Source organism: Orussus abietinus, unplaced genomic scaffold (genome assembly GCF_000612105.2).
Source record: "Orussus abietinus isolate OABI.00-Male unplaced genomic scaffold, Oabi_2.0 scaffold67, whole genome shotgun sequence".
Taxonomy (NCBI): domain Eukaryota; kingdom Metazoa; phylum Arthropoda; class Insecta; order Hymenoptera; family Orussidae; genus Orussus; species Orussus abietinus.
In genome coordinates this window covers 1,700-290,057 of record NW_019394243.1, presented here as the reverse complement: position 1 = coordinate 290,057, position 288,358 = coordinate 1,700, and the positions used below count along the sequence as shown (strand labels likewise).

The 288,358-nt window shown below is 40.4% G+C and overlaps 11 protein-coding genes across 26 annotated transcripts in view; 4 read left to right on the top strand and 7 right to left on the bottom strand.

The window, feature by feature from the left end:
* The window catches only part of LOC105695933 (probable G-protein coupled receptor CG31760), a 140,523-nt gene extending 39,009 nt beyond the window's left edge, over positions 1-101,514 (bottom strand). Inside the window, exons 1-5 of one of the 2 annotated variants that reach the window (XM_023432538.1) lie at positions 101,309-101,514; positions 67,549-67,732; positions 32,106-32,229; positions 26,266-26,409; positions 16,545-16,745 (exon numbers count right to left, since the gene is read on the bottom strand). In XM_023432538.1, coding sequence (XP_023288306.1) covers positions 16,545-16,745; positions 26,266-26,409; positions 32,106-32,229; positions 67,549-67,604 — 525 coding nt within the window. In that variant the 5' untranslated portion in view covers positions 67,605-67,732; positions 101,309-101,514. The remainder of the gene's footprint in view (positions 1-16,544; positions 16,746-26,265; positions 26,410-32,105; positions 32,230-67,548; positions 67,733-101,308) is intronic. The other variant, XM_012418006.2, reaches the window with a different exon arrangement.
* Positions 101,515-153,989: 52,475 nt separating this feature from the next.
* Positions 153,990-156,766, bottom strand: LOC105695894 (unconventional prefoldin RPB5 interactor-like protein). Its single transcript, XM_012417900.1, has 6 exons — positions 156,503-156,766; positions 155,862-156,111; positions 155,626-155,775; positions 155,402-155,549; positions 154,426-155,248; positions 153,990-154,185 (listed from the first exon to the last, which is right to left on the bottom strand). Exons 1-6 carry the CDS (start codon positions 156,560-156,562, stop codon positions 154,054-154,056), a joined length of 1,563 nt encoding a protein of 520 aa, XP_012273323.1. The 5' UTR covers positions 156,563-156,766; the 3' UTR covers positions 153,990-154,053.
* An 805-nt stretch (positions 156,767-157,571) lies between these two features.
* Positions 157,572-175,296, top strand: LOC105695888. Its single transcript, XM_012417895.2, has 21 exons — positions 157,572-157,745; positions 164,961-165,047; positions 165,155-165,393; positions 166,152-166,261; positions 166,390-166,495; positions 166,563-166,795; positions 166,864-167,248; positions 168,222-168,801; positions 170,250-170,263; positions 170,373-170,515; positions 170,604-170,974; positions 171,081-171,348; positions 171,621-171,807; positions 171,894-172,055; positions 172,513-172,990; positions 173,206-173,458; positions 174,131-174,188; positions 174,295-174,493; positions 174,555-174,702; positions 174,997-175,105; positions 175,170-175,296. Exons 2-21 carry the CDS (start codon positions 164,972-164,974, stop codon positions 175,209-175,211), a joined length of 4,161 nt encoding a protein of 1,386 aa, XP_012273318.2. The 5' UTR covers positions 157,572-157,745; positions 164,961-164,971; the 3' UTR covers positions 175,212-175,296.
* On the bottom strand, positions 158,466-161,728 carry LOC105695932 (F-actin-capping protein subunit alpha). Its single transcript, XM_012418005.2, has 3 exons — positions 161,425-161,728; positions 160,506-160,755; positions 158,466-160,425 (listed from the first exon to the last, which is right to left on the bottom strand). Exons 1-3 carry the CDS (start codon positions 161,623-161,625, stop codon positions 160,007-160,009), a joined length of 870 nt encoding a protein of 289 aa, XP_012273428.1. The 5' UTR covers positions 161,626-161,728; the 3' UTR covers positions 158,466-160,006.
* Positions 175,297-176,491: 1,195 nt separating the features above from the next.
* On the bottom strand, positions 176,492-179,806 carry LOC105695915. Of its 2 annotated transcripts, XM_023432533.1 has the most exons (3): positions 179,757-179,806; positions 178,849-179,410; positions 176,492-178,519 (listed from the first exon to the last, which is right to left on the bottom strand). In XM_023432533.1, the coding sequence occupies exons 1-3, from the start codon at positions 179,774-179,776 to the stop codon at positions 176,600-176,602; spliced, it is 2,502 nt and encodes an 833-aa protein (XP_023288301.1). In that variant the 5' UTR covers positions 179,777-179,806; the 3' UTR covers positions 176,492-176,599. The 2 variants fall into 2 exon arrangements, with proteins under 2 accessions (XP_023288301.1, XP_023288300.1); XM_023432532.1 differs by lacking the exon at positions 179,757-179,806 and having other exon boundaries at positions 178,849-179,555.
* Positions 179,807-187,246: 7,440 nt separating this feature from the next.
* LOC105695912 (obscurin) lies at positions 187,247-265,754 on the top strand. Of its 11 annotated transcripts, XM_012417954.2 has the most exons (37): positions 187,247-187,450; positions 191,702-191,775; positions 191,884-191,972; positions 208,416-208,528; positions 213,350-213,508; positions 216,542-216,676; positions 217,778-217,948; positions 221,056-221,137; positions 221,228-221,323; positions 228,224-228,316; positions 234,256-234,420; positions 235,333-235,470; positions 236,365-236,944; positions 238,731-238,982; positions 240,510-240,548; positions 241,409-241,654; positions 241,724-241,865; positions 242,001-243,883; positions 244,732-244,884; positions 245,783-245,890; positions 246,304-247,041; positions 249,887-250,289; positions 250,402-250,585; positions 252,457-252,757; positions 253,834-254,412; positions 255,563-255,987; positions 256,139-256,902; positions 256,997-257,298; positions 257,486-258,405; positions 258,475-258,914; positions 259,002-259,140; positions 259,298-259,767; positions 260,563-260,796; positions 260,922-261,066; positions 261,498-262,001; positions 262,510-263,657; positions 265,076-265,754. In XM_012417954.2, the coding sequence occupies exons 2-37, from the start codon at positions 191,730-191,732 to the stop codon at positions 265,314-265,316; spliced, it is 12,627 nt and encodes a 4,208-aa protein (XP_012273377.1). In that variant the 5' UTR covers positions 187,247-187,450; positions 191,702-191,729; the 3' UTR covers positions 265,317-265,754. The 11 variants fall into 11 exon arrangements, with proteins under 11 accessions (XP_012273377.1, XP_012273378.1, XP_012273367.1 ...); XM_012417955.2 differs by lacking the exon at positions 213,350-213,508; XM_012417944.2 differs by lacking the exons at positions 187,247-187,450; positions 191,702-191,775; positions 191,884-191,972 and adding exons at positions 200,771-201,250; positions 201,327-207,491.
* Positions 265,755-266,000: 246 nt separating this feature from the next.
* On the bottom strand, positions 266,001-267,793 carry LOC105695914 (NEDD8-conjugating enzyme UBE2F). 2 transcript variants are annotated; one of them, XM_012417957.1, is made up of 5 exons: positions 267,495-267,793; positions 267,182-267,415; positions 266,917-267,078; positions 266,675-266,836; positions 266,001-266,584 (listed from the first exon to the last, which is right to left on the bottom strand). In XM_012417957.1, exons 2-5 carry the CDS (start codon positions 267,287-267,289, stop codon positions 266,468-266,470), a joined length of 549 nt encoding a protein of 182 aa, XP_012273380.1. In that variant the 5' UTR covers positions 267,290-267,415; positions 267,495-267,793; the 3' UTR covers positions 266,001-266,467. The 2 variants fall into 2 exon arrangements, with proteins under 2 accessions (XP_012273380.1, XP_012273379.1); XM_012417956.1 differs by having other exon boundaries at positions 267,182-267,328.
* Positions 267,794-269,175: 1,382 nt separating this feature from the next.
* Positions 269,176-272,736, top strand: LOC105695936. Its single transcript, XM_012418010.1, has 5 exons — positions 269,176-269,373; positions 269,810-269,935; positions 270,005-271,050; positions 271,125-271,296; positions 271,404-272,736. The coding sequence occupies exons 1-5, from the start codon at positions 269,212-269,214 to the stop codon at positions 271,518-271,520; spliced, it is 1,623 nt and encodes a 540-aa protein (XP_012273433.1). The 5' UTR covers positions 269,176-269,211; the 3' UTR covers positions 271,521-272,736.
* Positions 272,737-275,496: 2,760 nt separating this feature from the next.
* Positions 275,497-276,792, top strand: LOC105697475 (translin-associated protein X). The gene is made up of 2 exons (XM_012420831.1): positions 275,497-275,633; positions 275,778-276,792. Exons 1-2 carry the CDS (start codon positions 275,603-275,605, stop codon positions 276,659-276,661), a joined length of 915 nt encoding a protein of 304 aa, XP_012276254.1. The 5' UTR covers positions 275,497-275,602; the 3' UTR covers positions 276,662-276,792.
* On the bottom strand, positions 276,719-278,533 carry LOC105697474 (aprataxin and PNK-like factor). Of its 3 annotated transcripts, none has more exons than XM_012420828.1 (6): positions 278,386-278,533; positions 278,210-278,284; positions 277,960-278,130; positions 277,671-277,882; positions 277,222-277,554; positions 276,719-277,144 (listed from the first exon to the last, which is right to left on the bottom strand). In XM_012420828.1, exons 2-6 carry the CDS (start codon positions 278,222-278,224, stop codon positions 276,841-276,843), a joined length of 1,035 nt encoding a protein of 344 aa, XP_012276251.1. In that variant the 5' UTR covers positions 278,225-278,284; positions 278,386-278,533; the 3' UTR covers positions 276,719-276,840. The 3 variants fall into 3 exon arrangements, with proteins under 3 accessions (XP_012276251.1, XP_012276252.1, XP_012276253.1); XM_012420829.1 differs by having other exon boundaries at positions 277,987-278,130; XM_012420830.2 differs by having other exon boundaries at positions 278,194-278,284; positions 278,386-278,404.
* Positions 278,534-280,721: 2,188 nt separating this feature from the next.
* Positions 280,722-282,256, bottom strand: LOC105697385 (lysophospholipase-like protein 1). The gene is made up of 4 exons (XM_012420655.2): positions 282,059-282,256; positions 281,752-281,876; positions 281,419-281,679; positions 280,722-281,216 (listed from the first exon to the last, which is right to left on the bottom strand). Exons 1-4 carry the CDS (start codon positions 282,144-282,146, stop codon positions 280,986-280,988), a joined length of 705 nt encoding a protein of 234 aa, XP_012276078.1. The 5' UTR covers positions 282,147-282,256; the 3' UTR covers positions 280,722-280,985.
* Between the last annotated feature and the right edge of the window lie 6,102 nt (positions 282,257-288,358).

Here is a 288,358-nt window from a genome sequence, read left to right as displayed (position 1 = left end):
TGGGAGGATCCGCCGAGGGAACGTTACGGCGACTCCATGTTGAGGTGGAAAACAAAAACGATACTACGCACGTCTCCCTTTTATAATTATATTTTAATAGAGGACAAACTTAAAGATATTTAATTAGCGTTTATTTTATGCAAACTTAATATCCTTTATATATCATTTCTTCAAAATAATGTATTGCGGATCAAGGGTGTAAAGAAGTTGGACGAAGAAGCAGAGACGGCAACGTTCATTCATATTGTTTTCAAAACGATCTTTCGTCCATTACACCCGCGATACTTTTTGTCCAACTCTCTTCGAAAAGAAGTTCATATCATACTTGAGATTTGACCTGGAACTTAAATTGAAACTGATACCTAATTTCAGATCGGGTTCCCGATTAAAATATTCTTAGAACAATTTAAAATTGTATTTCCCTTCCGTGGTTCGTAGGAAGCATTTCCTAGCGAATTCCCTAGCGAATAGTTGATCGTTCATTTTTTAAACATATTTGTGCAAACGATTCTTACGAGTCCCTGGGAATTTCGAGCAAACCGTGCGTGAATCGGGACATGAATTATGCGGGGAAATTTCAGGAGCCCGGCTTCCTCGTTTTTTATTATGTATCAAGGAAAACCGACGCCTTTAACGAGAGTGTCCGGGCCAGGATTGACGCGGAAGCCCGTAAACGCAGGAAAATGCCGTGAAAACGAGACCTCAACTCGGGTACCTTGTCGCGAAACTTCGGGACAAGGTAGTTTTCGCGTGTTTCGCAACGGCGATTTCCCACCGCAAAGTATCCGACCACTATCCCTGTCCGGCGGAAGTTTAACGATGCAAATGCAGTTAATGCAGGTGTGCCTACCTAATTCAGAAACCTACAGAGAACGCGAACATCACAGGCCAGGGATATTCCCCGGCTCATCTCTACCGGAGGGTTACAACGCTCGGTAAACACAAACTTGGAAAACTGTTTCGATGCTCCGCCGAATCGTCTGTATCTCTCTTGACGCAAAAATCTTCTCCGTCACAGTGAATCTCAGCGATGTACTATTTTTTTTTTTTCCATAAAATCGAGAGTTTACAATTTTGAGTAAATAACGCGTTCGAAACTATGTTTTATTCTTGTGCGACGCCTCTCCTTCCACCCCTTATCCGTTTAAGGTGAAGTGAAACACGTCGAGGAACTTGATCGACGTCGGTGAAGAAGATTTTTCTAAATACCTACGTTGCCGACGTTCGATTTTATATTGACAGCTGTGTCCGATTATATTGGATATTGAACCAAATGGCATATTCCACTTGTCGTTTTTGTACAATAATTATAAAGAAATCAAAATAAAACTCTGCGCCTTCTGTGGCTTCCGTGTCAATTAAGTTTTCACGGTTTCGGTTATTCGATGACAGATTTATTCAGAATCCCAGTCTCAACAATTCACAAGTGATCTACTTGATTAATTTTTTTTTCCTTATTCTTCTAACCATCGCAAAGGTCTTTTCTCTTTTTCCATTAATTTCAACTCTCCTTCTGCGCCAATCTCCAGCATCCTCCCCACCATCCACCAAGGGAAGAAGAATCCTCCCAAGTCTTCGAAACATAACGTATGTGTTGTAATTTCTTTTCATTTGTGATATATATATATATATTGATAGATCCTGCAGCTCGTTCGTTGTATGTTACAAATGTATGATAACTTATTTTTTTGCTGAAGTATTCGAATGATAAAGACTTTAACCGATTCGGGAACAGAAACGATAATTGCGGGATGTACTTTGACATCGTTTCGCTAGAAGCGTTCCGTCGGGCTGTTAAAACATTTTCTTCCCCCCGAACGAGCAGGGAACGATATATTTCAATCGATGTCGAGATTATGGTGAATTTGATGCAGCACTTTCGTTTTGTATTGTTGGATAAAAGGTCATTGTCCGCATCGGTTCTGATACAGAGCTCTTTTCATACATTCCTGCCACTTTCATCCCTCGCTTTATCTGGCCTAACGGCGATGCGAATGGTTTAATAGGTACAAAAATCAGTAACCGATGATTTAATGCTTCCACCAGGACCTCGAACTTTTACGGTATATACCGCAGCCCAATAAATTCCGAATGCATTTGGACGATCGCGATGAATTTTTCCGAAGGGAAAGATCTCGTCTAATGGTAGTCATTCCGCAGAATTTTTTAATACGGAGAAATATTTTGCAAGATATCATAAAAGTTGCTCCCATGGCTTGATTCCGCGAGGAAGGATCCCTAATTCCTCTACCGTTCCTTGGCGGAATACAATTGCGCCATTGTGTTCCCCTCTTACATGAGCATGGTGGTGGGGAAGAAAAGTAAAAAGTTGACTTCGTTTTCGTGAGACGATTCTCCGAGATGAAAGTCATTTTTCCTCGACACCAGGAACGAGCTTCTGGAAAAGCCGGTTCAGAGCATCGCGGCTTTCCCGCTGTTTCAAATGGCAAAAAGGGACGTCAGAGCTAGGATTTCGCTTTCGTATTACTGGCCAACTTTAACAGGTGATGCAAATCGTTCCTCTCGTTCGCCCTGCCAAGCATGATAGCAATTTGCTAATTACTCGGCATGGCTTACAAACTTTTGCCCAGATATTATTCAATCTTCAGGTCTAATCAAGAAACTTAGTACGGTATCGCGCCAAATGCAGAGAAACGGTGAAATAGCGGCAACTATGTATGGCCGGTAAACTGGATCTTAATATAGCCATACTAAACTGATTAAATAGGCTTCGAACTTGTATACAACCTCAAGATTGAAACGAGTCGGAACAGTACTCGAAATTTCTCGCGACATTTAAATTAAAGGGGGAAACAGAAATTACTTTCACAAAACGTACTCGGCAGTCAGGGGCCTTACGCTTCCTTAATTCTCCAGACCGGGTTTAGGCAAATATCGTTACAGACTTTCAGTCAATTACGGATCACTTAAAGTTAAGGGAAACTACGAGAGTCTCCCGGAAGAGGTGAACGATCCGCGAACGTGGCCGAACGCGCGTTTCTTCGCCTCCGATTACGAGGAAGAGACACTAAATCAAATAACCCTTTTCGGTTCCGTGGGCGATTCGAAAATTGTTGCAATATGACGGAATATAAAATGATGCAAAATTTTCGGAATGAAACAGACGAGTCGAATATTGGATGGCGAAGGTGACAATTGGCTAAAAAGTAGACGTCGAAACAAATAACTGACCGGATCTTATTGCTAGGCAATCGAATAGTGAATCGACCGAATTTTAGGGTTCAATTGTAGGTTCGCTATCGGTCAACGAGGTTCGGCTGAAGGAAAACAGACGATAGATGATTTAGGGCAAGGAAGGCAACACCCATAGCCATCTGATTGGAATCACGTAGATTCGATAAATCGGTACGATAAATCGACGCCTTCTCGTGGGGAGGCAACCTACGATGGATCCAGTTTCGGGATCGCGATAACCGAAGCGACCTAACCTAACCTAACGTCGCGTCGCTACCCGCCCGTTCATCAGCACCGCGCTAATTGTTACTCCCTGGCTTCAACCAATCACCAATAAAACCACAAAGTTGGGAGCAAATGGAGCCCGGAAGGGCATGTCACGGCATATTAACTCGAAATTGAACTCCATAATTACTATGGTGCACCCTTCACGCGGTAAAGTCGAAAATTAGTGAGGAGTGGAATTAATAGCAATATTGCTGGCTCCAAGCACCATCAAAGCAGTTCGACCCGAACTGCACTTTATTATATCATCACAAGTATGCCTAAAGTACCAATGCAATATTCAAACCTATGGTATTCAAATTTATAAGGTTCGATGTTTATTATTAATTTGGTTCGATTGGGAGAACGAGAGGCGCGGGATAAACGCTGATAATTAGAGCATCCAAGCATGCATGCCCTCGCATTATACAGGGATAAAAGGATGGCCTTTTTTGAAAAGTGAGAGGACCTATTTCCTTTGAAGAAACCCGTCCGCTCATGAAAAGACTCGCGTTCAAGTTTCTGTCTCTTTCTCTCTCCCTCTCCTGCTTTCGGAAAAAGAGGAGACACAAAGGTCAGCCTCAGGAGTTTAAATGAAAAGTGGAGTCTCTGTATAATTACCGAGCTACTCTTAAACCCAGCAACTGTCACGTGAAACGTTGTTTAAAAATTAAAAAGGAGTTTCATTTCTACACACACAGAAAACATGCGGAACGCGGAATAAGCTGTACCGTTAAAAAAATTCATTTTATTTGAAAATATGTTATAAAATTTGTGTACCATGTCAGAATAAGACTTTCAATAGAAATGTTATAAAATTATCATATTTTTTATAACAGGGTGTCTCAGACATTCCGCATGCATGGAAATGAGGCATCATCCGAGTGAGAAACATTCTGGTTACTTTCTACTGAATTCAATACTAATACTATATATCGGTTGAAGTCATTGCTTTTGCTTTGGTGGTAAGCACCGTTAAGTAGAAATGTTAAATTTTCGATATGCAGGATGTTTGATGTTTTCTACAATACTTGCAATAAATTGAAAGAGCTGAATTGCTATCGTGAACATTGCAGGCGCAGCAAAACGGCTGACACAGATTTCGACTGGGATTGTGTGTTCGAGCGAAAAATGAAATTTTCCGAATTTGGCTGCGTTGTAGGCACTATGGCAGGATATTCAAATAAATAATTTCCTCGGGAGAAATCTCGAGCTTGCGCCGCGAATTTACATCTGAATTAGCAGAGCTGATTTTGCGAAAACGCGGAGATTCTGGTATTCTGCTGAACGGAGCCGGCATGGACCTGCCAAAACTCATTTCGACCTTCTCTTTTCGATAATACTTACGGAAATTTTCTCCGTACAATTCTAATTCTCATCCGACATTTTCTCTTTCGGCATTGACGTTGTTTGTTGACGTGTCCGCTCACAGTCGCGTACGCCGCTGTACCTCTTCAGCTGCCAAAACCGTAATTTTGTGATTTTTGCATTTGGCAAGCAACATTTTACTCGGGAAAGATCAATTTTCAAAAAATATAATGATAAAGATCATTATTACCTAATCCTCTTAACCGAAGAACCCGAAGAGGGTCTCTCGGTAACCCCGGTTGAAACCGAGGTTCAATCTCAGCTGGTGATTCCACTTCTACTTCTTGGTTAAATCGCCGTACAACCACCGGGGTAAATCCGAAGTACCTGAAGCGAGTTGCCGCTTACGAAGGTTACAGATCGCTTCTTACGTTAATGGGAAAAGTTAGTGCGCAAGGATTTCGAGATTTAACGTTTATATTAGTACCTTGGCTCATATCCAATGGCCTATTTGGATCGGTTTACAACGGACAGATGCCCGCTCAATTTTCTGACCATGAAAAATAATTAAAAGGTATAAAAGAGAAAATGTAAACCCTCGGTGAAGACAATTTTTAGTAAATGAGTACGACTTTTCATTTAGCATTATTTTCTCACGGCTTTGGCCTTGATCGTCGTCCTTCAAATCTGAAAAAAGAGCCGTCCAAATGGTAGGATTATATACTTTTGTTATAGCTTTGCTGGTTGATTACGACAACGAGGTACGTTGAGAGAATGATAATAAAGATTCTATTTCATGGAGGGATAATATTGTTCGCTAGGATAGCTGCGACTCGGATATTATCTCAGGCGACAAGAACAATATGGAAGACACGTAATCGGCCTAAAATGCTAAATAAATAATTTCAGAACGGCTTCTCGTAACCCCGGATTTCTTTGCGCCGTGAATCTCGTCGTTTCTTTCCGTGCCTTAAATACGTATACATCAGAATTTAAACCGAAGGAACGGAGAATACTCGCGGTTGCCTTGCGAAATCCCCTTTCTACTTCTGTACGATAAATCTCCACTGCAGATTAAAAATTACGTCTCATGTAGTGTAATGCAATTCATATATTCACAGCGATGCGCATACATAATGTACTTATTCTAATAAATGTAGATCATTTTTATCCCGCCCGACAGGCACCTTCTTACCGCAGATATCAGCTTCCAGAGTCTAATAATTGAATTCGTAATTTCGTCCTTAATCATGGCATGATAAAAGAAAATATATAAAGCAAGCACGGTTATACATTCGATATAAAATTAAATTCAGTCATCGATGCAACTCAAAATGAAAGTAAATTCCTTTCCAAGAAATTCATTTTCGCCTTCGAAAGTTGATTCATTTTATCAAGAAAAAGGGCCGTCCGTTGCCCCGCGTTCTTTTCTCGCCTCAGCGAGCGGCTGTGATTTTTTTCATGGGAGATACAGGGGTTCGAAGCGATTTTCGAGGGGATCCATGACGTTTTCAGCCCGTTTTCGGGTTGTCCCACGTTCTTTTCTCGCCCCCTTTTCCAAATTTTAGCTTCACCTCCCCTCGATGTATCCAAGGTCTAACGAGGGTTAAGGATAATTTTTTTTAAATATGCCCGCTTAATATACATTTTTCTGAGAATATTCTCAGTCCGACGAGGTCTGCACCAGTTCGTTAAGTCGACCTCGAAGTCCAAGGAGAAGCACAATGGGGAGAGCTGCATTCCCGCCCTTTATGAGATCCGCCGCCGACCCTCAAGAGGCCCGGCACTTAACTCCGAGGGCGATCGGCCATTCGTCGAATAATTTAGGTCGGGCCCTCGGAATTCCGGAACGGCTACGTCTCCACCCTGGCAAATTCAATTGCGGAGTGGCCGGATCGCAAGACCGGGGACCAAGTCCCGGGAACTTGTTCAAAGCATCCGATCCAGGGTCGCGCCTTTGCGTCTTCCTCGCGGCATTAATTCGATCGAGGTTGCCCCCCATTTCGACCGAAGATGGAACTCGTTCCCTTTCCGGGCTCGTTTCAAGACGGAATCGAGCAAAGACTTACTCGGTTCCGACCCGGGTTCCGGTCTTTCTCGGATGGATCCTCCTTGTCGGCATAGAGCCACCCTTGATTGAAGCATTTCCCCATGACGGGGTAAGGAGCTATACGCTCCTTCAAGGATTTACTCCACTAAGGGGGTTTCGAGTAGTTGTTTTTGGGAGCCATTTCGTATCCTGGAAACCAGATAGCGGATCAAAGCTATGGATGTATATGGATGAACGCCAGATGAGAAATATCGGTTGACTTCCATCGATGTATCATGGCATTAAATTGAGATACGTGATTGAAACGAAAGCGTTTTTACCAGCTGGGTTCGCGAGGGTCCTTCAGAGGACAGGTACGTCGTCGGGGAGCAGAGCTTCCAATAGAATCAGCGTCTATACATTACGGTTAACTTTGGGGATGTTCAACGGATGAATGAAGAGGTTTCGGAAAAATACATTACCTCCCACGCAATGATCTCCGAGGTTCCGTCAAGACAGCCTATGGCGCCGGAGGTTTTACCCTTTTAAGTTGTTCCAAGATGTCGAATTTACAGAAAACTTGTCATTCATCGGCAGACTTGGTCTAACCATGGTTCTACCGACGGCATAATCGTCTATGGTCCGAGCTTGGGCATCGATGTGGCCCAATTATGGCAAATAAGTCCGCCCTTACTAAAATCATTGTTATCATTCCATGTCTGGGCCAAACATGGTTGGCTAATTGTGGCCAATGATGTACAACATGCAACCAAAGTTGCGCCGTGATTTAATTGTTGCTTGAGCTAGAACGCGTCAAAATATCCGCTCTAAAGGCACTTAGCTGCTTTAAATTTGCCGTAGCAAATTTGTTGCTCCTAAATCCGTAAATCCGATTCCTCTCGCCTGAACAGCCACCGGTAATTCACTTAAGAAATTTCGCTTCCAGGAACTGCCGCAATCATCGCGATCGTAAAAGTCATAGTCGAGCCATCGACCAAGTTGCCACCGTGAACTAGAATTATTGTCGCAGGTGGTGTAAAAGAAAAGAAGGCTCGAGAGAGGATATCCCGGTTCTCCGAGAGAAGTTCTCGCGACCAGACACTCCGGAGGTGCCGGCCCAACAATTAATCACAAAGCCGTGCCGGCAAGCTTTTGCAACCTACGTGACTCCCATAACGAACGCCGGGATTCGCGTGTTATTCTCCTACAAGACCGCTGTTTTTCTGCCGTCCGGAAGTCGAGGGAAGAATAGCGATTTTTTCACACTTTAAAAGCACGTCTTACATTCGCTTCGTGCTTTCGCTACAGAGGTTAGGTATATTCTGACTTTTCCCTCGTCACGGCAAAAGTACCCCAAACCTGACGATGAAGAATGTTCTCTTTTCTCTTCTCTTCTCTTCTCTTTTCCGACGTTTCCACGTGAAAACTGCAGCCGTGGAAAATTTTGAGACTTTGTTTTATCTAGAGGACATGTGGATTTTTTACGCCAAGGTTGAACATCTGTATTATCTAAACGGGGATGAATGTAAGACTTCAAAAAGAACTGACTTTAATTGTGTTTGAATTGATGAGACCTTTTAACTCGACCAATAAATGATCATTCGAAACGAGCAATTCATTGTTTTGAGCATGTTGAGAGAGTAATTCGTTTTTTTTTTCAAAAACAATAATAGGAGATTCTTCTTTTTTTTTTGGTAGCTCATTTCGGACGATTTCGAGGGTGACAATGTAGCGTCGCTTAGCAGAGGTGCTTTTTTCCCCTAATATTCGGTGAAAACGCGGATTTCCTGACATCCAGCCATGTTTCGTGCTCGGGTGAAATATCGACTGAAATGTCCCACAAAGGTTACAAGAACTTGAAATCCGAATAGGAAACTTGTAAGGAATGGAAAAGACGTTCCATTTGTAGGGTAACGTAGGGAACGCCGTCCCGTCGGAGCTGTGTGAACCTGGAATCCAATTTGAAGCACAAACGAAATTAACAGGCTTATTGAAATGTTTCTGCGATGTAGACGTTTGTACAATTTTTTACAAAAACCAGAGCTGTTAAAAAAAATTAACAAATTCCGAAAATGACCATTTTAACGTTTTTGGGGTTCCAGGAGGCTCTAAGTTTTCTTAGCTGTCAAGGCCAACCCCTATCGATTTAAACCAAATTTTGAGTTCAAGTACTATCCCCAGTGTACACCCACAAATTAACTCAAGCTCCTGCCGGAACCTTGAGCCACAGAAAAAAAAATCACAATAATAGTGAAAAAGTAAAAGTAAAATTTTAACGTTTTTAAGGATTTTAATTTTGTTCACTGCCAAAAACTACTATCGGTCCCAAGAAATTCGAAGCATAAGTACTCCCCGCGATTTACTTGCGCAAATTAATGCAAGCCACTGCGAGAAGCCTAAGCTATGGAAAAAGATCTTGAAAATGGCCATTTTAACGTTTTCGAGGTTGTGCGCGGCTCTGGGAGGCTCTAGTAAAATCTCCTCCCTCGAATCACTTGACGCGAATGTACATGCATCAAAAGGCGAAAAATAATCTCAATTCTCAAATTAATTACCGGCTGAAAATAAGCTCCAAGAAAGTTCGCGCGACGTTTCGCGATATGTCGCGGCATGAAATCGCGATGATCACGCAACGGGCACTTCGTGACATAAAGGGGGAAAGAGAAAGGGGTGAACGAAGAGAGGGCGGAAATGGGACCTGTAAAAGCAACCATATGTGTCACGCGACACGCGAGCTTAATTAATTAATTAATTAATCGAATCACTTGCGGGAACATGTATACGTACCTTACTTATCGACGAGGAGATATGTCGTGACCTTCTTCAACAAGTTGGGCTCGGAAAAAATGGAAGTTACTAAGCTTGTTCCCGCGACATCATGTACACGTGCTTGGGTTGAAAACGGATCACCAAAGATACTGGGATTACTTCCGATAATTTGGCGATAAGCCGCAAAAGCTTTCGGAGAAATGCGTTTCGCGGTTTGCGAGCTGTTTTGTCTTCGGAGTCATTGAAATAAAACCTACAAACGTAAATGTAACAACAAGAATCCGTCTAGTCTTTCGTCGTGAAAAATGCGTTTGTCTAATAAATTACCAGAAGCGACTCTAGTGAATAAAAATTAATTTCCCGTACATCGTGAAAATAATAACAGTTTCAATTTAACTCCACTCTTCTTATCGGTTTACCAGTCTGGGTATATTAGACTTCTTTATGGGCAACTCCAAAAAAATGAACGCAAGTACTCACTCCAAGCCCGCACTCTTCGATCATTCCGTCGTGCGCCCACCTTGTTCTTCATTCTTCTCGCTTTTATTTAAATTTATTATCAATTGTTATATCTAGCGTGTTCATATTCTTTTTATCAAGTCTTAACACCGGTCGTGCATTATTTCAATATCGAGCTTTCATCTGGAAGGGTGAGTAACTTAATTCGACGCTTAACATCGCGCTATCGCGATCCGCTTAACGGCGACGTATCGCCGCAAAGGGTGTAGCAACCTAAGGGTAACGAGTCCGCTAATCTCGAGGACGATCAAACGAGTCAAGGCCGATCCGTTAACCTTGTCCCCCGAGATCCCCCCGAATGATACCCAACGATTGTTCTAAAAGTGCTTACCCCTAACGCGAGGCCGCCAGCGAGGAGACGGGCCTCCCTTTAACTCGACATTGTTACTTCGTCGCGAAATCGAGATTATGGACCGATCTCGATGATTCAATAAATCATTCGCCCCGATGCTCTGTACTCTTCTGAGCGAGAAACTGAGGGTACTCCAACCTCGAAAAATGGGGATGAGACGTTCATTTTAAGCGCTTCTGGGGAGAGAGACGTCAACGAGTTTTCATAGGCTTGAGATGATATGAAAGGCGCTGAGAAATTTAATCGAGGTCGAAAAATTAAAATTTATCTATCCCCTTTTTGGTGGGAACGTCATTTTGTATACCCGAGTGGTAACATAAGTTGGCGCGTTCCGTTACCGAGATTTATATTTATGTTGGTATTTTACAGTCCACGTTGAGAATTATTTAATTATATAAGGAGGTCGACGTAAAACTGTCGAAATCCCTTGAACTCAATATTCTAACGATTGTGTAGAACCAACGTCGCCATCTGTGACGTGCTACAACTAAATTTTCGTTCTAAAAGCATGTGTTTATCACGAGACAAGCCAGCATTCTCTCGCAATCGTTGGTGAAAGTGTTTTCCATATTTTCCTATTTGACTTTGTAATATTCCATTTCTACGGTATTCTAAATTGCTGGAGCTAGGTCCTGAGACTCTTCATTTTTGATTCTAAGCCTCCAAAAAAGGTAAAACATCGAAAACGTGCACGGGCCTCGTCATGTTGGTTCAAGTCCATGATAAATAAATACATTTTTGATGGTAAATGAAGTTTCATGAGTTCCAGGACCTACTTTAGGGCCTCTATATTCCCGTGGTAAAATTTGAAACGAATCGGCACACCCAATTCGGAGAATATTTTCCCCAACGATTTGACTTCGCAGATATGTATGCTGACTCTTTCATATCACCTTAAGTCGGTTTTAAATCGCAGCAGCTGACGAGATATGCAGCTGATCGATACGCCGGAGCATTTGCAGGCAGATATAAATTCAATTTCTTACATTATTTAGCCTTGACTAAAAGATACCAAAAGAAGACTTTTCATAAAATTCGTCATGTTTTAGATATCTTTTAATCGTTGTTGTCTTGCCTGAAACTGTACATCGAGAAGCAAAAAAGTAAGCCACGGCCTTTATTATAATAACGCAAATGGCCGCCTTCTTGGGTCTCCATCTCGGTATAATATAAATTACACCAACGACCCGGAAAGCCGAGTACTTTGAAAATCATGACCGTTTCTCAACCTCTGGCGGAGGCATATCGACGTTTGTCGTATCACCCGGAAATAACTTCTCGGAGAACACCCTGAAGTAATGCATCGCACGTCAGAAAGGGCATTTCTCACGAAACAAAGAAAAGACATCCATTTCAGGCGGCGATGCTATGAAAAAACGATGAAAAAGCCTTGGATACATGCCCAATGATTTTAGGGCGGTAGTTTTTAAATTTGTCAATGTCGGTACTTTAATTCATCAACTATTTTTCTACCGCTCTTCGAGGTTTTGGGATGCACCGCGATAAGTTGATTAAGCTAGACTTCCTTGGCGTTACCTTGTAGAAGGCTTGGAGAAATCGCTTTTCAAGGAACTCAATTATCGCCTGATTAGGTTTGGAGTAGATGGGGATACCGAGTGGATATGTTGGGTGGAAAAGCCACAGCTAATTTCAAAGAGAGTCTCCGGTCTCCTCAAGTTTGCCGCAGAAAGACCGCTGGAAAGGCCTGTTGTTGGCAAATACGAGTTTCTAAGTTTTACTAACAATTTACCAAAGAAGATCTACGTACTTAATGTAATAATAACAGTAATTTTTATTTAGTATCTTTTCAGGGTATTTTTTAGAATCAAAAAGTTGTAGATAATCCTGTATATGTCAGGGGTACATGGGGGGGCATGTACTTATACCGTTTATTTTTAGGACTTCCCAGGGCTGAGATCAGAAATTCGGGTAGGTATGTACAGGAGTTTATTTCGCACGACGGTTCCATGCAAGTGCTCGTTACATACGACATATTACATCGCGGGGCAGAGTGTTCGACGAACATCAAAGTTACGCATAGAATATGCGATTGAATCGTCCGAATTTGCGGATGTAGCGGGTAGAGCCATCGACGTCGCGTTGCAAATTCTGCTTCGATTGATTCCTCGTGCACTTTGCAGCGAGGAATTCCTAAATCCTGCTTCCAGCCAGAATCTACCCTGGTTCGAATTCGTAGATAGACGATAGGAATTGGGGAATATGTAACGGTATTTCTGTATAACGGTTACACAATAATTGCACGAAGAAAAATGAGCGAGGAAGTGAGACTTCTGCCGAGGACTGTAGGAAAGGAAATAGTACTTTGATTCAACGTGTTGAGGTAAAATGAAACGAATGATTCGCTTCGTATAATAGATTATAAGAATTTAAAAATATAATTTAATGCAATTTAAACGAACCTTTGTAATTGCTACGATCTTTTCTTCCATCCGCTCATCATTGAACTATTTCCCTTCCTACCCAGTCATCGGCGGAAAATTCGCTTCCAGCGTATGCAAAACCAATCATTCGGCATCGTGAATTAAAATTAATTTTATTATTCAGAATATTGCAATGGCTAGAGCGTTAGACAAAATTCATTGGCGCTCGAGAGTATCGGTGGAATAAAAATGCGAGAATCAAATTGGGATGCTACCGTGAACGCTACTCTAGGAAACGAGGAGAGCGCATCGAAGCAATTTGCTGGCAATATGGTGGACGCGAGGGTCTTGCCATCGGGGCTGACGGTGCGGTGATGTGCTCGAGGACAAAAACGGTCCCTGCTTCTCGTGGGTGGGATTGGGAAGTTGATGATTTCCTGTCCTCGGTCCCGTTCTTGGTCCTCGGTGGAGTTGGGAAAGTCGGCAGGTACCCTCGGCAACTCCCTTGGCTCATATTATGGTTCTCGGCGAATCGGATAGCGGTCGGGCTTCTCGTGACCGAGGCGAGGATCTCGTTTCTGAATCTTTAATGGCGCTCCAATTTCCTGATTTCGTCCAAATTCCGAATTCTCGGCTTCCCTCTACCTCGACCCTCCCACTCGTGTATAGTCCAGGCACGTATTCCGCGGACTCTAATATCTCGCAGGACATGCGATCGTTACAATTTGTTACGAAGCATATACAAAATGTATACACAAAATTGTAACGAGAGGAGCAATTATTTATAATAGTTGGATATGAAATGTAGAAAGTTTCAAATGAGATTACGTTATTATTTCTATTTTTTTCGCATGAATGTATAATTTCACCCGCAAAATGCGACGTATGTGTTGTGACGCGGCAGAACTTTACCCGTCACAAGTAGAGGCGGGACGGTGGTGGCGAGTATAAATTTGACTTATTTTCCGACATTTCTGCAAGTAACTTGCGACGTTTCTTGCTACAGCTGTTTGGATTTGCGGGTACACTTCCAATAAATTAGCGTAAATTCGCTTCCAAAATCGTGTACACTATGGAAAGAACTGTCTGAGAGCAGCTCTCGCAATTTTACTTCCACGTGGATACGAGCCATAAAGCAAGTCACTCTCGCAAGTCGTCTTGCAAGAACTTGCTACAGCGACTTGCGGCAAGAAATGTACTGCAAGTTTATCGGTAGTGTATCCACAAACGCAAGTTGCTCTAGCAAGAAATGGCGCAAGTTACTAGCACGTGGACACGAGCCACTATGTTTGTTCCTTAGGTTTTGTTATTGGTAAATTCACGTGACGAGGATAATTTTCGTATCGGTGCTCCCATCCATTGGTTGCATTTCGGCAAAATTGTCTCGCGAAGGAATTAGATGGTATTCCAAAGTATCGACGAAACTGGCAAAGGAGAGCCGGGATGGGCCCGGGAGGATTTTCTTCGTTTCGACGGATCGCCCAAGGATCGGTTCCTCATTGTCGAGGGGACCTCGAGTGCCGTCAGATTTGCCTCTCTAAGGTTCTAAGGGCCAAGCAGCTCTTGAACATCAAGATGGAGGACCGCCACCACTTTGCCGCTCTACCGAGGAGACCATTTCGTTCGGACCCAACCGGGAAGCCGTAGGATGAACGAACCCGCGTAGGAATTCCGTCGTTTTCGCTCCTTTTCTAATTTTTCGTCTCTTATGGCGCAATAATTTTTTCGTGTGTTCCGATACCCTCATCTCTGGCCGCTCTAGCTTGATCTTTTCCGAAAAACTTTCATTTCGCCCACTCCTTCTACGGTTTAATACCATTTTTTTTTCATCGTATCTGTCCCCATGCCGAGTTTTCACGTTTCTACTTGTCTGGCCAATTGCAGAATGCCTATCTCCGTGGCAATAAAAACTGTAAAAACGCGGATAATTTAGTGGTACACGGTCAGCTTGTAATTTCTCGGAGCAAAGGAACGGAACACTTTCGCCGACCCTCGTGGTCTGCGCAATTGCATTACGGTAATTCTCTTCCTGTCATTGCATCCAGTCGTGGGCTGCAATTCGATCGCGTTACCCTTTGAAAATTACAGCCGCGAAAATGTCGAGCGTGGGAGTAACTATTTCGCAGATGAAACGATACGGGGCATGCAGTTTCGCGATTCGCGGCTCGGTACCTCTACGAAGAAAGCGAGAATTGCGTGATTTTGCAATATTGCGGATTTCGTGGAAGGACGAGATGAGTTCCGCGGAATTATTTTCCGGCTTCTAGCTTCAATTTACGGAAAATGTAAAAGGTGCGGATTTTAGTCTCACGACAGGAACATTTTCTTTAATAAGGAACTGTCTTTAGCATATCCATTGGCATCTCGCAAATGTCAGGTGCACCTCCGGAGAGCAAGCCAGGCATTATGTTAACCCCGATGTTCGCCAGAAATTTGTATGAAACGGATTTTGCCTTGAAATTATTTCGACACGCAACATCGGAGTAGTGGTTGAAGCTCACTGTGGAGTTCCAGCGAGATGTATAAAAATTTAAGCAAATAGGCTCGAGCGCGTTTATATTCTTTCTCTTTGCCCAGACCGTACACTACGGGGCTAAATTAAAAATATGTATTGTAACTGGAGAAAAAGCGGTCTTGAAGATGAAAAATTCCCTACGAGGGGATTTGAGTTTTGAATTCAACATGAACATGACGTTGGAAAATTCTCAACCCAAAATTGGTTGTAATCTAGTATAGACTGTTAAAAAAAAAAGTATAAAATTCATACACTTATAGTACATAAGGTTGCGGTAAATTATAAATTTGATGCCACTATTGACTCATACTTGTGCTGTAGACTGAGCTTTTGCGGAACCTCGGTGATTATTGCTCGGGTAGGAATGATATATTTTCTGTGTTTGGTACGTAATGGCTTCAGTGGTTTTGTGACCAGAAGCGTATTCGGTCAATGTGTCTTATATCTATTATCTCAGATTTATTCACAATACGTTCGGTTAAAATTTTATTAATTCTCCTCCTCTGTTGTACGTAAAATTGCATATAGCAATTTGCATGCATTTATCGTGGATAATCGAGGCACGCACCGTGGACTAAAACCCAAGAACGGTCTTTCGAGAAATCCTTTCCATCGGAAAGTCGACGAAACTGGAACACACGACACGAAATCACCCCTTCACGAACGAACCCCTAGATCACGCATGTGCGGGGTAGTTTGCCCTGCAACTACGATTACAGTCATCATTGTGTGACATGTCTAAATTGTGCATAATAAACTACGTATACCGCATGTTTGAACGACAGCGCCGTGACATCCGGGCTCCTCATCTCCTGTACGCTATCTGATATCATTAACCTTTTCCCGGGTTCATCAATTGCATATTAACCTGGACAAATTGCTCTACCACTGCTAGAGAAAAGATAATGGCAACATTATCTTCACTTTCAATTACTGAGAGCAATCAACTTCTTTCCAGAATTTTTAAACCATTAGACGTGCGAATTTTCCTTTCTAATGCTACGCGTCACGGGAAAGTGACCCTCGAAGGTGACTCTCGAGCTTTTTCTTTAAACAGGGTTTCTAATTTATTCTTTATTCCATGTGAGTTTTCTCACATGGACATCCGTTAAGGAAAAAAGAAACACAAGCATGTCGTAAAAAATAAAACGACCGAAGAAGTCCAAAGTTTCAACAAAGGTCGCATTTTTGAGGAAGGAAAGACGTACTCACCTTGACGTTCCCGTACTTCCACGTGAAGATGACGACCACGGGGAGGCAGGCAATTATGCAGCATTCGAGAATGAGGATGGCGGTCCTCATGAGCCAGTTTAAGGACACGATGCAGGGTGAGCCATCCTCGCAGGACTCGCAACCCTCGGCGCAGGGCAGACACTCGAAGACCCCCTGGACCGCGTACTGAGACTCTTCACCCTGCAACGGGAAAGCGATGCAATCGGGGACCGAGTTAGGTACGATTGCGGGTCACGGTTGGCACAACCAGGGAACAACCAAGGAACAACCAGGGAACAACCCGATTTTCCGGAGTTTCGTTATTTCCTTCTTTCCGAGTTTCCGGCGACCCTAGGGGCCAACCCTTGGAATTCGCCGATGGGGATGATTCGCGCACACGAAGTTACTACGAAACGTCGACCGAGCAAACACTCGATTACACGAGGGACGTATGAGTGACACGAAGTCGGTATGACATGTCAACTGGGTATCTACTTCTTCTACTATTTCTTCCTACTACTTTAATCTCTTTTTCTCGATGGAGAATCCATAACCCTCCTGCGGCGGGTAACCTCGGGATCGCATTCTATTTACATGGAACATAAAAACCGCCCGTGGCTGGAGGGTTAAGTATTGACTTTAAGGGGATGTGAAAGTGACGCCAAAGAGGTCTCCTTAAGGAAACTTTTCTCCGAATCGAATGTGCCGAATCATTTCAAACTTTACAACATGAATATAAAGGCTATAAAAAAGGTCCTGACACCCATGAAATTTCAATTTTAAGAAAATTTGTTTATAGACGTTTTCAACATTTTTGATAAAATATGAAATTTGGCGAGTTTTAGGACCTACCTTAGGGTCTCCAAATTCACGATGTAAAGACCGAAATCACTTTACACGTATAGAAATTAAAAATTAAATTTCTTCCAATCGGTAATGATGCAGCGTTAAATAAACGCATTAAATAAAAAAGGCGTTTCAGATCTGAACATTGTTATTGGCCGAAACGACAAATAAAGGGTGGTCTATCCGGACCGTTCTTTGGTTTGTCAAGAAACTATTTCTTTGAAGCCTTATTCATCTGTCTTTTGCACATTTTTCAAGAATGAGGCGAATAGACTGAAAGGATGTTTTTATACGAGAGCAACGCCGGGCATTGAAGGGTTAATTCGATTTTGTGCATCGGGGTGAAATGGTTTTGAAAGAGAGAATATTTACGGCTAAAGAATGCACCTTTTCGCGTCTCCTTTCGGGCATTGCCGAAAGGAGGAAGCAGAAAAGACGGGTGTCAATAGAAATCGCGATCCGGCGAATGGGAAAGGAGCACCTGTCACCGAGGGTAGTTCAAAGGGGCGAAGAAGGCAGAATAAAGGGTTGACGAGAAGTGTTTGCTCGTGGCCGGTATTTTCGCTGTAGGGTAATTATGAGCATAATTTCCTTTTGGACACGTATAAAGGCTTTCGCTCGATGCCAAAGTAGATTGGCATCTTTGAGAAATTTCAGGCGGGTGCTCTTTATACGTGAGGTAAATTAGCGCGGGAATGAATTTACCTGCAGCTCGTAAATACACTTGAGTCCACCTGCATAAGGTCGTTTTTATTAAAAGTATTCTTACATAATTTTTAATTTCCCAATGTTGTCAACTACATTTCGTGAGACATTCGAGTTGGCATTATTTGAAACGTAAATTCGAATTTTTAAAAAATGCGATATATTTGGGGCCCACTTTATCTCTACGAGAGTTTACCAATTTTAACTCTTGAAAAAGTTCTACATATCGAGACTCAATTGGAACTTAATCCGATTTTTTCATGGATAAGCCGCGTATTGCTCGTTCACCGAATGCTTTTATGCCCACGGAGACTCCATTTCTATTTATTCCGGGAAATTTTATTATATCCGCTAAAAACACTATAGTGTAAAAAAACCATGCTAAGTACAAGCCTGTCCTTTAAATTCTATATTATGTTTCTGAATGCATCAACGGGGAAAAATGACTGATGAGTCTAGGAAGAGAAATCACGTTCTGATTTACATCTTTTTTAATCTTTGGAGCAGAAATAATGGATTTCTTTCCGGTCCCCCTAATATATATATACACACAGGGGATAGGTTTTATGATGGACCGTGGGGAGCGCTCGTGTCGCGGGTGTGAAGAAAGAACAGGACACCGCCGGTTTTCACGCGATAAGGACACGAGGTCCAATTTTATGTATATCTCCCGTCTCGATGATAACACATAACCTGCGTTTCTTACGACTGCTTTCCATTCCGCCCTTATGCTCTGCCGATTATCCGAGCGGTGTTGTATCTTGCACCTTGTAATAATTGAAATGAATTCTCATCACTGTAACTTAATTTTATGAATGACGATAGAGGTAATAAATGAATTACTTTATTCCCGAATTCCGTTATCAATTGAATTCATCGAGTGGATTCTACGCGGTGAAACGGATAACGAAATGGCAACGCAATCTCTTAAAATCGAAAAATTGCATTTGAAGATAATGCAATATTTTTCGCGTGGAGGTATCTTTTCCGTGCGAAGATTAATCGATTTTCGGCTCCATTCGAACGGTACACCGAGCCCCAATTGTACGATAATCCAACTTTCGCGTTATCGAGTTGCGGATTGCTCGCGATTGGAATGCGTCGACGTTAAATGAAAGGCTCGCAGAAACGCGATATGTCATATGAATCGATATCCCGAAAAGGTGGGCCGAGCTTTTTATTTTTATCGAGAGTCCGGTCCCTCTGAACGCGGGGAAAGAGATCCGGAAATCACTTTGATACTCGTTTCCTGCGAGCAAGGGTGGATCGAATGGACAATGGCGGGATCGTGGTCCTCGTTCGACCGGACCGTGTCTGACAACGGACCCGTGTAATTCCTTCGGAATCCCTCGATGACCATCGAATTCCCGAGTCTTCTCGAAAATTATAACGTCGCCGATGGACTCGCCTTTCCCGTCCTCGGCTTTTCTCCATTTTTTCGTTTTCATGCGGAACGCCTACTTTACTCGCATTACGAGATTCTTTAACAAGGATTTCGTTTTATCATTCCTTTTGTTCGTTATGCATTATATTAATTTTTCAATTTTATTTTTCATAAAGAGTTGTCGTTAAGTAATCAAAATAGTAATTGCGGTAAGGGTCTAACTGTCGTATCTCATCCTTGCCATTTTTATACCTATAAAAGCAGTACCGAATAAAAAATCTCGTCAGGTACGGGATCGCTGCAAATTTCCCTTAAAAAAAATAAGAACTATTTAGATTTCACGTTACGCTTCTTTATGCACAAAGTATTGAAATCGTATAACATTTTTTGTGAATTCGTAAATTGTCTTTTAGCCGGTAATAGGAGGAAAGTTCTGCATCCTGTTAAAAAAGATGACGAATCTATCAGTTTGGTCTAGCTAATGAAAAGGTTCCATTGCAGGGAGCAACAATATTTGCGAGATTAAATGTATTTACAGTACTAGTTTGCATCCGACAGCATTTTGTTAAATGTTATCAAGAACGCTTTTCAAGCATCGACCTCCTAAAGAAACACTCGTCTATTTTTGGCCAAGTTCGCGCGGATGAAATTTTTAGTCCATTATCTTAGGAGTCGAGCGTTCCGCAACTTGGAGTAAAAGTTCCCCGGACGAAAGTCTCGAGCGTGGCATGCGCTGTACCCCTGTTAACTTCCGTGACACATTAAAAATGAAAGAAATTGTACCCTAGAACCCAAGGAATTTTTCATGTGGCAAAAGATTCCCGGTTCTCTCTTCCCATCCACTTCCGCTCGCCAAACATACCAAAGACCACGAATTAAAGATGATATCCACATTTGTCTCATAACGAAATGCCACTAAAAGCTCGTAATATAAGATTTAACGTTAGCGAGACTTTGCTGCCGACATGCCGTGAAATGGATCTTATCGTAGATTTTTGGAAACATTTCTGCCAAGATGCCGATCCACGTCGGGCATGTTAAGGAAATAAACGAAGAAAATATACATAATGCATTGCATCGTTCTTGCGGTTACGCAAAAAGAGCCGAGCAAGTTCCTCTGCATCGTACCTCGGTTGCCGAAGGCGTGGTCAAGTGTACGATTCAGAAGGGGCAGGGGGTGATAAAGGAGAGATAAATAAACCGGGTGGACAGCCGCTAAACCGCAAGACGGATAGCAGGACCAACGGAGATGTTTACAGAAGCACCTCGCGAAATCTCGGTATTCCGTGCCCCGTATCCTTCGGGATCTTCGGGACCGTTTAAACCCGGGGTTTGCCCTCCCTCCCGATTTCCGATATCGGTCGAAGGCATCGCACCCCGACGACCTACAACTTTCCTTGAAGATTCCATCGACTTGAAAATCCTTGGGTCGGTATTCTTGGTGCACCTGTAGTGAACAACCAAAGCATACGAATACCGAGTTTTCTGCCAATCCCGGGGCTCTTCAAGGATCCCTTCATCCCCACCTCGTGTTCCTTGCGTTTGCGAGAAGACGTATCCAAATGGCATTTACGGTGGAAACGGATCTCGGGGATATTCTTTCCATCGACCCTTTCCTTGCAAAATCCTCAAATCGAGGGCTTGGGTGCTCTGGAATATCTGTGGTCGTTAAAATTAACAATTTCCACGTTGAACAAAGGAGATCGCGTGTTCGCCAGATATAACTGGGGTGAATGCTGCAAAATTAATGCGGTTTCGCTTCTGAATTGGAAATACGATGCCGAATGCCACAGCAGGGCGAACCTCGTGGATAACGAGGACGTGTCATGTCGCGTGATTTTGTAGAAAAATGAAAAATATGGTATTTTTATTTCCCATTTCTGGTGCACGTGTGGATGGATTTTTGTATATAGGTAACTACTTGATAAAACCGATTAAAGAACCGAAAGAATTACTTTTCTTGTTAATATGTGAGGCCTCGGGGCCGGAAATATTATTCACAACTTTCTGCATCACTCGATGTAGCACATTTGGAATAAAACTTATTTATTCATTCATTTGGTACATTTATAATTTTTTTTGTCTTAAATACAGTAAAGCTCCTTTCATTTTAATGTCCTTCGAAAATTTGGAGTTTGGGCATTCTAAAGATTGAAAATTTGAAAACCGTGCACATGAAATATCAAGCCCAATAGCGTTTCGTTCAGGGATGAGTTTTTCGTTGTATAAAAAATCAATTTCCCAGAAAACAAAGAGTGTTCCTGACAACGAAAACATGTTATGGAAATATATTTGTTTTGTCGGGATCCAGAAAAAAATAAAATCGGGACGTAGCAGCTTTTCGCATCGTTTGCTTCCAAAGCTGGCGAAACGAAGGTGCTTCCTTTTGTTCGCGAGTTGTGTTTAAAAATATTCCAGCGATAGGTGTAGGAAAAATAAATTTTGAGGTGAAAAGTGTCCGCATCCACATACATCGCAAACTCTATTTATCGTATATCTGGAATTTATCTTTGTCCTCGAGTTGACCAGCCGTATCTCTGGAATTCTGGGATTACGTGTTCAGCTCATGTTTTCTCTCCCTGTCGTCGGTACGAGGATTTTTATTCTTGACGAGCCGTAATCGCAGAGAAATTTGTGAACCGTGTAGTATCACCACAGCTAAACAAAGAGAACGAGTCTACGTGTTTCACTATTTGTTTTACTAACAATTCAATCCACCCAGGGACAACTTTCTTACCAATTAAAATTTCGCTTTGGCGAGAAACTGAACTAAATGATGTTGCTTTGGACAAATGTAAAATACTATGTTTTGTGCAAATTAATTCAGGGTACTATACGCGAACGAATCAATTGTTATAAAAGAACGGGACGGCGATAAAAACCGTAACTTAACAGGTACAAGTCACCATAACTGTTGACATTTTCATAAATATGTAGAAATAAATATTTTGCGTCTTTTCACTTTTTTCTCCCCTTAAAACAGGGAGTGATACTTGGGACAGAATTGATCAATGACTACCTTGATATATGTAGCTCAGGACGTCGATAACGAAAGTGAAAAATGATACCGAGGTCGTTGGGTGATCCCTCGATCAACGAGTCGTCGAGAGGGACGAGTCGATGGAACTGAGGGCACTTTTTAATTTGCATCGCTGCCTTGTATGACATCAAACAGTACTTAATCCGTGATTCTGCATTTCGAATATAATTTACCTCTCATTGACAAACTCTTCTTCTTCGATTGGATTGAACGACGAATTCAATTGCGCTTCCCTCGTCATCTCGACACGTTACATCGAATGCGATGAAAAGGGATCGCTCAATCAATTCCGTACATTTCATATATCCTCGCCCTTCTTTTTGGTTCGTTTAACGGCTAAGTGCAGGATTATTTGCGAGAGTTCACGTCAGAAGCTAATGTAAGAGATGATTCCAGGCAGATTCGGTTCATTAATCACCGTAATGGAAAAGTCCGATAAAATCCGAGTTCCAGAGTGAATAAAACGACGTCGCCCTTGGAGCCTGTTCAATGCGCGATTCGACGAGCTGTCAGATGGAGGACGAAGGGCTGAAAAATTAATATTTATAGTCCGCGGTTACTTGGATCCCGGCTCTTGACGTATTAACACTAGAACTACCAAGATCAGTCAAAATGACTGGTTTTAAATGTCCCATCTTATACAAAAAAAATCCGCCGGTAGTTCAGCGTTAATCCGTACTCCGAGTATCTGGCCTGAAACATTTATAATTGAATTTCTATAAATTTCTCGCGTAGACCGATTTCCCGAGCGTCGTCTCGTCCACCCATATAGGTACAAAATGCCGCTCTTAATTTCGGAATTTATTAGGGACCAGGCGAAAGTTGCATCGAAAGTTTCAACTCCCAGTTTCGTGTCTGCGCGGTGAATTACTGGGAATATTAATCATCGCTTTTCACCGAGGCTCTCTTTACGATGGAAAAGCATCATGAAACCCACCCGTCGAGATCAAAGTTGAAGAGAAGGGAGAAGGCAACTTCGGCAAGAGCAGACGCTCTCTCGTAATCTCATTTTGGTTAAAATGGGAAGAAAGGCTCCTTTAGCTCGGGCACGTACGTAGCTTTATAGAGAGCGACCCAAGCCCTTTTCGCGCGACTCGCCAAGGAGTCGGAAACTTTTTTAATTTACCCGTGACCGAGGGGGGAAGATGCACAAAAACGTCCGATCTTCGCGAACGGCGCGGTAACTTTGGCAGATCGGATTCGGATTGCCGGATAAACGGAGAAAAGAACGATCCCGCGGTTGGGGTCATTTGCATTTAATCCGTAAATGGCAGAAATCGACCTCGAACTCTCTCGGGCTTCCTCGAAGCGATCAATTGCCATTTAAGGCATATTTTAACTTATTTAAGATAAAAGTGATTTTAATGGATTTGTTTCGACAATTTGGAAGGTATTCTCGTTCATTTTCGTCTATTAATTGCCGTGATTTATGAACGATATATTTCATTTAGGTGGGTTAGAAAGGAACTCGTTTCTTTGACGAATTTAAGCTGACAATAATCTAAAGGAATAGGATATTTTCTTTTATATTATATTTCAAGTTAATTGTTAAGATTTAGGATCGGCGTTATAAAGGGACCCATTATTTAATCAATTCGAGATGATAATAGCATAAACGGAATTTTCGATAAATCGAGAGACATTTTCACTAACTTATCATTTTTTATTACGTTTCTTCTTTCGAGGAATAACCAAGAGAACTCGGGGCGTTCCCAAAAGGTCCGAAGAGGATATTCTCGCCGGAGGTGTCGCAAAGGTGTGGCGAATCACCTATTCTTTCTGTGAATACCTTAACAAGCGGCACAGGAGGTGTAGCGTTAACTTGACGAACTTTATAGGCCAGTCAAGCAAGCGCTCGTCGCGCTGACGTCAGTCATTTATTTCGGGTAATTACAAAGAGGTAAAGGTACCGATACCTATGCTATCTATCAATTCGACCGATTAATTCGATGTCGGGCGGGAAAGGGTGACATTACTTGACAACTTGATGGGCACTTCGAGCGAGTTTTCATTCGCGTTTGCGACATTTCGTCGTTATCGAAGAACTTTACGGAGCTACGACGAGTGTTTGGAATAATGGCGTTAACGAGGTGCTCGCACGCGACAGCGGTCATTTATGGAGGTCCGTCCATTGGTCAACGGGTTAGACGCAGGCTCGAGAGAATGTCCGACGCTTGCGCGAGAATTACGCCGGGGATGGGTGCAAGTGACGGGACACTCGGTACTCTTCCTACCTAAAAATGCACTCTCGGTACGGCAGATTTTCGCCCACGAAGCCTCGAGATCCGACTTCTCCTTAGGCGAGTCCCTCGGGATCCGGCCTAATCGTTTTCTATGGCCGACAGAAATCTACCGCGAAATTGTGGAATAGTTCCATTTGCCTCCGAACTGCACGACATATGGACGGTTTGCGGACCTCGCGACGCCGAGGAATCGTATCCTTCTGTAAAAAGATTGTAAAATTAACGTAGAGCTCTCGAGTTCTTTCCAAGATATCATGTCTACACGTTAAGTTGTCATTCAGGAAGGTAAATCCCTCGGGGTAATTTCTGAATTTCAAATGCCGTAGATAACTTGTTACGTCTCAAACTGCTCACTCGTGTATTGCACGTTATCAGAGATTTACCTCGTAACGGGCAGCGAAGTCTCGACATCTCGAAATCGAAAGTCAGATTATTTATGCAAACGCCCGTGGCGAGAGGATGCAGTTGAAGCGAGGGGGGCCGATACCGACAAATAATTAATAAAACGTCATCGGCATAGGGATATCGATGTAATATCGGCTCGTAGATAATATCGATACCGCTTCATCGCCGTGGAACTCCTGCCACTCGAAGGCATTAATCGTGGAATTCGGCTTTACGGCAGACAATTTCTTGATTTTGTCCTCATTTTCTGACGTACGATTCGAATCACCCCGACCGAGTATCGACGTAACTCGAGCTCAACGTAGCTTGCATCGATACGAGCTTGCAAATGCACCTAGAGAGCCATCGAAGCTCCTCGATCGCAAGTGCATTCCGTTGCTAGGTAACCGAAAAGTGCGGAGTTCATTTTAACCGAGAGTATATGAGATCAAACGTTCCTCGGGGTTGTTATTAATAATTTTAATGTGCGATGATCGTATAAATATTGGTAAAAACTAGTTTTTATAAGTACTTCGAAGGAAGGAAAATGCTGGGTATCAAATGACAAGATATTAAGAGTAATGATCGATAGATTCCGCTAGGACTTAAGGTGATATGAAAGGGTGATATATATTTAACGAAAAGTCAAAATATTTATAACACTTTTCTCCGAACTGGGTGTACCGAATCGTTTGAAACTTTACAATGTGAATGTGGAAGCTGTTAGGAAGGCCCCGACTCCCACAAAATTTCATTTTTTATAAAAGTGTTGAAAAATATCTATAAAAATATTTTTAAACGACTCACCTTTCATGGGGGTCAAGACCTTCCGTATAGCCTCCATATTCACTTTGTAAACTTTGAGTCGATTCGATACACCCTGTTCAGAGAAAAGTTACATAAACGAAACCTCTGTGTCGCCACTTTCACTCCATCTTAAGGTGACATGAAAGGGTCAGTCCATATATGTCGAGAAGATCGAGAAACTATTTCCACAAAATGTATCGCCAGGTTCTTAAACGTTAGATACGTTTTGGTCACGATGTTGGGTCACATGGGCACGAACCTAATCTCTATTTTGCTCTTTAGTAGTGCTTGGTGACATTTATCCGGACTCACCAGCATGAGCTTCTCGTACTCCTCTTCGATGACGGTGCCATTGTAGTACCGCTTGGTGGACTTGGTGTCAGGATAGAAGAAGCCGCGCTTGCAAACGCATCTATAGCTGCCACGGCGGAAGCCCAATCCGGGAATGGCGACACACTGCGGACAGAAATGACCGAATGGAGTTCGCTTTAAGGGAAAATGGACCGAGTGTTTCCCCGTGGACGTGGAAAAGTCGGAGGAAGCCCCCGGCCGTGGCGGGTCGTAAACTTAACAGCGCGCGACTGCGCCCGGTCGTTGGGCCATTTTGCTCCGGGATTGACTTCTAGGGCTGGAATCGCGGATCAGGATTTATTCCCCGTCGTCGTTGGGGGTAAAATGCACCCCCGACCCGTGGGGCTCCGATTGCCGAGCCCCGAACGATTCTTCCGAGCCCAATTCTTCCAGGTGCGAACCTCTTGTTCGTCTCTCTTTGAAGAACTCTCCCGTGAGCACGATGTTCCATCACGCAAACTTTATCAATTGGTCGGATTAATCAAGAGGGTGAAACTCCTTTGCTCATGGTGAGATGCAATTGAAGGACTTGAAATCGTAATAGTATGCTCTGATCGTTAAGAGCTCGTGTAGTTCCATGTAATAGAATTGCAGGAATTTTAATTCCTGTTAATTCTTTGTGTAGTTTTTTTATATTTATGTATTTGTATTTTGAAAGAAACGAAGTTGGATCGAGTAAGAGTCCAGCCTTAATTGCAGTTCTTATTTATCGTTTACTTTTTTAACGTTGAACCGAATACCATGGTAGAGCATGCCTTTAAAGGTACATTTTTCTTGATTATTGTTAAACGTTTGCCAACTCCGTTATTTTTCTATTTGACCCAAAAACATGGGTTCCTGGAGACGACGTCGCGGATTCTTGATGGAAGTGTCTGAAACCGAAACCGAAATGTGAAACCCTTTCTGGTGACAAAGTTACGCGAACTTCAGAGACCGAAATAATACGAGTCGAGTTCCGGTTCAGGGAGTTTCCGCTTGCGAGGATATTAGATGAGTCGGTAATGTCTCGGTGACGTGAGACATGTCATGTATCTCTGCTCTAACAAGATGCATAAATTTGCAAGTAACACCCCAAACCCCTCCAGCTTACGAGGAAGAGGAGAACAAGCATTATTAAAACAAGCAGGATTACGCTCCAGCCGATATTCCTTTTGCCCCTCTAAAACACCATCGGCAAGTAAACAAGATTATACCTTAAAGAGAAATTAGCTTTTCCAAAATCGCGGAACTTTCTAAAAGTCTCTCGATTTACTCTCTATGTCGGTTTTCGGAAGAGAAGTACCCCATATTTGAAATACGGTTGGTAATTTAAAATACAGAAATATTAAAAAAATTACTAGCGCTATTTAGTTTGCAGCACCGGAAATAGTAAGAACAAATGGCTGACTAACCAATGACATTTGTGGCCGAACCACAATTTTTACATTTCCGACTCAACTCCAGAAGCGTAAAACGTCAATATCCGCAAGTTTTTTTAGTGTATATTAAATCCGTTACAATCATATACAAGATATGTCAAAACATTACAGTAGATCGTTGAAATTATTGAACTGCATATTAATTTAAAGGTTTTGCGTTGATTTGTAGTACTGCAGTTAACTTGCTTCAGATAGTTTCCTGGTTAGAGGGTCTGACTGATAATCCACGGTTCCTGGTTCAAATCGACAGAAAAGAGATTCCATGACTATACCATCGTATAAGGGAAGATTGTAAAGTAAGATCAATTCAAAATCATTTTAAACATTTATCTTATTTTGTGACATTAAATTCGTATTGAATCCAGTCCTGGCACAATTCATTGGCCCCGCTCAGAACGCGTTAACATTTCAAAGCTGGGTCGAGATTGATAAAAAACTAAGGACTAAGCTCGGCAGCCAATATTTGTCCAGGGTCCATAGCCAATTCCGGCTCGAACTCGATTGATAACAAAGGCTCAACGGTGGCAAAAGATACCGACACTATTAGGTACACCGTTAACATTTTAAGGTTGATATGGAATCGATTGCCGTGCATTAGCCAAAGTTTTGCCAATGTTTGGCCAAGGTTGGCCCGTTTCTTAATTCTTGCCCGGGTATGTTCATTTTCGTCGAATCGTTTAAAGCGCTTTAACCGCACTTGTCGCGTTTCCTATGATAAATCGAGGGTGATGGTAGTTTTGTGCTTTAACGCCCTGCACGTGATGGCTCGGGGGTGTCTTCCTGCCAGGCGGGTGGTCGAGGGTAACACCCCATTTTCCCGGGCGCGTGATCGCAAAGTTTGCGTCCAATTAGGGATCTCGAAATCTCTCGTGGCGATGATAAATGGCTCGTAAAAATCCTAGTAATGCTTGCGACCTACTTTTTCCCTCCCGACAACAAGTCCAACCTGTTAAATACCTGCATATAAATTCCGGTAAACCAACTAACGATCTACAAGTCCAAACAACGGGCTTCCGTTTAATTTCTGCTTTCCCCTCGTCACGCGATCACATTGTTTCCCCATATGGGAACTCTCTACATTTTGTTTACTATGAAATTCACCGTAAAAATCCCAGTAATTCTTTGGTACTTTCGGTTTTATTGCACTTGAGGTAGCAACTGATATAACAATACCGTAATTAAAAAATGACCACCTACCCATCTACCCATCGAATCGGCGACAACGTTTGCTTCCGAAGGAATGAATTCCCATAACGTAAAATAACATTTGATAAATCATTAACAATATAGGGTAGGGTGGTGTAGGTGTGTGCGGTCGGTAAGAGGGCGCATAGGCTTTTCATAGCAAACCACGTGAGTAGTTAACTTAGGTCGTGTTTTGATCGCTACCCGATTCTGTACTTAGTTCCGAAAAATTGTTGAAATACAAATGAAAACGAAGCGTTCAGGTAAGTTTAAAAGTATCTGTGTACTTTATTAAAATTTTTAATTTATTTGCAAGTCGTATTATGAAATAACAACTGGATTGTGGCAAAACAGCAAGGATTTTAGTTAACCTCAACAATTGTCATTTTATTAATGTTATCATAGTTTCGCTACTCTCTGGAAAATGGTGGCACTGGTAGGTTTTGTTCCAACAATATCTAGTTTGTAAGTGTGCTTACCTTGAGGGGGTGTAACAATGCGCGCGCACTCTTACACGACATTTATTTGTTTCTAATGCCTTTTGTTGTTATAAAAGTTTAGACAAATGAGGAAGGCAGAGCGAAAAATTGATCCATCTTCATTAATTGATGAAGCATCAGGTGCAGGCTTCGACACTTGAAATACCAGAACTATTGAGTCGTTCACCGTTTACAAGACAACTGGTTAAGAAAAATAAAACCTGTTTGAAGAAAATAGCATCACAAGAAAAAGGAAAATCTAAGACTTTCCGAAAACCCAAATAAACGCCAAGAAGGAAAGTTTGAAAATGTGGGCTCTATGACGAAGTGTACAGAAAACCTTTTAAAGAAAATTGGATAAGCCTTGCTACATGGAAAGAGTGGTCACATGAAAAGTTTACTGGCTATTTCAGTATTGGCGCGTTTCTTCGTGATTTTTGCATGAAACAATACCTACGCACACTTATCTACCCCAGTGCGCGCGTTTACTTCTAGGTTGGATAAAATTGCGCATTTGACCCTTTTATTTTAAACCAAACTCGTTCCAAAGATGATTAAAATTTACATTAGAAAACCGTGGCAATTCGTTAAATGATAAACAGCGTCTAAAAATAAATAAAGTTTGCATTCCTAAACGTTACATTCTCCAAAATATTACTCATTTTTTCATAAACGCGCACAGTTACCCCACCACCCTCTATAAGATTTAAACGAAGCCGTCGCTAAGCTCCCCTTCTTTCGGTACACCACTTTTGCATTTAATTTCACGTCGGAGCTTGCCTAACGAAAGTCGAAGCACGAAGTGGGAGCAAGCTGTCGATCAAAATCCAAATCGCCATCGAATCGCGTTTATCTCCGGCGTTCGATTCGACGTTTCCCGTCGACCATGGGATCCCCTCGATCCTTTTCGGCAGAGGGTGGCTGGAAAGATGGATCGCTCTCGTCATCCGAGGGTAAAGGGGTTCTAGCCGCCACCGAGACCGACCGGGCCATTCATCAAATCCCTGGCCCGGCAATGCTCGACGCGAGCTTGACCCTCTTTGGATCAATTCTCAGGGACTTCTCTGAAATCTACGAGAAAAGTCGAAAACGCCCCCGGAGCTCAAAGAGCCTCGACTGGCTAACTTTTCATTGACGCTTTCCGCTTTCCGCGTTTTATGCTCTCCTGGACGCCAAATGTCTTTTCATTCCCCGGGAAGTCGCAGCTGATCTGTCCGATCGGGGAATCAATTTGAAAACCGGAGATCTAGACCTCTCGGGTGAACCTGCTGAAAGATTTCCGGGAATCGGGAGGACGTCTTGGAGACTCATTCTCTCGGAATTTCATGCTATCATTTACGGGGTTAGCGGGATTGTGGTGGGATTGAAAGTAGCGGACCACTGGTTTGAAAGGGAGCACAATTTGGGGGAATAACGAGAAAAATTGAATGCCTGTGACTTTTGTGCGAGCTGAAATTCTGCGACCACAATTTTGATGAAGAAATTTGTGAGTTGGAGCGGCGGTCATTTAATTTTAAGTCAAAAGTAAAGGATTTGAGGGATCGGTCGAAAACTCGACTTCTTAGGAAATAATACGTTGTTTCGTACGTCGTTGTCATAGCTCGCAAGAAAAATGGTTCCCTAAGCGAGAACTGCATTTCTCCTCGTGCAGTCGAGTGCACGGTAATCTGTCACAGGTAACATTAAGAAAAAAGAAGAGATCGACGATACGATTTCTCACGTTTCGTACGTAGATATAATCGTATGAGTTATTGCCTTACAGTTCGGAATTAAAACGACGTTATGCGGCGATAGTCTAATGATTGCAGGCGTTAGATAGATTACGAAACCGATCAATTCCATCTGAAACGGAATATCCTTTAAAACAATAACTAAATAATTGTTACATCGTGTTAAGCAGAATCCGCTTTACATTTATTTTTGTGCTAGAAGATGGGAAACTTTCAACACGAAATTTATGTGGGCTTATTTACGTTGAACGGAGATTCTTAAATGGCCTATTATTTAACTCGAAGTGATTAAGTGGGTACTTTCTGGTTATGGGTAAGCAGTTTACTTAAGTCAGACCCTAAACGATTGAAAATCCAAAGCCCCATGAATCACCGGCCAAAGTTCCGACGATAGACCCTAAACCAAAGCTTGATCCCGTTAAACCTCCCCATCGGTTTAGGTGTTTGCATACTTAATCCCTTCTTACGTGACTGGAATAGTAATCAATAGGCATGGGCCCAGTTTGCGAATTCGCATCTAGGAAGTCCTACGTAGGACTACGTTACGTGTACAGCCTTCTCGGATGGTACTGAAAAGTTTTGAGTCATAGATGATACATATATTGATGCGTCAGAAAATTCTTACCTCAAGGAATTCCCTTATAATTCGTTAAAACCCTCGTCTGGATATGAATATTTCTTAGTCCAATTTAAAAATTCTTTCAGCCGTAGGGAAAGAAATCTCCGAGACGAAGCACGAAGAATTTACTTTTCACCCTCATCGAGTTAAAGCGAATAAGTAAAAGTTGTGTAATCATTTTATTACGGTCCGCATCCTCCGTCGAACAAAGTAAATGCTTGTACTTTTACGTTCTTTTCATTCGATTTACCTATGAGGGGCTTTCGTCGTCCCGCTCGTAGTTTTCTGAATTAAGCATTTCCCACCGCGCGGCTCGGTTCTCTGCATTTTCATATCTCGCTTTGCAATTTAAAATCTTCTTTCCATTTACCTCGGTTGTTCTTTTCTTGCACTTGTCGCTGGCGGCGAAGATGTTCAATTGAGTAGAGCCAGGAGGCAAGGGGCACTGATCGATGTCCACCCTCCTGAGGTCGATATCGATTCCACTGGTGCCCCTGAAATCAAACTCACTTCATGAAAGACTCGACCTACTTGCTTCTCCTTTTTAATACTTAATATGTAATTATCCAATTTAATGATAATTTCTTAGGCTTAAGGGGATGTGAAAGTGGCATCCAAAGAGTCAAGCGTTCATGAAACTTTCCTCCAAACTGGGTGCGTTGAATAGTTCCTAACTTTACAAAGTGAATGTGGAGACTATGAGGTCCTGACCCTCGTAAAATTTCATTTCTTATAAAAAATGTTAAAAATATCTATACACAAATAAAAATAAAATTGAAATTTCATGAGTTTCAGGACCTTTCTTACACCTTCCATATTTATATTATAAAGTTTGAATCGATTTGGTACACCCAGTTCGGAGAAAAGGTTCATAAGCAAGACCTCTTTGACACCACATTCACATCACCTTAACTCTCCTATCATGACAAGTCCATTTAATGAAAGACTTCATAAGAGTGTACGAATTCAATGAAAATACGAAGAAACAAGAAAAATGTGCACTGTAGAAAAATAAAAAAATGTATTAATTGGTTCACGGAAAATTATACCGCGATACGGCGTAAAACGAGCGTGCATTGTTCAGACGTTTCTGAAAAAAAAAAAATGTTGAAAGCTTCTCCCTTACGAAGCGATGGGCCACGTTCTTTGTTGGAAAAATTCGGACTGCCGGGACGGAGATCCTGCTTTGAGCTGGCAGAATTTTAATAAGCTGTGTTGTGCCGTCAACGGCAAATATAAAATTCACCCACGGAAAGTTTGGAATTGTCCCTACACCCGGTAAAATAGGGAAGGTTGGATTGGGGCGACTTCGGCAGGCCGTAATACGGCGTCGCGGTGGCTGTTATTGGAGCACCGGTGCGGCTGAAAGTTAAAACTTCTTAACTCTCGAGAAACGTCTCTTTTCCTTTACTTTCGGGAGTTTCATTTCGCCCGTTAGGTGGGATATTTTCTCCAGTTCGGTAAGTGTTTCTGTAGTCGATTAAACGGGATTTCTGCGCGACCACTTAAGGTGGTACGAAAGTGGCATCTAAGAGGTCAATCGTTCGTGAAAGTATTCTTCGAACTGGGTGTACCGATTTCTTTCAAATTTTAGCACACGAATAAGGAGACTCTAAAGTAGGTCCTGAAACTCGCGAGATTTTATTTTTTATACAAAATGTTGAAAATACCTATAAACAAATTTTCTTTAAATTTAAAGTTCACGAGGGTCAGGACCATCCTTATAGCCTCCGTATTAACGTTGTAAAGTTTGAAACGATTCGCTATATCCAGTTCGGAGAAAAGTTTCACCAACGGAAATTCTTTGACGCCACTTTCATATCACCTTAAGGTAACAGAGTCATTCTATATATCGAAAAGTCAAAATATTTATACAATTTTTCTCCAAACTAGGTGCAACGAATCATTTGAAACGTCAGCACGTGATTGTGAAGGCTCTAAGGAAGAACGCGATGCTCGTGAAATTTTATTTTTCAAACAAAATTTTCTTATTTATCCTAGACTCGAACCAAGATCACATTTTTTTGAGAAATATGAAATTTCACGAGCATCTCGTTCTTCCTTAGGGTCTCTATAATCACGTGCTGACGTTTCAAATGATTCGGTGCACCTAGTTTGAAAAAAAGCTTTATAAACATGTTTACGATTTATATATATATATAAAAGGTCCCTTTCATATCAGTTTAATTCCTAATAATCAACAAAATACCCGGGATGTTTCATTTATGTCGACATAGCAAAATATTTTGGGAATCATGCGTTTATGAAAAAGTTCCAATTTAAAATTTGTATACTTCCGAAGGAAAAAAGCGACGATGATAGTTACTATAATTTCGTTGAGTTTTTTGAGATCGTTCCAAGGTCAACTTCAGTTTTTTTAAGTAGGAGTAAATGTTTTTATACCACAATCATTTTCTGGGCAAAAAAGTATGGAACTTTTGTCTGGCAATTTTTTTGTCTACTTCAAGTTTTCAAGATGTACTAAAGTATGTGTAAATTTGGTACTCAAAACCCTAAACAAAAGATGATTATAAAAATTTATTTTAACAGATGGTCAAAATGGTGACAAGCAATGAAGGAAATAAAGCAGCGAACGCGGTAGAATCGCGCGCCGCGTTAGTGACGCGAAAGTGGAAAAGCTCGCATCGAGCATTCCGCTTCTTTTTCCAGAATCGATTCTCGACGAGCTTGTCTTCGATTCGTGGAATTATTCAGTGCCACGTTGAAAGCTTTTAACGACCTGCTTTTATCGCTATTCCTGGCGAAATCCGGTTGGACCTTTGTTAAATATTATGTGAAATCAATTAACCGGCCTTGCATTAATTCCAGAGCGTTCCCATTTTTTTCTGATACGGAGAATAATCTCCATCATCCAGTATACCTTCCCCATAGGATTTGTCTCTTAAGAGATTTTAATGAAATACGATTCGCAATCGCGTTCGATCCCGATTGATCGTGGAAGGGTCAAAATCGAGATACATTTTCTGGACTACTTCTCGGAGCGGATCCAACGGTGGGAAGTCCTCCCATTCCGAAGAGCTTAAATTTTTGTTGAAAAGTGGAATAATTCAGTGCCGTTGAGAGCTTTCAACGATATGCTTTTATCTCCCTTTCCTGTGAGATTCTTCGGAATCTCGGGTGCACTGCGCTTCCGCGCCTCGAAGCCTTTTTGTCAGGATAAATTGGAAAAAAGAGACGAAAAAGGAAATGACGCGGAGGCTCGAGATCCTGGAGATCTCAATTTTCACTTAATCGATAATATTGACGAATCGGCAGGCGCGTCCTTTTCTGAGAGCCGTATGCTTTTAGCGCGAATTTATACAAAGGTCTTTGTAAAGAATGCGTCGAACCACCCGATCGAGTCGGAACAATGCTTCAATTTAATTTTAACGAACCAGAAATATTTTTCATCGAACGTTGATCGTCCGCGTGCATTCAAACCAAAGAATAACCATGAAGTATCGTCGATATGTTCCGAGCGATACAAAATTATCGCCATTATGATATGCATTTTTCGACAAGTGGCAACAATTTCGTTTTATATGACGAATTGGCGAGCCCGCAGTTCGCAACGTCGTCATAAAGGACACACTTCATTCCGCCTAGGACACATCTCGATCCGCGATGTATCGAAATTTATTAGATTCAACTTCTGCAGGATGCGTTGTCCGGCCGTCCGGACCAGCGACATTTTGATCGACAGCCGTGGGAATTCGTCATCGAATTCAAAAGCGTGTTCGGTGGGCAGTTCGCGAGGGAATCCGAGAGAAAACAAATTCTGTCTCTCTTCATTTCGACGAGATGAAATCTCGACGAGTCATAAAGAATTGAACGTCGTATTGAAAACTACAGTTCTCTCGTCCCCTAGACGACGGCGTTAATAAATAATTGTGAAAAAAGTAACAAAAATCGGAACCGAGGTGGTTATCGATTGTCAATGGGAAACTACATCCTTGCTTCCGCGTGTTGTGACCTAAACGTATGTTGGTCAACGATCGAACGCAGGGTAATATTCTCGGTGATAACGCGATTCAAATTACATCTGAGACGGTTCGCAAAACTTACGTGGGCAGGTGAAATTCAATATCATGCCAATTATGTTGAACTGTTGATACATCTTAACCCTTTCATTACGAGCGTCGGCTGTAGTCGGTACCCACGCGACAACCTGTGTAGACGAGCACCAACTATAATCGATTACCTTTACGTACGAGCGCCGATTACAGTTGATAACGCATTCAATCATATCTGTAGAGTATCAATTGATTGTATTGATCCGTATTGGATTAATCATCCTAAAAGTACACTTTGAACATACGTCACACGTTTTGGCCATCGTGACGAGACGAGAAGGTCGGCTGAAAATACGGTGCATGCCCGGTGCCGGTTTCGTCGGTGCGGATGCAAACGGTCTTAGTCATGGATCAGGTGCGATGCGATGATCTCGTCGTCAGTGATATAAGCTCGGACCGATCTACGCCTGATACAATTCGTTGGCCCTCCGTCTCTGTTGGGACAAGCGAGGGTCGCCGCGGTGTAACTCGTATAAGGACGCGATACTCCAATGCCGAACCGTTTACGCTTCCTTATCGATACGTTATAGTGCACGAGGACCTTTAATCTTGCGAATGTACTTTGCGAGCTTTTAATAGCACTAGATTTGGTACGCTCGCAAATTCTCCGGGTGTTAACCAATGGGAGGGGTCATCGAGAAACTCGTAGGGTCGAATGATGAGCGAAATGCGCCATCCGGGTTTACGCTTCAGCGAGACGATACCGAGGACTCAATGTCCAGGAACCAAACTTCGGGAGTGGGAGGAATGACAATATGTTCTCTCCATTACTGTAGAAAAAGATATGAACGTTTGACCATGTCAAAAAATCAAGCAAAGTCAGGAATTTTTGTTAATTTACCCGGCTCTGATCGCTGGGATGTACGCGAAGATATGGCAGTTTCAATTTTTTACATAGCTCAGAATCGTTGTAGGTGATTTATAGTGGTCGTCGTCGTTGTCGTCAACTCTTAAACCGTAGGGTATATAAATTTTGCACATCTTGATAGGAAGACTTTCATACAGTTTTTTGATAGTCGACAATCGATACCGTCTCTCCCGGAACGTACATGAACTTTTTAGCCTTCTCATCTTTAAAATCATTGAATTTTTGTAGAAAAGGATTTCTTGAAGTTTTTGAGATCACCGGGCCTAATTCCGACAATAGAACTTCAAAATTAAAAATAGCCGACAAAACATTTCAAATGGTTAGACTTTTATTAGAAAAGATTAATCCTATCGCTATCGTACTTTTTAATACATATATAACGCGTGATATAATAAACATTTAAGTGCGTCCTATGGGGTGGATGCTGAAATTTGTTGACAGCGCATATTATTTTTAACCCGCTGCAATGCAGTTGTCACGTCATTGCTTCTACTGCGTCTACAAGCGCCAAGGTACATTGCAAGGATATTTTCAAAGCGCCTACAGGCGCCAATAGAAAATGAAAATGAAAAATGATAGGTTACATTGTTGCAACGAAGAAGGGTATTCTTAAGAATAGACCTACACGTACCCGACATTTGGCCATTAGCGCTGCAAAAAACCCGAGATATGAGGTGCTTTTATTTGAGAAACCTACCGCGTGTTTACCGTCTTCGCCGAGGTGTTGTATTGACTCGGAAAGAAGTAAATCCAGCGCAGTTACGACGGCACGGACAACACGATTCGGTTTTATGAAGGCAATAGACACTCAAGCTGCAATCGCCCAAGATGGCGCTGTTCCGACATCCGAAGGCTGACGTTAACTGTTATGTTTATTCTTTTTCCTCGATTCATAGTTGGTGCTACGAGTCTCTCCGATGTGGTTTTCAGGAAACCTTCCGTGCGCGTCTTGCACCTCGAGAAATCGTCCTTTTATTACTCTCGATGGGTCGTACACCTCGGCCCGGAAGAAACAGCGAGGAAGCTCTAAAAAGTGAGGATGGAGGTTGTCTCTTCTTTAAAAGCCATACCTGAAGGTGGAACCGATTCAGCAACCTTTCCACTTTAAGGCTTTTTCTTGAATCGGGCGAATTACTCCCTCAAAAAGTAACGAGAGAGGTTAATGATTTTCGAATTCGGGCTTTACTAATGATGTCATCGATGTCGCTCCGGGTCACTTATACGGAGAAAAAAACTTGTGGAAGTTCTAGAATTCATTACAGTACCATGTGGTGGTACCAGACAACAAAATTGCTAAATGCATCGTTCTTAACGCAAGTGCTCGCTAGTGCTTGAATCTTGCGCATTACTGTACGGAAGTGGAATTATTCCAATGGGCAGAATTATGAAAATGGATGCTAAACCGTATAGGAATCATGGCCTAAACATATGAATTCCATACAGCGATCTAGCATATTCGAGTAGTTAGGTATAGATATTTCATGAGTAGAAAAACTCGTTGAGGCATGTTCAAGTTTTTCAATGGTAGAAATGTGTAATTTAAAATCTAAACGGAAGACATTGCCAGACAATGTAATAATTTTAAATTAAAAGCGAATGACTAAACCGTAATTATTATACAGTTTGCGTTACTATTATAGGATTGGAATTCCTCCGTCGTGAGTAACAATAAATAGATATGGATATAAATTATGCAGATAAATATATTATACGATAAATTTTAGTCATCTGTGCTACCTGCTTTATGGTAGAATAGGGATTTTCTACAAATGTCTGCAAAACGTGGAAAAATAGAGTAGCCTTCTAAATCACCAGGTCTTTCTCCATTAAATTGTTTTATGAGGGTGCGTTAAAAAGCATTGTGTGCGCAACCAAACCTGTTAACTTGGCAGACCTCAGAGAACGTATACGGCTTATCTCACCAGAGATGAGACAAAATGTTTTCAATGAATATTACCTACAGCTAGGTTATCGTCAAGTAGTAGCCGGGAGACGATTTGAACATTTAATCAAGCGAAGCACATAACTATCCATGCAAACGTGCGCACACCCGCGCGCATGCGCACACGTGCACACACATAAGGGCGTTTAGTCCGACTATGCAACCTCCACGCAGTGCATCCTGGATAATGCTAATGCAGGCAGCACCGCAAATTCTAAAGCTCATAACTCAGGTTATACTCAATAAAGATATGTAATCAACCACCATTTTGTGAAGATCTCACTTTCAGTTTGAACACTGCCTGATAAAAAATGAGATAATTGATTTAAAAAAAAATTATCTTGACCATAATGGCACCTTAACTTCTCCATTCAAAGTCAAGCGAGGGTGTAGAATTGCAGACATTTGAATTCACGTTTTTATCTTTAAGAAAGGGTCTTCATGGAAAATGGTCGTCAGCGATAAAAATCACCTTTTATATCGCCTTAATATTCTTAAGATCAAAAATCCAAGCCAAGGTCGTTAAACGGTTCTTTTCTCTCATTTTTGATAACCATGGCAAGGAGTCAAGACCTCAAGTACCGCAGGGAATACTCAATTTGCGTCTTGAATATAATAAATTGTAAAACAGGACAGGGTCCTGCGATTGTCCTCAAGTTCCAGACCTTTATGGTATTCAGCGACTCAATTAGAACTTTCAATACAATTTCCTGACGTTCAATTACAACTTTCCGCGGGAATTCTTCGAGACTTCATAAGGCGTAATCGCAAAATGATGCTGATATTTCTAAGATTTCAACGTTTTGGCCAAAAATCTTGGACACTTTAAAAAAGACTCGACTTGTAAGCGACAACATGGGTAAATTAATAAATAAAACATTTTGTGGACTTAATTATCTACTCAATCTGTTAATAAACGGGACGTTACATATAATTGTTTGAGACAGAGATGTAAAACTAAAATAAATTACTGCCAAATTTCAGAATCTCCTGAGCATGCGTCCATAATTTTAATCGCTTTAGCGGGGCTCGATATTTATCGTCGCGTCATTAATTTGAGGGTCGGTGAACCAGCAGAATCCACTCTGACGACAATCTGCAGGCTTAATTACCGACCCCTAAAGTAATCATTCAGTTGAGGACAATGCGCTGTCCGTTACACTGTAGTGTACGCACATGGGCATTCAGAGGCAGCCAAAGGAGTATTCCAAACAATATTCCGCGCGGCATTTCATGTGCGATAAAGTACCATTTCAACAAACACTTCGTTTCCTATTTTTCGCGTTTATTCGACCCGATGCTCCTCGATCGATTTTTCCACTCTTGCTCCACCATTTTCCGCGACTCCTCGAGGCGATAACCTCTCGTTTCCTTGATCAATATTCGATAATCTACATCCAATAGATTCCAGATTAATATTAAATAACTTTTCGAAGAGCGATCGAGGAATATTGCGGCTACGCAATATTCGGCCAGAATTGCCAACTTTTTGGGAATGTTCGATGATACCTATCCCTTCGAACTTCGCAAGAAGTTCGATCAAAAATGCACGAAGAGGGTCCGGCATAATGCGAAAGGGCGGACGCGGGTAATACAATAACTCCCGATCGACGCCCCCGACGCTCCGAAAGAGGGTAGTTCACCCCCGAAGTGTCCCATCCCAGTCGAGCCCGAAGACATCGAAAATCGCCGGCGACTTCCGGCACTTCGTTTCGAGGAAAAAGTGTCGCTCCGTATTTTGCCCCCGAACTCACCCCTAACATCCGAGTCGTTGATGTATCGGGTGGTGAAGTCGGCGGATCGAAGTGCTAAGCTTCGCTTTCGCTTGCCACGCGTCGACGCATCGTTCCTCGGGGGTGCTTAAACTCCACGTCGGGGGTGGATCCTCCGGGAGTTGGGAAAGAACCTGCGAGAAGAACCGCCCTTGCGTGGTTTGCAGCTTCCCGACTACGGAACGACACTTCGAGGGGATTAAATCGAGGATGGAGAAGTGCGCTCAAAAGTCTATCGTGGGCAGATTTTTGGGTTCTTTCGGCTATGGACATCCGTTGTTCGAAAAAAATCTGGTCAAAGTATTAGAACGTTTTCGACTATTCGGGTACTTTCTTCCTGTATAAATATTGCACGTAGAGATGATTCGAGAGCGATCTGAAATAAAATACATTTCAAATGATATACATTTCCACCCCACAAACTCGCTAACATCGGAACGTTCGAATAGGAAATTTTAACATTCATTTGGGAGAATTAAATGACGAGTACCATAAGAAAACAAAACTGTATCCGAGCTTGAAAATAGTTTGGTTAAAGTAATATCGTTTAAAAATAACCAAGTTGTGACAGGAAATTTTGCCTCAACGTCTCGCGAACGGTTCCCCGGAAGCCTACGACGGGTTAGGTACTTTTAAGACATTAAAGTGGCGGGAAATGTCATCTACCGTCAGTTTTCAATTCGATGTCGGTTGTTGGATAAGATTCGAGGGTCGGTTACGGATTATCAGTACCCGAAGTTCCCCTTCTTATCACGCAACGAGCCGTTCGATTGTAGAGAAGCACTCGCGATCTAACTCGTGACCCGACCGATACTTCTGGCATTCGTGTGCCTTTTATTTTGTAAATTTGTTAAATAAGTTTCTGTAACGAAGAAGACACTATGGAACTATTTCCGACAAAGAGGGTAGGTTTCCCGGAGACTCTACTTAAATTCGTTTCATTTTCTTAGTACTTGTATGTTCTGCTCAGTTTCTGTCGTTCCATCCTCTTGGAAATTGGAATTCAGTTTCCGTTCTTCCGGATAGTATTTAAATAAGTTTGTTACCGTAACAAAGTGAATTGGTTACTGCAGTCGAATAAGATTAGTTACCGCAAACGAGTAGATTGGTAATTTTCTATTCACGAATCTGTAGACACGTTTACTCTGTTAATTTCAGCAATGAAATTTACAGGTGCTGTATTAGCAGGGTTGCTCGGCTGTTTTCGGCAGAAAATTAGTTACATTTAACGAGGACGTTTTCTCAGAGTAAGGGTTAACATCTACGCGTCCAAACGTTAAATTATCGATCGAAGCTTCTTCATCGAAGAATTTATCGACTCTCCGAGTTCAATTTTGATGAAACTTCATATACGCTCGCCATTCCGGAAGAACGTTCGCCATCGGCGCCGGAATCGAGGATCATAAGATCCGGGAGCTGTTTCCCCCAAAACTGTAAAAAACCGGGGGAATGAAATCTCTTTATTTTACCCAGTTTTAAGGGGACGTGAAAGATCGAGCCCGCTTTCCGAAAAAGGTAATGAAATTCGAATCATAGAAACCCCAAGTTTATCGGGAAAGGAAGTAAAATCACTGAATTAATTTACCCTCCATCCATGGCAAATCTCTCCAGCGACGACAAATATTTCTTTCAATTTTTGAAAAAAGTTAAAGAATCTTGGAGTATAATTATTGTGCTCGAATGCGCATTATCGGAAAATGTTGTCAATTTTCCCCAGTATCCTTTAGTAATTGTTACATGTTAAATTAAGAAATTGTATCTTTAAGTGTACATAACGAATGAATTCTGTAAATATTTAGTCCTTCGCTCGTTAAAGAAGTTAGCAAGTGGGAGCAAGAAAACACTTAAGTCGGTAGAACAATTAAACACGTACAATTTACTCCGTGTACTCTTCCGGGACGTTTCGGGCATGTCTAACACGAATTCGGGGACGATACGTCACGAGATCCCACCGACAGTGACCACGGCTTAATTATGCAAACGAACCTCAGCTGCCCACGATGTTGAGAATTCGTTTCGGGTAAGTGAACAAATTGCACCTACTCCGTGTCGCGAGTGCAGAACCTCCGTACGTACATGACTGCTCGAGCACTCGAGGTGCTAATTGCATACGCGTGAATATGCAGGAACACCGACAATTTCTCTACATCTCGAACTTTGACGACCGTTCTTGTAAATCCCGCTCTTTCCCTCTCAATTAAATATCGGTAATATATTTTGCATATCGCATTTTGAAAAACCCCTCTTCTGTGAAAAATGATATAAGGAATCGATTACATCGTGCTGCCAAAAACTAGAGCACCAAAGATCCTTCAGGGTTCGCGCACTTTAGAGATGTAAATTAATTTCAGATAGGTGTTATTATTCCGTTTCAAACTAAACCGAACGAAGTAAACCGTAGCGATGAATTTCCGGCGATTTACATAAGCCCGAACCGCAGTGCCTTGAGTTTAGTTTAACTTAATGTTAGTGCGGCATGACTGCAACGAGAACTCGATTTCGCTATGCCGGTCAGTGTAAGTTCAATTACTAAACACAGGTTCTGTGTGACTGTTTGTATTTGGAAATGCCCCGTTGATTTTGTATGGCGTTTTACGAGCATTTCCATTGCATTCGCGTTGGGCTCGAGGTACTGGTTACACGAACATGAAAATTTACATCATAAATCTTCACCAGCCTCGATACAAAAGACAGTAATAGGAAGGGTAGGGCATTGAACCAGAGTAGGGGACGATGGGGCAAAATGCTGGGAGGGGTAAAATAGGAGAACCGCTGTAAAACGCTAAACAATGTGGCATCGCACACCAACAGTTTTCATTTGTTTAGCGGTATTGTTTCATTAGCCGCATGGAAATTATAGAGAGTGGACGTGTCTCTGCATGCAAAAAAGTAACAGCCAACGAAATCTCTTTCTGCTTACATTTCTTACTCATTTCTGTGATACTACAGTACTTAAATCGAGGTAATTTTTCATTATAAGTACATTATTTTCATTTGTGACCTACGTCAATTTGTTAGTAGTATTTACTTTTTAAAGGGTGTTGAAGGTTTCATTTTGCATAGTATTTTAGAATTACAATGTTTTACGAATATGCTGTAGGGGCAAAATGGAACAGTCCACAGGGATGGACTGTGCCCCATTTTGTCCCACTAGTTTCTTTTTTAATTGTAAAAACGCTGGAAATAGCATTTAGGGCTCAAAGATCAAATGTTATTTATTATTCAGGTTTTCTCTGGATGGTTAGGGCTTACAAGAGAAACATGTAACCAGTATCTTCAGGAATAGGATGCAAGCGGTACAGATAGTCTTGCAAAGTAAAATAAGTTTTCGGCAAGCGTCTGATACTCGTACGGTCCCAAAATCAAAGTTGGAACGACGTTTTGTCCGGAGTAACCGGAGATTTTATTCGACAAAGAAAATATTGGGTCGATTTAAAACGGTATTTAATGCCGGACAAGAACAGAAATTAGTCGAATATGTGAAGTTCCTTATATAGGCGAGACTTTTCGAATTCATTTTGTTGAAGTTTTCCTGCTTGAAAACTAAAAAAAAAAATAATTTGGAACATAATTTTAGCGAAGAAAGTGGATTTGCAGGCAATTATACTCTTTATGATGATTCTTTTTTAGGTATTCCATTTTGTCTTACCGTCACCTGCATGTTCTTTGATATTTCAGGAGACGATGGAAACCGTATCCTTTCTCAAAAGTAGTAGAAAAAAGTCTCCCGTATTGAAATTAAAAAAGAACCAACATACATCTACGTTATACATATATATAAAAGTTTTGTGCGCGCCCGCGATGTAATATAACAGCTAATCTAATATTATAACGTTTGGCAATATTTCTCATGTTGGATTAAAATGTGATGTAATTTTCCGTGGAATTCAATTACTTTATACTAAAATAGATCATCACTCAATTCAGTTAATGGGTAGTCAGGCTTTTATGCTATGGGATATGTAGGTGTATACCCATTGTTGTTGTGTTTCGTCCCGGGTCTGCCTGCGGACTGGTCAGTAAGGCTATCAGGCAGATGCTGCCTTATACCCCGAAAAACCTCTCTTGAGCAGAATTCTAACCCGAGAGACTACGCGGTACGAGTTGTGAGCGGAATCGTTGGGCTATCAAAGGCCCGGATAGAAGTGCGAACTTCTGATATATACGAGTATATGCTCTGACCGCCACAATGTAATTACTTTACCGTAATTGTTATATTCCATCAAAACGAATCCTCGTTTCCAGGAAGTCTGCGATATTTCATATTTCCCGCGCCACTCGTTTTATTCGTTAAATTTACAAACAATGTACGCTTTAATATTTCCCCATTCGCCAGAGTGCGCTGAAGACTTTCTGCATTTTTTGTTGAAACTCGAGGGAACGGTCCCGCGATCTGTAGACATTGTTGAGCAATTCATTTCCGGAAGATAGCACGTTGCCCGTGTTTTTACCAGATACGCGAATTTTATGTGACGTTCCACGAAGCGGAGAACGCGACGCTTAAAATTCCACGACGAAATGCGGAGAGTCGGTTTACGTACGAAATGGTACGAGATTTATCGGAACGTACTTACAGACCCTGTACCGAGGGTAATTCAGGACCCGTACGAGATTTCCTCCCATTTCCGTCGGTCCTTAGAGATCTTAACCATCGGCGTCGGGACACGTTCCAGGCTTTAATTAGACAGCATGTATATCAATGAATGATAAGGATGTGTTCGAGCATCTTATCTGGGATGCGAACAGACGGTGATAATGAGATTCGACTCGCTTATGGGGTCTGACTCGGTTCATCTGTCTCATTTCTTATCCGTCGCAATGGAATAATCGTGCAGTGACGAGAATTAAGGGGACTAGGCAGCGAAAAAAAGCCGAAAATGGGATAAAATTCAAATGGCATTTGTGAAGAACCGAAAAAACGTACATACATTTTTTTGCAACGTTTTTATTGGAGTTTTGGCTATTAAATTCAGTGGTTGAGGTTTCAAAAAATATTAATATTTAAGGGAGATATGGGCGGATAAAGAAAACCACGCGTCTCATGCCCTGCTCCCTCATTGCTACGATTCCGAGTAGCCGGTTGAAGTTTTCGGCAATTCCCAAACGGCATTCTTTTCAAGGGATGTTCCTCTACAGACTAAAAGATTGTAGGAACAGAATCCAAAAAAAAAAACGAAAAAATTCGAGATTCTCCGATGCCTAGTCCCCTTAAGGTTTCTCACCCCTGCTCGTTAAAATTCTCATACTCCGTTTCTGGATGAAGGCACCACTTGAACCGAAGCATAAGCGTCGTTCATTGAGCTCCTGCTTAGCGGATCTTCAAATTAAAATGTATGAACTAATATTTGAATGGCAATTATTCCGAATTACTGCAAAATATTAAATTGTAAACTGAGCAAATGGACTATCCGAATGGACGGGACAAAGTGGTTAGAATATTTGGAAAAATAAGATAAAGCCTTCGTGCAACAATAAATGGAACAATTCAAGGGAACAATGTTTAATTAAAATGGAAAAGCAGCCATTATTTTCAATTCATTTCTTCCAGGGAAACGTCGAGCCAGTTGAACGTGTTCGAGGGGAAACGTAAAGGCAAGGGAAGATTCAATCTCGTTAAAACCATCTCGGGTGTTCCGGGTAAAATAATATTTTTCGGTGTAAGACGGCCCTGGATTAAAAGCTCCTCTCGAACGGGGGCTTTCGTCTCAGGGTCTTCGGTTTTTAATAGGAACCATCGCTCCCTTTGTGTGACAAACGCGGCTTACGGAGAGACTCGGTCGGTAAGGTGATCCCGCTCGGTCAAGACAATCTCGATGCCCGGCGAGACAGTTATTTTCGTAGTAACAAGACCCCAGGAGACCGCGATCGGAAGAGGGCGGATTACTTTTCAGGACAGCAATCAGGAAAGCTCAGGCCAAGTCCCAGCTTCGAGTCTACTCGTGGTCGTATTGTCGGTCGACGTCGCCATAACCCCGGATGCACCAGATCACCCTGATAATGAAGTACTCGGCAGCCCTCCACCTAGGGAAACAAAGAGAGAGAGAGAGAGGGGGGGTAGGAGGAGAGGGAGAAAATAATTCGCTCCAATTTCAGGGCTGCCAGGCCAGTTCTGGCCTACCTTCCGAGGGAAATGAGAGAAAAGTAAGAGACCGCAATAAGAAGAGGGAAACTCAATTTTTAAGGGGTTGCGCCTCGCGCCGTCTGGGAGAGGGAGTGTCGTTTAAGTGAAATTAATACTCCGGAGAAATGAAAAAATGTACATCCCTCCTCCTACAAGCATGCGGGTTTACAGCCCGTTATTCGGAGGGATATTCAGGGGTCCCTTTAAAAGGGAGCTCTCTCTTGACTTCCTTCAAGGAATTAAGGTGGTATGAAAGAGTCTGCCTATATACATCGGAGAAGTCAAATCGTTGGGAAAAGTATTCTCCTAATTGGATGTACCGATTCGTTTGAAATTTTACCACGCGAATAAGGAGGCCCTAAAGTAGGTCCTGAAATTCATGAAATTTCATTTTTCATTAAAAATCCTTCTTGGTGGCTTAGAGTCGAAAATGAAAAGTTTTAGGACCTATTCAGGCAACCCATGAAGTGGAATATACGTAAATTAATCGTCTATATTATGTTTTCAATCAGGATCAATAGTGGATATATAATTTTCATCTACAATAGACATAGATATTTATATATATCTTTTAGATATATTTTTAGGTGGATGATAGACGATATACATTTGCTATACCTATAGACTTAATTTAGACGATTAATTTACGTATATTCCACTTCATGGGTTGCCCGGGGAGGCACATAGGGTCGTGAATGAGGTTAGGAACGTAAAGACACGGGTTCGTACCCGATTTTGGTGTTCCACTTATAGACCGAAAGAAGGACCTCACCTCGTGGGTCGTTTTCCGTCCGGGTGACGTGCTGCCCTTGTCCCACACACCTCACCTGTGCTGAACTTATATACTGTAGTTATATTGTATATTGAATTATTTTACAACTATACCATCTGAAATGCGCACGAATTATAAACTCGACCGAGGATCTTCGATGATCCTTTGGAAAAAGTTGAAATTTGACGACGTCGGAGCTCAGAGCTCCGTTACCTCCCGACTGCCGACCAGCTCAAGCAATAATTGAGTCTCTACGCAACTTTGGCCCAATATTGTATACTATTGGCCAAAGTTAGTAAAGGTCTAGGCATGCAATAATAACAGAGATTTCAGGAAGAGCGGATTTATTTGCTATAATTGGGCTCGAACCGATACCCAAGGCTGGGCCATAGATGGTTGCCATCCTCGAATCCGAATCGTTTGTAGATTTTACGTCTGACTGTCCTCAATACATTTTCCTCTACGTAAAACGAATTTCGAGGCACGAATAAAATTGAAAATAGCAGGAATAATTCGGTGCACTTCGAAATTGTACTCAAGAGTTTAAGAAAATGTTGCATTATTGCGTGATAAGAGATTGTGCGCAATTTCTTTTAGCTAACCTCGGACCGAACATCCGCGGCGATACCTTCGGTTGACTTCGAGTAAAAAGGCGAAGATCCCTCTTAAAGGAAAATGGTGGAGGATTTCCATCGCTCGGCTTGTTACCAAGGCTTCCACCCGAAAGCGCATTAAATCTTGGTGGCTCAGGCTTTCGAGCCTCCCGACGAAAGTTGCCCCCTCCTCCTTGCCTTATTTTCTCCTTTTTCCTTTTTTCTTTACGTTAGTAGTCTCTTTTCCCCCGGTTACTTTATGGAGCACTTTGCCGACGTACCGCAAAGCGCAATGACGGACGTGTTCCGTTTATTATTTTCAGTCCCCACTCGCCTTAGAACCTTTTTATGTTCTGACCAAATCTCGATAAAGTGGAACGGAGGACATACACGAAAGCTCTCCGGAGTACCTTTCTCTGCTTCTCGAAGAGTGGCCTTCGTGTAGTATTTTCAAGAAATTCTGTCCCATTTGGACGTTTCGACGAAAAGTAACCGAATGGCGATGAAGCGAAGGTGAATAAATCTGGAAGACAATCGAGTATTTTCAGACAGCACATCTACCGTAAACGTGACCAAAAGATGTCTTTTTCAAGTAATCTTTTCGACATGACGAAGAGATATCTAAAAGATGCCGAACATTATATTTTGCTAAACAAATCAGACGTAATTAGACACACCCGTACAGGCATAATGTGCAATGACACGCAACGCATCGCATTGCTAACATCCGTGTGGGATCGATTTCATAGACTTTATATACAGCGTGTAGTAGAAATGGTGGTCAAGGTTTAGACAGCGCTATCCATGTTGAAACAGGAGTCGAACAGTTCTGTACTATTTTTTCCTACAGTGCATAATTTTCCTGTAATAATTAATTAAAGCACAGTCAACCAATCGCGTTCCCCGTCGTCGTTGTGCTACCTGGGTTTTTTCTTCCATTCTAGTCTCACGTCAAATACTCGAAACCAGAAAACAGAAAAAACCCTTCGAGAGAAAGATAAAGACTACGAAATCATCTTTAAATATTGAGCGGAGTTTTTAAATGTATTATCTACCAGGTAAGAAACGCGTACTTGTCCTATGAATTATGTAACGAGTCCATTTATTTATGTAGTTTGGTTAAATCCATTTTCGCTGCTCTTCGAAGCATTATCTCCGAGGAGTATTCTTGAGTAATTCTGCATCGTCTCAATTAAAGGTAAACCAGAGGCGATCGAACGGAATCGAATAAATTTGAAAGGTAACAAAATGTTCCTTCTTTCAGTATAGTCTCAATTCTATATATAAATAATCGAAATACAGAAATGCTTCCTCGAGGCAAACATTTACGAAATGGCGTGCGAGTATTAATTGGGACATTTATATTTTTCTCCCGTTTAATTGAAACGTACATTTATGAACGATGAATGATTTATCTTGTTTGTTTAAAATATTCGTAATATTTGTAAATCCGCGGCATTGTAAAAAAGTCGGAGCTGTCCAGTCGATTTCATAATATTTCGAAGTCGCTTGTACATTTACACGTGCGCGTCAATAATTTCTGCAATTGCGTGTCACTGCATCTGTGCTTTCCAAATAGGGGAAATTATTTATTAAGCTGCGTAATTATTTTCGACGAATCTGGTATAAATAATATGATAAACAGATTCAACCGTTGAAACCATAAACAATTTTCAAAGGTTTAGCTCATTACCTACTCATTACCTATATTACCTACTCCTACCCTCTTTAATGCTTCTTTCTGAGCGCTTTTAAAATAAAAGTGAACGTTTATTCTCTAAAATTGGGTAGGGGAACTTTTATACCGCTTACAGCTGTCAAAATCATACATCAAAGTTTGACAGTTTTTAGTTGATGAAATCGTATATGAAAAATGGAGGGAATTGACAACATTTTTGATAAAGCGAAAGCTCGTGAAATGATTACAGCGCATCAAATAAATACCAGGAACTTTTGAAATCGAACACGGAAAATAGGTATCTATCTTCGGTATAGCTAGTGTCAACGAATGATATAGATTTCCTATTGATGTATGGATATTCTATATATCTATAAAATCTGTTATACCTATTGTTCCGCGTGGGCACTCATTTACCATTAACCAAATCCTTTTCTACTAGCAAGACCCAAAACATTTGCGGAAAATGCGCGTTTATCGAGGTGGTCGACTCTTCGAGCGGTAACCAACTCTCGCAATTGGATGATTTCGACTGACCGTGGAACTTGATTGACGACAGAAAAAGCCGGCAATTAAATTACAGCCCGTCAGTCACAAGTCCCGCGCTGAAAAAGGCAGGTATCGCGCCGTCGCTTCCGGAATCCTCAATAATTTAATCATTTCGACTGAGCGACTTTCGGCGCGACGTTCAGTCGCAGCTGGGGCGGAAGATGGAATTACCGCGGTGGTGGAACTGGCACGCGATCGAACGGCCCGGAAAGCGACAGAATCGGGAAGAAAAGGGGAGAAGGGAGAGTTTAAAAAGGAGGCTCTCAAAAACTTGCGATGGAACACCAAACTTTATTGTCTGAACCTTGTACGCCTGAGCTCAGGCTTCGGCAAGAGCAGCTGATCGTGACGACTGCGAAAACCCTTTTCGATGACCCCAAAGAAGATGGTCATTTAAAAATAGTAATCATTTGTTATTTGTCGGCTTCCAATCCTTTGATTCCTAGCAGCAAATATATCTGGAATCTATTAAAGATATCCCGTAGATACAAGCGTCGAATGTGTGGCATCCATTCGAAGACTTGTAGATATGTGCGTCCAGTTCAGTGGCCAGGTCAACATGGTGTACCGAATTGTTTTACCACGAGAATATCGTGAGGGGATGCAGAGACACGAAGTGACTCCGCGAGGTTAACGATAAAAAATATCAATATTTATTGATATTTGAGAATGTAAAGATAGCGTCGGAACGTCAGGTCAGGACACGGTGCGTTCGCTTGAACGTTTCGTCCTTGACGCTCCATTCTCCGAGGTGAAAATTGGGTGGAAAGGAAAGACGGTACTTACCTAAAGTACCGTCGCGTTCTAAAAAGTAAAGTAAGGAAAATTTTTGGACGCGGAAAACCTTGGCTTTCGCCAATATCTGCATCCCTGGGCCTGCGACTTTGGGTGCTGGCAAAGAATGCAACATACAGGTAAAAGTGCTTGTGAAGAAAATGATTTTTAGAAATTGCCCGTGGTAGTGTTGGAGAAGCCGCCACAATAAAAGCCCTAAAGGTCCTAATACCCGTGAAACTTGTTTTTTTATAAAAAATTAAAAACACATTTAGAAACAAATTAAAAAAAAATAAAATTTCATGGTTATCAGAGTCTTCCTTAGGTTCTCCATATTCAGATATTAAAATTTCAAACGCGTCGATACGCCTAGTTCGGTGAATATTTCATAATCAAGACCTCTCGAGAGTATATCACCTTGAATCCGAACATTTAATTCGGGTCGTTTTAAAAAGTGGTCGGTCGTGTTAAAAGGCAACAAGCTTCGCATAGTTTGAAAAAGTTCTCGAGGCGTCCATGCAATTCTCGGGGAAAGTGGAGACCCGGAGGACGTCGAGCTCGGCATTTTGGAATTGGTTCTCGGGCATCTGGAAGGGAGAAGGGAGAAGGGAGAAAAGTTCCTTCACCCTCCTCTGGAAAAGCCGAAAGGTGGAAACTCCGGCGGAGCTTTCCTCGCCTTGTGTCAGCCAACTCGGTCCCGCTCGATTCCACGGGAGGCTAATTCGGAATTAAAACCGAAGAGTGGAAGGAGGAAGAAAAAAGGAGAAAGAAAGGGAGACGTTGGACATCGCGAGGAGAATTCTAAAGTCCGAGAAGAAGCGCCGGCGTCGTAACTTTGTGCCAGCCAAATCCGGGAAGGACTCGTTTCTCCTGGAAAAACGGGGTAACGAGTAAATCGCGAGACGTTCCTTGTACCTTCCTCTGCTTCCTCCATTCCTTCTTGGATAAATCACCCTTTCGTCCTTTTTCCCCGTGCATTTTTTCATATACACGGAGAGTAAAAATGTTTAGGTCAAAGACCCTGGGCTTTGTCCGAGACATATCACTGACTTTAAACCCGAAAGTTATAGTATTCTAAATGTTTTACTCACCCTCTTACAGAAAGAAACAGAGGGGGAGGATATGAATATACCTCACTTACATGTGAATACAAAATAGTGACATGTATAATACTGACCCCTTGCCAATTCGTCAAAAGAAAATTCAAACACGGAAGGTGGAGAAGACCGACATAAATTGTAACATTTCTTACGTTTTAAATGCTGTAATTTATTGTAACGGCTTTTTATGACAAACTTGGTGAACATATGAGAAATCTGTTTTGTCGTATTGTTCCATTATTAAATTTCCAAATAAAAGTCTAATCTTAAACTTTTAAGAAATTAAAAGTTATCCCAAAAGCTGGTCTTCTCGATAGCCAAACTGTGTTGCGTATGTTCAAAATGTACTTCTAGGATGATTAATCCAATACGGGTCAACACAGTCAGAAGATACTTTACAGATATGGCAGAATTTGATCCCGACTAAAGTTGGTGCTCGTACCCAAAGGTCGTCGCATGTGTGCCGATTATAGTCGACGCCTCTACACCCAGGTCGTCGCGCGGATGCCGACGATAGTCGGTGCTCGTAACAAAAGGGTCAAGTCACAACGCGACATTGGTTCGTGCAATATTTTTTGTAGATGTACGTAAACCGAAATGATATTCCGTTAGAAAGCAGTCGGGGGCGGAGTAATTCCCTTCTATTAAAAAGAAAAAGAAAGAAAAAAAACCAGGGGACGCCCCAAAACGCGAAAAAACTGCAAGCTTTCATTTCCGCTCAACTTCATATCCGAGTTATGTGCATTCCCGGGAAACCTTGCGCATTTTCGCCTCTCCGGAGAAGCCAGCGTCTCTTTTCTTGGATTTCTGTCCTCCCCGAGGTAGGATTCTCTCTGTCCTGGGGTTGTCGGAAGCGAAAGGCGCCCACGAGCCCAATTTTTCCGCTCCCGCAATCGGGGCCGCCGGCGGAAACCGGGAATCGTGGACGTCTCGAATTCGCTCCCTTCGAAATTCCCGGACGGTCAAGGTGACTCCGAGCTGGGATCCAGGAATCGATCGAGACCCGGTTTAACGAAACTGGAAACGACGAATTAAAGGTCCTGCCGTTAAGGACGGAAATTTCCTGCCTTTTGCAGGAGGAACGAACGTTTGCCGCGACGATTCGATCGACGGTCTCGTTTAAGGTCGAGAAGAATTTGTTCGACTATAAAACTGACTGAACACGTTTGGAGAAATTCTAAAGAAGGATTTCTCGGGGAAATGGGAGCCCGGAATTCGTGACATTTGGGATTTAAAGAGTCCCCCTGGTAGCTTCGCTTCCTTTCTCTTGGATTCTTCCGAATGGAATGGAGTATTGGATAAAAGTGCACCAATTCGGAAGAGGAGCTAACTCCCGAGTTATTTATTTGAAATTAGCAATTGCTTAGCCAATGAATTAGCCAATGTATTGACATTGTTTTGGGAAGAAATCTTGGTTTTCGTGAAAAGACGTCGTAAGACCGCATCAGGAAGTATTCCGTATCCGAAGGAATTCATTAGACGAAATTAATCTCCCTGATTATTCCGAGAAATCCTCGTGTGAACTGTTCTTTTTATTTCACGCCTCGTTAAAAAAGAGAATTGTATTCATTCGAAATTGCAGGGGCAGAAAAGTGTGTTAATGACCTGGTTTAACGCGGCGGAATAAATTCCACTTTAAGCAAATTTAATTGCGGTTATCATAAACCCCGAGTGGTTGAATGTTGCATGCCCCGATTTAATTAAGAACATGTGCCAACCGAAATTCACCGTGTTTGATCGGGTGGTTATTAAACTGGAGCTTTATTTGCGGAAACTGCGGAAGTAATGATGACATACTCTGGTCTCAATATATGCTTACTGAAGCACAGCTCCGGGTTAATACATTTATAGAATTACGTATGGTATAAATAATAAGTATTGTGATATCATAATTTACTATTAAAATGCATGGACAATGATTTCGAACGTGCAGCTGCTCATCTGGAATAATTTCCTCATGACCGTAAATTCAAATTACTTTAATTCAATATTTTACGGAATTTGGAGTCAATTCGAAGGTATCTCTCGTCGGATTTCTCCATAAACCGAGACTCGGTTAAAGTTCATGATAACCGTGATTATTCACGACTAAGAATAACTATTTCTGTTTAAATTTACTTTCAAACTAGTTCATCGATATTTTCCGTTACAATGACAACTAATTTTTATTCCGGCATTGCGTCGTGTAGAGTAGGTACTAGGGGAGACCGGGACAAGTTGACGAAAATGATGTTAACATTGGTAAATTGACCAATGATGAATTCATAAAATTGTTATCGTTTACTTAATATCATCCTTAATTTTATCGTCCATTCCTTCCGTCACAATTTAGGGCGTAAGTACCGAATTTTATATTAATTCAATTGTAGTATTCGTTGGCGACACTGGAAGCTATCGTGAACAATCACTAGCTGTAAGTATGTGTTGTAAATAAATGCGTTCTAGGGTAAGAATTGTGTTAGGAGAAATGGTGTCAGGTTGGTACTAATCGAGGAGGAAAATTCGGGAATTTAACAAGCGCGCCGCGGTACCGACCGGCGACCAAAAGAATAATAGTCAAAATTCGCCTGCCCGAAATTTACTTCACTGCATTTCGAGTACATTGCGTTTATTCCAGCTACGGGGGATCGGGGTACTTTTTATTTAACGATAGGGCTGGATGTTTCGCGAACAATGACCGAAAACAGCTACTAACCGAGCGTTTTCCCCGCGAAATGTTGCAGAATATGCGAGACACTCTCGATGCTTTATTTTGGCCCGTAACCGAATTGCATTACCTACAACGTTTGTGGGCATTTCGAGTTTTCCATAATGCGAAGTATCTCGTAAAAGGAGATTTATTTCTTCAGCTACGCATCAATTAAGATGAAATACTCTTACGACATCCATGCGAGACATTTACGATCCTCGGGGACGATTCTGCCGCGCTTGCTGCATTTTCAGTTGTTTATATAAACTATTATTTCGCACCTAGTACAATAAAATAACGTATCCGCTTCATTAAAGAGATCACGAGCTACGAACCCACCGACTGCAAACCGAAAACTCGTTTGATTTGTAAATGACAGATAGTTGGTAGCTTCCTCAAAGAACTACAAAATTGATCGGGGCTGCTGGCTTCAAACGCCGTGCAAAAATCACGGCCACGTACAAGCTTCGCCATTAAAAGCCGACCCCTGCTGCTCCATATAAAAAATTCGATAAAAGAACCCTCTCGGCCATCATTTTTTCCAGAAAAGGTGTAAAATCTTTGTAAAGTACGAGCATGCTTGCTCGTTCCTTTCGAAAGAACGATTTAAAGCGTACTAAAGTTCTCCTTGCGATTAGAACCCTTTATCTTATTCAATCCACAGTAAGATTCATAAAAAATGAACTAATTCATATATTTATTTATTATTCGAATATGAGATCAAAATAGTTATATGGAGGCAGAAGAAATACTTCCACCTCGGATACTATGTTTCGGTTCCCATCCAAGTCCCTGGATAATTCCCCAAGACCCTTGAGACCCGGGTAAAACGTACATTGTCTTACTTTCAGCGCGGACGAAGGACTGTTTTCTTAAACTTCGAATAAACTGACCCCCTACAAACTTCGCGTTCCGGATTCGACCAGAAACCATAGTAGCTCTCTTTTCATTCTCGTTTGCTAACTTCTCCACGATTTCACCCAGAACGACCTGCGAAGAACTTAAATCGGTATAGGGAATCAAGTTTTGTCAAGGGCAATCATTGACAAATAAACGGTACCCGATGAAAACCTTATTCTCTGAATAATTATCGTTATCAAGAACCTTTTCTTTAAGAGGGTATGACACTTTTGAAATTTAAAAGAATCGGTTTTAACATTTTTTTGCAAATCCCTATAACTACGTGTCTTCCGCGAATATAAGCTGTCTTCTATTTTGACATTTAAGTGCCCAAGATACAATTAAGCCACGGCGCAATTTTGGCCCAATATTGTTCATCACTGATTAAAGTTAGGCAATAGAATTTGGCTCAGACATGGAATGATAAAGATTTCGACAAGGGCGGACTTATTAGCCATAGTTGGACCACAACCAATGTTCCACTTTGGACCATAGACGGCAGCTATTCTCAAATTTGAATCGTTTACACAAGACATGACTGTGGAACCTAATAGGCTTGATGCGAAGTTGATCGGTTAATTAGTTTTTGAATTATCCAACCCGCCAGTTTGAAAAATATAGTTTCAAGAAAAACACGTTTAGTAGTCGCCTCGGGATCAGTTCAATCTTTTATCTATTTTTCTATATTTTATTTGTTCTGCAAAAATTGAGTCATTAGGTCAGAAAACGTTGCGATTACGGTAGCACTCACTTCATAACTTAGGATTTCTGACAATCATTGGTCGGATATCTTTACAGTTATTTGCGATATTTTTCAGATCAAGATTAAGCACATTGAGACTGATATGAGGTACAGATGACTTGAATCAACGTAAAAAACAGAATTTCTAGTTTGAAGAACACAAGCTATATATATGTAAATATTGAGTAATTTATTTATTTTTAGATTTTAGATTATGTAGATAGATATAGAAGATATTTATGCTGCGAAGACGATGGAAAAGTCGAATGTACCAGTGTTCGAACAGCCATTATTCATGGAACGCTTAATAAAAGTAAATATTTAAGGTGGTGTTCGACCACTGGTACACTTACCTTACGTCAAAGTTTTCTCGCGAATTTGTTTAAAACCATGTTGCACCCAGGCTTCCATCCCAGCAAACTTTCTGCCGTGAAGTCGTCGCCGGATGATAACGAGAGGCAATAGAAGTTTCCGATGGCACCCCCGGTCGACGCCGAAGCACTGCTCGCGAGCTCGCGCCGTCCTTTGTTCTCCGGGCGCACACGTCCTCGCGGACCCATCGAGATTAGACTGCACAGGGAACTGGGAAATTCGTAAAGAGGCTCGCAAAATTGCACCTCGTTACGACCAGCCGCGACGCCCTGGTACGCTCGCCGGGCTTTATGCTTCGGACAGAAATGCAACTTTTTACGACGCCGAGGACACTTTGCTCTTAATGCTGGTCTCGCTGAAGACACATCCGCGGATGTACCAACACTGCTCCCCTGGGAATAAATGTGCGGCTCCACGCCATATTTTACGGGTTGAAGTGACGCATTTTTTGCTGATACGACTCATTCGGGGAGCACATTATGTAGTTAAGGTGAAATGAAACCCCCCTTAACCCAGTCGATTCGAATAAGACTCTTTCTTTTTTAAGGCTGTTGGGTCGAACTGTCCGAAGCTTCGACACGTAACTCGTGAACACCTAGGAATTATCCTGATCCTTTTAAAATTTGAATCTTTCAAAACAAATTTTTAACTTAGCCCAGACCAGAACCAAATGGCGTCGAACTCTCATATTTCGATCGATATACAATTATTGAAGGCTTTAATATGAGAAACGAAAGGGTCAAGACAATTGTACGACAATTTAGAACACTCTGGTAATCGATAAACTCGCATTTGAACGGGATAGAGGCACAGAAAGTGTTTCATGCGCTTCTAAAGGAGTTTGTGGAGCAGGACGAAAGTGCGTTTCGTTTGTGGAGCAATACGTCGTCTTAATTCAAGCACGGCTAAATCCTTCCATTGAAAATCTGGTAGACCGCAAATTGCCCGAGAAAATCTCTATGGCTCCGAAAACCATCCCTCATTAAAAGAGAAACAGGTCGTCGTTTCTTCCGCGTTTCCGTTTTCTGTCTTATTTTCCTGCCGGAAATCTGGAGGAGTCTCCGTCTCGAATCCGTCGGTCGTCTTGGAACGAGGATTTGAAAAGCTTGGTTGCTCCTTTGCGGAGAAAATACGGGACAGTCTTAGCCTTCTCTCGTCGCCGTCTTTAGCCGCGAAATGATGAGTTTGGGGAAAGATAGTCCCGAGTAAAAGGTATTGCTTTTAACCCTTTCGTTACGAGCACCGACTATAGTCGGCATCCGCGGGATGACCTGGGTGTACGAGTGCAGACTATAATCGGTACGCATGCGATGACCCTTATGTACGAGCGCCGACTTTAGTAGGGAATGAATTCTGCCATTTCCGTAGAGTGTCTTTTAATTGTATTGATCCGTATTGGATTAATCATCCTAAAAGTACATTTTGAACGTACGTAACACAGCTTGGCTATCGAGACGAGACGAGAAGACCAGCTATTGGGATAACATTTAATTTCTTAAAAGTTCAAGGTTAGACTTTTATTCGAAAATTTAATAATGGAATAATACAACAAAACAGTTGGTATTTAATACTTAAAAAAGTGTACATACAAAAGGCAGTCATGGAGGTGTTGTTCAGGTGGAAGACGTAGGTTCGAACACCGAAGACTGACGAAGCGCAATGTGCACCATTTCGGCGCGGGGTCGCGTTCAATGCCGGTTATCTGGCGGAGTGGACTGCCGTAATGAAAGGGTTAAGGTGAAATGAAACCTCCCTCAACTCCGTCGACTCGAATAAGACACTTTTTTTAAAGCTATTGGATCGAACCGTCTGAAGCTTTGACACACGACTCCTGAGCACCTAAGAATTATCCTGACACATTCAAAATTTGGATTTTTCAAACAAATTCGTTAACTTAGTCCAGACCAGAACCAAAATGGTGTCGAGCTCTCGTATTTCGATCGATATATAATTACCGAAGGCTCTAATATGAGAAACGAAAGGGTCAGGACAATTGTACGACAATTTAGAACACTCTGGTAATCGATAAACTCGCATTTGAACGGAATAGAGGCAAAAATCGTGTCTTACGCGCTGCTATGCTAAAACGATGGGTATACTAGGTCTCGGAGTGAAAATTAAGTCGATACGGAAATCACAGATGTCGCAGGGGATCTCTAGAGTTTTACTTCAACTTCTTTATAATTATTCTACGAAAACGACTTGTGGAGTGTCATTTAGTACAATACCCAATATAATTCGACCCAGTTGTCAATATAAAAACGAACGTCGGCAACACGGGTATTTAGAAAAGTCTTTTTTTACCGATGTCGGTCAAGTTCCCCGAAGTGTTTCGCTTCACCTTAAATACGAGTTTTCGTTGGGTGACCCGTCGGAGCCCAAAAGCCGCCCCAACCCTTTTAGTCGACCCAAGCTTGCGGTGTATCTCCCTATAACGTAACGCAGGGGGCAAGTTCGTTGTGCATCTCGCAACGCAACGCGAGGTGGACAGTGGCGAGTCGTATGCACCTCCGTCCGAGTGGCCTCGCATGAATCCGACGTGTTCGCGAATAAACCCGGCATGTTACGGCCAACTTGCGGCACGGAGGGTCAGGGAGAAGGCGAAGCTCGAAAAAGCCGCGGACAATCCGGCGCAACGTTGTCCGTGCCACCGCCGGTCCAGCTGAGAGAGCAAGTCGAGATATCGCGTATCACCCTTGGAGTCCGACTGCTCCTCATGGTCCAAACCCCATGTTCCAGGAGCTTTTCAGTGGACGCCGAGGGAGGAAATAAGATATCCGCGGGTGCGACTCGATCTCTGACTAGTTCTTCCGGCCCTCTGGCGACTACTGAACTGGCGCCATATACGCCAGGAAGTGCGACAAAAGCTTCGCGGAAATGGGTTTATGCGCTGTCCAGTAATTGGGTATAAAGTCGATACAGACAGGAAATTTGGGGCAATTTCAAGTTGAACGGTAAAGGGGGAAATAAAGGATCTTCGAGACTCTTTTTAGATCTTTTAGAGTTGCTTCTATCCCTCCGTAATCTACCGAGGGATGATAACATTATGCTTCTGCCATCCTTTTGAAACGGTACGTATCCACGGAGAACTTTAGTTGTTAATAAATTATGGAATACAAAAGAATAGCGCTAGATTACAGGAAAGGTTCAAGGGCTGAAGATAGACTCGGTGGCGAATCGATTCCTTTACGTTCTGAAGATTTTATTCCAAACATTTCCTTTTCCTAAAGTTGACAGATCGAGATGGTAAACAAGCATTGTTGGCAAATGACGAGAGGTCGGCTTCGGGAAAAGGCGCCTTATTTGAAAGAATAAATCTTCGCGAGAGGTATTTACGTCGCGGCTAGCGCTTTACCAACACCCGGCTGGCATCTTCGTCGTTCTTTAGGATTTCCCTGTCGCAATCCTTGCCTTCGATATCGCCGGCTGGAGATTGTCCGTTACGCGGTATCGAGCAAACAAATTACAAGCTGCCCCGGCTCCTTCGATCTTGGGAGCTTTTCTCCGCCAAGATGAAAACCTTTGCGCGAAGAAACGTCAAATCTGGATAACCGGTGGCACGTCCACTCTTTGGGGTTTCAAAGATACTTTCCACCTCATGAAACTATTTCTTTTTCATTCTCGTCGACTTCGCGAGTCCCTTCACGAAGTTTTCGGCAATTCGAGTAGCCTGCAAATCTTTAGAGGAGAACGGGGTATAGAGGACTTCGTATTTATTCTTGCTATGGGTGTTGCCACCTGTTTTCCGTTATTATGCATTAAACGTCATACCATTTAATAAGTCTTCGCTGAGAATTCCTCGTTTCGTCGGCAGGTCTGGTTGCAGGTTCAAAAAAGATGATTTCTAAGTTAAGTCTTGCAATATCTTTTCATTTAATTTTCATTACCTCTGAAACGATTGATGATAATCCGTATTGATTTACTGCAGACATTTAAAAGGGCCATTAGTAAGACTTTAAAAGATCATGTTAGTTTATTATCATCAAACATCCGAATACCATGATCTAAATTTTTTGTCCAAAGGGTGCGCTTGAGGCAGAGAGACTTAGCACGATGTCCTTTGTGCCCCTTTGTCAATCCCATGTACCCAGTGACCCTATGAAATCCTAAACTTCCGGAATGGACATTTTAGAGAATAATACGAAGAACACCGCCTATATCAGAGGATTCCCCAAAAAGGAATTCTTTAGATTTGGTCCCCGAATTTTGAAGCATAGTGCCGATCTTGGGTAAAAGAGGGAGCTTTTTCCACGGCAATGCCGTACTCGAAAAATAGGATCCTTCGAGAATGGCGCAATCCCACTTGGTCGACGATCGGGGAAGTTCCTTCCGGCCCTAAACCAATTCTATCGTTGATTTTACGACTCGCGATCGGAAGCTCGGGGCGATTAGCAAGGGTCGATTCGGGTCAGCGATCGGATGATCGAATGATCCCTCGCGGCACGAGAGCAGACCCTCTGCAGAGGGTTCTAACTCCTTATCGAGCCACCCCCGCACGCCAGAATTGAGATTTTCGATAAAACAATTGTCGGGCTAATTACTACACGGGTGTGCTCTCACGGGTGGCAAAACTCTGCTTCATGGCTGCAAATTAGATCCGGTTCGCTCTGCTCCTCGGCGAGTAATTCGTTCGAGGGCGTAGCTTTGGAATAAAGGGAAACTACTCCGAGCCCTAAATGAATCCTTCGGCCTAAACGCAGGGGCATAAACCCCCGGACGGAAACGAACAAAAAGTATATATAGAAAAAGGAACCTTCGCGTAGTACCCAATCAAGGAGTCGATCGATACTGGAAGTAATTACAGCTACACTCCTCGGAACGAATCATATTACCTCTCAATTTGAATAAAAAAGGGGAAACAGAGTCAGTTCATGACCTTAACGACCGACGTCGCAAGGAGGAAGGAAAAAGAAGGGAGAATACCTATTGATACTGAATACCGAGACCGGGGACAATTATTCCGTTTTCACGCGAGTGAACTGCAACTGGACGAGAATTTAAAAAATGTAATAAATATAATGCAATGCGAGATGATAATGGCTCCGAGAGGTACAGGCACGGTAACAATTTGTATATTAGGTCCGCGTTGATATTTTCAATGCACAACGATACAAATAAAAATCAAATAAAATCCCTAACGAACAAGAATTTTTTAATCGGACTTAAAGAATCACATGAATTTACTGAGATTTAACGTGAGCGTAATTTAGTGATATGACTTGGAATCTCTCTCCGGCACGTACAGGGTAACCGGCAATGCCAGATTTGCGGGACAGGAATGAGAGATTGTCGGGAAGGAATTCCTCCGAAGACTTGCTGCTGGGTTTCTCTCAGGGGGTATTTCGGTATATCCAGACTCTACTCCGATCCTTTAAAGTCTTATACTTGGAAGGAATAAGGCAGGAGATCCTCGTAATGCAGCCGCTCTCTGTACACGCCAGGAAACGTCGGCGACCGCCCTGGATCGTAAGGTCGCACAAATGCACAGGCTTAATTCTGGGATACCCATTTTCTCGACAACCTTTATCGAACGGTTGCCTTCCGCCGTATTGGTCCTTTCTCATTGTGCGCGAAAATAGGATCGAAAAGACAATATACCTCCTGGAAAAACATAGAGACGTCTCAGAAAACACATTGGCTCTAAGACGTCCAGTTACTTCACGATGAAACGCAAAAAGTGCTAGGCACTCACACCGATAAGAGTAAAAATTCATCAACTTTTTTCAGTTCAAATCAATTTATCGACTTGAGTACAAATTTGGGAAATTTATTTTCCCTGCGAGAGGTAACTGTTGCGATAGAGATATCTCTTTTCGCATTACCGGTTAACCCTTTCGTTACGAGCGCAGACTATAATCGGCACCTTTGTGTACAAGCGCCGATTTTAGTCGGGAACAAATTCTGTCATATCCGCAGAGTATCTTATGACTGTATTGACCCGTATTGGATTAGTCATCCTAAAAGTACAGTTTGAACGTACGTAACACGGTTTGGCCATTGAGACGAGACGAGAAGACCAGCTACTGGGATAACTTTTAATTTCTTAAAAGATTAAGGTTAGACATTCATTTGGAAATTTAATGATGGAATAATACGACAAAACAGTTGGTATTTAATAATTTGAAAAGTGTACATACAAAAGGCAGTCATGGAGGTGTTGTTCAAGTGGAAGACGTAAGTTCGAACACCGAAGACTGCCGAAGCGCAATGTTGCACCCTTTCGGCGCGGGGTCGCGTTCAAAGGCGGTTGTCTGACGGAGCGGACTGCCGTAATGAAAGGGTTAAAGAAGGTTCGTTATGAATATTTTATACCTCCTGTCTCGATAATTTAAAAACTCTCGGTGGTAGCCAGATCGAAACCCCTCCATTGTCCATTACCCGGCAGGTTTCGCAAAATGTAGTAAAAGTACTCGCTTTAGATTCTAGCCATGAACCACTCCGAATATTTAAGGATCCCGATTTCGGAGCAAAAAGAAGTGACGATCCGATTGAAACTTTTCAGGCAATTCGTTATCGAAAGCTCAACACTTTTGCCAAAACTCCAAGATGCTTCGCTTGGCAGCTTGACCTAAATTTTAAATCGATACATGTAAAGGTACTTATTTTGTATTATTTGCACATTCGATCCCTTTTCCGAATCGAACACGATCTTTTCAAGTTCGCTAACAAACTTTTAAGAATAAATTAAATTTGAAATTAACTCTGCTTTTCCGGAAGAATACTTCTGGAAATCGTAGTCCCGAGATAGTCTCAAAACTCTCGTCTTTATTCGTTTCCTTATCGCCAAGTGAAATCGGATAAAAGCATTGCCATGGGACTAATATAGACTAACTTTCTGTACCTTCTCCAAAACCCCAATCTACAAAAAGTTACGAAAGCGATCATATCTAATAGCCTTGGCCATGTTGAAAGCATAAAAATAACACGATTTTTATTGCCAGATAAATACTTATTTCCTTAATTCCCTAGACTTCAATATACCTAACAAATAAATCCGAATTTCTATCTCACCTAAATAAATATAAGAACTTCTATTAAAAAGAGAAGGAACCGAGGGAAATATTCCAATAATATCTACAAAACTACAAGAAAAAGAGTGAAGAATTGAACTTGGCCTCTTTGCGCCTAGCTCCGAAAAATCTTTTCTTGACAGCAATCTTGACTTCTTCGTTAGCGAAAGCGGATAAGGATATCCGTTCTGCATTTCCGACGACAAAGATATCTTCGCGCCTCTGATTTTCAAGTTTGTATCTGTGGCTGGAAGTTTTTCTCGCGATAGAAAGCAACATCTGTCGACGGCGATAGAGTCAAGATTTCAGAAGAGATCGATGACGAGCATTGTCCACCAAAATCCGCTTAACGGACCGATCTTCTTCGACTCGGCCAAGTGCGATTTTCCTCGAGAGCCCTTCAACCGAGCGTCTTCATCTTCGACGTGCTTTAAGGTTCTTCACTGCCCTTAACGCAAGATTTCAAGTGCGGAAATCAAGTTCGAATTCGATCGCCTTGTTTCAGGGCCATTCGTAATCCTGCGTTTTCATATTGCATATGTCCTGTCTTCGAATATCTGAATCCAGCCTGTGAACGTAATATAAATATTTTTCTCAGGAGAAACTCAGAACACTTTTCCCATCATTTTACTTTCGTAACCCTGAAACATATTTCCTTAAAAAACACCTTACAATCGACGTCTATATGGTGAGTTATCCACTTGGGTGTAAGGCATTGAACCAAGTCCAAACGAGACCGTTTCAGATCTATCGGCGTTATTCCAATCGATCGTTTCTTCCAGTAAATGTAGTTTTTCTTTAGTCGTTTCTGGATTTCTTTGGAAATAACACGTTGAAATATATTGCGTTGAAAAATTAGCTTGAAACTAGGTACGGGGCCAGTTGGAGTTTCGCTCCCAATTGCCGATTGTCGCGATCGAGTCTCGTACTTACTTTCTGCGCCCACCTTCGGGTCCATCCATGGTCCATTCGAGTCTTCGCCTCGCGGAGTGTCTTTCATTTCCAGCACCCTCGTAATCGGTTTTCCGGGTCGAGCTTTGTCTCGCTTTTCAAGCTTGGACTCTTTGCTTGCCGTGGCCCTCCTAAGCCACTCCTGCAGCGGCTTGCAACTTCCGAGGGATTTCTTCTTTGTGCGGCCATATGTATGGACGTCTTATGTTCTCGTGTATATATGTGTGTGTGTTTATTTATTTATATACATTTATCGCTCGAGCTCACGGGTCCAAGATATGCTCCCAAGGTACCAATCTCTCGAATGCGCACCTTCACGGACGATTTCGAGATCGTAACTAGAGCCAAACTCGTTTTGAAATTGAAATCCCGAAGCAATACACCAACCGGGGAGTCAAAACTCGAGACCACCGGAGGAAAATCCAATTGGCTATCGACCGGTGGAATTCTGCGTCCAACGATAAAAATTGCAGGACCGCCTCTTCTGGTAACATCCCTCTTCAAAAACGCGCCATCCATCGCTTTTCTGCACTCATAACAAATGCACGCGCCATTACGTGGCACGTTTACAAACGCGTCATCCCGTGAAGGCTTCCATCCCGGATCGTTGTATAAGCTTGGCATTTATTTTGGAAAGCCTTGGACCGTCCTGGCGAGTTTGGGGTGACTCGGGGTCGATCTTGAATACCCCTAGGGGTTCCCTTGCAGTTGGGGAAGCGAGGTCGCTAAACCGCGTATCATGTAAATCTCAGCTCCCGGAACTCCCCGGCATCTTCCGGCTCCTCTCCAGCTTGCTATGTATGCTAAGTGCGTTTTGCAAGGACATTTTTGAGCTCCTATCGGCGATGTTACCGACTGTAGGGCCACTGAATCTAGGATAGCCGTTTCCGCGGGACCTGGGCCTTCCGGAAGGATAAGGCTTGCTCGTGGGTTCTCCCTCTTTTCTTGGGGCCGATTTTCCACTTTTCTCTCCTTTTCTTTGGCGTATCTCGGCAAATCCGCTGTCTCGGGGCGTGAAGCGATGGACGGGCCGCTCTTCTGGGCTACTTTGTCTTCTCTGCGCGAATCGATACGACGTCGTCGACACGCGCCCCAAGAATCTCGTCAACCCATCGATTCCGGATTCGGTGGTCGATTCTTGACTTATCGTTTTGCAGATTTGCAAGATGAGCAATCATATACAGAGGAACGGAACGACGGGGAACAGAGGGCTTAATTCATGGTAATTGGCGAAACCCAAAAGGCAAGAATCCCCGAAAACGTGGAAATCGTCCTTACTATGTCAATAGAATAAGAGTTTAAGGTGAAGTCAAACCCCTCTCAAATCAGTCGATTCGAATAAGACACTTTTTTCTTAAGGGTATTGGATCGAACCGTCTGAAAAGTTGACACATGACTCATGAGCACCGAGGAATTATCATGAGACTTACAAAATTTGCATTTTCCAAACAAACATTTTAACTTTGCTCAGGCCAGAACCAAAATGACGTCGAGCTCTCATATTTCGATTGATAACCAATTATCGAAGGCTCTAACATGAGAAACGAAAGTGTCAGAACTATTGTACGACAATTTAGAACACTCTGGTAATCGAGAAACTCACATTTCAACGAGATAGAGGCAAGAAAAAATGTCTTATGTGCTTCTATGCGAAAACGATGGGAATACGAGGTCTCGGAGTGAAAATTTAGTTAAGACGAAAATCACAGAGGGCGCAGGGGATCCTTCTGCAATGAATTAGGGCCTAAGAAACCATGAATTCAGAGGATTTCTGGAGTTTTACACATATGTTTTAATCATCATTGTACGAAAACGACAGGTGGAGTATGCTTCTTAGTACAATACTCAATATAATTTGACACAGCTGTTAATATAAAAATGAACGTCGGCAACGTAGGTATTTAAAAAAACCTTTTTTACGTCGATCAAGTTCCTCGACTTGTTTCACTTCGCCTTAATAAAGGAGGGAGGACCAACGTAGAGACTGGGAACGGTGGATCGAAAACGGTCTGTTAGAAATTACTGAGCAAGAGGAAAAAACAATTCCCTCGACGAATCTGACTGCAATCGCTTTGGTTTCGGGCGTACCTCTCGATTGACGATCGTTAGAGGGTAACCCCCGTCGGAGAGGGGAAAAACATTATTAAAAAATTTCCTTGCTCGTAGATGAATGAGAAAGCCAACAAGTTCCTTCATTGGAGCATTTTGCAGGCAGAGAAACGAATTCATATTCTTATCCGATTTGAATCAGCATATTTTTTTTATAACCTGTCTCTGGCTGATGAATGCGGAATCAATGCTGCAGATGCTTGCAAGTTCTTTAAAGCTCTTCTAAGCTTGTATGAAAATGACATTATGGCAATTGACGGGTTTAAAGGACCCGACCGCTTCTGTTCAAATTATGAGGGAGACTATCGATAATCACCGTATCGGAAGGGAATGCCGTGAAACAGGATTACCGCAGGTTTATTTAGGTACGTACATTCGCTAATTAAGCAACAATTATCAGGCACATATTTAAAAAAATATGTGTATCGATAATTACATAGCTAAGAGCAATCGAACGAGGAACGGAATTCAAAGGACACCTTCCTTGAGAACGTGCATACGTGCTTTTGGAAACTACAAACAGTAATTATAGAACGGTATTGAAAACTACGGCTAAACCGCTCGCGATATCGTTCAGACTTATGAATCAAAGGAAAATATTCTTACTCGAAAATGAAAATGAGAATATATTTTGTATTAAAACCGTGCTGGATCATTTAGGCCGTTTATGCCATCTTTTTCCTTACGTAACTTATTGTTAGCAGGGTTTTAACTTTCTTATTAGATACATAAATTCCCTAATTTAATTTGTCTCAAAATGAGATTTGCTTTTTTATGAGTAAGGTTTGATGTACTTACTTGAAGAAGTACGTGTCATTGACGTAGCCGAAAAAGGGAACAGTGTAGGTCAGCATCCAAATGTTGCCTCCTCCGCAGTCGTAGTACGGCTTCGACCATCGTCCGTCCTCGTACCTCACTGTCAAAATCTCGTCCTCCGAGCGCTCCGTGTGCGACGTCTCATTATGCCTGTACGTGTGGAAGCCTGAAAGCACGCAACGAAAGCGACACATTAAGGCGGTCGTATTGTGTGATAGGTCCAAAAAATTGAAAAATATTTTATTTTATAAATTGCTTCTATAATATGTCCTGAATACGAAGAATAAAGGATTTATCGATATTCAAAGTCGGTGGGTAGTTACAGGTGTAGAACGAAGTAGGTGTTCGGAGAGAGGGGTGGAGCACCGGAGCCTTCGTTATGATGAATTCAATGAATTCAATGAATTCAAAGAATTCTACCTGCTACCTAAGACCTTTCTATCTAATGCCCATGTAGAAGAGAACCTAAACTCATTTGAGATTTATTCCTGTGTTAAATGAGATGCTACAGGAATGATTAGTTTAGTTTCGGCTTGGCGTTTGTGCGGCGGGTATTTAAAAATTGCATTTTTTATATTGGCTGACACGATTTCTCAAAAACTCCTGAATCGATTTTGCTTAAAATTTATATGGGATGTTCAGTACATTTATGGTTCTCGCTCTAAGTAGGATAATTGCGATATCTGTCATAGTTTTTTTTGAACAAGCTTAAAAAGTTGAAAAGAAGACAAAAATCGGAACTAAATTTTCAGAACCGTGAGAAAAATTTAATTTTCAATATTTTCATTTGATCCTAGTTCCGACTATAGCCGCAGGTCTACGGATTAAAATTCCATTTCATTTTTTGATTTCCGATAAACGGAACAGCCGAGATCATGTCAGCCTTCAACCTACTTCTTTTTCACATGTACGTCTTTCGACCGCTGTGAAGTCGATTCCAATTTATAAGTTTGCTCGAAAAAATTCTGGGTGACTGCATAAATGTTAATAAATATATTGTAAAAATTCCAAGATGGGGTATTTTCCTGGTTCCTTAAAAAAAAAAAAAATGACAAAGGAAGCGAAAAAATACAGCCGTCACCCGGTACGACTGCCTTAAATCGATCCCCGATTTTCTGCAAGTGCGACATCCGTTAAAAAGCCTAAATTCGCTTCCGATAATCGAGGAAAGTACGCGTCCACGAACGAAATCCGATTCATCGGAAAACGCACGAAACGGGCCAAATTTAATCCTAAATGGGATCGGATCGCATCAATGGGATCCCAAGTATTACGGCGTAATCCCGCTTATTATTTGTTGTCACGAAACTGTATAAGTATCTAGATTATTTGCACAATTCTTTTAATTACGTTTTTTTAGAACTGTAATTTATATTTATAGTTTCTAACTGAAATAAACATTGTACAAGTGCATCCTCCGCGTTTCCCCCTTTTAAAATACTTTATATTTTACCATTTCTCAAGCCTTTGAAGTATGATGGGCTTCATTACCCAGAAATACCTTCCTTCAAATGGGGGAAAAGTATTTTTTTAAGTACCATTTGACGTACGTTTTTAAGGGAATAAATATATTTAATATCATTTTTCTGTATTTCGGAAGGGAAGAGGCTCACGGATAAGGAGAGACAAGTGACTGAAATTTCGTATATCGCTTTGACATTTCACTTTTCCACATCCCGACCATATAGGTACAAACTGCATTTCACTGGATGGACTTTCGAATAAACGACGTTTTACGCTATTGGATCCTTGCATCCAAAATCAAATCGATTCGGGCATTCAGGGGGTGCTTTCTCGTTCACGATTTCCCAACTTTCCGGTTTTGGGGCAAATCCCTAACTCTTTTGGGGTGAATCGCCTCCCGGATCCCGAATCTTCGTACTTCTCTCTTGTGCATCGGCGAGGGGGAATTTCCATCAGAGTAATTGAGGGATCTCAGGTAGTTTACTTTAACTAGATTCTGTGTAAACAATCTGGGGTCAGTCTGTAACTATTGATTTAAACAAATGGATTCGGTCAACGGATAGGGGAATTTAGGTTTGCGCAAAAAGGATTCAAACTTCATCAAGCTGTAAAGGAAGACTCAACCCAAACGGTACGACGACTAAAATATGTCTAAAATATGACGAATTTCCCGAAAAGTCATTTCGTCATTATAGAATATTGTCGACAAAAAGAAGACGAGAAGATGTTTTATGCATCTTTTAGACAAGACGAAATTCAAACATCTTTTCGTCAGCTTATATTTGGTGTTATTTTATTTTGAAATTTTGAAATTTGTTAGGCAAACCGATGTCAAATGGACGTCTATTTCAGAAGCTTGTGTGATGTATTTATATGATCCCTAGGAGAAATGCTTATAAATTGAATTCCTTCAAAGGGCGTGATATTGACAAGAAGAGGCACAAAAGGAGGGGGTGTTAGGTCCTGGGCGGAGCTGTTGAGCCAGCAGTGTTCCAATATCTGAAACAGTTGAATTTATGAACCTCATTCTACGTGTACCTCTATGGTTAATCATTTTCCCCACTCCCCATAAATACTTGCTGACCCGTTTCCATCCAAAAACCAAGACGTGTACCCTCAGTAATTCCAAGACAGTGAAAAATAATTGAATACTTCATTGGGTACGTTCTAAAAATGATTTCGTTACTAGAGACTGTCCAGATCTGAAATATTCTCAGATTCACGAAGGTCTGAGGAAAGAAGGGAAAAAATGGAAAATGTTTTATATCCTCGGTTACGAGCATATTTATTTCAACCCTTTCTGTCATCAAACCACTTCCACCTGGCATGAATGGCACTAAAACGTTCATTTCCCGTACTGATCGACATAAACGATGGACCTGACGAGTCCTGTCGGGCCCTGATGCCCTCCACCTATTATCCGGTTAATATTTCGACTGACAATGAAGCTCATTTACGGAGCACTGTAAAACCCCTGTTTTACGACCGTTACATCCTCGTTCGTTCTTTATACCCCGGTTTATTCATTTTCCTTTCTTCTCTCGGTCGCGTGGCTTAAAATCAAACAATACCGCCGACATGACGAGTATTTCCTCCTTTACCTAGGTAAAGGGGTCGATCGGTTCTCTTCCAAGAATAATCAGGGGAATTAAATCAGCCCTCGTACCCTTTCATTCCTCGGTACAATATTGAATAAAGTTTCCGGTTACCATTACTTCTTGGGAAGTATAAGCATCGATGAAAGAAAATGTTAAGTTTTATTTTTCTTTTCTTCAATCGTCTCGTTAGCTGATATACTTAAGGTGACATGAAAGGACCATTCTATATATATAAGTAGTACAAATATTTATAAAACTTTTCTTCAAACCGGGGGCACCGAGTCATTTGAAACTCCAGCACGTAATTATGAAGGCTCTATAAAATAACGCGATGCTCGTGAAATTTCGTTTGTCAACAAAAATTTTTTTATTTAGCCCAGATTAAAACCAAAATCACCTTTTTTTTATAAAAAATGAAATTTCACGAACATTGCGTTCTTCTTTGGAGCCTTCATAATCATGTGCTTAAGTTTCACATGACTTGATGCACCCAGTTTGGAGAAAAGTTTTATAAATATTTTGACGTTTTGTACATATAAAATGACCCTTTCATATCACCTTAACAAGAATAGGGAATCGTATCAGGAAATGAACCCCTCGATAGTGGTTATTAGTTTTACCATATGCACTTATAATAATAGGCCCAAAAATTCGATTCTCCGCGGGCCGCATATTCTGGTTTACCAGGAGCTCATATCTAATCATCGGTTTCAAGAGCTTCACGTGTGCGGTAAAACCAGTAATCAAGGGATGGAACCCTTCACGGTTGGTATACTCTCTAATCGCATCGCCCGTAATTCTCGGGGGAATCGATCGCAGCTCAAGAGTATCACCAAGCTTACAACTAAAGGAACTCTGCTACCTCCTCATTGCTAAGGCCGAAATTGCTCAAGGAACTTAAATTTTTACAAACTACGCGTATCTAAACTGAGAACAAATTTTATTTCTTTCGAAGAAATGATTTCTTTGAATGGAGTTAAACTGTAGCAACAAGTCAAAGAAATATGATCTTCGTTTAAAAATGTCGACTCTTTAAAGTGAAATGAAACCTCCCTCAAATCAGTTGTGACGATATACCCCGTGGGCGATCGTCCTAGGGGCAATATTTCGCTCTTTAATTGACTAAAATGAAATCATTTCTATCCAGCAAACACAGCGAACATATTTAAACTTTTTTACGAATTGAGTGTATAGAATCGTTTCAAATTTTACAACATAAATATGAAGGCTGCAAGGAAGGTTCTAACACCCATGTGATAAATATTCATAGAACACAAACGACATTTAGGAAAATTAAAAGACACCTCATGTAATCTAACAGTTTTAATACATACTTAATGTTCATATCTAAATCCGAACTTGATAAAACTGTCTATACCATGATTTTTTATTTATTGCTTCCTTGGCTGGGGATTATACGTGATTTTTACCCAGTATGTAAATTATGATGCATTACCAGATACCGTATGAAATATAATATACGTATAGTCGACAAACAAATTCGGATATAAGTATAGAAAACTTACATCTATGGGATGCATAACAAAAATACCCCATGAATATATGTGTACATGTTTTTCACGCCAATATCTTCGGTACATGTGTCACAGAAATCTAGGTAACGTATATGGAAGAAATTTTGTTCTCGATTTACAGAAAAGAAATACCCGCCGAGTTCGTTTTTGTCAACGATTTCACCACTGCTTAGGCTGAAAAAATTAAAGACTGCTTAGGCCGAGAAATCATAGCTTTTCCCGTATGTCTATACTTCGTGACTCCCACAGGACCCGTGTCCGCAATGAATGCGGAACTTGGCCAGTTACCGAACTTCAATGCTCGTATCCAGTCCATGAAATTCGAGATATTGAACTTTGATAAGTCATGTGCATACTAATAACCTCCCAGGCTCAAACTACCAGCAGCTGCGATCCCAGATGCCTCGTCAGTGGGCTATGACTATTCTTGTAGCGATATGTGTAATTCATTACAAATTTTAATAATTTTTATCTAATAAAGTACATCGGAGAAAGGTTTACAAAGTGTCATGTCTCGATTAAGTAATCTTTAGTATGAGGAAGGGGGGGAATAGAAGACTTGATTATGCAAGACCAAGACCAAAAGCAAGACTAAATAGCACAAAACCTGTAAAGTTCAGGGAAACGCATGATTTACGTGTAATGTCTTTGCAGTCGTGCTTCTCAGGTAATTGTTTTAAATTTGCTAAAAAATTGTCCGACACATTTGTCCTAAAATAACCATAATATCCGTAATTTTTATTACGTTGACCGCCACGGTGGTCACCAGGGAATAGCGGTTGCTGTCCGCTACGTGAATGCTGAGTTGGCTCTTTTTCTGGATCTTGGATTTCACTCGCGTTTTCTCAAACCCTAATTTCACCGAATTTCACCGACTTTGACTAGATTTTGACTAGATTTTGAATCTAAAAACATAATTTAGAATATAAAGGCGAGCTTGTACTCGACGAGGTTCTTTTATGCGAAGGCTTGTTTGAGGGAATTACAATATACTCCCAAAACAAAATTGACAAACAATTTTTGCCTCTTCGCTTCTTTATGCCTTTATGCCTTCCGTTATAATACGATACGTACGCATGATTAGAAGAAGTTCTTCTAATAAATAACACACGGTAATGTCCCGAGCACAGATGGTGCAACGAGCAGAGGATCAGAGAATACCCACGCTGTCTGTACATCGTCGACGATCCGGAGGTACATCCGTTTAATGCCGTAATATACGGTGATAGCGACCAACAAACGGCACGGGGACGTCCGAGTGGATTATCCGGAGTCTTTGGACCAGGAAAACGTTCCTCGCCGACATTCGACGGGGACGCGAGCGATAAAGAGCTTCAATTTCAGGAGGAGCCAGAGATGAAAGTATCACCATCGTTCCGAGACCAGCGCTCACCACCACCCTCTTGTTATACCCCTTTACAACCTGGCCATAAGCCTTTATGCGGACCTTCCGGTAGAGACGCTTTCTTTGGAACATGCCGTTAATCCTGGCATCGGGTTTGCCGCGGTGATTGCGGATTACGGTAACGTTAATTCTCTTTTCTTAGAAATCCCGCAGACTGAAAGGTTCCACAAAACTCGGTCGGATTAATCGGTGCTTTGATATCTAGAAGGTAAAAGTAAGGTGATACGACGGAAAGTACTTGCTAATTAACACAAACTATGATTTCAGAGCTACTTCTTCCTATCTTGGTTTTCCATTTGCTACATATAAATAATTAGAGATCGAATAGCAACGGAATCTTCGGTAATCGTTGCAGCGTCTTTAATTCATCGTTTTACGATTTACACTATCGGTTGCAAGTAATAGATTCGGAAACCGTGAAAAGCGTCTAGCGTGTTCTTTGAAATGCCGCCTTCGCTACAGAGCCCTAATCGAATTCTAGGAACCAGCAACGAAATTCCAAGGACACAAAAAGTAACCGCGCTGCAGTTACGTTGCTCCGGAATGGGAGTGAATGCGAATATTGGAAATATCGCGTGGGCCATGAAATATGGGAACGATAGTTTTAATTACGATGAAAATTTATAGCCCGGAAGCCAAATGGAAACTACTTTTCGTGCACCTTAAGGCCGGGCAAAACACGAATCAATGGGCCCCCTTCCGAAGTCGAAGCTAACGTTCTTTCTCGTTGCGAGTAAAATACTGCTGACCCAAATCGTCCTGTCGATGGAAGCAGACAATTGAAAGGCCGTCTTTAGAGTTTCTTCTTAAAAAATGAGTTTCGGCATTATAACCCGAGGTCGCCTTCCAACGATGGAACGTTCGGACCCCTTAAAAGGCTGGGATCACGAGTTCCTTCAATATCTCGTTTCTTTAGAAGCTTTTCCTCCTGCCCCTATATGTTCCTCCCACATCGCAAACCCATAATCCAGAAGTTGCCGTAAAAGTTTATTTAAGCGCCGTTAAAGCACGAGCTAAGGCACTCGAGAAGTGCGCCGTCGTATCCCAAGGTTTCGATAAACGGGTCCCTGTTGGCGAACGGTCACTTCCAGCGAACGAGGTCGTCTCGGAGTCGTCATCAGCGTATTTCACAAAGATATTCCTCAACCACCCACCCCTCGCGTAATCACCGAACCCCCTGCAAATCCAGCACTTTCCGCTTCCGTGACGTTTAAACTCATTTTTGGCCGACGCGGTTAGTTCGGAACTGACCTATTCAGTTATGGCCGAAGGTTATCGATTATCGATGAATTCAAACGTACCAACAAAATGTCACATCATTCAGGAGTTACATGGGTAATGAGTTCATATTTAAGAGGGTTCAATTTATTGCAACTTGTTCAAGTAGGTACATGCAATGCGATCAGGTTAGGGGCATTTACCTATCATTAACTAAAGGTGTGTCCATAATGTTTATATTCTTTAACCCTTAACAATAGATGTGCTATTTTATTTTGGTAATGAAACGGATGTTTCCCCAATGTGTGTAATTCACCCAAATGCATACAGTGAAAAGTGTATACATCCAGACGTTATTTTTGAGATTCTAAATTTCGGATAATTTATTAAATAATCTTTAATTTTTTCCCGATGTTTTGAATAGAGAATGCTAATGATCTTCTTGATAATGGAATAAAGCCCCACATTAAAAAAGGAAACTAAAACAATTCTATCCGCGTTGTCACCACCGCCGTGCTCGAATGTAATTTTCGTAATTTACCTTTGTAACGTTGGTTGATAGTATGACATACATGTGCAGGAGCTAGATTAATATGTCTTTCGATTTTTCACGAAAATTCACGGAAAAGTTAAATTCATAGACAGTACAGTCGACCACTCAAACGGTGGTTTCATAGTATGGAATTGTATTAGGTTTTCTAATGTTGGGGCGTTGTTTCAACCAAGAAACACTGAAACAGCTTCAATAACGACATAATATGGAAAGGGTCATGCTGGCACCCGCGAGACAAATAATACCGTGGGTATAGATTTTTTAGCAGAATATTGACTTTAAAAGTCCGGAAAAGGTAATGAAAACATGGTTTATGCGTCAACGGGTCCGTGTCATGGAATGGGCAGCGCAATAGCCAGTTCAGTAGTTCATTTATATATAATATAAGAGTCGTTGGCGTTTTTAGTGTTTAAGTCATAATGCCGTTCTAGTTTATTGTTTCAGTTTTTCGATACTCCAGATTACGTCAAGAAAAGACCCTGCCTCGATCCGAAGAGGAGGAGAAAGATGAGAGATAATCGAGAAACCACTGAATCGGAAATAATGATATTTCGCAAATTAAAGTAAAGATGTGAAAGAATATTGTCACAGTAATACCGGAACATAACATAAATCTAAAAACGTTAATAATCACAAAAATTGATTTTTTATGCATAAGCAGCCAGTAATGGCTCAATCCTTCTTAGTGGTTCAACATCGATGCGGACTTGAGCCAACATTATGTTTATTTTACTTCAACCTTTAAAAAGTATTGGCTCAATTAAAGAAAATTGTCCGTCGAACGGAATATCTATTAACGGATACTTCTTCTCTCTCATTTAATTCAATAAATAATTTTCTTGTCGCAATGCATATTTCTTCGAGTCGCGCCACTTTCTTTCTCTATTTATCTTCTCATCGTCATTTTTATTCGTAAACAATATTTCGCAGATGTTGCGGTAATTGTTCAACACTTAAAGAATACATCGAGTTTCTAAAACATAAAGTAGTTGGATGAAGTTAAAAGTTTTTATCGCGAGTAAAAGTGAGCATAAATGTTTGGAAAATGTCCATAATTCTGGCAACCTGCTCCCATAAATGACGATTCTCCCGAGCGATTACTTCCGGCAAACAAGATCATCCGGATATTTTCTCGTTGAATCGTCATTCCACCCTTGACACGGTCCCTCGAGATCCCCTTCCACCCGGGAAGGACGTTCAATTGCAAGGGGGCGTTAAACCAGGAATTCAAATCGCAGACTCCATTCCATTACCATGACCGATGCGGGAATACGACAGGGCAGGATCTTAATAAAATTCAGACGCCGGCAGGACGCGTTTCGGAGGAGGCCGAGCCATTCTGTCGGCATCGTAATCATAAAACGTTAGCGGGGTCTGAGGCGGCGTACGCTCTCTCCGGAGATGAAGAGATTTGTCGCCCTAGCGTTGGCGCAGACGTCTAGGGCTCGCCGATGCCGAATTTCTCGATTCGCCGGGAACGCGAGGGTGCTAGGATCGTTAAAGGAGCGGGATCATTACCGATAAACGAGGCGAAGTTGCCAACGTGGCTAAATGTTGGTCCAAAGTTTATCCCCCAGGAACGAGGGACGGGACTTTCTAGACGCGCTACGATGAATGCGTGATCCCATGTGTAATTAATATCCCATGAAGCACACAATGCATGTTCTCGTTAACCATACCATATGGATCCTATGTATAAAACAAAATTTTAATAACAAATTGTAATATACAGCAGGAAAGACAGGGACTTAAAAACTGCTGTCAGTAAATTCAGAGTTCCGGAGGGTAGTTCCCCTTTAGGGTCGTTTCCTGAAGGCAGTCGTACCGGGAGATGGCTGAATTTTTTGTCTATTTTTTCTAACGAACCATGAAAATACCTCATCTTAGAATGTTTACAATATATTTATTAACATTTATACAGTCATTCAGAATTTGTTCAAGCAAAAAATATAGATTGATATCGACTTTACAGCGGTCGAAAGACACACATATAAAAAATAAGTAAGTGACGGCTGATACGATCTCGGCTGTTCCGTTTATCGGAAATCAAAAAGTGAAATGGAATTTTAAGATGTTAGAGCGAGAACTATAAATGTACTGAACATCCCGTATAAATTTGAGCAAAATCGATTCAGGAATTTTTTAGAAATCGTGTCAGCCAATTTAAAAACTGCAGTTTTTAAATACCCGCCACTCAAACGCGAAGCAAAACCGAACTAACCATTCCTGTAGCATCTCATTTAACATAGGAAGGGATCTCAAATGAGTTTACTTTCTCTTCTACATGAGCATTAGTCAGAAAGGTCTTAGGTAGCAGCCGACTTCATTGAATTCACAGAATTCATCATAACAAAGGCTCCGTTATACGTCTGTAAATACCCACCGACTTCGAATATTGAAAAATCCTTTATTATACATATTCTAGACATACTATAGACGCAATTTGTCAAATAAAATATTTTTCAATTTTTTAGATCTATCAGACGGTACGATCGCCTTAATTTCATTCTCCCTATGAAGGAAACGAAAAAAGGATCGCTCTCGGTTTGCAAAAGAGCCGTGGAAATGTTCCATCTTTTTAATGAAATTTCTTGCGCCGATTTGGACAAAACGTGTAGGTCATCGTGCACATTACTTGTGAGTTTAAGGGATCCGTACCATCGGCGATTACCGCAGCGTCTCGAGAGGTCAGAGTCGACTCGTTCAATTCAGAGAGTACGGGGGGTGACAGCCGTTAAAGACCTCGGATCACGACCGGTGAACTAGGTGAAGCCACCAACGTGGCCCGAATCACTAAAGTTTCTCCTCACAATTAGTCGCGAACTTGGTCCTAATAGTCCCCGGCTCTTACGCGATGGAATGGCACGGTCATAAAACGCCTTTCAACGGGAAACGTATTATATCATCTTTTCGCGGGGAATTTACCTCAAGACTCATTTACCCTTCTTAGAGACTGGGAGAATCATTCGTTCGAGTTACGATAGGGCCATTCGGTCAAAACGACAATGCTTCCGTGGCATTAGGCGTTTTCATAGAAGTCGTAAAAGTATATACGTGACTTCCGAGGTATTTCAGAATATGAAGTATCCGATTTTGCCAGGGAACAATTTTTTCATTCAACAAAATAATCTTTTCAAATGTTTTCAAGAAACGAGTAACTTCGAGTGCTGTTTAAGTAAACACGTTTCTTGTAATTTCACTTAGCATAATCTTCGAAATACCAGTTATAAAGGTTCGAAAAGTATCGTACGAAGGGATGTTAAGTCGAAAATCAGTGAAAACGATTTCATTTTTTGATTTCGTATGATCAACAACAATCTGATTCGGGGACAAGGGACGTTCGGCCATAAAATTGTGACAATACCTTCAACGATTTCTGTTTGCGATTTCCAGTTGATTTCCACGTGATTTCGAGCATTATGATTAAAAGTTCCCTTAGTGAATAACCCCTCGATACCGAAGAAATTCGTCGTCTCGAATTTGTCGGAAATTTTATGGAGTCTTCTAAACGACTTTTCTGATTCGACGAGAAATGGTGTATCGATCGTTAAAGGTGTTTCGCTTCTCACCATTCTCGATTGATCATTTTCAACGATCGAAGTTGGCAGTGCCGCTCCAAATACCTTGCCAGCTTCTCCAAAATTGCGAACTTCATCCCCGCGAAGAGGAAATGGGACCCGCTCAGATATATTTGACGGCATAAAATAGAAGCACGTAAGTCCAGTTTCCTGTAAAGACCATATTCACGTCTCTTTCTCCCTCCTTCTCCCTCTATGGCCCCTCCCCCTCCACCCTCTCCCTCTCACTCTTTCTCTGTGTGTGCGACTATGTCTGTCTCTATCTGTACATCTGTGCATCTGTTCCTGTGTGTGTATGTGCGCGAACTATATACTTCTGGCAGTATAAAATAATACGGTTATAAGCGCAGCCGAACGCGTAAGCGGGTATTTCATGGAGGGAGAAATACCCTTAGTACGTCGTAAGAATTTTTTCGCATTTCATTTATTGAATGGCTGCACAAAGCTTTTTAATATACTACCAAATTGCGAAAACGATTTTCCTCTATGACTGAACCAATTGCAACCATTTAGGTGTCCAAAGTAATCCGGACTGGGGTTTAATAAAAACTTTTTCAAAAAATAATTGACACGAGGTAATAAAACACAGCCGTCGTTTAAGGATATGTGAAAGGGACGTCAAAGAGGTCTCCTTTACGAAACTTTTCTCCAAACTGAGTGTACCGAATCGTTTCAAACTTTACAACGTGAATATGGAGGCTATAAAGAAGGTCCTGACACTCATGAAATTTTATTTTTTATAACAAATTTTAAAATTATGTATAAACAAATTTGAAAGAAATTGAAGTTTCATGGGTGTCAGGACCTTTCTTATAGTCTTTATATTAACATTGAAATGTTGGAAACGATACGGAAAAACGTTTCATAAAGGAGACATCTTTGACGCCACTTTCACATCACCTTAATAAGCTATAGTAAAATAAAAAAGACGATTCCACAAAGTAGAAAGATTTACGAGTAAATGCCAGGACAGAATTTCCGAATTCGGTCGGCGAGGAACACCGCGATGTCCAGACAAACGTCGAATCATTATGTCGGGAAATGGGGTGCAGTTTCTCCCGCGTCTGAAAGTACCAAAGTTTCTTTCCACTTCGTCGCGCGGCTAGAAGTTTCTCTAAGCAGGCGAGGGAGAAATGGGGTAAACTTGGGGAAAATAAATGCAACAAGAGCTTCGCACGGGAGAGAAAGCACTAATCGGTTTTGTTCGGGTACTTCGTTTGTGTATACATTTGGATCGCCCACGTCGTTTCCCTTTGAGCTCGAAGTCGCCGTGAATCTTCAAGCGACATCGAAACTCTGTTTTCATCCTTCCTCTACCGAAAGTCCGACTTCTTGGATTACGACCGCAAACCTCATTTTAATTACATTTATTGCGACAGTCTTCTAATATACACAATATAAAGTAATAAAGTACTCTGTTGTGCGGTATTTTTCTATTTCCTAACTAGTTTGTAGACGGTTACCAAACTTGACCAAAATTCTATTTGGGCCGAGGCGGATTTCAAAATTTTCTCGGAAATTAAAAATGTGCTCACCAAAAGTTATCCCCTGTCTTCAAAGAAAACCCACGAAATGAGTCCCTTTGAGGAAACCCGCCCTCAGATTAACTGCCCCTTTCGTGAATTGCTTGGACTCTTCGGTAGCCGGTTGAAAGAGCCCGAGTTTGCTAAATGAGCTCGAACTCGGATTGTTAAAAAATAAAAAATGATGCCAAGTATCGCTGTCAACACTCAAATACCAAATACATAAAACATAAAACATAATTATACCCAACTTGTATGTACCGTAACCCTAGTGGGGTATGGATGCACGGAACACGAATCCCTTCCGAACGTCGCGACGACGTCTTCCCTTTTTTATTTAAAAACGGGTCAATCCAGAAATGACAATACACTTTATTTTATGGAAAAGAAGAAAGAGAACGTTGTAATTGAATCGATTCGATCGAGGCCAACGAACTTGCTTGCACGTCGGGGCTCAGTCCGAAAATGACTAGGTGTGCCCCTTCGGGGCTCCGACCAAGAAGGAAATAAAACGATACTAGCGCTTACAACCAATTACGAAACCCCAGAAGAAGGAAACAAAGCTGCTGCCCCTGCCGTTTGAAACGATACATTGGTCCATTGTGAACCGTGCTACCCTTTAACCGGGAAAACGCCGATTAATTCCCCTGAACGCGAGGTCGCCGAAGGAAGAGGAAGAAAAAGCAAAACGTATTCACTTGCTCCTGGGGACTTTATATATCACCTCGATTCCGCGAGTACGCTAAATAAGGATATTCCTCGGTTTTCAAGTCCTCCATTTCCTCTCCCACCCGACGCCTTAATTTACATTCGGATTTCCTCCTCCTCTTTCTATCGGCGATGTCGAAAAAATATCACCCTGCAAACATTTACATCCATCGTTTACCAACGAATGAAGAGCACTTAAGTTGCACGGAATCGATGTGTTTTTTCTCTCCTGTTTTATCGAGGAGAGTTTTCCAACGGATTAACTTCGCTCGCCGCGAGTGCCGCGGGATAATGCTTTTTCCTGGGCATGTATGGCATTTCCGCGGTATGTCCGGGTGCACGAGTCGAAAAGTAAATCCGCCCCATCCGATCGAATATGCCAATGGTTGTTAAACCACGTGCACCTATTTTTGTTTTGCTTTTCTTTGGCGCTTTTCGTCTCGGCGAGGGAGAACTCGCGCGGCCGAGTCCTTGGGCTTCGAGGACTGCCGGGACGGGTAAAAAGCTTCGCTCCACGAAGCCGTGGACAATGGGCGAGAACCCGACGGCAAGGCCGCGCGAAAGCTCCAAGTGCGAGCGGGAGCTTTTCAGGCCGATTCGGGTGTCGCTGGCAAGCTGTGGGGCGAATTCTTCCACCGAGCTGCCGCGTTTCCTTCCAGCAATGCCGAAAGCCCGGGCGATTACTCGCCGGTTAATGCGAGTGTCAAGAAAGGCTCGAAAAAGGAAACTACGAAAAAAGCTTCGGAGCTCCAAAGGAGGAAAAGGAGTTCCGCGAAGCGCGTTTCGCAGACGATGAGCCGACAAAGTAAGTGGGACATTTTTTACACCTCTAGAAAGAGTTTCACATTATATTAAGGTTCTCTACATATTAGAGGTGCTAGAGAAAGATCGGAAGAGATTACATATGTTTTGAAAAAGCTTTCCGTTTCTCTTTCTTTAACGAAGGACATGTATGACGTCCGTTTCGTGTTTCTGGACTGGGGGTAAAATTGGTCTTTTTGGATTAAGTCGTGTTACGTCTGAACGGGTCACTTACCGGAAGGAAGAGAGAGAAAGAGATTTGGGGAGTCGCCTCGGTATTGGGTCGGGTGATTAGTCGAAAGAACGAAAGATAGGCGAATTCGAAGGTGATCGGGTCGGATTGAATTCCGATTGAATTAATTCGACGTTCCACTTTGCCAGTTCCTGTAATACCGGTCTGTTTTGACCGAGGACTGGCTCAATCCAGGGCATATTCACTCGGAAATCTGGGAAAACGATTTCCGTCCTTGAGAACCGATTGTCTTTGATTTCATATCCTAACCAACAACGCGATTCGGTAACAAGTGACAGTCGGTCTTGAAATTGTAGCAATGTTTCGGTGATTCCCAACGATTTCTAGTGATTTCTGCCTGCGACTTCCACGTGATGTCAAGCACTAAAATCCATAATTTCCTGAGTGAATACCCCCGCGGGTTTAATCCAAAAGTCTCCTATGACAATTGTACGACAATTTAAAACACTCTGGTAATCGATAAACTCGCATTTGAACTAGATAAAGGCCAGAAAAGTGTATTATGCGCTGCTATGCTAAAACAATGATAACACGAGGTCCCGGAGAGAAAATTTAGTTAACACGGAAATCACAGATAGCGCAGGGTGTCCCTCTGCAGTCAATTAGGGCCTCGAAAGCCATGAAACCAGAGGATTTCTGGAATTTAACTTCGATTTCTTTATAATTATTGCACGGAAACGACATATAAAGGATGCCATTTAGTACAATACCCATTATAATTCGTACGGCTATCGATTTATATACGAACGTTGGCAACGTAGGTATTTAGAAGAATCTTTTTTTATCGACTTCCATAAAATTTCTAGACACGTTTCACTTCACTTTAACCTCTTAATGTAGACCGCTATCGATATTTTTTTCGGGCCTGTTTGCAGCTCGCCCTAAACCGCGATCCGCGACTTAACTTATTTTTAGGCGTGAGGGCGACGAGGAACGTAAAAGTAGACCTTTTTCGAAAAAGCGTTACAAGTACCCAAGCAACCTTAGGAGAATGTAAAGGAAAGAAGGGAGAACGGGGTATGAGAAAAGAGCTCCCTGAGAACGAAAGCTTTTGAAACCGATTCGAGTTTCATAGGTAAACATCAGCGAGTCCTCGTTTCTTGTCGTCAGATTTCTTTGCATTTTTTTTTTTCGCTTTTGAATACCCGACACCGACGCAATTCTGCCTCCATAAGGTGTGAAGAGAGAGTGATAAAACGAAAATCAGAGAGAACCTCCAGGAGAATGAATCCGTGAAAACGATTCCTTTGACGCTTGTATTTTCCCGTTATAATAATAAATTATTTCATAAATGCGATTAATAATACCTGGCATAAATCTAGTAAAATACCTTTCGTCGTAAATGGAGTACATAAGGTACGCTGTTACAAAAATGCTCTTAGCACGTAAAGTTGTAGTAAAATTATAAATTTGACGTCTTAATAGTAAAATTAGTATATATTTATTATAAAATTTTAAATAATTACATGATTTTATAATACCGCGTTGTCATTTTGTGAAAGTACGGAGAAAAATTTTAAATTTGATATTCGGAAGTTATTTAGTACGTATTGTTTGTCATATTTTTTGTGACTTTTTAATATTATGATCGTTTGTATGAGTTTATTTTTAAACAAATTTAATCGAGATACAAGAAGTTTCGATGGCACTGGAGGGAGAGTATTGTACCTGTATTTTTGAGTTCGAGAAATATTCAACCGGTATTAAAAAAAATTCGTATCCATAAAAAGAACGTACAGAGTCGGATGAATCTTCCCGCTGACGTCCGCGGATCTTTTTACCCATACATGCGAAAAACAAAGCTCAGGAGCATCATCCTACAATTTTTTAAACTACGCTTTTGTTTAGAATTATATTTTACTTGTACAGTTTGTGATTGAAATAAATATTGTTTACGTACACCCTGCTTATTTCCCCTTCTCGAAATACTTGATATGTTAGTTTTTACAGGCCTTTTACGTTATGGTAGGCCTAATTACCCAAAGATGCTTTGCTAATAAAAATCAACCAAAAATATAAATTTAAATATTTCAAAGCTTTCTGCGAAGACCCAGCACACCGTACATATTCGATAATGGTATCTTCTCCTGGCCACTAGGAAAATCTCATCTCGTCCCTGCATCGTAAGTAGTCCTCGTCGTCGGGTACTAGCGACACTTCAACTTCTCCGATCGACGCGATAATTAGCGCAGTAATTAACAACTACCATCAGGAGCATACCGTGGCATTGTAAGTCGGCACGACGGACGAAGCTCGTAAAGCATCTTCATCGAGAAAGTCGGTCCCCGCCGTGCTTTCGCCTTCTGCAAAAGCGAAGAGATCCTCGAAGGAAAAACTCGTCGTCAGGACCCATTACTTCTTGTCCAATTAAAAAGACAATTACTTGCAATTTCCCGAGGGTGAGATTCCACGACGTCGTAGAATCTCGACACCTGATGCCGCCAAGAGAGAAAGAGAGCGGAGAGCGGAAAAAATTTGACAAAAAAACAAACGTTACTATTTTAGTGTTGTAAGAGTATTTAAATGAAATGAAAGTGATAAAAAAAATTTATGAAGTATGCATTGACAGTTCGCTAAAGCATGAATGCATTGACAGTCTCCTGAAACATGGATGCATTGATAGTTCACTGAAGCATGCATGCATTGACAGTTCACTGAAGCATGAATGCACTAACAGTTTACTGAATCATAAATGCACTGACAGATCACCGAAGCATGAATGCACTAACAGTTTACTGAATCATAAATGCACTGACAGATCACCGAAGCATGAATGCACTAACAGTTTACTGAATCATAAATGCACTGACAGATCACCGAAGCATGAATGTATTGACAGTTCCCTAAAGCATTGATCACATTAAATAGTATGGGAGATCTCGTCAAGTATTAAAGTGACTTGGTATACTTAAAACCATTTTAATCTCCCTACATGTTCTTCCAGAAAAATGTACCTTTTATAAAAATTTTCCCGATACAAAAGAAATTTTGCTTCGTCAAAAATGTGTTAATATAGCATCCCTTGTCGTGACCTCGCTCGCGATATGAGCAACGTATTGATAAAAGATTGCGACTTCAGTTGTGATAAAGACTCCATGGCCATTCGCTCCCGTGCGCATACCCGAAAAATTTCGTTGACTAAAATATTCCATAAAATTAATAAAACTATTTAACCAGGACACTTTAGTTACTTGAAACAAACTTGGTCAGGTGAGCTAAAATTCGGTTCACTCAATCGAAACGGTTTCCGAAATGAACTAAATGCAGTTAATCAAACAATTTTGTTAAATGAACCAGTTTTTTTTTTCTGGGTGGAGCAGCTAGTTTCCTCGAACGCGATACGGTATGCAAATATTGAATTTCCTGCCAAGAGAGATTATTCCCATGGAATATGCATAGAGCCGAGTATGAAATTTCCGAAGTCGAATGCCTTCGCGATTACCGCCTAGGCATTTTAAATAAAGTAACACGGAGGGGGTGGGATGCTTTAAATTAAAACCTACGGTACGTTGCATATTCAGGTTTGGAGAGGATCGATTTATTTTCCTCGGTCGACGAACCAGGCAACAAGGGTGATAAACCGTTGGTCGACGCGGAAAAACTACGTGCATTAAGTAATTGTCTATCTAATAAAGTCTGTCTAGGCCAGGGAGTCAACATCCGGACGCTTAAACTTAAAGAAAAGGCAGGCAGTCGGATTTGCGCACTTAAAGGAAGAAATCGGATAAGATGGTCCAAGTCTTTTGATCTAATTACGATAGCCCCTGCAATTTCCCTTCCGAAATAACTGCTGCTTGCCCCGGTATATTTAAAAGGAGGTGAAAAAGTACCAAAGTCCCTTACCCCTACCCTTTCAATTCTCTTTCCCTTAAAATTCCCCTTACCGTAAAAATTCAAAGTTTAACTGAATTTCTGGGCAATTTTCCGGAAATCAATTCAGAAAGACGCGAATTAAACAAAATAAATTTTTCCGATCGTGCTCTATATTTGTTTCATACATACTCAATGTCCGTTCGCATGTACATACCCTCGCTTTACGTATAAAATTCAGGCATACACTTTTCTCCAAGTAAATAATAACTAACTTCGAAATGAGCGTAATCTCAGCAATTCAGTACCAATCCATCGTTCGCTGCTAAACGCGTTCCCGGTCGCGATAAAGGAGTCCTCGCACCCTATCAAAGTCAATTCCATTCGACCTGTTTGCTCTCGATCGCATCGCTAATCCAAGGTAGTGCTCCCCATTGATCTGCAGCTATTTTGAAAGCACTCGGTTGATTCATTCGGGACGATTTTCCAAACAATTCTCGTTCACGGTCGGGCCTTAAAGAACTCGGACGAATTCACGTTCCCCAAAATGGCGTCGTTCCGATTCGGTCTCGCCAACGTAAGCGATCGAGGGGCCAGTTTGGCTGGAAATCACCGGCTCGTCATTTGTACGTTTTCTACGAGAACAGCACGTAGGATATAGTTCGTCGTTCAGGAATCGGCGACAATTTCACTCTAAGATCCCCGATATTGAAACTGCACCCGACTCAGCGCGAGCAAATGAGGACTTACAGCGTGGCAATATGTCCGCCTACGCGCCCAGAGGAACGAAACTTCCCCCGCGTATACTATGGTGGGCCATGTACGTAAACCCATGTGGGACCCCTTTTCGATGCCCCTGTTGCTTTATGTACACGTCTTACGTATACACTCTGCGTAAACTTGTCCTGCCGTGCAAAATGTACGGCGCCTCCGGAAAATAGGGAAAAGCGTACGTACCGCCCGGAAGGCTTGATTCTCGTTTAACCGCGGCCCTTGGGGTTGCTTTCATACAAATTTCAAAAGAAGCGAGTAATTACTTCGGTCTACTCGTGCAGAAAAGCTGTGAGGTCGCTAGCTAGGTCCTGGCTAGGTGCCTTCATAATAGCTAGGCGCTAGTCATGAAACCAGTACAGAATTTACATTAGGATGTCACAGTTTATTCTAAAGGGCCGACACTGTTAAAAAAAATTCATAAAATGTATGCACCTTTAGTACAGGAAGTTGCAGTAAAATTATAAATTTCATGTCTTCATAGTGAATTAGTATACATTTCTTATAAAATTCTAAGTAAATTTACAATTTTGTAACACAGTCTTGTGATTTTGTGAAATCGCGGAGGAAAATTATACATTTGATATTCGAAAGTCATTTAGTACGCATTGCTTGCGAATTTTTTAGATGAGTTTTTAATTTTATCATCGTTCACGTAAGTTGTTTGTTTGCAGAAAAAACGTTTAATATCAAGTACTGAACAACACAAATTTATTACACATATGTACTAAATTTATAATATATGTTATACATTTTATTCGAAAATATTGTATAAAATCAGTACACCATGTCTGATTAAAACTTCAAACAAAAATGTTATAAAATTATAATATTTTGTTAACAGTGTAGCTAAGATATCAAGGGTATAACGCAACTGGTAGTCACGATTTATACAGCGCTATCCTTGTTTAAAAAGGAGTCGAAAAGTGATGTACTATTTTTTCATACAAAGCATAAATTTCCCATAATAATTAATTGAAGCACAGCCAATCAATCGCTTTCCCCGACGAATCGCGGAGAGGACGTCGGGGTAAGGATACCTTCGGCTGAAAACTTGCAAATTCTAAAAGAGCCGCTCACCCGAGACTTTGTTCGAAGTAAACTGAAATAGGACTGTTTCGGCAACAGTTCGGGACAATTGTCCTGACCCTTTCGTTTCTCATGTTAGAGTCTTCAATAATTGGATATCGATCGAAATATGAGAGGTCGACGCCATTTTGGTTCTGGTATGGACTAGGTTAAAAAATCCAAATGTCGAAGGGGTCTGGATAATTCCTAAGTGCTCGCGAGTCACGTGTCAAAGTTTCAGACGGTTCGATCCAATACCCTTCAAAAAAAAGTGTCTTTCGAATCAACTGATTCGAGGGGGGTTTCACTTCACCTTAAGCATTATCGAAAATCTGGTCAATTTCGTTTCCCCTAAACGCTAAAAATCCTCACCTATTTGATTTTCCTACATAACGTATTCATTGAAAAGTTTCGCATCTACAAATATTTTCCTCGATATTTCGATACAACGGTTGAAAAAAATATCCTAGGGAAAAAGTACGACCGACGCTTGCCTCGCTCGCATCCGGTGCATAATACGCGTGGCCGTGTCGGCAAACACACATTTCATGGCGGTACCGGAAAATGGGGAAAAATCGCGCGAAGACGCCGGGCACGGCCGATTTGCGTTCGCGGAGAGTCGAGGGACGTGACGTAAACCCCGCTGAAGGGAGGACGGTCCGCGTGTACGCAGGGTCGAGCAAACGCACCGCGGCGTCCCCAGAAAATGGGGTGAGATCTCGTGACGGAGTCGGAGGAGCGTCGCGACGCCCGGGGCGCTGATGGGGCTCTCACGGCCGGAAATACCGATGCGAGTTTTACAACCAATATGGCGGGGTTAACGGCACGGCCTAGGTTAAGAAGGCACGTATACGCGTTGCCATAACAGGTGCCGAGAGTGCGGAGGAGCCGGAGCGACGATACGAGGGAACGCGAGTAGGGGGGCACTGTCTCGCGCGTAATATAAAGACCAAAGCTCGGGAAATATAGGTTTACGATTCTTTTCCTCCGAAGCCTCTGTAAATCCTTACGAGCCCCTTCGCGGCGTAGACCGCCGAGGAAGCCGACGCTCTCGCGCGACTTCCGGTCGTAACTTACGGCCAGGTTGATGCCTCGAGATGGTCGATCGCGTCCAATTGCCGTTCTTCGATACGGTATTATATATTCGATCTTCGAGTAATCATTTTCGACGCGAGAAACGAAACGCGGCTGTGTATGCGATCATTTATCGGCCGACAAATCCTGGCAAATCGTGACACCTGTAACGAGGTATTTCACCGCCTTGGAGTAAACTGAATAATTTAGACCGAATTAGTATTGATTGTTAAGAGATTAGAGACCGTAAGTTCGTTGGTTATTCATCCACGGTAATGAAAGAGCGATGATACAAGGAGTACATGGGACACATTTACAATTGCGCATATTTGTGACATTCGATAAGTGCATTGAATAGAAGTAGCGTTGCATATTTTCGTGACGGTTGCCTTTTTTCGAGACATTTATACATTTTCGTGAATAATATTTTTAAAAAATGTGACTAACCTTTTTCAGAGAAGACGATTATAGCAACTTCCTACGCAGAATTAACACGTATCATATACGTATACGAAACGTAATATGATATCCAATATACGTTACAGATATGATGTTTACTATCCGGTCATCTAGCCTTTAACTATATCCAAAATAGTGTTCCTAGATATCCCTTTCGTTCCTCATATTAGTCTTCAATAATTGTATATTGATCGAAATATGAGAGCTCGACTCCATTTTGGTTCCGATCTGGGCTGCTACAAAATTTTTTTTGAAAATCCAAATTTTGAAAGTGTCAGGACAATTCCTAGGTGCTCCCGAGTCATGTGTTAAGTTTGAAACGTTTCAGTACTCTTAAAAAGTGTTTTATTCGGATCGACTGATTTGAGAGTAGTTTCACTCTTTTAGATTCCTACTACGTTCAATGACTGTACATCTTTTACATCACTACTACATTTGAACGATGCTTTCTCGTGATATAAACGCGTTTCTAAATCACCGAGGTTGTGAGTTTACATGGTTCTGTCCCCAATAAACAGGAAGTAGGGGAATACACGTTTAGAAGTGGGGTAAAATCGTTGATCGTATCATATAAACTTTCCGATGCAATAATTTATTAATTTATGGTTTACCATGTTTCGAGAAAACTGTGGACCAACTCTGGTCTCAGTTTCACTGGAGCCATGAAATTTCATGAGTAATGAAAGTTTCGATTGCCGCAAATAATTAATTTCACTTAGAAAGTAAATGTTTGCTCGATGTACGTTAAAGAGACTCGCAAAAGATCGTTAGTTAAAATTTGCGGTAAATTTATCCCGCGCTGGTCGACATCTTTATCTCGCTCGTTCTTTCAACCTCGAGGCCGGCGCCGTAAACGAGGGTGGCCCGCGGTCGTGCATTAAACATACACCGGGGAATTGCGAATCCGAGCTGTCCTCGCTAAGGTGATCCCCTACGACGGAGGTAGGTGCATGTCGTGCACGGTCTACACGGTCGCGGAACATGTCGGAGTTACCGCGTTTTAGCGCCAGTTTCTGTTCCCTCGGCCCCTCATAACCCTTAACTATAAATGGTGCGGGCATGAACGTAAAGCTCTACTTCGACGGCGGCCCTGAACTTCCTTGAATTTCCCCACGTTTTACTTTTCTTCCCATTTCAACCCTGTTGTGCGAATGATCGATCCCCTTCTGATACTTGTGCGTTACAGCACAAGTCAATTCATTCATAAATGGTTACTTGAAACGTGAGCTTTCTAGCAATTTATTTTCTTATTCCATTTGATATTAGTGAATGCTGTAATTGTAGTGGGTAACAGGAATAACAGGATATATCTATTATCTTAATACTTAATACTCCGACTAATACACATCATATATTGCCAAAATGGCAATATATGATGTGTATTAGTCGAACATGCAAATGCGATTGCTTCGGATCCTTTACGCCGCGCATTTGTCATGACCTCGTTGGGTAGCTCCGAGTGTTTAATTATACACGAATCCCCCGATACGTCAGCAATGGATAATAATATTCCTCCCAGGTGACGAGCACATAATTCCCAAGAGAGTTCCATGTATCCGATATGCTACACGCGACAAAGTGGAATCAGTAAATAGGGTTGTCACTCACCTGGGAGAAGACGGTTAAGTGGAACACGGAGCATGTCTTCGTTGCTCGTTATCATCACGAAGATGTCCCAGACAGCTGAACGACGACTAAAAGATGTCGAAAAGATGACGGATTTTCCAAAAAGCTATCTTTTGGTTATGGCACATAGTCGACAAAACAAAAGACGATAAAATGTATCATACCCCGGATTTTTGCATCGTCGCCATCTTTTAGTCTAGATTAAAAGATGAAAAAATTCTGATATCTTTTCGTCGGCTTACATTCGATACATTTTCGTTGACTTCACAGGGTAGTTTCCGATAATCGCTCCTTTTTGTTATCACCCTCTCTCTACGGCGGAGCGTTTACACCTTGACGCGTATGTGAAATACAGGCATTTCAAATAGTAGAGAAAAATGGCATTACGACAAACATGAAAACCAGGAATGGGTCTTATATACGAACGACCTGCAATCATCACCACTTGCGAGAAAGCCATGCCAGTGCCATCTGTCGGTCCGGTCGAAACTGATTGTTAAGATTGTTTGGCCATCGTGAAAGCGTAAATAAGTTTATGTTAACACTATTTCTACCACGATTTTGTGTATACCTATTTCGACCAAAAGGTTTTGATGACCTGGAGGAAAATGATACCGCTAAATAAATTTAACAATTATTATACGAAAACTCAAAACATTAATTGAGAAAAAATTATTAAACTGAAAATGATTTCAAGTTAAAATTTTAAAAGGTGTCTTTTGACACTTTTGGTAGAAATAGTGTTAATGTCATATTTCATCAAATTTTCGAGTAACAGGAAATATATCAGGAACCTCGGTAGAGTTTTGCGGCAAATACATTTAAAATCATGCGCGAACGGTACTGAACACTTAACGCCAAAGTTCGGTACTTCGAGTCGATAAATATTCTCAATTAAGAGAACTTATCGTGGGTCCATATTTGTCGTAATGAAGGTACGTTCCGTTTTGTAGAGCTTATAATGTTTCTAATTTTGGTTACTCACGCTTCTGTATCATATTTTAATGAACAGCAAACATTTCAGGATTAAGTACACAATTTTTGGTGAATTCGGATTCTCGTCTTATGAACTTGCGATCGTGACCAACAACTTTGTACCCGTTAGTAAAATAATAGTAAGTGTAATATAAAATTTCCAATTATAGACACAATAGCAGGATAAGAACTATCTAAATTTCAATTACTAAACAAAATGAAATAGCATCCGTGTCAGAAATAAAATTTATCTTTCATAAAAAATGTGAAGCTTTAATTTTTTAATTTCTTCATACATAAAACTGAATCTAAACGAAACGTCACGGATGCTGCCACCTTCCACTAACTTTGTGACATCTTCTAGACAGATTTTCATTTCCTCGATTAAGCATCCACCCGGATCATGTTTTAGTCCGCTATATTTAGCAAAATATATCGTTAGCAATGGAGCATCGATAGCCCATCCTAGTCGATCCTTGGTATACATTTTTATTTTTTAACTATTCGAGTTGAGGAGCATAGAAAATTCGGAGTCCTTCTCACGTGTACCGAAGGGCCCGAGTAATTTACGAAAGGCAGCGCTAAACTTGAGTACGGACATTCTCCAGTTTGAAAAATAAAATGTTGACTTGTATTTATATGGGAGCGATTTTCGGTTAACCCTTTCATTACGACAGACAACCGCCACTGAACGCGACACGAAAGGGTGCGCCGAAAGGGTGCTTACCTAAACAATGCCTCCTAGACTGCTTTTTGTACGTACACTTTTCTAAGTGATAAATACCATCCGTTTTGTCGTATTATTCCATTATTAAATTAAAAAAAAAATCTAACCTTAAACTTTTAAGAAATTGGAAGTTATCCCAATAACTGGTCTTCTCGTCTCGTCTCGATGGCCAAACTGTGTTACGTATGTTCAAAATGTACTTTTAGGATGATTCATCCAAAATGGGTCAATACAATCAAAAGATAGGCTACAGACATGGGGGAATTTGTTATCGAGTAAAGTAGGTGCTCGTAACGAAAGGGTTGAGCAACTCCTGCCTAGTCAAAAGAGCATACAAATTATGTTGTTGCATTTTTGAATGTGCGAATGACCACTTATCGAAAATCGCGCCCAAATATACACAAGTCAACATATTATCTTTAAAACGGGCACTCGTTGAGCTCGATCGGTTGAGAAATACACCCGGAATCGTTGTCATCGCGTGGCCCTGGAAAATCGCTGGAGTGGAGAGCGCCCTTAAAGTTAAATGGCATCCGAATGGGCGCATCTAGTTTCTTGTGGATTACGCTTTTTACGCTCGGAGAGATTGAAATTCTTCAAATTTCTCTCTTTTTCCAGCCGCGCATCTTCGGGTTGATCCGGCTTAAAAGATTTCGATGAATATGCAGAAATGCAGAATCGAGATTCTCCGGGTTATTCCTTTCGCTTACGGTATAAATGAATAACAACTCGCTACACCAACGCGGATCTACATAAACGAAGATGTGTCGCGACGGTACTGGTTTCAGCGGATATTACAAGTTTTGGTTATTTATTGTATGTCGTTTTCCTACAATACAGAGAATTCAGGAGCTTTCACCCCCAGGGTGCGGAATTGCTTTCAGTCAGTTTCCTCGATAGAGGCTTGACATAAGAAGTTTCGACGTACAGAAATTAAGGTGAAGTGAAACATCCTTCAAATCAGTCGATTCGAATACAACACTTTTTTTTAAGGGTACCCAACAGTCCGAAACTTTGACACATCACTCCTGATCATCTAAGAATTGTCCTGACACATTAAAAATTTGGATTTTTCAACAAAATTGTGTAACTCAGTCTTGACCGGAACCAAAATGCCGTCGAGCTCTCATATTTTGATCGATATACAATTATCGAAGGCTCTAATATAAGAATCGAAAGGGTCAGGACAATTTTACGACAATTTAGAACACTCTGGTAATCGATAAACTCGCATTTGACCGGGATAAAGGCAAAAAAAGTGTTGTATGCGCTTCTATGCTAAAACGATGGGAATACGAGGTCTGGGAGTGAAAATTGAATTGACCTGGAAATCACAGATGGCGCAGGGGGTCCCTCCGCAGTCAATTAGGGCCCCAGAAGGCATGAATCCAGAGGATTTCTGGAGTTTTACTTCGATTTCTTTATAATTATTGTACTAAAACGACAGGTGGAATATGCCATTTGGTACAATACCCAATATAATTCGACCCAGCTGTCAATATAAAAACGAACGTCGGCAACGTAGGCATTTAAAAAAATCTTTATCGACGTTGATCAAGTTCCTCGACGTATTTCACTTCACCTTAAGCACCGTGAGTACCATTTATATTATGTCGTTCACAGAGTAACCAATGAGCTTGGATACTAGGACACTAAATTTTCAGCTTTGTTTCGCAGAAATTGAAATATAATAGTTAATGGATGAACTTAAAACATCAGACCTTATTCTTTGAGTATCTAACGCATCGTACAAGATTCATAAAATTCTTTTCTTGTTCCTGTATGAATCTCTACTTCCGTAACTTCTTTTATGGCGTAAAAATAGCCTCCATAAAATAAAGTCCTATTAGTTTATGGACTCTTCCAAACTTCTGTTACATTTTGTCCACCACGCACTTCGTAAGTGCACTTGTGAGGTGACGTTTCATCACTTCCTCAAATACGATTTTTCCCGAGACTCTTTATCGGGGTCGCGAACGAATCCGACCATAGTTTGAAAGTTGAAGTTTTTATTGAATTTCTTCGCATCCATATCCCTTCGTCCCTGATGTAATACTTTCATATCCGAGAATATCATTTTTAAGGACTTGCATCTAATATAGAAGTAAGCATGTTAAGAAACTTGTTCGATCGCTCTAACCTCTTCGGAACATTTTCTAATTTTCTAAATATATCGGACAAACGTTAACCTGGGATGCGATAAAACCAACATTTAAATCGAAGAAGAATATTTTGAACAATTTTGGAAATACGGGTCATAAGTTCGAAGGAACAAGTGCGGAAGACAAGTTTCTCTTTTTCTTCTTTCCTGTACAAATATCGCAATTTTTGCTGCTGTTTGCGTTTCAACCTATATGTGAAAACCGAAGAGCCCCCTTACGACGGATATTACGATTTTCCTTCAATATCTTGCCCACTGTCTGTCAACATTGAGAGTTATATAGAAACTCCGCTAGGAGAAAGACAAACAACTTCCCCTCCAATCACCCTTTATCCGCAAACATATAAATACACGTGAGTTTAGGAATCAAGAGACCCGGTCAGGTCTCGAGCCACTGGATGTACAGTGGCGGACATAAATGCCTTTCTTGCGGATATGGTGACGCGAGTGCATGATGTGAAGGCACTCATGCCAACCAGAGTACCGATGTGTCGACAGAGACAAAGACCCTTTTACCCAAAGCAACTTCACTCATGTAGGCATTCTAAGGAGCTTCCACTCGGCTAGGGTTTTTTACGCGAAAATGTCATGAAATTTCAGGGGGGATTATATCTTGTCCTGAATTTTCCATACGCTTTGCTCCTTCATAAACTCGCGTGTATGATAAAAAGGAATCACTTGTTTGCCGGAAATTATTCTAGAGATGATGTCGAATATCTTCCGGGTCCGGAGTAACTTTTCTGGCCGTTTCCGGTACAGGAAGTCGTTACAGAGGGAGACTCGACGAGAAGGGCAGGATAAGTAAAGTAAAAAAAATAGTATAGGAAAAATGAACATAAACCGCAGGTTTATCTGCCTACGTATCCTTTAATAATGAGCTACGTCAAACGAAACTTACACGATACTGATTAACACAACGAATTAACGTAACGTAAATCAAAGTCAAAGAAGCCACGGGGTAAGATCACAAAATTATTAGTATATCATAAATAATCTAAGTTCACCGGTTTTTTTTCTCGTCATTTCATGTTTTAAACTTCACGCTATCGGCAATAGAAATGCTAATATTTAATAATGAGTCATTAATAATTTATAATAATCAAGTGGTCTTGCAAGTACAAAATCGTGGTTATCGGATCCTGCGTAGGTTGTTAATGGCGACAGGAAAAGCGATACCTTACCCGACTATCGATTTCATGGCTTGTTCCGACGTAACATAAATCGAGGAGGAAGAAGCTTTGGAATGATAAAGCGTGACCGCTTAGGTGCAGTTAATTTGAAAGTGACTAGGGAGTCATTCGATCACACCTTGTCTCCACTTTTTTCCCATCATTTTCTCGCCAATGCGCGTACTCAGTTCGCGTAAGGTGATATGAAAGAGTCAGCCTATATATATCTAAGAGGTCAAGTCGTTGAGGAAAGTATTTTCAGAATTGGGGGTACCGATTCGTTTAAAATTTTACCACGGGAATATGGAGGCTCTAAAGTAGGTCCTGAAACTCATGAAATTTCATTCATAAAACGTTTATTTACTTATCGTGGACTAAAACCAACATGGCGGGGCCCGTGTACGTTTTCGATATTCTACGCTTCTTGGAGGCTTAGCATCGAGAACGTAGAGTTTCAGGACCTACCTCCAACAATTTGGAATACCGTAAAAATGGAATATTACAGAGTCAGATGTGAAAATATTGAAAATACATTCACCAACGATTGCAAGAGAATGCTGGCTTGTCCCGGGGCTCACGCGTGCTTTTGGAGCAAAAATTTAGTTGCAGCTAAACGTCACAGATGGCGACGTTGGTCCTAAACAGTCGTTAGAATAATGAATTCCCGGGATTTCGACAGTTTTACACCGATCTTTTTATCATTACTTTCCTAAAATGACATATGAAACGCTTCAGTTCGTATAATTCTCAACGTAGATTGGAAAAGACCAGCATAAATATAAATGTCGGTAACGGAACGCACAGATGGTTTCTATTTTATCGGCGTCGATTAAATTTCTCAGCGTCTTTCATATCAACTTAACTTCATACCGTTAACCGCGAAACCTATAAATCTATGGTTACTCAGAGGCCCTGAACATATAGGAGGAAAATCGATTCTCGGTGCAGCGATATATTAGCGGTTTATCAATCTCGTGGCCTGGGCCATCCGGAGGTGGCGGAAATCGAAGATGAAAGAGCGGCTAGATGATAAAGCGCGAAACCGTAGATGCATCTTAAAGAAGCCGGAGAGGCATTCGTTTGGAGGGCCCTCTCTCTCTCTCTCCTCGTCTGGTCGTTTCATAGAGCGATTTCCGTGAATACGTGCGCGGAAAGGAGAGCGTGAAATTTATTCGAGGACGCGCATCGGGACCCGAACCAAAGTCCATATCCACGACCCCACCTACACATCCGCGCTCGGTCCGTGGCGTTAACACGAATACAGGGAGAAAGCGATGCGAGATTAATACCCTTTTGTTTCCGATTCATTTTTCAGCGCCATTTTATTCCCCTCAGCCGAGAAACGCAGCAAGCCCGATAAATCTCAAACTTTCCCGCGCGTGCTCGAGTTCTTGCGCGGCTCCGGCTTTTAAGGTGAAGTAAAACCCCTCTTAAATCGGTCAATTCGACATTCAAATGAGACATTTTTTTTCTTTTTTTTTAATTACACCGAACTGTTTAAAACATTAGCATATAACTCATGAGCCCCTAAAGAAGTACCCTGACACTTTGAAAAGATGGAGCCTCAGATAAAATGTAGACTTAGCCTAGATTAGAATTAAAATGTCGTCGAGCTCTTGTACTTCGATCAATAGACGATCATTGAAGTATCTGCCGTGAGAGACCAAAGTATCAGGATAAATGTATAATAATTTAGAACACTAGTACATGAGAAACTCGCACTTGAACGGGATAAAGGAGAAATGTGTCTTATGAGTTTCTGGGTTACATATACCTAGGAGTAGCAGAAAAAGTAAAATTTGGAAATTTTTTCTTCATAGAAGAGTTTGTTTTATTACAAAATCTATAAAGCCGTCTTGAAGGTCATACTTTTGTGTGTGCCCAGTAAAATGTTCATAAATAAATATCAAAATAAAACGTGTACATGAGATTCCGTAGTAGTTCGGTGACAAAGGCTTTTGTAGTGCCCATTATAATTCTGACAGTTCTCATCTTAAATAAAAAATTAAAATATCGTATTAAAGTACATAAAAAAAAGGAAACTTTTTGTCATAGCCGATTAAAAAAATGTTTCTCTTTCCGAGAATGGCGGCCATTTGAATACGTAGGTATGATTTTCAAGTAAAACATCGATGCGTTTTTATCGATAACAAAAAACTGATTATATTAAAAAAGACCCTTTGTCAACAAGTAGATAATTGTGTAAAGATAATCTGTGTAAAATTTCAACCGAATCGGTCCATTAGTTCTCGCGATATATTCGACACCGTTTTTGAACATGTAGTTTTGAGAAAAAAGCGTTTAAATTTTTCGACGTAGGTATCGCCGACGTCACTTTTCCGTATTGTAGATATATTGACTTCCAATATATCATGTTTCACGTTTTTTTCCCAGCGCCCTGGCCTCTGTGAACAAACTCGCGAAACAATGTGTACCTCTGAACACTTGACCCGCACGCTACGCCCTTGGCGCATTCCTGCCTGTTATAAATTGTAATTTCATTAATATTGCGAAATGAAATTGTCAGGGAATGTAGCTAAAAGGTTGTACGACCGAATAAAAATGTTTTTGCAAACTGACTCTTTGAACCCACCAAAGCGTATGTAGACCCTTAACCTGTTAACTGCGGAATTTACTGTAACATTACGGGTTGCCGACGTGTATACACGTCGAACGGAGTTAACTGGTTAATTACTTTTATTTGTTTACCTCCATTACCTAATAATTTCCCACGTTGCGATGTCCACTAAAGGACCTGAAGCCGGATCATAATCGCGTATTACCGAAGGCATATCTCTGTCCTAATTGCTAGAGCCTTCACGTGCGGAAAATATCGACAAACTCGTTAAGTGAGTTCGTTTAGAAAGTTAAGGCCTAAGAGCACGCAACGTAGGAGCGTTTCTCGCATTTCGTCGCGCAAACTAGCGAAGCACCGCACCGGAGCTTAATTGCAAGCTCCCCGCGTACCGAGAGGGCAAATGAGACGAAAGTACGCGGAGAAGGAATTCGAATTGGCCCCTAAATTTTGATAACGCCGTCCCTCTTCTTAGTCGGAAGTGCCAAGGAGGAGATGACGGAGCTTAGCGGATGCGGTATCTCGCGCGAATACATTGAAATTCTTCAACGGAATCGAGGGCACGTTTCGAAATCCCCAAGTGAAATTCCAGATGCAAAATTACTGCGCCATCGGCAAAGTCTCGTATACTCGTTAACGCTCGTCCGTTTCCTTCATTTTTTATTCCCATCTTCATTCATTCGGATTTTTTTTTCTCTTTTTCCAGATCCTCCCTATGACATTTCGATTGACATCCCTTTACCTTGTTACAAATTGCGTTCATTCCTTACGGCGAAATTGTGACTACCGAGGACGCTCGGATGCTGAGATAAAAGCGAGCTTATTTCGAGGACCCGCTCGAATTTGTATTACGGAGCTGCGTGGGTAGGTGTGGTTATTTATTTATCCGCATCACCTCGACCTGAATTACATCCGCACGCGAGGAAATTCTATCCCACTGGGCTTTCGAAAAAAAAAAAAAAAAATCGTATTTTTGCATTTCACGATATCTGCAGGGCTAACGATTTTTGCGACAAGGATTACGGTACTCGTTTGTTAAAGAGAAATGCTAGGGATATAATTCTCTCTCGGCTGATAACGTTATTCAACGAATTACGCGGCGTAACGTGGGAGACGAATTTCTGAAACGAGGGTTTTAAAATCATGTCAGGAGAACGATTATTTTACCCTGTGCTACAACCTGATGTACCTTTTTTTTTTTAAGTATTGCATTCGTTCTACAAATTGCGAATCGAATAACGACACTTCGGGGTTAAGGGGATGCGAAAGTGGCATCTGAAAGGTCAATCGTTCATGAAACTTTTCTACGAACTGTGTATCAAATCGTTTCAAACTTTATAATGTGAATATGAAAGCCCTAATTTAGGTCCTGAATCCATGACATTTCGTCTTTTTTTTAAAATTTCAAAAACATCTACAAGCAAATTTAAAAGAAATTGAAATTTCGTGGGTGTCGGGACCTTCCTCATAGCCTCCATATTCACATTGTTAAGTTTGATACGATTCGGCACGCGCAGTTCGAAGAAAATTTTCATTAACGAGACCTCTTTTACTCCCCTTTCACATCCCCTTAATGTCGCGGAACTACGAGGGTGCAGTCGCTAACGTGGCAGGGAGTTACAAGGTGCTAATATCTAGGGGAAGGTGAACTTGTGGACCGTCAGACGTTATTAAGGTGAACACATTAAGAAATTTGATCGACGTCGGTACAAAAGATTCTTTTAAATACCTACGTTATCGACGTTCGTACTTGCATTAACATCAGTGCCGGATTCTATTGGGTATTGCACTAAATGGCATACTACATATGTCGTTTCCGTACACTGAGAGAAAAACAGCGGGTAAACTGAACAATTTCACCCTGTTAAAGCCGTTTTTGTGAAATGAACGCAATTTATCGTTTGATTTACTATAAATTGGCACCTGTAATTATTTTTTAATAATTGAGCATACCATTGGCTTTTGTACGAACTTTTGTAGGGCGGCGGCGACCCTGCGATCCGTAGGATCGGTATTTCCCCATCAAATTTGCGTCCTTCCCAAACCAAAACTCGAATCGGGTAGCAGATTCGCTTCCCCGATCCCTTAAGGTGGTACGAAGGAATCATATATACATACCAAAAATACCTTAACCTCTTGCCTTACGATTTAAATTCCAATAGCGCGTGCCATAAACAACAAAAGTGTCGGTCATACATCGGGCCATTTCACGGTTTGGCTGAAAGTTCAAAGTCTCACGCGTCTCTCATACGTTTTGTTTACGTTTGGCCCGATAGACATACCACGTCTCTCAGACATTTTCTTCACGTTTGGTCCGATTGATATACCACGTCTCTCGCACGATATCGTAAGTCAAGGGGTTAAGGGTGCCAGTCGGATTTGACCGCCCGACTCGATGTTTCTCGATTTTCCCCTACTGTTCCCTTTCCGACCAGCCAGCTCCCCGCAAGTCAGAGGGGTGACTTCTGGTCGCGAAGGAACTGGGAAAGGAAGCAACGTAAACTAAAAGAAAAGAACCAACTGCGATTTAATAAACTAATGAACGAAAAGCAACTCAAGGTATAACCGCGAGACCCTACTGGCATCTCGTCCTTTGTTCGGGAACCCGCAAAACTCCTCCAGGAGGTGGTGCAAGAAAACATTCCCGGAGGCCCAAAACGACCCAAACGGACCCCTCAAAATGCGACTCACCGCCCTCGCTTGTCCCGGTCGTCTCTCCATTGGGGGACCGCCTCGGAGTGGACCTCGCCGTCTCTTCGTAGACCTTTGGCTCACCCACGCCCAACACTTCACTGAACTCGCGACCGCGAATCGACACTTGCCACGGGACCGAAATGGGCCTTGTGCAACGACTTCCGAAATTTCGCGCTAACGCTCGACTGCGAAATGAAGCTCGAGTGCGGGCTCGACACAGACTGAGGGGTCAGATTGCGACAATACCTCGCCTAGGCCCTCGCGACCCCCCCACCGTTCCGGGCCCCGCGGTGACGCGGAGTCTTGCCGAAGTCCAGTAGAGGGACCTTGAATCCGTTTCCGGGGGGTTACCTCATCGACCGCGGGTCCTGCTCCAGCGCCAGGATGGGACTCCGCCCTGGACCCACGATGCCACCGGTGCTCCGGGTCCACGAACCCTGACCTCGTGGACGCACCACGGTCGGCCCGGTCAACTCCGCCCCGCCCTTAAGGGTCCGGAAGGGTCCACCTTCCCCAACATGGCGACCCGAGGGAGGACTTCCTCTTGGACTTATACAGGGTCCCAAGGGGTATCGATACAAAAATTCATGACACTTCTGAAACCTGCGACTCCGAATTAGAAGAAAAGTCTGTTACCGATTTCTAATGACTGTCCATTAAGTGCTTCGAATCTCGTGACACCCGTTTAATTCCATACGCATGAATAAAGGGACAACGGCGCTGTAGTGAAGTTACAAGGTACTACGTCATGGTAATTATATTTCACGTCTTCCATAAAGCAAAAAGTTTTATTAACGCTTCTTCCGGATACTTCCAGAGGCCAGAATATCATTTACAAGGTCTGCCAGCATTCTTCGCCTCAGAAAACGTGGACGAGGAAAATCGCTGGAACTCGAAAGTTAGTTTTGTAATAAACCGTGGAAAATACGATGTCACCGGATTCCGAGGAAATTCTCGAGAATTCGTCGTCGTGAACATTGGCGGGTACAGGCGCGGCAAATCCTGGAAGTTCGGAAACCTAAGAGCCCGCCGATGCGGACTCAGGTGCCTAAGTGGCGTCGAGCTCTTTTGGCTTATTAAATTAAATATGTCGCTAATTGGGGTGCAGGTGCACCATTGAACTCCCAGGGGAGGCTATGAGAGATGATACGACGTGCCAGCGCCGAGTTCGCCGAGAGGGCAAGTCCTACAGGTGTCAAGGAAATATTTAACCCTTATCACTCCAAGAATATTAGAAGTTGGCAGCATTACTGCCGGTTGGAGTGATAAGGGTTTATACCTTTCCTTGAATTTCCTCGAAATTCATTTACATTCTACCCTGATTTATTACATACCAACGAGCAGGATACTTTTGGTTCCCTTTTGTACATTATCGATCATGGAAAACTATCATCCGTGGTCTATTGTATTTTATACCGAATAGATGAAATTTATGGCAACGTCGAGCGGGAAAGAGCGGGGACCAAAGTAACATATTTTACATATGTGGACCCTGTGTCAATCCTAATAAGTGTTGAGTAAAACTTTCTATGCAGGCAGGGAGGTCATACATTGTCTATAATTCTAGTTCCGATTTTCTTGTTTACTCGCAATCATTTGGACCCTATTAAAGATTTTTGGGGACATGTATAGAGTTGCGATTAATCATGGGAAAGGGATCGTAGAAGCTTGGGGCGTGCCATGTGCTGGATTAATCTCCGTATTTATACAATTATAATTTAAAGTAGCATATCTGTTATTAACAAGTTCCGTGCCACGCCGCGTACCACCCGAGGTTAACGCGTATTATCGGTGGTACACGTGTCACGGAACGTGTAAAGGTTAATTAAACCCACTCAACCAAAACATTTTCTGAAATGAACCAAATACTGTTAACCAAACAATTTCGTTGAATGATCCAAATTTCTGTTCTGCCTGAAGCTCGACAGTCTACTCAAAGGCAGATCTTTTAATGTCTTAAGGTGATATGAAAGGCGCTGAGAAATGTAATCGAGGTCGATAAATTAAAATTGATGTGTACCTTTTTTGGTGGAACGTCATTTTGAATACTCAAGTGGGAACATAAATTGGCGCGTCCCGTTACCGACATTTATATTTGGGTTGAAGTCTTTTACAGTCTACGTTGATAATTATACGAACTGAAACGTTCGATACGTCATTTAAGTAAAATAATAATGAAGAGATCGACGTAAAACTGTCGAAATCCCTTAAATTTATTATTCTAACGACTGTTTCGGACCATCGTCGCAATCTGTGACGTTTATCTGCAACTAAATTTTGCTCTAAAAACACTCGTTAGCCGCGAAACAAGCCAGCATTCTCTTACAATCGTTGATGAAAGTATTTTCCATATTTTCCCATCTGACTCTGTAATATTTAATGTCTGCGGTATTCTAAATTGTTCGAGCTAGATCCTGAAACTCTTCATTTTCGACGTTAAACCTCCAAGAAGCGCAAAACATCGAAAACGTACACGGACCCGCCATGATGGTTCCAGTTCATGATAAATAAATAAATAAATACATTTTTAAAAAAATGAAATGTCATGAGTTGCAGGACCTACTTTAGGACCTCCATATTCACGTGGGAAAATTTGAAACGAATCTGTACATCCAATTCGGAGAATACTTTCCCCAACGATTTGACTTCTCAGATATATATAGGCTGACGCTTTTATATCACCTTAAGGGGATGTGAACGTGGCATCTGAGGGATCCAATCGTTCATGAAACTTTTCTCCTCTTCTCGAACTGGGTGTGGTACCCAATCATTTGAAACTTCACCTGAATATGAAGGCTGGAAGGAAGGTCCTAAATTTTCAAACGATTCGCTATCCAGGAGAAAAGTTTCGCAAACGAGATCTCTTTGACGCCCCTTTCGCATTACCTTAAGCACAGCGTGAGTAGTCTGCTATCGCGAAAGGGGGATGAACACATCAGAGATCGACTATCGGGCACTTGACGCAAGCGGCAAAAAGTACCGTACCGCAAGTGCGAATACGGAGTACACGGAGCGTGTAACTCCCAGGAGAACGGCACGTGATACCAAGCGTGGCTCCACGCATAAATTCGCCGAGCAATCCTTTAGGGGTGAAAATTTAATTAGCACGCGAAGCGAGCATTACGCCAGATCCGTGTCATGGGCGAAGCACGGGACATGCATCCCCGTTGAAGTACGACCGAAATTGTCGAGACAAAGTCGGGCCGGGAACTGAGCCATCTGGGAATGCGCACGACTCGATTCGAACTTGATTAGCGAATGGCCAATCACTCGTAAACTCGATTTAACTTCGCACGAATGAACCCGTATTTTCGGTATTTCGTGGTACCCGTCATCGTGAGATCGGAATAATTTTCGATTAACTCGGTAATAACCGAGCATCGAAGTCCGTACATGTACTTAGACGTTTAATTGTTAACACTTGTGTTCCACATCCTGAGTTTAAGGTGAAGTGCAACCTCGTTTAACTCAATCGATTCGAACAAGACACGTTTTTTAAGAGTATTAGACCGAACTGTCTGACACTTTGACACGTAGCACGTGAGCACATAAGAATTACCCTGGCACTTTTGAAATTTGGATTTTCGAAAAAAATTGTATTACTTAGCCTAGACCAGAACCAAAATGGTGTCGAACTCTCATATTTCGATCAATATTCAATTATTGAAGGCTCTGATATGAGAAACGAAAATGTCAGGACAATTGTACAATTTAGAACATTTTAATCAGTCTCGGAGAAGACATTTAGTTGGCAATGGAATCACAGATGGCGCAGGGTGGCAATTAGGACATCAAAACCTATGAATCCAAAGGATTTTCTCTGTTTTACTCCGATTGTTTTATTGTCATAGTATAGAAACGACATATGGAATATGTTGAATACATTACCCAATATAATTCGACACAGCTATCAATATAAATACGAACGTTGATAACGTAGGTAGTTAGAAGAATCTTTTTCATCGACGTCGGTTAAAGTTCTCGACGTGTTTCACTGCACCTTAATTTTAAAAGCTTGCGGGTATATAAAATAAAAGTGCCAGTCGTTACAAAAACGGTACGTGGTTTCCCAAAAGAACTCGCATACCTCCCATTATTTTCAATCCAATTTGAATTTCGCCCTGCTGTTGGAAAAGTAACCTGGAAGCAGGAGCCCTCTAGGCTACTTTTAATTAAATTCAAAGGGTATTTTCAGTGGCAAACGAATTAATGTAACGGACAATAGACTCAAAAATATGCGAGGACGTAATTTGTCACCGTGATATATGATATATAAATAACCATAAATAGAAAGTAACGGTTTATGCAATGAGGGAAAATGTATACTTGTCAAGTAAGCTATACCGACAACATTATTAAAAACCAAGGCGTCATTTCCTGCAATAGCTCTCTCATTTGACTATATTGTAACGATATAGATTTTAGGTAATGCATTATTCATTATTACGTATCAGATATTGTATTCTCGCTTAAAATGTTTAATTCTACGGCTGTACTTGCCATTTCTTTTTAAGTACGTTAGGATTACTTCTTTTTGGGACTTTTTCAATTCGATTCACTAAGTTTCCCTGCCTATTTCTTTCTATGCAAGAAAATATCCCGATGCCTGAAGAGTTATTGCAAATTAATAGAATTTCAATGAACCGAAGTTGGCTTTGTCGAAAGTTTCTAGACGTGGAGTCAAGGCGCAAAGTGTATCGGGTTTGGAGGACTTCCCCGTTGTGGGATCCTGTACACCGGAATATTCAACTTGGCTTTTTACGACATTACCGAGGGACGCGAGAGAGAGAGAAAGAGAGGGGGGAATGAGTAACTGTGCTCTATCATTAAGGGATTTAAACTTTTTTTTCTCCCCTCACGAGAGCACATTCTGAAACCAAGTTGAAGAAGTACGCTCGTCGTTACCGAGAGAAGGAAAACTTGGCCCGACCAAGCCAGGTCGGCAAAATGTAATTCTACCGAAGTGTATACTGTCCGCGACAGTCTCAGAAACTGGCGAACTTTCGAACGTACTTAAATCCTCCGAAACGACCCGAAGGCTTAGATTATTTTCCTCGGGTGATCCGTATAGTGTAAAGAAAGACATTACGACCATATTTCGGAGGGATGCTTCGACATATCCTTGAATGATTATTAAAATTTAAATTAGTCGACGTTGAGAAGCTCCATGGAAGAGCATTACCCGCGAGTAGTAAATGACAAAGGGAAGCCGTTTAGTGTCCGAGTTTAAAAAGACTATTTTATACATATTTCTATATCGACATTAGTTCACGAGTGAGGTACGATTATAAAGCAATAGGATTTGAAAAAATGATCAAAAGCGCGATGAACCGGGTATATAAAAAATGTAGGAAAATTCTGACGAGGTATCGACGGGAACGCGGCGGTGGTAGACATAGGTTTAGAGTTTCGGACGTCGGTGAAATTCGGAATTAAAATATGTGGGACATGTGCAACTTGAAAAGGAACGCTCGCCTCTGTAAGCGTTAGTTGCGTTCCGTTCACGTGTCAAAAGGGGCGCTCTTTGTTCATTTTTCCTGCTTTGGTCAAGGAAGGAATTTCGTATTTTTCATCTCTACTTTTCCTCAGTTTAGTACTATTTTCTCTGCCTATTTTGCAAAAAAAGAAAAATGAGGAAGAAATATCAGCCACGTCCCGCCAAGTCAATTATTCGGTCCTTTACCCAGTCGCGGTGCCGTGCCGTAAAGCTAGTTAGAAAAACAGCTGCAAATACGCCCCACGAAAGTTTAAGTTTATTGGCGCGGAAGATAATTAAAGTGATGAATCAGCGTGAGCTTTTTGTAAATAAAAACCGTCATCGGGATTAATAGGAAATTCTGGAAGCCGGGAGATGAGACCCTGGCGCTTCCCAAAAAAGTTACCTAAAAACGAGCCTTCGAGGCGGGAAGCGAAGTTCATTAAACCAAAAATCTACGCTTATGGAAATCTTGATGTATTTGCACATGAATGGTGCATTTCGTAAGCAGGAAATTCTCTTTCCACATTAACCCTTATGTCAATGACCGAGAACCCGGGGACCCTTTTGCTTCTTTCTATGTAAATTCTTGCATATTTTCCGAACGTATATTGAAAAACGCCACTGTAAGTTTTTTCTTTGGCTTCATATTAACGTTTATACGCAATAACATATTTATTTTAATGAGCATATTTTAATAGTTTATTGTGTACCAAGGAGGCAAAGTAGGTCTTTTAATGTCCACCGTGATCTTGGAATAAAACATTTATTCATTAATACGTTTTCATTTTTTCTTAATCGTAGTTTTACTATTTCAAGTGATAACTGTTACCGTACTATTTACGATCGTAATACCATTGTTTTTGCACCTACGTAAGCGAGGGCAGAACACGCATACAACTGCAGTTACAGATGCTAAAAAAGTTGTCTATTTTCCTGGTCTCATCATAAGTGCATTACATAGTTAATAATATCATTTGTAATAATAGTAATTCGTACGTGATTTTAATGCAGGCCATGGGCAGGCTGAAATTTACCGTTTGATGTTGTCAGTTTCAGTTTTCATGTGACAAAAAAGCAAATTCATATTTTAAATTTCGACCGGCCTTTTTGTCATTTTTGCCAGGGTGCAGTGGATCGCGAAGCTTTAGGGCACCGTCGTATTAAATGAAGTCAGTTTCAAGTTTCCCCTCGACCATTCGAGAAAGAAATGCAAAACCTTCGAAACGCGTTCTGTTCCTGGGAGATTCGGCCCTTTGAGGCCCAGAACTCTCCGGTCTTTTTTGTAACGCCGACAGGGTGAATCCTAAAAGCCGACTGTCGCGTTACCGTATCGCCCGCGTTCGTTTATTAAGCTATGCCTTTTATGACTTCGCCGTAAAAAGAGCGCGTGACACCCCATAGCGGTCGCAGCGTCGGATATCGAATTCTTTTTTTCCCTCTTTACCGCCTCGGAGCTTTTTCGGCTCGCGTGTAAGTTACATTTTCGGCGGATCCTTTAATATCATCGAGAACGTTTCGTCGTAGTGGCAAAAGGGTTTTCTTTACTGAAAAATGCGCCCAAAAATGTTAACTAACGAGGCCGTTTCCAAGTTGGGTACCTACGATGAAAAATAACCTTTCGTTGGGAGCACTTTTCCGTTTTTCAAAATTCACGATAACGGAATAAGCTTTAGATTAAAGATTCGGGTCGAACGACGCATTAACCAGCCGAGTAATTATTACAGAAGAATTATAACGCTCAGGAAACTCGGGAGAGTTTCGCGTGAAATACATTAAAGGGGATTTTCATGTAACATTAAAAAAAAATCGATTTCATTTTTTCCATAAATCCAAAGTTTTATATCGACTGCTGTGTCGAATTATAATGTGTATTGTACTAAATAACATACTCCACCTGTCGTTTTCGTACAATAATTATAATGAAATCGAAGTAAAACTCCAGAAATTCATGGTTTCTTAGGTCCTAATTGATTGCAGAGACTCCCTGCGTCATCTGTGATTTTCGTGTCAACTAAATTTTCACTCCAAGACCTCGTATTTCCATCGTTTTAGCGTAGCAGCGCGTAAGACCCTTTTTTTGCCTTTATCTCGTTCAAATGCGAGTTTATCGATTACCAGCCTGTTCTAAATTGTCGTACAACTGCCCTGACACTTTTGTATCTCATATTAGAGCCTTCAATAATTGGATATCGATCGAAATATGAGAGCTCGACGCCATTTTGGTTCTGGTCTGGGCTAAGATAAAGTAATTTGTTTAAGAAATCCAAATTTTGAAAGTGTCAGGATATTTCCTTGGTGCTCGCGAGTGAGGTGTCAATACCCTTTAAAAAAAGTGTCTTATTCGGAGCGACTGATTTGAGGGGGGTTTCACTTCACCTTAAGATTTCGCGAGTATCCCTCCGTGCATTCTCTCGACCCCATCGTCCGGACCTTGCTCTAATTACCCGGACGAATCCCCCATAAATGTTCGGGCGTTCGCTAGCGTCGTTCGCGGGCGTATAATTCACGCTACAGATAAACATGGCGGGCGGATAGCCACCCCATCCTCCAAGAGAACGCGATCTCCCTTTAATGTGTGGGGGGACTACCGACCCGCCACATTACAACACATACTTGGCAAGCTCCATTCTAAAATTGATGGAATATATTGTCTTACCATTATTTCAAATTAAACTAAATTAAATTGCGACGAGGATGACTGTTAATAGATATTTTATTTGACGCGTTACAAATAGTAGTAAAAAGAAATGCGAACTCGTTGCTCATTCCAGAGTGAACGTTATTGCTTTTAAAGGACGATGAATTAACGTTCATCGCTTTCGCACAGATTCAGGGTGTTAAAAATTAAACCGGATTTAGGAATTTCAAGGCGTTAGAATTGCTGCACTGAATTTCCTTGTCCTTATCCTAATCGCGTGCCGTATGTCTCGTAACTACATGTTAATTTTGAAAGTCACTTGATTTTTGCTTTACTGCCTCCAGGGATTTTTCGAACTCACGTAACACCAATGGAACGACTCATCGTTTCTATTAGGTTGTCGGAAAAGTCATGACGCATTTTCGTAACAGATGGCATAGAAAAAATGCGTCATGACTTTTCCGACAACCCAATAAAATAAACCGATTTCCTTTGTTACTCGGCTGTGTAAATATTAAACTCAAATCTAAGGAAATAATTAATTTCGATTGCAATCGAAAGAACTCATAAAAATAACGACCACGTCGATATGTTGTTTTCCAAATTCTTGTCTCTAAGAAGACGAGACATCAATCTCCAGATCGAACTCTGAAGGGCACTAAAATGCTTCCATGATGGATTTTATGATGCATTCAAGAACAGGCTCGCTTTTCCTGCAGGATGCTCAGCAAAAAGGATATGCATTTGACAGTTCTCTTCACGATAATGCTCGGAAAACTGTTCACGTGAATAGAGAAACTTTACTGAAGAAGCCGTACGGAATGAGTACTCCCATAAGATAGGGTAAAATGTTTTAAGGGGTAAACTTAGTTTCGCGAGTGATTAAAAATTTGATAATCCACCCCATAATGTGGTTAGAGAATTTATGTATGTGAATAAATACATTTTTGAACTTAAATGCAATGGAAGCATTGCGAGGGAAAAAAAATGGTTAATTGTAAGGGATTAAAATCATCGAGAGATTACCGCTTGGATTGCAAAATTGCCGTGGAAAATGGATTTCTTTTAATTCGTGTTGTTCCTGACACTAGAGAACAATGGAGCTTGAGCAATCTAGCTTCCGCGGTAGGAATATGGTGCACAGCTAGTGGGATAAATTTAGACGCTTAATTGTTAATTAGTCGACACAAACGGTGAGCTCGACTTAACGGGCTTACCTACACGATACGTAATTATCGAGCACCCCTGAAACGGCTGGGAGGAAGAGGGCTCGGAAGTAACCACCTTCCTGAATCTTCCTTGTCGGAACTGTTAACTAACATCGACTTGTACAGAGAAATTGAATCTTTTGACAAGGCTTCGCAATGGGCCTTTCGCAAAATTGCAATTTTTGCTTCCCCAAATTTGTCGATTAGATAAAGAAATGATAATCGGAAAATCAAAATCAAATTTGGGTAGGTATGTATCGCTTCAATTTTGATCTGCACAGGCGATTTCCATAATTTTAGGTGCCTTGAAGATTTTCAAAGCTCGAAGAGAAGAAATGGAAAAAGACTTTGCTAACGTTCCGTGGATCATAAAGTGCGAGATAAGATTATCCGAAGAGCAAAGGACGCCTCTTTCAGCGAACTTACTTTATTCGTCCACCTTTCTCCAAGAGACATTTATGTAATTTGGTTTGTAATAACACTGCAATTTCATGGATGACCGTGACAAGAATATCGTCAGGAGCATTCCGTGAGTCGGATGTCGTCTCAGTCCTCGCTAGGGAAAGGAGATATGCAAAGAGGAGCAAGGATGCCACCCTGCCGCAGTGCCCCTTCATAATCTTTATTGTCCAACTTAATCTCTCTTTCCTACTCTATTTTTTACCCCATTTCTTCCCATAAGAAAATAGTAACAGTTACCATTTATTTCAGAATGACAATCAGTGGCGGCCATTTTGATTAATTAATTGTTGAATATTAACTCCGTTAGATGTTCCGAAGCTTTGGCATTTATCCAAGGTTTTGGCTTCCACGAAGCCAACTTGAATCTAAACCGTGGGTAGTTAAAATTTAAATACTTTAATTGCTATAAAAAAGGCAAAACAAGGGGAACATCCCTTCTCCCAAGTTCCGATGTTACCTATCGCGATACTCCAGTCTCTATTTTTTGTTAGATTTTTCGAAACATGGATGAAACATTGAAACGAGTCACGAAAGCCTAGTATGTTACCGCTGACATGGACGATGTGCGGCGTTAAAGTTCCAAGTGGCGGTCCATTTAAATTGGGCTTTACCCGGGCCACTTTTCCCACTTGTTTCCTCACAACCGGTCGGTAAATACTTGAGGCAAATTAAACGCGCTCCACTCGCGGGTGCACATTCGGATTTCTAGTTTGAAGAGTGCAGCTGGCGGATACTCGCGGCTAGATTTCATCTCCGGTACGGCAAAGAGTGGCCTAATATCGGAGACCTACTTTCGAAGCGAGGACATCAGTGGCAACGCGAAGGAGGGACGGAAACGTCAAGCCCACGTGGCCGTACACAGGCGATAAAGTACCGAGCAGGGTTTATGTAGGTATACGCGCGCATTCGCGTTAGAGCGCAACGCACGTAAAGGAAATAACAGTCCACTCAGCTGATTGCGACGAGTGTGGCGGGGAAATTAGATTTTTTCGGAATGGTCGGTGATGGACGAAAATATTAAGATGTACGCATCTTCCCTGCTACAGGGGATGCTTCGACGACCATTTTCGGCCGCGATTAATCGGACAATTCTGCCCGTTGTGATCGGAGTTCTAATTAACAACGGATCTGCAGCCGACGGACCGACGAGTGGAAGTATGGAAATAATTCGTTTCGGAATCGGTTAAATAAGGAACACGCGAGTTCTTCGGTGACGAGGATCTGGAACACAATTTAATGTCAGCGAATTGAATTTCTGTCCACAGGAGACGGTAATGCTTCTTTGTTCACCTCTTTCCGCGGCGAGGAATGGTTCCACTTCGGGGAGAAAGAATGACTGAAAATGTCGGGATTTCACGAAAAGTCATCATAAAAACGTACTTGAATTATATATATTTTAGCCGATGATTATCTCGAAATTTATATTTATTTAACTTGATTTTCAGGCATAATTAGTAGGGTCACGGATGAATAAAATGATTTTCCAGAATATAGACTAACTCGGTCAGTAGGTCTACTTTATAATGAACCTATCCTGGTTCGTGAAGGAGTATTTCTCTCTTTGCGTTACCCGCAATTGGCGTCTTCCAAGCTTTTCTCGTTTACCCTGATAAATAACGCGTTCGATTTTACCTCTTTAAAAAGTAGGCTAAGTTTTACTCTCTCGAGCGTTTGAAAATAATTTCCAAGACTCGTGACCGTTTTGCGGGTAACTTAATCAAAGATCGATTCTGTTCTGTTAGCGCATCGTCTCGCTCGGCAACTCGAAGATATTTCGACTGGTCGGTGGACTCGATAAGGACCAAGAGAGAGAGAGGGGGACGTTGAGGGACGAGGGTGGATAGGGTTGACCTCCGCCGGGCCGATGGCCGTAGGTTGGCTACCCCTCTGGTAGCTGTCAAGAAACTTAGCCGACACCTTTGGTTAAGGTAACTCTCCTCACCGTCCCTCCCTATAACCTCGGCAAGTTAGCAGTATGTGCGGTTGTCGCATGGGTTGCTGCATGTTCGCCACCAAGTTCGAACCCCCGGCAAATTAGGTATAATGTGTTGATCGAGATAGAGCGACTCGCGCTAATTGACAGGTTTCGGCTATTAAATGCCTCGCCTTCGATAATTTTGGCTCCTGGCATAAATGACGTTCATTGCGGTCGAATGATCGATGGGTGTCGTGACGGTCGTACGCCACGTGCCTCCTGCCGAGTGGATGTTTATAAATGCGATGATCCGAATGCCCGAAGTTTTCCAGAAAGTAGACTGCCAGTGGAGCATAAGCTATGAATTTAGTGGTTGTTTTGGTGGGACAATGGAACCGGAGTTTCGTGATACTTCGTACACGGATTTTGTACGAACAGAAGATCAATGCTTAAAGGACTTTCCCTTCTTGAAGTGGATTCTTACAGGTATCTCTATTTGGAAAATGAATTATTTTTAAGTTAAGCCTAAGGCTGCTTCTCCAATCAACAAACGTCTGTTATCTCCCCATCTCCCCCGTGATGGCGATATCTTTCCTAACTATGCTCCAATTTGCAAGGATTAAATATTCCTTGCAATTTGATTGGGTTAGTGGGGCATCTTGACGCAAGACTTTAACATCGAGTCGATTTCAGAAGAAACGGAACGTTGGGGATGGCGATCCATATTTCGGTAGGGCTCTGGGCACATAGTCGCAAGTCGACGTGACAAATTGTATCGTCCTTGCGAGATCTCTCTTCGCATAATTTGGGAACGTCCAGGGCGAGCATCTCTCCTCCGGGTTTGATACAACGATAACCTGTAATGGATGATCTTATCAAGGCTTTAGTCCGGCAGCAACGAATCAACATAGCTCACTCGGGGTCTTCGGGATCCTCAAGGTCTTCATGACTTCTCTATCCAGGTTTCGTATGCACGTTTGTGTCATCGCTTGCCTCCTGCAGTTGCAGCTGCAACTACTCGGGCGCATCGTAGATCCACAGAAGCGTCAAACTAGTTTCAAGCGTAAGCCAAATCTAAATTGGTCCAACGGACTTGGATCTGTTAGCTCGGAAAAGAGAAACCCCGCGTTCAAACAACTGTAAGTTCTGAGTAGATGCTAAGTGAGCTCAAAGAGTTTGGCGTGTAACTAGAGTTACCGTATACCCCTTTAATCGATTGGATGAAAGAAACGAGATAACTCGTCGTTGTGCATGGATTTCGCTAATTCATTTGGGATACATTTTTATTTGCTCCCAATATATGTTGTCGTTGTTATTTTATTGTCCTTGGGTGCTGTTCCCTTTAAGGAGATGTGAAAGTGGCATCCGAAAGGTCAATCGTTTATGAAACTTTTCTACAAACTGGATGTATCGAATCGTTTCAAACTTTACAACGTGAACGTGGAGGCCCTAAGGTAGGTCCTAAAACTCATGAAATTTCATTGATTATAAAAAAAATGTGAAAACATGTATAAACAAATTTTTGAAAAATTGAAATTTTATGGCCGTCAGGACCTTCTTCATAGCTTCTATTTTTACATTGTCAAGTTTGAAACGATTCGGTACCCTCGGTTCGGAAAAAGGTTTCATAAACGAGACCTCTTCACGGCACTTTCACATCACCTTAAGCCATAGTTTTTCTATTTGAGATATTTAGCTTAATCAAATGTTAGCTTTTTTAATGCAGTTTATTCACAAGACTTACAAACCCCCGTCTATGCCCTCGTCCATAATATATCAAGAAACTCGTAGCATCGAATCACGAGCGTAACGCGTCTTGCGCGTCAGTGAGACGTTACCAAGTACTCAAGACCGAGGATCCAAATTTCAGAAGTGGAGGAAGTGGGAATCTACTTTCTCCATTACTATAGAAAAAGAAATGAACAAAATTTTAACAAACACAAAAAATCAGGAATGCGAAAATTATAAACTAAATTTGAAAAGGATATTTTATTTGCCCAGTACTATAATGATCATATGCTATGAGTATATCCCGAGTGCTCGTCAAATGAAATATTGTTTTCTAATTTAGTTTCTAATTTTTGTTTGGTTTGATATTGTTTTTAATACTTCGTCTTTGGTTAGAAGAAGTAGACAATCCTGTACGTGTAACATACGTGAAACTAAATGTACCGTGACACTTCGCAAAAAGATTACAGCCAGGGTTTCAATGCGAATGTCCTCCTATATTTGGTGAAAACAGTTGATTGGAGCTTTTCAGGCGGAGAAAGCAATTTGAGCTCTTTTTGGAATTAATTGAATAAAGATAAATGAATTTGACTAAATTTTTGTACACCGAAGGTGCGTTTTGAGGGGATGCACGTATATAGATATCTTCATCCATGCCCATCAGTCTAGTCACAATCAGTGGTCTCTGACTAGTCATAGATATAGTGTCCAAATTTGACAGCGAACGGTCCGCACAGAAGCCGGCCTTGTTTCGGACATTTTGCTTGGCCGTTCCTCAACCTTCCTCTCTCGGAAATACTCTAACAATCGAACTCATCAATATTCAGAGTCGCCGGGCCGAATGCCGCAGCACCAGCTGACACCCGTCCGCCTCCGGAGCGGCGCGTTATGCGCAACGCGGAATCTTATTCCACCCATACCATCGTTTCTATCCACAATATCCTGATCAAACGACCCCAGGAATGGAATCCCTTATAAGCTGTCGCCTCTACCCGGTGACGGGCTTTGGAGTCCGACGTTCCGCCGTGAATTTCTCGATACAGCGCCCAATGGGGTCCGGGATGCAGGATGCAGGATGCAGGATGCGCCAGTTTTCGCGGATCCGGCTGCACGTGATGTCAATCGGATATTTCGGGGAGATCCGTCGGGGATTTATGTCCTCTGGGAAGGCTTTGGAAAAATGCGGGAAATTCTTCAGGAAGGCGAAATGAAGTCCTGGGGTGATCGAATAAATTTCGTAAGAGAGGGAGGTCGCGTCTGGAACCATTGATCTTGACGCAAAGTTATCTCTCGTTGTGCAATAATAAACTATACCTTTGTATCGACAATTGATTTCTTCGGCGACTTTCATTACATTTCTGGATTTTGGAATTGCCTTCGTGTGAAAAGGAAACTTCGATAGGAAGACGATTGGCGCTCTTACATTAAGGTGACGGCAAAAAAAAGTGTCTTATGCGCTGCTATGCTAAAGCGATGGTAATATGAGGTCTCGGAGTGAAAATTTAGTTGACACGGAAATCACAGATGGCGCAGGGGGTCACTTTGCAGTGAAGTAGGGCCTCGGAAACCATGAATTCAGAGGATTTCTGGAGTTTTACTTCGATTTCATTATAATTATTGTACGAAAACGACAGGTGGAGTATGTCATTTACTACAATACTCAATATAATTCGACACAGCTGTCAATGTAAAAACGAACGTCGGCAACGAAGGTATTTCGAAAAATCTTCTTTACAGACGTCGATCAAGTTCCTCCATGGGTTTCGCTTCACCTTATGACATATCTGTGGGTTGGATAATGTTTGGTGCAGCTGTTTTTACATTTAATCTCTTTAGACATGCCCTGTCTCTTTCTCAGTATTTCATAATTTTATCAGCAATATCGAGGTGAAATGATCCCGGGAACGGAGAGATAATAAGCTGCCGCCTCTCCCGAGGGACGGACATTGAAGCTCAGCTTTGCATCTCGGATTCTTCGACGTGATGACGCACGGCAGAGCTGGGGTACTGCGTAACGTGCACTTTTGCAATACCGATGCAATACGATGCTTATGCATTTTCGTAACTCAATCTGCATGCGACGACAATTCAATGTTTCAGAGAGGAACTTGGAAGGAATTTTTAATTAGGTGGAAAAAGTCGGCGAAAAAAACACGAAGCGCGGGATCATTCTCTGTGGGAGTAATCCACGAGGATGGAATGAATTTCGTGACGGACCGATAAAAAAGAAGCGGTTTCTCGTCCTCAGCGGGTGCTAATTTAGTAATGCAGGGTGCCGAGGGCACAGAGGTGGTTTAATCCCGAGGGCTCAACATAAAACCGGGCGAATTCGATGTTAAGCCGATAAGAAATTGTAGGTATCAACGTCCGTTTTTCAAATTTAAATCGAAATAAGTTTCTACCGACGGGGGTTTCCCTTTTTTCTTTCACGGGCAGTTTTTCCCTGCCACAATAAATCCCATTCCCTGAAGCGGGCATCGATATCCCCCATTTCTGTCCACAATATCCTGATCAAACTACCCTGGAAATGGAGTCCCTTATAAGCTCTTCTCCCTTGTCAAAGCCTGGCTTTCCGACTCGGCGTTCTCAGCCGTGCTTCGTAGCCATCGGAGCTAAGCTAAGGGATGCAGCAGGGTGAAGTAAGCCTCCGGTCCCACCTGTCGGTGCCATCGACTGAACGCTTTACCCAAGAATCCAGAAATGAGATCGAAAAATCTGTTCAAATAATCCGAAATAATTGCATATATAGCGTGATGATCCGATGTCATGAAAGAAAATTTTGATTAGTTCGGTAAGGAGCATTCGGTGCCGTTCGCGCATGCTTTTTAATGTATTTGGCGTGAAATTCTACGCCAAGATTTACCCATTTACCCAAGAATCCAGAAATGAGATCGAAAAATTTGTTCAAATAATCTGAAATAATTGTATATACAGCGTGATGATCCGATATCATGAAAGAACATTTTGATTGGTTCAGTAAGTAACATTCGATGCCGTTCGCGCATGCTTTTCATGTATTTGGCGCGAAACTCTACCGAGTTTCCTGACTTGGCGAAATGGAAAACTCAAAAGAAGCTCGGAAAAGGTAGTTAGTTTTTGATTTTTAGGTGAAAGCTCTAACACTTATTCCGGCCATTTTGTTAATTAAAGAAAAATGCCTGTTGGTTTAAATGATCGAATCGCCTACGTGTTCCAATGTCCACTTTTTTTATGTGGTTTTGAAAGATTAATAAGTCTCGAGTCGAAATATAAAGGTCCGCAGCACTTCTACCGTACGCTCAGAGTAGGTTCGATCGAGTCCATAGTACGGGAGACCGAGGCAAGTTGACCAACTTTTCCGATAATGTTTAATTGTGAGGGAGGTAATGAGATTTTTCAAAGTATTATACATCTAAATGTAGGGCATACATTGAGGTGCCATAATTGCAGTTCAACATTCTTAAAAAGTTGTTCATGCATTATTACTCGAGATAAATTAACACGACATATAGATTCGCACAAAATTCGCATACCATTGAAAATAATATGTTACAAGTTCAAAAATATTCTTTTCATTATTAACGGTAACAAAACAGACATTTATAAATACGCAACAATTCATTTTTTTTAGACAAAATAATAAATATTGATATTACTGGCTTCAGCAAATAAATATGCGAACTTGTCTCTTTTGGGGTTAAGCCAAAATATATGTTATAAGCTTTGACTAAATAATCATTCAACCAATTTTTTTGCTCGTTAGTAAAAGTTTGTTTCAATTTGGGGTATCCTCCCAGGCAACCCATGAAGTGGAATATACATAAATTAATCGTCTAAATTAGGTCCATAGATACAGCAAATGTATATCGTCTGTCATCCACCTAAAAAAATATCTAAAGGATATATATTTTAATATCTATGTCTATGGTAGATGAAAATTATACAATTATACTGTAAAAGTGACGTATCAGCATGAACATTTTTTTCGAAAAACCTCCTATCATCCGTGAGAACATTTTTCCGGAAAAACCGAAAGAAAATAATTGAATCCTCTGTATGTGGGTGGACCGTGATAAGCAAATAAACCAAAAGTTGGGGCATGTATGCTACGTGAATAAAGAGACACGTTAGTGGTCTTTGCTACAGGAACTGGCCAGATATAATTTGTATATCGAAGCCAGCGAGCAAAATTTCGAGGCGGATAACGCGACGGTGCGACACATGGACCAAGTTGAAATACTCCCATTTTATGATAAAGTATAAACATTCCCTCGGGGTGCAAATTAGTCATACCTTTCATGAAACGTACACGAGCTTAATGAGAAGCAGGAAATTTATTCTTTACATTCAATCCACTGTACTATCGTGAATGGCAAATATGAATAACGTTCAGGAAAGAAGGAAAAACATTTTCGCTCGGACACATTAAAGAAGCATCATTAAGAACGGGAAGTTCATCCATTACATTTAATTAATCATTTCATTGTAAATGTCAAATATGAATGCAGAATTTAAAGGTGGCAAAAGTAACGTTTCTTTTGGGAAAACATTAAAATGTCAAAATTATAATACTTCGTCTCGTTTGCAGTTAATTTAGTATTAACAACTTCTCGGAACATACCTTCGGTGTATAAAAACTAAACCAAATATATTTATCATTACTCAATTAATTGCAAATGTAGCTCAAATTGCTTCCTTCCCATGAAAAGCTTAAATCAACTCATTTTGCTAAATATAGTAGCCATTGAAATCTCAGCTGGAATTGTTCTGCCAAACATTGCAGTACATTATGTTTCATGTATGCCACAAGTACCATATTTTCTATTTTCTTCAATCAAAGACACATATTAGAAACTATTTCAAAACGTGAAAATCTTTATCAGTTTAATTTCTTCGTATATTACTGTATATGGAAAATTTAACAAAGTAGGCTCTACGCAATCTTTTTTATTTACGAAATTCACCGTTAATTGCAGAAAACACTCCTTCTTGAGCCATTTTCACTTTGAAAGCCAATTTTCACTGTCATCCTCGTAAACAGGGAGTCAATATGTAAATACACAAAGTTTCAAATAAACTATCAGTTCATGTCGCGGTTTCCGATCAACGTAGCTCATGTTCATGGGTCATTCGTATCCTGAGTTTATTAAATAATATCGAAATTGTGTAAATGAGATCAGTTTAAACTGAAACATTCATTGAACATTCCGGATTAGGGAACATCAGCGTAGAAGAGGAAAGGCAACATTTAAATAACAATTTCAAGAAATTAAGGTTGAAAAAATCCTTGTAGATATTTGAGATAACAGATTTCGGCCGGACTCGAAATACCCACCGACAAGAGCTGAGGGTTGGTTACTGGATATATCCGTTTTTCGAAACTTTATCCCAGTTGACTTTCCTCCGCGTTTAGTCTTACGTTAACGTAATTTTGACGCTTGCTGCATACAATTACGTATAGATATATTAGGTTGTCCCATAAATTTCTTCCCTTTTTTTCATAGGACATGAATACACGATGCGGAAGGAACTTATGGGACAACCTAATACATTCTTAAATGGGGTGGATTCGTATGGATCCAAATCGTATAAAAAATGCGAGGAATACTTGCAAATTAATCCCGAATTATTTCCGCGGCAATTGAGCAGTCCCACGCGAGCAGAACTGTACTTCAGAATTTATCGGGCAACGCGCGGCAGGGATTTTTACCTTTCAGGGAATGGAACCGCGGGAGCCCTGAAAAGCTCGCATCGCGGTGCCATTTCTGTCCAATCGGGCGGTGCGAGCTCGAAAGAGCAAAGTGGTCGTCCGGCTCGACAGGCGCTTTGATTCGATTCAACGTTACGCTCCTTGTCCGGGCTAACATGCTCTAAACATTCTTTCTAGGTAAAATCCTCAACACGACTGGACTTCGTTACTCGCCCGAAGAATTTTCTCTTGTTAATGAAAAATTCCCAACGTGGAGCGCCATATAGTTTATGGGCGTCGTAAAGCAAAAACGCAGGCTGACCCGCAAAAAAAAACGCAAAATGAAAAAAATGAAAAAAAACACAATTACGCAAAATGATTCGCGTCTTGGGACGAACCGTTCGATAAAGTGCTCGAAGGCATTTCGCTAAAAGTTTCCGAAATCGATGCCAATTTAATGCACTTTGATTGCCTATCAACACGCTAATTTAAATATATCCAGTGGGTTCTAAGAGGATAATGGAAAAAAAAAAATGAGAAAATAGTGGAACAAGGATATGCAAATGGTCGGAAGTGTGGGTGCACCGTAAAATGAATTTAATAACTATCGGCAAGTTGGTGTTATGCGACGTCATTTGTTCGTTGTCCATCAGGGGAAAATTGAAGCTACGACAGTTCGGAAAAGAATAAACGTACGGGTTGATTTTTTAGCTCCTCGAAGACCTGGAAGCACAGTTTATTGTTCCCCCCGCAATAGCAGTTATTTTCATAAAAATGCGCTGTCACGGAAAATTGTTCTATTGTACCTCGTGAGCGAGTTTGGCGACCGCATTCGCGATGACACCCTGGCTTAAAAAAGGACACGACCCGGACGACGGATCGAACGATCAACCGATTGTCTCGTGGAAGTCCTCGATTGTGAAACAATATTTTCCATGGATGGCCAGAAACGTTTGTTAAATCGTACGACGCTTTCGGCTGTGCCTTTGCAACGAGTCGCGTTATTAGAAACAATTCGGCAATTCAGCAATATATTACTGTTATTCAGTATTTTTTTCAGGAACACAGTGAACATGAAAATAAGGAACAAAACTTGCTATCATCCGTGATACTTATTCACAGAAAGTATGTAAATTATCATTTATCGCGCAGAATATAATACATATAACAAGTTGTTGCAGCTTCTTTGCATGCTGTAATGTACATAATTTGTATATTATTTTCTTGTGGTTTGATTTCATAGAGTTCGATCTTTAATTTTTTTACACGTAGAAGGAATATATGAACATGCTCCTTTCTCCCTTTTTATTGCACTAACTTTCCTGATTACATCGGCTATTATTTCTGAATTAACGATCTGTCAGCAACGCGAGGGAGACATAAAAATGGAAAGTAGGTACGCCAACGTGTCGGCTTATGAATGGGAGGGTATAATTAAATAAACTTTCAAAGTAACGTTTCACTTTAATGAAGGTTTACGTACCTGCAAAGATTTTAATTCGGTATGTATATCTAGTTATTATATATTAATCTTCGGATATTGTCGCAAATATTAACCGTTTAAAAAATATATGGAAAATGTTCTTCTTTAGATATGGTTAAATAAGTACTAAAGGCCCCAACGGTTTGATTTCATCAGGTACTGAAAATGAATTTTTTGCGCGTTAGATAAGCATAGTAAGCACAGTGCTCACGGTAATGCCACTGAATCGATCCATACCCTGGATGCGACGACAAAATTTCACCATTAACATAGATTCCCAAGACGGTTCCACATACACCGAATAGCAGAGTCACTGGATTAATGGAAAGGAAAAGGAAAAGGAATATTAAAAAAAAAAACATTAAATCTCGTCGGATGCAAAGGGTCCATTTAATTAGATTTCCACTTCAGTTTCCAGGTCAAAAATGAAATTCGACCAGTGAACGAAGATGAAAACGCGAAAGAAGACGGTGGAAACGGAAAATTGGCAGAGGCAGATATTTTCGGCAGTATTTCCTTCGCTATCGTGTCCGTCGTTAATTATGAAATCCCGGGTAATAATTCTTCTCGCGAGCCAAGATCCTGATCGGCCTAAATAATTTCCTCGACCAGGGCGTTTCTCCTCCGGTGACGTCCTAACGAGAGAGTAATCCTCGCCCCGAAGGCTGTCTCGCTGGTAAAAAGGTTCTAATAGAATAAAAAGAGCTCCCATTTGTGGGCGCGAGTCGCCTGAGTGCCGAAAGAGTCGAACTCTGCTCCTCGGACGAGCCGGTCGAGAGACATAGCTGCTCGGAGAAGCTCGGAAGAAGCTCGGACGCTACCGGGGGAGGCACCCTAGGAAAAAGCCCCCGGTCACAAATCAAACTGCTCCACTTCCGAGATATGTCGAGAAATGAGGCATGCGAAGTGTACAGCGGCGAAGAAGTTGGGAGGGCGCAGACCTTGCGGTAAGAAAAAAAACCGCCAAGGATAAGCGTGAGGCCCGACTGTCCGGAATTATTGAAACACGAGAGAAAACGTATTTGTTAAATATAACCAACTTTCTGCTGAAAACAGTCGAGCAACTCTGCTATTATAGCACCTGCAAACTTCGTTGCTGAATTTAACGGAGTGAACTTGAGTTCACGATTAAAAATGTCCAATTTACTTACAATTAGTTACGGTAGCTAATTTTATCCGACTGCAATAACCGATTCACCTTGTTGCGGTAACGATCTTATTTGGTTACCGTAGCCAACCTTCTTAGTTGCCACGAACAATGTTATATTATACTTTTTAATATGTTAAATACGAATTTCTAATATATCAATTAAAAAATTCTTTTTAGTCCTATCGAATTATAGGAGGTCCCCAATGGGTGAACCTTCATTTAATGAATTTATGCATTTATTTATTTAAAAATCCAGCAGGTGTTGAATCAGGGCATCTCCCTCGCGGGGCAAATGTTATGCCACCCAAGCTAACGAAGTTTTATAGTAAAATTTGTCCTCATCTACGTTTATTTTAATTAAAATGGAAGAGTCATAATAACACGTTTATAAAATTAATAAAATATTCTTTGTCTAAATTTTAAGTCGCCCTTGTAATAGGGCATCGTTATCACATGCCTGGTTATTATATATATTACAAACTCTTATCTTACAGGTTAAAAAATATACAGAATTATAGGAGAAGAATTTCTAGAATAGGCAGAATTTTAAAGTCGCGTGTTCATGCAGGACGTAATTATTGTTTTTCGCCTTAGAATTAGTATGATTCAGGTTTGATGGCGCATTAATAACTGCCTTAAAGATAAAAACAACGGTTACTTTTACGTGAGGATTTGTTTTTCGAACGAAACCTTCCATTCGGTGCAAAGGGGAGTCGAAAGTGAATGGAGGAAACGGTCGTTGTCGCCTTTCATCTTATTTCGCGAATCAGTGGGCAAACCGGAAAGTCATCCTCACCGGAAAGATCTGGTCCTTGACGGGATAAACCACTTGTCGGATCCGATTCGTCGACGATTGGATAAGTGGCGAGAAAAGAATCTTGCTACCAGCGTCTCCCTTGAGAACTCCGGATTCGGGTCTTACACATTTCCGCGGATCATTTAATTTCACCTCTAGGTTCAGAACGAGGGGCTATTCACTTGGAAATCGATCGAAATGATTTAATTCCTTAAGAAGTGATTGCAATTGATATCACACAATAAACGGTAATGTTATCCATTACTTAGTGATTTCCAGCATTATAATTTTCGGTATTAAAGTTTCGGCGATTTTCAACGATTTCCAGTGATTTCCAAAATTCTATTTCCCATTATTTTCATACCAAAACGATTTTCCACGGATTCCACATGATTTCAATCGTTATTATCTGTTCTATACGATTTCAAAACGTGTTACATTCTTCAAATAAGACTCTTAATGATTTCCAGCTGATTTCTATGCGATTTTCAGCATTAAAATCCATGATTTTCTGAATGAATACCCCAAGGGGTTATTCACTTGGAAATCAACAAAAATGATTTCATTCCTTAAGAAGTGATTGCAATTGATTTCATACAATAAACGGTAATGTTGTGCATTAGTTAGTGATTTCCAGCATTATAATTTTCGGTATTAAAGTTTCGGCACTTTTCAATGATTTCCTGTGATTTCCAGTGATTTCCCCTGATTTCCAAAATTATATTTGCGATTTTTTTTTATACCAAAACGATATTCCACGGATTCCACATGATTTCCAATGATTTCAATCGTTATTACCTGTTCTATACGATTTCAAAACGCGCAACATTCTTCAAATAAGGCTCTTATTGATTTCCATCTGATTTGCATGCGATTTCCAGCATTAAAACCTGTACTGGATATTCCTCGCCAAATTAAGTTAATTCGTGATTAAATACCAATACATGTAACCGAATATTGAGCTTTTAAATGAGGGGTGTCGCAATTATTTGTGACATGGAAAGCGAAAAGCATTGAAAACCAGTTTTGTTTTAATATTCAGTAAATACTCGTGTCGAATTTTGACGATTGTGTTACCATGTAATATAAACAAACAGTTCGTTCGTGCATTAAGCTGCAATTTTTAATATCGTCCAGCGTTAATGATCGCGCGTCCTGCCGCACCCTAGGAACTTAATAAATCCGATATATACTATGGTAATTCATATCAATACTTTTGTCTATTCAATTAAATTAAATAAGTTAATATCGCCAAGGAACGCACGTGACCTACGTACACGAAATATTAAGGTGATATGAAAGGGTCATTCTATATACATCAAAACGTGAAAATATTTATAAAACTTTTCTCCAAAGTGGGTGCACCAAATTATCTGAAACTTAAACACGTGATTATGGAGGTTCTAAAGAAGAACGCGATGTTTGTGAAATTTCATTTTTCGAAAGCAAATGTTTCTTTTTGGTTCTTGTCCAAGATAAATGCAAATTTTTTCGACAAATGAAATTTCACGAGTTCTTCCTCAGGGTCTCCATAATCTCGCGATAAAGTTTCGAGTGATTCGGTGCACCTAATTTGGAAAGAACATTTATAAATATTTGGACTTTTTGGTATGTATATGTTACAGTGAAACACCGAAATCTGAAGAATGTCGACTTTCACCGGTGAATGTCAACATTCACATAGTCGCTTAGTGTATGTCCGAAATATTTGCTAAATACCCTTATTTCTGACTTACACCGGCAAATGTTGACATTCACCGGTGTGTGATGTTGACACACACTGGAGAAGGTCCGAATGTACAACAATGTAATGAAATATTCGATCTTTCACCGACGTATTTGGTATCTGTTGACATTCACCGTTGAAAGTCGACATTCTCCAATTTCGGTCATTCACGGTAACATATATATGACACTTTCATATCACCTTAAAGCTAGATAGATATTCGCCTTAACAAAGTTGACGGTACACTGCCTACGCAACTCACAGCTTTCGCAACGGTTGAAAAAACTTTTCATAAAATACCTGGCATGCCTAGCTCACTTTGTCATTAAAAGTTACAAACAAGGGCCTATGCAGGTGTTCAAAGAGCCAACAACCACCCGCAGTTTTCTGACAAAATACTGCCTGCCGAGTTTGCGGTTTTCCAAGAGAAGAAAACACCGTCAGTTTACAAACTTTGAATGGAGCGGCAAAATGAGTCTAAAATTTCCAAGTGTAATTCACAGGCAAAATATCCCGTACCAGGTTTCTTTCTACAAACAGCCCCAAGAGAGGTGGGGGAGAAGTAAATATGGCCAGAGAAAACAACTAATTCGGTAATTATACAGTATTTTCATGACTTGTAATATTAAAATTTCGTCGATGGTCTGAGCCAGGTTTAAAAATTGGAAAACATTAAAACGTGCACATTCCCACTTAAAATCCTGTATTCAATTCCACCGGCATTTTTCCAAGCCCATCAATGTGCTTCTACCTCTGTGTGTTTCGACATTAAGGGGATGTGAAAGTAGCATTCGAAGTGTCAGTCGTTCATGAAACTGTTCTCCGAACCGTTTCAAACCTTATAACGTGATTGCGGAGGCTATAAGGAAGGTCCTGACACTCAAGAAATTTCATTTATTAGAAGAAATTTTAACAATACCTACGAACAAACTTAAACAAAATTCAAATTCGATGAGTTTCAGAACCTTTCTTCTCCCCTCCACATTTATACTGTAAAGTTTGAATCGATTCGATACACTCAGTTTGGAGAAGAGTTTCACGAACGAGACCTCTTTGACGCCACTTTCGCATCACCTTAACTGCTTCTCATTTTCCCTGATATATATAGGAAGAAGACCATACGGAGTTTTAGAAAAAATTCTAAAGTATCCTGAATCGCTGAAGATTTCCTTTCTCCTTCGGAACCAATTGACGAAGTTTCACCTCCGGGCCGGATGCACAGATTTCCTCGAGCTAACGAACTCTTTCTTTGGGAAAATCGATCGCGCCACTCGCGCGAGAGGTGGACGACCTTAATAAAAGCCTTAATGGGCATCACCCGTGGTCGAGTGCCGCTCGTTGCCAGTAATCGTACACGTTTTTGCCCCTCTTCCGCGCCAGAAGGGCGATCGAGTACTCCGTCGAACAAAGAAAGACCGTGCAAAGGAGACGTCGAAGCGCCCTGGGAGGGAAAAAAAAAAAGGAAAAAGTGCCCTGCGGGGTGCTTGCACTTCCTCCAAGATGGCGGAATAACTTTGGGGCGGTCAAGTGTCGCGCCGAGGGAGGCCTATACATCCTCGAGAGAGCACGCCTCGGTTTATCCTATCTCTCGTGTAGTGAAGAAAAATGGCTTGCACTTATTACCAAGTCAAATTGGGACCGCGAAGGAAAACCGTAAGGGCTCCCTGCACGCGGTGCTTCGAAATAAATTTTCTTGCGTTTGGATTTTCCTATGGCGACCCCTTTTCTCCTGACGTGGGGAAAATCGCTGTCTACGGGATGCTCGCGCACTCTCAGAGACGTTCATTTCATTTTTAGAATTCATCACCGGGGTATTTATAAGAAGAAATACCGTCAAAATAAGTTTAACGTCTCTTCTGGAAAAATCACCATTTTGGACACCTGTATCGTATTTTTCTTTCTCCTGGCACGATAAAGAGCTTTTTTTTTAATTTGTCCAAAAGAGAGAAACATGTATCGGGGGCAGGAAACCGTGTTAAGAGGAGCGGCCCGTGAAATTTCAATTTAAAAAACATTTGTTTATTGATATCTTCAAAATTGTTTATAAAAAATGAAATTTCATGAGTGTCAGGACCTTCCTTATAGCCTCTATGTTCATGTTGCAAAGTTTTAAACCATTCGGTATCCTCAGTTTGGAGAAAAATTTCATGAACGATTGACCGTTCGGATGCCAGTTTTTCATCCCCTTAAGCAACTTTTTCGTTGAATGGCGTGATCGTTCCTTCTTCTTTTCATTCTCGTGATTGGTCCTTTCATTCAATTCCTCCATGCAGCAACGTGCCGAAATGAGGCACTATTATTTTATATCGAGGAATGAAATTCCTGAAAAGTGCTTGACCATGAGAGATGTTTCAGTAAGACAGGAGTTTGGTAAATTTGACTAACAATGCAATATTAATTGGTATCGTGTACACAATTGAGTTTACCCGTTTGCTCACTTAATCGGATCCTGCCCGGAGGGTATGAACTTGTTTACATCAAATGAAACCTAAGTTAACGATTTCCAACTGGGGAGTAATTGAGATCACAAGTTGCCCAAGTCTGATGGAAATGAAGCGTCGGAGGTATACAAATTTAAACACGGTGAAACTTTCCAATTGAAAGAGGGAGAAATTTGTTGAATTAATTTATACGTTGAGCGGAGTTTTAAGTTCAGATGACGCAAATGTAGAGAAGAGAAGGCAGGGGAGGAAGATAGGGAGAACGAGAGTTTTGGAGAGGAAGCGAAGAACAATGGTTCCGATAGCTATTCGAATGGAGAAGAGCCTTTAGCACAATCGTAAACTCAGTCAATTCCGGTTCTCAATTTTTTGTTAATCCGCCGTCGCCCCTCGAGAGGAAACCCCCGGTTTAACTTCGTCTAACAATGATAATTGAATTCGATCGAGCTACGGAAGTCCATTCTTAGAGGACACTCAAAAACAACAATTGGTACTCAAATATATTCCTTTGGTACACTTCCGAGGCATTCGAAATGCCCGACTGCTGCAAACAATGTCTTCCTGCAAATACGTTTAACCCTTTCAGGTTACAATTGCCTCGGCATACATAAAGCGATTACCACCAAAACGTTCGTGAATGCGTTTAATTTGTTTAAGGTGAAGTGAAACACGTAGAGGAACTTGATCGACGTCGGTAAAGAAGATTTTTCTAAATACCTATGTTGCCGATGTTCATTTTTATATGGACAGCTGTGTCGAATTACATTGGGTATTGTACTAAATGGCATACTCTACCTGTCGTTTTCGTACAATAATTATAAAGAAATCGAAGTAAAACTCCAGAAATCCTCTGGATTCGTGAGTTCTGGGGTTCTAATTAACTGCAGAGGGACCCCCTGCGACATCTGTGATTTTCGTGTGAACTAAATTTTCACTCCAAGACCTCGTATTCCCACCGTTTTAGCATAGAAGCGCATAAGACACTTTTTTGTCTTTATCCCGTTCAAATGCGAGTTCCTCGATTACCACAGTGTCCTAAATGGTCGTGCAATTGTCCCGTCCCTTTCGTTTCTCATACTAGAGCCTTTAATAATTGGACATCGATCGAAGTATGATATCTCGACGCTATTTTGGTTCTAGTCTTGGCTAAGTTACAAATTTCTTTTCAAAAATCCAAATTTTTAAGTGTCAAGATGATTTCTAGGTACTCCCGAGTTATGTGTCAAAGTTTCGGACAGTTCGATCCAATACCCTTAAATACAAGCGCCTTATTCGAATCGACTGATTTGGGGGGGGTTTCATTTCACTTTAATATAATTTGATACGTATTTCTTTAAAATCGTGATGTAAACCTCGAAATCCGCACCGTGTTGTACGGCGACAAGAATGATAGCTCTGCGGAAAAATGAAAAGCACCCCGTCGGGGAGGTCCGAGAGCATCCACCCTCCACCCGGATTTCTGGCAACGGCGACCTCGACCGCTTGGCGGACCATCGTTCTTGCGAGCCGCGATCCTCTAGGGCGCGAGGATTTGCGAGTCACTTCCGAATCGGCGGGGATCCAATTTTGAAAATATCCTAGCGAGTTATCGCCCCTCCCCGACCTGGACCGATTTGAATATTTCGGCCGGCATGACGCGTTCTGGCGCGGATGCACCGGCACTCTCCTTAGCGGGGACCCCGCGAAATGAGATTTTCTTGTCTCCGTTCCAAGGGAAATCCCCGCCGAGTGCTGACTGAGGATCGCGAAATAACACACTACCGATGGAACGTCCCCCGGTTTGCCGAAGAGACCTGGCACGTAAGAGCGTTTCATGCGCGACAAGGCGCACATCCCCTACGTTTCTACGTGCGACCGCTCCTTTACGTGTCCCGGAACATCCCAGCCCGGTACACCAATGGGTACGCGTATGGATCGGCAATAGTTACGTCGAGTACGTGCCGTTGCCCCCTGTCCCTATCCCCGGGTGCATCGCGAAAACCATCCACATTGTCACGATATCGACGTCATCCGCGGTCGCCCCCGCGACCTGGTCACGCCCCGTTTGACGCTCCTGTAATAGGGAGAATGTAGGGGTAATCGATTCCACTTTAGGAAATTAATCATGATTCTGTAACAAAGATTATAATTCCTCTAAATGATGGAAGAATTAATAAATAGTTTCATGGTACGAGGTAGGGTGCGATCCATTTCTTGTTAGATTCTTTCGAAGTCATTTTAGGAATCAAATGGTTGCACTGTGGCCAAATAAAGAATAATCGCATGGATCCATCCGTCATTCTATCAGATGATACTTCCTTTATGTTTTAACATTTTTCTAGTATAGACGAATAATTGAAGCAATCGTTGCAAGCTTGGATGCGAGAATTGTGCCGCTCCTATGAGATGGGTATAAACCATGCACGTATGGGCCCCCGTCATGAACAACTAGACGAAGCACATCCAAGCAGTATATCCAAATAATTGCCCTCGTTAATCGATGGTCCGAGTGAATTTACTTTTATTCATCCGCCACCGCGATCGAAATGCTTAAGGTGAAGTGCAACACATCGAGGAACTTAATCGACGTTGGTTAAGAAGATTTTTCTAAATACCTTCGTTGGCGACGTTCGTTTTTATATTGACAGCCGTATCGAATTATATTGGGTATTGTACTAAATGGCATACTCCACCTGTCGTCTTCGTACAATAATTATAAAGAAATGAAAGTAAAACACCAGAAATCCTCTGAATTCATGGTTTCTGAGGTCCTAACTGACTGCAAAGGGACCCCCTGCGTCATCTCTGATTCTTGTGTCCACTAAATTTTCACTCCGAGACCTCCTATTCCCATCGTTTTAGCATCGCAGCGCATAAGACACTTTTTTCGCCTTTATCCCGTTTAAATGCGAGTTTCTCAATTACCAGAGTGTTCTAAATTGTTGTACATTTGTCCTGACACTTTCGTTTCTCATATTAGAGCTTTCAATAATTGAATATCGATGGAAATATGAGAGCTCGACGCCACTTTGGTTCTTGTCTGGGCTGCGTTAAAAAATTTGTTGGAAAAATCCAAATTTGGAGAGTGTCAGGATAATTCCTAGGTGCTACCGAGTCATGTGTCAAAATTTCAGACGGTTCTATCCAATACCCTTAAAAGAAAAGTGTTTTATTCGAGCCGACTGATTTGAGGGGGGTTTCATTTCACCCTAAAGAACTGTGATTCCGCGAGTGTTTACTTTGGGGATGCGCGCAATAATGCTCCACCGTCTCCGGGAAAAGTGTCTAATGGATGCTGTCACGGAAACCTCCTGGCAATTACCTCCGCTTGTCTTTTTGCTTCGGACACGACTCGATGAGCGGGCGATGCTTTTCCTACCTAACGAGTCCTGACCTCTTAGGAACGGAGTTTCTTTCATTTTCTTTTTTCATTTTAGCCCCAGCTTCGGAAAAACCACGACGCAATGGAACACGCCGAAAATTGCGGTCACTGTATTAAATGTAGGGGAGACTCGGGCAAATTGTCCCACGGGATAAATTGACCAATGTTTTATGAAGCTTTTGTTTTTTACTTAATACCATTCTTAATTTTATCATCCATTCCTAATTGTGTCCCACACTTCTGTCGGTACTTAACATGGTTTTTTGCAGTGTCGTTTAGTTATAGAAAAATAAAACACAAAACTATGATGGGAAGTAAATATTTTCAGTCCTCCTTTTTTTCTTTTTCAATAAAATGTATTGCTTTTCATCATTTTGAAAATATGGTATATGAAGAGAGCATCTGTTTAGCTTCGCATCGCTGTGTATATATTTTTAAATAAAATTGTTTATCATTTGTCAATATGTTTTCATTGTTCAAATGACGTTCGAGGCAAGTTGATCGACAAGCTCTTGACGTCGCGTTGGCTATTAGTTTTTATGTCATCGCCCGTGCTTCGGGTATATTTCGAATAATTATTAATTAGTTCACTTAAAATAATCAGCTAAGCTTCGTGTGTTCTAAATTTATTGCGAAATTTCTTTCACTAATCCACGTTTTTCTCACATTTGTGCTGCTTTTAGGTTGATGTTCGATCCGAAGCTAAACGATCGAATTTGACTGGTTACTCTAAGCGGCGGTTAATGGAAATTAACCCGCCGTTAGAATGTGGTGAAACGTGCAACTCATTATAACCGAGGATTATCTCCTCGACCAAGGTTGGTGGAATCGGGCATAACGATAAGATATTTCTCATCTGTCATAATTAGCATTTTACAAGTGCATCGATCAGTCAGGCATCGGCCATAAAATTGCTCATTAATTGAAAATTATTCGATGCGCTTCTCCTGCATGCTTAGGAGGTCTAACGAGTCGAGTTCCTTTTTAGCTGGAACCGCTTTGCCCGGTAACCCGTACAGGCTCCTTCCGCTTAAAACTTGCGAAGGGAAGAATAATCGCCGAAACGTGGGAGCAGCTCGAAACTTGGCCAATCCATTTATTACGTTCTTGCGACTCCTCGATCTCCAGTAAGGCCTGGCTGGAGAGGGGTTTTGCCAATCTCCAGAGTTGCAATCGAACGTACACCAGAGGATCTGGACTTTAAGGCTGATCGACGTCCCGGGCTGTGCACGTCGATTCATCGAAATCGATATATTAATCAGGACTTCGTATACAGGGGGTTAAGTATGATATCGAAGCCGATGGATCAATTTTCCCCTTGTCGATACAGTTGCACGTGTCGGGCCGGCCTTTCGTACAAATTTCTTCAGGCGTTTTTTTAATAATGAGAAGCGAATACAAGACGGGAAACTAAAAGTGATTGAAATGTCCAGGTTCGGTTAAAATTTCAGTCTCATGTTCCACGGAAGGATTTTTCGATTACAGGGTTTTGGGTAGGCAGTTGCGAGTCGAAGAGGATTGATCGACCTTATTTCGGAGCAGTTTGAAAAGGACGGATCGGCATCCAATCCGCTTTGTCGCCCCTCTCGCGATAGCGCAGGATTTTCATATCATAAATCGAGGAAACCCGGCATCGAGCCCAACGAGAGCTCTCCAGTACATTTTTCGTCGCCCAATCATATATCCGACGAATCGCCACCCTCTTGCCATTTCCGTCCGTCCCTCCTTCTCGGTGAGTCGACCAGGTGCATTTTTCGATAGCATTATCGATGCAGAAGAACAAACTTCCCACCTGTGTTTTGCCGGGCTCAGTATCGTTTTCTTTTCATATTTTCGGGTATGCCCGATAAGATCATTGCGAAATTCGAAGCGAAGATCTTATCGCGAATCGATTGGAACGACAACTCCAATCATTACGAATATCAATCTTTCATCTTTTGGCTAATTATTCGGGATGAAAGTTTAAAGACGCGTTTTAATAGTACGACTCGTGTAGAGGAAACCGGGCCAAGTTGTCCCACGAGGTAAACTGACCAATGTTTAATAACTTCTTTTTGTTTTTTACTTAATGTCATTCTCGATTTTATCATACATTCCTGATCGTATCTCACACTTTTGTTGATTCTTAATATAATTTTCTGCAACGTTGTTTATTTATGAGAAAATAAAACTTTTAAACTGCAGTGGTATGTAAACATATTCAATAGTCCTTTTCTTCTTCTTTAGTGACGTGTATTCCTTTCTGTCATTTTGAATATACGCCATACCAAAATAGTATCTATTAGCTTTATGTTATTGTGTATACTTTTTTCTTAATAAAATAGTTTATCATTTGTCAATATGCCTTCGATTGTTGTAGCGACATTCGGGGCAAATTGACTTACGAAAAACGGAGCGAGTTGATCGATCAATTGTTAGTTTCATTGAAATAATGCGCGAAACTATAATGGGTGTGCTCTAAATTACTATAGAATTCTTTTTATTGATTGGTTGATGTGTCGTCCCTTTCCTTTATTAAGAATCGTAACCTAACCTCTCTTTCGTGACGATCTTTAACAAATCTAAGACTTTTCGTAATCATCCGCCAACTACAACGCAAAAAACATGTTTCTTGCAATTGTTCAGAAGACACTTTTATTTTGCTTACGCAAAATCATGAAAATATTTCAAAAGATTAATTGTTATGTATTTATAAATGCGTACATTGTTTCTGATAGGAATAAAAACAATATTTGTTACTTATTGCAATTTATTAGTGCGCGTAATTTTTGCCTTGCAAACGGGGCAAGTTAACCAACCGCGCCTTGCATAAAAAACTTTTTCTTTAATTTTGTGCAAAATATTAATGAATGTTGGGCCGCAATTATTGTCTAAATAAATGCCCTACATTTCGCTGCATAATGTATCCAAAAATTCCCATTATCTCTTTCGCAATTAAACGTTACCAAAATATTAGGTCAATTTGCCCCAGTCTCCCCTAAATGAATTTAATCGCATAATATATCCTTTTCGCTGAACACAGGAAATTCGGCGAGTAGGTCAGGAGAGAAAACGCGAACTTCTCGATTATTGTCACAGCGGTGACTTCTAGACCCCGATTTGCATATCCGACCGCAAGCCCCAAGTAATCATTCGGCACGATCGTTTCTAAATGGCTCATCCCGGATTATTGCTCTTCCGTAATACACTCGGAGAGGTCGATTATTCTTTCACTATTTAAACGCGGCGACCCATTTCCAGTCCCTCGCTCAGCTAGAATTTCGTTTCCCCTCCGCAATTGAGGGACGAGCGTGTTTTGGGGGTGGCAGGCACCTTCCTTATTTCCCGGATTGAACCTCTCCTGTCGATTCTGATAAATTACTAACAATCGGGCCCTTCTCTTCCTTGCCCCAGAAACTTGGTGAGTAATTCCGGGCACGCGCCTTTAGTGAAAATGGGGCATGTCTATGTTCGCTCCGATGAACTTTCCTCTTTTCACTGATGCAAGTGTGCAAATGCTCGGAGAAACTGGACGTTCGATCGGCTCGTTAATTAGAAATGTCCCAACTAAATAAACGCCTGGACGATGGTCTTTACGGGTAGGGGAAAGTTGGGTAAATTGTCCCGGGTTTACGAAAATGCCAATAGAAATGTTATTGGCGGGGTATTTTAGTAAACGAATTCACGTTTCGTTTATCTGTGAAATTCTGTATGCAATGTACACACATAAAAGTACATAAATACCGTTTAACACGGTAGACGTTGAAATAAATATTCCTCGCAACGGCACAATTTAAACGGCGCATCGGGTAAATTGTCCCACCAGGTGGATAAATCATCCTCTTCTATTTTAATATGATCGGATAATTTGTACCACGAGTGAAAAATTAAACCGAAGCACCACATTGAACATATAAATAAAATCCGGAAAAGAAAACTGATTTCATAAATCATATTTTACTACAAAAAACGATTACAGAGAATTTAGTAAATTTTACATCAGAGCATTTTTCATTAAACCATTTTTAACCTTTTAATGGCTTTTCTTTTATCTTCGGATGACCGTGCTCCGTACTTTCTTTCAATGCCATTTCTAAAAAGAGTACTTTTTATTGAAGGGTAAGTATTTAGATAACCGAAGATTATATTTTTAATAAACACAGTTGGGTTGATCGTCCTGGAATGAATTACCTAATTATGCGGTGGGACAATATTTCCGACCGGGAGTTGTTTTCAGTTTTATCATATTTATAACGTCTCTTTGAGGTTAGGCGAAAGATTATGCATGCATTTGCAGACAAATTGAATGAAACTTTTAACAATTACCAGTGACAATGTTTGAACGTACCTCACATGGTTGATATTGGTTAGAGACGAAGCGGTAAAATTAGTAACGCATTAGCGAACTAATATAATATGCCTCTGACTTTAGTATTGATGCTACCGCCAAATAGTCAGACCTACATAAATAACGCAAGTTTAGGTCCATGATTTTTCAGTTAGATTTCTTGACGTATCTTCTTAAATATCGTAATGGTACAATTTAACCGACGGTACGATATCCCCCACTTTACGAGTACTTGTTAGAACGCTTCTCCGCCGTCGTTTTCTGATGCCGATTGGCAATCACATCAATTGATAATTCCCAATAGAAAATCCTTTTCTTAAATCCCGAACAGCTTAATGTGAGAATTGTAAGTCGTTAGAATTTAAGGTAACGATTAGTGCGCCATCGAGCGGCGGCGCACGAAAAGAGACAGTCTCTAGCTGGCCCGCAACGAGGAAGCACGCCGTGGATCGTTTTGCTAAGTAAAGCCCTAATTAATCAAATGCGGTGTCATTCTGTCCCCCTTACAGAATGATTGCAATGATTTGAGCACTTTTGCCTCGGCGGAAATTTCTTCCTTGGCCTTTAGCCTAAAAGTCGAAGTTAGCGTGAAACTCCGGATGTGACCCTTAAAAGGGGTAATGAAATCCGCGGCGTGAAGTTCGTGTTTCTTGTAAACTTACTTAAGTATCCTAGTAATGCCCTGCTCGCTAGTTTTATAATGTACAGATTTTTCATACAACTTTCTTACTGACGAAATTTTCAAGGAGACGTTTTCCCCCAAAAAAACGCTTGAACGCGCGTTAAATAAAATTAATAGAATATAAAATCGATTGATGTTCAATTTTTAATTAAGATGTTTATAATCAATTTCTCTCTTTGTCCGCGTTTCATCCCCACTCACTACGATGTACCAAACGTATCTGGATCATCTTTTCTTAATACTGGGAACCAGAAATAATGTGAGGTCGAGAGGATAAGGTTACCTTCCGCCGAACAGACCAAGATATAGACAAGGACGATAATTACCTATTCTTTTTTCCCGAGCCCCTTCTTCAAAAAGAACGGAACGATCGAGTTTCATTCACTTTTCTCTAAACTTTTGAATGTTCCCACGTTCAACTAAATTCTTCCCATTCTCTTCAGCCAATAAAAAAAAAGAACACTGCTATCTCTTTGGCTTCCCAACACAGAACCGAATAGGTATACCGTTTCCTGGGAACGATCATCATTTTCACGTCGAGAACCATCTCGAACCTTAGTTCCAACCAGGAAAGAATATGTATCATTAGTAGCTAAAGGTACAGTGAAATAATGATGTACTAATTGTATAAGCAACAACAGTCGATGTGATTAATTCAAATCTGATACCCCAGTGAAGCACTTTAATTGAGAGGCCTGATAACTGCATTCAGAGTGACGTAACTGCCTGTTACATATTAATTAAACATAAATTAATTTAACATAATTAAACCCGCAACTCGCTTAGCATACTACAACCGATTAGAATTAAATTATCGATTACTTCTACGATACTTTATTTACATAGACTACTCCCTAGAGTGAAACAGAAAGACAAACGACGATTTACCTAACTGGATATTTCTTAACAATTTAAATGCATCTTGATTCCGTGCACATCGATAAATTACTTCAAGTAAAATGTAATCATCAAAATTCATACAACGTTTAACATAAAAGTAAAGGGCGTTAGCATATTAGCATCTAAGCCAGGTAGAAATAATTTAATACCTGATAGCGTACATGTTAAAACATGTGTACCCGGGGATAAATGAGGTGGGTATTGTTCTTTAATTGAGCTTGATATTTTAATAATGAGGGTCGACGTCAAGTCTTTAATAGCTGCAATTAGATATACCCCTCGCACCGACGCGCCCCGCTTCGGCGGCATGACTCGACTGCGCCGAGTTTGATCATGATTGGTTAATCGTCGAATCTCGAACATGCGATCGGGATTTTTTTTGATCCGATTAAACTTTTGACATCCTCGATCCCGGTTTTGGGCGGACATGTATCGGCGATTTTCAAAATACAAACCGGAACCCATCGAAAAAGTGTTACCTTTGTTTCGCGACACGCATACATGCGCACGAAAACAGCGTTTAGTAAATGGAGAACCCACACGGAACAAGCATGTATGTTATACGTATATAAGATATATCTAACATAGATGTATGTATGTATAATATACGTAAATAAGTTTTAATACGTGGTATACCTATTTTCAAAAGTTCGACAACCGTATTAAACATATTTTTCATATATGATGTTATACGTATTTTAAACGTACGTAAGTCGTATTTCGAATGTCGGTGGAATAATTGCGAATCCAGTTTGAGGCATAAACAAAATTAACAGGCTCCTTGGAATGTTTCTGTGATGTAGACGTTTGTGCCATGTTGAATTTTGTTTGTGGTATTTTTTTACAATAACCAGAGCTGTTCAAAAAGATAAACAAATTCCGAAATTGTGGAAATTTGGATTTTTTAACTCTAATGAGCTCTCTGACGTTCGGGACATTCAAAGCCTCCCAGAACCTCAAAAACGTTAGAATTGCCATTTTCAACATTCTTTCCATAGCTTAGGCTTCTTGCAGTGGCTTGCATTAATTTGCACAAGTAATTCGCAAAAATTACTTATGCTCAGAATTTTTTGGGGCCGATTGGAGTTGTTCTTGACAGTGAACAAAATTAAAGTCCTCAAAAACGTTAAAATGGTAATTTACGGAATTTGTTTATTTTTCTTTAACAGCTCTGATTTTTGTAAAAAAAAATGGCACAAACGTCTACGTCACAGAAACATTCCAAGAAGCCCGTTAATTTTGTTTGTGCCTTAAACTGGATTCCAGGTTCACACAGCCTAATAATTGAAAAAAGGATTATTTTGCACCAAACGCGTTTTTTTAGAAACAATTTATCACGATCTGTTTAGGGACCTTAGATCTTCAGGATATACAAATTTCTAACACTGAAAAAATTCCCATAGTGGTATCTGAGATTAGTACCAGTTTTATAGTTAACAGGCTATAGTTTTGACCACCGAGCTACCGTAGTCCTATGGCTTATGCAAGTTTAATTAAAATTTGGTTTAATCGATATCATTCATATTACCAATTTCTGGTCAAAACATGTATATACGTAATGTATATATATATATATATATGCATATATGTACTGCTCATTAATGTCGTACAAACTATATGACTAGAATTCTGATCATTCGATAAATTATCGATCATTTCCACATGTATAAGTACCTGATTGTTTCCTTGATCCAGGAAAATATAACTTTCATGCGGTATTTGGTAATTTCTTCAGTCCTGTTTGGATATCGTGGGTTTGCAATATATCACAATTCCATAAAATCGTTTATTACTAGAAAATTTAACGAAGTATATCCCCATCAAACCATTAACACACTCTTTTTATGTTAAACCACTAAAAGCACTAGTACGATGAAAGATAGCACGCGATAGTCGTGTTAATAAAAATCGAATAAATATCGTCAATTTGAACCAGGCACGCGACTATTTTTCTACAACAGCGAGTGAATATTGTAAAAATCATACTTGTATAAAAATACTCCCAGGTCCGAACAAATGAAATAATATTAAGATAATCCAAAATTGTGGCAAGTAGTGTCAGAATTATAAGGAATGATTAAAAGAATCTAAACGATAAAGTGATATTTTACGCGCATACTTTCACGATACGAATGGGCTGGAGAAATTGCCAACATTTTTAAACTCGTGAATCATAATGTGTGCTTTAATAAAATAGGGCTGAGAGCCCCTCTATAAGGTACAACACGTGTTCTGACGCTTCCTCCTAAGTACAGTAAATCTCGCAGCAGTCATATTAAGCCGAACATTAAAATGATAAATCAAAGTTGAATTACGTATGTAGGAAGTTTTACCCCAAACTTTTCTTCGGACAGGTTTAACGTAACTTTTCCTTATACATATTCTAGGCGTACACGCGCAGTTTAGTGATGGCAAGACACTGTTAATATATTTCATACCATAAGTGCACTTTAGATTATTGCATAAGGAAACACTGTCTGCTTATTTTGGATGTATTGCCTGCAAATTTTACATACTTGTCCCAGCAAAATGTGTGCTCTCAGGATCTAGATATTCAGATATCTCCAGGTTCACCTCAATATCCAGAAATCGCAAGATTATAAATAGCTCGACTCTTCTCCATTTAAAATTGAACCTTTACTTATAATTAGTGTTTCTTTTTTATATCCGTTTCAAGCTTCCACGTGCAGACTTAAACTTCGCATTCAGATTTCTAGATCTGATATGTGAATAATAAGATAACCCACTGCCCTATTTCGAGGATCAGGTTTCGCCCTCTTTTCGAAAAATGGGGTACATTTTCTACAGGCATGGAAATTTGATATTTCATCTACAGTCCATTTGATTTAAACTCCGTTCGATATAACCGTTGTTAAAATCTATGCCTACTGTATATTCCTTAGTGAGAACAAACTTTTCGTAGAACAAAACATTGAATGCCATAACTGCGGTTGTTTGTAACAACAACATGACCAAGTATGTTCTTGAAACATTTAATTGAAAGCGTACTTAAAATATACTTGACATCTGAGCCCAACTTGACGTAGATGTACTTTTGCGTTATTTTATTATTATAATTTGTTTGCTTGTAATAATCGTACTCACCATGGCTGAATTGATTGTTGTTTGCGATGACTCTTTCGGCGTTCTTGCGAGCGATGTAGAACCACTCGCTGCTATTGCTAAGGTATTTGTACTCCACGGCCAGGTCTTTGACCAGCACGCCGTCCTGGTCTTGCAGTCTGTGTGCAAAGGGACAGTAGAGCCATCTCTCACGGTACTGCATTTTGTCGTAGCAGTTTCCCGCAGCGAAGATGTCTTCGTCAAATTCCACCATGGAGAGTACGCTGGCGTGAAGAAGATACTCCGAGGAGAGCATCACTTCCGGAGCGTACTTCCAGAGTCTGGTCAACATGTTAGCCCTGTTGACCGCGAGATTGGCCTCGAGTCTGAACCTCTCCTGAGCGTAGCGATCGACAACCCCCTCGCCCAGGTTCAAGTCAGTTCCAGCCGTGCAATTTTCCCCCAGAAGATGTTGGTTCTCGATGATCCTGAGGAACCTGGTGACAATATCTACCTGGACACTTGGCCTGTCGTGTCGTTTAGCTGCGTCCTCGGTGAACTCCTCGTAATCAGGAGATGGCCCCAAAGATGAGTTCCTTCCCGTATCCTCTTCGGCTCTTTCTTGGTTCTCGTCGTAGTAGGTGAGATAGTCGTCGATCATGGACTTTTCCGCTCCATCCTCTTCGGAAAATTGCTCGTTCGCGTGCTCGCGGAGCACGGATCCGTACCCGTAGGTCGCGGTTGAGTTCTCGTCCTGGCGGTCGTCGATTCCAGTCGGATTCTTCTGCTTCCTGGTGATCTTCCAGAGTCTACCGATAGGGTCTGATTTCCGTCCACCGGAACTGGTTTTTCGGATTTTACCTTCTCTCTCTTCGGCAGCCTCCATCCTAGGTCGCATGCCTTTCAGGATCTTTCCCAATTTCTCCATGGCCTCCTCCTGGGCCAAAGTGGCGTTTTTTTCCGGATCTTGCTGGTCCTCGGAGCTTAGGTAGGAGGTGGTCCAGTTGTTGGCCTCGACTCCAATTGAGACATTGCTCAAATTTGATCCCACGAGTTCGGTAGATCCTCCTCTGGGAATGGATACACCAGGGATCGAATGGGCTCTCTTGACCTTCCTCAACCACATCGACTCCTGCAGGTCGGGCTCTTCCACTTTCAACGGCCTTGCAAAATGACCTCTTGACCTGCCGTGTCTAATCTGAGGTTTCTCGATGTTGGTCTCCGGCTCGGACGCGACGGGGATGGACATCGTTGAAATCCTGACCGACTCGAGGTGACCCTCTTCCTCGCCCTTGCTCTCTTTTTCGTCCATCCTCTGGGAGTCGAATACCTCGGACCTCTTCTGCGAGGACTTGGAGTTCACCATCTTCCGGCTCATGAAGTACGGCCGGTGATTCTGCTGGTGTCTGAGGAGTTCCTTGGGTCCCTCAATCTGGGCCTCGACGTCGGAGACCATCGACGATTCGCTGATCAGCGAGAATGTTACGAAGATCCAAAAACACCCCAGGAGGACCATCTTCCGGGATCTTCGCGAGGAAGAGACAGGTCTCGCAGGGAGGGTCCTAGCTCCAGGGCTAATCGTCACGGATGCTGATAACCGAGCATCATGATCAACCACCACTCCAGAAATTCGATAGCTTTTCTCTCCTGGAACTCATCGATAGTTTCGTCGAAATTTTTCCTACACTAGTTTCTAACCCTTACATATCGAAAACTTTGCACAAAACCAACATCGAGGTCTGTAAAAATGTGGTAAATTTCCAAGTCTGCTTGTAATAGCGAACTAACCGGGGTACCGCTTATTCAAACTCTTAATATTTTACTTTTAAAGAACCTAGCCACCAGTTTTTCTCAGTCACCACTCCTTCAAGCAGCGATGTTTACATAAGATTTTCCAGGATGGGTGGGTCCCCAAAGGGATAAACCGGCATGGACCACAATCCTGTCTATTGCAACTCCGAGAATGAATCCTCGCCTCTCTAGGGACGATCTTCTCCAGGAAGAAAAAGAGGTCCCGCAGTTTTTTCCCTCAAGCACCCTATAAAATCCGTTTAAATCGAGATCGCAACGCACCCCCGGCGAACGGATGTTTCAATTCCCTCTGATCCTAGGAGTCGCCACGAGTGGGTATCTCTTGGCATCCTCAAAACTCTCCGCCACCTGCGGCTTTCCCCTTCCTTCGGGTCAGGATTAATTCCCCGAGTGGCGTATCACATTATCCCGAAAGATATAATTTCCAGTTGGGAAGTTTCCTCTCTCGAAACTTGCCACTATATCGATCGTGGGACGCGCCAGACACGAACGAAACCCTTTAGCCGAAAGTACTTGGACTCGATTACATTCAGGCCCTCGCGCGATCTTAGGACCTTGACGTGGAGGACCGGAGCTCCAAGGAGTGCCCAGCGTACTTCGGCATTAGGCCAGTAATCGGATACGCGAACTTTGTGGACTCGTGCCGGAACAATGTCCTTTCGTCCCCTCCCGGTCGATCAGGAATGACCCCTTGCCCAGCACCCAACTCCGTCATCCTTTCGGTCAAATCTCCGCGAAAACTTTCTGGACCTCCACCTGCTTCCCCTATATCCTCTACACCTGTCCGTTCCACATCTTTCGCCACCTCAGGTGGAATCATTAAATTCAACTTGGAGAATCACTCGCTCCTGATCAATTGTCATCGCGATAAGCGGGAGCGAATCTGCTCGCGGAAGAGTTGAGTCAATGGTTTTTCTTTGAAATCAAGCGAAATTTGGAATCGCTGCTGGTTCTAACTCCCCGAAGCTCCCTGTCGGTAGGAACGCTTACTGGGGACGACTCTCCGGTAGGTTCTCTCTTGGTTGCACGCGGCGACAAACTGAGGGTTGAAACTCGCCGCAGGCTTCCTCACATTCCGGCGCGAACGCAACGCGGTACAGGGCGCATGTCACGGCCGGCCTGCGAAGTCCTCTTAGGATTCTTGTGGCCGAAGGAGGCATTATTCGCTAATTCCCCAAGGATTTATACCATAAACTTCTTCTTCCAGTAGTTACCCTAGTAGCATAGAATAATTTATCGAGAGTTCTTTGTAATCTTGGCTAAATATCTCAAGCGACAGATTTTTCAAGACGTCTTGTAGACTTCATTCGAAGATGTCTGAAATATTTGTTGAAAATCTGAATGCCATGTTTAGTTTTAAGGGGCTATACCATTATAAACGTCGAAAAAATTACACATTGTCGACAATTTTTATCTCAAAAAGTACCGCATATAATGGCACAAACTTTTTTTTCCATGAAAGGTCTNTATTTCAAATGGCTGCTAAATATTTACAAAATGTACGATATTCGTTTAATATATAGAAAATATAGGACAAAAATTTTGTGCTACTAGGGTATAGCTTGAATTCTGAACAAAAGTAGAATAGGAGCTGCGGCGTCCTACACGCACAGAAAAATATTTTACATGACAATAGTTTTTTTTTCGCTCAAGCGTAGAATATGGTTATCGTCCGGACAGCTAAATATTTGGTTGAGATGAGAGAATTCTTTGGTTAATAACATCTGGTTCATTGCATAAGATATTGGGGATTAAAGTAATTTGGTAAATTTAATCCAAGGTTTATTGATTACCCTGTTTTCTGGAATTAACAAAACAATTTAACTAAACATTTTAGTTGATCGTAGGAAATTAGTTTGGTCAGGTGAACTGAAGTTCGGTTCACTCGACCAAAACGGTGTCTGAAATTAATCGAATGCAGTCAATCAAACGATTTTGTTCAATGAACCAAATTCTTTTTCGGCTTTCAGGGCTGTGCTAGTAATCAGTTCTGTTACGATTACCTTGATGATCCAGTCGTGCTTTATATCATTAAAATTGATGCGCTAATACGATGTCCTATATTATCGAAACGGTAATGAACCTCTTCAAAATTCTGACGATCATTTAGATGGGTCCAGGAGTTTATTATTTCTTTTAATCCACGTCCCTCCAGAAAGTTAAGGTGATATAAAAGGGTCATTTTATATATAAAAACTTGAAATTATTTATAAAACTTTTCTCCAAACTGGGTCCACCGAATAATTTGACGTTTTAACCCGTGATTACGGAGGTCCTAATAAAGGTCTTGAAACTCGGGAAATTACAATTTTTAAAATGAAATTTATTTTTCTGGTTCTTGTCCGAGATAAATACATTTTTTCCGAACAATTAAATTTCCTGAGTTACAAAACCGTCATTAGGGCTTCCATAATCACATGTTAAAATTTGAAATTATTCGGTGCACCGAGTTTGAAGAAAGGTTTTATAAATATTTTGACTTTCTAGTATATATACACATTAAATATATGCAGTGCACAATAGGTAAAATTAAATTTAGTTGAAATAGAATGTAGGTATTTAAATTAAATGTTTCTCCACCCACGGCTTTTTCTCTACGTTATACATATATGTATATAATATATAATATATATGTATAGGTATATACAAACAACATACAAACATACGTGTATGTACCTGTTTACAAGAAACATTGATTGCGTGTTACATTTTCGATGCATTTATTCCTAGTCTAGAAGAGACGTACATTTTAACGTCATGTTTTAACGTTAATTGAACGTACAGTAGACGATTATTTTACGTTCGGATTATAGTTCGAATGTCGAGATGATGCAGTTTGTTCGACGATGGATTCGAATGTTCGAATGTGTAAATACCTCTTCATGATGTCGAAAAGATGACTTGAAAAAGACAACTTTTCGTCATTTTGACGGTAGATGTGCTGTCTGGGTACCGATATAGTCGTGTAACGCGATGCATAATATTACGTAAATACAACTGTATAAATTGGGAGAAACTTTTTCGACCATTTGTCCGAACAAAGGCATCCAATCATAAGTCCTGACGTCTACTTTGCGGAAACTGCCAATTCGCGTGACCCAACGAGATAATTGCGGCGTTTGACCCTTTCAAGTTTAAGGGATCGATAAATTAATGTGCGTCTTTGATTTTATAATGACATCGTTTCTCTTGCGCACAGTACGTGTATATCAAGAATCTGGTTCAAAGCCACAAAACGTGAATGAAGCAATTATTGACCTCTTCGCCTGCAATATCGTGTGAGAGACGTGGTATATCAATCGGGCCAAACGTGAACAAAACGTGTAAGAGCCCTACTAGCACAAAATATTTGTCCTATATTTCCTATATATTTAACGAATATCGTACATTTTGTCAATATTTACCAGACATTTGAAATATTTACAAAAGGTTTACTTCAGAATATTATCCGCTATAATATTTATATAATATTAGTTCCACGTGTTTTCGTAATATTTTTCTACCAGATGTACAAAACATGTCGTTTAATTAGCGACGGCCTAACAGATTAACACTCTTTTCCAATTTTTTGTTTCAAATGACCAGGAGGGCTTCACCTGGTCATTTGAAACCAGACCAGGAGGGGATCACCTGCGCCAGCAACAAACAATTTTTCTTTACTCCTCTACGTTTGTAATAATAAATAAATAAATATGTATTTTTTACTAAAAAGAAAAATTTTCCTGTATTCTTCAACATTAAACCTTTCATGGAAAAAAAGTGTCTGCCATTGTATGCAGTACTTTTTGAGAAAAAAAAATGGTCAGAGATGTGTAATTTTTTCAACGTTCACCGTGGCATAGCCCCTTAATAATTTATAAACATACATAGAAATTACATTTTTTAATTTATGAACATATAATAAAAACACATTTATTACTTCACGATTATTATCGGACACTTCATTTGGTATCGAAAAACACGACATATTTTTGTAATGTTTTCGTTCCGCTATTTCATTATGGGAGCAAAACNTTCTCATGTTTTTTGATACCAAATGAAGTGTCCGATAATAGTCGTGAAGTAAAAAAATGTATCTTTATTACGTGTTCATAAATTAAAAAATATAATTCCTATATATGTGTATAAATTATTGAAACTAAATATGTCATTAAGATTTTCAACAAATATCTCGGCTATCATCGAATGAAATCTACAAAAAATCTTAAAAAATCTGTCGCTTGAGATTTTTAGTAAAGAAAACAAAGAACTATTTAGAAATTATTCTATGCTACTAGGGAGATGTATGAGACTTTGAACGATCAGCCAAACAGTGAAATGTATGCCCTGGCCCGATGTATGACCGACATTTTTCTTGTTTATGGCACGCGCTATAGGAATTTAAATCGTAAGGCAAGAGGTTAATCGGAGATAGATATCAACGGGTAATCGGGCCAGAATGAACAATCGCTACCGTTATCGCGGTTGGTCGAATTTGGAATAGGGATGGACGCAATTCGTCGTTTTTATCGGCGGAGGTTTTGTCGAAATGAATTGCATTACATGACGACAGAAAATCCGAGTGCGAAGAGACGGACGGAAAATTTGGCAGGAGCTTTCCACGGCCAACTGTGGTTGAATCATTCCGATCCGCCCATGTCAACGCAAACTGTTCCGGTTGGAATGTTTCATTGCATTCCTGCTTGTGATCAAAAGATTGGTTCACACGAATTCGGTCGAAAGCTGTAAAATACCTAGAATGCGATGCGATTATTATTCCGGTCGATTTCAATCGGCATGATCTCACAATCGGGCCGAAAAGAGTCAGAAATTCGTCGACATTTACGCAATCGGTTTGCATCGGCAATCGTACTCATTACCACAGTAAACAGCATACGGGAAATAATTATTCCAGGAAATTACTTTTCTATACCGCATTCAATTTTCTCGTTAATTTCCTACATCGCCGATTAAATCTTTGACATAACGAGGGGCTACAGAAACATTGAATTCCGGTTAATGAGTATATTTCTGGTGAAATACCCTACAAAAGAATCTAATTATATNCTCTGCCTGGATTGGATTACTGAATATGCTCTTACTGTCTTTCTGGCTCAAAGCATCAGAAATCTTTAGTAAAATATTATCTGGTTGAGATATCTATACATACTGGTAAATTTAATCATTTATTGTAGTCGAAGAAAGTAGGCTGAAATCAAGCATGGTTGGGGCATCGTAGAGAAACAATGAATTATCATTTTAAATTTTCATGGAAAAGCGTTCTTTTTATACAGGTTTTCCCGGTAAAAGAAAACCTTTGCTTCGTAAAAAATGTATTACGAGCATCTCCCCGTCGCGATTTTGTTCGTGATGTAGTGGTAATTCTGAATGTATTTATATAATAAGTAATATATGTAAAGGGAGAGATGGAGGTAGAAATAGGGAGAGATGAAGAGAGAGGGAACCAAGAGGCTAAGAGGTGTTCCGTTGGAGAGAAGCAAGTCGGCTGCCGTTGTCAAAGGCCGTTGCCAGAAATTTGAGGAACTCTATTCCGATCGTGGACGCACGATCTGGTCAGAAATTTATAACGTTCCTCCTGCGGAGCCTGACGATGTACTATTAATTGGAGTAAAATCGTTGGATTGCTAAAAAGACAATCCCTTCTACTGCCGCACGGACGATCCCTCATACAACTCCAGAAAGATAAGCCTCTCTCTCTCTCGAACATTGTCACATAGTTCATGCGTCCCGTTCTCGTCATATTTGTCTTTGTAATTCGCCTTTCTGTTTATTTATCTTTTTATTCCTGCGTAGCGTTTTATTCTTATATTTATTTATTTTTGTATTGTTATATTTTCCGTTAGCGCGATTATTCTGTTATTTATTCTTTTAAGTTCGTTTTGTAATGGTCTCGGTCTCTTTTTATTCTATTTATAATTTGCGCATGTTTTTATTTATTTATTCATTCTTGTTTGTTTAATATAGAGACCTTTTAGAATTTCCCTTTTCTTCTTATTGGTTTGTCTCCTAGTCTTTTTAGAAGTCCCTCACTCAGGGAAATCTCAACCGTTACAGTGATATAAACTTATTGATAATACATCATAATTTCACTAGTGAAAGAGGCTTCGTGATCATTCGCCATCAAGCGACAAGCGAGGAAACTATTATATAAATCCAGTTTTTGTGAAATTAACGTTACCAGAAACAATAAGCAGAGAAATAAACAAGACTTTAATAATCAGAATTTTCTAGTCGTGTTAGACTTTCTTATCAATGATAACTAAAAATGTGTTAACCAGACGCATCTCGTCACATTAAGCACCACCTTTTTTGGATATATTAAATTCAATTATTCATCGTTCACGGCACACGAATTCTCTATTTTTTTTCTTTTATATGGAGATTCGTCGAATTCTCAAATCTGATCGGAGTTGGCAAAATCAAAGAGGGATGCAACAACGATTAATGGTCGATCGCCCTCGCCGCGCGATCGGGCGAAAACGCAATCGTTGACGAGGGAGCAGGTGGACGATTTCGGTGATCCTGGTGGACGCAGTTCACCATCGACGCGGCCATTTGCGGCTCGAATTTACGCCGAAATCAGATCGACCGGATGTACGGACGAAACGACCACCGGGGATCCGGAAAGAGAGGAGCAAGGGGGGAAAAAGCGAATCAGTTAGAGCTGGAAGGGATTAACTCTTCTGGACCGGGTCCAACCGCGGCCGCATCAATTCCTCAGAAAAAAATGCCAGAATCGCTGATAAAAAGGCCCAGATAGAAAGGCCCTGATAAAAAGGCCAGCCTGCTCGTTTTTGCGAAAACTCCATCTGCCACCAACCGTGAATGGATCGCATCAATTATTACCGGCACCGAGAACTTTGGTATTACGGTATGAACCCTACACAGTTGTCGTCAGACGCGGATACAATCCTTTCCTTAGTAAATTCGCCCTTTTTGAAGAAGCCCTTAGTATGCGTCGCCGTTCTTTCGCGTGGCGCTGTTATAAAAAAACATATTTCTTTCATATTAGCTGATCGGTCTGACCGGTACTTCCAAAACAGAATAATAAGTTTACAGTAAAGTTTCCGTTTTGCCCGAATGGGTGTATAGAGGAAGGTGTCCGTATTTCGGATACCATTTTGTTTCTAAGGTGTGAAATTAAAAATATTAAACCTTTGGTTAAGGATTTCACTTTGTTTCCTCCTATAAATAATATCCGTTAGGATCCCAAACATCCAATGTAAAGAAAGAAATTTTTTAATACAGGTATAATATATGTATTTTCTTAAATTTCGGATACGCGAAATTAAACACTATTGACTAACCGACATTAGGGCATTACGAGAAATATTTTTGAATCCACATGTGAAACTAACCTTAAAACTAATCACGCCAACTCGACTAGACAATAAATACAGTTAATCACGTTTGTTCTACACTTTAAAACAAAGTATTAATGCTTACCACCTGCGCTCCAGCTGTGTTCGAAGTTGACATCTTCAAAAACTCGGTTTTTACGATATTTTAAAATTATTTTTGTTCCGTACCCGCAGCTCTAACGCTCACGACGACGACACAGATTTAATATGGCGGCGAGAGCTTCCCTTGATTATCGTTAGCAGCGTGATCTAGTGACTGGGTTACGAATTATCACGCTATCCCACATGAAGGCACCATCCGAAATATGGACACCTTCCTCTAATTCTGTAATCGTAGGACAAATAGAGTTCTAAATCCAGTAAGTTACGTCAGAAACGAAGAGAAATTCCCGGTAACTTATCGGTAATTTCTCCAAAGCCTTTTTTATCGAGAAATTATGAGAATTTGAATTTTTCAACAGAGCGAACGAGAGGTTTCGATTAGCTATAGAGAAACATCGTAGAGGGGAAATTCAGTTGTACGTTCTCCGTAGCCAATCAAAACCTCCCATTTGCTTCGTCGCAGAATGATATATCAGTTCATTTGAAACAAATCGCATAGAATTTTCCGTGAAGTTGTACATACGTGAATATTTTTAGCTGGAGGTAAATACGACCCTATAATCAATATTTTCTAATAGTAATTATTACTCTTTAGCTTGAACTTCGAATTTGATTGAAACAAAAAAAGTTATTTAAACGAAGAAACCTAAAGTATAAATAACAAAATTAACGTTCTCTTAAATTCTCAATGTTCCCGGTAACTTACGGTATGTTTCACAGTTACCTTCTGCAATTTAATGTTACCGAGAATTATCGAACTCTAAGGACAAACAAAAAACTGTACCGACTTGTCCTATGACTATGGCATTCTTATCGAATGATTAATCTTTTCATTTGCGTGCTGGCCTCAGTAATTAGCCAGTCACTGCCTTGTTAAATATACATTCATTATCCGCGCAACGCGGATTAGCTGCAGCCACGTGACTGAAATATTATAAACGAGACGGAATGGTTCTGCGCCAACATTGAAAGTTTCGGGATGTATTATTTTTCTTGGACTTTAGACTTCTTAGATTAATTACGATTTCCAGACTTGTGACAGGTCATTTCGTAGCAGAGTTCTGAACAAAGCGGGGTCTGGTTCTTTCGATCCGGGCCGTGTTATGAACTATGCATAGAAATGCCCCACCGGACCGTGTCAAGTTTTTGGAACATTAACATAACCATATCCCTAATGAGGAACATCCATCTCGGGACGAATCTCCTGCATACTGATTCTAGATACCGCGATGCGACTCCTGATACCACCAATTCTAGCGCGATACAATTGGTTCGTAATGCCGACAACCGACTGAATCGTTTATAATTACAATATCTAGTCCTAGCAAACGAAATACCCGAAGTCCTTGTATTGGACTTAATATGAATGTTGAATCTGAAATCAAAAAACTACGAATGACGCGAAGAAATTTTACTCGTTTACTTAATTTTTTTGTTCGTCCTGCGGTTTGCATTTCTCCAAATTGAATAAATCTATACGAAAGAGTTACATATTGAGATCGATAATGATTACCATTATTTGTCTATATAATTCACAGGAAACCGTCTCTTCGATGGCATTCATGGTTCCCGGTTGTTCGGGCCAAAACTCCCGAAATTCTCTGAAAATGAATTTCCTAACACGTTGTATCCGCTTATGGAGGACACGCGTTAATTGCAGCTGCGCGCACAAAAGGGAACCCTTTTGACTGGTAGCAACGTGTGTCAGGCATTTTAAGGCAAACGATGGAAGCGATTTACCGGCAATGAGTGCCCTGGAGCGTTTACGTAGGGCATGCTTGCAGGAGGCACGTTCAATAACTTAAGTTGTACACGATCGCGTATGTATGCAACTCGTACGTTTCGTGCATCTCTCTGAAAGAATAAGAGGAAAGAATGTGCCGGGAGCTTGGCGGAAAGCCAATATACTGCAACTTGTTTTATCCTCGTGAGGGAACCTTTTCATAAATGCACCGCTCTGTCTGATAGTTTTTCCAATTCAAAGGAAAGAGAAGAAGGAACTGAAATACGATATTTTTGTTCGGTTCCGAGGCATTGGATTTAACGTCCCGGACAGCACAACGCGGCTGAAAGATGCCTAAAAAATGACGAATCTTCCGAAAACTCATCTTTTGGTAATAGCACATAGCCGACGAAAAGACGTTTTATGTCCTGGATTTTGGCATGTGTTAATCAAGGTTACGATTCGTCAATCAAGCAAGACGATCCATCATGTTTCACTCAAGATAAAAAGATAACAAAATTCAGACATCTTTCCGTCCGTTTATATTCCATGCTTTTTCGTAGACTTCATCAGAGGGTAGTTTCAGGTAAACTCTCCTTTTTCTTATATCATCCTTTTCCAGGGCGATTACCTCTCGATGTGGACCTGGATTGGGGGTATTTGAAGCAGTGGAGGAGAATGGCATCACGACTTAAAAAGTCCAGGAACGGATCGTATATACGAACGAACTGCTATCTGAACCATTTGCGAGAAATCCACGCTGGTGCTTATCGTTCCCGTCGAAACTAATTTACAAGATTGTTTCATTATCGTGAAAATAACAATAAGTTTATGTTAGAGCAATATTTCACCAAATCTTGGAGTACAGGAAATATACCTTGGTTAAACACAATTTTTAATCATATTTGAAAGAACGACGAATATTACTCATCGTGGCCGATATCGACAAAGGGGATGGTGAAGGCTGACGACAAAATGGTTACAAAAAACGTACAAGATTCCTCTGTCGCATTATACTTTCAGAGATAGCATATTTCTTAACTAGCGATTGGCTGACTAACTTAGGAAAAAGCGATTTAAAATAAAGTAATTGGTCACACGATTGATCGGAAGCTATACGATGCTGTTGGCCAAAAGCGGAAAATTTCTGGTCGCCGTGGAAATGGAAAAACATGTAGTGCGCGCGTATTTACGGTAGAAATTCTAAACGTCGATAATTAGCGACGGCCTAACCCGGAAGATTTCTGAGAACCGTAAAACATTCAAAAGGGAGTACAGGGCAATAAATCTGTACGGCGGAAAAGCACTTTTTACAAACAGCAAGCGAGGATCGTCATAAATTATAAAATGGCGAAAAAGGTCCAAGCAGACAATGCATATTTTTCAGAATTTTACTTTCGGGATTTCTAAAGAACTATCCGTCAAAATGGTACTCTGTCGCGCTAACAATGTTTATAAAAAAAGACATGGCAGCTTGGAGGGATTCGCTCGGAGTCGAAGGATTTCCTCGTCGCTGATACAGTGTCTTCGGCAACCGGGTGGAATATTGGGACCAATTGATATTTCCCACAACGGACTTCGAATAGAGATTTCCCCAGGGAGCGAAGGAGTCCAGGATCTTCCGGCTCTATTCCCGGACCTGCCTCGCCGTCTCTCCTGCTTTTCTTGGCCTTAACGAGAAGAGAGGAAAATTTGTGCGACACCCTCGAGTCTTCCACTACCAATTTTCAATACATATCACGAAGAGGAAGAAAAAAAAGAGCACCCTTATTCTCGCAACGTTCTTGACTTTCTACTTTTTTGAAATACCAATAGAACGTGAAAAGTTGTTTTCTGAGAAGAATTGAGTCTCCCAAATAATGAATATGTCGAAACGAGAGGTCTTACCGAATCTACAACTCGCCTGCAGATGTCGGGGAAATTGATAGGGAATTGAATCGAGTTATGAATAGAGCTGCAATTTCCTCGACAAAATATTTATGGCCAGCACGGCAGCTGTTAGAGCTTCCTTTTGCTCGGCACTGAGCTTTTTTTCAAGCAAACATGGAGGTAGACAAATTCCAACAGATGGGAGAATGTGCAAAGTACTCCTCTGTACGACGTGGAAAATTGTTCTGGCCCATATAAGCGACTTTTGGAGATTCTATTTGTTTCTCAAATAAATTATTACGGACATATTTTGAATCGTTGTTGGAAGTCTACTAAAAATACTGGAGAAATAAAAAGTAATCTGTAAGTTACTTTCTTACTATATATAATAAAATAATGGAGTTACCCACCAAACACACTGTTACAGGTACATAACCCTGGAATAACGTGATATGTAACGAACGTTATTCAAAAGATACATTAATATCATATAACGTCGAATTATTACCGTTTGGTAACATCGTTACAAACTTGTAAGCATTGCAGTTATATAATATTAACATAACATATAACATGTTACCGATGTGTTATGTATACGTTACATTATTCGTTTTATAACAGTATTACATAGCTGCGGAGGAAATGGTAATACAAATCTTACTTACATATTATATGTATGTTACATTACATATTATAAACTTTATGTAATGGTTATATTATTGTTACGTAACCGTGTTTGGTGAGTAAAAATTTACACACGAGGCAAATCCAAAAACATGTGGTAGAAATTGAAATAAATTTATTTTGTAAGACATCGTTAGGAGGATACCACATATTAAAGTCATTTATTACCGTCGATTTTTAGATCTTTCCATCATAAACTTACTTACTGGCCGCTTCCTCTCGGTAACATCTGCAGTAGGTTTATCGAATACAGTGTTCTTTACGACAGGATTCTTTTCCTGAACATCCTTAACGACCTAAGAATAAAAATAAATATTAGCACGCTTTGCCCCCTGCGCGTGCGGTAATATACACAAGAACGATCCTTAAATTTACAAGTTATACTTTCAATTATTTGTATGTTAACCCCTTGCAGACGCGTAATTGCAAATAGTCTCGCAAGCACTTTTACCATGAGAAAGTTCCGTTCGCAAAAGGTTAATTATAACATTAATTATAACGTTTTTTTCTAACGAAAAGATTGATAACAGAATTACAATGTTATATGCTGATTCTGTAATAAGTTTGTCTTCATCTTCATCTTCGTCTTCGGCTTCATCTTTATCGCTGAGGGATTCGGTTAGTAATAAATGATCATTGTGATATTGTAAATCGTTTGGAGACCTCTTAAGAATGGATTTTGGTTTATGAAATATCCTGTAGATATCAGCAGGATTTTCTACGACATCATTCGCATTTATATTATCTTTAGGAACATTATCAGAGTGCTTGAAATTGATTCGTATTATATCTTCTTCGTTAGAATCACTGTCACTTCCCTCTGCCTTTTTTTTTGCAACACATACTTCCTGTAGCATGCATTTTTCTTTACCAAATATTTGAACTTTCGCTTCAGTATCGATATCAACTGAAGTGTGGCACAGATCGGCAAAAGAAACTCTTCGTTTTGATTCTATATTTTTTACGTTATCTTTTTCTGAACATACTTGCGTTACAATCTTACTATTTCCAACTGTATTAGAAGCGTCATTTGAAGCGTTTTCTGTTTTAAGATCGTTATTAAGAATTCTGTTCATTCCTTGTGTGTACAACTCATTCGTGTCTTTCAGCTGGCCGTAGGTATTTGCAGAAGGTTCTAATGCACATAGTGTATCGGAGTCATTTATTTCACTTTGTTTGGTATTTGAATGTGCGTTTTGCCCACTTCTGATTGTCTGAATTTCTGTTAATCTTGCTAGTTCTTCTTTCAATGCTTCTTCCGTTACAGAATCCGAATCATCAGAATCGTCATCCGATTCATAGTACACTTCCCCATCTCGCAAATCATTTTTATACAAATTAGACCGTTCTTCCTCTAATCTGTAAGAATTAATTTTTAAGCACAGTTTAAACGTTAAAATTTAATTCTTCTTAAAGACTTGCAGTACCATACTTCAAATGCAAGTAAGGAAATAAAATCAAAAGCAATATTAAATGTATTTTCAATTTGGAACTATCAAAATGCATAGGCACCTATTAATCTCATCTTCTAATTCTTCTTGAAGTTCAAGCTCATCTAGTCTATGAAATAAATCTTCCTCGGTACGAACTTCTGTTTTCTGTTGATGTTTCAGCTGTGACAATTTTTCATGATATTCTTTTTCTCTTTGTCTATGTTGAACTACAATAAAAAGTATAAATTATGTAGAAACAAAGTGTCGAAAAGAACACGATAATAGAAGTAAAGCAAAAGAAACCTCTCCAATCCTTGAGTTTCTTTTCATCCCAGTGTTCCACAACATCCTTCTTATCGTCGCTTTCAAAAGTGTCATCATTGAATAAAAGCAACTGTTTTGTTTCGTACAAGTCCCTTTCTTTTCTGAGATTTTCTAACATCTCATCTGCCCCTACCAGAATAATACTAAAGTTGAATTAAACATTAAAGAATAACCACGACAGGAAGCAAAAATTATTTTCAACGGCTAGTTCTTACGCTCTATTCTCCGTTCACACAATTTAACAGCCTGTGGTGCACTATATTTTGCAAAGTATCCTTCTCCAAGGCATACTAAAATTTCATTGGTATGAACCAATTTTGCTTTCATTAAGGCTCGTTTACCAATAGGCATCATACAATTCATACTAAGCTCTAATGGAAGAACCTTTAACCCTTCTATAACTTTTTTATGTCTAGCTCTATATTGAGCCCATGTTTTAGTCTGCTCCTCATTTCTTCGTAAACCCTAAAATATGAGAATTACAATTTAACTACCAATTCATGTAATTCAGATATTTTTACATAATCACCATTTAATCCTTAACATCTTAATACAGCTATATCATAAAGCATATATACTGCATTTATTTAAATTTTATTTTCAATTTGTCTATAAAATTCATAGTATAGAATGTTCATTTTCAATGTAACCTTATATAGTTCCATCTGTAAACTGCGCTACAATTATATTATCAAAATCATAATTCAGGTTTCACACACAATTGCTTTATTGATAATCCATTACAGAGTTAAAAAGATAAGCGAAACAATTACACATGATTAATTGTTCTCTCCGAAATAAAGTACAAGTAAGCAGAGGTTATGTCGACATAAATATGACTGGATAAAGTCAGTACCTCTACAAGTGCTTGAGATAGAAGATTTGTTCGATAGGAACGGAGTTCTTGCACGTCCATGGTGAAACAATAATTAATTTAACATAATTTTTATAATCTGTGACACACAACCCCACCAAGAATAAGACGCATTGAAATGATACAAGAATAAACTTTAACAGAAATATTACTCCGATCACTACAGTTACGACAAATGCTCTATAAAATTGTTGGTAAATGTCTCGGACTGCAATTTCATACAATACATTACAGAGTTGAGTTGGGAGATTGCTCACGGGCAGGGTCGCGCGATCGCAACGTGTGCTGCCCTCTGATTTCGTACGTTAGCTTTCACCGTTTTTTGCCCCCAAGGGCGGCGCAACGAATTTCTGGTAGGGGCTCGCGCAATCGCGATGGCTGTGCCATCTACCAGTTGCCGTTGGCGGCTCACGTATTCGCGATGGTAATACCATGCGGCAGTTGACGGTGGTGGCTTACCATTATGGCAATCTCCTAACTCATCTCTGCCAAATCAGAGATGAGTTGAGAGATTCACGGGAAGGATCGAGCGACCGCGTCCTGTGCGACCTCCGGTGGAGGCGATTTTTTTCGGAGGAGATACAGGGGTTTGGAGTTTTTGTGAGGAGTTCTTCACTTTTTCAGCCGGTTCTCCGGCTGCCCAGAGTTGTAACAGGTGGCAAGTGCATTAGCCGTCTGCATCCTCCACCGGAGGTCGCACAGGACGCGGTCGCTCGATCCTTCCCGTGAATCTCTCCACTCATCTCTGATTTGGCAGAGATGAGTTGGCCCCTACCAGAAATTCGTTGCGCCGCCCTTGGGGGCAAAAAACGGTGAAAGCTAACGAACAAAACAGATGGCAGCACACGTTGCGATCGCGCGACTCTGCCCGTGAGCAATCTCTGAACTCATCTCTGGCAGTAGTTGATGGAAACGGTACTAACATGACAGATTTATTAATTCGATACGTATAAACCCGATATTTAGGTGCCAGTGGAAACGTTGTAATTGAATATACTGACGGTGAAAACTCAGTGGTTGGGTGAAGTGGCTTATGGGATCTTTCGCTCTATCTAATTCTTTTTGCTAGGCAACCATTACGTATATAAACAAATATGGCTGTAGACGTCAAAATTCAGTGAGACAATCGCCCCCATATTTTGGTCGAAATGTGACTGCAGATATATTTGATTCCACGCATTTTCAGTGGGAATGTACCCGAATGACTTGCCTCTAATTTTATAAGGTATGCTTTTTAATAGGTTATTTGTAATTTTATTATTATGAACCATCACGTCATGTGGTTATCATGGTTAACAATTACTTTTGATCATAAATTTTTCTTCTATGATTTTTAAGTTGTTCATAAATATACAGAGTAATTACATTTTTATGTATTGCTGTTTTTGTTTTCGATTTTGTTTCTGAAGTCATGTATCATATTAGTTGCTGTTATCATTGGGTAGAAAGTTATTACTTAAAGATTGTTTTCAACATCCAAATGTAACAAATTTGTCCCCTGCCCAATAGAACTAACATATGATTGAGATTGCAAAAAATAATCACCTTAACACATTACTTCCTGGAAGAATATTAATATAGATTTTTCGATATCATTGATTCCTAAATTCGTTGGTAAGTAATGTGTTAACAATAAATTCAGATTCATTGAATTTTGAATATGAGAAAGTGTGAACGTATGACTAAAACGTGATTAATTTTTTACTTAATGGTATCGATTGCAGATTGATTCACAATTGTCATGAAATAGTTTCTTTTTCTGGATGAATTAATAACTCCAATATTTTGTTACTTTATTTGAAAATATTCCCATAACTAAACGCCAATTACATTCTAATTTGTTAACTCCTTAAATATAACTTACATACTTTGACAAGAACTTAATGCAGGCATCGTACAAAAAAGTAATCGAAAGAATAATATGCGTGTAAGTATAAAGCCAAAATGGGATGCATCATATTATTTTATTTACTCAATAATAACATTTAATAATACATAATTTAACTGATAAACATATTCTGTTTATTTTTTTTTACACAAGGAAATGCGTTGCTTATTTTAAGATACACTCAATTGTAGTTAATACCTAATCTTATTATTCATTTAAAGTAGGCAACTATTTTCCGTAAAGTTTGAGACGATTCGAAACTTCAACCCTGTGCTTGTAATTCACATCGATAATGCAAATTAACGTTTCTCCTTTCCACTCGAAACCTGAATTTGTTTGAGCTAAATCAAATGCAACGATGGCACGAAAAAGAGAAAAAAGAAATAAGAAATTGAGTACAAATGTGAAAAACATCCACAATTTCAAAACTTTGCTAGTATAATGTTGAAATGTATATATAGATTATTAACATGTCTCAAAAATTGTACATTTAACATCACGATGTAAATTACAATTCACGAATAATATTACACGCGCGTTTCGAACCTCGGGGTGAGTTTGTGAATGCTGGTGCTTTGTTCGTATTCATTCATTCAAATAACATATGTACATGATACCCTCTCAACGCAAAATGTGAACAGATTAAGGCTCCAGCAGGCTATAGGCTACATTCTGTAATGTACAAAGTATTATGTACTTTTGTATAGTTTTCGTTTCCGCGTAAGTGTCTGGCCGTGTAATGCGTGGTAAGCGTAGCACCAAAATATTCCACATGTCTGCTTGGCACAAATCATCCATATATATCTCGCCGCTAAATTGATTTTGTTCTTCCCCATAAGTGAAAACGTTGCTCTACCTCCCTCCGATCAACTTTCATAAGTTACCTCATGGTAGTCGATAGTACTACTAGTGCTCGACAAATGTGTAGATTATTTATTTATAATTTGTATAATGTAAAGTTTGATAAAAATAACGGATCACGTTCGTGATGTCACATCGGAATCGTATAAATGCAAGATGTACAGTGCATCGCAGTGCTCTGGCATGCTTCTGTGTTTCAACGATACGAGAAGCTACCAAATACTTTATACAGATGTTTCGGTCGACGGTGTTCGCGAGTTTCGAAATCAAGGCGCAGTCCGTTGGAAACGTGATCAGTTTTTAACAGGGTTCCAAGGGGCGGACACGATATGGCCACATGCCAGATGTGGCCGTTCACAAAATATAATTTGCCCCGAGTCTCCGTTGTAATAGTAAAGTCATCGGCGAGTTTCGAGCTGTATTGAAACTAGGTCTCAGAGAAACGATTCCTTCAAGGGAACAATCGTTCGTTCCGTTATTCGACAATGTAAAAGTTGTTTCTTTCTTTTCCATCAACATGATTCGTCATTTGCCCAGCTACTTCATGAATATGGCCTGATCCAAGGTGAATCTAGCATGGTACTGACGTACATGCAAGAACTTTTATTTAAAGATTTTATTTCTAGCACTGTTATACATTTGCCCCCACGCACGACACATCTCCAGACTTCACTCGTGCAGCAAAAATGCGCTTTTCATTTAATTAATTCTCTTAATAATATATAAAAAATCTATTTCTATTGACTCTTAAGCTCTTTGCCAATACTGTACGATACAATTTTGTTCCAGTCAATTTTTGTTCGCATAACGGGCAGCTGCCTTCGAAGAGCCTTGAAGGTAGTGTCCGACATCGTCTGATAGTTTTCCGAGATTGCAGTTTGATAGTCATTCTCGGACTCCTCCACAAGTCGGATAATATCCTTGGCGGTTTGCTTTTCGGTGGATATCGGCAAACTTTCCTTTACCTCTTTACTGCTAACCAGTTGGACGTTTCCGTCTTCGTAGTAATGAACTTGTACCTTTAGACTACCCCTTAGCTCCGCGGTGCTGGAACTCGCACTAAAACTTACCGTCCAAACGGAGCGCCAACGCCCATTCCAGAAGTTTTTCGGTTGGAATTGATGGTCCTCTATGCACGCAACCAGGGTGATATTGCCTGCGGAAGCAACGAAATTATTTAATTTTTATAATACGCTAAAGTCTCGATTCAAATAATTCATTTCTTAATTTACTTACCACCTTGACTCTTTCCAAAAACGGAACAAGCCCCGTGTCTGTAATGACTTTGGGTATACGTAGTTATCTCGTCTTGAAGGGCGGATCTCCACGGTTCGGCTGTTGGATCCGGTTCGTACGGCTCGTAGTCTTGCGCCTCCTTTCTAAGGTGGTCGTACTTAAAGCTTTGCTTGCTACGACCATCGTAAAATAGTTGATTTCCTAGGTCGTTATGCTCCGTTATAAGGGCTGGGTATTCGCTTCCCTCTATCTAAAAATAACACGAATAAACGTAACCGTTAGAAATATCGGTTATGTCGTGTGCTGTCCGAACTAATAATACTTGGTACGGAGCACTCAAAGAATCCCAAAACAATAGTTCCTTCTCCACGTTGTAGGAAACAAATTTAGAAGTTATGCCGAGTCACGGAAGTATATCGCTATTTTATATCGAAGACTAAATTGTATGCAAAATTCAATAAACTTCTAAAGGAATTTAGAAGGATGTACGGCAACTACTACTTATATTACGTACTCTTTTTCGTTTCATTTTGTCTATCTTTTTGATGAAATTCAAGACTCGCCTGGGTATACTCGATACAATCTACGCTAAATATAAACCTCTATCCGAATGTGCCTCAAGGGGTAGCAATCGTTCTGCGCGTTTAAACGCAAACTCTGTCCAACCCGGATAACGGATCGTCGTGGAAATACGTGAATCAAGGCGAGAGGTGATTGGATTTAGTGTTAAAGCAAACGTCATCCGCGGTGTCGGGCTCGTCGGCACTTCTGCCTCCGAGTAAGCCCAGAATTCCAGCGAGTCAGATATCGAGGATTTTAGAAAAGGCTGTGGCATCCAGCGTGCGACTTTCGACTCGGTGACCGGGTCGTTTTTAATAAATCTCGACGACGAGATCGCCAGGGTTTCGGTGGCGTGTACCTTAACAGGCGTGAGCTGGTCCTTGTTGTATTGGGCGAATGCCCCCGATGCGCCCTCCTTCAACAAGTTATCGTTGTTCAGCAGGACTCTCACATCGTTGAAGACCTCGTTGAACTCGCCCGGGGGTGAGTGGAGGATAAAATCCGAGACTATTCGGACTTTTTCCTGGTCGGGGATCACGGTATCACCGTCCGCCGCCATCTTACTTTTCCACTACACGCACACTCGGTCGCGAGCGTGTCGCGCCAAAGTTCGTGCATTCCAGGTTGGGCCGAGCTCCTCCTGGCCGACCGCGTCTCACCTCTCCGGTCCGGCAGTCGGCATACCTCGCGCGGTACACCGTCCCTTCCAGTCCCTTCCCGACTCTCGGGCGCGAGACTTTACCGTGCAGGTGCACTCCAGGGTTGCCAACCGACTATTTTATAGCACTTGTCCTGTTACTTTAGTCCCGGGTGCTATGCATCTTTAGAGCGATAATAGTACGCGAGATGTATTATTTCAATAAAAAAGGAAACTGACCGTGGACGACTTTGTTATTATTGATGGATAATTTTCTTTATTTCCTTTGTTTATTTATACATTTTTTGTATTAGAGCTTGTTACGTGTTCAGTTTCCAATTGACTTGTGAAATATTATAAACGAGCGTTATAAATATATTCAATACTATTAATTGTTTAATATGCTGAATTGCATTTCCTCTGCTTTTGGAAACCCAATTTTGGTTTAAATACTGGAATATTTGAACTTCTTACTTTGTACTATTATTTTCTTCATTATACCGGATTGTCCTATTATTTTAATCCGATTGTCCTAGAGTAAACAGAAACGAAGTTGGCAACACTGGGGCACTCGGCCAATGCACCGCAATCGCGACCCGAACTGCTCGTCTCCTCTTCTGGAGATTATCTAGATGAAAGGGCGGTTATCTAGATTGATTTCTGCAGTCCCAATTTAGATGTCACAGAAATGAGTTTCATTAGTCGACTCGTAAAATTGGTAACGCGCAGGAGATATAATTTAAACATTCATTTGTGCGTGCAAACGCATTATAGAGATATATCAGCTATTTGAAGAATGCAACGTTCCTACAACGATTGAAAAAAAAAAAAATTTCTTGAGTTCATAACATTTAATTTGCAATTCTAAGGTACATGGAACAAAAAAAACCAATGGTGGTTCTTGATTCAACCCTCCCCTTCGCTAAAAAACGTACCCCTATACAGAAACGATACACTCCATCAACCATCAAACGTACCACGCAAACCATGCAGTCTTAATCACCAAATTTTTAATATACTCCCCGGAAAATGATAACAAATGATCGTGCAAACGGAGAAAAAAAAATTAATTATCCGGAACCGATCATTATTTTGCTGAGAACATATTAAAAATTTGGCGATTAAGTCCTCCCGGTTTAAATTTGACAAGACCTTAACTGCGACGTGAGGGCGTATGCTGGTGCGGTTATGGGGGATGAACGGGCGGTTCCGGATAATTAATTTTTTTCTCCGTTTGCACGATCGTTTGTTATTATTTTCCGAAGAACAAATTAAAAATTTGGCGATTAAGTCCTCCCGGTTTTTGTTTTACAGGACATTACCTGTGACGTGAAGGTCTACACCGCCACGGTTATGGAGGATGAACGGTCGGTTCCGGATAATGAATTTTTTTCTCCGTTTGCACGATCATTTGTTATCATTTTCCGGGGAGTATATTAAAAATTTGGTGATTAAGACTGCATGGTTTGTGTGGTACGTTTGATGGTCGGTGGAGTGTATCGTTTCTGTATAGGGGTACGTTTTTTAGCGAAGGGGGGGTTGAATCAAGAACCACCATTGGTTTTTTTTTGTTTCATGTACCTTAGAATTGCAAATTAAATGTTGTGAACTCAAGAAATTTTATTTTTTTTTTCAATCGTTGCAGGAACGTTGCATTCTTCAAGTAGCTAGATATATCTTATATCTTGCCGCAATTCTGCCCACGCAGTACAGGATACGCGATAGGAGTATCGAATCGAGGGCAGACTATGTCCTGGCGTTATAAAAAGACGCTTTTCATGTAAATTTGCAGAAAAAAAAAAACAGGACAAAGTATAGGGTACCCTGAGAAACATCTAATTAAAATAACTATTTTTATTTAACTAGTTTTCGTAGTTTAAAAAGGACTCGGATACTTTTTATAATAAAATTAACTTTTTCTTCTGAACTAGATCTAGTAACGGTTACTATACTTTTTACTTTTTGGAAGTAGTAAAATTAACTAGTCTACGTTTACTGTACCGTTCTAGGAGGAATTTTTAGTATTTATGTTGTAGAATTTTATTTCATTATTATTAATGAAACTGACCCAGATAGGATTTTTGACCGTTGTGAATAGTTCGGTTAATCGTTAAATGTATTTCCAAAAACAATTTTTTGTAATTATGGACGCTTATTGAACTTATGTTTGACTTTCGGTAATATCGCATGTTTTAGAGTAATGTCTTATATACAAACAAGCTATTTGTACCATTTTCGAGAAAGCTTCGCCATCTATGAATGCTGTTGAAATTTACTTTAACAAAGTCTTCGATAACGTTTAATACAAATTGGAAATTCATACAACCAAACCGCAATGGTGAGCGTTTGTACCAGTAATTTTGTTGTAGTTACTGAAAGTAGCATAAACAACAATATCTTGCGATGAGAGTTAATAATATTTCAGGGAAACGTTACTATTTCAAAATAATGAAAAACTTTACTACAAATATCGTTATCGTTCCTACAAAATACGTACAAAAGCCAGTCCTACGTTCACCTATTAAGAAATAGTTGCAGCTACTAATTTTTAGTAAATAAAACGATAAATTGCATTCCCCTAACAAAAATAGGTTTAAACGGGTCAAATTATTCAGTTTACCAGCACTTTTTCTCTCAGTACACTTACGTCGGGAATGAATTCGACAAAACTGTAGTTAACTGCGTCAATCTATTAGCTATGGGATTATTGACCGGTTTTAATAATGAGCGACTAATATTCGGTTGTCCTTATAACTAGTTAATTCCCTTTAATGCTTATTACCAGTTTCTTAAACGATCGACGAAGGAACACGCAAGGGCATTAATGGTACCAAATAACGTGGTGCCGGGATTGTATTTCGGTATTCAGATGAAATGAAGAAACTCGGTAGAGTTCCGCGCCAAATACGTAAATACAAGCGCTTAACTCTTTGAGGCACGGTGGTATTAAAAGTGTCCCACCTTTTAATGCGGTGGGGTATAAATTCCGTGCCTCAAAGGGTTAAAGAGTGTTATAAGCGCGATAGGTGCAAAATTATAAAGCGTGGTCAACACTTTCCAATTGATTGCACAAGCAGTTGTCGATTGAGTAAACTTGTAAAATTGATTCGTCATTTGCTTCGATTCGCATGAAATTGTGTAACGGGAGCATTAGATTGTCGAAAATGGGAAATTCCGTAGGAAGCTTCAAAGGCTATTGTAAAGCTATTTCAAACCGAGTCAATGATTTTTAAATAAACTATTTAATTTATTGTTAGGGCTCGAAGAAATGGCGGACGATCCCAACAGAGATATTTTGCCCGTCAAAGAAGGATCCTGCGTCGACACTTGTTGCAGCAATATAGGTATTCGTCCTAACTGTGGTATTTTATCATTACGATTTATTATATCTTTGACGACACCAGGTATTAATTATACGATATTCCATTGAAATTAAATATCCTAATGGAAGATCCTAAGGAGCGCCATTTTGTCTGCAAACTCGATCGGTACCAGCTGGAGGACAAATACTTGCGCTTGCTGGACGAGGTGCAAAGCTTGAAGAAATTGTCCAACAGTCAAGAGGACAAGATTAAGCGACTCGCGACAAAACTTATGCGAATCTCCGTTAATCCGAGATCGTGCGTCTTTTCGTTAGACGCTTCCGAAGGAAAAGACAAGATGGCAGCATTAGAAGTGGAGAACGGCAAAGTATTGATTGACATTTTTCAAATGCTTGAGATGATATGAAAGCCGCTGAAATATTTAATCGACGTCGATAAAATAAAATTCATCCGTACCCTTTTCGGCGGTAACGCCACTTTGGATACTCCAGTGATAACATGAGCTTGCGCGGCATGTTATCGACATTTATATTTATGTCGACGTCCGTTACCTTCTGCATTGAGAATTATACGAAATTGAATACTCCACGCGTCACTTCGCTGAATTGATTATAAAGAGATCGAAGTAAAACGCACAAATCTGTTGGATCCATGACTTTTGATACTCTAATCGATCAACAGTGCTATCTGTCACGATTATTGGCAACTAAATTTTTGCTTCGAGGATACTTATAGAGCACGTGTTGTTCACAGGATATTCGAGACTTACCCTATACACATTTATAAAACTTTTCTCAATATTTCCCACATAAATCCAATGTTCGATTATACTATAGTATTCTGAATTGCTATGCCCTGGTCGTGAAAGCCTTCGTTTTAGTTTCTAATCTTTCAAAAGACGTAAAATAAAAAAATATGTGTTTTTGGTTCTAGTCTGGGATGAATGAAAAAAAATGTATAAACGTCACGTTTTTCCGCAGGATCTTTATGTTCACGTGTTAACATTTCAAATGATTCGGTGCACCTAATTCAGAGAAAAGTTGAAACATTTTGACGCTTCAACAGCCACTTTTATATCACCTCAATGTACTAAATAGTAAGATTTCTTATGCAATTTCTTTTTAGTTGAAGGACAAGATTTGCGTTTTGCGAAATCAGGTATTGAATCACAGGGTTCTCGGAAGATCAGCCTCCGCAGGTCGGAGAACTCAAAGTGGAATTTTCTCTGGGCCCGCGTGAGTGATTTTTCAGATTATGTTATTGCTATATAATTTCCATAACTACGACTTATCGTGCTAAAGATGTTATACTGGCTTAACGAATTGGCAGAAGTATGACGTTCGATTACTTTTTGTAATTGCAGAACATGTCGAAGCGAGAATGGAAGAATGAAAACCCCGTCATGTCAGTGCGTTTTGCAAAACGAAAACGACGAAAATGATACTCGGAATAACCCTGCAAAGATAGAAGTAATTATCATTAACGTTAAAAATCAATTCTTTTTAACGAGTATTGAATGTATATTTCCAACTCTAGGAACTAGAATCGGAAAGGAATGAATTGAAGTCCAGGATAGAAGAATTGGAGGCTGATTTGGCGAGCAAAGTTGTCGGAAGTCAGCGAGAAAAAGTGACCGAAAACGTCGAATACATCAGGACGTGGCGACAAATGAAGCAACACAATGATAAATTGATAGCAACACAGAGTCAGAACGAATCACTTACCGCGCAAATTAATGACTTGAAGAAAGCCTTGGAAGAGACCCTGAAGTAGGTCGATATTCGACGGGAACAAGATTCGTTGCAAAATTTATCGGTGTAACATATGTATTTTGCAGAAACAATCGAGAAGTTACAGCGGCTTTGGTAATTGAAAAGAAACGCATAGTAGATATGGACGAGCAAGTGTCGAAGATGAAGGACTCTCAAATGTTGTTGCGCGAAAAGGACGAGAGAATTCGTGATCTATTGAACGAGATGAAGATTCTTCAGCAGCACAATAATGAACTAATTGCGCTAAGCTCTGAGTACAGTCACGTGGAGATTGAAAATGCTGAACTGAAAAAGAAGATCTCTGAACAATTGTCGGATCAGCAGGGTCTGAAGAGCGCTTTCAGCAACGAACAAGCCAACATAGTAGCTCTGCAAGCTGCCAATGAACAGTTGATGGGGAAACTGCAAGAGCTGCAACGTAATATGGATACTTTGACGGTGCAATTAAGGGTAGGGTGACCCTCTTTTTAATTTCAAAAAACTCATAATACCGTACTAACCTAGACAGCACACCTACCGTAAAGATGATGAAATGCTGTCTTTCTCAAGTCGCGTTTTCGACACGACGAAGAGATATATAAAAGATGTCGAACGTTAAATTTTGCTAAATATAGTAGACTAAACGATGTTTTAGTACGGATGCCTAATAGAGTACATGAAAAGCTGTCTATAAGATGTCAGAGAATAAGTGGAAGGTGGCAGCATCGGTACCCTTTCGTTTAGATGTAGTATGTACGAATATAATTTAAAACTTAAAGCTTTACTTTTTTATAGAAAGATAAACTGAATTTTCGATACGGAAGAATTACTATCATCTTCTATTTTATTTTGTTCAATAATTAAAATTCACAATGATGAAATAACTTTGCCAATTAGTTTCGACGGGACCGTTAGATGGTACTGGCGTGGCTTTTTTGCAATTGGTCCAGATAGCAGTTCGTTCGTATACAAGTCCCGTTAATTTTCTTTGCGTTTATGTTGTGATGCCATTCCCTTTCATTTTGACATCTTTTAGTCATCGCTGTGTTGTCTGGGAAGAGTTTCAGTAGCTTAGTCATGCTATCTTCTAGTAAGCCTAAATTGCATTATTTTTATTTTCGATTGTTTTCATCCTATTTTACCGCTAAAATCGATGAAAACAATATAACATAGGTTATTGTTGGATTCGTCTCGACGAAAGGGATAACTTTTATGAGGGTAAAAATTACCCTTGTCATGTAAAAAAATGGACTCAGGGCTTAGAGAATGAAAACAGTAAACCGTGATGGCCGAAATTCCTCCAGTACTGAATGTCCCCCTTTGAACCCTACTACCTTTACTGACATTTCCCTATCAACCCTCTCCTCTAGGCGTTATTCGGCCGTACTTAAAATAGGACACCCTGTATAAAAGTGTTCAGATAAATAATTAAAAAAATCTTTAGACTTTTCAGAGTAAGGGCGGCGAATCTGACAAAACAACTACTGGAGTTCAAGCGAGCGTCGCATATTGTGATAAGGAAACCGCCACATCTATTGTTGAACAAGTATCTCTTGAGATCTCTAAAGATGTTGACGATACATTAAAAGACACTCATTGTCAAAAATGTTGTGGAAACTCTCCAGAGAAAGTGGTCGCCATTCAACAATCTTTTAGTTCTCAAGGAACTCCATTTTTTGTGGAAAAGGCTGTGCAAACCGAAGGAATGTCGCCAATGACTTTAATCACCCCTACCTTTGAGAAAGGCTCTTTGAAGTCTAAAGTTACCGAGAAATCATCTGCAGTACACCAACCGGAAGTACAAAAAGATGAGGATCAAACGCGCATTGTGGAGAATACGTTATCAAAGGAGAAGATGTTGAAGTTGCTGGAACAAACTCAAATTAATACTCCGTTTGAAACTCAGAGTCCTATAAGGATAAACAATTTCGACAATCGAATCGACCTCTCTGGAAATCCAGATTTTAACAGGAGAGAAAGGCAAGTGGTCACCCTCGAAATGTTGCTCTTCGGCGAATCTAATAGTTTCTGACGAGGACTTATGATGGACGTTTTTAAAATGGCTGTTAGTGTAAAGTATAGCAAGGGTAGCCATGAAGAACTTTCGAAATTTCAAGAAATTTCATGGGTTTAGATAAGCAGACTGCTTAAGTACAGGGATTTGCATTTAGAATTATTCCGAATAGAGAGGACTAGGAGGATGATTTTACGCTTCATACATGAATCGGTATAAATTAGGACTGATTGTGAGTTGCCGGAAGGATGTCGTATTAAGTTATTCTTCCAATTTTAAGGTGAAGTGAAACCCCCCCTCAAATCCGTCGATTCGAACAAGACACTTTTTTTTAAGGGTATTGGGTAGAATTCTTTGAAAATTTGACACATGACTCGTGAGGGCCTAGGAATTATCTTGACACTTTCAAAATTTGGATTTATGAAGAAATTTTTTAACTTAGGCCAGACCAGAACCAGATTGGCGTCGAGCTCATATTTCGATCGATATCCAATTATAGAAGGCTTTAATATGAGAAACGAAGACTTCAGGACAATTGTACGACAATTTAGAACACTATAGTAATCAATAAACTCGTACTTGAACGGGATAAAGGCAAAGAAATGTCTTATGCGCTTTTGTGCTAAAACGATGGTAATATGAGATTTCGGAGTGAAAATTTTGTTCACACGGAAATCATAGATGGCGCAGGGGGTCCCTCTGTAGTCAATTAGAGCCTCGCAAATCATTATTCCAGAGGATTTCTGGAGTTTTACTTTGATTTCTTTATAATTATTGTACGAATACGACAGGAGTATCTTTTAGTACAATACTCAATATAATTTGACACAGTTATAAAAAAGCAAAACGAACGTCGGCAACGTAAGTATTTAGAAATACTTTTTTACCGACGTCGATCAAGTTCCTCGACATGTTTCACGTTTCACTTCACCTTAAATTCAACTGAAAAAATTGCTCCATAATACACAATATTTTCTTCGTAATTTTTTACGATGTATTAATTCGTACCAGGTACGGGAATGGAGAATGGAACACTGTAGAAATTTAAATACAAGTGAAAAATCGACGTTGGCAGAGATGTAACTACTTATCGCTATTGCAATGTACAAATCTCTGATCGTAGAGCTTCCGTATTCTTAGATCGAGTTAATTATTATTGCGCTGATCAACATAATTCACCTTTAGAATTCAAGACTTATTACCTCGATCGACTGACTTACATCGTCGTTCATAGAGTAACGAAATCCACTGATAGGAGAAATAGGAAGATGAATTGTTTAATATCGTTGCGTCACAATTTGATATATGTATCTTGAATTCATTATTATGGACATTAACGATCATACGTTTACGATAGTTGTATTTAGATAATTAATTTAAGCTAATTATTCCGTACTATTTAACGTTTCTTTGTAACAGTTTCCCCATTGCAGTGTTTTGTATTGCATTTATTTTTAGTACTAATAAGTAAAGTAATTCTGCAGAATTCTCTAGTCTCTTAATTATACCTATTGAGACATTGATTTGAAGTTTGTATTTTAGCAAGTTTCAGGAAGAGTTTAGATGATCTAAATTTGTGAGCATAAATACTGTATGCTGATCGATTTGCTTTACAGCAGGATGTACGATGACCGGTTTACAAATGTAGACGTAAAAGATACTAAAGAACAACGAAGTGACAATGGTATATCTCATGATTCCGCTTCAAGGGGTACAAGTATGAAGCAAGTATTGTTATGAGGTATTCACGAATTCGCATTCGAGTAACTCTGTCTGTAAGTAGGAATAATGGATAAAATTATATTTCGATAGAAATTATGAAGCTCTCGTTGGATCCAGGGGACCGGAAAGAATAGAGAATTCAGAAGATGGTGTAAATAATGAAATTAATATCAGCCCTCAAAATAATGAATGGCTTCCGGAAGTCATCGATGCTTCAATATTTTCAATGTTTTATGATATTCTTTACAAGTACAGGAACACAAACCGCAATTTACAAACTAACAAGCCTAATTACCGGTCTCAAAATCATGCTATTAGCATTGGCACGAATACCACCTTACCGTTAAATAGTTCCAAAGAATTGCAAGTTGCATTTCCCGAAAAAACGATTACCGATGTGCACGATAGCGAAATTATCGCTAAATGGGATGATTCTTCCAATCCAAGGACTTCCATAACACGTACGCACTTTTCATGAAATGAAATCTTGTTGAATATTTTTTACCAAAATATTCAAGATTCAATTAAATGTATTCAATATTATACGAGGTGTTTATATTTGTGCAGCTAAATTAGAGGAGTTGGTAGGGGAAACGATGAAACACCAATTGATAAAAATTGATCAAGTACCGAGTAATTCGAAAACGTACGAAGAAAATAATAACCAAACTGCAAGTCTTGATTGTGGGTGTTGCAAATTTTGTACAGCCGAAAGTGTTATACCTTTGGATGGAAGACAAGAAATTTATCGTGGAGTACGTTTGCAACCAAAGGTTAATAAAATACGTGATATCCACCCGAATATTCCGCAATCTTATAGTGGAACGTGTACACAGTAAGTATTAATAATTGAATACGATCGACGTAATTAATGTTTAGCATATAAGGCGTTCCCCCAATTAAACATAACTTTAGTTATAATTTCTTTTACATTACTTTCGGTACACTCGTCATACAGCTGATTACATTATATTCTTAATTTTTAGTCATCATCACATGTTTATAATATTATTACAGAGTTGTACATATGTACAATGTTCCCGTACATATTTTACTGTTAGTCATTATACAAGTTACATTCACTTATCTATTTTTTTTTGTTTTCAGTAGAGGAACTTGTAGTAGTTTTCAGAACTCGCAGCTTGAGGAAGAGTCAAGAGCGATGCAAAAAGCGCTAAATTTCCGGTACAGATCAAGAAGCTTTTCCGTTGCTGGTAGAAAGTTAAATATTGATCAAATTCAAGATACCGAGGAGGACTTGCCTTATACTTTAAAGAACTTACAAGCTAATGATGTAAATTCTGTATAATTCTTGCTATCTGTAAAAATAAGGTACTTAAAAGTTACTCGCGTTATGTCTAACGACACACATTGAAACAGGATATTCTGGAAGGTCCACAAGATGCCTCAATTTGCAATTTAACTTATCCAAAGAATTGCGAGAATTCCGGAACGTACAAGATTGGTTCCTTTCCGGTACTTATCGCTGATGGCCAAGGTCTTTTGGAGATTCATATCGTGCGGCTACAATTTTCGACGATTGTCAGTAAATTCATTTTCTTTCTTTAAGGTGTAATACCACTGTGAACGTCGAAAAAATTACACATTTTTGAGGAAATAGTACGAGTTAAAATTAAAATTTTACCATGCTTGAGGTACGGACGGTAGCCATGTGTTTGCTGAATATAATGTTAAAATTTGAACCCAATCGGTTCAGTCGTTTTTGAGAAATCCTGAGCGCCAGATACAAACACTTTGTTTTTTACTCCTCTAATTTTGTAATAATAAATAAATACGTGTTTTTTACTAAAAAGAAAAATTGTTCTGTGTTCTCCTACATTTGATTATTTATGGAAAAAAAGTTTGTGCCATTATATGCAGTACGTTTTGAGACAAAAATTGTCGAAAATGTGTAATTTTTTCGACGTTCATAGTGGTATAGCCCCTTAGAATTGTACACGCATTGTTTCACAAATTGTGCCTATATTTTCTCGCACAGGCTCTGCAAATCTTCACCAATATCCACGACATATCTTTTTTCGTGAGTTGGAACATTTGGGGCCAGGAAACAGCATTTACCCCAATTCTGCAGTACCCCAAACTGAACTTCAACTCCTCTTGCGTGTATCGAGTGTTGGAATTGTTCACTTTTTTCGAGAGCTCACTCCACGAAGACGTCACCTTCCGCATACACGCTGTTCATAAAGATGAAAGCAGTTACGTAGTAGGCCAAGCAAAGCTGTGCGTAAAGCAAATTTTGGACCACCCACAGAACAAGTTGCATTACGTGGCACCTGTAACTAATGTCTTTTCTTGCTCACGGAATGTAAATTTTGGTCAGTTATCTTTGTGGGTCAGACTAAGTTGCGACGTCTCTTTGGTGGAGTCTTTCAAGGAACGCAAAGGAGTTGCGAAAATAGCCTCAAAACACTCCAAAGGTGTTGTCAAAACACAAATTTTGACACCTCAAGAGACAGGTAGTTTAATTTACAGAGAAATTGCTCATCGTGTCCGAAAAGTGTATCGCAGAAAGTGCAAGCATTGAATTCAAATTGATAAGGAAAAAGTTAAAATCGATATCACTGATTGCAGTGAGCGTGCTTTTTGAAATAATTTTATTGATTTGTATTTTGATGTGCAAGTTTAAAAAGCAACGATCTTCTCGTTAAATTAATAAGAAATTAATTCGTAGTGCCGAAAGAATCAGCACATAAAGATGATATCGGGATTATAGAATCTTTATCGCAGACATCAATGGCGAACAATGATTTTAATTATAAAATAACGAATGGAAGGAACAAAACAGCCCAGTCAGTTGTTAATGTCTTCGATGAAAGATCCCCAGATTATGCGATGAAAATTGTGGGGAAGTCGTCAATAATTGAGAACGTAAACAATGATGAAGAGATGTGGCAAGATATGCTACCACGAAAAATAAATGAAGCGTGAGTTTCGAGGTATTGCATCGATGATGATAATTAACAAATCAGATATTTTCCTATGATACTGATTATCCTAAGGGGTTATGAAAAAAATTCTTGAATTTCGCCTATGACATTTTTTAATCGAAAACAGAGCGTGATTTCATATTAGAATTATTGAACTTAATATATAATTCTTTTTGTCAAGATATATTATAAAATTGGAAAGGTACAGCAATTCTCCGAGAAATTTTCTTTTGCGGTGACCACGATATCTCAAAAAGTATTTCACCGATATGCTTCAAATTTTTAAAGCTCATTCTACACACGGAGGACTGCTGAATGAGCGAAGAATTTTTCAAAATTCCTATTTTTAATGAGTAATGAGCCCTAAAAATTAGAAGCCGATCGGTGAAATACTTTTTGAGACATCGTGGTCACCGCAAAAAAACTTTTTCAGAGAATTGCTGTACCTCGCCAATTTTTAAATATATCTTCACAAAAAAAATTATATATTAAGTTCAATAATAATGGATGAAATCACGCTCCGTTTGGATTAAAAAATGCATTTTAGTTATTAAAAACAGTTCTTGAATTTCGCCTATGACAACTGCATATAACCCCTTAACAATTAAAGCAATTAAATATTTTAATTACTATCGTTCTGCTGCTACTTATCACTCGTCATAATTATAGGATTTCAGGAGAGATCAAGCTAACGGAAAATAACGACGTTAACGAAGAAATTGAAACGGCAAGTATTGTATTCGGTTAAATGAAATTCTCCGTAAAGTTAGAAATGACAATTCATATATTTCTATTAGACTTAACTAAAAAGAAAATTATGTACTTTGTTACAGTTTATCGAGGAAGACACGGTAGTCATCGAAATAAAGAACTTGACTTTGTCGCCCAGAGCTACTGTTGTAAATGATCCCGAAATTCACATGCTTTACGTTGATTATTTGTTCTTGGGATATGCAGGTGCTGAATTGGAAACCGCTTCTGTATTAATTCCTAAATCAGAAATTGACGTCATGACGTACGACTATAGAAAAGGTATTCTGGTAACCGTGATACCGACAAGTAACATTTAGTTATCATACTTTACTTTTTTAAGAGTTTAAAATCGACCGTGATATGCACATTGCCCAAAGGAACAAGTTACGCTTCATGTTGAGTGAAAATGGAAATCCAAATATAAGATTTGTTATAGTCAGCGAACCACTTCTGGACGAAAGTCAAGTGAAAGAATGCATAGAAATCGGGTGAGTACCTTTTACGTAAATAATTTATATCTACGTTAAACAAAAATAAACTCTAGCAACGCATCAATAAAACTGCATTCGATATTTTATTATTCAATAATTACTATGATACATAAATTGTTCGATAAAGCATTTGACATTGATAGAATAACATCAAAGAGTACCCACGTAGCTGCGAAGACCCGAAGGATTTGGAATAAAAGGAATTATAAAAAATTATTCAAAGTGTTTATAAAATGGTTAAATGCAGATTATTCGTTTCGTTAATGGGCAATAATCGATGCCTTCTTCCAGATACGCTATCTTAGATCTGAAGAAATATCTCCTTAGGGTAGAGGATGGCAAAGAAGTGAGCTTGAACGTTTTGAAATCCGACGATTCTACTCTGATTGGGATTCTGCGAGTAAGTTCAAACGAGACATATTGAGTTTTTCAGCAGAAGGAATTAATGGCCATCGATATTGTAGGTGTCCGTATCAGGTATCCGCCGATGCATGTCCGAGAGTTGAGTCCAAGCCGAATATTCTGCAATGTCAGGCGAAACAAGAGCTCCTCCTTGTTGTTAACCAGCCAAGACATCTTTCTATTTTACGTATTTACATGTATTTTCTAAATGGGATCTGCCGGCAGTAAATCCGTACGCGGTGATGTGTTCACGATTTCGTAAGGCGACATTTATTAAGAGACTATGTGTGAAATGGCAAGTGTTAATGCCATGTTGCGACAGTAGGCGGCGTTCCTACAGCATGCTAGGGCCATGAACTAGACTGTATCGTGATCTGGCCAGCTAGATAATATCAAATATGAAATGGAAAGATCCTTATAGCGAGGTCGCATTATCATTGTAGACCACGTTCAAGCTCCAGGTGGATCCAACATCCTCTGGCTGAGGGTTCGCTGTTTGAACAGGAGTCCTGCCTTGCATGGGTACAACTCCAAACTCCAGGCAAAACGTTCGAAGATGATCGCAACGTGTCATTCGGATCCGCATGGTCATTTTCCACCATTGAAAAATGATCGAGCATTGACGAGCGAAACGACTGGTCGCGCCACCTCTGTGAAAATCTCCGAGTGATCACGCCGCTAGAGTAACCTGCTTTCGCTGTCGGGCTTCGAGGTCAGAGTATCCGATGCTATCGGTGCCACCGTTGCTAGGGTGTGATTACACTTGGGGGTGTTGGACAGCCCCATTTGCCGCTCTTTGATGGCAGTGAGTAGTCTGGTGCGCCGGAACATGTCGTTGTAGAAACTGGTCGCCATTCGGAAGTCGCGACAGTCTCGGGGCTCTCGGGAGAACGACCAAGTACCCTCTATCGTGTCGACACCTTGGCACACTCGGCAGGCACCTGTGATCGATAGAAGCAATCGTTGGAAATGCGATTGGTATCATCTCGATCTATTTCTGAGCTCTCGGATGACTGCCAAACGATTGACCTTTATAGATTTTCGGTAATGCTAGACGAGCTTGTGCATTGTGTCGCTTCCTAATGCTCGTTGTTATTGAGATCATGAAATTGGATAACACGTAGGGTTTATTTATATAAAACGAATGCGTTGTCTTACCAACAAAGACCGCGATGGTCTTAGTCCGATTGTCGGTAGCAGTTAGGGTGAATGGCCCACCGCGTTTGAAGGGAGCATAACCGCTGATGTTCCATGTTGTATTCAGTAGACCAGGCGAGGTGATGTGGGTTAATTGAGGTGTCAGCTTGGCCATGGAAACCGCTACGCTGCGATTGGTAACTTTGATGTCAATGCGAACTCCCGCTTGAGTAGTCACCCAGGATCCGGTCAGTCTACAAGGCAGACCTAACGAAAATCTAAGTTATTAACCGGTATCTCTTCTAGTCATGCTGAGAGTGATCGAATAGCATGAAGGATGTCTTTCATTTCTGTCTTAGGAAATTGATGCCAAAATATACTCGCCTTCCTTCTGCTCCGTTTTCGTCCGGTCAATCTTCAGCTCCTCCAGTTCATCGATAACCTTGTTCAAGATCTCGCTAGCTACGGCCTTGGTTTCGTTAACCATGGCCGAGAAATTGGCAGGCGTTGGATGTGACTGAGCAACAGCTTCCGCAATCGTGGTCATGGGAAGCAAATGGTACTCGTTGACTTTAACCCGACCCTTTTCCTCTTGCTTCTTTATCTCGCCGGGTTCAGGGGGCACCGAGGAGGCTTCGCCAACTCCCTTCATCTTCGGGTTTTGTTCGGTGGTCGGACACGCGGTACCATTCGCCACACTCTGTCCACCCACGTCCTGCTTCTGGCTATCTGGTTTCTCGTCGGCAGCTGGTCTCTCCATTTGCAGAATGGGTTGAGGTGCCAGAGCCTGTAAACTACCTAGTCCCCGACTATTGGTCCAGTTGTCCTTGGCCCTTTTCTCCGACAGGTCCAGCACCCCAAAGTTCGGTACGTGCTTGACGGGTCCTGGTGAGGGAGACGGTGGTGTGTTTCCGGTTCGAGTATTGGTGCCCACTGTGGGAGTAGGTGCAGGAGTCGGCGCAGGACTCGAAGAAGTAGTAGCTAGCTGGCTTTGGGAGACGGAGCTTGGTTGCTGAGCCGTTTGAGTAGTAGTTGCTCGCAACGTGGTATTTAAGGTGGGATTGATAGTGAACCTTAGCGATTCTAGGATCTTTCCGAACGGGTGCTGGATGTTATCCATATTGGCCACCTTGGCGTTCCCCATGGTGCTTGGACTCTCCAGCCAACTACCACCCTTCTCGTTCTCGGCGCTAACCCATGAACCGGACAGCTCACCGTATTTCGACGACGAATGTTCTGGACTCTTTAGGTCCGCGAATCTGTACGGGTCTGCATACATCTGCTGAGGATTCAATCTCGTAAATTGATGCTGTGGAAGGAGGAGTCCTGCTGCAACGTGTCTATGAGCCCCAGTATCCATCAATGGTCTTACTAAAGATTGAGGATTTCCACTTTCCATGTTGGCGAGGGATCCCGAAGGCGCTGCTGTTGCTGGGTTCCCAAGGTATGGTACTTGATCCGGAAGCTGGTCCATCGAGCCAGACTCCTGAATACTGTCTTGAGGATTGTTTGCATATGAGTACAAGTGACCTAGGTTGTCGTTCTTTTCTAGAGAGCTGAACTTGGACCCATATCCGCTGTCGTCCCCCAGCTCTGAATATCCAACAGAGTTCTGACTGGGCAAGCCACCCTGTAACGCTGCACGATAATTCGGTACTTGTGGCTGTATTCTTATAACTCCTTCTTCTGGTTTCAGCTCTCGGTTGTACTTGTCTAAACTTTCTTCAGGGTATGAGGAGGCGGCTTGACTGAACTTGTTCCGAGGGTCTTGGTACGACGAAATGGAGTTGGACACATTCGACAGGGTTTGCCTGACAAACCTGACCCGCGATCCTCTCGCTGGATCCATCAGTTTCGAGTGGATTTTCCTATCTGGAGGATTGTTGAAGATCTCATTATCGCTATAATATTCGGAGTATTCAACGCCCTGGTCGCCTGTGCTTTTCCCGGCTGGGTCCTTTGTCGTCGTTCTCATTAGACGAGCCAACATGCTCTCGCGTTCCTGGATTTTACGGGAGTTTTTCTTCTTTCTCTTAGATACGATCGACTTGGAATCGGTCGATTCGAATCCCGAATCCTGATTTGAATCCAGGAGGTAGTCGTTGGGTTGTCGAAAGTTGTCCTCGAGGCCTCTCTTCCGATTGACACTTGGCATTGGGGTCCCGTAGCCCTGCAAGGGAATTGCCTCGGGAATTTCACTTCCAGATACTAACAATGAGTCCTGAAATCCTTCATTCGAGACTTTGCCCTCTTCTCGCCCCTCGGAGGATTCCCTCTGCGTGTAAGTTCATTACGGGTAATGCTAAATTGGCATCTTATTAATTCGAAATTAATAATAATACACAATTTTACAGTTTCAAATGTATTAGTCGCAAAAATATATCGAAAGTATCTGTCGGAAGTTCCAGTAAATACTTGATTTGATCCAGTAAAATGCTTCGGAAGTTCTCGCGGAACTGCTTTTACTTCTTTGTCTCTTTTAATATTTGATAAGCAGTTAAAAGAAACTCAATCTGACAAGTTCAGCTCCGATAAAGTTAAATGTAAGAAAGAACGAACTATTTTGTCTATTTTACCTACTCGAAGAGCCGGAAGCGTACCTACCTTAGCCGCGAATTTCTTGGACCACGGAAGAGAGTTCTCGTCTCTTTTAGTCCTGTCCTTGGGCCTCTTCCGCTTTCGCCTGTTGGGTCCTTTGTTCCTAGAGGTCCCGTGATTAATGGCACGAGAAGATGGTACCGCGACGCCAACGCCTTTCGCTGGTAAACGAAGGCCACCGGGGACACTTCTGCGTGGTGGCTTAACCTCCGTAAGTCGCTTAAAAGTGTCCTGAATTTTCGGGGACTTGAGGGCCTCCTTCGCTAATTTTTGAGCCAAGACCTGAGTCGCGGATAGCTTGGGATTGGCGAGAATCGCCTTGACAAAGGTGGTCCTACCATGGCGCGTCTTAAACACGCGTCGCTTGTTCCTGGCTCCTGGTTCCTGAAATCCTGGGGCTAGGTTAGACGAGGAACCCTCGAATGGGATTGGGCATTCTTCCTTTGGAAAGGATAACGCCGGTTGGTCCATTATCGGAAACGGATCTGCGACCTCGACGTCCATCGAATCTTCTCCTCTGGCTTCCGTGCGAACTACGCTGATTAGTAGCGGGACGATTATATTGAATCTGGAAAACGGAAGCAAAGGATGCCCGTAGTAATGCTTTTCAACTCCTAAAAAATAATTTCTAGGAATACATCCATTCAAAGGAAATGATCGGGTTGACTTGTACGTTCCCCTAAAATTAAATGAAATCGGAACTTTCAACATTATTCGCGAAAGGATATTCTCCAAATGAATAAATTTGTTTACGATGCTGGCACTATCCTGAGATTAGAGTTGAGCTCTTTTTATGACTGTCATTAAGACGTCTGTTTGTCACATGTCACTGTTAAGAATTTAATGCCACGTTTGAATGCCAAAGAAATTGGATCCGAGGGCGGAGGAGGAAACCCGGAAGTCCGAGGACCTACCTGAGCGAACTTAGCTGCATTCCTCTAGGAGGTGGAATGACCTTCGAATCGGTCGCGAGGCCATGAGTCTTCGTGTGTAACACGGAAGAGCAGCGCGACTCCGAATCCTCAGAAGTTGAGCCCCGAAGACACCCCCTCGAGCTGGTTCGCCACCCTCTACAGCGCTCTCCGACTCGGCAGGTCCTTATCGAGCGCACGGAACGGGCGCTTCTTATTAATTAATCTCATCTTCGGTTAAGAAAAACGTATCGAACCTCCGCGACCGCGATGCTCGCTTTTCGAAGCTTTCCGCTCCTGTTTTCTTTTTCCCACGGTGACACGCGTGGTGGTTTTTCCTATATCCATGAATAACGCGCGCCACCTCGTCCAACGAACCCCCTAGACTCCCATGAACCTCGCGAAAATGATGGTTGGTTCTCTTTCGCGGTAAAATTTGCAACAAATTCTTCTCAAATGTTCTTCCATCCTGAAGGTCGTAAATAAATTTCGCCGATACTTGGGGGTTTCTTAGTTCTTTTTGGATCGTTTCAAGAGGCAGCTCATTTGGAAGAACATCCATGAAGGAATTCGCTACAGCCAACAGGGATGTCCGGGCAAACATCCATTTAAGGGGCATATGTAATGTAATCTCTCGTGTCGGATGAATGTGACGTATGCACAGTCTAGATTGAACCTTTCGACAACGGGATGTTGAAGTACTTTTTTCATGTGCTTGCTCCACCGATGCAGAAATTGATAGCGAATTGTCTGCTCTAGCTCCTCGTGCACATTAAGGTGGTATGAATAAATCAGCCTATATATATCTGAGAAGTCAAATCGTTGGGGAAAGTATTCTCCGAATTGGATGTACCGATGGAGGCTCTAAAGCAGGTCTTGAAACTCATGAAATTTCATTTTTCATAAAAAATGTATTTATCATGGACTTGAACCAACATGCCGTGGCCGGTGCATATTTTCGATGTTTTACCCTTCTTAGGGGCTTAGAATAGAAAATGATGAGTTTCAAGATCAAGCTCGAACAATTTAGAATACCGTAGAAATAGAATATTACAGAGTCAGATGGGAAAATATCGAAAATAGTTTCACCAACGATTACAAGAGAATGCTGGCTTGTCTCGTGGTAAACACGTTTTTAGAGCGAAAATTTAGTTGTGGCTAAACGCCACAGATGGCGACGTTGGTTCTAAACAATCGTTAGAATAATGAGTTCAATGGATTTCGACAGTTTTACATCGATCTCTTTATCATTACACTACCGAAATAACATATGGATTGCTTGAGTTCGTATAATTCTCAACGTACACTGTAAAAGACTTCAACATAAATATAAATATCGGTAACGGGACGCGCCAGTTTATGTTTCCTGAGTATTCAAAATGACGTTCCCACTAAAAAGGGTGTAGATGGATTTTAATTTATCGGCCTCGATTAAATTTCTCAGTGCCTTTCATATCATCTTAGGGTGAAGTGAAACCCCCCTCAAATCAGTACATTCTAATAACACACTTTTTTTTTAAGGGTATTGGATCGAACATTGACCCTAGAACCAAAATGGCGTCGAGCTCTCATATTTCAATTGATATCCAAGTATTGAAGACTCTGATATGAGAAATTACGATTTCAAGACAATTGCACAACAATTCAGAACAATCTAGTAATCGAGAAACTCGCAATTGTACGGGATAAAGACAAAAAATGTCTTATGCGCTTCTGTGCTAAAACGAAGGTAACGCGAGATCTTGGAGAGAAAATTTAGTTGATCGTAAAACCACAGATGGCGCAGGGTGGCATTCTGCAGTCATTTAGGACATCGAAAACCATGAAACCAAGAGATTTCTGGAGTCTTACTTCGATTTCTTTATAACTATTTAACGGAAACGACATATGGAGTACGCCATTTGGTACAATACCCAATATAATTCAACACTGCTATCGATATAAATACTAACGTCGGCAACGTAGGTATTTAGAAGAATCTTTTTTACCGACGTCGAGGAGATTTCTCTCAGTGTTTCACATCACCTTAAGGATACTTGGTCCTCGGGTCATGAAGGTAAGGTGTGTTACACAAATGCGTCAAAGTCCGAATATACGCGATCGAAATGTCTTGGAATCGGGCCAAGTACGCAGGCGTCGGCCTCAATTAGTCGGATATTACGTTCGAATATCCCGCACACGAATGGCACGCATTAATAACGCGGAAATGAGCGTTGCACCGAGTGTCACTCCCAACCTAGTCGGAGGCAAGAGTTACTCGAGTGCGTCCCTTGGAGGTGCTCATCTAGGGAGGGAAATCTTTTTGCTTGTCAACGGCACATGCATTAGGCCGCCTAGACGACTGCTATGCCAAGTTTAATTAATTGAAAAAGACAGCCGGAGCGGCTAGAGCGTTACCAGGATGCGTCTGCGATGCTTTGTAACGGGTGATAATATTTCTTCCTCGGGATAAAAAGAAAATCTTCCCCCCGATTGACGTTCATTAGTGCAACATTTTCGGAAATTTCGGTAATGAGTAAATGTCATTACTGACATTTTTTCTGAGACAGGAATTTATCATGTAAGGGAGGTAAAGTGTTTCTCCCATATTAAATCTCTTAAGGTTATTGCACATGGTGATTACCCTGCAGATTATCTTTTCTATGAAAGAGAGGATATAGTTATTGCAAGGTGGATCATTTCAGCCTCGTGAAGCGATTTCAAGTGTTCGTGTACGAGGAAAAATAATTTCATTAGAATTACTATAGCGATATGGTTAAAATACCGTGGTAAATGAAACCAGAGAAATGGTGAAATTGACCACATGGAATGGTAATATTAACTACATGAAGAAGTTATAATACGCACAGTAAAATGGAAGGTTTATCTGGGAGCTGTAACTACAATTATATTAAGATTTTACACGTTGCTAGGTTATTCTAAATTTACTTATGTGATTGCAATAGCAATGGTTCGGCCCCATTAGTTTTCGACAGGACCGCCAGATGGCCGGAGTTCTTGCAGACGATACAGACAGCTCATTTTACATATAAGACCCGTTAATATCATTTATATTCAAGTTACAAAGACCCTGCCCCTTTCCGAAGAAGAGGTAAAAGGGAAGCGATCTTCGAGAAATCACCCTTTTAAGCATCAAATGATGTTTTACTACTTAAGGTAGAAATGCATGTGAATGCTAACAGGCACATAAGTATAATGTACGCAATCACAAAAATAGAATTTTTTATCTCGACGGTAAATTTCTAAATGGACATTCACGACTATGCATAATGTTGGGACAACTCGTTCCTTGTAGTTACATTGACTAAATCGTGAAGTAACACTTTTACTATGTCACGCAGGTTATTGCAACTTCTTCCCAAGATTGTTCCGCATGTTGCCTTGCAATCACTACAATTGTGGCTTTTCTAACCGTTCTTTTTTTCCATGTAGGTAATTGGTTTTACACCGCGAGTACATGTCATCGTCACAAGTCAAAAAGACCCTACCTCTTTCCGAAGAAGAGGTAAAACGGAAGCGATCTTCGAGAAACCACCCTTTTAAGCATCAAATGATGTTTTACCACTTAAGGTAGAAACGTATGTGAACGCTAACAGGCACATAAGTATAATGTACGCAATCACAAAAATAGAATTTTTTATCTCGACGGTAAATTTCTAAATGGACATTCACGACTATGCATAATGTTGGGACAACTCGTTCCTTGTAGTTACATTGACTAAATCGTTTTTACTATGTCACGCAGGTTATTACAACCTCCTCCCAAGATTGTTCCGCATGTTGCCTTGCAATAGGGTTACAATCACTACAATTGTGGCTTTCCTAACCGTTCTTTTTTTCCATGTAGGTGATTGGTTTTACACCGCGAGTACATATGTCATCCAAAAAGGACTCGAGGAATTATATCGCCAAATCGAATCAACGGTCGTGCAGTGAGTTGAGACAAAGTTAATGCAAACAGTTCCTAAGACGGATCCTGTCAATGTTCGGCGCCGTTCGTCTGGATCGGACTGTCGGTCAGGAATTCTCGATTTGTGCGCGCATGTTCAGCCAAAGGAGAAATGGAAGACAACTGCGCGCCGAAGCCAAGTCGAGGATGCCCGAAAAGGAACAAACCGCACTCTCGTGAGGCTCGATTCACATTATGCGTGTCTTTAGTAGAACTCAAATAATGCTTGAAAAAACAGGACAATTTTTCGACCGAAATTTCGATGATGCAAAACAATGACGAGGCAACGGTACTCTTTTTACATATATTTACCATCTTTATCGAGCTACATTTGATTTAGTTTAATCGCGCTTGATTTTCAATGTGCGATGTCATATGTATGTTCATCTTGTACAGATAATTTTATTTAAACCGTTTATGTTAAACGGTAATGCGTGGTCGAAGGTACTCTCACGTGTTGTAAATCAACCCTAAGATACTAGTCTGCTTCGTGCTTTGCACGCTAATCCATCTGTCAGTCATTCGCTGTCACATGGCTGTCACTAACGGTAGTCACAAGGCTCGTTAACGCACTCGTAGTTTCACCAAGGTGATTCGCCTGGATAGACGTACCACTTTGTATGGCCGGAGGGAAAACAAGAACAACGATCGTCGAGAGGCGCCACTTCGAAGGTGCTAGGGATCGTGAAGAATTAAAGTGGTCATAAAACGTCCATTGGGAAGAGAACCGCGGGTTACCCTTTTTGGGATCTTTAATTTTTATCTATAATAACAAGACCATAAGTGACGTCAAAAGATACCGCAGAGAAACTTTTCCATTGATTGCTTCTGACATATTGTTATTTATTTGTGACCTCAACTTCTGACGATGGAATATGGATGGATGACAATGGAAACTATATTGATGGCATACGTAAATTTTCACGCGATTGCATTTTGGATACCGTTTGGGGACAGATTTTTATAAGAGTAACGCATAGATGGAGGGCTTCAAGGATTGGTCTTTCAAACGTTGTTTGGAAACCGCCTTAAGTAACGTCAAAGAGGTCTCGTTTATAAAACTTTTCTCCGAGTTGGGTGTACTGAATCGATTCAAACTTCAAAATATAAATGTGGACGGTATAAGGAAGGTCCTGAAACTCATGAAACGTCAATTTCTTTTTAAATTGTTCATAGGTATTCTTAACATTTTTTTCTAAAAAATGAAATTTCACGACTGTCAGGACCTTCTTTATAGCCTCCACATTCACGTTGTAAAGTTTGAAACGATTCAGCGCACCCAGTTCGGAGAAAAGTTTCATGAACGCTTGACCCCTCGAATGCCACTTTCACATCCACTTAACCCTTTGGCTACTAACAGCGCCTAAAGGCGCCCGACGTTTGGTCCAATATTGCCTGCACGGTCGGACGAATTTCGCCCATATGTCGAAATGGCTCCGTGTTCAAAGGGTTTAATGGTCAAGCAACCGAATCTCCATTTGTACCTATCTGCATATTCCAACCTAGCAGCTCGGATCGAGAGTTCGTTTCTATCAGCTTGATTCAAAAGCGAATACCTTTATAGTCCTCCGTTTCCCCCACCCGCTCAAAAAATGAAGAAAATGGACCTAGAAGTCAAGACGGACGCATAAATAGATCTCGATCATACGCCGAAGTGCAATCGATGATTATGCGTAGCCTACATTACTCCTGAGACCGCGATTCTCGTTCGAAACCAAGATTCGTGAATCGATCTTATTCCTAGTCATGGTCTGTGGTGATTCGACTTTTTAGTAAGAAAATATAATTTTAAATACCAGATATTTGTCGGGTACAATTACGTTTGGCCATTGTCGATCTATTTATCACAAGAAACAGTACCTGGATAGACAAAGTGATGTAAAATTTCCATCAAATTTGCCTCCCAAAAGATCATGAAACGAGTTATGGGAGTGTTGCTTATGAGTCCTCATTTGGAAGTCATATCTGCAGGACACAATTATGAACCAAAAATACTTGAATTTGAAACAATGTTAAGTACATGCAATGTCTCAACGTTTGTTCGCATACGTAAAGCCAAATTTATTTCAAGCATTGTTGATAAACAATTGCAGGGTCTGTACCTCATATTTGAGTCACGGCGCGATGGAAATGGGAATATGGAGCAACGTCGTGTTTAGCTCACATTTGTTGCATTAATAAACTTCATACAATATTCGCAAATTAATATCATGGAATGACGTTATAGCCCCTGTTAAATTTTCAGCTCATAAATGTCGATTGTGGCGTAAGTGGCATGTGACTCAAGCATGCGGTAAATATATTGCTGACAAATTTACCCTAAATATTTGTTTAAATTTATTGTGCAACGTGCGTGCATATATTGCAGGCATTTCATGCAGCATATGGTCTGGAAATTGTTTGTAAAATTGATTTTCCTCGTCACAGGATGATCATGAATTTCTATCTGGGGTACTGGTTACGTCTCTTTGGTGGGTTTCACGCATGTACAGAATTGCATTCTACATCAGCGCTAGAACAGCCTCGCGTTATTAATTCTTGACCATGCATCCCTCGTGCCGCATTATGTGCTCAATGTGTACCTAGACCTCGCCGGCATATGCCGAACAGGCGACCTCGAAATTCGCATTTAGCCCCCAACTCATTCACGAGAGAGCCTTATTAAAGGAATCCATCGTCCAGCGACTGCTCCTCCGGTTATATTTACCGAGAACGTTACCGAGTTTTTGTACAAATAAGGTTTGTTCGCGTTGTCCGCACTTTCTACCCTCGAGGGTAACGAGGGTACTACACTTTTCTTGAAAGGTGCAGAAGGGTAAATACACTTTCGTCGACGTCCAGAACGCCAGAAAGCTCAAGAAAGGACAAGATGGCCGATTTAGCGGGACAGTATGCGATTTTAGCTATTCGAATCGGATGACGATGAAAGCGAAGATGTAATGCTTCCTCCATTACATCTGCTAGCCAATGACGACGATGGTGATAACATATGATGCAGTAATACATAATGATCGTACAATTTTTCAAAGATTACATACAAAATTAAAACGCTTAATTGTCCTATACGCGAAGAAAGTGTATTAATCATTATTTCTATTTCTATTACGTTGAGATCTTGGGACAAACTTTGTATTTTCCTGTTTGTTGGTCTTTTCAATGTTGAAATTTGCCGCCGAATTCACGGCCTGCACTTTTACAACATCTTGCACTAGTTCGGGATCGAGGGTAAAAAGTGTACACTTGGGGTAGATACCCTCGCAAAACGACCAGCGACGTCTGCGTCACTTCCGTCAAAACGAACGCCAAAATGTACACTTTAAAGTGTGGGCAAAACGAAGAAACCTACAGCTTGCCCCCACTGTCCCTATGGATCTCGTCCATTGAATCTTTTTCAATTCCTTTTTCAAAATTCCCCGCAGAGGTCCGCGCGGAAGCCCCTCGGATAGCCTCGGCGCCAATTTCGAACAAGTTCGATGCCGGAGCACGTTGGGCGAGCACAGGAGAGACGGTGGGCGTCGCGACGCCTTGCGCCTGGCATTGGTAACAGTCTCGAGATAGCCGCCGGCTGGCTTCTTACCGCCTCGGAAATTTATTCGTGTATATTCTGCGCGCGAAGTGACGAGCAACCTCGACAGCTCTCGAGGGTCTTCTCCTCGCTGCAATTTGCCCAAAGCGACATTTCTTTTCCCCGAGTACAATCGTCCGCGGTCCTCGCTTCGAGTGGCTCCCATCGGTTCCGAGGAGAGAGGTGAGTTTCTTTCCTACACCCTGTAAGAGGCCCGCCGCCCGGCGTGCTAATTTTACGGCCGGTGTTGTGCAAGTGTCCAATTCGGCTTTGCCACGAGATTGCCACGAGATTGCCACGAGATGAGAGAGAGAAGTCTTTCAATTATTCCACGGGGGCTTAATCGATCGACGATCCTGTGCTCCAATTGGCGATTCCGACGCGGAATTCTTCAAAATTCGACCCACTTCTCCAAGGTCGCGACGCCTACGCCAGAATTTCCTGCGCTTCACCGTGCTCCAAATTAACGCGTATATTCGGGACAATCCGGCCGATGAGAGATCCAGGAGAGGAGTTTTTGCCTCTGTCAGTGGCGAACGGTTTTGAGGGAGCCGTTGGCATAGAAATCCGTTTTAGCGTAGGTTGGGTTGGTCGTGAAAGACTCCATTAGGGAACTCCCTGGCTCGAAACGTTCATACAAGTTTCCTACATTTTCTTTTCCATCACCTGAGGATCGTTCCGGGTCGTTTCTGGTTATCTAGTGGTCGTGATTATTTATTCCACACGATTTTAGTCTCATTAAAAGGAAATTATATGACGATGGGGCCCGCGTGCATCGGAAGGTTTTTATTTAAGACCCCCGTGGCATCTGCCATAATACCCACAATCTTGAACTATTTTAAAGCAATTGACTTTTAATTAATCTTCGGACAGCGTGCTTGAATAAAAAAAATTAATGACTGCATAATGAGACGTCAGTACTTAAAGCTTATATATATATATTTGTTGAGGACTATCTCCGAGAAGAGTCGCTACATATTTTATTAAGAAAAAAATTTGGTCAAATCAACTTTTTAATATTTGAATAATATTCCGGGAATGGCACGATTTCAAGCTCTGTCTCGCGGCTATCATAATTGCATCTTTCAACGTCGGACGTCGTATGGAGCTTCGTAAACGGAGGAAATATACTCAGCTCGGAAGAGTAAAGTGTTTACAGCCAGACATAGGTCGTATATATACGTAAGCGTTGTATCCGCGTATACAAGATCTACGTACATTTGCCCTGCTCTAGTTCCTGCTTTTAGCAAATCACGGATTCAGCACAGCTAATTCATCTTGCAATGCGCATTAGACTGCTCAGGTCATGTTGCAAATGAGATCCGTCGCGGATTTGCTTTTCCTTTATTGTTTATTAATCTCACACAATCATTTTTGAGAAATCTAGCATTCGTGATCGAATTTTTGCAATTACTGTTAAATGCATACATGCGCACTCGGTGAGGTTGATAAAGTGTCTTTATTCTTCGTCATACTAGCGGGAAAATATAGGCCGAATATGAAGCAACCGAGGCGAAACCGTGTCATCTATTTATCAGCAGTTTGACAAAATTTGGGAGCTGAAGGAACGATAAAGTGCGGCAGATTTGACGGCTATAATTTCTCCCGAGCAAAGAAAAACGGGCGAATTGGACGACGTGGACACCCGAAAATGTCGAAATGAAATTACGCGTGGCGTGCGTCAAGATACCTCGTGAAATAACTGTGCCGTTTTCCTGACACACTTTCGGATGTGGAACATCCGAAACTGTGAATCAAACTGTCGTTCATTCCCACGAAGATGGGACTTTTCATCCGGGGATAAGTGTGTTTTTCTTGTCGTAGTCGCGCGAAGACTTTCGGAGCTCTCGGGAGATGATCGGCAATGATTTTGAAAATCAGACGTACTCGTGGGAATTTCTTGAAATAAATTCAGACTTTCGAGATTTTTAGACTTGGGTCGTGACTACACTACAAACGATCAATTTAGACCAGACCAGACCAGATCCTACTGAAAGAATTGCTTCTTATACACGTGGCTACACTTTGCAAGTATCTGATAAGGTCCAGTTTCACCTGATCTGATACAGACCAAGTGTGGCCCCGTTTATAAGGGAATATGTTTCAGTCTGGTCTGCTTCGATTAGCTGCAGAGTAGCCATAACTTAATTGGAAAACTTATGTCGAGCGGCAGGGCCCGTCACTCCACGTGCAATAAATGCAGTTTTCGTTTCTAATGATGCATTGCCATGTAAAAAGTTTCCAATAAAATATATTCTTTACGCCATACCGAATAAATTTCATGGGATCCATTTTTCTGTCTTGTGTACCGAAAAGCCAAAATGGAAGTTTGTCGCAATTTGCGTTCTTTTGAATTTTTGATACAAGGATTAAAGGAATATGAAATATCTCGAAGGCATCTAGTACAACGAGTTATGATTCTTCTGTTTAAATATTGTGAACACATAAGACATAAGCATTTATACAAGAATTAGTGAGGCTTTTTTGTAGGACTTTCGGTGGATTATCTACTTGTTTGTATCGACTAAGTGTATCGTTGCAAAAGTTTGGCCTTAGTACATACAATTTTTTGTGCGTACTGTTTATAAAATTACAAATTCGAGACGGTTTATATCGACTCGAAATCGACAGCGGAAGTGACCCAATTAACGACGAAATTAAAGAAAATGCGGCCAACCATGCTGAGGTACCAGCCAGCCAATCCCCAAACGAGTACCGTCTGCCGTGTCGGAAATAGATCCCTCTAAACTGATCGTAAAGGTTGATCCACCGATGTGGATTACCCTTAAGTCGTTCTTCAAACAAGACGGCATTAAATCGTGATTTTACTTCTGCTCAGGACGAGGGTATAAGACTACTAAGGCACGGCAGTATAGGACTATAACTAAGCGGGGATAATAATAGATGAAACGGTAGCGAGATACTTTGCTTGCAAATAAAGTCTATAATTATTTCATGTCGAGTGCTGGGAAAGAATACCATTAAAGCACGGTACAATTTATTGAAAAAATTGTAATTAAACTGGTTTCATATACCGCAAATTATTCTCTTTAAACATCCGTTTTACTAGGTACGTTCTGTTTGTTCCTGTCTCGTGTCATCATGAAATCATACGACACTTAAAAAATATACTGTTGCGTGTAAAAAGACATTGTTTCACAGTTTTGTATAAATTAAATAAATAGTTCAATAGTCGCGCGGTAAGTAGGTAGAAAGTTGTTCTAGAAGAAACGAACTACGTTGAATTTCTTTGGTAACGCTCACTGGGTAGTTCTGCCAAAGAGGTAGTTCTCTAGGCGTTGTCTGCATTACCGATAGTGTCGCCGAGACTGGCATGGTTTGCGTCTGAACTATTGTGAGCTGCGATCACTCAGAGTTCGTCCTGTCCCGTCGAGATGGCAGCACGATCATAATTCTTCCCACCGATAAACGGCTGAATCAGTTTCATGGACGTAGGATATATGAGCCACGAATGCCCAATCACTCCTTTGATATTCTTGTGACTGCAATAAGATTGAAAGAGGGTAAACAAGGGTCGATCCTTTCTCATTCTCTCTCCTACTGTCTATCGCCATTATTCGCTATGCAAATGTTTCACAAAATCAAAGGGAAAGAGGGAGAAACAGAGTGTTCCTTGAATTTTGTCTCAATCTCTTTGCCATTATAGTCGGGATTCATACATCTTCCTTCTATGAACAGCTTCCGTTTTGATTTTCTCTTCGATCATTTTCTTTTTTCTAATGTCATCAAACCTAAATCAATAAGATTATTTTAAGGGGGTGCTGAAGTCAATCGAAAGTATCTAATTGATTTGAGCGCTATTTGGGTAACAAACTAAAAAGAGGTAGTAGTATTACTAGTTGCCATTGCGACTTGTGAACGAAATCAGTAAATGTGATAACCGCACTTTATGGACAATTGATTATTTACTTTTGGCTATTTTATACCGAAATTCGAATAAGTTCGAGTAAATGTTTGACAAGTATTCGTGAAATACTGCACTATTAAGTTTTTTCGAGTTTATGACATTATAAATAGTATATTTATTATACTAGAGGGTTACTATGTCATTTTTGTGTTGAAGCCTTCCAACTAAGCATTGCACTTTCGTACTCATATTGAATTCTGATGTGTGAGTGACGGATTTGTCGTTAGTGACAGTTTGGATGGTAACAAAAACTGCAATTTTTCATTTGTTTTCCTCGATTTTATTATAATTTGAATAGTACTTCCTTTAATCTGTAATCCACCTATCATTCTGCAAAAGCATTTGTCATTTTGGCGAGGAAGAATGTTTTTTTTTCAAATTTCTTAAATCGTCTATCGGCAGTTTCTAGTAGGAGGGTTTAGCATCCTCTTAATTAATATATTTTTAAACAATGCAAGTTTTACGAGACTACTTGAAATAAGAAGCGCGCATTCCTTATGTTTCAGAATAATGACGTAGCTTCACTTTCTCAAAATGGCGTACGATGAATCGTCCTCCAGATCTTCCAAAAAAAGAAAAGGTAACGACGCTGTGATAATAATTACGAATATTTGGAACCCGTATACTTGAGAATTATTTCGTTTTATGAAAAGTCAATTTCAAAGTGAAGTGTTGGATCATTTTCCAGAATTCGCTGCGCAGCTCAACACACTTTTAGTGGGAACGAGCACGACTAGACAAACCATTGGAAGGACTGAGTTTATTCAATCATTTGAGGTGAGTACATTACCTGTATAAAACCCACCAAACACGGTTACGTAACAATAATATAACCGTTACATAACGTGTGTAACATGTAATGTAACATATATAACATATAAGTAAGATTTGTATTACTATTTCCTCCGCAGATATATAACCCTGTTATAAAACGAATAATGTAACGTATACATAACACATCGGTAACATGTTATATGTTATGTTAATGTTAATGTTATATAATTGCAATGCTTACAGGTTTGTAACAATGTTACCGACGGGTATTAATTCGACGTTATATGATATGAATGTATCTTTTGAATAACATTCGTTATATACCATGTTATTTCCCTCCAAACACGGTTACGTAACAATAATATAACCGTTACATAACGCGTGTAACATGTAATGTAACATATATAACATAGAAGTAAGATTTGTATTACTATTTCCTCCGCAGATATATAACCCTGTTTAAAACGAATAATGTAACGTATACATAACATATCGGTAACATGTCATATGTTCTGTTAATGTTATATTATTGCAATGCTTACAAGTTTGTAACAATGTTACCGAATGGTAATGATTCGACATTATATGATATGAATGTATCTTTTGAAAAACATTCGTTATATACCATGTTATTTCCCTCCAAACTAGGTTACATAACAATAATATAACCGTTACATAACGCGTGTAACATGTAATGTAATGTAATATACATAACATAGAAGTAAGATTTGTATTCCTATTTCCTCCGCAGATATATAACCCTGTTATGAAACGAATAATGTAACGTATACATAACACATCGGTAACATGTTATATGTTATGTTAATGTTATATAATTGCAATGTTTACAGGTTTGTAACGATGTTACCGAATAGTAATGATTCGACATTATATGATATGAATGTATCTTTTGAATAACATTCGTTATATACCATGTTATTTCAGCGTTATGTAACTGTAACATAAGGTGTTTGATGGGAATGATGTGTAAACCAAAATGAATGTTAAATGAATACGGGAAAAAAGTACCGAAGAAAGCGTTCTTTTTCAAGGCTAAAACGCTTTGAAAATAGGACGAAGAGTTTGTAATAAGCACGAAACCTGATAATAATATCTTGACTGCTTCCCACTGCGTAGGAAGGAATATATTTATGCAGACACTTTAAGAGAAAAGCTGAACATATCTACGAGGAATGGCAAAGCTTCATATAAGCGGAAAACAAAGTTTTGTTTTGTGCTACTCGTTCGGATTATTTCGGGAAATGGCCAATTTCTGCCTGAAGTTGAAATCTCTTTAACGTCCGACTAATCGGTAAAGTGCCGTTTAACGAGACATACTTCTTCCAAACACGTTACGTCATGTTACTACCATCTAAATTAAACTAAAATCAACGCGCTTCGCGAAGGTAGCTAGGTAAGATCTGGTTTGGTGCCAAAGCTTCAAGTCAACTAAGAACTCATCGCCATTCTAACCACTCCCGCAATGCGCGAGTAGGACTTCCATTCTTGACTTGGACTTTCCTCGTTTCTTTTCTTTTTCTTTTTTTTTTCGTACTTTTATTCGGCTACAGCACCTCGAAAAGAATTTTCATTTCTCGGTACCATTTATAGTAATCCACATCGTGATTGCATGAATAGAATAATTTGTGGGAATTCATTTTTAAAAATCCAACCAAATACCCTGTGTTACAATTACATAACATTGGAATAACATGGTATATAATGAATGTCATTCAAAAGATACATTAATATCATATAATGTCGAATTATTACCGTTCGGTAACATTGTTACAAACTTGCAAGCATTGCAGTTATATAATATATATAGCTGCGGAGGAAATAGTAATGTAAATCTTACTTATATGTTAAATGTATGTTACATTACATGTTTCAAACGTTACGTAACGGTTATATTATCGTTACGTACCCGTGTTTGGTGAGATACTTCCATACATTTTATTAAAATCTGGACATTTTCTGTTATATGAAAATATGATAATTATTAAGAAAAGATAATAATATGTGAAATTAATCACCAAAGTTTGGACTTCGTACATCCGGCATTTGTATAATATTTGGTTCTTCATGTAGGTATTTAGCGTTTCCAATTTTATATGTTCCAAGTATCTCCCTTTCTTTCCAAGAGGCTTGATGGTTCTTTATTTATATTCTCTGCAAAAAAGTTTGCATCCTATATCCTATTGGGGTATTTTTGCGTCTCCCGTGATGACTATTCTTTAAGTATACCACGTTAGACGTATATTCTTGGATACGGTCTGCAGAATTTTCGCAAACGGATGATTCGGCCAATGGACTCATCGGCTTTATCGAAGAATCGTGAATCAGGCGTGGCGCTGAGAGATTAAGGTTCCTCGCTCGAATTGTAGACTTTGGCAGTCCGTCAAAATCGCAGGAGCGTGCCAATAAACGTTCTTTGTATCGTAGTAGTATAAAACTATTAGCCTGACAAATCAACGAAAGCACGTTGACCGATTTATTCGATTAATTCGAGAGTTTTCCCCTACATTGGTAAAAAATTTGCAATTATATACACGGACAAAAATTATTTCATTACAATTACTATAGCGACATGGTTAAAATACTATGGGAAGTGAAACCACGCAAATGGTGAAACTGACCACGTGGAATGATAGACATAACCTCGTCAATGGGTACGCTATCCTGGCGCTGCGCTTAAATGGTGCAGGAGTGATCAACGTTCGGAATGGTGATATTAAGTATGTGAAGAGGTTGTAATAAGCACATAAAATAGAAAGTTTATTTGGGAGCTGTAACCACAATTATAGTAAGATTTTACACGTTGCAAGGTTATTCTAAACTTACTTGTGATTGCAGAAACAATTGTTTGGCTCCATTAGTTTCGACAAGACCGCCATATGGTCAGATTTACGTTACAATACACGTTACTATTATTTACGTTTGTTACAATGACCTTATCCCATTCCGAAGAACGGGGAAAAGGGAAGAAGCGATAATAGAGAAACCACTCTTTTAAGCATCAAATGATATTTTACTACTTAAGTTAGGAACGTATGAAAACGTTGACGAAAACATAAGAATAAAGTATGTAATCATAAAAATCAAATTTTTTATGTTGACGGTAAATTTTTAAATGAACATTCATAACTATGCCCAATGTTGGAACAACTCGTTCCTTGTTGTTACATTGACTAAATGGTGAAGTAACCCTTCCTATGTTCTTTTTACTAGAGTTACGCTGGTTATTACAACCTCTTATCAAGGTTGTCCCATATGCTGCCTTGCAATAAGGTTATAGTTACCACAATTGTGATTTTCCTGAACATTCTTTTTTTTTCCGCGTATTAAGGGGAATATGAAATATGAAATGTAGAATATAAAACGGATTGCTATATCCGCCAATCTGCATGGAGCATTGTAAGTAAAGAAGGTCAGTATCACTATCTGTGTGGTATAAATTACTAGAACATTTTAACCATGTCGCTGTAGTAACTGGAACCAAATTATTCCTTCCATGTTTTCTTATTTTTTTTATGATTTAATGCAGGGATCCCAGTTGCCCAAAAAGAAGACGACTTCTGTGCATCCAAACGTGCACGTGGATTTCAGAATCATTGAATCCTCGTTCATTGGATTTCCCGAGAAATAAGCTCCTTGGTTGACTCAGCGCTTAGTTTTTCTTCGAAGAGACTCATTCGCGTATAGGCGTAAACTTCAGGTGTGGAGTAATAATAAATAGACGCCAATATTAGTTTGTTCATCTAATGCAAAGCACAATAATCAAACCGAAGTCTACCAGTTGTCTCGCTTCACTCCAGATTATAATCCGTTTTTGCATTGACGTACAATATATGGAGTCCTTCGCGGACAAAATGGGGAGAGAACGAGAACAGTCACGATTGCGTCTACCCCTGTCTTCGCAGATCAAATTCCCAGTAAGTTGTTGACAGTTGGTTGACAGCAACGTAGACATACACTTGTGCAAAATACTTCACTGCACCGTCATGTTGCGTAGACAGGCGTAGAACCGATCGTGACTGTTCTCATTCTTTCACCGTAGTGTCAGACCACTGATCCATATACTTACTAACTGGATTAAGAAACTCAGACCTAGTCATTATCTGCGATGTTCAGCCTGGCGTGTCAAATTGGACAATGAATGATGTTTTTTGAACTTCTTGAATGAGTAAAGTCAACTTTAACGAGGCCATCGAGAGTGGACGGTTTTTCTGCATTTTTTAAGCTATGAACGAAACCGATTCATTTAATACAGAGATGTGCATTTTTTAATATTTCACTTCGCTTGGGTCGCTTGAATTTTTCCGTCAACCGTTTCGGTGGCACCGCATAGATGATATCCCACAAAATGCCGTTGAAAGCCGTTTGAAGCAACCAAATCCCTCTGGTCATGGGCACATACCCTAGTAGCCCAAAATATCTTTTAGCGCATGTGTAAACACGTAAACATTTCGAAAGAATAATTAATTTGGCGCTGGTGTTTAAAATTCTTTCGACTTAAGCCAGTTTAATATCAAATTTCTGATTGGATTCATTATTTTCTATTTAGAAATAGAAGGGTGTAATGTACTTCACGCTCACGTAGAAAGTTAGGAAAGTATTATACGTTGTAATGTACGCGATGAAAACCACGTATTATATATTACATGACGTATTATACCTACCCAACCCTGGTAGCAGCTATCCAGTTAGTACATAGACCAGGGTGTCAGAATATGACATAGACCAGTCAGAACCATATTCAAGCATTGGAAATGAGTCGTCCATATATTGTAAGGCCAAGAGTTTTTGCCAGCTCGAAATTTTCTAACAATAAGCATTTCCAAAATATGGGAAATTCCTTCCTGATTGTTCTTTCTATTAACAATTTTGTTATTTTATGTCAGCTGATTAGAGGTCCTTGGGAAGATTGCATTGTCTTTCGCGTGCGTTTCTGCACCAAAACAAAAGTCAAAGCAGAAGTCTAACTTTCTCGGTTTGTAAATAAACGTTGCTGCAATGGTTTTCGGTAAATTATAAACACAGCGCTGAAAAGTGACGAATGTCCGTCTATTGTCATCGGACACGAGTTGTGTTATGTGACGAACGTTTTCCTGGTCTTATGCACTTCCCACGTGTTTGGCAAAATGTCACGCCGAGATGAAAGACGACGTTTGTTTTATCGCATTTTCCGCGTAGCTTCGGTTTTCGGCGTTCTTTGTGCTTCATTCGCGTTTCTACCTATTTCCGTTTTGCTGGTCGGCAGCGAATCATTTAAAATGACTCTTTATATCACAGATTAGAGAAACAGCTAAGGATTGATTTAGAGAGCAATATTGTCACAATGTAGTTGCATTGTGATCTTTATTTCCGCCGCTTTTTCAATTATTTCCCTGGGCTGGCAACGGTTCATAACCTATAAAATCGTTAATGCTTCCTCGTGAGCAGAATGTCACATTAAAGGCGACAATGTACGAAGTGTGAATAAAAGCGGTGAATTTGCCGTTGCAAACCGATCAGTCTTAACCAGGGTTGACTAAGTATAATACGTCATGTGACATACATGGTTTTCTACGTGTATATTACAATGTATAATACGTCCCTAGTTTTCTACGCAATTGCAAGGTACATTACGCCCTTCTCTTTTTGAATAGAAAATAACAAATCCAATTAGAAATTTGATATTAAACAGGGTTAAGTCGAAAGAATATGAAAACAAACGCGAAAATAATTATTTCTTAACAATTTTTACGTGTTTATATGCGCCCCAAAAGACGTTAACCTCACTAATAAATATATCGTGCATCTGCGACATCCGCCATATTGGAAACGTAAAATTGAAAACAATTTTAAACGTAAGCGCCAAATCAATTTATTATTCTATAAAAGTATTACGTGTTTACGTGTGTGCTAAAAGACATTTATACTTTAGCGGATGACGTATATTGCACATCTGCGGTATCCTTCATATTAGAAACGTAATTTACTGCTTTTCTACGTTAAAAGACGTTCATAACCTAGCAAAAGCCATGTGTCGTCCGTGTGCGGCATTCTTCATATTGGAAACGTAATTTACTGGTTTTCTGCGATTTTCTCCGGTAAACTCTTTGTTACTTAATATACGTGAGAAAGCTAGAAAAATGGGGAATTACCCAACCCTGGGCTTAGCTTAGCAGGAAAATCTAGCTAGCGTTGAGAGTCAGAAGTTCGCCAATACGTCTTAGTCGCAACGAATTCGCTAAATCTTCGAAGACTGGTCTTTCGCGAATGACGTGCAACTTTGGACGTCGCTCGTATGTATCCTTCGAGGAATCTGGATCGCGAGAAGCTAAAATTAATCTTCGCCGATCGTTTTACGGCATTGGTCGAAGCAATGCGCCTTGCAGGTCGAAGACCTTCCGAATCTCCAGAGTTTTCCTTTGCCTTCAGCCATTTGTGGAGCGCGCGGTTTATAAGCGGGTAAATCCCTGCATCTTTTTCCTTCGACCCTAGTAGCATAAAATATTTCTCCTATATTTTCTATACATTTAACGAATATCCTACATTTTGTAAATATTTACCAGACATTTGAAATATTTGCCAAACGTTTACTTTAGAATATTATCCCTATAATATTTATATAAAAGTAGCTCCATGTGTTTACATAATGTTTTTCTACCAGATATACAAAACATTTCGTTTCATTTTAATACAAGTATTTTTTAAATATTATCTGCCGAATACATTATAAACGTTTTAAAAATATTTAAAATCTAAATCACACGTTTTGCTCCCGTAATGAAATAGCGGAACGAAAATATTAGAAAAATTTCTTGTGTTTCTTGATACCAAATGAAGTGTCCGATAATAGTCGTGAAGTAAAAAAAATGTATTTTTATTATATGTTTATAAATTATTGAAACTAAATATGTCATTGAGATTTTCAACGAATATTTCAGATATCTTCGAATGAAATCTACAAGAAATCTTAAAAAATCTGTCGCTTGAGATATTTAGCAAAGATTATAAACAAATATTTAGAAATTATTCTATGCTACTAGGGGAGATGTTATTCTTTGGAAATGAATAACATCTAAAAGGGTTTCCTCCATTCCTTTATTCTGTGTTCTTTGCAAGTAATACCATAATTAAGGAGCTATACCACTGTGCACGTTGACAAAATGACCCATTTTTTACCATTTTTTTTCTCAAAAAGTATTGTATGTAATGACACGAACTATTTTTTCCATGAAAGGTCTAATGTAATAGAATGCAGGACAATTCTTCTTTTCAGTAAAAAATATATATTTATTTTTTTATTATTACAAACGTAAAGTAGTTAAAAACAAATTGTTTTCACCTGGAGCAGGTGATTTCTCAAAAACGGCTGAACCGATCAGGTTCAAATTTTAGCATTATATTCAGTAAACACATAGCTATCGCCCGTAGCTCAATTATGGTAAGATATTAATTTTAACTCATACTTTTGCGTCAAAAATGTGGAATTTTTTCGACGTTCACAATGGTACTACTTAAAGAGTTTCTAAGAATGTTTGAAATTTTAAGGAGGTCGTTTTAAAAAGTATTCCTGAACGCTATGTAAAGAAAATTGTCCGTTCGGTGTGTAACGGATGCTACGTTTGTTCGCGAAAAAAAAATTATTCTTTCGATCGTTTTTATAAGTTTTCTTACGCCGAAGGATTATATCGGGGGAATAACTTTTAATTTTAACAAATGTCCGAAATGAAACCCTTTGAACTTCGGTTCAAAGGATCAACGTTGGCGCAAACTTTCGAGTTTACGAAACCATAAACTTCAGAATTAATGTCTTATAAAATTGAAAGCTGATGCCAGCAACGGTTGGCCTTGCGGTGCAAGATTTTCCCATAATATCCGAAAGCATATATATCGTGCTACTTGTACATATATAAACACTTATGCGAAATTAAATTCAAAATATAAATTAAACTAGGACAAACGTTTTATATCTTTATTCGTCACATTTCTCTCATTAAACCCATGCTAATTCCATTGCTCCAAAAAAGGAAAATCTCGATTCACAATTCCTCTCATTAAGGTGATATGAGTCAGCCTATATATATTTAAGAAATGAAATTGTTGGGAAAAGTATTCTCCGAATTGGGGGTACCGATTCGTTTCAAATTTTACCACGTAAATACGGAGGCCGTAAAGTAGGTCCTGAAACTCATGAAATTTCATTTTTGGTCCAAAATTTATTTACTTATGGACTAGAGCCAACATGGCGTGGTCCGTGTACGTTTTCGATGTTTCACGCTTCTTGGAGGCTTAGAATTGAAAATGTAGAGTTTCAGGACCTTAATCATACCCTCCATATTTATATTGTAAAATTTTAATGCATTCCGTGTACTCAGTTTGGAGAAAAGTTTCATGAACGGGAACTCATTGACTCCACTTTCACATCACCTTAAAAACCCTGAGACAGAAAGTTCAACAAATCAACAGGCGAGCTCAGAAATGACGAACCCTACGTGAAATTGAATTTAGGAAGGAAGGAAAAAGCATTGGAAGATTATTCGTATGGAGATAGGAAACGATGAATTTCCACAAGTGGGAGAGATCGGTCAAACGTAAATCTCGTCAATCTTATCCAAGTCGAGTAAAAATTCATTGAAAGAGTATCCGTAGGTTCATTGGAGAGCTCCTCGGTACGTCACCGAGTCGAGTCCATACTACGTTTCCCGCAAGTATTGGAGAAGTAAGAAGGGTAGCTATTTCTGGTCGAGGGGAGTGAGACTCACCACGCAAACGGCTCTTAGCCACTTCGTACATCTAGTAGTCTGGCGTTCGCCGCGTATCGTAATACACTTTTCGAACCACATGTAAGCCGATGGGAGCGTGCATTATCTCTTACGATAGAGCACCTTTCCCGAAAATATTCGACATCTGAATTCGACTCCTCGAAATTCGACGAATTTCTCAAGGCTGGACGGTCGAATTTCGACACTTTCGGCGGGAGGTGGAGGAGCTCAACGAACGTGGAATTTTTTCTTTTGAGGAAAATAAGATATTCCGAATCGATATTTTAATCTCAACGACGGGGGTGCGATGAAATCGTCATCGACCACATCGACGCAGAGATGTCTCAGCACGCAAAAGAGGATTTGTTTATAAAACGTTGGAGGAATCATCTACCAGTGGGGTGCCAATGATGTTGAAAGTTTGGCTATCGAGAAGGGAAAAGTTTCTTTCGAGAGGAACTGAGAACTTGCACAGTTCGAGGAATAATTGAATGACCCGGGAGAACGAAATGGTGTACGGAGTCAGTGAGTGAAATGCGGGTAAAATGATTTAATTCAGTTGAAACGGATGAAATTAAATGGATGAACAATTGATTTGCAGTACACGGTTCCATTGCGACTGGTGGGATTTTCTTACCTATACAGAAGAAGTAAACAGATTAATATAAACAACGGTGAAGTCATTTTATTCTCGAGGATTTATTTTGATCGTTAAGGAGTATCAATAATTATCAAGTATTAATAAGAGGGAAAATTACCATGTTTCTTTATGTGGAACATTGAATTTCCTTGACTAATAGAGAGTGGAAGACAATTTAGTCAATGTAATGGTTGCTATAATTTTCCTACGGTTCCCACGGTTCTCCTGAAATATCTCTCGATGACCCAAAGACACTGGAAAAGATGGCTGATAGCAACAGTTGATAAGAAGTTTCGAACAATGAACATCCTTGTTGGCTGAAGAATTTCTCAAGAATTGATTCCTCACGATCAAAAAGAAGTTCAAGCTACAATTGTTAAGCAGAACGTTCACATAGACCTGAATCGTTATTTATATAACCATTTCTTTTGGCTAATGCAAATTAAAAAACGTACCAAATTATGTTTCATGATCTCGAAGGTTTTGTTCGAGGTTCCTTTGTACCGAAAACGGACCGCTAGAAACCTGGAATATTATATCAAAATTGAATAAGTTGTCTGGCAATTTTTAAAAGGTAATTATCAGCATAGATTGCTGGAAACTATAAGTTTGTCAATTTTTTCCTATGGGACTGAATAATATTTTTCGATTGAGATGAAACGGCAACGATGAAGATTCGTTCCCGGTCAAGTTTCGAGAAAGATCTGAAAGTGACACGTGGAATGCAAGAGATGTTCTGCAAGAGAGGCCGGCACTTCTGAGCCGGGCCTCGAGAACGTCTTCGGCGCAGAAGAAGAATAAAAAGAAGATTTTTCCGCACGTGTCACCGGTTCGCGAATTGGCCGACTACCAGCGGCCACGGAAACTCTTCCAGCGGCATTTGCAAGCTGGTCGGGGAAAACAAAAATAACTGCCCGTCTCTGAAGCAATTTATCTGAAATTTTACGCAGCTTCTGCGCTCCTCGAGGAGCAATCCGCAGCCCCGGGTGTCCGAAGCTTCATCTTCCTCGGCAGGACAAGGTGTAGATCAGCGCCGAAATACCCCAGTTTCCACGAAACACGTCCCACGCATTATTTTTCAAATAGCCGATTCTCTTGGGGTGCGATCGCGACGAGCACCATCGGGGGTGAAATGGATCAGAAAGACATGGCTACTCTAGGAGCACAGGATCTGTGCGAGTAGAATTAGCTCGCGCCAGAATTATCAAAGAAATAAGCGATTGAATCCTTTTTGAAGTTGGAGGTTCTTGGAATAACAATTTTTAGAAGATATGAGCCTGAACCACGTTGGTTGCAAGGCAGGATCAACTGGATTTGAGTGACAGACCATTATCTGTTAACTTGATAAGAAGTCATCCCTCAAGGAACGGATTTGAGGGATCTAGAAAGAAACGAGGTGAATGATTCCGATGAAAATGAGTCCAGATGGACACAACATTGACATCATATGGCGGGCGTTCGTGACGTTTCGTAGATGTGCCTGATGTCCAGTAGACCCTGAAGAGCTAAATTAAGACCATGTCCTTCTGCAGGATCACGGGGAGGAGCAGGGGTCTTCCCAAGCCCAACTATTTCCCGCTTCTGCCGCCGATCAGTCCTGCTGATGCTAAGCGGTTCTGCCGCATCACTGGGAAGTCCTATGGACTACCTACGCATCACTACATCCCTGTTCTTCTGGGAGTGCATACCCACGATAAATCAAAATGCAAGATCACCAACGCTGCAGCTGGATTAAATCCTCATCATTACACGGCTGGACTGATTTTGGGGGAAAAGAAAAAACATGTAGTATTGAAGGACTATCGCTACGTGTTCCCCATATTAGAGGGCGATGGAGAACAACAAAAGGCACTTAGGGATCTTCTTGACACGAAACAACCATCCATTGAAGAGGAGAACTCTAAGTTCGTCTACACGGTAGAGGAGAGAAGATGCAGTTTGGTGTTTCCAGCCAAACTGGAAGCTGCAGTCAGAGATGGGGATGTTCGGGACGTGATGCTGTCGCGAGATTGCGACACCGTTCTTTTGCGCTTGAAGCAGGGAAAAAACGTCTCGGTTGACTTTAGGGACTTGGACAATTTTGATGACCTGTACGACGGCTTGGGTCCTCGTGAAGATGTGCTCAAAGAGCGCGAGAGGCTGGAGACTGAAGCCAAGAAACGGAAGAGGAAGCGGCAGGCGGGCTTGAATTATGCTAAGAAAATCTTCGAAGAGAAGGAACGGGCCGCTGATGAAGAAGAGTCCAGAAGATCCAAGCAACTGAAGCTTCGCAGTATCAAAGAGGAGAACAGAGATGAACGAAAACTGGTCTGGAAACGAGTCGATCTGGAGGGAGCCAGGTCTAGGGCAGCCAATATAGTGATGTCTTCGGAGGACTGGAATGATCTTGCCAAGCCGCTTACTGAGACATTCAATTGGAACGATATCGAATGCGGTGCTGTTAGAACTGAAGGAGAACCGCTAGTTGATAAAATGCCGGAACCGGTGAATATTTCTCCAAGAATTATTGAACTAGAGACGACCGCAACTGGAGAAATTATGGTACCAGTATCTGAAGATACTGGAGGTCTGGAAACCATCGCCGTTGTACCGCCTTTTGTTCCTTTAAATGCTCAGCCGCATCCTCATATTCAGGCTGCTCTAGAAAAAATGTCATCATCGCAACTTGAAGAAACGGCTAATGTAAATTCAAAGTTCCTGGAGGCTGGAAAACCAGCGCTGGAATCTCTACCGAGAATAGATGAGATTCCAGAAATCGTAACGAATGTAGAGAAGGGAGTAAAGGCAGACGTTCATGGGTTAAAGGGTTTGAAGTTGGACATTAAGTCCGCCCAAAGGTTTGTTTCTGGTCAGACAGTTCAGACTCCAAGTGGCCCAGTTTTTGTCCCAGGTCAAACCTTGCAGACACCAATTGGAGCTACCTTCGTGCCAGGTTTGACGGTTCATACTCCAGATGGACCATTGCTGATCCCAGGCCAGATCCTGACAGTCAAGGAAGACGGAGTCGAGACTCCAATTTTTGTTGCTGGTCAGACGCTCCTTACAAAAGATGGACCACAATTTGTTCAAGGGCAAACCATGCACACCACGGAAGGGGCCAAATTTTTACCTGGGCAGACCGTGATGACTAAAGAAGGCCCGAAGTTCGTGGCTGGCCAGATAGTAGAGAAGGAGTTCATTCCGGGTCAAACTGTCATGACAGCGAAAGGCGCGATGTTCATGCCAGGACAAACCGTGATGGACAGTCACGGAGAGCAGGTATTTGTGCCAGGAGAAAGCATCCAGATAAACAACGACTGGGAATTTATGCCTGGGCAGTCTCTCAAAACTCCTTCCGGTGAACCCAAGTTTGTTCCTGGTCAAACTATGTTAACTCCCGAAGGTCCCAAGTTCATTGCAGGCCAGAGCGTTGCAACAGACACCGGAGAAACTCATTTCATTCCTGGTATCACCGTAGAAACCAAGGAAGGACCAAAGTTCGTTCCTGGTACCAATGTTCAAACACCTCAAGGCACTAAATTTGTCGAAGGCCAGATTATGAAAACGCCAGAAGGGACGAAGTTCGTTCCAGGGTCGACCACTGTATACCATGAAGGGTTCCAGTTCGTTGCAGCAAAGAATCTCGAGGACCTCACATTTCTGGAAGCTGCTCCAGTGGGGGTACCTGTGGACCCTAAGACAGCTAGTGCCGTGTCACTATCTCACGAGCAGGAAATTTTTGGTCATATGGTGCAAACAGAAAAAGGTGTAGAGTTCGTGCCGGCGAGCGTGAAAAAGTTTCCAGAGGGCAAGAAGATTGTTCCAGGACAGCTGGTCCGTGGTGGCAAGGATGGGCCTAGATTCGTCCCAGGTGTGATGAGCGAGGATGGTTTTCTTCCCGGTCAGGTGGTTATGACCGAGAAAGGTGAGCAATTTGTTCCAGGCCAAGTAGTAGAAACTGCCGAAGGCCCAAAGTTCGTTCCTGGGCAGATGGTGGAAACCCGATCAGGACCAAAGTTCGTGCCAGGACAGACCATCGAAACGGCAGAGGGACCAAGGTTTGTCCCAGGTCAGATAGTTCAGACCAAGGCAGGTCCAACTTTTATACCCGGTCAAGTAATATCTACAGAAGACGAGGGCTCTAGATTCGTTCCTGGTCAGGTAGTGGACACTCCCGATGGTCCACGGTTCGTTCCTGGGAGAGTGGTCGAATCCGGAGAACTTGGAGTGACTTTTGTACCTGGACAGATTGTTCAAACGGAGGAAGGACCTCGATTTGTGGCACCTGACCTCATGGACACCCCGGAAGGTGGTCTGGAGTTTTCCGTTCAAGGTTTCGAGGTCACTCCTGAAGAACTTCGGCTTCTAAGACCCCAACACTTGCGGTACAACGCTGTCACATCGAGTTTACACGGCGAAACCAGCATTGATGCTCGGATGCTTAGGGAGCTTTCCGCAGCCGGAATGACGATTGGCAGGCAGCTTTGTACTGACTTACCAGCTGTTGATGTAGATATCGATCCCACGGCCGTGGCATTGGAACACGCCTTGGTGATAGCTGAAAAACTGGGATTACACGGTAGCTCAGCAGTCAAGATGGCACAGGTTATGTCCACCGTTGCTCAACTTGCCAAAAACATTGTTTCGCAACAGCAACAGCAGCAGTCACATCAGAATGGGAAACTGTCTAACGGAACCAAATCCCCGACAAATGGTGTTATTTCAACGGGTGGTGACGGTGAAAAAAGAAACGGCCATCAGGAAAACTGGTTGCAGGACGCCATCAGATCAGCAGTGACTGCCGCAGTGCTGACCATAACGAGTCAAACAACGAACAACGAGAACGAAAAGCAGGACTTCATGTTTTCCTCCATTTGCGAGGCCTTCAACGTCCTCCTAAGAAGAGGGTCGATGGACATCGAACGCTCAGTCGACGAAGTCCTGCAGATTCTTTTGGTACCTCAGAATCGCAGCGAAGTGTGCAAAGGAACGATGCTGGACTTATTAGAAGCTACAGGAAACAAGGTGGACATTCTCAAATCAACCGTAGGTGGAATCCAACTAAGAGACGATATAGTTATAGAGAGACTATCCGCCGTTCTTGAAGAGGAATACGGCAGCGATTTAGTCACCTCTGCATTCAGGACAGTCTCTAAGGGTGACCCGGGATTGGTCTCGAGAGTTTTACAGAAAGTCTCTAAAGAGGTAGCTGGAGTGGTTACTGAAAAGGAGGCTGCAGAAACAGTTCACAGAGCGATAGTTCAAGCTGTTCGGGAGTCTAGCGAGATCCGGGTCAAGGAGTTGCTTAACGACGATGGGACCAAGATCCGGGAGATGCTTCTCCAAGCCGTTGGCCTCGCTCGTGCCTTGGGGATGTCCAACACTGCGACTAGTCTTCTGGCTGTAATTAGTGACGAGAAGTCTACGAAAGCTTTGGTCGGCGATAAGGTCATTTTGGATGTGCTGAAGAGGCTCACAGTCATGAGGCAGCTCGCCGAAGAGAGGCCTCAGTGTATGGTAGCACTTCGAGAACTATGTAGCGACCCTGAACTGGCTCGAACAGATCCACGTCTCAGAACTCTGGTTCGAGAGAGTGCGGCCTTAATGATAGTCCCTGAAGAGGGTCCCCCACTGCAATCGTCAGTAGACGTTCCCATGTCCTTGCTGTATGCGGAGAACAGCTTAGCAATTGAAGACTTTCTCATGAGGAAGAGCCATAAGCCCTCCACAATATTTATGATTCTGAAGGAGGGCGTCCAGGCCGTCGTTCCTAGGGAGGCTTCCAGGGCTGTTTTGACTGGTCAAGTTGCATATACTGTTCTTGATGAGCATGGGATTAGACGATTTGAACCACTTCACGTGTTCTCTGCGCTAAGACTCAACAGACCCACGGCTCATCGGTTTTCCATGTACTGCTGTCCCGTTGCGAGAGAAGAAGATATGGACGCAGAGATGGTGTCCACCTTGACCGAAACCGTGTCCGCAACGAGTTTAGATGGGCTAACTAATGGAAATGGCACCAAACACGAAAGCAATGGCATTAGTTTGTCGAAATCTGATCGCTCTGGTGGGTACTCCGCCAGTCGCGAAAACACCCCCAGCTTTAGAAGACTCAGCAGCATCCTACAAGAGAATAATGTCGACATGGTAATGCCGGATTTCCTCTTTACATTTAGTTTCCTATTTATTGCCCAGTTTCGGCTGCCGAGCTTGGAAAGTCAATGCTCTTTTCCTCGTCGAAGAGTAGGTACCACTAACTTTCGGTGCTACAAAGAGGACACCCGAAAGTTCAAGCCGCGTGCCAAGCGCGGAAATGTCACCCATGCCCAGCTCGGGGGCCATTCTAATCCGTTAGGATCTTAAATTGAGCCGAGCTCACGAAAAGCATTCGCCTACTTTTACTTTCTCGTATAGAACTCGGTGAAGTTTCCTTAACTAAATTAAGCTGCAATCGCTTCATCTACGTAATCCAAGAAGCATGAGTTCTTCGAAAAAGACTCTCAGTCTACATTTTTCCTAAGTCTTTGAAATAGTTTCTTTTTCCATTTCATACGTGCGAAATTAATTTAACGGCCCTTCTCGACATTAAATTAGCGTCCCTAGCCGTTAAGGAGTTCCGAGAACCTCTGACGAGATGAATCAAAGACGTGGTGCCTTTTGACTCACAACTTGGAGGCAACAAATTCGTCCAAGTGGAGCGTGGGCCTTGCGCTTAAGTGCACATTTATTTAAAGCTCGCTTATTGAAAGTGCTTTGGATCGTCGTCTAGAGGAATTCAGCGCACTGTAAGCTTCGGGTTTAACGGGTCACTCTTCAGGTGCGAAGCGTCGGAATATCCGATTAGCCGGAAGTCCTCTCCGTGGTTGAAACTTCCGCTCACTCTTGAACGTCATCGGGCGCTGCTGGAAGGTCTTCCATTTATCTGAGAGAAACGTGATATCTAGAAGAGCTTTAGGAACGCTTTCCATGGCTGTCTATGAATTTTGACATTGACGCCACGAGCTTAATTACCGCTGAAAGGGCTCTCATCAGGCTTGGACAAGTGTGAATAATTCGATTCGTATTTTGCAGGCCGCCTCGGAGCAGTACATCGTCCTCGAGCAGTTTAAGGCTGAGGGTGAAAACGGAGTCTCCCTGAACGTCGGGGATATCGTCGATGCCGTTGAGCACGAGGAATCCAACAAGTAAGAGACGATCGATGTTACTTAAGTCAATTTTGCATGAGGCAATTCGAAAAAGAGCGCAAATCCCGAAACCAACGAGATCGTTGACTCGACGGAGAGTGTGCAATGTATTTCCGTCTGCGCTATTTGCGTTGCTGCTAAAAATATCACACCATAGAGCATAATATTTCCGCGGATAACCCGACTGTCTATCACTGCTGACATGACGAGCGATCTACTTCTACTCTGTCAGGATTTTCAACCTTGCTTTAGACCGTAAATTTCGTGAATACGATTGCTTGATTTGGGTTAGGAAATGTTGGGAGACCAAGGGAAACATTGTGATTTTTTGTCGTCCTGCCTGGTAAACGTTCCTTCTAATCATCCAAAGCTAGCATTATTTAGCATCCTCGATATATCATTTACATGGTACTTGAAAAATTTTGTAAGAAACGGATCAGTTTACCCTGTCTCAGAAAAATACAGGCTTTTAGAGTGTATGAAAGGAATGATTTTCCTATACGCGTATTTTTTCTCAGTATTTAAGTAAATTTCCACTCGTGAATTATGTTCGGTATCATTAGCAAATAATTCTGTTTGTCTACCGTGGGTTGTGAAAACACGGAACGAACGATGATGGATTATCGGAACGAAGAAATCGCACGTGGAGAATTTAATTGGCCATCGAGAAGGTGCCAACGGATGATTTGATGGAGCTCTTCCGTTTCGAGTTGGTAGCCAACTGTGGGTCTTTTCCCTGTGCGACTGCACGTACAGATTCTAATCGAACTCGTCCAAGTGTGCGAAATAGAATCGCCGGTGGTGGAGTTTCCACGAAATCGCGACAAAGGCCGCGCTTTTGGAACACCCGAATCGCGGATGCTCATTAGGGGACGGGAGAAGATCGAAGCAGGTGCGCTTTCGTACCGGGTGAAACGGCAGTAAGTAAAGGCGAATTTACACGGTGCCAGTAACTCGTACGAGTCACTAAAACCGAGTGCTGGAAGCGGGTGCTTTACGAGATAGGAGCGTTTACCCAGCCTTCTAGTACTGGTATAGTAGGAAGCAGAAAGTCACGTGCTATAACCCAAAAATGTCGAAGGGGCGAGGCAATTTTAAACATTTTACGAACAATATAATTAAACAGTATTTGAACGTGTTGGGTGAAGAGCTGTATTCTATTCTCTATTCTTGTCCTGTTGTAGTCTCGAATTCTTGAGGCATTCTTTCCCTCTATAAAATTCAACAAATGTCAACGTGGGGCCTTTTGTCCACCTTTGGGCCATTTCAAGACGAAATTCAACCCAAAATTGTACAGAACTGCTTCTATTTGCTCTTGGAACTTGCCCGCCTCCCTCGAAAAACGCATCTACACGTGTCTGGTATACAAGATAGAGTGAAACACGTGGTGTGGGTTACAACTCGCGCCAGAAAATAGAATTGCTTTCTATTCCCTCGACTCGCATTGGCCCTTGGGCGAGTATTCTACTCCAGGACTGAAATGGCAGTTTCCCCGAGACGAGTAATACTCGGCTTTAGTAACTCGTACGAGTTATTGGCACCGTGTAAGTTCGCCTTAAGGTGAAGTGAAACACGTCGAGAAACTTGATCGACGTCGATAAGTAAGATTTTTCTAAATGCCTACGTTGCCGACGTTCGTTTTTATATTGACAGCTGTGTCGAATTATATTGGGTATTGTACCAAATGGGATACTCCCCCTGTCGTTTTCGTACAATAATTATAAAGAAAGCGAAGTAAAACTCGCCTTTTTTGCCTAATACCCTTCCTCGCCTAGTTTGGTCTAATACCCTTAAAAAAAAGTGTTGTATTCGAATTGATTGATTTGGAGGGGGTTTCACTTCACCTTAACGCTCCTGCGAGAAATTAGGAGGCCGAAGAGCACGGGTTCAAAATTGAGGGAGTGAAATGACTAAAATGCACTGATCTATGTACTAGCTGGATAGTTGATACCTGTTTGTTCTATACGGAGAGAATTTGGACGAATTCAAGGCACCCCAGCGCCAACTATATATGGGCAGCGATACTAAATAAGTAACGGGGGCGCATGTGCAAACATTTTGAACCGTCGTTTCGCGAGCTAAAACAAACTGGTTATCTTTTTTCTCGTAAGTATTTGAATGAAAATGGGAATTATTTTTGCCAGTCAATTAATTGTACACCTCTTATCCTATCTACAACTGAATGACACGTGTTTTGATGCATGCGCAAATACTCCATTACTTTGCGTTCATGATTAGAGGGCTTTGGTCGCTTCAAAACGTCCCGCCATTTTGGAGGATATGAGTTATCCAGTTAGTATATAGATCGGTACTAAAATAACTAGGGACCAAGGCGAAGGAAAAAGAGAGCCATGGTAGTCAATCAAGGTGTCTCGCCGAGAAAAGGGGATCGCTGCCCTGTCCGACTTTCGCTTGTTAATTTTAACGACTGTATTTTTACGCCAACCGAATTTTCGTTAACATCTCCGCTTTGGTCGCTTTTTCATCAATAACGTCACGATATTCATTGAATATCCCGGAAACATTCATACACTGTTCCACAAATATTCGTTTCATCTCAGTAAATGACTATTTCCATATGAACATGATATTCTATAGACATTGTATGGTTATTAACAAATATTCTTCAAATATTGAATATCAGTTTTTTTCAATATTTTTTAAGTATCCATAGGATATCCGGTGCTGTCCATGTAGTCGATATTTTGGGTGGAAAATCGTATCCAAGATCTTTCTATGTGCGATAAATCTCGAAACCGTAAACATCGCGAGGTCAATACATAAAATCGAAAATGTACAACCTCTTGCAGTTACTTCCTTTTTTCTTCTTGGTTCGGTCGGTTCCCTTTTTCAACGTTTTTCGTAGACATTCTCGCACACCGCAGCACTAAATTGCGGTGCACCCTCTGTTGGGTAGAGCTATGCTTCCAGTAAATCTATTTCGGCCCCACATCAGTCCTGACAGACGTTGCGTTTACATTATTCGCGCCGTCCTCTATGGGATACGACCAAAAACGTCTTCAAAATAATGAGGGTGATAGGCTTTAACGAGCGAATAACTTAAAAATGAAAAAAATCTTAATTGATGGACGCGGGCAATAATCTTTGCACCAACTTAAAAATGCAGGGGAGCAGATCAAAGGACTTACAAGGAAGATATCCCGGGTCGATCTCTCCGATTTCATTTCTTTTATAATATGTTATAGTAGACTAAAAACTAAGGGATACGTATTTTTTTTTATCTGCCATTAAACAGTTTAAGGGGGTGAAACCACCATCCAAAGTAAGGCATGTCAAGGGACGATTTGGCAGTTTCACCCTCAAAGGACTTACAAGGAAGGTATCCCGGGTCGATCTCTCCGATTTCATTTCTTTTATAATATGTTATAGTAGACTAAAAACTAAGGGATACGTATTTTTTTTTATCTGCCATTAAACACTTTAAGGGGGTGAAACCACCATCCTAAGTAAGGCATGTCAAGGGGGTGATTTGGCAGTTTCACCCACAAGAACATAATATTTTTTAACCAATCCACCTGGAAAAGCTTTCTCACAACGAAAAGTGAAAAATATAATTTTCTCAATGAAGAAAAAAAATTAAGGGGGGAGCCACCCCTAAATATGATAACGTTTATGTAAAAAATGGTTAAATTCAAGTCTAAAAATGTGAAAAAAATATATGTTGCGTATGAACACGAAGGAAATACGACGTGTTTTTGGATTTTCCTGAAAAAATATATTAGGGCAACTACCCCCGATCGCTCACCCCTGAGGGAGGTATTTAAGGACCTTGTTTTTAATTTGGGAGACAGGAGAAAATTGTGGGTACGAAGCTATTACGTCTCAAAACGTAATATTCATGGTTTTATGAGAAAGAAGGGTGAGTGACCTTAACACTACTCGCGCCGGGCGAAAGTCTTTCTCCACATACTACAGGAGGGAGGTGGCCCTCGACTCCGCTTTTTTTCGGCGAATTCTTTCGTTCTCGTCTGGCAACGAAGACTGCCACCGAGTGCTGTTTTCTTTTAGACCAGAAGCTTCCCTAGTAGCAAAGAATAATTTCTAAATATTTCTTTGCTAAATATCTCAAGCGACAGATTTTTTAAGATTTCTTGTANCTGAGCTAGTATTATATCAATATTATAGGGATAATATTCTAAAGTAAACGTTTTGCAAATATTTCAAATGTCTGGTAAATATTTACAAAATCTACGATATTCGTCAAATATTAAGAAACTCGGTAGAGTTTCGCGCCAAATATATATATAGAGACGCGAAACTCAGACGTATATAGAAAGTATAGGAGAAATATTTTATGCTACTAGGGTTAGAAACCGCGATCGGACACGCATCGCTCTCGCAATTCAGAATATTATTCACGTACCAAATTGTTCTTACGAATTTAATAAACTATGTGGTCAAATTCAGTTTAGTCCATATAGCCCTCAACTAGTGTACTATTAACTTAGGGCACGATAAAGACATTCCGTTCCAAGCGGAACTTTTTATTTGGAACCTTGCGTGGCATACGTAAGAAAGATACAGATGCTTCGAAGAACGAATCCCACAGCTTGATTTGCAGCAGCCAGACATTAACTCGATTTAATCCATCGCGGCCTGATTCGCAACAGTCTTAATTAACGCAATTTAACGCTTCTGCCTATTCGCACGTGCAATGAAAATGTTGGCCAATGCGAGGTTCGCTAAAATTGGAGGTCCGCACAACATGGCTACTAACTAGGAATGACAGCTGCTTGGAGGTCAGGGGAGCCTGTGATGTCACGGAGAAGAGGGGTTGAAGGACACTGGGACGTTTTGTAGGAAGCTGAAGAAGGATCCTGAATTAGAAGTTGGAGAGATCGGAGAGCCACTTGACAACTCTGCTGCCAAGCACAAGCTGTCAGTGCGACCTCATAAGAATTATGCCAGTCCGAGAGCGCGCACCATTTCAAGGTCGGGTTCCGATACCAACGTACAGAGGTAGGTTCTTCGAGTTCAAAGGAGGACACCTCGCGCCAACGACGTGAAGAACAGGGAATGAAACTTAAATTGCGCTCTGAAAAAGAGAAACAACGTTTAAGCGACGTCAATCGTTCACTTCTCGTCTTTAAACGATTCTATTGCGGATGTTTCGAATTTTCAAAGTAAAAACTGCAAAGATGCGAAATTTAGAATTTAAACGCAAGAAATTAAGAGGTGATGAGGTCATCGAGAGCAGGAACTTCTTTAACGCGTTGTGTAATTGCTTGATGGGGGTCTCGATAAAGTCAGCAACCTTAAGGTGAAGTGAAACACGTCAAGGAACTTGATCGACGTCGGTAAAAAAGATTTTTCTAAATACCTACGTTGCCAACGTTCGTTTTTATATCGACTGCTGTGTAGAATTATATTGGATATTGTACTAAATGGTATACTCCACCTGTCGGTCTCATACAATAATTATAAAGAATTCGAAGTAATACCCCAGAAATCCTCACGATTCATGGTTTCCGAGACCCTAACTGACTGCAGAGGGACGCCCTGCGCCATCTATGATTTCCGTGTGAACTAAATTTTCACTCCGAGACTTCGTATTACCATTGGTTTAGCATAGTAGCGCAGATGACACTTTTTTGCCTTTATCCCGTTCAAATGCTAGTTCCTCGATTATCAACGTGTTCTAAATTGTTGTACAATTGTCCTGGCATTTTCGTTTCTTATATTAGAGCCTTCAATAATTGCATATCGATCGAAGTATGAGGGCGCGACGTCATATTGGTTCTGGTCTGGGCTAAGTTAAAGTAATTTGTTTAAAAAATCCAAATTTTGAAAGTGTCAGGATATTTCCTTGGTGCTCACGATTGATATGACAAAGTTTCGGATGGTTCGATCCAATACCCTTTAAAAAAAGGGTCTTATTCGAAGCGACTGATTTGAGGGGGGTTTCACTTCACCTTAAGTAACAACGATGCCAATGACCCTCTATATAGATGCATCTACACGATTGGAGGGATGTAGTAGATCTTTGGCTGGCTTGTATTGTCAATTAGCGTGGGCGAGGTGCCCGAAGTCTTGTATCAAAGTCGATCCATTGATTATGGAGTCGAAATTAATCGAGCTTTGTATTGATACCTTCCAAAGATATGGCGACGAAGAAACTAGAATTCCGAAATTTGTAATTACTTGGATCCAGATGGTCATATTTCGTTTTAGGAATGGTATGCTAAGAGTTTTTATGCCTTAGGTTTATTGTGATATTTATTTATACTTTTTTTTAAGTAACGTCTCAAAGAACGACTCCACGAGTGCCTAGTTATTTTGAACTTCACACCTTTTCCTTTTCCTATGATTTAGCTTCCATCCGCATTTCTTGGTCCTCCATTTTCTTTTACCCTTTTCCCAGGCTAATAATAGCGACTTCTTATCGTTACGGATGGTATGCTAAGGTTTTTACGCCTTAGGTTTATTGTGATATTTATTTATGATTTTTTTTAAGTAACGACTCAAAGAGCGACTCCACGGGTGCCTTGTTATTTTGAAGTTCACACCTTTTCCTTTTCCTATGATTTAGCTTCCATCCACATTTCTTGGTCCTCCATTTTCTTTTACCCTTTTCCGAGGCTAATAATAGCGATTTCTTATCGTTACCGATGGTATGCTAAGGTTTTTATGCCTTAGGTTTATTGTGATATTTATTTATACTTTTTTTTAAGTAACGTCTCAAAGAGCGACTCCACGGGTGCCTTGTTATTTTGAAGTTCACACCTTTTCCTTTTCCTATGATTTAGCTTCCATCTACATTTCTTGGTCCTCCATTTTCTTTTACCCTTTTCCCAGGCTAATAATAGCGATTTCTTATCGTTACCGATGGTATGCTAAGGTTTTTATGCCTTAGGTTTATTGTAATATTTATTTATAATTTTTTTTAAGTAACGACTCAAAGAGCGACTCCACGAGTGCCTTGTTATTTTGAACTTTACACCTTTTCCTTTTCCGATGATTTAGCTTCCATCTACATTTCTTGGTCCTCCATTTTCTTTTTCCCTTTTCCGCGGCTAATAATAGCGATTTCTTATCGTTACCGATTCGCCTATAAATCGGCCGGACATTCCCCTAAAATTAGCTGGCAGGGACTCTGCGGGAACACAAAAGACCAAGGGAGAATTGTGTTGTAAATCTGTATAGAACGTTGCGGTCGAAATTCCAATCTTCCGACGTTCCATAGTTAATGTCTGCTTTAAGATATATTGTGACGCTAATGAAGACTAAGTGGTTGCACTTGGCGAATGCATTAATGATTTATGTACCGATATAAACACTCTGACTCGCGTTCGAGAGAAAACTCGACGCGTATCGACTGCCATTTTTAAAAACTACTTTTATCCGTTCAAATCGAACGACTTGCAATTTACAGCCAGCCTTGACAGTCAATGTTGGTTCACTCCCCTAACCATAGTTTAAACAAGGGTGGTTAGTATATATCTAACGAATATCATACATTTCGTAAATATTTAGCAGACATTTGAAATATTTGCAAAACGTTTACTTTAGAATATTATTTATATAATATTAGCTCCATGTGTTTTCGTAATATTTTTCTACCAGATATACAAAACATTTCGTTTCATTTTAATACAAGTATTTTTTAAATATTATCTGCCGAACACATTATAAACGTTTTAAAAATGTTTAAAGTCAAGATCACACGTTTTGTTACAATAATGAAATAGCGGTACGAAAATATTAGAAAAATTTCTCGTGTTTTTTTTGTACCAAATGAAGTGTCCGATAATAGTCGTGAAGTAAAAGAAATGTATTTTTATTATATGTTTATAAATTATTGAAACTAAATATGTCATTGAGATTTTCAACATAATGAGAATTTCAACGAATAAAATCTACAAGAAGTCTTAAAAAATCTGTCACTTGAGATATTTAGCAAAGAAATATTTAGAAATTATTCTGTGCTACTAGGGATTCTGCGGTTATCATTATGTAAATATTCTATGATGTTAATACCACCAAATGTTACAGGGTGTACGTTCGTACTAGCGACGGGAAGGAAGGATGGGTGCCTTCGAATATTGTGAAACAAACCACCTTGAGCGAGGAAAGTTCAGGAACCTTGACCACCCATCATCGCCCAGAGGATTCTCATTATCGAAGAGAGTATGTTCCACTTTTTTAATTATTTTTAATTATTTTCTGTTAAATATTAGTGGTAATTCTTGTAAAATTGTACATTGTCCCTACACAAGTTCAAGTTTGGCGATCAAAGTTTGCTTCAAAATAACACCCTTAGACTGCACGGTAAATAACAGTCGAATTTGCGTGTTAATATGTTAATTCCAGAGATGCCTAACTTAAAGATACTTTTATTATAAATTTAAAATATTTGATTATAAATTTCTCTGTGTACCGCAAGCCTGATTTATGCGTATGTTCATTTCTCTGGCAACACAACGACGACTAAAAGATGTCTAAAAAAGGAGGAATTTTCCGAAAAGTCATCTTTTGGTAATAGCATATAGTCGGCGAAAAATGCCTAAGAGATTTCTTACATACCGGTTTGTGTCATTTTTCAATATAGATTAGAAGATGAAAAAATACAAACGTTTCTTCTGAAACCATAGAGGAAAATGGCATCACGAGTCGAAACTGTGACCATAGTACCTAGGTAGAAAAGATTGTTCTCTTCAAATTGATCTCTCGAGCGAGTGGCTGGGATTTTTTTCAGAGAAGATACGCGTTTTTAGGCATTTTTGGCGTTTTTTGGCGTTTTTAGGCGTTTTAAGCAACTTTAGACGGTTTTAGTTGATTTTAAACGATTTCGAAGGTTTTAGACGTCTCTCTACCTATTCCTGCGTTTACAACTTTTTCAGTAATTGAAATTAAAATGCAAGAATACCTCATTGGAATAAAGGAATAATTTTATGCGATATTGAAATCTTCTTAACTAATATAAAGCCAGTATTTCGTACGAATGTCAATTTTAGATTGACGTACAGGACCGTACGTAACAATTAGGCTTCCGTCCTTTTGGCAGTAAATGTCCGAATTAGTGCTCTACTTAATTGGAGATTGCCGGATTACGTATATAAGCTCCCAATTATTTACATTGCATTGGAAAAATGTCGGTGCCGGTGCCGGCGAAAATGATCATGTTTGATGCATTGCTCGTGTGGGGACAAATGGCCTAAAAAGACTCACTTTACTTCCTTGGTACCCAATGTATTACTAAATCAAACATTGTTTTGAAAATATTTCCAGAGCCGTAATAAAGGAGTTGGTCGAGACGGAGGAAGAATTCGGCAGAGACATCCAGTCGGTTGTAGAACGTTACTTAAAGCCACTGGACAATCCCACTGTCCCGCGTGCCGTTCGAGACAACAAGGATCTTATTTTTACAAACCTTAAACAAATAGCTGACTTTCATAATACGTACGTATATACAAAAATCTCACCACAGAGAATTAGTCTCTTCGATATACTACTACACGACAGTCCTCGGATGATTGCTGTACGTTAAAGCATCCAAAGAATATTTTTCTTCAAACATTAAGGTGATATGAAAGTGCGATATATACGTGCCAAAAAGTCAACATATTTATAAAACATTTTTCCAAACTGGGTGCACCGAATTATCTGAAACTTTAACGCGTGATTACCGAGGCTCTAAGGAAGAACACGCTGCTCGTGAAATTTCATTTTTCGAACAAAATTTTGCATTTATCTCAGACAAGAACCAAAAAAGATATATTTTGTTTTTCGAAAAATGAAATTTCACGGGCAACGCGTTCTTCCTTCGAGTCTCCATAATCACGTATTTAAGTTTCAGATAATTCGGTGCACTTAGTCTGGAAAAAAGTTGTATAATTATTTTGACTTTTTGGCATGTATATATCACACTTTCATATCACCTTAAAGGGATGATCGTTTATGAAACTTTCCTGCGAACTGTGTGTACCGAATTGTATCAAACTTAACAATGTGAATATGGAGGCTATATGGAAGGTCCTAACACCCCTGAAATTTTAATTTTTTAAAAATTTGTTTACAGATGTTTTTGCAATTTTTTATAAGAAATGAAATTTCATGAGTTTCAGAACCTACATTAGAGCTTTCAAATTCACGTTCGGTACACCCAGTTCGTAGAAAAGTTTTATGAACGATTGACTTTTTGGATGCCACTTTCGCATTCCCTTAAACTGAAATATAATGAATTTAAAATTCATCGTATAAAAAATAAAAATTGTACAAGATATCTCATATGGGACAGCAATCTTCCGTCACATACCCTGCAAGACAACGAAACAACATTGACAAAAATACAATTGAAACGACATGAAAATTCAACCCAGCTGACCCGATTAATTCTGCCATTCACGTTAATCTACTCAAGATTAAGCAGAAAATAGAAAACGAAAAAACACATACACGATTATACGAAACACGCAAATATTTCGGTCAATACAAGTACTTTCCTATTTAGTGAGCAAAACGTATAAAACGTAAGTCCGAGATTGAACCTCTGAGTGTGCGTGTGCATTCTTTCTCCTCCCTTCTTATGTACAAAAGGAAAAGAAAATCACACCTCCCGTGTCTAATACTTAAATATTAAAATTGAGGGTTCATTTTGAAGGTCGGTTGTATAGCATCCTCCCTCTACTGGCTAGCAACTCACAACCTCGTGGGAACTAAATCTCTTCAATTTCTCTGGGAAAATGTTATATTTAAAAGTTAAATATTAGAAAGTACGTTCTGTGCAGTGCTTGCTCGTGATGTTTTTACCCCTGAGAGCTTTGCAAGCGTCGAATCCCCTAACTTTTCCCCACGTCCATTCGAGAAACTGAAAATATGAGGCCTGACTTAAGGCAGTCGTACCGTGTTATAGGTGCAAAAAATTGAAAAATATCTTATTTGATAAATTGCTTCTATAATGTGTCTAGAATACGTAGAATAAAGGATTTTTCGATATTCGTAGTCGGTGGGTAGTTACAGACGTAGAACGGAGCCGGTGTCGGAGAAGGGTGGAGCACCGGAGCCTTTGTTATGATGAATTCAATGAATTCGGCTGCCACCTAAGACCTTTTTAACTAATGCTCATGTAGAGGAAATACTAAATTCATTGGGCATCCCTTCCTATGTTAAATTAGACGCTACAGGAACGATTAGTTTGTTTTGATTTGGCGTTCGAGCGGCGGGTATTTCAAAATTGCATTTTTTAAATTGGCTGAAAAGATTTCTCAAAAACTTCTCTTTTTGACTAATGCTCATATAGAGGAGATACTAAACTCATTGGATATCCCATCCTATGTTAAATTAGACGCTACAGGAACGGTTAGTTTAGTTTTGACTTGGCGTCCAAGCGGCGGGTAATTAAAAATTGCATTTTTAAAATTGGCTGACAGGATTTCTCAAAAACTTCTCTTTTTGACTAATGCTCATGTAGAGGAGATACTAAACTCATTGGGCATCCCTTCCTATGTTAAATTAGACGCTACGGGAACGATTAGTTTGTTTTGATTTGGCGTTCGAGCGGCGGGTATTTCAAAATTGCATTTTTTAAATTGGCTGAAAAGATTTCTCAAAAACTTCTCTTTTTGACTAATGCTCATATAGAGAAGATACTAAACTCATTGGATATCCCATCCTATGTTAAATTAGACGCTACAGGAACGGTTAGTTTAGTTTTGACTTGGCGTTCGAGCGGCGGGTATTTCAAAATTGCATTTTTAAAATTGGCCGACAGGATTTCTCAAAAACTTCTCTTTTTGACTAATACTCATGTAGAGGAGATACTAAACTCATTGAAGATCCCTTCCTATGTTAAATTAGACGCTACAGGAACGGTTAGTTTATTTGACTTGGCGTTCGAGCGGTGGGTATTTCAAAATTGCATTTTTTAAATTGGCTGACAGGATTTCTCAAAAACTCAATGGATTTTGTTCAAATTTATATGGGATGTTCAGTACACGCATAATTCTCGCTCGAACTAGGATAATTGCGATATCTGTCATAGTTTCTTTTAGCAAGCTTTTAAGCTTTATTGTCACTTTTAAGTCGAAAAAAAGACAAAACTCGGAATTAAATTTTCAAAAACCGTGCCGAAAATTTAATTTTCAATATTTTCATTTGGTTCTAGTTCCGGCTATAGCCACAGGTCTACGGATTAAAATAATATTTCATTTTTTTCATTTCCGACGAACGGAACAGCCGGAATCGTGTCGACCGTCAACCTACTTATTTTTCATGTGTCTTTTGACCGCTGTAAAGTCGATTCCAATCTATATTTTTGCTTTAAAAAATTCCGAGTAACCGTACAAATGTTAGTAAATATATTGTTAAAATTGCAAGATGGGGTATTTTCATGGTTCGTTAGAAAAAATTGTGAAAATACAGCCGTCACGCGGTACGACTGCCTTAATGCATTTTATACGTACCGACGCTGAGCTGAATTTGATGTCTTGGTCGGAAACGAGACGGAAGACTGGTTTAGCTCGTAAGTGTCGAAAGTTTGGCATGACATTAATTCCGGCCTTACTTAGATCGTTCGGCAGGGTGTTGATCGAGGGTGTCAAGTATTACGCGGACCAGCCACGGATGCTCGGGAAAACTTTTTTGAGACTGGTAAGCAATGTTATTCCTTACCTTCTATAACGGTAATCACGTAATAAAAGAAACTAACAAAGACATGTGATTTTTTTGTTTGTTTCAAAGGAAAGAGATTTCGACAAACATGTGGCTTACTGCAGGGACGAGCCGACCGCTCAGGAGTTCCTTCAGATGAACGACGACGTTCGAGAATATTTCGAGGTGAGTCGAGGAACATATGAGCCGCTCAGTGCACACATCGACTAACTCCACTTTTTGAAAAATCTTAAATTTAGGGGTCAAAGCACTTGGTATGGTCATAACTTTTTATATTTATAATATCTTTCCTGATTAATAGAGATTAACACCATTAAACGGCAAATTTTTTTGGGCATTGAATAATAAGTAATTTATTTCAGAAGCCATTTTGATTAACTCCATACTCTAATGTAAATCGTAGACGAATACCTGGCAGTATAGTATTATTGGATTATCTGTTGCGGCCGTACATCGACGCTTTTTTTTTTAAACAGCCGAAGATGCTTTCCCCCTTTCAACGATGTGAGTAATAAAATCGCATCAGCAAACAGATAGAAAGAAGCGCAATGCAGACGGTAGTTAGTATAACGGTGATCTCTCACGCTGAATGTTACCGTATACTTCACCAATATTACACGCACTACATATTTTTTTGTCTTTTCAACATTACTCCCTGATTGTTTTTAAAGAACTAAATATTATACCGCTATAATCAAGACGAGTGAAACTAATAACAATGTGGATGTGGAAAGCAGGGATGATTCTTCGATACGATTTATCAGCAGAAAGTCTGGGGCAAGAAGACGTTTATCGTGTTTCTCGGATTCATCCGATTGCAACGGTACAAATTCCCCAACAAACCCATCGATTGGGAGGAAAAGAAGTCGTAATTCTGATAAATGGGCATGAAATTTACAAAAGCATAACGGAACAAAAGGTTTGACATACAGGAACAAGGGAGGAAATTTAATACCTGCAAAAACATTTGTCGATATAAAATGCAGACGATTATTTTGTTGGCTATTCTTTCTTATTAATTTTATATACCGTTAGATGAAAATATTTATGTATTCTACATTATATATTTGAAGTTATATTATAATAGGAATTTTAAAAAAGAATCTACATTACTTCATCGCATTTCTCAACTTTTTGTTTTACGGAGTTAATCAATGTGTGCACTGAGCGGCTCATATATCTTCATTATCGACTTCTGATTGTACACGTGTATTATTGATTTAATTAGCTTTAGCGATCACTCTGGTAAGTCTAGCCAAGGTGACGTTTTGCGTATTTTAAGACGCGAATTTTATTAAAGCGCCTCTGCATTATTGTTCCTCAGTCTCTCGAGTGAAGTTCGTAATGTTTACTTTGTATATTTTGTTGCACCATGGTTTTACCACATTTTGTTTGTGATAGGACAAAATGAACAGCGTTTCCGCTCGTGGGAGGTGTTTATGTGAGTTAATAATTCTGCAATAATATGCAGATTACGCGAACGTGATGATTTCGAGATGTTGAGTACCTCCAAAAATGAAAGTAAATCTAAAAGGAAACCTAAATGACTTTTTATATCTATCATACAATTAATATTATGGGGCAGAATAATTATTTTCAATTTCCGGTCAAAGAGAATATGGAAAATGAGTTCAAGTGTTAGCATACCAGTGTTTGTGATGAATATGTTGCAAAGAAGTCATATATTTTGGTATCATATTAATAATAAATCAACCACGACCGTTTTAAACCGTTAATTAATGACCATTTTAAATGGTATTGGTAATGGGATGTAAATTATCGGTATTATGGGTTCAATGTTAAACTTTTTATACGACGTAATGCAATTCTCTTTCTCTCTTCCACCCAGCAAATTTATACGAACAATTACTTAAACAAGTGAATGATAAAGTTATCGTTTTCAATTATTTTAAATAGTGTAAAAAAAGATGCATCTACCGACAGTTGATTCTCCTTCCGGCGATAAAACAGAGTTCTTCCTCCTGTTGGTAACCACTCTTGCAGATAAAACAGATTTCTATTTACCGTTTACTTCTAAATGCGACGACTAAGACCGTAACTAAATAATTGTAACTTATCCGCATACTCACATAAAGTCTTGCTCTTCTTCCTATTGAACACCCTTAACATCAAACATCCAACTAAACCTTAATTCATTAAATTAAATTATTATTTAATTTTCAGTTGATTAGCGCAGCCCTAGTTTTCACTTTCTATGTCGTGGCTTTGCAAATTAGCAAATAGGCAAATGGTAAAGTGTACTGCTAAAGTCAATGTTCCCTGAAATATGTTTCAATGATGGAGGTAGAATTAGTCATTTCTGACCGCCTGCAACATTATGAATGCCATATCGTGAACATTAACACCGAAGATGCGCAATTACATAACGGTGGAAGCATACGGGCTTCTGTCCAGGCCTCGAAATAGCTGAGTTTATTTTTAACACGAGAACATCTTTCGTCCCTCTTCTTCGCACTTTGGATTCATAGTGGTCCACGTATCTTGCAGAAAGAATGAAAAGAAAAGAGAAAAAGGAAATGACTATCGTCGGTTCTCGGCCGAAACAGCATGGGCGAAGTTTCCGAAGAAACCGAGTCATTGAAGACTTTGTAAACGTAGAATTTCACGCATCTTATCATAAAGTCAATCACGTTTTTTACAACTTTCAGTTATTAAAATAACTCGTTATGTTATTACACGTTATTCGCATATTTCCATTTACGGATTATGAAATATACAAATAATATTGAATATTCAAAGGAAATAAAATAGTCTTTAAGGTGAAGTGAAACCCCCTTCAAATCAGTCGATTCGAATACAACCCTTTTTTTAAGGGTATTAGACCAAACTGTCCGAAACTTTGACACGTCACTCCTGATCATCTAAGAATTGTCCTGACACATTCAAAATTTGGATTTTTTTTTTAATGTTTTAACTCGGCTCAGACCAGAACCGAAATGGCGTCGAGCTCTCATATTTCGATCGATATACAATTATCGAAGGCTCTGATATGAGAATCGAAAGGGTCAGGACAATTTTACGACAATTTAGAACACTCTTGTAATCGATAAACTCTCATTTGAACGGGATAAAGGCAAAAAAAGTGTTGTATGCGCTTCTATGCCAAAACGATGGGAATGTGAGGTCTCGGAGTGAAAATTTAATTGACCTGGAAATCACAGATGGCGCAGGGGGTCCCTCTGCAGTCAATTAGGGCCCCAGAAAGCATGAATCCGGAGGATTTCTGGAGTTTTACTTCGATTTCTTTGTAATTATTGTACGAAAACGACAGGTGGAATATGCCATTTGGTACAATACCCAATATAATTCGACCTAGCTGTCGATATAAAAACGAACGTCGGCAACGTAGGCATTTAGAAAAATCTTCTTTATCGACGTCGATCAAGTTCCTTGACGTGTTTCACTTCACCTTAATATTTTTCTTTTTATATTGTTTTATTTGCTTAGTTATGAGAAAAACATTAGCCAAATCGAAGCGAAAATTTGGGATGTTGCTTCACGTGTTCAAGGCCCTAGATTCGGTTTGGTTGGTTTTGCATCCGATGAATATTGTTTTCAAATTTTGTTATGGATAGCTGGACTTAAGGGAACACAGTGACGACATTATTTACGGAATGGAACGTTTTCCTTAACATTTCGTGGGTCTTTGAGTCATGAAAACGTTATTTTCGAGCTTCCGCAAAAGAACTCGATGAATTTCTGGGCTCATGCGTAAGTCGCAAGGAAACGAAGTAAAAACAACTTTGTGGATTCACTCGAGATGCTGCCAAGTTTCCGGATCTTGCTAAATGTCGAGTAAAATATGACGTGTTGATTGTCAAGTGCACAAATAAATTCTTTTCTGGTTTTATAATAAAGCAGGTACCGCGAAAGAAATTCGCGAATCAAGTCTACTACAACCAGTATTGAGGCAGACGATGGTGCAAAAAATATTGCCGATTAAAAACAATCTAACAAGTATCGTTTTCTGAACAATCATCAAGTTACGGTTGTCTTTTATACCGTAAACATCGCCAGAAACTTTTATTTCGATCTCTGAAATATGCTCGCATGTTCGGGTCGTCACGGTTGTAAATGTCTTCAAGTCATTCCAGGATCCCATAACCAGATCGTAAACTTCATATGAATCGGAAAACACGCAAGACAATGTGATATGATTTCCCTTTATGATGATGTAGTCGAATGTTAATTATCTGCAGTTGACACGTTAATTCTTTAATTGATTACACGAATGATCAACCTCTCGACAGAAGATTAGAGGTATCTCTAATCTTTAACCCTTTCGTTACCTTGGACGAGATATCTCGCGACCCAATACTGGCCGATTAACGCTTTTGACGAGATATCTCGCGACCCGATACTGGCCGATCAACGCTTTTGCCGAGATATCTCGCGATCCGGTAGTAGCGGATTAACTAGATTATCGTCAAAAGCGTTAATCCGCTACTACCGAATCGCGAGATATCTCGTCAAAAGCGTTGATCGGCCAGTATCGGGTCGCGAGATATCTCGTCAAAAGCGTTGATCGGCCAGTATCGGCTCGCGAGATATCTCGTCAAAAGCGTTAATCGGCCAGTATTGGGTCGCGAGATATCGAGGTTAACGAGCTTGATAACGCCTGGATGACGGAATCACTGGAAGCGATTCGTCCCGCACGACGTACAATTTATTAGGGTTTCTACGAAATGCGTCAAGACTCCCATACATTTATTTATAGGACCCCGTCTGCCCTAGCAACCTTCTCGTCTGGTGTATCCATATTTACCCGACACACTGTTCTACTTTCCTCCCATCAAATTCAGACCATTCCACCCAGGTCTAATCGCCGTCTGGGTAGACGTCTAGGAAGCGAAGAATTACCCCCAGTCCTCGGGGCCTGGTGGCATCGGATGCATCTTACATCCTTACAATGTTTATAACTCCTCCATAGAGTTCCTGTAACTGAAAACTGCTCATGGGTTTCAACCTGCACGACCGAGCCTTAGCCGTTTCACCCAGGTCTAATCGCCGTCTGAGTGGACGTCTAGGAAGCGATGAATTACCCCCAGTCCTCGGGACCTGGTGGCATCGGATGCATCTTACATCCTTACAATGTTCATAACTCTTCCATAAGGTTCCTGTAACTGAAAACTGCTCATGGGTTTCAACCTGCACGACCGACCCTTAGCCGTTTCACCCAGGTCTAATCGCCGTCTGGGTGGACGTCTAGGAAGTGAAGAATTACCCCCAGTCCTCGGGGCCTGGTGGCATCGGATGCATCTTACATCCTTACAATGTCCATAACTCTTCCATAAGGTTCCCTGTGACTGAAAACTGCTCATGGGTATCAACCTGCACGACCGACCCTTAGCCGTTTGCTCGTGGACGGTCTCGGATGTGGCGTTAATCTCTAAGTATAGCCGTGGCCTGACTTGATCCGAGGGGCCGGTGGTAGGTCTCTTCGGGAACCACCGACTAGGTTTTCCCGAAGAGATGGTCCAGTTTGCGGTCAGCAACGCAGCCTCTCGAAATCACGTTCCGACGTCGAGGTGCGTGTTGGTTCCCTCGCTCCACGCGTCAAAGTGACGCTCGGTGCGTGATCCTTTGGCGAGGGGTCGTCTTCGATAGCCATCGATCGCCATCGATCGTCTTCGATCGCCATCGATCGCCATCGATCTCCCAAACCGATCGGACTCTACATCCGGTGACGATATGTGTCTCCGTTGTCAGACGTAGACGCGCCAAAAATACACGTGATTCGCCAAACGGCACCTCCGGTGTCGAATTACCGGACCAGTCGACATTTCTGAACTGGATTCTGGGTCCGATTCCAATGTGGGATTTGCAGCATTTTTGTGGATCGCCAAGGCAACCCGGGATGGCCCTGAGGCATCTCTAAATTTCCGCATCCGAGGGATGCGAAAGCGGACCGCTCTTCTGGTGTTTTCATTCTGGTTCTTTTGGACCCTTTCCGAGATGCGTTCTTGTCGTCGAGTGGCTAATGGCTCAATGTGGAATTAGGGTCCTGTGATGCCGCAGCTGGTTTTCAAGTTGCTGATTAGAGTGCTATAGTTTCGGAAGAGGAGGAAAAATTACGCTACTTATGCTAGGTGGGTTAGATTGCTGAGATGTCGCTCATGGAGGCAATCCTATGCGCTCGGGAGTCGTTTCTGGGAGGACACAATTGTTTCCTTCAACATTCTCTGTACATTAATGTTTTAATAGGATACCTTTGTACGAACTGCAAAAATCATGCGGAGAAAAAGTTGAAACCAAGCAGCTGTTTTGAATCATTCGGTAAACGATTTTATTCCAAAAGAAGAAAATCTAATTACATTTTTTTTATTAAATATTCATTTTTTAAAGAATTCTTATAAAGCATTTGCGTTGCACCAGTTGGTTGCGTATGTCATTTATTAGAACGTAGAAAGAGGAAAACATATGGTGCTGCTAATTACAATTTATTAAAAATGAGTTAAAATAGTATAAGTATTTTAATTGGTAATTTAATTATTGAATCATTTATACGTGTAGTGATAAGACTACTTTCATCGGCTCTCTCTTTAAAAGAATTAAATCCATCCTAACACAATACGGGTTCATTGCTACATGGCAATAAATAGATACCATTCCTTTTAATGTAATTCATGTAAGTACATTCGTGAACTAATTGCAAATTGATCTACAATTAAATTACCAATGACATTTAGTGGACTTTAGAAGACTTACCATTCCCAAGAAATAGGTCGAATGAGGATTTTCGGGGACAATAGAGGCTACAAAACCATCAATAGAACCTAATTTTCTAAAACAATTCCACATTTCCATTTATTTTAACACGAAATCGACCGATTCTTGAACCTTTGCTGATTCTGTATTATGCCTGCGTCGTGGGGCAGCGCATCGGGAGCGCAATTAGTCAACTTTACGAAGTCCGAATAACAAAAGCATATCCGAATTGCCCGTGATGCAAGAAAGGTTTGCTAGCCACGGGGTTATTTCTGAACGTGCCGAAAATGCTTCGCTTCTGATAGTTATTTTTAAAAAACCATCTTTTTCGCGCAGGAGCTGAGCCAGACTCTCGGAGACGACAAGAGCGTGGCGGAGCATCTGAAGCTTCCGATTCAACGCATCAACGACTATCAGCTCCTCTTAAAGGTGAGAAATCCTTATTCCTATCAGAAAATTTGCCTTTTATTCCGTTTATTATTGGCTTAGAAATCGAATTTTACATTAGGATTACGGGAGACGAGTTTCGTGAGACGTTGTAAGAGTGAAAATGCTAGGTCAAAGTATAGGAACGCGTTTCCGGCAATCGGTTTTGCCAGAATTACCGCCATTGGAGGAACGAAACGAGGTCTTGTCTGTCTTATTCGGGTTTCTGTCAACCCGGTAATGGTCTTCATTTAATTGTCAATTATGTTAGAAATTTCGCAAGGACCAGTTAAAGCAGGGGGTACTGTCCAAACTGCCGGACGTCGATCGTAAAGAACCCTCGTATTCCGTTCGTCAAAGTTTGGCAGCTACTGCTGACTGACACCTGACAATGAATGGTCCTATACAGATACTTGCAACGGAATTAGGACGGTTCACCTAAGAACAGTTTACCAGGAGACATTTCATCTAAGGAATGTTTACCGGGGGACATTTGTGCCCATAATTATGAAAGTGTTCTAAGTCAAAATTAAAAAAAAAAATGAGTTTATCAGTTATTTCACGCCATATTATTTCAAACGAAATTAATTCAATATAATTTCGAAACCAAAAATATATGACTTAGACCACTTTCATAATTATGGGCACATTTCGCCTAAGGATACTCTGTCAGGCTGACGTTTCGCCAATGGGACATTTTTCCAGCAGGGCACTTCACCTGTAGATCATTTCGTCAATGTTACTTTTCTAGAATTACATTTCCCCAATAAGTACATTCACCGTTACCAGTAAATCTGAATTCAAATATACATTCGATTTCGAGTCTGAGTTGAAATCTGTTCGTCACGTTTGCTTTATCTCACATATTTCACACGGACTTCTTAATGTTACATAAAGGGGATGTGAAAGTGACATCCGAAGAGTCAATCGTTCATGAAACTTTTCTCCGAACCGGGTGTGCTGAATCGTTTCAAACTTTACAACTTGAATGTGGAGCCTATAAAAAAGGTCCTGACACTTGAGAAATTTCATTTTTTATAAAAAATGTTAAGATTACCTATGAACAATACTTCTTAACATTACATTAAGAGGATATGAAAGTGTCATCCGAAGAGTCAATCGTTCATGAAACTTTTCTCCGAACTGGGTGCGCTGAATCGTTTCGAACTTTACAACGTAAATGTGGAGGCTATAAGGAAGGTTCTGACACTCGTGAAATTTCATTTTTCAATAAAACTTTTTTTTATTTATCACAGACTAGAACCAAAAGCACATTTTTTTTGTAAAAAATGAAATTGCACGACCATCGCGTTCTTCCTTAGAGCCTCCATAATCACGTGCTGAACTTTCAAATGATTCGGTGCACCCAGTTTGAAGAAAAGTTTTGTAAATGTTTTAGCGTTTTATATATATAAAATGACCCTTTTATATCACCTTAAAAGTCCATTTGAAAACAGGACGAAAAGCGTCCTATCTGAGAAACGTCGTAACACGTGTATATAATATGTACGTAACGTTTAAAAAGATTCAATCTTTCGGTAATTTTTTCGGAGAGAGAACAAAAGAGTTCTTATCATTGGTAAAAAGTCCTTCCGATGATACGTTCCAATGGCAAAACGTCTCCCTGGCGAATGATAACTGGCGAAATGTCCTAATGACAAAACGGCTGTCTTATAAAGTATCTCTAAGCAAAACATCCCCTGGCAAACTGTCATTAGGTGAAACGTCCGGATACTGCCAAATGTCAACGTTGGCGCCTGTTATCAAATGTTGCATTCAACAATTCGTTATTATTGTTTAATCTCGTGTGAAAAATAAATGGGTGATTTTGCGCGGGACATATTTCTTTATAATAATTTGTAGAATAGTTTTTTAATTTTCGGGAACTAAAACTGTCAAATATTCTCCTTTCTGCATAATCAACGGAAAGAACGATGATGGCTATTTAATGAAATACCGTCGAGCAATGGTCAACCGGTGTATTACATAAACGGTCAAATAATTTGTCGCCCTCGTTTATTCCAACGTGTTGAATAATTTTTCTTGGCAAATCAATTGTTCGGGCCAGTTTGATCCGATCCAAATGTTCTTCTTAAAGGCTTAATTACACGCCTGGGGTTACAAATGTATTGGGTTGGAATGCTTGCCAATTTGATTCTACTTTCGTGTGCGACAATTGCGCATAACGGAGCGTAGACGTTTGTCTTACGAGGTTAAGAATAAACTCGCTTGTTGGAAAATCTTAAAACAAATTGCGGTAAAACGGTGCGGTTTACTTCTTTTTTTTTAAATCCAGCTGAAACGTCATTAATTTTTTCACAGTAGGAATATTGAATTTCAAGTCTGTTGAATCCATTAGAAAATTCTTTGGTGAAAGATTGCGACAGAAATACAGGTAATTGCATACCTTAACAATTTTCCAGAACACGTGTTACTACGAATATCATTGCACGGAATAACGAGTATGCAAGAAGTGCAGTAACTCGATGTAAACTTTGTGGGCGAATTGAATTTTCATTTTCCTCTGAAATTCATAAACACGATTTAAGGTGATGTGAAAGTGGCATCGAAGAGGTTTAGTTTATGAAACTTTTCTTCGAAATGGGTTTACCGAATCGTTTTAAACTTTACAACGTGAATATGGAGGCTATAAGGAAGGTCCTGAAATGCATGATATTTTACTTTTTTAGAAATTTGTTTATAGGTATTGAAAAAATTTTGTACATAAAATAAAATTTCATGAGTTTCAGGACCTTCCTTATAGTCTCCCTATTCACGTTGTAAAGTTTCAAACTATTCGATAAATCGAGTTGGGAGAAAAGTTTGATAAACAAAATCTCTTCAGCGCCACTCTCACATCACCTTAAAGGGATGTTTAATGTGGCATCCGAAAGCTCAATCGTTCATAAAACTTTTCTACGAACTGAATGTCTCAAATCATTTCATACTCTAAAACGTGAATATGGAAACCCTAAGGTAGGTCCTGAAACTCTTGAAATTTCATTTTTTTTAAAGTATTTTTAAAATATCTAGAAACAAATTTGAAAAGGATTGATATTTCATGAGTTTCAGGACTTTCCTTATAATCTCCCTATTCACGTTGTAAAGTTTCAAACTATTCTATAAATCGAGTTGGGAGAAAAGTTTTATAAACGAAAGCTCATCGATGCCAGTTTCACACCACCTTAACAGTAACTCGATTATCACGGGATAATCTTCCAGATAAACTGATTTTCTGCAAATATTTCTGGGAAAACTGTTAATATCGGGGAAAATAATGATTTACTGTTTCATTAGTCTGAAGGGAAAGTCGGTCTATGGGAGATCGTGACAGAAATATAGCGCAACAACTGCATTTCTTGACAGCTTTCCAGGACACGAGTTACCGTCTGCCGGATACTAGACGGTCCACTGCACTCAGAAACGATACCGAACAGGAGTCTTTTGTTCACATTTTAATTTAGGCTATTTGATTCTAACATTTACATGAGAAATACATCCACAGGCTCTAACGCTCAGCTAAAATTATTTTAAGCCATTGTAGTCGAGACAATGAATGATCCATTCCGGCGGAAACGCTCAATGCATCATTAAGGCATTACAAATTGACTAACGGATTAAAAAAAAGTTACAGTTTAACAATGGTTAAATTTGCAGTTAACAAAATGAACTGTAACAAATTTAACCGAAGACATTGGTCCAAGAAAGTAGTATCGATAGTATTTATTGGAAGTAGGAATGCTTTTTCATCCCTCGGTTCGATATTTCTCTTGTTGATCTATTTACCAATGTTACGACATATATGTATTTGCAGAGAATTTATGAAGTGGTAATTGAAAAATGTCAATTTACATCGGAATAGCACTCTGCTAAAATTATTATGAACGACTGTAGTCGAGACAATGAATGATCCGTTTCGGCAGAAACGCTCAGTGCATCATTAAGGTATTACAAATAAATTAACGGATTTTTAAAAGTGTGTAGTTTAATGAAGGTTAAATTTGCAGTTAACGAAATTAACTGTATCAAATTTAATCGAAGAAATTTGTCAAGGAAAGTAGTATCGATAGTATCTATTTGAAGTAGGAATGCTTTTTCATCCCTCGGTTCAATATTTCTCTCATTGATCTTTTTGCCAATGTTACGACATTTATGTATTTGCAGAGAATTTATGTGGTGGTTATTGAAAAATGTCAAATTTCGTCGGAATAGCAGGGCGTGGGACACGTCTGACCTATATTTTCCTGAATTCTAATGCGACCAACGAAAATAACGTGGCGTTCGTCCATGTCTTGAATTCGGTCTTTCGTTGAGCTCAATTAATATTGCGCGATTGAATCTTAATATTCCGTCGTAATTAATTATCCAACTCGTGACGTGAGGAAAGTCAAGCGACGAACTAAATTATTTCGAAATATATGATTAACGATTCATATTTTAATACGTTTACGAAAATAGCCTCACAGGGTAGAACCTTGAAGTTACTCCAACGAGACGTTGAATTAATATACTCTGATGTGTGAAAAAGCAGAAAATGTTTGCAAATGAAGCACAGATCTGAAAATAAAATATATGGTTAACGATTTATATTTTAATACATTTACGAAAATAGTTTAAAGTTACTCCAGCGAGACGTTGAATTAATATACTCTGATGTGTGAAGAAACAGAAAACGTTTGCAAACGAAGCACAAATCTGAAAATAAAATATATGATTAACGATTTATATTTTAATACGTTTACGAAAATAGCCTCACAGGGTAGAACCTTGAAGTTACTCCAACGAGACGTTGAATTAATATACTTTGAAGTGTGAAAAAGCAGAAAACGTTTGCAAACAAAGCGCAGATCTGAAAACAAAATGTATGATTAACGATTTATATTTTAATACATTTACGAAAATAGCTTAAGAGGGTAGAACCTTGAAGTTAGTCCAACGAGACGTTGAATGGAATTTGAAAATAAAATATATGATTAACGATTTGTATTTTAATACGTTTACGAAAATAGCCTCACAGGGTAGAACCTTGAAGTTACTCCAACGAGACGTTGAATTAATATACCCTGATGTGCGAAAAAGCAGAAAGTGTATTCAGACGAAGCACAGATCTGAAAATAAAATCAGCATTTTTCATGAAATTCTTATCACCAAAACATATAATCAGTGGCTACGATATGGCCTAGGAAGCGTTGCCTTTGGCTGACCGTCTAGGAATGCCGAAAGCCATTTCTCCCTGTGAAGTAGATTCCGATGTAGAAGACTCGAGGCACCCAAAAACAGAATACTACTGTTCTGGCGCCATTCCTATTAAGTGATCCGAAGCCATTCTTGGAACGAGAGTGTTAAATTCTCAGTGCAACAAAAACAAATGTCAAGCACAATGAAGTCAATTATAATTATACGGAAGCAGTAGATGATGTGCGATCATTTATTGCTAAGTTTGATTTACCCTCCTTTACGTGTTCTCCCGTGGTTGTGAAATCATGTCAGTTGTAAAAAAAAAGAAAAAGAGGAAACCGAGGCATAACGACATTCGGCAGTTTTGTACTTGTAGCGCCTGAACTATGTGTATGCAAATGAGCTGGTGTGGGAACGAGTGGGCGCCGTACGGATTTAGCGTGCTGAAAATGGGTCATCTTCGTGGTGGGCTACCCTGGTCGATGGTTCTTGGTCAGTCGGAAAGAAAATACGAAATCCCGCCATCGAAATCGCAATTTTGATCGAGGGGCATATTTTAGTTAGGAAAATTCTCAGATTCNAAATTAAAAAATGTAATTTCTATGTATGTTTATAAATTATTAAGGGGCTATACCACGGTGAACGTCGAAAAAATTACACATTTCTGATTGGCATTCGAAGCTGGGGCAAAAGCAATATTATTTGGCAGAAATGATTTATTTCTTATTCTTTGGAATTGTTCAAATAAATGTTCATGTTTTCAGGAGCTGGTGAAGTATTCGAACCGATTAGGTGAAAATTGCGACGACCTCCAGAAAGCTTTGGAGTTGATGCTAGGTATTCCTCACAGGGCAACCGATAATAAGTTCATCAGCAATATCGAAGGATATAAGGGCAATATCCACAAACTAGGACGACTACTCAGACACGTTAGTATCGCTGTAATTTAAATGCGAGGAACAAGACGTGGAAGACTTTGATAATAATATACGTACACTGAGAAAAATTTGGTTACATTAATAATTTTTAACTAGTTTACACAGTTCAAAAAAGACGCAGATACATTTTTATAGTAAAATTAAATTTTTAATTTAAGTAGGAAATCTAGTAACGATAACTATATTTTTTTATCTTTTGGGAGGAGTAAAATGAATTATTCTACGTTTACTATACTTCCCTAGAAAGTATAAAAAAACTAATTTTTATATTGTAAACATTTATATTATACATGCGTATATTTTACATGCCCAGATGGTATTATTAACTAGTGCGAATAGTTTTGTTATTTATTAAATCTTTTTTCAAAAATAATTTTTTGTAATTCTAGACGTTTATTAAACTTATTATGTTTGATCTGTCGGCATTCTTGCACGTCTTAACGTTAATTAGGGATGGATTAGGGTCTTATATGCAAACGGGTGATTTTTATCATTTGCAAGAAAGCCTTGCCATCTATCGGTGCTGTCAAAACTAACATCAACAAAGTTTTTCGAAGTGTTTAGATTAAATTGGAAGTTGATATAACCAAACCTCAATGGTAAACTGTTGTATGAGTAATATTATTGTAGTTGGTGAAAGTAGTAACTTACAATATTTTACAATATTTGAAAGCTAACTTAACCATTCCAAAGTAGTACAAAACTTCACTATAAACATTGTTACCGTTACTATCAAATTTGTTCAAAATCCAGTAGGATGCTCAACTATTAAAAAATAGTTGAAGATACTAATTTATAGTAGATCAAACAATACATTGCATTTCTTTAAAAAAATGGCTTTAATAGCGTTAAATTGTTCAGTTTACCAACTCTTTGTTTCTTAATATATATTTTGATTTGCAGGAATGGTTCACTATTATCGATAAGGAAGAAAGAACAAAAGAGAGATACTTGTTTTTGTTTAAAGCACGGATTCTTGTCTGCAAAGTTAGGCGCATCAGCGAAGATCGATCGGTCTTCGTCCTCAAAGATATCATTCGAGTAAGTACTTGAGTACAGTGGGTGGTACAAGAACTGGGTACCAACCTGCAATTAAAACAGACCAGACAATTTTTTACTAAGTATGAAATTTAAGACGATATGGAAGAGTGCAGTCTATATATACCTGGGAAGTCAAATCGTTGGGAAAACTATTCTCCGATTCGTTTCAAATGTTACCACGTGAATATGGAGGTTCTAAAGTAGGTCCTAAAACTCACGAAGTTTCATTTTTCATCGAAAATTGATTTATTTATCATGGACTAGAACCAACATGGCGTGGTCCGTTTTCGATGTTTCACGCTTCCTGGAGGCTTGGAATCGAAAATGAGAAAAGGGTTTCAGGACCTACCTCGAACAATTTAGAATACCGAGAAAATGGAATATTACAGAGTCAGATGGGACAATATGGAAAATACTTTCACCAACGATTGCAAGAAAATGCTGGCTTGTCTCGGGATAAACACATGTTTTTGGAGCAAAAATTTAGTTGCAGCTAAACGTCACAGATGGCGACGTTGGTCCTAAATAATCGTTGGAATAATGAATTCACGAGATTTCGACAGTTTTACGTCGATGTCTTCATCATTATTTTACTGAAATGACATATGAAACGCTTCAATTCGTACAATTATTAACGTAGACGGTAAAAGTCTTCAACATAAATGTCGGTAACGGGACGCGTCATGTTTATAGTTACCACTTGAGTATTCAAAATGACGTTACCACCAAAAAGGGTATAGACGAATCTCAATTTATCGACTTCGAGTAAATTTCTCAACGTCTTTCATATCATCTTAACTGGTTTCAATTATCGGCGGGAATTATTCAGAGTCAAAATGAAATAAAAGCTGAATGTTAAATGAAAATAATGCGTACAATTATTTTTTCCTTTAGTTGCCGGAAGTGGAAGTTCAAGATCACCCGGAGGACCAACGAAGTTTCGAGTTACACTGTCCAAGTGTTCCAGGATTTCCGATTATATTAGTCGCCCACAAGGATACCGTAAAGTCTTATTGGTTGAAGGAAATTCGCCAATATTCGAGCGACGTCGTAGCTCTCGCCGAGCACGCTGCCGACGATTTGCAGCTGACCGAGGAGGCGCCGGATATTACAGAGGACTTCAAGCCCCAACCAAAATCAGAATTACCGAGGTTTCAACCACCTAAACCAGGAGTGCAGAACCCTGAACCTCCTAAAGCGGAGCTGACGAAAATCGAGCCCAAGAAGGCCGAACCACCGAAGCCTGTAAATGTAGTCACCCCTAAGCCTGAACTTCCAAAAGCTGCACCCCATCTTCCAGTCGAAAAAGAAGCTGCCAAAGTCGAGGAAGTTAAAGTTCCAGAAAAGAGGAAAGACGAGACCGTTAGAGCAGAGGATATACAGACGAAGAGAGTTAAAGTTGAAGAAGAAGGCCAAGCCATGGCGGGACGTTACACATCAAGTAGATTTAGTGCCTCGTCGCAGGTCATCGAAGGTATGACGCCATTATTTAACTTTCATTGTTTAAGGTGATATGAAAGAGTCAGCTTATATATATCTGAGAAGTCAAATCGTTGGTGAAAGTATTCTCCTAATTGGGTGTACCGATTCATTTCAAATTTTACCATGTGAATATGGAGGTCCTAAAGTAGGTTCTGAAACTCATGAAATTTCATTTTTCATCCAAAATTTATTTACTTATCATGGACTGGAATCAACATGGCGGGGCCTGGGCACGTTTTCGATGTTTTACGTTTCTTGGAGGCATAGAGTTAAAAATGTAGAGTTTCAGGACCTAGCTCAAACAATGTAGAATACCATACAAATGTAACATTACAGAGTCAGATGGGAAAATATGGAGAATACTGTCACCAACGATTGCAAGGGAATGCTGGTTTGTCCCGGGGCTCACGCGTGTTTTTAGAGTCATAATTTAGTTTCAGCTGAACGTCATAGATGGCGACCTTGGTCCTGAACACTCGTTAGAATAATTAATTCACGGGATTTCACCAGTTTTGCATCGATCTTTTTGTCATTCCTTTACCGTGATGACATATGGAACGCTTCAGTTCGTATAAATATCAACATAGACTGTAAAAGACTTCAACATAAATATAAATGTCGGTAACGAGACGCGCCAACATATGTTACCACTTGAGTATTCAAAACGGCATTACCACCGAAAGGGTTATGAATCAATTTTATTTTACCGGCGTCGACTAATATTTCTCAGCGCTTTTTATATCACCTTAAGGATCCGTATTTTCTTTTCATTTAAGTACTTATCAGTGATTTTAGATATTATTAATTAGTGTAGTAAATGTTGCGTCGTCGCTTGGCCGGGCGTTCATGTCTCCCTGGTTGAACGTTGCAATTTCGCTTTGTACGTTGTAACAGTAACGAATGTTCATTATCGCGTTAGGGGATGGAACGAGGGAAGCCGGATTTTGATAGTACACTGTTAAAAAAATTCATAAAGTTCATATACTTTTAGTACATAAGGTTGCAGTAAAATTCTAAATTTGATGTCTTAATAGTGAATTAGTATACATTTATTATAAAATTCTAAGTAAATTTACAATTTTATAAAACCGTGTTGAAATTTTGTAAAATTCCGTAGAAAAATTATAAATTTGATATTCTAAAATCACGCAATGTTTGCAAATGTTTTAGATGAGTTTTTTACTTTACTATCGTTTACCTAAGTTTATTTTTAAACAAATTTAATCGAAAGATGACAAGTATCGGCGGTACTGGCGGAGAAGCATTGTAGCGACATTCTTGAGTCCGAGAAATATTTAAATAATATTTAAAAAATTCTTACAATCAATAGAAAGCTCCGGTAGTATCGTGGACAATATACCTGTTACTTTTCCATGAGTTCTGGGTTCAATATCACGATAATTGCAAAAAGATTTTTTTCGGCGTTTAAAGTAGGGCTGTCTTTAAAATTGTCCTCGAACGTGCCCGGAACATATGTCAAATTTGTTTGTCTGCAGAAAAAACGTTTAATATCAAGATCAACACATATTTATAACATATATTATAAGTTTATTACACATATGTACTAAATTTATGATATACGTTATACATTTTATTTGAAAATATGTTATAAAATTGTAATATCATTTTTAACAGTGTACCTATTATATTGAGTATTCCTACTGAAATTTTATAACTTTTATTACCGAAAGCCAAAATGATTTCGGTCAACGTAAAGCCAAAGTCCGAGCTTCATGGGAGCTTTCGTAAACTAACGCTTTTTTTACTAACACCCGTAGAGTATTCCTCGATATCGAGCAGTCGCAGTGCTATGTCTTCCTGTGGAGAAACATCGGTATCAACGGCGGCGTCGAAGACTTCCTCTGCAGCTTATGGCTCCGAAAGAATATCGGAGAGCTTAAGTTCCTATCAAACGGCCGTCGAAGGTGAGATCTCCGCATCTGAAACGAGGTCTACAAAAATTGCGGTAACTTCCGGCGAAGCTGGGAGACCAATCTTTGAGAAGACTATCGAGGGCTGCAACGTTGAACGTGAGTATAAGTAGCAACAAGAAAAGAGAAATTAAATATTCTGATGATGTGAAAGAAATTTGTAAATGGTCTAATGTTGATATCAAATTTAAAATCCGTTTAAGAGGATGTGAAAGTACCGTCAAAGTGGTTTATGAAACTTTTCTCTGAATTGAATGTACCGAATGGTTTCAAACTTCACAGTGTGAATATGGAGGCTATAAGGGAGGTCCTGACACCCATAAAATTTCAATTTTTTCAAAATTTGTTCGTTGATATTTTCCAAATTTTTTATAAATAATGAAATTTCATGAGTGTCAGAATCTTCCTTATGGTCTTCATATTCACGTTGTAAAATTTGAAACGATTCGGTACACCAAGTTCGCAGAAAAGTTTCATGAACGATTGAGCTTTCGGATGCCACTATCACATCCCCTTAAGGGGATGTCAATCGTTCATGAAATTTTTCTCTGAATTGGATTGTTGCTTCAAATTTTATTACGTAAATGAAGAGACCCTAAGGTAGGTCCTGAAACTCTCGAAATTTCGTTTGTTATTAAAATTGTTGAAAATCGGTATAAACAAATTATCTTTAAATTGAAATTTCATGGGTTTCAGGACCTTCCTTATAGCCTCCATATTCATATTGTCAAGTTTGAGACAATTTAATACAAGTAGTTCGGAGAAAAGTTTCATAAACGATACCTCTTTCACGCTACTTTCATGTCCCCTAAGGGGATTTTAAATTTGGTTCCCTTAAGGGGATGTGAAAGTGGCATCCGAAGAGCCAATCGTTCATGAAACTTTTCTTCGAACTGGGTGTACCGAATCGTTTCAAATTTTACAACGTGAACATGGAGACTATAAAGAAGGTTCTGACACTTATGAAATTTCAGTTATTATAAAAAATATTGAAAATATCTATAAACAAACTGTTAGGAAATTGAAATTTCATGACTATCAGGGCCTTCCTTATAGCTTTCATGTTCATATTTTTATGTTTGGAACGATTCGGTACCCCCAGTTCGATGAAAAGTTTCATAACCGTGACCTCTTTGATGTCACTTTCACATCGCTATAAAAACCAATTAGACTGTTCTCTTCTACAGAAACATGTATGTTACACGTTCCTAGATCTATTGTTAGAGATGCAAGTTAGGAAAATTTAAATCCTTTGATTGTTGTCGAAGTACTATCTTAAAACTGTAAATGGTTCCGGCAATGTTATACAATTTCTTCGTGCAAAATGTAGGACAATGACATTTGTTAAAGCTAAGTTAAACATCGCCACATGTCAACTTTTCATATTTTCGGGCAGTACTCTTTAAGGAATATCGCAGATAAATATCAGGTATGTGTTAATTATCTCTAAAGCACATTACTACTAGAAATACAGGAACGATGTCGAAAAATCGCAGGTTAATTGTGCACAGGTAATACGTAAAATTAAGCCGGTGATGACATCAAAGCATTCATTGTTGTAGCAGTAGCTTACTGTGCAAACGGAACAGAAAGACGTAATATTTTTTTTTTAATTTACTGTTCCAGCGATTCGAGCATGTCAAAAGGCTTTGATACACGCAATAGGTAAAGTGGTTGTAGCGTGATTCGTCTCTTGATGTTGCTCGCCATTTTGTGCCTTTCCTTCACGTTGACTATTTTCTTTATTTCCTGTCTTGATCATAGAATGGCACGATTGTTATCCTGGAACGTTTCGTCCTGATTAGAAGTGATGTGTTTCCCTGTCAATCTCGAAAGTTGTGCTTGATTATGCCCGATCATCGCGTGTTGTAATAATCGCACAATGTCTTCAAGTTCCTCAAAGTTAGGTGTCGACTGACTATTGCTGAAACGCGAAAGTTAAAATACACTAAATAAATAATGATGGCTGAACATGCCAAATTTCACCGGTTACCTGGGCATGAAGTTTAATACTTATCAAGTTAACTCTCTTATCAGTCGGTATCATTCCTCTCATTCGGTGGATGAAACAAAGATTAGTCAACGTTTTGTGTGAATAGAAACGTACAAATTACACGAATATAAAGAAAAATCACTATAGTATAATTTTGTAAGGAACTGAACAATTTATGTGATTTTGCTCCATGCCTATAAAAGAACGTGAATCGATTTTGCGATAATATATTTTTTATTATACAGTTTGACGTCCTATTGAATCCCATTTTGGTATGCAATTTTCAGTCCTGAATGTCGATTGATACCCCTCATACATTTCGCAATTATTCCTATCAACCTCCAGGTCCTCAAGGAAATTTAGAAATTGTTCTTGATAATTTCTGTGACTTTTGCTATTGTTAACTTCTTTTAGAAGAGGTTGAGGTTCCTGAATTTTTTATCCGTCACGTTTTTGTGAATATCCAAATGTATTGTATATCTTTTTAGTCCATGAAATGCACTCTTTGGTACATAATTACATTATTATACAGCCGGGGAGAGTGCCAGTTTCGTATGCACTTTGAGGCCAACGGATTCACCGACTTCGATGCAATGGCTGAAGGACAACAAGCCCCTCGATGATAAGCTTGCAGATCGAATTACCATCAGTTACGATGAAAAGTATTATCGTCTTGTGATCCATAATGCTTTGGAATCCGATTCTGGTATTTATACTGCCAGAGCAATAAGCGGAGATGGTCAAGCGACATGTACCGCCCAACTGATCGTCCAGCAATGTAAGTCTTTCTTAAAGTGGTGGTATTAATTTCAGTTAGATGAATTATTCTAACTTTAATACCTTACAGTGACGCCGGAAGAGAGACAGGCGAGGTCGGAGGCGAACGCCCCAATCTTTTTGGTTCGCCTGAAGGATACGGAATTGTTGGAGAACACTTATCTTCGCTTCATGATAAAAATCAAGGGAGATCCGAATCCGGACTTGAAATTGTAAGTTGAAGTCGTCGTCCTCCCTGTATATAAGATTTTTATTTTTTATGTTAAGGATGAAAGCTTTATAAATTTATGTGAATTTTTTGAAGATCGGAATAAAACGTTGAATATGAATATCTGTTTGGTTTGCAGTTACAAAGACAACGTCTTGATCGATTCCACGAACGAGCGGGTGAAAGTCGTGACAGACAACGCCAGCAAGGGTTTCTACGAGCTGGTGATCGCCGATGTTCGCCATGTGGATGCTGGGAAATATTCCTGTACAGCAACGAATCGTTTCGGCGAGGCGTCCTGCGAAGCTTCGGTTACGGTGACAGAAGAGAAGACCATCTTTGCTGGCCTTCCGGAAGGTCCTTTGGAGCCTGGAGAAGAGCCCCAGTTCAAGTGGGTCCGAGACGGCGAGCCGTTTGATCCAGAAGAAAGATTTAAAGTTCTGTTCAACAATACAGAAGACACTTTAGCGCTGGTATTCCAGCACGTAACACCCGAAGATGCTGGATTATATACTTGCGTGGCTCAAACTAGCACTGGAAACATCAGCTGCAGTGCCGAGCTGACGGTTCAGGGAGCCGTGAAGCAGCTGCTAAAGGAACCTGCTAAACCAATTTTACAGACTGAGGCTAGGCAGTCCGAGGTCAGTGCAGGAGGGTCGGCCATGCTTGATTTGCAAGTCAAAGGTTTCCCCAAACCAGACGTGAAATGGTCTAAAGACGGCCAAGAGATCGTTGCCGGTGGTAGAATCAAGTATCTTTGGGAAGATGAGGAATCGGTGTCTTTGGTGATAAAGAATGTCACTGCTCAAGACGCAGGCACGTACACCATTATGGCGAAGAACGAGTTAGGTCAAGACAGCACCCAAATAGAGTTGATCGTTAAGTCCGCGCCCAAGATCACCAAGAAGATGCAGGACACCATTGCCATGACCGAGGAAACCCTGACCATGACCGTCCAGGTCGAGGCCTCCCCAGCTCCAGACGTCACGTGGTACAAAGATGGTCAGCTGATTTCAGAGTCAGATAGGATAATTATCACCAAGGAGCAGAACAACGCCTACAAGATCGAAATAAGGGAAGTACGGTTAGAAGACGCCGGATCTTACTCCATAGTCGCGAAGAATGAGATCAACCAGACTTCCGACTTCTGGAACCTGACCGTTCGATGCCCACCAAAGATCAAAAGGAAATTGGGCGAGCCGAAGGTGATCGACGAAGGTGACAGCTTGACGCTGTTAATAGAGGTCGAGAGCGAAACCGAACCTTCCGTAACGTGGTACAAGGGCGAAGAAGTTCTGTCGGAGGATACTCGCATCCAGATGGTTCGCGAGGGCGAGAAATTTATGCTAAAGATCACCGGCACCGTGGGCATCGATTCTTCGGTGTACAGAGCCGAGGTCAGCAACAAGCATGGGTCCAGTGTCGATCAGACGGAAGTCAAGGTGCGAAGCGCACCTCGTTTCAGGACCAAACTGGCCGATACCACTGCCAAAGAAGGGGAGACCAACCTGGAATTAGTCGTGGAGATCGATGGGTTCCCAAAACCTACCGTTCGCTGGTTCCTCGGAGATGTAGAAATCACGGAGACGAGAAAGGAATTCACGACCACCGAAGAAGGGGACAATTATAAACTGATCATCAGTAATGTCAAAAGAGATCTCACTGGCAAGTACACCTGCAAGGTGAAGAACGATTTCGGAGCAATTGAGACTAGCTCGAATCTAGTCGTCTACACGAAGCCAAAGATCGCGAAGAAGCTTAGCGATCAGAGGATCAAGGAAGGGGACACCTTGAAACTGAAAGTCGAGGTCTCCGGAACCCCTGAACCCGAAGTCAAGTGGTTCAAGGATGGCCAAGAGGTGACTGCTGACGCAAGGATTAAAATCACCAGGGACAGCAAACGCAAAGAAAGCTATGATCTTACTTTGAACCTCGTTAAAGGTTCCGATGGTGGAGTCTATGAGGTCCGGGCTGAAAATACTATGGGGGTTGTCACCAGCAAGAGCAAGGTTACCGTTCAGAGTGAGTACATCTCCGTTACATGGATTCTTTACTTTACTTACAGATGATATTACGAATCAAATTTTCGCTCGACAAACAGGGACATTGACTTTTGACCACATTAACCTCCTGATATACAAAGACATCTCGGATACATCATGTGTTCATTTTACCATTGTTAACGTTGATGTCCCAAAGACGAACGGGCTATTCGAGTGATTCCAATATTCAGTTGAAAAATTAATAGTACCTTTCGGTCACATCGAACTTCATTTAATTCGTATGTCAAGAGGTTAATTCTTATACATCATTATTTAAAATACAGAAGAGAGTTAATTATTTCTTGCGCCATAGAGTCAGTGTCTCTGCCCAAATGATACGAAATAGAGTAACTTTGTACCCCGATGAAAATAATGATTCGCAAATTCTAGTAAAGCTCGTTTGATAGTTTTCGAGATCCCTAGCAAGATTGGCATAAGCTATTGTAATTAGTCGTCTTCCAGTGAGTACAAGAATGGAGAACCCCCAGTGTTTTACGAGCTTTCGATACCCAGAAGTACAAGAATGCCTTCCATAAGTCAATTGAAAGATTCATGGACAGTCGTTGTCAGACTTTGTCATTCCCAGATTTTGCTGTTTTTCCCCTAAAAGAGTTTCCAGAAAACAAACTCGCCTTTGTGGAACCCTGTATCAGTTTTAACCCCTGCAAAACTTGTCCTTGGAGAAGAATAGATTCCCTATAGTAATATTTTACATATACGTACACTTTCAAACATTACACTGTATTTAATTTCCATGGTTCCGGAACCCTAAGTAAGTAAGCAGAAATTAAGAGAAATGGCGTTTAGAGTGATTATATACTTCCATAGCAAAAACTGAAGAGGTAGTCGAAGAAAAGCAGGAACTAAAGAAGGAGACCGTAGAGAAGGTTGAAGTCCTTGAAGAAGAGACGACACCGAAGAAATCGAAAGAGAACGGTGCCATTTCAAAGAAACAACGAGCAGAAGAGTCCACCGATGAAGGTAAAAATTGTTTAGTCGGCAACACGTAAGAGTAGCATGAAAATCGATTAAGTAAGTGACTTTTAAAAATCAGGACAAGTTGAATAAAGGGGTATATGCAGTTGTCATAGCCGAAATTCAAGAATTTTTTTTCGTAACTAAAATGCATTTCTTAATCGAAAACAGAGCGTTATTTCATAGTACAATTATTGAACTCAATATATAATTTTTTTTGTCAAGATATATTAAAAAATTGCCGAGGTACAGCAATTATCCGAAAAAGTTTTTTTTTTTTGCGGGGACCACGATATCTCAAAAAGTATTTCACTGATCGACTTCAAATTTTTAGGGCTCATTTTACACGTGGAGGACTGCTGAATGAACGAAGGATTTTTCGAAATTCCGATTTTTACCAAAATGGCAGGGATTTTACTAAAAAATCACATTTTTCGTCTTATAACATTTTCGTTTTTCCTTAATAAAACAGCAAGTTTTCATAGAAAAAAAGAATCCTTAGTTGATTCACCAGTCCTCTATGCGTAGAATGAGCCCTAAAAATTTGAAGCCGATCGGTGAAATACTCTTCATGACAAAAAACAATGATATATTAAGTTCAATAATTGTACTATGAAATCACGCTCTGTTTTCGATTAAAAAATGCATTTAAATTATGAAAAAAAATGCTTGAATTTCGCCTACGACAACTGCATATGACCTCCTAAGGTGATAAAGTGAAAACGCTTCTAACTACTCGGCTCTTGATCGTCTTCGACAGCACCTGCTGTATTTTTATTAAATATTTTAAGTGCCAGTCATTTGTATTCCGCAAAGGCAAGACAGTACTCTAATCAGAGCTTTTAATGGCTAACGGGACCATCGCTTAAACTCAGTAGTTCTAGTAGATGTCTACTAAATTCAGGTCGAGTCACCCTGGAGAAACAGAGCATCCAGGTTGTAAAAGGGGACACGGCCGACACGGTGACAATTTCTGTGAATTCAACGACTACTCACGAGGCGGTAATGTCAGGTAATGGTGTACAGACACAAAACACCGCAAAAACAGCCCGAACACCCAGGCAAATATCACGGGAGTTGGAATGATTCCGTAAATCAATGTAGAGTACACTTTGGCTATTCGATATAATGGTAGAAGACATAAGTAATAAAATTAACTGTGCCGGAATTCCATCTTAAAACATAAATTGTAATTACGGAATCATTTGAACGACCGCCTACACGCGATCGGCACACCCACCGAGGTTGATAAATAGTCAATCGAATTATCTAATTATCTAATTCGGCTTTCGTTCGAGCCGCTCCTTAGCTTGAATTACTCGCCGTTGATCGATCTTCCATATAGATCGTGAATCGATCCTTGCTTCGCAGCTTAGCCTATCTAGACGTGCATTTCGGGATTGTGATAAGGCAGACCCTTCACAGGTCCCGACGAGAGACACATGATCAGCAAGATGACCACGACGAAGGTAGAATGCCAGGAGCTAGGGTCCGAAGGGCCCAAGGTCGAAGAGATCACGTCCTACAGCTACACGGTGCAGGAAGAGAGCTGCGAAAGACCGCAAAACGGAGTCCTCGTGGAAGAATTCTCCGAGGATGAGAACAACAGAGCGAAACTTCCAGTGAATCGAGGAGTCTCCATCGTCTCCGTCTCCGATGACGAGTCCACCTTAAAAGCCATCTCGAGGGACGTCAGCGACACCGACATTCAAAATGCTGATCTCTTTGAGATCCACAAGATGACCAATGGAACCTGTGACGATGCCGAGGTCAAATCCGTTGAAGAGGAGGTCCTGGAGATCGTCAAACCTCAGAAAGCTGTCAGGTTGGCGGAGACTATAATCGAAGAGGGCTCAGTGGACGAATCCCACTCCGAGATCCAGCCTAAGCAAACCGAAATTTCCAAAGAACCCCAGAAAGCCACCCTAGAGGAAAGCAAATTGTCCAGACAAAATTCGAAATTGGATCGAGTGGACTCTATCGAAGCTACGAAACCGACCGTCAGGAGACTTTCCAGGGAAAACTCCAGGCAAGGAATCTTGACGAGTGAAGACGACGCGATGGATCCCGCGATGGAGGATCTTTTGAACCGTGTTAAGAGACAACGCAGTGTCTTGGATGATATCCTGGATAAAGAGGAGGAAAGAGAGAGGAGGAAGTCAGGTAAGATAGACTCCGAAAGGAGTCTGATCACAGGAGGAGTCGTGGCTGTTAAGAATTTGAGCTCTCTTATCTGTTGGCTGCTTTTGTGCATTGTAAACAGAAGACGATGTGGAATTGATGGAAAGAGGCTGAATACCTCGTCGTTTTGATTTTCAGGCCTTGAGAAAACATCAATGAGGATTCCGCTTCTTGATCCGTTCAGTTCTTCGGCTTAAGCTCTGTTATTTGTCACATAGCAAATTAACGCAGCTACGTTGCGTAGATGTGGCAAATTAATATATGATCTTTTCCAGCGAGATAAGTTGACTGCATATTGCATCGCTTTGAGCGCATTTCGAACAATATTGGCACGTGACAATTGAATTACAGATCATTACACTATACCACCTTTAATATCCGTTCTTGTTATGCTTTTACTGATATCCTAAATGATCTGCACCCCTGCCCTCCCATTTCAATTTATTTATTTTAATTTCGTAACAAGGTAGACCTAAGAGGAAACTGTAACAACAATTTCATTCCCTTTTTCGCATGCAGTAAAACCGTGCATGGCTTGCACACACAAACGAAATCAGTCCGGTTATCCTGTGATCCATTCGTCGATATTTGCAAGGTAAGGCAAGGTTTTAATAACGTTAAAAGATAAAGGAAAAAAACCCCGATTAAAAGAACTTTTAACCTTCCGTGCGTCTGGTAGGATCCACTAAACCCCGATTAAAATTTCCCGAGGTGTGGTATGCAAATTACGCGAGTTTTCATTTGCAAATTACGCCTCTAGTTCTGTTGTGGTTTTCAATAGTTGTCGTTAACGACGTAAGCTAGTACTAACTGCAGCGAATTACTCGCGTGTCGCAATTAGAGGTAAACTGGCGAACATGAATGCCTTCTCTTCATTCCCTGTTAGTACCATATTTGCAACAAAGGCAATTATGTACGCCAGGGTACAAATGCATAAAGTTATTAAGGAGTTTACCAAACCCCATCAGGCGGACGCGTTATCGAGGTGGTAAATAAATCAAATGTATTTTTAGTCTTTCTTTTGATTTTTTTAATATAAACCACATTATTGTATTATTATATACAATCGACATACATGCCAGGATTGTAAGGAAATAGCAAACTCGTTGATGGAAGAAAATAATAATTCTAATGAAGATGACTTTTTCGACTCTGAGAGATGAAAAATATGAGTACGCAATCTTATTCAGATACCAAACAGAAAGTAACTAGTTCAGAAGATATATTTAATTCATTAATTTTTATGACTCTTTATATCATTTTTAAATAATCCCGACAGTATTGTCATAAATTATAACATTTATATAATAAATGTTGCAATGATTATTACTGTGATCCTAATAGAGAAGTAATGATTAAGTAGTCATGCGGCCAAATGACTGATTTCTGGTATATAAAATTTAAGAATCATTTTATTAGAAACAGTTGATAGTTAAAGAGTATTTACTTCGAGCTAAATTTTTTATTTCTTAAGGAGATTAACCTAGAGGATACATTTATATTATATTTAGTCATTTACTGACACGTTAAGAGATTATAGTGACATTTACTATTGGGACTTACGGGACCCCACCAGATGTAGAATGTGATAAGTGTTATCAGACGCATGGACGGTTAAATAGTATAGAATATGGTGATTTGGAACTAACATTTGTTTCCAATTACTCATCTTTAAAGGAATCTTTAATTTAGCGAAGTTTCGTCGGTAACTGAAATTCCCAGACAGCACGTCCACCGTAAAGGTGACAAAAAGCTGACTTTTTCAAATAATCTTATCGACATAACGAAGAGATATTTAAAAGATGTATAACGTTACATTTCACTAAATACAGCAGACTAAAAGATGTCACTGGATGGAAGTCTAATAAAGGAAGAGAAAAGCTTTTTCTAAGATGTCAGAAAGTTAATGGAAGGTGACAGTGTCAGCGCCATTTTGTTTAAATGCGGTTTTACGGACGAATATAATGTAAAAATTATATCACTACGTTTTTATTGAAAGAAAAACTCAATTTCTGATTCAGAAGGATCGCTATCGTTTACCTTATTTTGTTTCTTGCTATTGGTATAATAAGAGAAATTTTTGAAAAGATGTTTCAATTTTGTGATCTTTTAATCTTGACTGAAAGATAACTATCCACCAAACACGGTTACGTAACAATAATATAACCGTTACATAACGTTTGTAACGTGTAATGTAACATACATGTAACATATAAGTAAGATTTGTATTGCTATTTCCTCTGCTATATAACACTGTTAAAAAACGAATAATGTAACGTATACATAACATATCGATAACATGTTATATGTTATATAACATGAATGGATGAATAGTAACATGTTATATATTATATATTATATAACATGTTACTATTATATAACTGCAATGTATACAAGTTTGTAACAATGTTACCGAACGGTAATAATTCCACGTTGTATGATATTAATGTATCTTTTGAATAACATTCGTTATATAACATGTTATTCCAGTGTTATGCTATTGTAACATAGTGTTTGGTGGGTAATCGTCAACTTTTAGACTTGACTATAAAATGACAAAATCCGGGGCATAAGACATCTTTTCGTCTTCTTTTTGTTAATCATATGCTGATAAAAGATGATTTTTAGGAAAATTCGTCATCTTTTAGTTGGTATAGTTGTGCTGTCTGGGTTTCTATGCATTTTATTATTAGTTTTCCAAGTTTCTTCCGGAATGGTTACCGGTTTAATGAAAAATAAACTAAAAATATGGAGGATTTAGGTGGATGTTTTGTAAAAATCTCATTGCGACTATGATTCATGCTCATGAAACTCTTCTTCCCTGCAGCATCGCCCGAAATCCTAAGTTCCAATCTAGAGGACCAAATGATCTACGAGACTCAAAGTATGGTCTTCGAGATCAAAGCCACCGGCTTGCCGAAACCTGAGGGGAAATGGTTCAAAGATGACGAGCCGATCAAGGCTGGAGACCGATTGAAGATCGGGCACTCTGGGGAGCTCTTCCAGTTGACGCTATCGAACGCCACCCCTGAGGATTCCGGGGTCTACAAATGCATCTTCACCAACAAGATCGGAGACAAGGCTGTCGAAGGGAACCTTACGGTCGCTCCGACTTCCGAGTATCGAAAACCGAGGTTCAAGGAGCCTCTTCAGGACCTTAACGTGCCCTTCGAGGAACCTGGAGAATTCAAAGCGGTTCTTACCGCTGATCCTATTCCTGACATCGTTTGGTGAGATCCTTGATTAAACATTTTCTCACACAATGTGAATCTACAGTTTGAAATCCCGATAAAATGCAAGTAGGTGTTCGAAGGATGTAGATATTGATTATTCATTTTCAAGGTGTTACGACGGAGCTGAAATTCCAGTTGATGACGAGAAGCTACAGAGGAAATTGGAGAGCACCGAAATCGAAGATGGGTTGAACGAGTGTACTGTCACTCTTGGCATTCCCCGATGCACGGTTGAGGAATCTGGAAAGTACACCCTCAAAGCGAAAAATCATTGGGGCGAGGGTGAAGCCAGTGTAAGTTTCAGCAAATTAACCCTTTGCACTCGAAGCCCTTTTCGCCCGGACGAACCAGCAACTCGGGACGATTTTCCGCATACTTGGTGAATGTCATCCAGCTAACGTAAAATTATTTCGCATACAAATTAACGTATAAAACTATTATATTTTAATATTTCATGTATCCTTACATGTGAAAGAAGAAAATTTGTTGAATATTAAGGACCGTATCGTTCCTTTGTATGGTATTTTATATGACAATCGCCAAGATGCGTCCTCGGCTTGTCGGGGCAATCATTGCAGTAATTGTTGTTTGATGTCTTTCGCCGGGCTTATTTCGTTGAGAGTAAACCTTGCAATTCTTCTTAACTCCTGTTAGAATGACATGTAGCTTTCCATTCAATGGAATTTCGTCGAAACTATAGGTCGAAGTAGAAGCTCGATCACGAGTCTGGCGGACATCTCCTCTCAATTAGTCAACCAACGTTTTTTCCATCCTGCATCCTGCCTAAGCGGCTCTTCGTTCCTCTGCTTTTTTATCGATTTGTAATGAATATAAGAATTAACTGAACAAATCTCTAAATCCCCAAAAAATAGCTTAACACGTTCCCGCCGGCGCCAATTTTCATTTGTTTCCCCCAACGGCGGCACACAAATCTATGTCGCGCTTCATCTGGCGGCGCGCATTTCTCGCGTGTTCAGACTTGCACGCGCTTCTTGTTTCTTCAGTATTACATTGAGCGCTTACTTTGCAAATGATGTGACTCGTGCCGTTTTTTATATCCTAACCACAGATTTCTGTTAGTAAAAATAACTAAAAGGTGGTTAGAATATTTTTTTAAATTTTGCCCTTAAAAATATTTTTTTAATTTTGCCCATAACATGGATATGGAAATAAGTGATTCGTCTGATGAATGTGTAAATAGAGGCAGGAGAAACGCATCAAGATTACGAATACTTTCTTCCTCTTCAGGCGAAGATTTTGTTAACGTAAACAGCAACGTTATGGAATGTTCCTCGGGGGAAGATTTGAGTGTTGAAGTTACATTCATAATACTGAATTTTTATGTGTGTGTTATTAAGCAAAATTTATGTTCATAATACGTTATTAATTATAATTTTTATTCAAAATACACGTTTTTATGTATGTACGTTAAATTATCAGTGTCTAATAGCACAATCGAATGCGAAACACAGGTAGTACACGCCGCCCGATGATGCGTCTAGCGCGAGCCACCGGTGGTACACGCCGCCCGATGGCACAATCAAGCGCGAGCCACCGGTGGTACGCGCCGCCCGATGGCGCAATCAAGCGCGAGCCACCGGTGGTACGCGCCGGCGTGAACGTGTTAAGCCATTATTTCAAGGACTTAGAAAACAGCACGTCGAGGCACATTGGCCCGCCCGATTAACGCCGCCCATATATTTTATATAGTTTATGATAACATTGGTTTTTTTATAGTAACTTCAACCCCACCTCGTGAAATCCTTTTCACGGGAGTTATTCCAAATGGTCAAAGATGTGCCCATCCTTTTGTCTCTCCATGTTAGAACTAAAGTATTATCTTTGCGGGATGCTATCGTGGATTTCTTGTGGAATTTTTTTTATTAGACATGGCAGCTCCTCTTATTTGTTAGGATCGTCCTAGTTAAACGACAAGGGGTATGATTATACCCTTCCTGAAATTATACGAACATATATATACCTTGTTGCCGATCGGGTTTCCGCACCAAACCAAATGGTGACTGAGAGCGACCTCTCGAGTTTTTGCAAGGGACCAAGTGGTGACTGAGAGTGCAAAGGATTAAAACAAATACATTTATTGGTGGCAGAAGACATTAGTTTTGAAATTTATTTACACCTCTGGAATTAATTCCGTTTTACGTAGGCGCGCTTGGACCTTCTTCTGAGACCTGAAATCGAGGATTTCAACGACGCAAACGTCTATCCGGAGGAGATGATCCAATGGGAGGTTGTCATCAAAGCGAATCCATTGCCGGAGGTTTCATGGACGAAGAACGGCAGAGAAATCAGAACGGATGACCACTTTGAAATACAGACGGACGACGAAAACCATAAGTATACGCTTATCATTAAACGCGTTGAACTCGATGATGCAGCGACCTTCAAAGTTATTGCCAAAAACTACCTCGGAGAGGTCAGCAAAGAAGCGGTTCTGCATGTCTACAGTAAGTGTTTTAACATTGCTTTTTGTATATCTTTACAAATCTATGTTCCCGGGACAATGTAGTTTAGGGGGGAAACCACATTAGGAGGCTGGTTTTTAAGCTTTCTTTATGCATTTTTTCAAGCCGGATAAAATAATTAGAATTTGTTTATATTTTGGGATCATTTTACTAATGTTTTAAACTAAATCTCGAATTTTTTCTAAGTCGTTTCCGACGGAAATGTCCAAGTTATAAGCTGCCGTGTATCGAAGGTCGTCGTTAGAATTGGTTATTTGCGTGCCATGTGGAGGCCACAATTTCGATCTTAAAGCAAAATGGTTTATTTCCTACATTATTAACATGTATTCTAAGAATATGAACTACATTGAAACTGAAAATGTTGAAAATTGAATGTTTTAGGGGTATTTGAAAAAAATGTTTCAATTTTCACCATTTTTATTGCAATTGTTTTGCAATAAAGAACACATTAAATTATGATATCGTCTTGAAAGTTAGTTCATGTCCTTGGTAATTAAATCAAGGAAGCTCTCATCTTTTTTTATAACGATTGGTCAATAACTTTTCGACCTACAGTGCACTCAAGTCGGAAAAAAGTCGTTTCGAAAAAACCACGTTTGAAAAAAGAATTACCGAAAACTAAAAATTTGAAACAGTAATCAATTATATAAAGTAGTTACCGGTTAATTAGCGATTCCAGCACCATACAACAATCCTTCTTCTTCTTCATCAGCATCATTTAGAGCTTGCATCTCCTCTTTTAAGAGACTACCTGTGCGCCGCTGTGCGGTCGAGCGCCGAACTAAAGGGCGTTTCTTTTTGTGCTCATAGGATCGGAACAAATTCGGATTTCGTTTTGAAACTTTGGGAACATAATATGCAATAGTAATATTAACAAAAAAAAATTCGATTTTTTGGGACGTCTAATTTGTTTTCCCCCCTAAAATAAAAATCATGTCAAAGCCAGAAAGATCCGCTTATTCGAAAGAAATTACTTCAGCAATATATTTAACTAATGTCATATACGATTGTGTCGAAACGTTTTAATATCGAATTGTTATTAATATCTTTTTTTACAGCCGAAGCTCCGGCTTTTGCGAAAGGCTTGGAAAACGAGTTGGTGAACGATCAGGAAGATGTCGAACTGAAAGTTCGTGTAACTGGAGTGCCAAAGCCGAGGATCAAGTGGCTGAAGAATGGCACCGGGATCATCGAATCCGATCGTTACATCGTCGAGACTACATACGAGGGTCAAGTAGTCAGTACTCTGACGATTAAGCAATTTTGCGAGGAGGACATCTCAAGGATCAGCTGTGACGCGATGAATCCCGTCGGAAGAGACACGACATCCGGTCGCATAGACATGGCCAGGTCTCATCCATCGTTTGGTCGACCTTTGCCGAGATCGGCGGAAGTCGATGAAGGGGAACCACTCGAACTTAAAGCTAAGCTCAATGGCAGCCCGATTCCAACGGCCAAATGGTTCAGAGATGGAGAAGAAATTCAGCCTGACGATCACATTAAAATCGAGGCCCTTCGCGACGGCACGGTTAAACTCACAATCGACAAAGTCACGCCAACGGATTGTGGGGCATATAAACTGGTAATCTCTAACACCACTGGCGATGATACGGCATTATGTGCCGTTGCTGTTACACGTAAGCTATTAGCCTTATTAGTTTTTAATTCTTCGTTCCATTTAGTTATTAATTATTTACACGTAAAGTGCCACGACACTAGATTTACCGTATACGCTGCGCCGGTCTTCATGGACCGATGGGTGGCTTTTGCTTTAATTCAGTGGATGTATCACTTTATAAATCTGACTGTTTTGCAAAATTATAAGGGCAAAAATAATTTTAAGAATATTTTATTCATCTACTTCAGAGGACGAAATCCTACCGTGTCTTCTGGGGGACTGACGCTTTTTTAGCCATTCCAGCATATTTCCATTTGCTTGCTTTGTTCGTTTACATTACAGCTTTCGCATCGAGCTTATCTTATCACTCGATGGTGTTGAATGGCGTGAACGGGAAATAAAGCGAAATCGGCGTGGCACTTAACGTGTTAAGGTGAAGTGAAACACTTCGAGGAACTTGATCGACGTCGGTAAAGAAAATTTTTCTAAATACCTATGTTGCCGACGTTCGTTTATATATTGACAGCTGGGTCGAATAATATCGAGTATTGTACTAAATAGCGTCCTCCGTCTGTCGTTTTCGTACAATAATTATAAAGAAATTGAAGTAAAACTCCAGAAATCTCTGAATTCATGGTTTCTGAGGCCCTAACTGACTGCAAAGGGACCCCCTGCGCCATCTCTGATTCTTGAGTCAACTAAATTTTCACTCATATTACCATCGTTTTAGCATAGAAGCGCAGATGACACTTTTTTATCTTTATCCCGTTCAAATGTGAGTTTATCGATTACCAGCATGTTCTAAATTGTCGTACAATTATCCTGACACTTTCATTTTTGATATTAAAGTTTTCAATAATTGGTTATCGATCGAAATATAGGAGCTCGACGTCATTTTGTTTCTGGTCTGGGCTAAGTTAAACAATTTTTTCAAGAATCTAAACTTTGAAAGGGTCAGGATAATTCCTAGGTGTTCACTAATCGTGCGTCAAAGTGTCAGCCGGTTCAATCCAATACCCTTAAAAAAAAGTGTTTTATTCGAATCGACTGATTTGAGGGGGATTTCATTTCACCTTAACGTGTCAACGGAAAATAAATGTCTTACATGTTCCACCGTTAAGTAGGATTATCTCCTATTTATTAATAAATCAACTTTGCAATCATTTCAGCTTCCCCAAGAAGACCATCCTTCACGAAGTCCTTGGAGAATGCAAAAGTGGTCGTAGGCCAGCCAGTGAAGTTGGAAGCGCAGATCGTTGGATTCCCGAATCCTGAAGTGCAATGGATCAAGGATGGCGTACTCGTGAGACCAACCAAAGAGATTAACTTTGTCAATGAACCCAACGGCATGATCGGATTGTCGATAGAGAAAGCCCGTCCTGAGGACGCCGGAACATATTCGTTGATAGTATCCAATAAACTTGGCGAGATCAAGGGAGTCGCAAAAGTTGACGTCGAGGAAAAAGAAAGAAAGCCAGGTTTCCTGGCAACTCTTCATCCGTTGACAGTGGTAGAAGGGTTCCCCGCCAAAATGGAGGTGAAGGTTATTGGAAAGCCTGTGCCTACGCTCAAGTGGACGCACAACGGTGCAGAGGTTTGTTAAAAAATGAGATATTATGATCCTTTATCGAGTCTTGAAGAAAATCTTCATTTAGATAATAATTTCAACGAAGTTTCTTCTATTTAAAAATTCCCACCTCTAAATGATATCATTTTATTAACGATTTTAATATATTGCTTGACAGATTGTGCCCGATGGTCAGCACATAAAAATCGTAGAACAGCCCGATGGAACCTGTGCATTATTAATCGATAAGGTAACTCCAGATGATGCAGGTGATTACGAATTGGAAGCAATTAATTCCGAAGGGTCTGTATCCAGTAAAGGCAGCCTGCAAGTCGCAGGAAAGAGCAAATCGAACGCTCCGGAAGAAAAGGCTAGCTTCCTCGGTCCCTTGCGAGATGTGTCCGTTGAAGAAGGTCAACAGTTGGTCCTCAGTGCACCTTTCGTCGGAAATCCGATGCCGGATGTCATCTGGACCAAAGATGGACAGCCCATAGAGCCTTTGGAGAGAATCGCGAGTACCTGCGATGGGAAGAAAGTCGGACTTGAGATCAACCCTGCCGAGCTTTCGGACTCGGGCGTGTATAGTTGTCGTCTAGTTAACCCACTAGGAGAGGATAGTTCCAATGCGCAGGCCACCGTAAGAAAGGTCTACCAACCACCGAATTTCACGCAGAAATTCACGGATCTCCAACAACTCCCGACCTTCGACGCCAAGTTTCCTGCGCGGGTTTCTGGAGTTCCAATACCAACTATCTCCTGGTACTATAATGACGAACCGATTCCTACCGATTCTGAGAAATACAAGATCAAGAGAGACGGAGACGCGTGCTGTTTGTACGTAAAGGACTGCACACCTCAGGATTCTGGAAGGTACAAGTGCAAGGCTGCAAACAAAGAAGGCGAGGCTGAATGTGAGGCCACTTTAGCGGTCGTCGACAAGATGTAAGTTTTTAGAAAAATCTATTCTATAATAATTCAACGTAATTAGTTATTATCGTGTCGTGAGGTTTGTATTATTGCTTCCTGGCGTGTGCAGAGAGAAGATGCAGAAGATAGAGCCACCGTCCTTCCTGAAGAAGATCGGCGACTGCGAAGTCTATAGAAATATGACAGCCAAATTTACCGCCTGCATCACTGGATATCCAGAACCAGAGGCCGAGTGGTTCCGCGACGGAGAAAAAATCTGGCCCTCGGAGCGAATCCGCATTCAACAGGAAAGTAGCGGTCTCTTAAGGTTGACTATCGGGAATGTCAGCGAGTTGGATACTGGGAAATACAGCGTGAGGATCCGCAATCCACACGGGGAAGATATTTGTCACGCCGAAATGACTTATGACAGTACGTATGGTTACATAAATGACTGAGAATCAACCATTCAAACTCTCTAAGGAAATACAGGACGATATATTTTAACTTTACCTTTATCGCTCTAATTTCTCTGTGAAACTTCAAAGTCTATTTCCGTGAGAGACGTGTTATTTCTTAAGAAATATAAAAATTGCTATAATGTATGTAACTATTTCAGCCCTGGAACCTCGATCCAAGAAGCCCGTCGGAGACTTGTACATAGACTATGACAAGTACCACAAATCAGGAATCCCGTTACCCTTAGCGATCAAGCCGATCATCAGCCGCATGATGGATCGTCACTTGACCCTATCTTGGAAGCCATCCATACCCATTGGACCACGCATCCCTGTTACTTACCAGGTCGAGATGTGCGAATTACCTGACGGCGACTGGTTCACAGCTCGCTCCGGGATCCGCAGCTGCGTCTGCGACATCCGCAACTTGGAACCCTTCCGAGACTACAAGTTCCGCATCCGAGTGGAGAACAAGTATGGCCTTAGCGAGCCTTCTCCGTATGCGCAAACCTACCGGGCCAAACTGGAACCTGAACCGCCGAAGTTCTTCCCGTATTTGCCGCCAGGGATAGACTTCAGGCCGGAAACCAGTCCGTACTTCCCCAAGGACTTCGACATCGAGAGACCACCACACGATGGTTACGCTCAGGCTCCGAGGTTCCTCAGACAGGAGCATGACACGCAGTACGGTGTCAAAAATCACAATTGCAACCTCTTCTGGTTCGTCTACGGTTATCCGAAGCCCAAGATGTCGTACTTCTTCAATGGCATCCCGATAGAGTTCGGTGGAAGGTACGATCATACCTACACGCGAAACGGCCAAGCCACTCTCTTCATTAATAAGATGTTGGAGAGAGACGTGGGCGTTTACGAGGCCGTTGCGAAGAACGAACATGGAGAGGCCAAGCAGAAGGTTCTGCTGGAAATCGCGGAATATCCGACGTTCATCCAAAGACCCGATGAAACCATCATCATGGCCAGGCATAAGGGTAAAATCGAGGCGCGGGTCATCGGTGTGCCTTACCCGGAGTTGAAGTGGTACAAAGATTGGAAGCCACTCGCAGCTTCGTCTAGAATCAAGGTATGCATCTATCAACATTAGACACTATTAATTCATGTAAATGGGATTATTGTCATACTTTCTTTTTAGATCACCTTCTGCGAGCCCGACTTAGCTGTTCTTACGATTAATGATGCCATCACTAAGGACGAAGGTCTCTATTCTCTTAGCGCCGTTAACGTTGCTGGGTGTGTTTCGACATCCGCGATGATCCATATAGAAGAAAACGAGCAAGAATATGGATACAGAACGTACACTAAGAAACGCGACATCAGGGCGAATCCTAGATCAATGGATGAGTATTATGACCTAGGAGACGAGCTCGGCCGAGGAACTCAGGGGGTAACTTATCACGCCGTGGAAAGGTTTACAGGAAAGAACTTCGCCGCAAAAGTTATGCACGGCCGTGGAGAACTGAGGCCATTTATGCATAATGAAATGGAGATAATGAACAGTCTGAGTCACCGCAAACTCCTACGCCTTCATGATGCTTACGAGAGTGATAAGACATTCACCCTTGTGACAGAACTGTATCCTTCACTATTCATATTTACGTTATGTTCATACCTTGTTGGAGATATTTCATCTAATTGTTCCTTAACTATATATTTATTTAGAGCCGCTGGCGGTGAACTGGTTGACAACCTAACTAAGCAGCCTCACTATACCGAAGCTGATATTGCTGGGTACATTAGACAACTTTTGTTGGGTTTAGAGTACATGCATGGAAACTACTACGCCCATCTTGGTCTCACGGTAAGACCAGCAATTCCACTCCTTTATTAAACATCATTCCAATCATTTCGAGTTGAACTAATTAAACGGAGACGTATTATTCGTTTAATAAAAACGGATTAAGGGAAGTAATATGGAAAGAAACGGTTTTTATTTTCCTGTTTTTTTAATTTTCCAGCTTGGAGACCTGTTGATTTCTCACACAGGAGGTGATGATCTGAAGATAGGCGATTTTGGATTGGCTCGAAAAATTTCCCACGGAAGACTCATGACTTTGGCCTATGGCATGCCGGAGTATGTCGCACCGGAAGTGGTGAACGATGACGGTGTCAGCTTTGGGGCCGATATGTGGTCCGTTGGCGTCATAACGTACATCCTGTTGTCCGGAATGTCACCGTTCAGGGGAAAAAATGACAGGGATACCTTGACCAGGATCAAGAACGGGCTGTGGGACTTTGACGAATATTGGTCGAATATCTCTAGCGAAGCAAAAGACTTTATCAAGAGTCTTTTGGCTTATCAGCCGGAAGTTAGGTTGGATGTTAAGAGGGCTTTGAGACATCCTTGGCTTGAGAATGCCGACAGGCTTTCCACGGACCTCTATAAAATATCATCTGAGAATTTGAAGAACTACTATACTCTCTTCAGGTAACTGTACATGCAAAGTAGGGTCATTTCGTCAATTTATGAGGTCTTTAAGAGGATATAAAAGGCGCTAAGAAATTTAATTGACGTCGGTAAAGTAAAATTCATCTACAGCATTTTTGGTCGTGTCATTTTGAATACTCAAATGGTAACATATGCTGGCGCGTCCCATTACCGACATTTATATTTATGTTGAAGTCTTTTGCAGTCTACCCTGAGAATTATACGATCTCAATGGTTTTATATGTCATTTCGGTAAAGTAATAATGAAATGATCGATGTAAAACTGCCAAAATTCCATGAATTCATGACTGTTTATATTTTGACGAACCAACGTCGCCATCTGTGACGTTCAGCTGCAACTAAATTTTTGCTCTAAAACACGTGTTAGCCATAGGGCAAGCCAGCATTCTCTTGTAATCGTTGGTCAAAGTATTTGCCACATTTTTCCATCTGACTCTGTAATATTCCATTTCTATGGTATTCTAAATTGTTCGAGCTAGGGCCTGAAACTCTTTATTTTCTATTCTAAGTCTCCGAGAAGCGTAAAACGTCGAAAACGTGCACGGACCACGCCATGTTGATTCCAGTCCATGATAAGTAAATAAATTTTTGATGAAAAAAGAAATGTTAGGAGTTTCAGGACCTACTTTAGAACTTCCATATTCACGTGAGAAAATTTGAAACGAATCAGTACACATAATTCGGGGAATACTTTTAGCAACAATTTGACTTCTCAGATATATGCAGGCCGACTCTTTCATATCACATTAACGATTCTATTTCTTTGATTCACAGAGACTGGTACAGTAACGCATCTTGTCGAACCTGGTACCGAAGACGCAAACTTAACGGCGCGTTTGAACATCCTTCAAAGATGGTTTACCCTCCTGGACAAAAATACACTCCGGAGGCGAGTCCCGAGAGGTGCTTTACTCCCAAGAAGAAGCCTTCTCCAAGAACCTGGGAGAACCAAGTGCCCTCCCGAGATCCTATTGACACGGAAATTGGTATTATCAAAAGCGAGAGTCAGTAAGTATATTTATGTTTTACGGGTCGCAATCAAGAAATTTAATGCAGAACAAGACATATATTTAAATTATTTCCGTTTAAATGTTAGCTATTTAATTGTATCAAAATTTCCTAAATTTTCGTAGCTATCAGAATGGACCGGACACTTATCTTCTTCAGCTTCGAGACACAGACTTCCCGGTACGATTAAGGGAATACATGAAAGTTGCTTACAACCGGAGTTCCGGGTATTCTCGCACTGTTACCGATGACAATAATTTCGATTGGAGGGTAAGGACTGGTTATTTGCTAAATATCATGTTGAAAAAAACAAAAAGAAATGTAAAGAAATGCAAAGACTCCGTTACGTCTTTCTGTACACCTAAAAGACGGAAACGGACAGAGTTGTGCGTTTCCGTACATCCTACGAGTTGACGTAAACGTACATGTATCTATAGATAGATTATACTATCACGATGATCGTCCATTACTTCTTGTAGATGTACAAAACAGAAACGGATAGGGATGTCCGCTGCCTATCCGTTCGCTGTTGCTCAAAGAGAAACCAAAAATATACAGAAACGTTCAGAATGTGTCGATACAGACTTCGTATGCTGCTGTTCGTTTTTTGTTCAGCAGGGTGTAACGTTTTTGTTATTTTGGTAACCATTTTTTTCAGCGACTAATAATGTATATTTTTCTGTACAATTTCCTTTACCTAGACACCGGTGATACGAGAACGTCGTCGTTTCACGGACGTGATGGACGAAGAAATCGACGACGAGAGGAAGGAAAGAATCAATCGTTACGGAATAGCAGACAGCTACACTTTGCGACGTTTGCGGCACGAGCTGGGCACTCGATTAGACACATACGCTGAAGCTGAAGCATTGCTGGAGACAAGGAAAGACGGACATTTACCATTTTTCCGGGAAAAGCCGCAACTGAGACCTATAGTCGCCGAGAAACCTGCGGAACTTGCGTGCCTAGCTGTAGGGGACCCGAAACCTACGGTTCAGTGGTTCAAGAACGATATGGTGATTCAAGAAGGTGGCAGAATAAGTATAACCGAGGACCAGGACGGCAGATCTATCTTGAGCCTGAACCCTGCGAAGGAACACGACATCGGTATTTACAAGGTGGTCGCTAGGAACAAAGTCGGGCAGACCGTGGCCAGGACGAGAGTTCTGTTGGCGACTGTTCCGTCATCCCCTGACTCCCCGGAGGTAAATATAAAGTTTGCAATTTGTAACAGCGACGGCGATGCTTCGCTCGCAACTGCGAACCGAAATTTTCACCCCGAGACCTCATATTACCATTTAGTATAGTAGCGTATAAGACACTTTTTTTCCATGGTCCCGTTCAAATACGAGTTTATCAATTACTACAGTGTTCTAAATTGTTGTACAATTGTCTTGACCCTTTCGTTTCTCATATTAGAGCTCCCAATAATTGTATATCGATCGAAATACGGGAGCTCGACGCCAGATCGGAACGGTTCCTCGCGATTCTTCCCTTCCGGTTCCCACGGGGTCACAAAATCTAGCGGAAGTTCGGTAGAGGAACCTTCGATTCGCTTTCGGGGTGTTAGCTCCTCGCGAGACCCTCTTTCCGACCACGGGCCGGGCCTTTCTCATTCTCCATCTTAAGGATTTGCGACTCCCTCGACTTAGCAAGAAAATGAAGGAAAAAACGAATGACACTGTGTTTATAAAAATCATTTCGTCGTTGCAGGTAGCCGAGATTTCGGACACCGACGTGCTCCTTCGTTGGAAGCAGCCAAAATGCGATGGAAATTCTCCAGTGCTCTGCTACAGTTTGCAGTACTGTGCAGGAGACAGCGTCGATTGGATCAACGTCGCCAGCAACATAGATCACGAGTTCTACGTGATAAGGGGTCTTCAGCCAGACACCAGCTATCATTTCAGGTTGTTGGCGAGAAATCGCATCGGCTGGAGCGAGAAAGGAATCCCCACGAATCTCATCATGACAAAAGACGTTGGCGCTCCGAAGGTTCAAGTAACTCGTGCCATGAAGCACCTTCAGCAGCTAACGGAGTCGGGTCAGGAGATCGTTCTGGAAGAGACCAGGCCACACATCGACTACTCCATAGAAGACAAACCCATCGAGTGGTCGACCGAGAATCAGCTCACTAACCGATACAGCTTCATTTCGGAGTTGTCCCGCGGCCAGTTCTCCGTAGTCGTAAAAGGGGTAGAAAAGGCCACGGATCGCGTCGTCGTAGCGAAGATCCTGGAAGTCCGTCCCGAGACGCAAGAGCAAGTTACCCGGGAATTCGAGGCTCTGAGATCCCTCAGGCATGAGAGAATAGCTCTCCTGGAAGCTGCCTACAAAGTCTCGGAGTCCCCGATCGCAGCCCTGATCTTAGAGAAGCTTCAGGGTGCCGACGTGCTGTCCTACCTGTCCAGCAGACACGAGTACTCCGAAAATTGCGTAGCCACCATCGTCACCCAGATTTTGGACGCTCTGCAGTATCTGCATTGGAGGGGCTACTGCCACTTGGATATTCAACCCGATAACGTTGTCATGGACTCCGTCAGGTCGGTCCAGGTTAAACTGGTGGATCTGGGCAGCGCCCAGAAGGTGACGAAGCTTGGCACTCCGGTAGCGTGCCACGGACATCCGGAGTACGTTGCACCGGAAGTCCTCAACGAGGAGCCAGCCTATCCACAGACGGACATCTGGATGGTCGGAGTACTCACGTACGTCCTGCTGTCGGGGACGTCTCCTTTCAGGGGCACGGATCCTGACGAGACCAGACAAAACATCTCCTTCGTCAGATATAGATTCGAGCATCTTTACAAGGAGCTCAGTCAGGAGGCTACGAGGTTCCTCATGCTTGTCTTCAAGAGAACGCCAAGGTAAAAGCATTCTCTTTTCGCCCTGGAACGATCCTAGAAATTCTTTCCTTTCGGTCTTCCCCGGCATTGGATATGGACCCATATGGTTTTGATACCATATTTATCAATTTTGTCCAATCTATCCTTTTGCACTCGAGGCTTTTTTCGCCCGGACGAACCAACAAGTCGAGACGATTTTCCGCATACTTGGTGAATTTCATTCAGCTAACTTAAAATGATTTCACATACAAATTAACGTATAAAACTATTATATTTTAATATTTTATGTATCCTTACATGTGAAAGAAGGAAATTTGTTAAATATTATAGACTGTCGTTGCTTTGTAACTACGTAGCTTACCGTAGAAAATCGTAGATATTTTATGTATCCTTACATGTGAAAGAAGGAAATTTGTTAAATATTATAGACTGTCGTTGCTTTGTAACTACGTAGCTTACCGTAGAAAATCGTAGAAAACCAATATATGACGTTTGCAATATGAAGTGCTGCAGATGCACGATATATGTATCTGCTAGGATATAAACGTTTTTTACTTGGTAGAAAATCGTAGAAAACCAATAAATAACGTTTGCAATATGAAGAGTACTGCAGATGCACGATATATGTATCTGCTAGGATATAAACGTTTTTTAGCGCATGTGTAAACATGTAAAAACTTTGAAGGAATAATTAATTTGGCGCTGGTGTTCAAAATTCTTTCGACTTAATCCAGTTTAATATCAAATTTCTAATTGGATTTATTATTTTCTAATTATAAATAGAAGAGTGTAATATACTTCGCGCTCACGTAGAAAACTGGGAACGTATTATACTGTATTATACGTTGTAATGTACGCGGAGAAAATCACATATATTACATGATGTATTATACCTACCCAACCCTGCTGAGAGTCACCTCCAGGGTTGGGTAAGTAAATACCCTAGATAATTTACGTAGTTTTTTTACAGTAACTTACTAGGTATTTTACTTCACAAATTTGATACGTGAGGTAAATTACATGAACATGGCACGTTACGTTTCTGCAGTTCTTATTCCTGATACGCTTAAAATTCAAAATTATCCATGGAATGTATGAAAAACTGGAACGTGAATCCTAGATCTTTTTAATGTTCGCTTCAATTTGCCATTATTCTTTATTACTTTCTTTTTTTGACTAAAATGTTTATTCACAAGAGACGTATATTTTGACCGTTTTGAAAAGTGAGGTTACAGTACCGCCATCTTTCTCTTGGAATTTATTCGGTATTTTACTTGAATGTTACGAAAAATACATCCCTTACGTATTTTACGTAAAAAACTGCGAATGACGCGTCACTGCCCAACCCTAGTCACCTCTTGAGTGCAAAGGGTTATTAAAACAGCGGCAGGGAAAAAGCGAATTATTAGGTTAACTTAAACTTACGTCGAATGTTACAGCAAAAGGCCAACTGCAGAGGAATGTCACGAACACCGATGGCTTTTGCCGACGGAATTCATGATTAAGAAACGCGAGAGAGCAGTGTTCCTTGGAAATAGGCTGAAGGTATACAATACGGAGTACCACGAAGAGAAGCAGAAACTGGCCACGAAGAGCGACAGCTTGTCGGAAGCCTTTGGATCGGCGAGGCAGCTCATCAGATCGAATAGCATACAGGATGAGCTGTTCACGACGTTTTAATGTCTAGCATAAGTTTTCCAATTACGTATTTATTTATTTAAAATGTTTATAATTCAGACGCGTCTAGTCAGTCCCGCTGTATAACGACGAACGGTGCCTTATGTGAAAAACAACGAAAACTCTGAAATTGTGATTCTCAATGACTTTTGCTATTATTTATTAATTGTGATTTGTAATACTCTCACGATATTTCTATGCGATTCACAGGTTCCGTTCGTAGGCCTTATTTTGGTGTGTTCAACAAAATTACATTTAATATAAAAAAAGAAACAGAACATGAAGCGGGAACAATCGATGAAAGGAAGTGGTGATATGATTTATTGTACTCGGAAAAGAATTTTAAATTGTACAAAAATTGTAATCACGCTCTCTTAAGCGAGCATACGATTGATGTAAATTACTATCAGGTAATAAACAATTATAATTAATACCTCGTAACAATATTCAGTATCTTCGACTAGATGATCAAATAATATTACTAAGTTTCTCAATGTCTACTTGAATAAAAATCCTATATCGTGGTGATAGTCTTGTCGATTGTAAGTTTCGTAAATAACTCAGAGCTTCTTATAGTTTTGAAGACATATAATATGCAGACAAATCCACGTCACGGACACGAATACATTCCCATCACTGATGATAAAGGATCAAGATTACAGATGTTTAATATCGAGGAAGAGGCTATTTTCTATCATTAAATATTATTTTTATTTACAATTGTTTCTCCCTTTGCATTACAATAGTCTGTGACAACGATATACTTAAGTGTATTTTGCTATTAGATCTCAATTGTAGTAGACAGAGGATAACATTTGTATAATTCTTGAACGGAAATAGTGTTATTAATTGAATGCCCAAAAAGAAATTCAAAATAGACTATTTGTAGTACATGTATGGCAGTTTACTAAATCGTACAGGGACTAGCGACAAAATATAAAATATAAAATATCTGAAAATCTGCTCACAACCTAAGATTTCTGCGAGGTAATACGTTTTTTTTTTCTTAGGCCATGAGCAGGATAAGAAAAATCGTGCAATCATTTAACTTTATAAATATGAGCTTCTTTTACAGTTCGATGCTTTCAAATGGTTACAAAACCCTCTTGATTTGCATGCAAATACGATCACGTTAATGTTTCCTATAACTGTGATCATCTTTTAGCAAACTGTGTGACGTACTCCTTTACCTTGCTTCTAAATGAATCCTTATCTTTTAAGTATAAGTCAGCTGCTTCCTTGTTCAAGGGATCGTCAAAGTTTAATAAATCCTATTACAAAATTAAATAATATTTGTTAGAAATAAGTTTCTTGTATTTTTACTAATCGCAGACCAATTGCAGAAGAGAACATAAACTCACCGTGAAAAGTGAATTTAGACCCCATACAACATCTTTAAGTTTTCGAGTAGGAGCCCAGCCCATTCCATCGATGCTATTAGGCTTTAAAATGGACAGACAAACGTCACCATCTTCGTTTATATTAGGATGCCAAAGTTTTGTTAAGCATTTTACTTTCGGGGGCTGAAAAAATTTGTTTACATGTACATTTTACATCAAAGTTCATTATAAATATTTACAACATAGTCGTAATAAGTATTTACAATCATATTGTACTCTTCAGATATGTTTATGTGGAAGTAAAAACTGCCACCTATCCAATACCCTTCATCCGGTACAATTAAAAGGGTAAATTCGTGCAACCGGTGAGGATCATCAAACGTAATTTGACAAGTACTAGGAAGAGTCTGCTCCATCTCTTGTACCTAACGCACATAAGAGTCAAAGACAAATGCAACAAATGAAAATAAAACATATGATTAATGAGTGTTTGTCAAAAACTTTAATCGATAAAAACAGAATACTTGCCTCTTTAACGAGCAATTTATCTCTCACCGAGACACGCTTATTGTAGTCTTTAGATTTTGAGTTTGAAATATCTGCATTCTTTTTTAATTTACCTCTTAGCGTAATCATATTCTCATACGAATTTCTGCTTCATAAAAGTTCCTTAAACTTTGAAAGATCGATTTGAAGCTCTTAGTTTTACTCGGAATAATGGTAACGGAACATATTTATTTATGTCCATAAAGCATGCATGGACTAAAAGAAAATTCTTTGAAAGAATATTTTATCTATACCACAATGTACCCTTTTTCTATAATTACTCGATCAAAAATACCTTTTGTAAATCGTTATTAGCAGGACCATTCGTGATTACAAGAATTTCAAAGTTAGAAATTCTTTCCTCTAACCTGAACGCAGTATGCAGTTAGGAAAAGAAATGTTGCGCCTTCCCCAATTCTGTTTTTGCTTAAATGTATATGATATACTTAATGTTGTCGCTTGTTATTTATTAGTATTCAACTATCACCATTTAAAGTTGTTACAATATTTAAACGTGATGTTAGATTTTAATGAGTATGTACATTTACACATTTTGCCTTACACCGATTTTATAACTACCAGCGTTAAGCGTTGTGTGAACGCTGTTTCACGCTAGTGTTACCAATAAAACCGGAGTAAAGTGGCATTTACACCACTCTTAAACCAATAGTTATAAAACCAGGGTGTGTACGACAGGATATGTAAATGTACTCAATGTTAAAACTACAATGTTAAATGTCGTATAAATGCCGGTTTATGAGTTACTAATAGTGTTTTTAGCTGGGCTCATTAAAATATATACACTGAAATATACAGTAAACTGGAACGCCAGCGTGGCCAAGGTTAGGTAATTTAGCGTTTTTCGAGGTTTTTGACGTATATTACGTAAACCACGTAGTTTACCGTAGAAAATCGTAGAAAACCAGTAAATTATGTTTCCAATATGGCGGATGTCGCAGATACACGATATATATATATATATCTGCTAGGATATAAACGTCTTTTAGTGCATGTGTAAACACGTACAATTTTCGAAGAAATAATTATTGGTGCTTGCGTTCAAAATTCTTTCGACTTAATCCAATTTAATATTAAATTTCTAATAGGATTTATTATTTTCTATTTAGAAATAGAAGAGTGTAATATATTTCGCGCTCACGTAGAAAACTAGGAACGTATTATACGTTTTAATATACACGGAGAAAAACACGTATATTACATGACGCGACACTACACAACTCTGGGGGAGATATTCACGCCATTGTTTGAAAGGGAAATGTGACGTCAGCAGCTAGGACAACGGTAACCGTATACACATTTCAGGCAAACGCCGCAAGCGGCGCTCCGATAGGGCAACACGCAAACACACCTTAGTTCGCCGTGTAGTTAGATATAGAACACAAGAAAAAAAGAAGTCTAACGACAAAGTACCACAAAGCGCGGTCTATTAAGTTTGTAACAAAAGAGAGTTTATATATGCTAAATAGGCTTAATAATAAGTACTGTGATTATGTCGATACAGTGTTTTATTTATCATTAACAAAAATATCATTATCATTAACAAAATATATATCATTAACAAAAAAGGCGAACGAGTCGGGTAAAATAGTGCTGACACGCATGTAGCCGAACGCACCATAGAAACACGCCCACTGATGCCCTCTACGTCCTTTACACCTCTGTAAAAATTAGAACTGCTTTCAAAGGGGCGAAATTTTTATGATCGGTAAAACAGGGTATGCGTGTGTGCTGCGCCGTAATCTCATCCACTCATGTATAACATTTTATTTGGTATTCGTAGTTGTCTTTCCCTTTCTACATTGACCCTGATACTGAAAACGAAAAAGCGGTAACTTCATTCTATCGGTACTATGCTATATTTGAAATCTGCAGACGCGTTTTTCTTTACCGATAGAGAATATTTTGCCCGCTTGAGTTCCATGGCGCTAGTGAGCCGAACCTCACTTTCGACAACGGCGAGACACATCGTCCCGCTCTTCTCTGTTAAAAGTATGTTTAGTAACATGGCCGGCAATAAGGTCATTTGTAGTTTACAAAATGTTGGAAATGGTGAAAAAATGAGCGACAACAGCGATTCTAATTTAACCTCTAGTGTAGAAGATATATTCTGTGATTCCGCCGATTACGTACCATGCCCCGATTTTCAGTTTTTGGTAAGTCGTCATGAGAATGCTTGGTATTATTGAAAGAGGTAAACGCCTTTACAGGTATATACAACAGGGAATAATGAGGGAGTTAAAACGAATAATTCGATCGATTTAGCAGTTGTATCGAAGGGTATTTTTAAAACTCTTATATGTACCGCTACTAGATCATCAAAGTACCGAATGCGGTGTCCATTTCTTAGATTGTAGTTTAGAAATGAAAATGCATTTTGTGGCTTATTTCCTTTTTGGATAGAATCTGTTACTTCTGTTTCCATAAGAGATTTTAGTTTAATTCGTTTGTCCTGTGTTCAGGATACATAAACCTACGAAGAGTAGATTTTTTTAGCAGATAAATGAAGTCTGAATGTGTGAAAATAGGTATTATAGTTGTAAGCGTGTACAGATTTTTATTACATTTGTAGTATGAAGAATGTTTTTCTAGACTTCGACTTGTTATATCTGTAACGGGTATTATGGGCCATGTTTTGGAGAACCGGTCTGTGCGACGTGCCATGCCTTTCTGTTTCCGGATGATGTTGGGCTGTTACAGGTTCCATTATTCAGCGAGGTATGCAATCTTGGTGATACATTCTTTAGGTTTCTTGTTAGGTATTTCTGATCTTTAAATAAATTACAGAAAACAGATGACGAAGACTCAGGAAACGATGAGCCCACTGACTTATATTATAATGCAGAACGTCGGACTAGTCAGCATCAACAAAGTTCGCCTCAAAATCGAAATCCTGTTGGACCAAATATACGGAATGTTCCAAATCAGAACATAGACTTGAATGAAGATCATATTCAAGCTCCTGTAAGAAATTATTCCGTTCCAGCTCAGAACGATGCGATGGTAGGGCAGCTTTGTCTACGAAATAATCCATCAGGACTTCTACGGAATATCCACGTTTCTGCGAATCTTAATCCAAATATTCAGAACGGCCAAAATGGAAATGGTTATCCTCAAAATCGAGTGCCACAACGTCAAAACCAAGTACACGATCCGGTTGAAGAGGATCTTCCAAATCTAGATCTTGCTGTTGCTGACAATGGTCGTAATTTTCGTGGCATAGATCAGTACCATCAATATTCAAGAAATTATGGTGTGCAGGGTAACGTGGAAGAACCATCCAGATCTCGACATCTATCCGAAAGGCTAGAAATGTTATCAAATCATAAACATGTAGAGCATGAACCAGTGAATGACCCAGGTCTGGTAGAAAGATTGCCTCCAGAAGTTCTACTAGCAGTATTCTCACACTTGGATGACATAAGCCTTTGGTCGGCAGCTAATGTATGTCGAAGATGGTGTGGCCTGTTATCGACTCACATAACGCCTCAACAATGGCAACAGCACGTTCAATTACGATGGCCCTTGTATAAACCAATTGGACACGTTAGAAACTGGTACAAAGTTTACGACCAACTTGCTTCTTCTGCACCATGTCGGACATGTTTGGCTCAAACATCTTTAAGAACAGGACCACCGAGAATAGAAGAAAACTCGTGGAGAAGAAATAGGCTGCGCAATGAATTGAAGAGTTTAAGGATTGACCCTCCAGAAGGGATCGAAGCAACTCCCCTTGATCAAATGTGTTGTCACTGGCAGGCAACGATAACTGGACCAGTAGGCAGTCCATACGAGGGAGGATTGTTCTATCTATACCTTCAAGTGCCGTATAGGTAAACGCTAATATTTTTATTTTTTATGAAATGTGTCCAGAAACAGTTGGCACATTATTTATTATTTATTTCAGTTACCCAATGTGCCCACCGGTAGTAAGATTTTTGACAAAAATACTTCATCCAAATGTATCGAGGCATGGCGATGTCGGCATTGACTCTATTCATCATAATTGGTCTCTGGCACTAACGATATCGAAAGTATTAATCAGTGTACAGAGCTTGTTAACAGATCCTTATTGTCAGGTAAGTAATGCACATTATGCTTTGACTTGCCTGAGAGCCCCGTGCCTATAATACCAAAATTATTCTTTGCATTACTATTATACCGTTAAATAATTCTTCATTTTTAGGTATGTATGGAACCGCAAGTGGGTGAAATGTACATGAATGATCGCGAAAGGTTCGAAGAAGTCGCAAGAGCGTGGACCTGGAAATATGCAATGCATGACGTGGTGACACCGTCGTAATTTGTTCTCGGAAGTGAATTCCGTATAGTGATCGAAGTTGTCAATAATTATGTGATAAACAGTCGGAAGAATCGCTTCCAAAATGCCGCCTTGTTTACCAGACCCGGCTATAGTACTACTACTATGTTTCGTTAAATTTTTACAAAAATGCTTCTTGTGTTTATTCGACTTTTTATCCTACTTCAAATTACTTGCGGATATACAGGGGATTAATTCAGCATTGGTTCACACTGCAAGCATTAACATGATGTGATAGTACCGTTAATAGTCGATTAACATCATCTTAATTTTTTTTTTATGGAAAGAAATTATATCAACAAATATTGTGTCAGAGTTTTTAAGTTAAATGTTGAGTTGTATAAATAGTACATACTCCCTAGCATTTTCCAGTTTTACTGCAGATTTCTTATCTCCAAACACAGGAACTCTTGCGATTACAGATATTCAAATGCTGACGAGGGGATGTCAAAATATGGTACTCGATAATGATATGCAACACATAGTGTAGTCATTTCATCAATATTCACGAACCTAAGGGAATCTTCAAAATTGTATGAATTGTCGGTAGTTTTTTTGGGCAATGAAATGATCTAAAGCCCTTCGTTGATCACATTACGTGTTGGAAATGCCAATGTAGATGTGTGGTACTTGTTCGGTAAAGAATGTGTTCAGGAAGGTTTTCGAAATCAGAAGGAATGTTGGGAAAGAACCGCACCATGAGATGTTCACTTGAAGTAATACATATGCATTATAAATCTCGTGAACGAAGAACGTCATTTGGATTTGGTTTCTTTCCCGCTTTTCTGCCGTCAGCTTAGTCGTTCATGAATGTAGGTAGTCAATTTAATATGAGACTGATGGTAAAGGTCTATAATGATTAAAGACGATTCCGGCATTGAAAAGTACATTTTCGCAGAGTAATCGTTAACCCGTTGGATCTGTCGTTTTCGTCATTTTTTTTTAATACCAAATGCAGGGCTTTGCAAAAAGAGATGTGCTTGATTTCGCAATTCTTTGTTTCATAGCACGCGACCCATGTAAGCACCTCATAGTTACGCATCAGCTATTGTAATCTTTGTATACCGCTTTCTTTTTTTTTCAACAACAGTGTCATTTATTTTTGTACGTTTAGAACATTTCAAGAGTTTAATACGCGATAGTGTCAGATTGTAAATTATGAAGGAATGTAACTAAAAATAAATACATTTTTCCTTTACATAAGCCCACTGAACACCAAACCTAACAGTTACGTAACTTAAAGCTTACAAATAACATTACGTTTGTTACAATGTAATAACCTAATAGTTACATGACATTTCTTACTATCATATCTATATAAATGTAGCATAACTTTGTTACTCTCATCTTGCATTATGTTACTGTCCTGATATTACTGTGTACATGCAGCATATATTTGTAACAAAACAGAACTACATTGGTGCTAATTGTCATTTATTTTATTACATCATCGTCATTGTCATAATTCATTGTCAAACGTCATAAGATTAATATATGTCATATTTTGTTTACTACTCGTATGGAAAAATGTGATTTTAATTCGTACGCGCATATACATTATTAGTCATGGTTTTCCAGTCGAATGAAATCCTAATTGATGTTAAGTAAAGTCAAATAGTTTATCATTACATAATTTCATTGAAAGTCTGATTTGTCATTTAATATCTAACTATTGTCAAGTANATCGATCTCGTATAATTGACCCAGTAAAAATGTATTCAATTATACATTACTTGGCGTGACAAAAATCTAATAAATATATCTTGCTTAAATGCAGACTCGAGAAAATCTCATGAAAACGATAGTTCACCGTCTCTCCCCGTCAATCCAGACAGAAGGATATACAAAAAATGAGAGGGACAACGTGGCGAAAAAAATGGATGGCTGCCCATTCGAAAGAATGGAAGGCCATCGTAGTTGCCCTCTTCTTAAGGGGCCGCTTCGGCATATAGCCTCTTCGACTCTTGCAGTCTCTTCGGGCAGAGCCCCCTACGTCTCGAACGCTTGGCAATCCCCTGATTTGTCGGATTAATAAAAAAAAAAAAAAATCGCTCGCGGGGAGATCTAAATGCTAGCAAAACGACGACCTGCGATCCGAGGATGCGCAGTCCGAGCGTATTGCACATTTATCCGGATTCCCAAGCGCGGTCTATTTAATTTTATTCCTGAAAGAAAATTGTCACAGTCGCGGATATGTCACAGGATGGACATCCTCCGCCCTTCCGGAAGAGCGAACGATGGAAGAGTATCCCAGGTCCAGGATCTCTCCCCAAACCCCCGGGAAGAGATTCCGTCCTGGCCCTACCTGCTTACATCTAGACAATCACTCCAGACGACTATCCTACCTCCCTAGCTATATCTAAAAAATCAAACACATTCAGCCCAACTCATTCACTCCACGATTCTCTTTCATTCCACCCGGGTGCAAAAAGCCTAATCCTAGAGAGAGCATCCCGGGATGCCTCCGACACCCGAGTTTAAATTCCACATACAAACGCATTATCGATTGCCATCGCAGTTTAAATTTAAATAAATTAAACGAATGCACGCAATGGATAGTAGATGGCAATCGAAGTTTATAAATTTTACCGCGCCTTCTGATCCCGACCCGTTCGACTCGCTCCTGGAGGAGTCGAAGGGCGGGGGCCAGCAAAAGACGCGGCTAGAGAAAGATGCACCTACCGTCGCTGACGCTGAAAAAATCCTACCTTTATTAGTTTTAACAACGCTAAAGCGAGCTATCGACTCTACTCGACGTTTTTAATTCAGAATTTCAACAAGAGAAAAAGGCCAAGCCCAGCTCGCACTACGGCTCCAGGGTAGTGGAAGGCTTGGTTGAAAAGACCTGCAAACCCTGAAACCGACCCCCTCGTCGAGGTGGCGACTCTAGGACGCAAGCACATCGAAGTGCCCCCTCGACTCGGGTGTGGCTCCTCGCGAGATATTTCTCCCATATCTTTTTTAAATTTTTTATTTAATCATTCAAAGAAATTCCGTGGAACCGGCGGCCTCGAAGTCGGAGGATCATCCGACTTCCCGGCGCTCGATTAAGAATCGCGATCGGAAAATTACCGCGGACCTGGGAGAAATCTATTCCTACTCTAAAAGAACACATGAAAAACATAGAAAATCAACACTACCACTCGTGAGTCGGCGAGAGATCGTCTCGTCGACTCGCGGTCCCTCGAATCAAAATGTAAACATACAACCGGCCTCCGTGCCGGTACGGACCTTTCGTCCTGCGGCATGAGGAGGCCGGAGGAAGGAAACGTTGAGACTTACCAACGGGACGATCCGTCTTTTTCTGGCGGTACTCCCCCAGGAGATCCCTCCGCAGAGACCTGGGGTTTCTGGCCTCCTCTCCATCTGCCTCCCTTCGACGTTGGCTCTGGCTGCATTCCACCTTTGTGTCCGCTTCCACTGCTTTCGCTGCATTCGCTGCATACGCTGGATACGCTGGATACGCTGCCTTCGCTGCCTTCGCTGCCTTCGCTTCCTCTTCCTTCATTGAACGATATTATTATATTATAATATGAACGATATTATATTATATTATATTATGATATGAACAAGTTTATATTAATCCTTGTTACTCACAGTAATCACTGCATTCCACCTTTGTGTCCGCTTCCGCTGCTCTCGCGCCCCCCGCCATTTTCTTAATTTTTGACGACATCCACTCGCGGCAACTTTTCAGGAGCAACTGGCGATCCGCCGGTCGGGCCGCAATCCCCGGCCGTGACCGACTCCGTGATTGGACGACGTCACCGGCCCAATAAACGATCGATCAATCACGGTCCATGTGGCCCATTCATCTCTGCTAACTGTAAGTTTTGATTTTTCGAGAATTCAGAATTCTCATGTAAGTCCAGATTCTGTTTTAGCAGTTGATGATAAATAAGTAGTTGGCGAGTTCGCCGCTCGATGGCAGCACTTACGAAGTTTATTATTTGATTGAAAACCAAGCTGTCGGTGGTCGAAGTGTTGATATTAATTCGGGGTTAAGTTTATCTATATTTATAGACAATTAATATCGAAAAACAAACATTCCTTGAATTGTCAGTATGTCGCAAGGAAAGGGTAAGAAGGGATCGTGTACGTATTATTTATTACCTAATAATAAAAACAGAAAGACGTACATAGGGTGAAAATAAAATTGCTGTTTTTTTTTTATAATACTTTTATATGTGTTTTTAAGTTTGAAATTCATGATGCTAATATTATGAATCATTTTTACAGTTTCATCTGGTGGAGCTAGGAAGAATCGTCATCATCATTACAATAAGAATAAAGTTAATGTCGGCGACAGAAGTCGAGAAGTTCTTGAGAATATTAATGAACATTCTCCAGTCATTCAACAGTTTCGCGGATATTCTGCTGAATTAGATAAAAAACACGATCGTTATGAAAGGATCGTAAAGTTCAGTCGTGATGTTACGATTGAGAGCAAAAGAATTATTTTTTTGCTACATACTATCGATAAAGAAAGTAAGAAAGACGCCGTTTTGGTTGAGGCTAAATTGAGGTTTCTTCATATGGCTAAAACGTTATTCAAAAATATTGCGCTTGAGTTGGATGGACAAGATGTGTATCAATATTTAAGAGCGTACAAGAGTGGCGTCGAAGAATATATAGAAGCAATCACTTTCTATCAATATCTTCAAGATAATAGTTTACAGGATTGGGATATGCTCGAGAAATCTCTGACATATACGATTCCTAAAAAGGAAGAAGAATCTGATGCAATTGAAAACCCAGAGTCAAAGACTGTACAAATGTCGATACTACCAAATGAATATATTTTAGGAATAGCAGATCTTACTGGAGAATTAATGAGGAAGTGCATAAATAATTTAGCATCAGGGGATATAGCCAGTTGTTATCAGACGTGTGCTTTTGTCAGAAGTATGTACAAAGGATTTCTTAAATGCGTTGGCGTATCAGGGAAGGAAATAAATAGAAAAATGTACACGTTGAAGCAAAGCTTAACTAAAATGGAAAATGTCTGTTATACGATTAAAGTAAGGGGATCAGAAATTCCCAAATATATGTTAGCAGATATGGCAATTGTAGCCACTGAAGAGTACACTTCTTACGACGACGAGGGGTATCAGGGTTACTGAACAAACATTAATCCACTCAGTATTTCAAAGACAACAAATATTATTAATATATCTTGTTTTTATTATTTTCTATCTGTAATATAAATGTGACAACAGTTGAAATACAAAATAAATATTTCATATCAAGTATAGAACATTGGTACATGCTTCGTGAAGTCTGGCGGAACCATTAAACATGCTTATTTATCCTCCCATTCGCTATCGATGTCTTCGGCACTCTCAGAGCAACAGGATGGATCATATTCTGATTCATCTATCGATTCTTCGGCAGAAGATGGATCCGTCCCAGAAGTATCTGGAGTTTTGGCTCTAATAGGTGTTGGAGCACGGCCACGACTTCGTACTGTATGCTTAAATTCCTTTCTGTGTTGGGGATTTTTACGGTAACATCGTATTCCAAATCGACACTCTGGTCTGTTATCAGGAACGTCATAGTCTGCATCACCAGGATGGCTAAACATAGTTCTATGATCGCTATTTCTCCTAGAAATGAAAATCTTATATTATCAGTTTCCTTAAAATTCATGATTTAATTTACAAATGTTATTCTTATACAGTACCTGTAGCATCTACTCCCATATGTACATTTATTCCTCGGTGGTGGCGAATTACTGGAATTTAAGTTTACAGTATCGGGTTTCGGACTTGATACAGAAGGTTGAACAGTGGTTTGTATTGCATCAGAACTAGTTTGATCACTGAAGTGCTGACCACAATCCCATTTAATTTTCTTTCCACAGTCTTCGTTGCAAATATTTTCTTTATTTATTATCTTGGGAGAATCTTCCTTCGTTTCTGCTTTGGTACTGTTATCAGATTGTAAACTACTGACTGTATCTTTTGTAGTACCTAGCAGTGACTCGGTTCCTTTCAATTCACCTTCCTCTGGTGTGCTAAGATAAAAAAAGGCAATCGATACAATTTGTAATGCATATATAAATTAGTGGTAATGATTACTACTAATTCATGTTTAATTCAATATTTCTTTAGATTTGTATGTCAAACAAACCTAGCACCATATATGTCTTTCATAATTGATTCCGTCATAGGTCTCTTTTGTATCCCATTGTTATTATTTATCTGTAAATCCTTCTTGACCGAATCTATTGTATTGCTACTAAGTGCATCGTTCAAGTCTTTGCTTGGACTTAATATTGCTTCCGTACTTGATTCAAGGCAGACCTTTTTTTCTGGAGGTTGCTCGTCGGACTGTTCTGCTGCCTATAAATTAAATAAGGCGATAATCACATTTTCTTTCAACAGTCTTTCTAATTAAAGATTGTCAAGGTTGTCGAAACCTTCCGCTTAGGACTGAAGTCACTTTCCATCGTTTCTACAATTTTAATCCAAGACTTGTCTGGAAGAAGGCAGCAGATGTCTCCGATGTTAATAGGTACAGTGCAACCTAACTTTAATAACTCCCAGCTTGTAGAACCTGTAGTTTTTATGTAACAAGGAGCCACTTGATTCTAAAAAATGAGGAATGTAAGTTTACAAACAACTCTGCTATCCAAAATTACATTGTCAAAGACCTCGTTATGAGGATACCGGAGTTATCGTCATTTCTCCTTTGGGTGACACAGTAATCGTTATAGCATTCTTCACGGATTTATCATCGTTGCTCTAAAAGAAAATTTATAAATTATCATTAACATACTAATAAAGAATACAAAGAGCTGTACTAATTATGTACGTATCCTTTTATAGAAACTTATAATACTTACGGTAATTTATCAGTATTACGTATAATCCAGAAATTCAATAATATTGTATTATTAAATATAGGAAATCATCAAATTTTGTTTCAAATTACGTCGGAACATAACCACGTTAACTTACGGCGCGCAATACCGTCTTTACTTGTATCGACACTAATGGCGGGAAAGTTTGAACATGTGACAGAGATTTTGAAATGTACCACTAGATGGTGCTGACGGTTTCAAAATGTACAGCGAATATCTACGAAGGTTACTGTATAGATGTTTATAAAGACTTTTTAAACCGTACAAAGTGTTTAGTCAATTCAAATAGAATTATTTATCTCTATAATCGTCTTAAAAATGTTTAAAAATATGTATGCGGATAAGAAATCAACGTACTCTCGTCTCAGCTACACGGCCGATAATGTTGTCTCCAGGACACAAATCCAACATACGTACAGAATCGTGATCAATTTGCAGGACTTGCAATTTCCTCACCATATTTGTCCATGGGGTTTGCAGCATACGCAGTTGCTGCACAGAATTTGACAAAATATCGAAATGTCAGAATGGGAGAAATTTGGCCAGGCATGTACAAAACATTGGAGGGAGCCGAGAGTATTTCCTTGTTTTTCAATATTCCGCATCAAAGTTGGCCAGATTCGATTAATGGGAACCATTTCGGCATTCTCTAAGCTCTAACGGCGACCAAAATAGCGCCAAAAAGGAAGGAACTAAAAAAATTATAAATTAAAAATGAAAANCGACTCGCGCTTAAGGGGATGTGAAAGTGGCATCCGAAAGCTCAATCGTGCATAAAGCTTTTCATAGAACTGGGTGTCTCAAATCGTTTCATACTTTAAAAGTGAATATGGAAGACCTAAGGGTAGGTCCTGAAAATCGCGAGATTTATTTTTTTATAAACTATTTCTAAAATATCTATAAAGAAATTTGAAAAGAATTGAAATTTCATGAGTTTCAGGACCTTCCTTATAGTCTCCCTATTCACGTTGTAATGTTTCAAACTATTCGGTAAACCGAGTTGGGAGAAAAGTTTTATAAACAAAACCTCTTCGCCGCCACTTTCACATCATTTTAAGTCCAGCCATTTACTTTTAACGAATTATCAGGGAATTATTATTAAATTACCTAGATTCTCTAAGGAATTGAGAGGCCTTGTGATGTTAAGGTGATGTGAAACCCCTCTTAAATCAGTCCCGAAGGAAGAGGGATCGGGAATTCATTCGATTTATCGACTCTCTTACGAGACAACTTTCCCTAGATTTTAGAGCAATTTGTATATATAATAAAGTTCAGGCATTTACTTTTAACGAATTATCAGGGAATTATTATTAAATTACCTAGATTCTCTAAGGAATTGAGAGGCCTTGTGATGTTAAGGTGATTTGAAACCCCCCTCAAATTAGTCCATCCGAATAAGACACGTTTTTTTAAGAGTCACACAGAACTTAAGAGTAACGCAGGAATTATCCTGACACTTTCAACATTGGGATTTTCGAAATAAAAAGAAACCACCTCTTGTAAAAGTGTATGACCAGGATTAACCCTCGCTTGGCAAGAAAAAATAGGTCAGCCGATAACAACCACGCCAAGCTAGATGACGGAACTCCAGGGGAGAAAAATCTTTTATGGTGTCGAGAGTTTATATTATACAACGACAGGATGCCGATAATCCTATTACCTTTTCTTTGCTTATCATGGCACTAGCTAATACAGACTGGCTATTAGCCATCATATCATATTATATGTTATACCTGAAGATAACAATTACGTCGCATACACTGACAAAAATGCATATGTAAATTTACATATTCAATCATTGGTTATTTTGGAGTCACAATAAATTGCGGTAAAATTACAGTCTTTGTAATATCACATCTAATATTTATGTTAAGTTAAAGCCGCCATATGACTTTATATGTTATACCTGAAGATAACAATTACGCCGCATACATTGACAAAAATCCGTATGTAAATTTACATACTCAATCATTTGTTATTTTGGAGTCCCAATAAATTGCAGTAAAATTACATTGTCTTTGTAATATCACATATAATTTTTATGTTCAGTTAAAGCTGTTATACCATATTATATGTTATACTTGAAGATAGCAATTACGTCGCATACATTGACAAAAATGCATATGTAAATTTACATATTCAATCATGTATTATTTTGGAGTTCCAATAAATTGCAGTAAAATTACATTGTCTTTGTAATGTCACATCCAACAACTATGTTAAGTTAAAGAAAATTACAATGTAATATGTATGACATTTAATTCAAGTAGAAATGCAGTGAAAGTAGAGGGTAGAAAAATGATACATGAAGCCTAGAGTTAAAACGAGACGGGATAATTTTCTTTTATTTATTTACAACTATGTACAGAATTCATCTGTTCATAGATTCCTACCCTCCTTCTTTGAGACCGGTAATTGTAACGTAATTGTATAAAATATGTACAAAAGTCACTTTGAATTCCAAATGTAGGCATCTTAGTGAGTGCACTAATTCTTTTGATGCCAGCTGATAATTATTGATATTTTGGGATTTAAAACCCAAAGTACTTGGAACTTGTGTACTGCATGCATTAAATATCGAGTCAAGATGTTACTTCGGGTAAAATATTAAGGACCCATTTCTTCAGATAAGCAATTTCTTCTCTCGCCAATTCATGATATGCATTTTTGAGACGAACAAACTCCACATTCACCCCGAGACTCTTTAAAACCTTACATGTCTCTTCACCCCAAGTAAACGGGACCAATGCATCGTTTGCACCATGAAATTGAAGCAACGGTGGAACATTCTTTGCCGTATCTGACTTTAGTTCCTATAATTTAAAAATATCAAGTAATATTTATAATGCAAACGGTGGACGAAAGGCAAAAGGTGTATGCAGGATATTTGAATATAAACGTTAAGTTCTTTTCAAATATATGAAATCCAAACAATAAATGTAATTTGACCCGCTTCTGCTTTCTGCCACAGATATTTGAACTACTTCTATATTTACTATTTCATGGTAAGCATACCTCGTAAACCATTGAATTAACATTTAAAAACGTAGACATGGCGACACAGCCTGCGACAGACTTTTTATATTTGTAAGACATATACATGGCTAGAGCTCCACCCATTGAAAATCCCCCGAGGACTATTCTACTTTCAGGGATGCCAATTTCGGTTTCCTTTTCGATTAATTCCGATGCTTTTTCACACATTAAGTTTACAGATTCCACTTCTTCGGGGACAAACATCGATATATCTTTTCTATCGAACCAAACGTTACTAATCTGCGGAAACCAATATATCGATTATTACTATTTAAGTTTTAAATATACATTGAAATATAGAAATATAATTACCATCCCCCCATTAGGCGTGTACCGCTGAGGAGGTGCGGTAGGATAAATAATTTTTATATGTGGAAACTTCAACTCTTCTCTGTTCATCATATCTACCCATTCCTTCATGTCATCTCCGTTACCCCCTGATATTTAAATTAAATACATATTCATGACAAATAAATACATTGACAGATCATACTGCGAATATAACCCCTAACAGTATTACGTAGATAACTCATAGATCATGATAACAATATCTTCTTCAAATTACAATTTTTTAAATAATTTAAAAGAATCTACATTGAAACGCGCAATAATTATTTACCAGATCCATGGAAAAGAATCAAAGTAGCGGTATGCTTTTTGGTAGCTTCCACTATTTTCATCGCTGGTATTCTTATCATTCCGGACATTCTTTTAAATTGATATCTCAATGCATCTTGTCATCATGCCATAATATTAGGAAAGCGAAGATATTTACAAATTATGAAATAACCGCAATTCCTTATTGGACCGCCACTGGGGGCAGTGTTGCCAACTCGAAGCTCGTGAATTCTAGTATAATCGGGCTAAAATTATAAGGTTTGTTTCTTTTGCCTACATTTTCTACACTTTTACGAAAAGTGTACACTTTGGCATTCGTTTTGACGGAAGTGACGCAACGTCGCTGTTCGTTTTGCGAGTGAATTTACGCCGAGTGTACACTTTCTCTCAGAGATGAATTGGGAGATTGCTCACGGGCAGGGTTGCGCGATCGCATCGTGTGCTGCCCTCTGGTTTCGTACGTTAGCTTTCACCGTTTTTTGCCCCCAAGGGCGGCGCNTGGCTTATCACCCAAAGGAAAGAAATGCATAATTTAGATTATTAATTACTCCTCTCTCATAAGGAAACATCGAATATAGTGTATCCATAAACGTTAACCCATCAAAAATGTACTATAAAGTACTAACTAGTATCCGTACAATATTCTTCCATTTCACTTTTTTCTATTATTATAAGTCGCAAAGTTTTTACAAGTTTCTTATCTACCTTGATCAGCAAAATGCCGCATTGTTGATATCCCTTTAGTGGGAGCACTCCTCGTTGATAAGCACGTTTATTGTTGCCCCTACCGTTAAATTCCCAGCCACAATTATTACATTACCAACGAAGACGTTATCATCAAAAGATTTTCTAACACACCCCCGTATTATATATAAATAAAAGATACAAAAAATTTTATTCCAGTAAATCCGTGCACCGCTCAGATGTGGAACTAGTGTCCATATTAATTGTTTATTCGCGAAAACCCAACTCTAGCCGAGAAATTCCATCGTCATAATTAATTTATAAATTGTAAGATAAGGTATCCGGATGGGATTTGCATTTTAGTATTTATAAGATAGTGTATCTTGATTTAATCCCTTTTGTTGGGCCTTCGCCGCTGCCTATCGACTCTGCTGTTATAATCGCGTCATCGATTATACAGTATCCTCCATTTTTAGATTCTACAATTTTTATCCAAACTCCGGTTTTTCGAACCGCGATCTTTCTACCGGACACTCGATGACACTGATCGAGTTCTCCAACGTGACATGTCACGAGGTATCGTCCAGCAGTCATTCGTGACGTCGCCATTGATGAAGTAATTTCATCCGTTTGCTTCTGGTGTGTCTCCCCACCAACCTAACCTCAATGCCACTGCAGAATTTAATTTCGGCTTAGCTATTAGAGATTAAAGTGACAAATAAAAGTAACAACTAACATAACAGTGATTAAAGTAACAAATAAAAGTAAAATCTAGCATAACACAGATTAAAGTAACAAATGAATGTAACAAAAAGTCAGAGTAAAGGCTCACATACATTATTCCGAGGCGCGTCGCATTTCAAAAATCCGCACGGGATCGATTTTATAGAGTTTTACATGGACGATCACATATTATAGACGAAATATTGTGATTAACTGCGGCCCGCCCCGACTATAACGTGCATGAGCCTTAAATGTACCGGAAGTAGCAAAAGCCTTAGCTTTAAAAGGATAAGGCATGCTACAAATCGCCTTAACCCTTTGAACACGGAGCCATTTCGCCATATGGGCGAAATTCGTCTGACCGTGCAGGCAATATTGGACCAAACGTCGGGCGCGTTTAGGCGCTCTTAGTAGCCAAAGGGTTAATTGAATAGCACCAAAGAGATATTTCGTTAATTCGAAGAATAATTATTAAAAAGAATTTCAATGAACCAAGGAAATATTTAGCCCTTTAAACACGGAGCCTTTTCGCCATATGGGCGAAATTCGTCTGACCGTGCAGGCAATATTGGACCAAACGTCGGGCGCCTTTAGGCGCTCTTGGTAGCCAAAGGGTTAAAAACGCCGACTTAACATCTCTTCACCCTCAAGGTGAAGTAAAACCCCCCTCAAATCAATCTACTCGAATAAGCCACTCTTTTTTAAGGGTATTAGATCGAACTGTGTACAACTTTGATACATGACTCGTCAGCACCAAGGACTCATCCTGACACTTTCAAAATTCGGATATTTGATAAAATTTCTTTAACTTAGGCCAAACCAGAACCAAAATGGCGTCCAGCTCTCACATTTCGATCGATATACAATTATTGAAGGCTCTAATATGAGGAACGAAAGGGTCAGGACAAATGTACGACAATTTAGAACACTCTGATAATCAAAAAACTTACATTTGAACGGGATAAAAATAAAAAAAAAGTGTCTTACGCGCTGTTACGCTAAAACGATGGTAATACGAGGTCTCGGAGTGAAAATGTAGTTGACACGTAAATCACAGATGGCGCAGGGGGTCCCTCTGCAGTCAATCAGGGCCTCATAAACCACAAATCCAGGGGATTTCCGGAGTTTCACATAGATTTCATTACAATTATTCAACGCAAACGACAGGTGGAGTATTTAGTCCAATACTCAATACAATCCGACCCAGCAGTGAATATAAAATCGAACGTCGGCAACGTAGGTATTAATAAAAAATCTTTCGTCACCGACGTCGACCAAGTTCCTCGACGTCTTTCCCTTCGCCTTAAATCCGGGATGTCAATGCGAAGATAAAAGCGCAAGGTGACGTCGTACGAACGAAATCGACACACTACCGTCGTTCCAGAAGCAGTGGTGAGAATCGCGTATCACGTTTACCCCGATACCACGCCACTTACGTCGTCATGTGATCACACCGACACCCAAGATCCCATACAATGTAAGCACACCTCGAATACATGACCCGTTGACTCATAAGCCACTGCAACACCGGTCGATTCCACTCACGGCGCCAACCCTGGCGGCTAACTAAGCGATTGCGATCGAGCGGTTGGCCCCACGTACCATGGTGGTAAAAAGACGGGAAAACTTATTCGAAATTCGAGGAGGAATATATCGAAGGAGGAGTATAAAATCGCGTACAAAGCGAGGATTGGGAAGCGTGACGGGACCTACCCCCGCATCGTCCGTAGGGCTTGCAGCCCAACGTGGTACTGTGGGCACTGTGGTGGGTTGACCGAGCTAGGGGCGGCTTGGCTGGCGGTACGTCTGTCCTTGTCGCGAGCGCGCCGGCTCGCCTCGCCCTCTCTCGCTCCCACCCACGGAGCCTCGCGGCGTCCGCTCGTCTGCGGCGCCGCGCGGGTCGATTTCTCCCCGTGAATGCAGGGAGGCATCGCATCGCGCACCCCTGCAGCGACCGCTCCTCCAAGACGAGAGACCCTCACTCGGGACCCGTCCGACCTATCCCAACGAACCCGCCGGGAACCTAGCCACCTCGAGGGGCGTTTACATCGACTGCGGCCCGCTCGGTCCTGGGGAAAGGGGTCAGTCCTGATAACACCAGCCACCTGTGCACCTGCGCACCCGTGGAAAGGGGTCAGTCTGATAACAGCCAGGGGATGAAATCGTTCCGATAGCGCACTCCTCTTCTGGGATACCTCACCTCCCATCCTGCTTTTGAGGAAATCTTGAGAACGCGAGAGCGAGGATGATCCTTCAGAGGGGACGCAGGACTAAGTCCCGAAGGAAGAGGGATCGGGAATTCATTCGATTCATCTACTCTATTACGAGACAACTTTCCCTAGATTTTAGAGCCATTTGTATATATAATAAAGTTCAAGCATTTACTTTTAGCGAATTATCAGGGAATTATTATTAAATTACCTAGGTTCTCTAAGGAATTGAGAGGCCTTGTAATGTTAACCCTCTATGGGCCGAATTTTTCATTAAATAAAAAAAAATTGGGGGAACGAAAAATAAGCAATTAGGAACCTATATATGCAAATGAAAAAAAAATTTTTCATTTAAAATGTGACCTGAAAATTACACGGGCCCATAGAGGGTTAAGGTGATGTGAAACCCCCCTCAAATCAGTCCCGAAGGAAGAGGGATCGGGAATTCATTCGATTTATCGACTCTCTTACGAGACAACTTTCCCTAGATTTTAGAGCCATTTGAATATATAATTAAGGGGATGTGAAAGTGGCATCCGAAATTTCAATCGTTCATGAAACTTTCTTACGAACTGGGTGTCTCAATTCCTTTCATACTTTAAAGCGTGAATATGGAGACCCTAAGGTAGATCCTGAAACTCGGGAAATTTCATTTTTTATAAACTATTTCTAAAATNCTTTAACACGTGATTATGGAGAACCTAAAGAAGAACGCGACGCTCGTGGAATTTCATTTTTCAAAAGAAATCGTGATTTTGGTTCTAGTCTAGGCTGATTAGAAAGACAATGTTGGGTGACAAACTGAAATTTTACGAGCATTGCGTTCTTCCTTACGGCCACCATAATCACGTGTCAACGTTTCAAATGATTCGGCACGGCCAGTGTGGAAAAAAAGGATTGTACGTAATTGACTTTTCAGATTCCACTTTCATATCACCTTAACGGGTGATTACATTTCATCGCTCAATTTGTGGTGGTTATCTAGCACTGGATTTTAATCTTCAGTTAGATTAATTTTTCGAGTTCTCTATGATTGCTATTGTAGCCAAAAACATTTTAGACATAGCGTTAACTATTTAGAAAATGATTTTACTGCCATATCGAGTTCTCTACGATTGCTATTGTATCCAAAAACATTTTAGACATAGCGTTAACTATTTAGAAAATCATTTTACTGCGATATCATGGTTTCTGAGGCCCTAATTGACTGCAGAGGGACCCCTTGCGCCATCTGTGAATTCCGTGTCAACTAAATTTTCACTCGGAGACCCGATATTAGCATAACAGCGCGTAAGACACTTTTCTTGCCTTTTTATCCCGTTCAAACGTGAGTTTCTCGATTACCAGAGTGTTCTAAATAGCCGTGCAATTGTCCTGACACTTTCTTTTCTCACATTAGAGCCTTCAATAATTGGATATCGATCGAAATATATGAGCTTGACATTTTGTTTCTGGTCTGGGCTGTTAAAAATTTCTTTTAGAAAATCCAAGTCAAGGACAGAAAGGAGATATATCAATAATTGGACATCGATCGAAATATAACAGCTTGACATTTTGTTCCTCGTCTGGGCTAAGTTAAACATTTCTTTTCGAAAATCCAAATTTTAAAAGTGTCAGGATAATTCCAAGCTGATCACGAGTCATGTGTCAAAATTTCAGGCGGTTCGATCGAATGCCCTTGAAAAAAACAAAGTGTCATTGGAATCGACTGATTTGAGTGGGGTTTCACTTCACCTTAACGATTATCGATAAGTTAAAATTACTGCAGAAATAACAATTTGCATAGGTTAGGACCGTGACCTGTACCAAGCATTTTGACCCTGTGTGGTAAAAGATCAAGCGGTATATTACTAAAAAGGGATCATAAGACTTGAACGATAAGGGCCAAGTCAAGGACAGAAAGGAGATATATCAATAATTGGATACCGATCGAAATATAACAGCTTGACATTTTGTTCCTTGTCTGGGCTAAGTTAAAAATTTCTTTTCGAAAATCCAAATTTGAAAAGTGTCAGGAAAATTCCTAGCTGCTCACGAGTCATGTGTCAAAATTTCAGGCGGTTCGATCCAATGCCCTTGAAAAAAAAAAAACGTGTCTCATTGGAATCGACCGATTTGAGGGGGGCTTCACTCCACCTTAACGATTATCGATAAGTTAAAATTACTGCAGAAATAACAATTTGCATAGGTTAGGACCGTGACCTGTACCAAGCATTTTGACCCTGTGTGGTGAAAGATCAAGCGATGTATCGCTAAAAAGCGATCATAAGACCTGGACGACGAGGACCAAGTCAAGGACAGAAAGGAGATATGAGCCGCTCAGTGCACACATTGATTAACTCCATAAAACAAAAAGTTGAGATATTACAAATATAAAAAGTTATGACTATACCAAGTGCTTTGACACCTAAATTTCAGATTTTTCACAAAGTGGAGTTAGTCGATGTGTGCACTGAGCGGCTCATATATCAATAATTGGATACCGATCGAAATATAAAAGCTTGACATTTTGTTCCTCGTCTGGGCTAAGTTAAAAATTTCTTTTCGAAAATCCAAATTTGAAAAGTGTCAGGAAAATTCCTAGCTGCTCACGAGTCATGTGTCAAAAATTTCAGGCGGTTCGATCCAATGCCCTTGAAAAAAAAAAAAACGTGTCTCATTGGAATCGACCGATTTGAGGGGGG

Bases quoted from the DNA above. Each gene is read 5' to 3' on its own strand.
- LOC105695915 (XM_023432532.1), bottom strand. From the start codon at position 179,553: ATGTTGAAAGTTCCGATTTCATTTAATTTTAGGGGAACGTACAAGTCA. The intron at 178,520-178,848 runs GTAGGTACGCTT...ACTTACACGCAG, and splicing joins CCAAGAAATTCGCGGCTAAG to AGGGAATCCTCCGAGGGGCG.
- LOC105697474 (XM_012420828.1), bottom strand. The intron at 277,555-277,670 runs GTTTGTTTGACA...TTTTTATCTTAG, and splicing joins AAAGACATATATGGTGCTAG to CACACCAGAGGAAGGTGAAT. The intron at 277,145-277,221 runs GTACTGTATAAG...TTTCATTTCTAG, and splicing joins TATGGGAGTAGATGCTACAG to GAGAAATAGCGATCATAGAA.
- LOC105695932 (XM_012418005.2), bottom strand. From the start codon at position 161,625: ATGGCGGCGGACGGTGATACCGTGATCCCCGACCAGGAAAAAGTCCGA. The intron at 160,756-161,424 runs GTACACGCCACC...TGTTATTTTTAG, and splicing joins ACCAGCTCACGCCTGTTAAG to ATAGAGGGAAGCGAATACCC. The intron at 160,426-160,505 runs GTAAGTAAATTA...TTGCTTCCGCAG, and splicing joins TTTTGGAAAGAGTCAAGGTG to GCAATATCACCCTGGTTGCG.
- LOC105697385 (XM_012420655.2), bottom strand. From the start codon at position 282,146: ATGTCCGGAATGATAAGAATACCAGCGATGAAAATAGTGGAAGCTACC. The intron at 281,877-282,058 runs GTAAATAATTAT...TTTAAATATCAG, and splicing joins GATTCTTTTCCATGGATCTG to GGGGTAACGGAGATGACATG. The intron at 281,217-281,418 runs GTATGCTTACCA...TTTAAATTATAG, and splicing joins TTAATTCAATGGTTTACGAG to GAACTAAAGTCAGATACGGC.
- LOC105695894 (XM_012417900.1), bottom strand. From the start codon at position 156,562: ATGGACGTGCAAGAACTCCGTTCCTATCGAACAAATCTTCTATCTCAA. The intron at 156,112-156,502 runs GTACTGACTTTA...CTCATATTTTAG, and splicing joins TATCTCAAGCACTTGTAGAG to GGTTTACGAAGAAATGAGGA. The intron at 155,249-155,401 runs GTGCCTATGCAT...TAATTCTTACAG, and splicing joins TTAGAAGATGAGATTAATAG to ATTAGAGGAAGAACGGTCTA.
- LOC105695936 (XM_012418010.1), top strand. From the start codon at position 269,212: ATGTTTAGTAACATGGCCGGCAATAAGGTCATTTGTAGTTTACAAAAT. The intron at 269,374-269,809 runs GTAAGTCGTCAT...ATGTTTTTCTAG, and splicing joins GCCCCGATTTTCAGTTTTTG to ACTTCGACTTGTTATATCTG. The intron at 271,051-271,124 runs GTAAACGCTAAT...TATTTATTTCAG, and splicing joins TACCTTCAAGTGCCGTATAG to TTACCCAATGTGCCCACCGG.
- LOC105695888 (XM_012417895.2), top strand. From the start codon at position 164,972: ATGGCGGACGATCCCAACAGAGATATTTTGCCCGTCAAAGAAGGATCC. The intron at 172,056-172,512 runs GTCAGTAAATTC...TTTCTCGCACAG, and splicing joins GGCTACAATTTTCGACGATT to GCTCTGCAAATCTTCACCAA. The intron at 172,991-173,205 runs GTAGTTTAATTT...ATTAATTCGTAG, and splicing joins TTTGACACCTCAAGAGACAG to TGCCGAAAGAATCAGCACAT.
- LOC105697475 (XM_012420831.1), top strand. From the start codon at position 275,603: ATGTCGCAAGGAAAGGGTAAGAAGGGATCGT. The intron at 275,634-275,777 runs GTACGTATTATT...TCATTTTTACAG, and splicing joins AAAGGGTAAGAAGGGATCGT to TTTCATCTGGTGGAGCTAGG.
- LOC105695912 (XM_012417944.2), top strand. From the start codon at position 202,884: ATGTCCTTCTGCAGGATCACGGGGAGGAGCAGGGGTCTTCCCAAGCCC. The intron at 244,885-245,782 runs GTAAAAATTGTT...TACTAAATTCAG, and splicing joins AGAAGAGTCCACCGATGAAG to GTCGAGTCACCCTGGAGAAA. The intron at 247,042-249,886 runs GTAAGATAGACT...TCTTCCCTGCAG, and splicing joins AAGAGAGAGGAGGAAGTCAG to CATCGCCCGAAATCCTAAGT.
- LOC105695914 (XM_012417957.1), bottom strand. From the start codon at position 267,289: ATGATTACGCTAAGAGGTAAATTAAAAAAGAATGCAGATATTTCAAAC. The intron at 267,079-267,181 runs GCAAGTATTCTG...TATGTGCGTTAG, and splicing joins ATAAATTGCTCGTTAAAGAG to GTACAAGAGATGGAGCAGAC. The intron at 266,585-266,674 runs GTGAGTTTATGT...ATTTTGTAATAG, and splicing joins GTCTAAATTCACTTTTCACG to GATTTATTAAACTTTGACGA.